This window comes from Struthio camelus, chromosome 2 (assembly GCF_040807025.1).
Source record: "Struthio camelus isolate bStrCam1 chromosome 2, bStrCam1.hap1, whole genome shotgun sequence".
NCBI lineage: Eukaryota > Metazoa > Chordata > Aves > Struthioniformes > Struthionidae > Struthio > Struthio camelus.
In genome coordinates, this window is record NC_090943.1 from 28053831 (window position 1) to 28342188 (window position 288358).

The window sequence follows — 288358 nt, forward strand, 5'->3', positions numbered from 1 at the left end:
GTGGGATGTTTCTGGGTTAGTTTTATGGAACATCCTAAAATAGCGGGCTATAAAATCAGAAGTACATAATACTAACAAACTACAAACACTCTGTAAATGAATGTCTCTATCTTAACTCTGGGAGAAAATATGACCTAGGAAGTGAAGGAACATTTCTTGCAAATACCTCTAACTGGCCAGTATTTTATGTGCAAAATTAAATAGGAGACAATAGCCTCTTTTGCACTTCAATATTTTAATAAGTCTCAGTTCCAGAAAATAAATGCATGTTCCTAAGACTTTACAAGGATAGGCTATCACCCACATTTACTTTTCTGAGTCGATCAGAAAAAGGAATCCAAATAAGGTCTTTATACCTACAGATTTCTCAGTATAATTTATGTTCCATGCATCTGTCTTTCAGATGACGGACATTTAGGTACCAGGTCTCTTACAAAACACCAAATAAATTGTTAGGCCAAGTAAAAAAAGATATTCTTGAACAACAGGAGGAACTGCTGAGCAGATTTAACTTCAGAGAAATAGTAGGGATTTCTGCAGCTTGTAAAAAGTGGCAAGATCTATTTTTGCCAAGTGTTCATTTAGAAAACTGAGATAAAGGAATGGAGTAAAGTTATATAAAGACACTCCCAGCTGTGATTGCCCGTCTTCATCTTACCTTTTGCAGACAGACCAGCTTTGCATTGCTTGTGCTAGACATTACCTATCTGCAGTGTGTCGGCACAACCTTACCTAAAGCTAACACAACTAGCCTCTTACACAGCTGATTGGTTTGAGCATTGATGCAGTTATTCCTATGCAGAGCTGTCTTTTGCTGAGTTTATGCAAACCATGGGCAGAGTGTGCTCAGAACAGTACGCGGGACAGGAAGTTTTGTCCTGAAGCAGCCAAGAGACCAAGGGTCTTGTCCAGCTACCACTTATAACTGCTGTAATTCTTTACTGTTTCTGGGTACGTGGAGGAAGAAAAGGAATCATCTTCGGGTAAGGAACCCCACCGTGGAGCCTCTGTGTGTGCTGCTCCAGGATTTTAATGCTTTTGTGCTGTATTTCTGATTACAGCTTGGGTTAAGCATCCAGCTAGTTCCTGGAGGGTCATAAGACTATCTGAAAGCAGAGGTAGAGTTTTATTTTGTTTTGTTTTCAGTGGGCCATTGCTTGCAAACATCCAAGATGGAGATGAGGTGCCACAGAATATGGAGGAGGAGGCAGACTAAACATCATATGTATTACTACACCCTTTTGAGGGCTGGAATCAAAAGATTTGGCTAGCTGAGTTTGCCAGTGGAAAGGCAGATATGGCTGACACTGCTTGAGATGCCCTAAAGAGAAACCCTCACAGAGGACAGGAGATGCCACATGACCTACGTAATGGTAGATCTTCCCTCTACAGTGCAAAACTGAACTCCATCCCTTGTCATGGCTCTTGGCTTTGGAGCCTCCATCTGAGCCATGTTCTTGACTTATTGATAAAGATCCCAGTATGTCCCTGTTTTCAGCAGAAAGAGTAACCTTTGGGCAAGAGGAAGTTGTTCCAGTGCACCAGGCAACATGGGGCTACGCTGATGTGCATGTAGTCCTTAGGAACGAGGGCACACGGTGGGCAGCATTTTAGGAAGAACTCACTTCCCACTGCTGCTCCGTGTGGGATTTGGTTACTGCCTGCTTCTAGCAGAGCCTGGAGAGGATGAACCTGCAGTTAGAGGAGGAGTCTAGGATTTGAACTACTCAAAGTGTAGTTTGTCTTCTGCCACACTCTTTTTGTGCTGTTTTAGGCAAATCAGTTAGATCCTCTGAGATGCTCCTTGTAACACACTTTTGTTGAGTTAGTGAGAGCTCCAGGTCTGACTGTTCTTGAGAGGATGGGCTCTTCTTTTCTGCTTGGTAAAATAGTCATAAAAGCATTTCTCCCACTCACAGTGGAGCAGAAATAGAATCAGTGACGCGTCATCTGGGAGACTGCACCCTGCGGGTTAGCAGTGTGCTGGGTGCAGAGGAGTCTCCAGTTTTTCTGTTGATGCGATTCCTTAGCTCACATGCAATGTCATATGGATGCAGCTTTACTAAGTTTTCAAAGTCCATTCAGACCAGAAGCAGCCTTGGCAAATTCACCCAGGTCTGAGACTGGCCTAATAACTGCTGACTCCGTCTGAAAGCCCTGGGATCAAAAGGTGGAGATACATGAGCTAGCTCTGCAGAAATACATTTGGCTGGAAAAGTTATAACATTTACCTTGTCTGTGCTTCTCCATTATCCCAAATGTGCCAGATAGTGGGAACCTGTCTGGAGATCAAACTTTCCTAAGTACTGCACTAATGGTGGCCATATATATTCCCTGAAACGACTCCTGGGCCCTGTAGATCTGCAAATGGTGTAATATTATTTCTTACCTGTATTTCCTAGTGGTATCCTCGATCAAATAATCATACTGATTCTTTATCTGCCAGGCGTCCAATATTTCTCAGTGCTATGAGAGGTGTATATGGACCAGGTATACATGAAGTCTCTGACTAGACTTGGCAAAATTACATACAGAACAACTTTTCTGTTGAGGAATATCAGTTTCATAGAGACTAATTGTTCTACGAGAAAATATTTTTGTGAAGAGCTTCAGGGGAGAAAGGAACAAAACATTTTACTTCCTTACATTCAATGTATTTTGATTGGACTTGATTACTTTTATATTTCTTTTAGTAAAAATGATACATTTGAAATGTAATTCAGTCTTATAAAGTTAGTCTTTCATTAAAAAGCTGATATTTCTCTTTTCTTTGTTCCAGCCTAGCGTGGGAGAAAATATTTGGAGCTTCAGAATTTCCCAAAGGACAGGCATTTTGGTTTTTGACAAGCTGTGCGGCTCAGTAGGCCTGCATTTCGCATTTACTGAGTTCTCTGATTGCTTCCAGGCTATATTCTTGGAAGGTGAGGAGGTTCTTTACAAGGGCAGCTTCCGTGGGATGAATTCTGTCAGTTTGTGATTTATTCTTATGTTGGTCATTGTCAATCATCAGTCACAGAATCACAGAATCACAGAATGGTTGAGGTTGGAAGGGACCTCTGGGGATCACCTAGTCCAACCTCCCTGCTCAAGCAGGGTCCTCTAGAGCATATTCCCCAGGATCGTGTCCTGGTGGGTTTTGAATATCTCCAGGGAAGGAGACTCCACTACCTCTCTGGGCAACCTGGTCCAATGCTCTGTCACCCTCACAGTAAAGAAGTTTCTCCTCATGTTCAGATGGAACTTCCTGTGGTTCAGTTTCTGCCCATTGCCTCTTGTCCTGTTGCTGGGCACCACGGAGAAGAGGCTGGCCTCATCCTTTCAACACCCCCCTTTCAAATACTTGTACGTATTGATGAGATCGCCTCTCCAGTCTTCTCTTCTCCAGGCTGAACAGGCCCAGCTCTTGCAGTCTTTCTTCAGAGGAGACATGCTCCAGTCCCCTCAGCATCTTTGTAGGCCTCCGCTGGACTCCCTCCAGTAGCGCCATGTCTCTCTTGTACTGGGGAGCCCAGAACTGGACACAGCACTCCAGGTGTGTCCTCACCAGGGCTGAGTAGAGGGGCAGGATCACCTCCCTCCACCTGCTGGCAACCCTCTGCCTAATGCACCCCACGATACCCCTGGCCTTCTTGGCCACAAGGGCACCCTGCTGGCTCATGCTTAACTTGTTGTCCACCAGCACTCCCAGGTCCTTCTCCGCAGAGCTACTTTCCAGCAGGTCAGTCCTCCAGCCTGTACTGGTGCATGGGGTTCTTCCTCCCTAGGGGCAGGACCTTGCACTTGCCTTGGTTGAACTTCAGGAGGTTCCTCTCCGCCCACCTCTCCAGCCTGTCCAGGTCCCTCTGAATGGCAGCACAGTCTTCTGCTGTGTCAGCCACTCCCCCCAGTTTAGTATCATCAGCAAACTTGCTGCTGAGGGTGCACTCTGTCCCTTCCTCCAGGTCATTGATGAATATGTTGAACAAGACTGGCCCCAGCACTGACCCCTGGGGGGACACTGCTAGCTACACGCCTCCAACTGGACTCCGCGCCACCACTGACCACAACCCTCTGAGCTCGGCCATCCAGCCAGGTCTCAATCCACCTCACCGTCCACTCATCTAACCCACACTTCCTGAGTTTATCTACAAGGATGTGATGGGAGACAGTGTGCAAAGCCTTGCTGAAGTCCAGGTGGACAACAGCCACTGCTCTCCCCTCATCTACCCAGCCACTCATCCCATCAGAGAAGGCTATCAGATTGGTCAAGCATGATTCCCCTTTGGTAAATCCATGCTGACTACTCCTCATCACCTTCTTGTCCTCCGCCTGCTTAGTGAGGACCTCCAGGATGAGCTGTTCCATCACCTTTCCCGGGATGGAGGTGAGGCTGACAGGCCTGCAGTTTCCTGGCTCCTCCTTCTTGCCCTTTTGGAAGACGGGAGTGACATTGGCTTTCTTCCAGTCCTCAGGCACCTCTCCTGATCTCCAGGACCTTTCCAAGATGGTGGAGAGTGGCCTAGCAATAACATCCGCCAGCTCCCTCAGCACTCGCGGATGCATCCCGTCAGGGCCTATGCATTTGCGGATGTCAAGTTTGACCAAAAAATCTCTAACCTGATCCTCCTCCACCAAGGGAGAGTCTTCCTTTCTCCAGCCTTCCTCTCTTGTCCCCAGGGTCTGGAATTCCTGAGGACTGGCCTTAGCAGCAAAGACTGAAGCAAAGGCAGCATTCAATAACTCTGCCTTCTCTGTATCCTTTGTCACCAGGGCACCCGCCCCATTCAGCAGCGGGCCCACGTTTTCCCTAGTCTTCCTTTTGCTATTGATGTATTTGAAGAAGCCCTTCTTGTTGTCCTTGACATTCCTTGCCAGATTTAATTCCAAAGGGGCCTTGACCTTCCTTGTCGCATCCCTGCACACTCTGACAACGTCCCTGTATTCCTCCCAAGTGGCCTGTCCCCTTTTCCACATTCTGCAGACTTCCTTCTTCTGCTGGAGTTTTGCCAGGAGTTCCTTGCTCATCCATGCAGGTCTCCTGCCCGCTTTGCTCGACTTCTTCCTCAGAGGGATGCACCGATCTTGAGCCTGGAGGAGGTGATGCTTGAATATTAATCAGCTTTCTTGGACCCCTCTTCCTTCTAGGGCCCTACCCCATGAGATCAATGCACCCATGAACCTCCCTGCTGCTTTATTAGCATGAGTGGATCCACATGAACCCAAATTTCTGGTCTTTCCCATTATCTGCAACAAAGCCACCCCATCAGAGCTTTCTGATTCAGCTCAGCTGCAGGGAGCCAGCGCAAGGATCATTACACAACACATAAAGTGTATATGTACATTTTCCCACGCTAATCTCCACACCCTTTCCCAGCCACTAACCAAGTATTAGGTGTAACAGAAGATCTTTTGTCAGACACAGGTAAATGTGGTGGATTGTTCATTTTCTTTGTCTTATCTGTAGCATTCATGCCTTTACTCTTTTTTCACCAGCCAATGGGAGAATTAACTATTTAGGAGCTGGGTGGGTTCCCTAAAGATTTCCAGAATAAAGATAATGAGGAACGTTTCTAGAATCCTAATTCTCTTTGGGGTGGAGTTTTGGTTGAGAAATAATTTCTAGTTATATCACAGTTTGTGCTAAAAAGCATGCTAGCAAAAAGTCAGCACCAGAAAGTAAAGATTTCCTTGCTGGATGATGACAAGGATGAATTCCGTGTAGCAGCACCTCCATTAGCTGAAAGGATGGATAATGTGGGTGCACTGACAAAGACCTTGGCAGATGCCACATGTTCTCCTCCATTCCATTTCTGAGATTTTGTGACATGACAGCACAGAGTCTGACATAAATGGAAAAAAAAAAAAAAATACATTAAAATAAGAGACTAAAAACAGCCTCTTTATCCTGGTTGATCTTCCTGAAATATTAAAAGCTAATTGTATTGTTATGAGTAGAATGGTAATGTTTTTCTATATACTTTTTCCAGATCCCCTTACAACTGTATAATAGATGTACATGAAATTGCACCTTCAGTTCCCCCTGCCCAAAACTAACACTCTTAGTTTACCGTGCTTTGTGGCCTCTTAACACTATCTTACTCTCTTAACTGAGTTGACAGCCCTATCAATCTTTACATTCTTTACCAGGTACTCTGCTTCCCTCATTTCTCCTCCTCTTTCACATATACAAATACATATACGTGCATGAGCTATTCAAATTTTAATTGATTTTTAGTGCTCATGAGTGGAGAGTCTGAATGATGGCTCTTTAGATCTTCTAAAGTCTGCATATTGCTTAGCCAATTGTGCTTACGGTTGCCACTTGGAGGTACTTGCAATTTCAGCTTTCTTCAGAGGAAGAGATCTGTTCTCTGTGTTCTCTGTTCTAAGACCATCAGTTCAATCCATGTTGTGCCTCAAGTGACCTTCAGAGAGCAAAAACACTCTGATCTGGGTCTTACTGGGACTGGAAGCTGCAAGTGAAAGGCTGTGTATCTCAGGAATCCCAACTATTCAGTATGTCAACAGTATTTGAAGAGCCATGTGTGCGTCATGTTCTTGTTTGCAAGCTAATTAGATTACTTGTTTTGAAAGATGGATTAATGAATTAATCATAGGGTGCGGTGGATGCTTTTTCTTAATGTTCTGAGACCAATTTAATCTGTGCTTTTTTCTTTTATGTATGATTCATTTCAGAACTGGAAAACACAGAGAGTGGAAATGTGAAAATGATAGACATGTTTAAAAATGAAAATGATAACCACTGCCATCTTTGGCACAGCATATTTTCTTTTACGTTATCTAAAATTGTAGCTAGTACGAGCAACTGTGAAAAGAGGGCACGATATGAAAGCTTTCTTTTCAATAAATCAGGGCTGAATGGCGCAGGGTGTGGTGTTGGTTGCGCAAAACAGCAACAGACAGGTTTCTGGTTTGCAAAACTGAAACCAGAGCCGGTTCACATTTTGGTATCTTCTTATACTACAGTGTTAATGGAAATCTACTATTTTTTTACCTTTATTCAAATTAGTTACATTTTGGGTAGTTCATGTTATTACAAGAGTCATTGACTCAAATTCAGACGCCAGCAGAGATTGGGATCTGGCTGTGGATTCTGCCTAGAGGAAGACACTTGTTTCTGGCCTATTCAGCAGCTGTACTAGGTCAGATATTTATATATGTATGTGCTTTTCCATTTCTTTTCCTCTTTTTCAGCCTTCCAATTCTAGACAACCCTAGTGGGTCAAATTCTGCATGTCCTTTTCTTGGTCACCTAAGTCCCTGAGCACTGCCTGGTAGGATCCCTAGCAGCTGGCACACAGCACAGGTAAGAGTCTAAACATTAGGTAATGCCAAAGCATGCAGTTCTGAGCAGGACAATTCATACGAACTATAAACAGTCTGGTCTTCTATCACCTTTGAAAATGAAAAACGGAACCAAATTTTTAAATATATCTACCCAAATAAATAAAGACATAGAAACGTGATTGGAGAGGTTTTGAAAAAGTATCTGGAAAAATTCCTATTAGATCAGTTGGAGTTAGGCAGGTAGGTCCTTTTAAAAATCCCACTAATTATTTATCTGAATAATCAGGGATCAGGTACCTTTACAAATGAAGTCTTCATTTTCTAATCTGTTCTGTTTTCACTTTCAATGTGCTAGACACTCTCTCTATAGATACAGGATATGCAGTTCCATCCCTCACAACCTTCTTTTTTTCCCCTTTGTTACTGAAACTAAGGAAAGGACAGCAACCAAAGTACAGACTGCAAAATCTTTATTACTGGTAAAGGGGAGACTGTGAAAACCAAACGCATCCAGTACTGTATCTCTGATACAAGGCAGCGTTTCCATGGCTGTTGATAAGGAAAATAACCATTTTTTCCTGAAAACTAAAAGTGACTGTTAAATGGAAACTTAACAGAAAAAACACGGAGAAAAACTGAGTCCTAGTCATATTTTAGAGTGCGAGTATCCAAGAGTCTGAAATAGAATAGAAATAAGTTTTGCAACAGTGAATGCACTTCAGCCATAATGAATACTATTGTTTGATTTTAATGCATTGCTTTTTATTGCTTGATTAATTATGCATTGCAATTTCTCTTTGCATCTATTCAGCCTGAATGCAATAAAATAGTGCAATCACTCGGCTGTCCCTTGGTGCACATTCTGGGGCTTTCACTCCAGTGCGCTGATATTTTTGCATCAGTTAGAAAACAAAAGAGACATTGTTTTATGTTTTTGGATGTTTGATGGAGAAAAACAGTACCATTAGGCTGTTGCTGAGTACAGTGATACACTTCAAAGGTCTGTTAATACTATGTGCTCATAGCTGCTTGGATTTCTCGTCTCTTTGTGTTTGTACATTAGCCGGTGTGTGACAGAGCTGTGATATGACCAAGTGGCCAATAAGATTTTCATGCAATGCTCAGAGGGTGTAAACCAATACTGTCCCGTACAGTAAAATATGTGGCTTTGACCACAGGGATACAGCGTAATGCATAGAAAGCACAGTGGGGTGGATTTGCTGGAAGGAATGGGGAAGGAGGCGAGGCTCACATCCAGGCTGATGGGCAGGCGGGACGGCACGATGTGAGCCCCTGACTCCCTGCAAACCTCCCCAGACAGGCCCTGAGCAGCACGCAGGCTGCGACCCTCGCCGTGTCTTGTGTCCCTTGCTCCGTAACTCTGGCCCGTGTGGCCAGACTGGCCATGGAGCTGGGCTGCTCCAGCGTGCAGCTGGCTGCCCACAGTGCGGCATGGTGCCTCTGTCCTCCCCGGTGCCCAGCAAGGGAGAGATTTCCCCAGGTGACGGCAGCAGGGAGTACCCCAGCCTCCCCCAAAAGACGGACTCAGTTGGATCCTGGATCTTTCTGTGGTGTCCTCAAATACTTATTCGCAGTTCCTCAGCTCAGCTAGCCTTACTCCTAGCGTTATTTCACTCTTCACTTCAGGTGGCCACTCATAATCATTGATTCGTGGAATAAATTGGGCTGAAAAGGACTTTTGGAGGTCATCTGGTCCAACCCCCACTTCTAAACCAGAGCTTTGAAGAAAACTGTCAGGTCTCGAGTTTCCTGGCTGTTACATGAACATTATGTGGGCAGAGACTGTCAGAAAGGCTAAAGCAGGAAAAATGTGAAAAGGGCCAAAGAGGGCTCTGTCCTCCTTCCAGCTTCGGATTTCCTAGCTATGGACCACAATGAGCATCACTGAACAACTTTAAAAAATGTCTCTTGCAAACAGGAGGGAACCTGGAAGAACTGTGATTATTTTCCACTGATTTACCTTTCTCAAGGGTGTAAAATATGCCCTGTCTCTTTTCTCTCCATGAAGTCATCCGAGTGGGTTTTCAGTGGTTTCTTGACAGGGCCAAGAATTTTAGCAATAAATAGTTTGGTGGTGTTTTATTGCTCTGAGGTCCAAAGCCCCACCCTCTGGAGCAGAAACACAGCACATTCATGCAAAATGCCTTTTGGTCTAAACTAGGAAAGATTTTTCAAGACATTTCAATAATAAATTGAGAAAAAATAAAACAAAATGAGCTTTTTAAAGAAAAAACACTCAAATCTAAATGCAGTTACGTGCTCATTATCACGTTCAAAAGCATAATTCTGCCTGCTGGGACAAAAATATTAACAAGTCTGTTCAAAAACTGGGCAGCAAAGAGTTTGACGTTTCTCTGACAGCTCCACTTCAACAGTTTTGGAAAGAGGCTCTTTATTGTATATCTGGAGATTAAGAGCACCTTTCCATCAGCAGAACTGCAGAGTATAGTCTGTAATTGTTTTTTCAGTTTCAAAATTAAAAGGAAAATACAAAAATTGAAAAAAATGATGCAAGTTTTACTTCATCCACCTGTTTACTTTTGTCAGGTGTTTGGGCTTTAAATATTCCATGAAAATAAGAATTTATTGAAATTTATAATGTACTTTTTATCACAGCTCAGATTAACTCAGACTAAAAAGATACAAAATTGCTATTATGAGATTGGTTAAGGAACCCAGTTTAATTAGCAGCACTAAAGGGACACCTAGATTAGATATCTGCTAACCTTTGATATATCAGAAGGAATATTCAAGCTACCTGATGAATTTAAACAAAACTAAGTAGATTCAGAAATTCTTCTTTCATTATAAACCAATCTCTGTATCTCCATACTGCCTTATACTCTAACACTGGAGAGTCTTGGAAATGATGTCAAAGCTACAGATGTTTTAAGGTCGGAAGAAACTTTCCTTGTTTCCTTCCTAAACAAGGAAATACCTTTAATGTTAAGACAGAGATTTTCTAGTGTTTTGAAGAATAGGCTTAACAGTAGTTTTGGTTCTGCTCCTATTTGGAGATATACTGGAGTAAAGAAACAAGTTAATATGTCCTTTCCCAACTGAAAGGAACATATTGCTCTGCTAGAGAACACAGACTTTCACATTGTACACCCAGAAATTGTGCGGGCACTGAAATAAAGCTAAGATTTTATTTTATTTTTTAATTTGCAAAGAGCTCAGACAAAGCAGGTATACATGCTGCTGCATGAAGAACCCTAAACTGTGCAAGACAGCTTTTCTGCATGTAAAGGAGGTTATTGCAGCCTGTGGACTTGCTCCAGGTGCTGTTGAAATCATTGGTGGAGTCCCACTAGCTGGCACAGTGGGAACTGTACAGACTTCACGTATTCTAGTATATCAGCCTGTACCTGTGTAAGAGTTGTAAATACCATTTGTCATCACTGTTTTTCCTTCCACTCTTAGAGAGAAAAGAGGGGAAAAAAAGTCTTGCTACTTTCTTCTGAAGGCATTTTTACAAAGGATTCCTTTTAAACATCAGGAAAACTCAAGATTTCTCCTTATTGATAACTACCGTTATGATGGAAAGCATGATTCTAGTTTGATAATGAAGTATATTTTTCACATTTTAATCTCTTGACTTCTTAAGTAACTTTTATTGGTATAGTGTATCTTCTTTATCCTACTTCCCACACAGAGAGAAAAATACCCCAGAGAGAAGAGTGTGTATGCATTTACTAATTACTGTGAGTGTTATTATTGCTTTTCATACACTAGGCCTTAAAAATATTAATCATGCATTATCCCATTAGAACAGATTCTACACACTTGCTAAGTGAATAGTACCTTATCTCCAAGAAAGCTCACTAAGCAAAAAGTTGCAACTCAGCTGGAGGATATATGAAAGAATTTAACCCATGGTTAATATGTTAAGGCCTTTACTAGGGATCTAGCATGATAAACTATTAGGCCTCGTATCACTGTCTGCTTATCAGCTTGAAGTGGGGTCCCGCCAGGTGAGAAAATGTGATCTGCGTTGAGCTCAAGCTGTGTTTAAAATCCTTCACACACAGAGTTAAGCACCTAATAAACCGCATCTCAGAGAGAGTCCATTTTGTCAATATTCATCTGAAATTACTGTCAGTGTTGCCAGTACAAAGGGAATCTTTATTAAAAGGGACTAGTTTTATTCACATATAATAGATATAATGTTTTACGTTACATAAATCAGCCTTTAACTTATCTGAAGGATCCTCTTTTTTAAGTAGTTCAGACATTAACTGGTAATGCTCATATCTCTGACATTAATTCACGAAATTGAATCACAGCCCATGATGGCATCACTTGTCTAATACCTCAGACAGTATCCTTTTATACTTCTTGTTTACTTTATTTTTTTTAGCTGCATGTACTACGATTAACATCCTTCTCCTCAGCAATTAAGAAATTTCTCAGATGACAGACATCACTCTACAGGACCACCACACACTGAAAAATTAGGCTCACTTCAACAGAAGCAAGAATCTCTGTGCTAATTATCAGCAGTGATGGTTATGCCTAATAATTTAAAGCTTTCTAGAAAGATAATGGGGGAGATTTTGCTTTCAATAACACTAATGTAAACGCATAATAATTCTTCTGGCACATCTGCAGTGTGATTCTTCCAGATTTGCATCACCATAGTTAGATTGCATTTATCTAATAGAACAGACTTCTTATCGCTGTCTGGATTATGAACAGCTGTCCTCAGCAGTACAGCTGACTTTAAAGCTTAGGGACCAAATCTTTCTCATGTGTTCCAAGACATAAGTTCACTGATTTTTTTTTACGGTAGACCATTGTGTCTAATAAAAGATTGTTCAGTAAAATGTTCTACATTTTTCCACCTCTGTAGCTGATGAGAATCAATAGAAATGGGGACATCTGTAGCAGGTAGAAATCTGACCCTAGAAGCATAATCTGAACTGATTGCCATTTTTGCTCCTAAAGTATGAAATTATGAGAAAGTAATTTATTAGAGCCAGTTATTGTTAAAATGAGATATGATGAAATAAAATTCTGCTTGCCAGTATTAAGCTACTGGCTATAAAAAGTTATATTTTCCCACACGGATTTTCTTCTTTTCTCTTTTCTTTTTATGAAGCTTTGAATTCCACTGAAATGTAAAGAAAGATGAAGCTACTCTCCTACTCTTAGAATACTTTACAAAGCAATATGACTTTCTTTTTGAATTTCTTGAGTGGTGCCACAGACTCAGGATGAAGAACCAGTTTATATTTTCATTTTTATAAAATCTTGGATGTAGTCCTTCATAACACACCGCTAAGAAAAGAACAGAAATTACAGACTGATATTGAAAGTTAGAGAACAATGACCTTATGTGTAATGGAGTTTAGTTAAATCTGCTTATTTCAGCAATTAAAGCTCAACAGCAGGTATGACTGTCCCATGCAAACCACTAGTCATGAGTTTCAGTAGAAGTTTACCTATGCAAGACAAGATGAATCTCACTGATTATAATCACTGCTTCCCTCCTCCACAACAGAAATTTGCTCTCTGACACACTATACCAGTTACTGGACACTGGCTACTATAATAAAGGTTAATTTGCAGGATGGGGTAGGCCGCGTTAATTTTCAGCATGGTAAAATGCTAACAGTTGACCCAACCTTGGGCCATTATTGTTTCATCAACAAACTGAAAAAGGAAGTCAGTCATGAGTCATATAAAATGCTGTAGATGACAGAGAATTATTTAGTTTAGTCAAAGCCACAAGAGTCTGGAGGGATATTAGAGTAACCTAAGAACATTAAGCAAAGCAGCAGAGTGGCAGCTGAAATTCATTGTAGATAAAATAAGAGATTAAGGTATTTACCTGGAAAGAAGGACAAATTATACAAAGTGGAATAACTTCACTAAGAGATTGAAAGAAACTCACGTGGCATCCTCCTGTCTCCCCAGTGCTCCAGAACATGGTCATTAGGGAACCCTGCAAGAATTATAGATATTTTAGGCTCAATTCCCATTCGATATCAGGTAGATAAGGAATTGGAGTTCAGGCCTCTGATATTTCACTGAGCGCCCTAGCAATAAGCGCTTGGATTTTGAATGATGTTTTTATACAAGAAAAGAGAAAGTATGTGGGGCAGCCACATTATAAGAGACATTAGTAAAGTGGCCACTGCTGCATTCAGGAGGGAGTCCAGTCCATAGAAAATGCTCTCACTGAGCCCCTGAGGTAAATAAGCTGAAAAATATCAAATTGTTGGATCCCTTCCAGGTCTAGATGCTAGCTGGTGTCAAATTGCCCGGGATATATCATATGTGACGAGGCACCTCGGAAATGTTGAGAGCAAAAAGTAAGGAGAGATGGAACTGTTCTCAGATTTGCGGCTTCAGGTCCCCCATTCTCCCTGAGTGCTCCTTTAAATCCCCAGTCCACTTTTGCATCTGGCCTCCAAAATACTTCTAGTAAAAGTGTTTATGTCAAGCACCCAGACAGATAAGAAGTAATAGTCCATTTCTCAAGCGTGTTACCACAGATTATACCACACAGTGATACTGTAGAAAGATAGCAACCCTCCTCTAGTTAAAAACAGCATTTAAATTGAACTGTGACTTCTGAAATGGCGTTGTGTGTTTGAGCCCAGTCAGAAAGCTGCAACAAATACAGCAGGATCTATTATGCAGACAAGGTTTTTTTGAGATCAAGAATCAGAATCTAGCTGTAGAAAAACTATGGCAAGCACAGCTTGCAGCTTTAGCTGGAAGTCCAGGGTTGAGGGAAAAAAACAAGAAAGAAAAATCTTGAATAGTTTTCCCATCATGTTCCGTCTCTGAAATGCAGCTGAGGCAAGACACACCTGAACCTTTTTAACCAAAAGCTAATGTAATTTCAAGCAAATCTCACTCGTTCAGAAGCAAGAGGCCTTTGTTTTCATCCTCAGTAAATAGAAATGATATTAAGACAACCTAACAGCAGTGGCTATATTTATAAAATGGAAAGAAGACCTGTTCAGCTTTGATTGTCAGCAGGATAGCTGCAGCTCTAAGCAGAAATGCTGCAGATGTAATTGGTTACGCTTAAGCCAGCTATCTTCATAAATGCTATTCAGAAAGTGCAAGATGAAACGGGAGACCCAGCAGCAGATAATCAACTTAACTAAGCATCCCTTGAGAACAACTCCTTATGGAGCGAACTGAGCCGTAACAACTGTTGGAAATGAATGAAATTGATGCAATTTACTGACTTTGTTCAAATAAAGATCTCAGTGGAGGGAGGTGATTTAAGAGACAACTAAACTCTGCTAAGCTCATAATTAATAAATAATAAGTTTCATTAAACATATTGATCTTTGCAACTAATTCAGGATAATTAATAAAATCATATGACAGAACAAGGTCTCATTTATTTCCCAAAAATATTTTATTAATATTTGTCATAAATTCATAGTAGAAAACATTGTAGGTAAAAATAATTGAAATTTAGACATGGCTCACATACAGAACATAAAAGAAGATGCAATATTATCACCAGAGGCATAATCTAACACAAGAAATAAAATAATGCCTCAAAAGAGGGATTATATGAGATTTGCAGAAGCTTCTGCTTTTCTGCTGTTCTTTAACAGCCCCTCATAAACACAAATATCAAGATCCTCAGAAGATGTGAATCACTGTCACTCCATTAAAAATCAACAGAAATTTATTCCAAGTGAGGACCTGGAGTATCATTTTGTGGAAATTTCAGATGTCATAAAAAAGTAATGCCTACAATTATATTTTAATAGTTGAGTAACTGATTGATTGTCTTCTTTAGAGTATTTGTTGAAGTATCCCAATTCCCTTTTCTGGAATGAGACAGATTTAAGTTTATAATTCTTTCACAAAGGCTTCTGAAAGCCTTGGCTATGAACATGACTATAAAGGACAGTCTACTTATATGACAGTGCCAAAGTATGTATAATGGCAGGGCTCCAAACCTCGGCACACCCCTTTGGAAGGATCTGTTTCTTTAGCAAGCACAAAATGCCAAAAAATCCATGGTAGAGACCTTGCATTGTACTCTCCTTAGTTACACTAAGAGACTATAGATTTGTCAAATCATAAATGATTTGTAACATTTGGAATATTCTTCCAAGGCAGTAGTAACATTCCCCCATAAAAACATGGAAATCTAAATATTTGGTTTTTACCAAAGTATTACTGCAAATACAACAGAGCAGAAGAATGAAACTTAGGTTCATTCTTCTTCTATTACATGCAGTTCTTCTTTCTAAAAAGTAGGTTGAAAAAAAAGCAGTTCTGAAAGATAGAACTATTTGTTGATGTATTTGTTGATAAAACTGTGTGGAAGCTGTATTACAAAAGAAGAAAGTTTAATCAAAAGAAGTTGTTTTAAACATCCATATGCACATCAGACTTAGGACTTCAGGTTATGTGTTTGAGGTTTTTTAATCAGTTTTCTCATCATTTTTCTGCGGAGTAGATTTGCTGGCTTGTTGATTCTTGGTTTTTCACTCCCTGCTAAGAAAATAAAGGAAGTAGTTAGGGAAACAGTATGACTAAACTGTTACCACTCTTTATCACATTTTGTTTTTTGCTTTTTTCCTATTATGCTATTCGAATAGTTGAGCAGATAACACCAACCATATCAGAAGCTATAAAATATGTTCTGGGCCCATTATCACACACTGTAAGGTTTCTAATGTGTCCACCGTTGGCACTGAAATTTTACTTTGCTTTTCTTTTCCTGAACAAGAATCAAAGTCTCTCTAGCTGTCCTAGTGTGATAGCAGAATGGAAGTCAAGACACTTCCACATCTGCAAAAATAAAAAAGAAAAGAAAAGACCTATTACTATATTTCTTTGAACAACACTGGGGCAAAATTTAAAATATACCCATGGAAAAAGAAGTGGTAACATGATTTAGGTTTCTGCACAGAATTGGGTTTCGCACAGAAGCTGCAGAGTGGTCACAAACAGCAGTAATGGTTATCTCAGCATGAGCTTAGGAAGGCCACATGAAAGATGTGCAAGTGCAGTTCAGAATGTAAGTACTGTGCAAGACTGAATCTTTGTCTTTATGCTACCCATTTTCCTATATGCAGAGCCCATACAGTCAATTCCGAATGCTTTAATTTTCACCAAAAGTCCTGTGTATTAAGTTTTTTTTATTTTCTTTTATATTTTTTGTACTTAAATTAATCAGATACCCGTTCACTCCAAAAACTATGGTCAGTTCAAACAGTAGTTGTATATTTAGACAAGGAAAGTCAACTGAATTCAACTTGAGACTCAAAAAGGTAACAGGAAAGATATTAGGGACAAGAAATATGGGAGCAGGAGAGAAGGAGAGAAGTTGCCTTAAAGATCTGTTTAACGTTGCTGGACACTCCCAAGTTATAGAATGAATATGTATAGCTCAACATTAATTGGCACTAATTAGGCCCTTAACTATGGGCTTTGGTTGACCAAACCCGACCAAATTTTGAAATCTGTAGATTAGTGAAAAAGCTTATAACCTATCTATCTGATCTGTTTTGCTATCTATTGCTCTAGTTATGAGACAGATAATATTTCCTTACTTCTTTCTTTCTTCCTTAGAAGAAAGAACTGTCAGTTTGGATGCAGCTGTGCACATGCAGGGGCAGAGCCTGCAGGTGAGATGCTGAAGAGGCAATTTCCTCCCTTCTCTGCACGGTGAGCTAGAGCCTTGCCCCACCATCATCCAGGAAGCCAGAGATGCAAATTAGATAATCACAAGCATCTCAGGTAGAATTTGCATGCCATTAAAGGCTCCATTATAATACTAGAATGGCAGAGACACACTCAGACTTGTTGCCCACAAAAATATTGCTGCCATGAGTAACTGGCATACAACATTTTTACTTCTGAGGCCTGTGCTTGGGGTGAAATCCCGGCTAGGTTGAAGTTCTCAGGTCACTAATTTCCACCTCCAGAGTTGAAGAATTAGGCTGTTACTTCCAGATTTCCTCACTTAAATCTTTTTAATACACATCTTAAATACTGCAGTATAGGAGCATATCCCATGTTTACAATGGATTTGATTTTTTGCTTTTTCTTTCCAAAGGCACATGCTAAATGCAGCCTCAATTTTTTTCCCCTTAGTATCAATTTTTTAAAATATTGTTTTGTTTCCTATAAAGAAAGCCTGGTTCCTGAGTATTCCTGGCATCAACATGTTTTTCCCTCCCATTGGTTTACATATCAAATTAATTAAACTAGATTATTAAACCTCGCACTAACTGGTATGAACATATTGTTGCAGGTAAAAGCAGAATTATTTTGACTTACAAGCAGAGCCAGTAGCTGATTTGAATAAAACCCTTAACAAAAAAAAAAAAAAAATCAATCATCATTCACACCTTTTCCCCCATGGCCATGCCAGCAGTTGATTCAGCAGAACGGATCAGGCAGAAATCTTTAGGAACAGGAATGGGAAAAAGCAGCAAGGAACAAAGGGGAAGATGGTAACTGTTTTAAAATGCTAAGGAAAAAGTAAGCTGATTTTCACAACCCACTCTAGTCCTTCTTAAAAATATTTGGAAGAAAGAGACCTTGATTCCTGCAGGTACTGAACAGTTCCTTGTGGCCTCTAGTAAGTTAATTTGATGACTTTTTTGTGTGCCCTTCTCTGCACTTTCTTCTCAAACGGTCTTACTGTCTCGCATTGCACAGTTCTTGTCAGAAGGATTTAGTGCTGCTCCATAGTTTTCCCTGCCCTTTAAAAATACTGAGTCCATAATACAAAAACCATACACTTGTAAAAAGCCTAGATGTGTGAAAGAACACTCTGAATAGCAGTTACTGGTATTTGGGTTGGTTGATCTCCTGTTGACTGAAAAAATACAAAATCTTACCTTTTCTACAGACATTGTAGCAATCTGTTTCTGTAACAAAGTTATTGGTATTTCCACCACAGCCAGTATATTTGAACTCCTTACACGTTTTGCTCTTCGTGTCATAGTAATAGCGAGTCACAGAAGAAGAACACAATCCTTCATCCTTTGGACTATAGCATAACAAGGGACCAGCTTAAAAAAAAAAAAAAAGAGAGAGAAAGAAAGAAATCAAATAATCTCTATGTCTGGCTTCTTAAAATCTGCCCTACAGCAAATTTTGCAGATAAACAGCTCTTGTTCCCATTGAAATGCCATGACTGTTACCTCTTCAGAGACTTACTACATCTTATTCCATTCAGTCAGGAATTCAGACAGCAACAGACAATCCCCAAAATAGTATTACTAGCGCACCAGTGAAATTCAGCGGCTTTCTCCATGTGTGGTGCTATACACTCGATGGCTCAGATGTTCAAATAATCTGGACAGAAGTCAATTCCATATAGGTAGGAATATAATAATGATTCCAATGAAACTACCTCTGTAGATGATAAAGGTAGCATTTCATTTATCCTTTCTATGATTTTAATAGCAAATCTTGTCTATAAATATATCTCTTGCAGCAAAAACTGCAAAACCCACCATTTTCCTCACAAGAATCATGCTACCTTTTGTCTTAAAAAAATTTTACTTTTGTTGCTGGAAACCTTTAAACAATTCATTGCACATGCGAAAAGGAAACTAAAAATAATTTAGTTTTCATCTAAGAAAATGGTGTCAATCTGTCATCAACCAAAAATAACTTGTCTCACCAAGCACTAATAAATCTTAGGCAGTTCTGATGCATCCTGGTAGCTCTCTCTTCTTCAAAGACAATGTCTTGCACTGGATATTAGTCTGGTGTTTATGACAATGTTTAGATACAGTCACCTGCTTTCGGATACTACCTCTCTTTCTTAACAGTTTGTACAGAGACAGTGAAGACTCACTGCAGATGAAGTAAAGAACATTTACCAGCAGTTGAACTGACAAGTGTCAAAAACGCAAGCAATCTAGCAACACCGCTCCTTTACTCTTGAAATTTAGAAAGGCACTTTCTGCTTTATATTATTTCACTTCCCTGAATGCGACAGCCACAACGTCTTGTACATCTGCCTCAATACAATGTATGACCTTATCTCCCTTCAGGTTATACATGTACACTTCTGTAGAAGTCAAGAGATTGGTCGGGTGTAGCTATGGGCATATTTAAGGTCACAAGATTAAATCAACACAGTAATTTTGCTCTTTCAGTAACAGACAGCTGAGACAAACAACACATGAAAGTCTGCAGACACTATAAATATCTGTTTCACAGAAGTCTTCAAAAATACCACTGTAAGGGTATCCAGAGGAAAATATCAAATAAAATATCATCTTCATATCACTTTCAAACCATCTATTTTATTAAAAACTCGGAACAACCATTACTTTTCTCTGGCAGACAGTGGTCCACACAAGACTGCACATTTCTGAAGTTGTTGTCATTTCCATAACAGCCACCATAGATGAACTCCTCACACCTCATTGAGCTCAAGTTAAAGGCGTATCTTCTGAGATGACTTCTGCAAGGTCCCCCATCAGCCTCCATCCGGCATAATTTGGGCACTTCTGCAACAGAAAGAATTTCAGGCTCAGTATAATCCACCATTCATGCTCCCCATACTAAATAACATGGTAGTTTACATAAAGTGCTAATATTCTGGTTATACACGAGGCCCAACTTGTCTAGCTGCCTCCATCCTTTAACGACGTAGGATAAGGTATACAGGGAGAACCCAATGCATTAATTAGTGACTAGTTATAACATTAAATGAAAATTTAAAAATTAACAGATAAATCCCCCATGCCCTCTCTGATAAGACTCTCTGTTTTTTTCTAGGTAAGCTCGAAAGCAGCGAGGCAGTTACTGCACGCAGGGGTAGAAGAGCCTCTCGAGCTGCACAGCCTCCTCGGGGCTCCCGCATGCCCCACGGGGGTGCAGCGCACCCCACTGCGGCCGGCAGCGCACGTCGGGGCCGGGGGGGCGGCGGCAGCCCGCGGGTGCCCCGTCGGCGCGGCGGGGCCGGGCCCCGGACTCACTCTTGATGGTCCAGCAGCTCTTCTCGCAGTCGTCGGGGGTGAGGAAGTTGTTGGCGTTGCCCTGGCAGCCCCCGTAGGTGAACTCCTGGCAGGTCTGCGTGTACCTGTCGTAGTACCAGCGCGGCACCAGGGCGCGGCAGGGGCCGTCGTCGGGGGGCAGCAGGCAGGCGCGCTGCTTCTCTGCGGGAGACACAAGCGCCCGGGGCTGAGGCCACCTCGGCGGCCCCGGCCCCGATCCCGGCCCCGATCCCGGCCCCGCGCAGCCGCCCGCGGAGCCCCGCGGAGCGCCCGCTCCTACCTGTGAGGGGGCGCGGGGCCAGGGCGGCGCAGGCCAGCGGCAGCAGCAGCGCGGGCAGCGGCAGGCGCTTGGCGGCCATGTCGCAGCGGGTGGGCGGGCGGGCGGCGTGGCAGGCGGCGGGGTCCCGGGAGCTGGCGGCGCTGGCCGGCCCGACGGGAGCGCTTTATATGCGCCGAGATGGCTTCCCCGCGCCGCCTCCCTCCTTGCGCATGTGGTGGGAGGAGAAGGTCTGATTCAGCGGGGCAGCAGTCCCCGCTGACCCGGCCGTCACCCGGGCGCGGCAGGCTGCGCGCCTGCGTGAGCCCCAGCGCCGCCGTCCCGTCCCCCCCCCCGCGGAGCGGCCCGAGGGCTGGCCCCCGTCGGGCTGTGCCGCTCCGTTCCGGTCGGCGGGAGCTGGCGGGGCTCCACGCCCCCCGCCCCGGCACATTACGGGATGATGCTCAGAGAGCCTTTCCTGGCAATCACAGTGAAATCCGGGACGGGGCGGTCAGCGAAAGTCCTCTCCCCCCTCTGCCGTGGCCCCGCCGCGGCTGCTGCTGGTTTGGAGCCCCCGGAGACAGAGGGCGGCAGGACCCGGTCAACCAAACGCGGCACCGTTGGGCAGGTCGTAATCAAGTCGGGTCGGGCACAGGCCACTTAGCAGGTACCACTAGCGATAACACTAATTAACCGGGTTATCAGTTTAATAACAGTATGTATAACACTGATGAACTTGAGAAAGTCAGGGCACTGTCAGGGGGCTTGGATTCCTGGCAAACCCGAGGGGCTGAAGGGGTGAAACCTCTGACTAGTTCAGAGAGAGGTGCATTTGAGGAAATATCAAGGCTCGGTTTTCTGTAGACTTTCAACACCGCCAGGCGATCCACTGCGATTTGAAGGAGGAGGGGTGAACAGTGAACAGCATGCTTTCCCTGTCTGATCTATTAGGGCTATTATATTAATTAATGTTTACTCCGGGTTAAATACAGTAACAGAGATAAGAGTAACTGCAAATTGGGCATCCAGCTCTCTATAGATAACAACAAACTAATCGGATCCCCTATTGTTCTCCTCCACTCCCTTCACAGTGATAATGTTGGACCTCAGTCCTTCGGGCAGTCACTGCCAATGATGTGATTGCGTTACAGTGCCACCGACGTCTGTGGCCTGCAGCCTGTGTGGGCTGTAGGAAGGAGGAACTTCCTAGCATCCCAATTGCTTTCAGGAATTGACTTTCTCTATACTTTCTGACCGGATTCTGACCAGATTTTATTTTCCATAAAGGCAAGAAAGAGGAGCAAATTTTTCTTAAGCCCTGCAAACTAGACAGCTTCTAGGGGGATATGAATAGCACCTTCCCCCTCTCTTTCCAAAAAGTTCCTTTTTCAAAATCTCAAATTGGCAAAGGATAAGTGGGTGTCTTAGTAATAAAAACAAAACCCTGATACAATTTGAAGTATCACCGCAGGACACATCTGCCATGATTTGTAATGTAATTGCTACCACTGTTAATAACGGATGTCCTCATTTTTTACTGGTTTTGTTAGGCTTATTAAGCACCGTGGCTTAATACAGCTTAGGTGCCTCCAGTAGGAAAAAAAAAACCACACAGTTCCAATTTGCAGAAAATCAAAATGCCATCTCTCTAATATTAAGAAAGTCTCGGGTGACTTTAATGTAACTAGACTGATGTCCTTTAGCCTTCATGAGATTTTGTTAGAATTGCAAAGAAAGGCATTCAAATACCATTTTAAGCAAAAGCAGCAAAATGAATGCAGTCATGCAAATGCCATCTTCCCTGTACACACACATACAAATCAAAGTTTGAACTAAACCTCCCTATCCATCAATACTGCAGCACAGCACAAAATATTTACTTAGCTGCTGCTTTGCTATAGCAGCAATAAACTTCGCTTAGAATACGTATGTATTTGTAACGATGTCTGAAATAGTACGATAGTTAATGTCACAAGTGGTTATTTAGCTTTGTCACAGGCAGTTGGGAAAAAGTCCTTTATTACCTGCAATCAGCAGAGCTAGTCATGTCAGTAAAGATTTAACACCCTTGTAGGTTTTCGACAGCAAGCGCCATTGTCTTTCCCACCCTCACCGTGCTGCATGTACTGCCCTCGGACCACTGCCACCCCACATACCCCCATCTCACCCATGCCCACTGCCTCTCCCCACCGCAGTATTTCCACTCCCAGCAACAGCCCCCACTGCCCCTTGCGCCCTGTGGACCCTTACACCAATGCTCACAACGCCCACAGGCCCATGTACTGGTCTGCAGCGTGGGCAAGGGCCGTGCGTGTCGTGCTGCGACAAGGCCAACACACACGAGCCGACCGGCCGCCAGCTGGTTCCAGCTGTTCTGACTGGCCCATGGACCAACAGCTGGCGGAGTTTGGGGATGCAGCTGTCAGTGTAGGTTTGTGGCAGTGCAGAAATTGGATATCAGCAGCTAGGGGATGGAGAGGATTAAAAGCTGAAGGGCTGAGAACAGAAACCGCTTTTAATGAACTGACTAAAACATAACAAAGATAAACCCCAAGAGCACTGAAGGAGCAGCATGGGTGGAGAAAGGGCTAAATATTAGTAGACTGCTGATAGCTGCTTACATCTTGTGGATGGGGAGAGGAGGAAGAGAAAGGAGTGTCTATATGCATATAGCCAGAGGTTGAAGGAAGGGGAAGCGACTGCCTGACTTTGGAGTGCCAGAATGAAGAAAGGACGCATGCCCACAGATCCACTTTAAGGGTTGCTTCCAGGCCTGCAGCTTAGCGGGAATGTGGCAGTGTGGATGCTGTCCCCTGGTTGTGTATGAAAGTGGCTGCCAGGATCAGAGATGCCAGGCACTGTACAAACACGCATGGAGGAAGGCCCACACGAGGCCCCTGTTCCAGAGCTTGTAGCCCCTTATTCGGGATCTTAGACCGCAAAAGCATATGCAGTAAACAATGGATGTCACAGAATTTCTTTCTTCTTTCTTGTGTTTTCTAAACCCGTCGCTTCTCTTAGAGTGCCCTGTTGTCAGCACCCATCATAACTCCATGAGTCCAGAGACGCTCTGCGCAGGCTGGGCATGGCGACCCTCTCGTGCAAAGCTGCAACTCTGATTTATAGACATAAGTACCAAAGAAAGTTGGCTGTCTCTGCCTTTGACGGGCCTGGCTGCCTGCCTGGATACTTGACCTGAAAGCTGTTCCTTCCCCTCTGTGCCTTTTAGTGGAATCCCTTCACGGTTTTAGTGCACAAGTATGGGAACATATCTGAGCAAAACAGCTGCTGCTGCATTAGCCCTGCACGCCATGTGAGGAAGGCCTGCTCCGTGAGCACGGATCCCAGGAGCTCTGGTTATGCCTGTGAAGAAGAACCATTGCAAGGGAAATGAGGGACGGAAGAAGGTGGCAGGGGAGGAAAGACTTCAGCCGTAGGCCAAAGCACTTGGCTGAGCTCTGTGCTGTCCCTGCAGCAGCTGGGGACAAAGATGGAGAGCAGAGGAGAGGCCACTCAGTGCACCGGAGCCCCCCAGCTCAGCACCTCGCCCTGCAGGCTGCGGCTGGGCGATGCTGGAGCTGGGCTCTGCGCCCGGGACAGGCCGGGGCTGCCCAAGCCCTGCCCGTGCTCGCAGGGCCCCTGTGAGCATCCCGGCGCCCAGGCGGCGGGGCCGGGGGTCGGGCGGCTGCGGTTAATCCGGTTAGGGGGGATTATCGCGGCCGTTTAAAGGCCGGAGCGGCGCGGAGAAGGGGTTGCCAGGAGAGGAAGCCGCCGCCGCCGAGGAGCGGGGCAGCCCGGACGGCACCTTGTGAGTGAGCCGGAGCCCGGGGGCGGGGGCGGGGGCGGCCGTCCCGCTGTCCCGCCGTCCTGCCGTGCCGCCGTCCGTCCGGGGGCTCCGCGCCCCGGCGCCCTCCCTGCCCAGAGGTAACCTTTTGTCCTCCCTCCTTCCCTCTCTCCCTCCCTCCCGCCGCGCTTCGGCAGTGTAAACGATGCCAGCGATCAACATAGAGGATCTGAGCGAGAAGGATAAACTGAAAATGGAAGTGGAGCAGCTCCGGAAAGAAGTGAAGCTGGAAAGGCAGCCGGTGAGTGACGGCGGCGCGCGGGGCCCGCGGGGCTCGCTCGGGGGCTGGGGCCGGAGCGGGGAGAAGCCGGTTCCCGCTCCGGGGGGGCGCGGGGGCCGCGGAGGGGCAGCGGGCGGCACGTCGAGCCGGGCGGCGGGGCGAGGCGCGCCCACCCAGCGCGGCACCCGGCCGGCAGCAGCCGAGGAGCCCGGTCCCCGCGGCGGCGTGGCAAAGACACGGGGCGCGGGTTTTCGGGAGCGGCTTTGCGCGCACCCCGTGCGCGGGCAGCATCCGCTGTTTTTAGACGAGCGCCCTGCCGGCGCGCCGTTTGAGCCGACGGTACCCGCCACCCGCTTTGTGGGGCTGGCGAAATAACCCCGCCAGCAAAGCAGGGGAGTGCGGGTCGCGGACGAGGGGCGGCGGCGGGGCAGAGCCGAATCGGGCCGCGCTGCACCCCCGGGCAAGGCACCCCGGCCGCCTGGCTGCGGTCGCCCTGGGATTTGGAGAGAAAACGCGCACTTCGGCTCCCGGAGCAGCGGCTGGACGTGCTGGCCCCTGGGACGCCAAACAGAGAGAGAAATTATAGCAGCAGCGCAGCCCGGAGCGGGACTAGCTGCCCTGGGCCCGACCCCATGATAAAACTCTTTTAGAGTGCATGCTAGCAGAAAGAAGACTACATCTAAATGACCACTTCTATTTGGGACTGTAAATGCGTTTATATAATGGTATCAGTGGAACTACACATGTGAATTACGTTGTTCAGATTCCAAGTTTGCAGGTCTAGGAATTTAGCCCAGAAAATAACAATGCCACAGTTATGTTTTAGCTGTCCCTTAAAGATCAGTAATATGTTATGGTATGGGCCAAAGCTCCAGCGGTTTTGATGGCCAGACAGTGTCTAAGCACTAGATCATCCCTCACAGCTCCCAAGCAGCTGAAATACGCTCTGCAGGATTTCAATTTTCCTTAAGAAAAAATTAAACTCTTGCCTAAATATTCTGAATAAACCAAAAGGCTAACCATTTTAGGGAAATTAATATTTTGCAATCTTTTGTAATAAAACACAGACAACATCCTCAGTTTTACCATTGCACTTTATAAAAAGTTTCACTGCATGAAAATGAAATTTGTGTTTTAGATGTCACCGTTCATCGGTATCTGTATAGCCGTTATGAATACACTCAAATTCAGATTCCACACCTCTGTTCTTGACGAAAATATGTTTAGCCAAATTCTTCTTGACCCTTTCTCCCACTTCCTACACATGTACAGCACAACGAGAAAATGTCCTTTTAAATAGTTTTTTGAATTAATAGAAATGTCAAATGGGTATATAAGAAGACTTTTTTTCTTTATACACGAAAAAGGTACTGATAGTGTTGACTTAACTAAAGAGTGTCTGTCCTGCAAACACTCAGGAGTACAACTTACCTATAGCAAAAAGTGCCTCCCAGTTTGAATTAACAGGTTTGCTAAGAGAAGAACAAGGCATATGTGCAATAGGATTTGCAGCTCCAAATTCTTCCCGCTGTGTGATAGATATAAGTAATCAGATCTTATGTTATGCACCTTTTAGTTAGGAATTAACGCAGAGTTCTTTCTAATGGCTTAAGGCATAACTCTTCACAGGCCGTGGTCTGTTGGCCTCTAAAAGAACATGTAAATTGGCTGGCTCTTATCATAATTATACCTACAGAGTAAAATATAGTCAACAAAGAAGGCAAGGAGCCTTAAATTAGAAATAATAGCCATCTTCCAACCAGGCCAACAGATGGTTCCTTCTGCTGACTCTGCTTTACTGTGTCTCTGCAGGTATTTCTGAACATGAAGGGAAGAGGTGGGGAAAGAGCTCACGTCCTCACACTTTTCAGATGTTCAAGCATCAAAGGACAGATTCTGCTACCCTAAAGAAGAGAAATGAGATGAAAATGAATAGGGATCTTTTGGAGTCTGTGGATCTGCTTATGCTCCCAGGCTCCACAAATAGCGTTATTAGACTTGCTGCATGTATTCTCATTTCAGAGAATGCAAACCAAACCCATTTATTCAGTCATGGGTTTTTATGGAGATGCACATCATTGCTATTTTGCTATGAATGTCATGCAAAATATCATGCACATTATATTCTTTCGTAACACAATAGGATATATGATTAACTATTATTTGAAATAACCCCAGGCAACCTGTCAGTAAATTTTCGTTCCCAGTTAATTCTTTAGTCCCATTCAGCACACACAGTTGCTGTGGTATAACTACATGGTGACAGGATGTATCAGCTTACTGAAAAATCATTTTTGAATGTTTTCTTTGGGAAAGACACATGAAGTTATACATACTTAGAAAATAGATACTACATTGTTGAATCGAAATGTTACTGATCCGGAAGGAGTTGAGCGTAAGTCATGATGGTATTGAGGGGAGATTTGTGTGATGCTTAGTTTAATACAACTATATTGGTTAACTAAAAACAAAAAAGGAAATTGACCTGTGCAGCAACTGCTCTTCCACATGACACACAAATTTCCAGTGATATTCACACATGCTATGAACATCAGGCTCTGAAAAAGTGTTATCTTAAGGAAGCGAAGTCTATAGCTGCCTAGTGCTTGCCATGCGGTCAGATCTTTTATATTTAATAGGAGGGTAAATAAGAGAAAGAAAAGTATGAATTAAGCTAACTAGCTTTGCTGTTCTGATGTGCAACGTGAGTTGTGGGTATAATGCAACAACGTCTTTGTTCCTTCACTGAAGGTGTCCAAGTGCTCCGAAGAGATCAAGAATTACATCGAGGAGAGGTCCGGCGAGGACCCCCTGGTGAAGGGTGTTCCCGAGGAAAAGAATCCCTTCAAGGAGAAAGGAGGCTGCGTCATTGCATGAGGAAACAAACCCATCCGCAACTGGAGCGGACAGTGTTGTACCTTTAGTGAGTCACTAGCGTGCCCTCAGTTCCGCTGGTCCTTGCTGAACAAGTACAGGAGCGGACTTTTTTCTTAAAAAAAAAAAAAAAAACCTCAAAGCCGACGAGGCCCCCGTCGGCCGCTCCGTAGGGCATGGCTGTACCCTGCTCTCCCACACGCTGTGTTCCTCCTCCTCCTCCTCCTCCTCCTCGCGCAGCAGGGACGGGCCCCTTCGCTTCGTGCCGCGCTAACGCCGCCCGCTTCCATCGTCTGTTTATCGGTTGCTTCTTGGCTGTTAATTGGAATTAAAGAAACCTGCCTGTAACCCGAGAGCCTGGGCACTTGCTTGCTGCGCGGGAGAGAGGCGGGAGGAGGGACGGGGCGGCGCGGCGCGGCGCGGCGGGAGCGCGGGGCAGCGGCCGGCCGCGCCGGGACGGCCCCGACGAAACGCCTGCGCGCGGGCAGAGCGGGGCCGTGCGGCGCGGCGCGGCGCGGGCGCGGGCGGCCATGGCGCTGGGTCGGCAGCGCGGGCGGGCCTGGGCGCCGCTGGCCCGGGCGCTGCGCGGCGGCGGCGGCGGCAGCGGGGCGGCGGGGCGGCGGGACGGAGCGCGGGCGGCCGACGCGCCGCCGCACGGCGCCTTGCGGGCGGCCCTCAGGAAGGTAGCGCGGGGCGGCGCGGAGCGGAGCGGAGCGGTGCGCGGGGTGCGGGGCAGAGGCCGCTGCAGGCGAAGGAGGTTTGCAGAGCGGCGGCCGCTTTTTCAACGAAAAGGCACGTTGAAGTTTCTCCGTCCGCCGCCGCCGCAGCCGGGCGAGTGTGGGAAACCCTGAGCGCCTCCAGAAGTCTTTCAGGTTTTAGTCTGCCGATGCCTGAAAGCAAGCCTTGTGCGCGCCCTGCACGCCACGGGGAAGAGCGGGGAGGAAAAACGCTGTTCGGCTGCGCTGGGACAGGCTGGATGGGTGGTGTTAGTCCTGCGCGGTAACATGAGGTGCGTGGAGGAGAAAGTGTCCTAGAGCCTGTCCCGGCTGTGCCCAGGGTGACAGGGCCTCCCTCTGCGCAGCTACTAAATGCAGGGTTAGTTCTTGGTGTTTCTGGGCGCAGAGTGCCAGAACAGGCAGAACGGAGCCACTTTGTCATTGTGGTATTTCTAGGAGAGGAGTAAGAGGCCATTCCTGTAGAATTAGGTCACCCGTCAGGAAAAATGGAGACGTGTCTGGTAAGGTAACACGCAAATTGAATACCGAATGGCAATCTGTGCAACCTGTAGAAAGCTGTGATATAATTAAGCACCCCTGTCAAAATTACATATTCAGCTTTTTTTGTTTTTTTGTTTTTTTTTTTGAATGGCTGGAAGCCACATAGATAGTGGAGCGCGCTTAGGGGTGGAAAAGCTGTGGAGGAAAAAAGCCACGTGTATGAGAAATTCACCTTTAAACTATGGACTGATGAGTAAAGTGCTAAAGTTCAGGACTTGGTATAAGGAGCAAACAGCCATGTACAAACAAGCAAGTGTACAAACACTTGCAAACACAAACAAGCCGTGTACAAACAAACAAGCAAGATGGAAACAAGCGTTCAGAGAGAGGCTGACAAAGTGTAAGGCACTGTCCCTGATGTGACTGTGGATGAACTTGCAAGTCCTAGTTAGTGTTGCATTACTTCTAGGTGTAGTGTTACATATCTGTAGCTTTCTAAAAACAGGATATATTGGGTTGCCCAATGTTAATTCATTCATGTGACTTTGGCCTTGTGCTGTCATAGCTTTTTAAAATTACTTTAGAATTACTTTAAAATTACTCTCTTATTTTCCTGGATAAGTTTAACTTTCCTAAATTTCCTATCTTTCCCTGTTCACTGTGGAGAAAAGATAATACAACTACTTCTGATTCATGTGGTTTTTACTTTCCTTCAATTTTTTTGGAATTAGCTTTCATACTTCCGATATTAAAACAGGATATCCCAAAGGCCATTTAATTAAACAAGATTTTTATGAATAAAAAGGCCTCTTATCCTTGAGCTTTGCAGTTGTTCTTTTCATGTATTTTAAGAAGGAACCCAAATGATAAGGAAAAGATTTGTGGTGTGACTAGCCTGTTTCCAAAGAATTTAATTTAACTAGTCTAAATTCCTGGACCTTCTGCACAGTAGGAATAAGCTGACATAGAAAGGATCAGTAGAGGAAGTTAGAAATGAATCCTCATTTCTCACCTAGATTAACAGCAAAGGATTTCAAGGCTGATACCGTGGTGTCAGGTTTGTACGGATCCATTCTGTGGAGGGAACGTTTGCCCTATGTATCTGCACAAGTCTGATTCTGATGTCTGCTACATTTGTTCCCTTGGCACGCTCCTCCCTGTTACTCAATAAGGCATGTGGAGCTCAGCGCAGCGCCGTGTCTGGTGGTATGCAGGGAGCGATGGCCCTCTGCATCCATCCGCACGCATGCCACAGAGCCTTCCCTGGGCTGTTTTCCGTGTGCAGGAGGAACAGAAAATGGCATTGGTAATTACACATTACAACTGTGTAACTTAAAATAAAAAACTCATTCCCAAATCAGTCCTATATTTTGCAAAATGGTTATATAGCATTTATTTCAGACTATACTTGATTATATATTTTTTAAAAATGTAATGAATTTATCTCAAATCTAGGCTAATGCTGTTGTTTTTCACCGCAAAGCTTCTAGCTATCGCTGTTTATTTTGGCTTAAGTTAAACCTGTCCCCAGTGCATTTAAGATAAACTGAAAAATAGACTCTTTGGGAGAGAACGACCACTCAGGATCTCTAACCCATTTTAAACGTAACTGTTATTTAATTTGGGGCACACTTTCCACAGGATAAATCTAAATGCAGCTACCAGAGAAATTAGAGAAATAAGCAAAGTAATTCCATTAACAATGAACTCTTTATTTTTTGTCTCCATATATTCTATTTTTTTAATCTATTCAATTAATGCATTTTAAATGTTCTGTAATTTTCCAATTGTTCTGAGCAGGATGAGGAAAAGACTCCTATAATTCCAGGCAGCTGTTTTTAGCAAGGGCATTGAAATAACTTTGTGAGTGGTTTCCTTTACAACTTTATAGGTCACCACCCTTCCTCTTGGAAATCAAAAATGTAACTTTTTCTTAACTTGTTGAGCAGTGCTTGCAGTGTGCTGCTCTCCTACAACTTGTTGCAATAATTAACTTTGTATTGTTGCTTGCAGGAGAAAGATTTAACCTACTCTGTGTGTGTGCATAGCTGTATGCATATGCATTTATGTTGTATATACTGTCCATTTTTCATTCCTCTGGCCTTAGTAGTAAGAAGCTTTGGGAAATAGGTTTGAAATGGATTGGCACATATTTTGCTGGAGCTGCATCTAATATAAATGAGATTAGTTGTGATGACTTGCTCTGGTTAAACTGTGTTACATCTCTGTAGGCCAAAGGCCATTCCTGTGAAAGTGAGACTCCACCAAAGGACACTACCTTATTTGCTGCTCTTGGCTTGTATGTCAGCGCTAGGTAATTGACAGTATCATAAGTTTTTTGCTTACTAATAGATGAATTTTTACAAGAATTAAAGCCTCTGTGTATTAGAGCACACAGAATCTGGATTAAACAGAGATTCGCTATGACTTTCCAGTAAAATCACTGAAAATTATCTGTCAGAAGAATATAACTCTTTTTGACCCTCTGCAAAATACTGAAGGGTGATCACTGTTGCCACCGGAGGACCTTGGATGGAATTAGTTTGTTTAAGTTTATAGCAAATTATAAAAGTAGCAAAGTAGTTGATTGCTGGTATTATAAATAAATCTCTTGAAAGCAAGTTTCTCACTAAATTGAGAGAAAACAAGAGAGGAAAAAGACAGCATAAGCTGCAAAATACACAACTTAGATCTGTATTTTTAAAATATTTATCATATACCTGAAGTAAGTTTGAGGAAGGAGACATTTAAAAAAATGTGTCATTAATAAGCCTCAAAGATTTTGCACTGAGTGTCTTTCTATCTAAAGGAACCAACCATATTCCCAAATTCTGGGGTATTTGCTGTGGACTTTGTCATCTGTCTTATGTCTGGCAGAAGCATTGTATGAACATTTTGCGGGCAGATTTCTGGTATAGAGATGATATAGATAAACACAGCAATTTCCTTTACCACTGCCAAAAAATCCTAGCACTAATTTAACAGAGAGGAAACTTCCGAAATTGATATTGTTGTTCCTGGAAGAGCCAGCAGGGATATACTGGTGTAATAAAGGATGCATCCAGTGCATCCATGCCAAAGAGTTGCTTTTAAACCAGACCTTAGGAACATGGGAGAGAAAAAGTGAACCTTAGCACAATCAAGCAAGCTTTGAAGAAAGTTTTTTTTCTGTTTAGAGGAAAAACGTCATTTAACATAAAAATGCTTCATTATGTAGCAAAAATGCAGTAACGGCAATTTTATAAGCAGAATTTTTTCTTATTTGTTGCACAGTGCCAGAGTAGTTTGCATACATCTGAGATTCCAGTTGCTGTATCCAAACACTGTTTTTTTTGCCCAGTTATTCATGTCAGAACAAATTTCCACTGCATTTAGTTACACTCCTCAATGAACATCTTCAGTTAGGAGAATTGGACCTAAGGGATATATCTGTGGTTCAGGTCTAGCTATTATACTGCTTTTTAAATGTCACACCTGATTGGATGAGGCAACATATGTATACACTTGTGACAACTAAAATTGTACGTTAATAAGCCGTTTACAACTATGCAAACGTCTGTGATTAATACAGGTTTTGGTATGAGAGTTCAGAAAAGATAACTTTGCTTACATCTCTTTAGAACATGTTTGCATGGAAAAGCAACGTTACATCTTTCCTCCTGCCCCCAGGCACACAGTGATCCATGTTGCAGTTCCCAGCCAGTTGTTGTTGTAGTCTTTCTACAACAACAACAAGATACTGTGTCTTTCACCTGACTTTGTTCTAGACTTTGGCTTTCTGTGAGTTCCCCCCCCCCCCCCCCCAATTTGAGCTCACAGGGAGTTTGAAAGCCTACATCTAGCTCCAGTCCCTGATGATCAAGTTTAATAGATGAACACTGAGAGATTACACAAGGAGACTTCCAAAATGCTTAGTGTGCTTCTTAAAATTATCTTCTGTCACACAGTTGGGCTTGTGCATATATAGAACAGTTGTTAAATTTTCAATGTATTTTAAGAACTGAAGATTCCTAATTACTGAAGCTGATAAGACCGAATGCCACCTCAGTTATATGTTCCCTGAGATTGTTTTTAATATTTATTTTTAACTGAAAGAAATTAGAGCTTTAATTTCTCTATAAAAATAAGTCAAGACAAGTTTAATAATTTTAAGTATTTTCAGAAATCTATTATATCTGCAATCTGCCATGTTATGTACTGCAAAAACAACATGTGAACTTGATACTGGGCAAACTAGTACCTGTGGCAGAATGCACTAATCGCACCATGTTACTAAAAGTGCCAGAAATGTCTCCAATAGCGCTGCAGAACCAGCTCCTCACAGCTGCTGCGAAATTTCGTCTGTCCCTGTGAGCCCATCTTCTCCCCTGCCGGCATTCTCGTGCCTCCCCCAAGCCTTGCTGATGGATGAGAAGCTGGATTGGAGAAGTGCCTCACCACATGTTGAGAGCGGAGTTCCTCTACAGGCAAATTTGGGAGGCTTTCCTCTCAGACCCGTTGTCATGATTATTGCTGTTGGAGGTTCGCAGTGGGATAAGCGTGAGGGTGCTTCTGCTGTTCTGATGTTCTGATTGCATTTTCAAAGACATGGGGGGGAGGGTGAAAAGGAAATCATAAACAGCTCCTTGTTATTCTTGTGAAGAAACCAACCATTTCCAGGGGAACTTGATAAAAACCTGGAGAAAAATCACCATGCTCAAAGAGAAATGTGAAGCTTGTTATTTCAGCTTGGCTTTCTCTCAGCCTCTCTTCCCCCCTCCCCCCCACATAAATGGAAAGTAGAAGGAACTAAAGCATGCTGAATTAAAAAAATGTTTCCTATGATGCTGGAGCAATGAAGTACGCAGATCCTGTGTAAGCTTCTTGTGCTTGAGATGACACTCCAAATCTTTAGCTAGTGATGCAGTATTACAAGCTAATAGAGCTTTCAGTGACATCACTGTCAGCTACATTAATCCTTGAGGGTACCTCGAACTTACTAGGTACTTAATACGATGATGAGCATGGTTTAAGTACCAGCAAATACCTAAAATGGCATAAGCTACGAGTTCATGATGGCTTCCCTTCTGCAGTTAGCACATGCAGAGCCATGATTTGGATAGCTCTGAAGAATATTGTTCCGCCTCTTTGTAATGAGAGACAAAAGGTGAAGGCGAAGATTGAGTTAGGACGAGTTCCTAGAAATTAATATATTCTCTTTTTTATCTAAAGGATTCAGTCATGATCTGAGCCTCTTGACTGCAGTCAATAAAGCATGTCTTATATCCAAGACTACCTCTCCGGGTGTAGTAGTGTACCTCTCTGTCTAAACACAGCCCGCTCGTATGCTACAGGAAACCCTGGTTGCTACTTGTGGTCCCGGCTGGTGGGAAAGTACCGTGGATACCTGGAACCTCTGCTAACAGATCTCCTGAAGGAAGTCTGTCAGTCCTAATGAATCATGTACCCCAGCCAGCACTTGAAAAGCATTGCTTAAAACAGCTAACCTTTCCAACTATTACCCAATATTCAAATTCTGCTTTTACTCAGGTACTGCATTAGGTGCTGAACCCAGTGATAGGGAACTGTGTAGGTGGCGAAGACGGATGAACTTCCGGGGCACAAGCATTTGAAGCTGGACCTGTCATACAATTTTATGAAGTCAATTTCATTGCTAATACCTTGCAGTGGAGAGGTGGCTGGGATGGTGTGGCTCACAGTGAGACAGCTTGTTTTGTTCCTGTTGGGATGTAACCCAGAGCCAAAAGCAGGTTCTAAACCGCAATATCCAAACCGCTGATGGGCTTTACATTGTACCTCAGCTCAGCATCTCTGTGTTGGAAAATATGAGTTGAGAGGACAAAAATGCCACTGTATATAGGTAATTCCCAGCTCTACATTGTTTTCATAACTGCATACAAGTAGCAACAGCTGCCAGCCATCCTAAAGGCTTGTCTGAGATCAGCCCCTAGCTTGACTTGATCTGAAGCAGAAATTTTTGCTCCCATGGGATTGCCTTGCTTTGAATGCGTTTGCCCTCAAATCCGAGGAGAAGGCAGACCCTCGACACTTGCCTTGTCCTCACTCTGTCTGGTTTTCCTGTAATCCAAGCTAGAAAAAATGCCTTTACATATTGTGTTGTGAAAGCAGTGTGGTTTGTACTCATTCTGATTACTTCTGGAATGAGCCCTTCAGTTGAAGACAAGTTGCTTGGGACAGTCCTATGTCCCAAGTTGCTAGATATGTTGTAATTTGTGCTCAGTGAAGAGATTAGAAGTGTGAAGTGTATGAAGTGCAGAGAGACATTGAGAGCACTTGGGGAGTTTACGCCGTTACGAAATACCGAGAACGACAATTCTCATGAACAGAATTTGTGGTTGCTGTGGCTGAGCCTGAATCCAGTCAAATGAGAGATGCAGTTGTCTGGCTAGTTATAGGTGGAAAAGGGAATTTTTTTGACCTAGTTGTTCCCCACAGTGACACCACATGCCCAAAAAAAATCCTGCTGACTGAAGAAGAGGGGAAGAAAATGAGTTTTGTGTGTTCACGTTAATAACTATGTAAGTCACAAGGATTGCACAGTGGTGGGCTTGAAATAAGTAGCTGTAGGGGCAAATGTTCTGATATTTTAAATACTCTTCCAAAATCTTTTCGGGTTTCCTAACCAACTCTGTTCTCACTATTCTTATTTTTAAAACTTCGACATTCAGAGACACGTGACTTATCTCTAGCTGTGGATGGATGTTGGAGGAATTCTGTGGCAGTAATGGGAGGGAGCCTTATTCTTTGCCTAAGTAGAAGTTATGTTTATTATGTATCTTTCCTGGCATACCATAAATTGATTATGATTTTGTATGTAGTGTATATATCCATGAATACCATGGAACTTGAGCTGTGAACGTATCTTCTAGATCCCCAGGAGAGTTTTCAGGTTTTGCAAAAGCATCACTGTAACAGTAACATTTTTTTGTCCAAGTAGAATGCAGGACCCCACGTGTCTTGAAACATGTGGGGTTGAGCATCAGGGGTGAGAAACGTTCTTTTGATGGCATATTGCTTTGTTCATTGTGGTTTGATTGAATGGAAGATACGGTAGCTATTACCAACGAGACAGAGAAACAGGATAAGTAAAAATCTAAATGTGGTTAAAGGAGAGAAGTTAAGGAATTCCATGAAACTAAATGTAAATACATAACCAGTTTTCTAATTTCAGAACTTTTTGCAAATAGATTTTTTTTCTCCTTTTGCTCAAGAACAGGTTTGAGCATGGTAGCTGCAATCTGTGGAGTCCAGAGTACTAAGTAATTTGGGAATCCTCCCCTTCCCTGCCATATTCTTGGATAGGGATGTTGGAGAGGGTTGTGGTTGGGGGACTGCAAAGACACTTGGGTCTGTGCAGGGGAGATTTGTCTATTTGTCGTTTGGGCTGGGGTAGAGGGACGTGAGGAAGGCGGAGGAGTCGTCTCCTAGGCTTGCATTGATCCTTCCTGCATTGTAGCTGGTCTTTCAGCATTTCATTCCTGAGGAAAAGGTTAATCTGGACTCAGTCCCCCAGTCACTGGGCTGGACCTTTTATTTCCTTAGCAGGGTGAAGGTGTGTGCCAAGGTGACAAAATACGCAGTGGTGGAACTGCTGGCTGCACCAGCTGGGCAGAGTGGAGGTAGAGCATGTACTGCTGCTGAGCACTTCACTCCCTGGAGGGCATGAAGGTTTTTTAAGTTTTAGATAGGTGTGGCACAAATTGTGGTTTTTTCTTTTTTTTTTTTTTTTTGCCTCCTGAAATGAAAACTGCAGCCAAACATATGGTATCAAAAGATGTGCAGTATTCACATTTCTAAACTAATAATCAGCTTTGCTTTCATGTATTATGTACGTTGCAAGGAACTGTGTTGCAGTGAGAGGGAAGAAATGCGGTGATTTAAACAGAAGCATACCCACTTACTACCAAATGAGCAGAGAGGAAGAAATTACATAACTCTCATAATGTGTGTGCCTTTCTGCTGGAAATCAGATTTTGTAAAAATGAATGAGGACAGGTCTGTTTCATTATATAATGAGACCCTGCCAACTCTTACGTTATAGAGTTTTTCCTCTTCCCCCTTTTTTTTCCTTTGAGAATAGGAAAATACAATTTCATTTAGTAACAATTTGTTCCTGCATTTGCTGATCACTGCAGTCTTTGCATCCCCAGTGCTGTAGCAAATCACATAATTCTGCTGCTGCTTGTAACACAGCTAAATTGATGTACAAAAAGAAATTGCAGTGCTGTAATTAATCAGTTTTAAAAGTATATCTTCCCATTTCAGCTATGCCTTTTCCAGTACTGAGGAAATTCTTCTATTTTTCTCTTATACGCGCCTACTGAGGATTGGTTTTAAATACACTGGAAGTTTCTCTGGAAGCTCAGCTCTGGCCACAACTATGTCTAATAGCGGTGGGGAAAGCTAGATGTGAGCCAGGCCGGTTCAACCTCATTTTGCAGTAATGAATAGAAAAGGAGAAGAATCCAAAAGATATCCCAGGCTCTAGCAGTAATGTGTTACCTGTCCCTTTGAACCACCTTAATAGTGCTAAGCTTTAGTGACTTTCTTTTTCTCTTTAATTTTTACAATTTCAAGCTTGCACACCACCCATTTGGAAAGGAAGAAGCAGGGGGAAAGCTAAATAACTTGGAATCTGTTTGTATTTATGTCTAAACCTACACACGTACACAGGGTAGCACGAGGAGGGGGTGTACATAACATACCTGACTAGTGTGATTGATGCCTCTCGTTCATCGTTGTGTGAAGTGCTTAGTACATTTATATGAAGAATAAATGGCTTGCATTGCTTATTGTTTAAATGGAGCGCGTAGAGCAGAAGTTCCTGCCATGTAGCCCATGCTAAGCAAGGTACTTCGATGTGTGCCTAACTTTAACTGTATGTAATCCCACAAAGTCAAAGGCACTGGCAGTGTGTTTAAACAGAGGAGGTGGAGCCGTTATTTTGCTGAGAACTATTTCACTATCTAAGACTTCTAGATATGGAGATTAAAAAAAAAAGTCCTATTTTGACTTGTCTTTTTTTCCTTCTCGGTGATATTTTCTGGCTGGCTTGAAGTGTCCTTTTTGTCCATCCATTTTTCTCACCTGGCTGATCATGTCTTGCACTGCAGATGCCGTGCAGAACAGTTGGGTCAATTTTACATGAAAACTTAGGGAGACCGAAATGAACTGAAGGGCAAGGAGCAGAGCACAGTCTTGTGGATCTTCCCAGGTCCGGAGTCAGCAGATATCTCCTCTGGTGTATGAATGTCTGGTACGTTCATGAGGGCAAAGTTTCGAGAGCAACTTTCTTACCTTCGATTTTTAAGTAATCCCTCAGTCACTCATTCCTTGCTCAGAAGTGTTTGTTTGCAGTTCAAAAACAGATAATGATAAGTAAGAACAGCCCATCCCACTATCTAATGCTATTTACATGGACCTTCTGTCCCGTTGGGTTTTAGTCTGCAAATTTCAGTCCACACATCTCTTTTATTTTTTGAACGTGCTTGGGGTTATATCAGTATGTTTGTTTACATGGGCTAAGTCAGTCTTTCTCCTTTCAAATAAAGCAAAACAGCAACAAAAAAATCCTTATAAATATTTATTGCTGTAGTTGACAAATATTTCTAAAATTGAATTCATGTTTCAGGATCTGTTAGTCCTCAGTTATAATGAATTAAAAAAGGTGTAATAAAAAGAGATGAATAGTAAAACCATGATGCAATTTTAAGAGGAATGTATTTCCTTCAAGTGTGTTAAGGTTTTTGAAAAAGAACATGTGGATGCATGTGGTAATTTCTTATTTATTTCAGGTTTAGATAAGGGGGAAAACAAGTTTGAAAATCTTAAGTAGAATAAGAAAATATTTTGAAAAAAATGTTCCTAGTACTTATAGAAAAATATGGAAAGAAACCAGAGCTTATTCAAAAAAAAAAAAACTTTTGTGAATGGTTAAATCATTCTCTGTAAATTAATTGCTACTAGCTGTAAAATTTTGAGTTAGATATGTTAAAATATGGAGAAACAGTAGAAAAAACCCACAGAACTTAATGTGCTGTACTCACATTGTCCTTTAATATCTTGATGATGGCTTGAAAATATTGAGAATTGAAAAGGAATTTCCCTCTAGATTATAATTTCAGAACTTGTTGGTTTGGGGTTTGTAAAATGAGTAATGCTGCTTTAAAAAGCTTAAGTAGAAATTACTGCTTTTTTGTTCTTTATTTTAATTATCTGAATGCTCTGCTTTTAGGACTTTCCTGCCAAGTGTTTGTTTGTCACAGGGTCATGAAACAGATGTCTACACTTAAATTGAACTTCTTATGTTCAACCCTGCATTGTTGTGGAAAATGTTTTCTTGGTTTGTTCTCAGCAATAACCTGATGTCAGCTCAGAGCACAGAAGTTTCTTTATTGTCACTGAGGCCCAGTCCCAAATCCCTTATTCAAACAGGGCAAGTTCTTTAGCGGTAGTTCTACAGACCGTCATTGATACAGATGTTGCATCATAAATTTGGCTTGATAGTCAAGTGTGAACACAGCGTAATAGGTACAGATTGTATCCGAATGCCACATCTTCCACCTTGTGAGCAAGAGAGAGTCTTCCTTATACAAAAGTGTAAGATTTTTTGCAAAGTCTAGGACATTCATTACCTTTACGGAATCCCTTATATAGTCATAGGTCACCTTGTTTTGCATAGGTGAGTCCTGACCAAGAGGAGCAAAGTATATTTTCCTAAGAGAAGGAGGGCCAGAGGCTGAGAGGTGAAATGCATGGTTTTGCATGGGTATTCCCCTGCTAGTATTAGTATTGTAAAAACAATCCCTTTCAAAAAAGAAAAAGATCTATAGAACTTCCTGAAAGTCTGCAGTGAATCACCCTGTTGTGGTCTGTATCCTGAAGGAAGAAACGGCAGGTTACAGCTTTGCTGACTAGATTACTTCAGACCTCAGGCAAGCTTGTAATGTTGGATTTTGGTTGCCGAAAGGCAGTGTGCTAAATAGCTTTGTATGAGAAGCCCAGGTTAGCACTGCAAGGAGCGTTTTCTGCCTAACGTGTGGTTAAGTATAAATGTGTAATGGGGCTGTTTTTAAATTGTTGTGGTCTTTCAAGTCATGTACTGCCTTTGCTTCTGCATGTCATGTGGTCAGAGACTGAATGATGGCCTTTCTCTTTGGGCGCTGGCCGCTGCAGGTCAAGGTTTGTCATCACGGTGTTTGTCATCACCAGGTTGGGTGATCCAGCCACCCCAGGCCCTGGCAGTCCATGCCTCCTGCCATAGGCAGGATCTCCTAGCACACATATTATGGGGACCCTAAACACAGAAACTATTGCTATTCAGAGAAAGTTACACAAAAACTTAGATATCTCCTCGTTAGCAAAGCCATTTTAGAGTCAAATAGAACCTTTGGCAATCTGTAGAGTTGATTATCCTAATTTTCAGGGCAGGTGACCATGCTACCAACAGTTGAAGGGACCTCATAAGTACAGAAGAGACAGCAGGACTCTGTTTTGTCCATCATATGCAGATAGACACCCTTGTCAGCCAGATGTCACGTAGCAGAAATGTCAGACTCTCCACGATCTCTCAAGGAGCAGGAACAATTAGAAACTGCCTTTTGGGAGTACCTCCAAAGGAACCTCCTTTTTCAGCTGCCTTTCCTCACTCAGCTGGATTTGCTCTGTTTCCATCTTGAGCAATTCCGCACCGAGTGTATTTCCATATCCCAGTCTCTTTTCCAGTTTCGTTTCAGTTACCTTTCTTAAGAATTACTGAAAAACTTTGCCTAGCGCTCGAGAAGAATTGTGAGGGAACTGAGGGACAACTGTGGCCTCTAAGCCCAGCAGTGAGAACAAAGGGAAGATTTGTGGGAAAACCCATAGTAGCGTGCTGTGTGTGTGGTGTGATCCCAAACGAGAGCAACATGTTGGAAGCAAACAACTATTGTTTAGACCCATAGATTTCTCCTCAGTCCCTGTACCTGGCCAACAAAGACAGTAGATACCTGTGAAGAGAAGCTGAGAGGACTCGCAGAGGGTCCTGAGCGGTAGTCACTGAGAGCTCGCCAACAGGAAACTCATTCCCACAACAATTTTTCGATGACTTGCATAGGGTTGTGTTAGTAGTTAGGGGCAGTTAGCGGGTTTGGCTACAGCTAGCTCTTCGTAACTTCTTACTTCTTGCTAAAATACTCTCTGTCCTGAACACCAGTATCTGTAGGATGGTAAATTGTTTTATAGTGTAATAGTTGCTGCCGGAAATTGTGTACAGAATTGTAAGGAGGACTGTTGTATTGTGACCTGTTAGTTATTTTCTTTAATTATTGATGGTGTCAAAGGCAAAGTCTCTCTAGTCTGTTTTCTCTGTTCTTTCCAGTCAGCCTTTTACTGATTGTCCAGATACAATCAGTGAAGAACTATCATTAGTGGTTTGTTGCTTATTTATTTGCCTTTTTTCATTACATCAACGACTCCATTTGTTGTTGTCTTTAGTTACTACATTACTAGAGCTAAATTCAATTCCTATAGCTTGATTTTAAAGAGAAAAAAAATGCTCTTGTTAACATAATGTGATACAGTTATATGGCACCACTGAGTGCATTTAATCTTCTTAATTGAAATATATCTTTCTCATGTATTTTCTGTCACTTTTCTAGTGAGTAAGTCTAATCTCAGCTTAAGTATAATTCACAGGAAGCTTTAGTACAAATTCTGCCATTTCGTAAGGATTTAGTTTAATGATTTCTTTTCAAGATTCAGCCAATATATTGGCCTGCTTATTGTGCACTGAAATATTGTATTACCACAATATTATAAGGGATAGAGGTAGGCGATAGTGCGTGTAGACATGTTACGGTCTTTAACTTCTAATTTGAATTGCTTGATAGGAGTTAAACTGTCTGGTGAATAATGGAAAGAAATCTTTAATTCTTGTACAAGACATCCATATATGCTCTCAGTACACAATTCAATTGCAATTAATTCAATTGCATAACCTAGTCTTGTAGAAATAGCATACTTGTTATAGAATATAGTGAGAATTAAATGAGAATCATTAATTTTTGTGGCTAGATGCTGATACAATAATAGTGCACTGTGTGAGGGAAAAACCCCAAATATGATTTTTGTTTCTTTCCTCATTTAAATAGTGTAGTATAATGTCCTCTGGAAAATAATCAAAACATACAATTATCTGGCAATATTTTAGGGAGATATTTCCATCAATCTATTTAAGAGAGAGATTAGAATAATCTATAACAAAAAAGTCTGCATCTCTCTCTCTCTTCCCACTCCATTTTCCCCTTTCCTGAGCAGGAAGCTACATGTGCTGTTTTTCACACAACTTTGTAAAGACTGCTTTAAATAAAAATACTTTTATTTTTCTTACCGTCATTCAAAACGAAGTGAGTTTTTGGCTTGATTAGCTTCCTACTGGGCAAATATCCACATTGTTTAATAACAGTAATAATTAAAAAAAAAAAAACACATAGCCCAGTGTTGATATCGGCTATTATACCATTCTTTCAGACACTTCCCAGAGAGCGGCTAGAGCTCACACTGAGATGTAGATTAAACCAATGTTGTCTCCAAAGCCAAGTCTTTTAGATTTGAGTTTGTACGATTTGAATGGAGCAGCCTGAGAAAAATACCAGGATTGTGCATGAGACTTACTACACCTTCAACACCAGGAAAAGAACAGAATTCCTGTTATTGTGGTTTACTAGTATTTTATCAGCAAGCAGAAAAGAAATACAGCTTCCAAATGAATCATATATATCCCAAATTCTGTTGAGATTTGGCCAGCTAGTTTAGGTAAAAAGATTACCTTTGTGGTTGGGAATATCTGTCAGATAGCATTTATTATTCCAGATGCAATGCGGATGCAAAAAGAGGCGTTTTAGGTCTTACTACAGTCGATATCCTAGTAATGTAAGTCTAAATGTTATCACCTATGTTTTCTACATTTCTCATGATAAAGCCTATAACAATAAATTGAACTGCTGCTCAACTACTGCTGAAAGCTTGCTTCTGTATATTTGCCAAACACTGCCTGTATACCTTGTGATTTAGGTTAAGGTGCTTGCATAATTTGTGTTGGCGTTATTTAACATGCTGTATGTATTCAAAAATTAAAGTGAATTCAAAATTAATTAAGCAAAATTTAAATTAATTCAAGCTTGAAATATTTCTGTGAGGGCACAGATCTGAGAAACTGGCCAAAGCCAAAGGAAGGGACACATAGTATAGTTAGGTGTGCAGCATATTTGGTCTGCATCCGAATAAACCTGTCTTTAGAGGTGTTTTAAATACACATTGTGTACAATTCGTACATGTTCTTTCAGTCGGGATTGCTGACTTGGCCCTTTGAAACCACATCTCCCTGTTTCCATTAACTTGTATGTGAAGGGATGATAATATCTGACAATCAGTGCTAAAACACCAGCATTGCAGTTCTGCAGCGATACGGTTTATGTGTACAGGGGGACGTGCTCCCCTAGATGCCCTCTCTACATGAGCTTTCGGTCTTCTGATCCCCCCAAGGCTGCTCCTCATGTCTGACCAATGCTGTGCAAATTACCTGAGGATGTGCATTTTCTGATAACTTTTCGAGGAATTATACTTTTAAAGAAATGACTTTGCATGCTTGAAAACAAGCTAGTTTATCTAGAATATTGTTTATGATTGTAAATAATGTGTGATTTTTGTCTGTCTCTAAAGTCCGAAAACTTTTGACAAGACCTATTTCATCTGTTTAAAAAAATACAGTTTAAAGTGAACAGTGAAATGACTAAATAACAATTGTGGATATTGGTGTCTGGACTGAGATTTTTTTTTTCTTGATATGAGAGGCATACACACAGTTTGCCCAGTGATGCTGTCTTCATCTTTTTATTGTCATGCAAGATAAACCTTGTTTTACCCAAAATTCCAAATTTTACTTGGTAATAACTAGATGTTGGTTCTGTTAAATAATTTGAGTTTTACTCAAAGGCACAGAAGCAAGCAGGTTATGATCTTCAGGAATGATGCAAATAATTTATCTGAGTCTAATGCCTTAGTCATTCTTCTGACTCTGTTTAACTTCGGAGGTAGCTTTATAGGTAGGCTGTGAAACACGTGGCCCACTACCAGCCCTAATAGGCACAAAACTGTGTTAGTACTTTCGTTTTGTACTTTTGCCAAGATCCATCAAAACATCGTGATAACTTTCTTTACACACTTTGTAATGACTTCTAGGCGTTTTCCTGGATGCTATCAGGTGAACATTATCAAAAGTTCCTACGAACAAAGAGTGCACTCAAAAGGTATGTCTTTGCCTGTAACTCAGCATTAAGGGTCCACATACCAGAATCTGAGCATCTGGAACACAACAGTATAGAAACTTAAATGTAGACTATCCTAGATGCTATCCTAGGGAGAAAGAACTACAGTAATATTTTGTTACTAGTGACCATGTGGCCTACACTATTCAGTATAAGAGAGGGGGAGAGGTGAAAATTATTGAGTAAGTTAAACATTCAGTATAAATGTTCCTCAGAATTTGGTGAGAGAGATGAAAAAGTGATTTTATGCTACCTAAGATGAAGCATCCTTGTTTTTTCGGCCGGCTGGGAAACAAAAAACAGCCATCTATGGGCTAACGTTCTCTGAAGAATGTGCGATAAATAGATACCTCAAAAGAACACTCCACAGGCTCTCATCAGCTTAGCAATTTGAGAAGGAGAAGAATCTTCTTCCAGTTTAAGAAACAGCACCACAGAAGACCATTTTTTTCTAGTATGCGTGTTGTTAAATCCTAGGGAAATCTAAATTCGGATAGGACTTGCTCTGAACAGCCATGATGTCCTTGATAGCGTTTCAGGTAAGTGATGGGAACTGAAGTCCTTCAGACTTACCTGTCTTGTGTGACCACTGTGAACAGAATGTCATCCCTCTTTGGCAAGGTCTTTCTGAGGACATGCCAGCTTTTCCTTCCTGTCACTGTCTACACACTGTATCCAGAAATATAGCACATGGAGAGGGGGGAGTGCTATCTTCATAAGCCTTGGAGAGCCCTGATGGTTTCCTACTATAATAGCTGTAGCTGCTAAAAGAATAATTTATATTTGCATCATTGCGTCTGTTACATTAATTGGATGGGTGGAGAATAAGAGCATCTGACAGGAAGTAAACAAATGCATGTGCTTTCAAAATCTCATGTCACTTTCCCTGTACGTTTTTTCTCTTTAAATTAAAGTATTTAGGCAGAAGTAGTCAAAGGTGTTTCTGTAGGAATGTCTTCGTTAATAACTTTTAAAATGTATTTTTTAAATCTAGATCATCGACAAGGAGATTAATCCCTTTGTGGACAAATGGGAAGAAGAAGGACAGTTCCCAGCGCATAAAGTATTTAAAATCCTAGGACAGGCTGGATTCCTTGGTGTGGATAAGCCAACAGGTAGGACGGTGTGCAACTCTTGGACGTTGCTGATGCCGGTGATAGAATTTTTTGATATTATTTCAAATCAGTTTTGTCCCAGATCAAAATATGCTTCAGAATTCAATGCTAAGCTTGCTTATATTCACAAGTGACAGGCATGCTTCTTAGAAATCGTACAACTACAGAAAAGGATGTAGCTAAGTGAACAGGTTGATATTCTCCTAAAAAGAAATATTCTTAAAAAATGGAGTGATTGTTATTTGAAAGTCAGTGAAACTAATGCCATTTCAATTCTCAATGTACCATCTGTATAATGAGTTTTCTGTCTTCTGTTTCCTGACACCTACTGAATAATCTCAGTTTTCATTAATGAAACCACAATTTGAGGGCATTGAAAGCTTTGTAAGATTGGGCCTATTATACTTACTTAGCCTATCATCTATCAGCATTATAATGTATTTTGTCTCACCGTTCAGAAAATGAGGTTTGTGTGGGTTTTAGACGATTGTACCCTAGACTGTCTTTAAAATGCACTATTCTGAAGCTTCCAGCCCACAGAAGCATGTACCGAACAAGACACTGATGATACGCACAGCAAGAACAGAGGAAGTTGCATGTTTTTGTATACATATGTGTGAAGAAAAAAAAAATCAAGAAATCCGGAAGAGTAGAAGTTATTTCAACTCTTCAGCTAAAACACATTCCTCGAGTTTTGTTTTGTTTGTATGTGACATAAGATATACTTACTTTCTTTTCAGATACTACTGTGAGGTCTTCCTGCCAGAATTCTCTGTTTTTTTCCTGTTTTCTTATTTGTGGTTAAAACTTTAAAACAAAGGAAAATAAAGGAAGCAAGTTCACATAGGGAAGTCTGTAGCAATCTTGGTGAATTCAGAGCAGGCTGAAGAAAAAATGGTTCAATATGTAACTGCAAATAATCATCTTTGCAGGGTAGTTTACACAACCTTAGCTATGCCAGACCACATCGTTATGTTGCTAAGGGACAGGATTTGAACGGTGGAACAAATTATGTCTTTTTACAAATTTCTTTAAGAGGAAATTTTTCATCTTGAAATGAACTTTTAAGTTGTCATATATTCTGACTTGGAAGCTTTTTGTTTAGCCCTTCAGTTGTTGGAGTTCACAGAACTGTTTGGCTGTGATTGTCTGGCAAATCCAATTAGGTCTGAGCTGGTCCTTCTTTACGAAAATGCTGACAGTTTGAGATTGCAGTTAAGATTTATTTAAAGGACAAATAGGATTACTGAATGAAGGAAAAAACACCTCCACTTTCTACTGTAATTGTTTGATAGGCAGATTTGAAATATGTCTCAGTAGGGTCCTTCACACTGCTAATATTCATGTTGCTTATAATAATGGTATATTTTATTACGGTCAGATTACAGCTCCATCTTTGCTGTTACATGCATCTGAGGACGTGCAGGGGCCTCAGCTGGCATAAGGAACCTTGCTGTTGGGCATGCCATGCACAAAACATTGTTGGGGTGGGAACTTTGTATAGCACTCACAAAATAGCTAGAACAAGAGATAAATTGAGTGAAATCTAGTGAAGAAGGGACTTGTAGAGGCAAAGACAGGCATGGAGGGTTGCATATGCTGACTACACTTATATTAATGATAAGAGTATTTTCTCCTTGGCTTTGGCACTTGTATCTTGTTTTTAATCTAATTTATTGGGCCTCTGCAGCTGCAATTTATAAAAACCTATAAAACACTGGATGAAATTCTCACTGACACTTGGTCCATCCACTTGTTCACACTCTCCTCGGTAAGATATTGTTGGGCACAAAGAATGCATTAACTCCTGGAAGATTCTACTTTCACCACAGTTGTGCAAGGGAATGTGCCCGGATCCACCTTTCACTGTGTAATGGCATAGTAACATGAAGCACAGCAGAAAGTCCTGACATTTTTACATGATCTGTGAAACAGTTAGATGTGTTACAGTCTCAGTAGGCGTTCCTTTGGCAAATGCCTGAAGTTTTTAATCCTTCTGTGAAGCTTATGCGTGCAGGATGACTAGCATGTACTATTAGCAGTAACTTAAAAAAAAAAGAGACAGAGAGATAGAGAGATAACTTTTATGTCCTACCACACCACTTTTGCTATTTAGCTGCCATGTACAGAGAAAGAGAGACCTTGGGGAGTTTGAGGAAGCAAAGAGCAGCCTGGAGTTTTTGGGTATGTGGGGGAAGGAGAAAGGAGCTGAACTGATTTGGGGAAAGTGTTCTAGACCCAGAGCAGCATATCGACAGTGTACCCAACACAAACCAGAATTATAATTTTCATGGTGTATCCCTCCAAACCCAGGTTATAAGGCATTCCCTGTTAAAGACGACTATATCTTTGAGTGCATTTATTATAGTGGCAGCTACACTTTGGAAACAGTTTTTTTTAATTTAATTTCCAAATTTATCTTGTTGAATACAACCTCTTTTTTTTTCCTATAGAATTAATTTTGAAGTGTTTTGATTGAGTAGAAATGGTTCACAAACTTGTTTGGCCTAGATAGAAGGAAACATCTGTTGCACTTCAGATTTGTTGAAACTGGAGTTTGTTTCCTTTGTAAACACCATTACATTTGTGAACAATGAGCTGCTTAATGGGAATCAGATTTTAAAATGAACATACCTTAACTTGTGTACGTTATCACTGGAAACTTTCTCTGTGTGGTGAACTGATTGGGGTACTATTTGTGTTGCAAAAGCTGCATCACTTTCCATCATATGTAGTAGTGGTCTACAAACTTGTCAGTGTTTTTTCCTGTATATTTTTTTCCCTAGTGGTTTATGCTTGTACTGAATATTGGCTGTACTACAGTAGTTCAGTATGTTAGTTGAAGGGGTTACATAAACACCGCGGGCAAGGCCAAGCCATACATAGATAATTGGAGAATCCTGGAGACTGACAATGGATTTAACCTACTGCACTGTCCTGTCAATCCTCTGCTAGGGAAGGATATTTTCCTCCAATGATGTATTTCATTTCTGTGCTCTGGTATTCTTTATATGACTGAAAACAATAGTGCATGTACCATTTTCCCTTGGGAAAAAATTGTATATTGTTCTATTATATTAGGAAATTCTTCTTAATAGTAAAATACATGGTGAAAATATGAACATCGGTTATGAATAGGAAGTATCTTTTTATTCTGTGCAAAATCTGTTTTATGGAATTGCTCGGTTCAGCTGTGAGTGCTTAGTCTGAGGCAGAGGGCGGGAACCAACATCTGTATATACTTATTATTCTTATTTTATGTTTACTGTGTGTTTCTCCTCAAATTATAAATTTTCTGAGCTAGTGAGCTACTGGCAGTCCCAAAACTAAGGACAGAAAATATTGGGTTAGTTAGCAAAAATATTTTAAACAGCTTTGAAAAGTGGCCATTGACCATTTTGCTAAGGGAAGCGGGCAAGACACATTCTTTGGGGTATTTTATTTGCGGATTAGATGAGATGTTGGAATAAAAGCTGAGAAGATCTATGTGGTTCTTTCTGATCTTATGGTTTATGAATCAAAGTCTCAGCTGCTACTAAATTTTAGGAAGCCTTGCCAAAGACACAAGCCTAAAATGCCCTGTTATGTGCCTGCATAGCTATACATGCAAATGCAGATGATTATCGGTTGTTTTTATCAGCTGATGCAAAAGCAGGGGAATTCTCCTGTAAAGACTTGGTGAAAACAAAGGGGCAGGGGGAAGAGAGGTTTGCGAGGGGGCAATGTCTCCTGTGCTGCACATACTCATAGCTTCACTCTGAGACGCTAGTAATGATTATGGCTGCTGTTACATGTATTTTACTAGCAGTTTCACTGGCAGTCCTATGGGAATATTTAATAGAACCTATCTGCATCGACAAATAATTACCATAGTATTTACAAACAATATCCTTCACTCATTCCTAGCAAACACTTGGCAGTGTGCTGGCAAAAATATGATCATAAACCTGAAATCAGGAAAATATATTTTAAGACTCATACGTGGGAAAGTAAATTTTTATCCTTCCCCAGCTGATACACTGGATACTGAACTGGATGAAGTAATAAGCAGTATATTCTTATCACTTGGGACAGATAAGCATCTGATGAAAGAAAACTTACATTGCAAGTGGTTGATTGCAGTGCTGTGCAATTGGAAAATGATACAACATCTTTCCTTAAGAAAGCCTGTTTATTGCATGTGTCTGTTTTGAACTTGAGAATATAGATCTAGACTATCCTCTAATGTTAATTTTGTTTTATTCTTGCATACACATTTCTCTTGTAAGATGGAATCTTACAAAAGTTTTCTAGTGGAAAATCACTTGAAAAGTTGTGTATGTGTTTATTCTCTCCCTCTCTCTTTTCCCCTCTTCCCTCCTCCCTCCTATAATATTGACACTTATAGTTAGGTGGAATGAGAGAAAGAAGGACCTAGGAGGAACAGTGAATTCTGTCACTAGAAGGGGATTTAGTAGTTCAGATGAAACAGGGTTTTACAGCTTGTCAGAGAGTAAATGAAACAAATTTTTAAAGGATTTACTTGGGTAGAGGCTGAAAGTAATACATTTGTCAGAGGAGACTTTGCTTGCCCAGAAACATTTCTTTGTTGTGAGGGTAACCAGCTACAATAGTTGTGCTTGATTTAGTAGATTTAAACATAGCCAGCTGAACTAATTGCTTGATCTCCTTTTTAACTTGCAAAACAATGCAATAACATCTTAATAATAGTTGTGCTCTAAAAGTTTGGAAGAGATGGGGCCATTGTGCTATGTGTTGTGTCACCAATGAACCAGTAAATCAGCACTCTGAAGTATTTACCAGTTATGAGGTCCAGCTGTTCTGCAATCAGCAAATAACCTTGATAAACCTTTATAAAACAATGGACCAAGATTAGTCACTGCTTTACTTGATACAAATTCCTGAAAAATTTAGTGATAAATGGCAGTGGTTTGGAGACCTATTTCAAGTAAGTATAAGAATGATGAGGTGCTTATCTGACCTCCTTAATTTGATGAACTGGACTGAAATCTCGGGAAAATGGGTTTTTGTGTGGATGCATGAAATTTCTATGTGGATGACCCATGTTTTTTGTTTTTGCTTTTTTCCCCTTGTGAAATGTTGACAATTGCAGTCCTGGGTAGCATCTTGCAAGTGCGGGATGAAATGCAATTGAAAATGAGACAGTCTGTGTTTGCTGGACTTCACAGATCAGATATCTGAGGCTCTATTTTGAGTGAAATGAGGAAATGAGTACTTAAGCTCATCTCTGATTTTCCTGACTCTGCAAATGACTCAAACATGAGTGCTTCATTTTTTATGCCTGGTTAGGTAGTATACCAGTACCTTGGGAGAGTAGCTTGTACAGCTATCAACAGCAGTTTTGTAGAAACATCCAGCAGAAAACAGTCTTACTGAAGGACAATGAGTCTTTGTGGAAGAGATAATCTTCCTTTAAATAAAAAGTGCTGCTGAGGGATCGGATTAGTCCCTAGGATTCTGCTTTTGTAGATGAGACAAGGCAAATCCTCAAACTTGTGACACAATGCACAGCGATAACCCAGCCAACCTTGGCATACATATACCAATACCACAGGGGTAAGCCAGAAATTTCTGAAATCTGGTGCGTGTCTCCCTGATAGTTACAAGTTGTATCAAAATAGCATTGAGGGGAAAAAAACTGAAACTGCCTCTCTTCTGGAAGAGGTTAGAAGAGCCTGTAACTGGGAACAAACGCTGCCATTGTCCACATGCAGCCTCAGAGAGAGCGCTGCTGCAGCTGCCCCGGTACGTTGCAGTCTTGCTCTGATAACGATGCTTGAGCGAACAAGGTTTAGGAAGCACCGTGACTTGTTTCAGACTGATACACAGTGACAAACAGTAGCTATGCACATGCAATTAAGTGCTTGAGCTCTTGATCCTCAGCTTTCTCATGGCATACGCAGATACGTGGATTTCATGTGTCGGGTTTGACAGGCTTAGTGCAAGCTAACAGATCCGCGTTGTGTCTCCAAGCTGAGGAGCAGCGCTTATTCATCACTTGCAGCTAAAAGCTGGTTAAAAGAAGCCGTTCCTGTAGGTACCATTTGGCACCTCCCAGCTGAGATGTGGTAATTAGCGTGCTGGCGTGCTGTCCCACCTCCGCACGGGCATGCCGGGTTGTGCCAGGCTGCAGCTGGGGCAGAGCCTGTCCTTTGCTCTTATGCTTGACTTTAGGTTAGGCATGTACCAGCTTGAGTGCTTTGTGTGGAAATAAGGCTTGTTAATGAGATTTCAAGGTTGTACAAAAATGTATGTATTCACGTACCAAGTATGTGTATTTTGGGGAATACAGTCCAAAAACAGAGACAGAAAAATACAGGAGGAAAAAGAAAAGATATAGCCATAATGTTGTTTGAAGGTCCACACTAAAGAGAGCATCAGTGTAAAAAAGTCTGGGTTTCCAGATCCTGACAGTGGTCTTACCTGTCGCCTAACTGATCCTGCCTTTCCTACAAGTACTAATGTTCAAGCTTCAAGACAGACAAGTCTTATCTTTAGCTAGTTTTCTCTGTTCCCTAATGCTGAAGTTGCAGCAATAGTATTTTTTTTTTATTTCAGTAAAAAGCTAAGAGGAGGACCTGCACCTATTACTCTGAGGTACAGGTGCAGAATCACGGGACAGATCTAAACTGTGGGAGAGAACTCATCTGACTAACTGGTACTGAACTGGATCAAAAGGCAGATGGCATTTCTCAACGTAACCTCATGACAAAACACTAGAAGGAACAATCAAAACTTCTAGTAGTGTCTCGTGATGATTTATCTTGCGATGGTCCTGTTTTAGAAGCTGTAGCTTAAACATACTTAGGTTAAGGAGTTGAATACTTAAATTAAATTTTGTAACTTCTCTATTTTATGCATGTGGAGGGTGTTCTTGTTTTTGTTTTCCTCCTGCTTCTGTGCTTTTAAAGGTCTCTGTTATGTAACTTTGGTTTGAATTTCCTTTAGTTTTGTAGATAAGTGTTGGGTTTGGGGGTAGGGGGCTTAGGCGGTAAATTTGTTAAAAATTTGATGTTCTTAATCTTATGGTTGTGAAGAGGAAAAGAACGCACACCAAAGAGAGCTACCTAAAGAAATGTGACGCATTACAACACCTGAAAAGAATACAGGAGTTAAGGCTTTATCAAGTAAGACATATTGTTTGGGGCTTTCCTTTAAAGGAATTGACTTAATTTTTGTACTTCTGTGGATTAAATGGCAAATCTGTCACTTGAGAAAGCTTAGACCAATGAATATGCAAGGAAAACAACCTTAGTATTATAAGTCTCTTTAATTTACATGTAACTGTCTTTTTCCAGTCTCAGTCATTTGACTCTAGATTCTTGACATCTATTATATATCCGGATGGCATAATCAGACAGCTTTCTGAAAGGTATAAATTCACCTTTTAAGCATTGAGACACGTCAGTACACCAAGTGTGGAGGATGTGGGAAAATTATTTTTGTGAAATGTAGGCTTGATTCACTTTTTCCCACTCACTTTTATCGTATTAATTTTTGGGAGTGAAGTTTAGTTTCTCTCCTGGGGCTGAAATGGGGAAAAATATTGTGAAAAACAGTAATTCTGAGGTTGATAAGGAAAATGGCTGAAAAGATGTTGGCTTGTGAATGCGTGCAGATCCCATAGGTCAATAACCAAATTGGACCCTTTGAATGACAGCTGGCTTGACGAGGGGATTACTTACTGCAGTGAGATTGTGCTGTTCCTAGATACATGGTTCTGTCCCCAACATTTGAGCAAGATAATAAGCTGGTGTCCAGGCTGTGCAAACCAGATGTATCTGAATAAAATGAAACGGGGAGCAAAAAAAAGGAAAAAATAAGAAAAGACAGGAAACATGTTTAGTTTTGGTTCTCTTGTTTTGATCTGACATTTCTAATCCCTAGTGACCCAGCTGATACACAACTGTTATTAAATAAGCATTATTAATAATCTAATCCATGGAATTCTTGCATAAGCCCTATGCATAAGTGCATAGTACTTTGTAGTGATAAGCATAATTGTATATATACTCTAAAAATATATATATCAATAAAGTACATTTAATTTTATACACCTTTTCTTATGTAGACAGAAGGAAATGTTGATAAATTTTACCATTTTAATCCTCTATAAATCTTTAAAGAAAAGAAATATTCATCTAGTCAGGTCAGTGGACAGTTAGGCCAAATGTTTCCCAGTTGATCTGCTTTAACTTACTTCAAAGGCCTGTCCTCATTTTCTGTGCAGGCTTCATATTTTAAATCTTTTGTAAAATAATCTCCTTTAGTCCAATGCAGAGTTATCCTAAGTACTCTGTTCAAGAGACTTGCTGCAATATTTACACTTTCTGTTGCTAAAAGTTGTCCTTCACTTTGTCTCAAATTAATTGCAACTGCTGAGGGGATTCTTAATGGGGAAACCTGCTTTGAGGTACTCATAGATATGTTCCTCAGATTTCTGAATCAGTGGAAACTGTGCCAAGATGTGGAGTCAGAGACGGACTGAAGACCATGCGACCCAGCTGCAGCGTGGCTCCCTCTCGACGAGGAGGACAGCAGGCGGTGCGGGACACTCGGCTCTGAACGGGTTGCGTGGAGAGACCGGCACCCCTGGCCTCCGGTCTTTTTGGGGCATTTCAATCTCTTACCTGACCAGTCATCTTTTGAGACTATTGCTGTTTCATTCATAGTGATGAACAAGGTGCTCAAGAGCACTTAATATGGCCTCATATTAGAGAATACTAATTGCCGGTTCTGATGGTTATTCCGTATTCCTTCCTGGGTTCAGGATTTTTCATCCTGACTGCTGTTCTCTCCAGCAGCAACGTGCCACGTTCTGCCCCTGCTGGGTGAAAAAGGAGATGTAGATTGATGTTTAAAAGCAGGCCGCTGTGGTCGTCACCCGTCGTGCCTCCCTAGAGGCTGTGGGAGCGATGCGATCGGCAGGCGCAGCAGAGCAGCCGTGGTGGATTCTGCTTCTCGTGCCAGCGCCTGTACGGGAAGCAGCGTCTGCCCCCAGCATCCCTTTAAAACATGCTAACAGACTCGATTAAATAAATTCTCCCCGGAGCTGAGGGACTCGACAGCACTCCACGTTTCACACGTGGTGGCTGGGCCAAACTGCAGCAGGAGCGTTGCCCTGCCGGCTCCCTGCCAGAAGGAAGTTATCTGTCCGTCCGACCGGTTGCTTTTCTGTTCCTCCTTGTGCCCAGTTTTCTTGCCAGGCATGAATGTCAGTTATTTAACCTGCAGCCTTCTGTAAACCATTAAATGAGCAATCATTGCTCTGGCTTATTTTCACATGAATAAGGTTTATTTATACTTGAGGGAGTTTTCACAATTAGGTTCATTGCCCTTTTCCTAGAAATCTTAAACACTCTGCCAAACAGACTTCTCAGCAAAGCATTTAAATATATACTTAAACATTGTGCTTTGAAGAAGGTAAGATTTAAACCTGCAATTTGCTAAAAGAAGGGTTAAACATAGCATGCAAGTTTATCCAAGCTGTGTAAATCCTTTATAAAAGAAGGATACAGGCTCTTTTTCACCTGGAGAACATATTCCTGGTGACTTGACAGGGTCAAACAGAAATGCTGGTGCTACTTGGCCTACCAGCTACTCCTCAAATCTTTGATCATGCAGCACGTGATCCCCTTTAGCCCTTATATTTAAGTATGTGCTTAAGTGCCTCAGCTGATCTTAATGCTTTGGTCCATAAGGATGTGAACTAGTTGCCACTTGATATCAGGTACTCCTGCTTCTGCTCTTTTTCCTAATATAATTAATAACGTCTGATGAAAACAGTAGCAAATGTTGTTTCCTGCAAACTGAAATCCAGTTAAAAGAGGATGGTGATAAGATATGATGAATTGATAGCTATTTTTCTTAGCATTTTGGATAACAGCAAAAAGAAATGGTTTGATTTGTTGTTGAGTTTTAGGGTTTTCAGTTTTGGCACCTAGAAAGAATATAAGCAAATGTGCTTTTTTGAAACTGCTGAGATTTTTTTTTTTATGTCAGGTTTAGGTAAGACGCTGTCTCTGGAGACTAGCATCATCACTGTGCCAGAAGTTTAATGTAGTAGCCTGAGTGGGTTTTGTTTATTTGGTCTCCTGCATATTTTAAATTATGATCTTTAAAAAGAAATGCACACCCTTAACTTTCAGGGCAAACTGAATTAAGTATCACTGCAATGTTGGAGGGACTGGAGTACAAAAGAGTGTAAAAACTAAAGATGGGAAAACACCATAACCTGAAGGCTGTGTGAAATGACATAAATCTTTAGGCTTTTGTTACCAATATCTCTTTTTTTCTCTTTCCCTTTTTTAAGCAGATACATAGGAGACAAGTCAGGAGAAACAAACTATTTCTTGCAGGGCAGTGGTATTTTCTGAAGAACAGGCTCATTTGTTGCCTATTTGTTCTGCCTTCCTTGGGATTTCCTAGTAGAGCTAATTACTAAGCTGTCTCTAATATAATAGCTAAACTTTCCCATAAGAACATAAGCCCGCTCTGTGGCCTGATCTACGCTGGTAGATGCCCTCGGTTTTGGGAAGCAAGGGCCAGTCACGCAGTGCTGCGCAGGGCTCGAGCGCTGGCTCCTCCTGGGGGAGGCCAGCGCTGCTGTGGACTGCCACGAGCAGCACGACTGCAGGCTGTCCTTGGTTTCCCTTATGGGAGTGAGTTTGTTAGCTGATGGGCCCCATAGGAGCAATCTTACTGTACACGCAGGCAACTGGCAGGATAGGGAACTTGAGTAACAAGGAACATGGGAATAAAATGGTTATTTGAAGGCTAAAGAACTTAAGAGCTACTTTTAATTGTGTCAAAGCCACAGCGTTGCCCATTTTCAGATGAAAATGAACCCAGAAGTGTAACAAAAAGTGGCTGCTAACATCTCAAAGTATACAGAAAATTTGATTCAGAGCGTATTTCAAGTGTCTTTCCAGTTTCTTCCTAGTGGAATAGCTGAATTTGGTTATCCTCTGACTGTATATCGGTATTCATTTCAGTGTCAGAAATCTTTTTGGTGTTGGCAGACGTTCTCAGTAAAACCTTTTTTTGTGCAGGAACTTTGAAACAACATGACCTGTGTGGGTGCAGTTGCCTGCAGCATCTGAAGCAAGCTGAAGACATTCACTGCCCCAGAACCTCAGGCATTTACAAATTAGCATCACTTGCTTCAGCTGAGCTGGGAAAACAAAGGGCAGAATTAATGGAAAACTTCCTTGAATGAGTATTAGAAAAGCAGTTGCTTGATTTGTTAATTTTTAATCACTTAATGATGCTATAAAAAACTCTGAAGGTGACTTCAGTCAGCGTTTTTTCCCTCTCCTTACTCTATATGTCAGAGGAAATGAATGACTCTGTTACGTTCACCCTCTCTATTTTTCAGGAGCCAGGGTCTCTCAGTGGGAAGGAAGATCAGTGAGTAATGTGTCTGTTGAAACTCATTCCACAGGAATCAGCAAAGTTTAATAGCAATCCAAAAACTGTTATATATTTGTATGGATGGTGGGAACATCCACAATTACTTTAAGGAGAGTAATTGTATTTCTGATCAGAAGTTGCTCACTGACTCAACTGGTGGCTAGTCTATTCCCCAGCTTCCTGTGCTATCTGGCCTGTAGTAGATCACTAAAGCATCCTATATTTCACATCAAATGCTGTACTGTGTGCTGGGGCTGAAGTCTGATATGCATAAAGTAGTGTGATAGGTCAGTTGGAACTTTAGTCCCAGGAGTGAGGTTGTAGTTTCAGGCCAAAGAGCTAGACATCATCTCAAGGTGTTAGTACGGCTCTAAGCTGAAATGTGGTATGTGACACCAGATATTACTAACCTACTTCAGGGCAGATCTCAGCAAGTGGGATTAAATTGCTGCTGGTTAGGGCAAATACTGCTGAAGGTGGTCTGGGCTCATCTGTTTGGATGGAGTTCAGTGCTTCACTGAAATGTTAGGTGCAACCCTGATGCTTAGGATGGACAGTCTAGCTATTGTTGTATAGTCCATGGAGAAAGGCAAGTGGCTCTGAAGAGCTACGGAAAGAGATCTTATTTTCTGTACTGAAGCGTTTCTCTTTAGCTATTGACTCTGTAGGGAATTTCACAGCTGTCAGAGTGTGATCTAATCCACATGTGTTACGCAGTGCTGTGCAGCTGCTGTGGGAATAGAAAGGGTAAATGCTTGTATCTGCTTGAGCGCTATGTGGTCCGAACCCCTCTGAGGATGGGGTCATGAGAGTCCTCTGCCAGAGCACTCTCTGCTTTTTCGGGAACCTGAGCCGCTTTGCAGCCAGGAGTGCAAGAGTTAAGGAAACAGATGGAAAAAGAAAAGGCTAGAGTGAGCTCATCCATAGCCTTCAGTGATTAAAGCCACCAGGCAGAAGTGCCGCAGACCCAGGGTTCCAGTTCATGTGAAAAGAAAACCACCTTTTAGGTAATTTCTAGGAAAAGAAGATTCACTCTGCACTCAATTTTGTCAGGAGTGAAAAGTTCAAGTAATTAAAACAAGTCAGTAGGTGCTTCAGATTTCAGGATCTTCCACCAGCCCAAGAGAGGAAGCCCTTAATTTTGTACTTCCCTCCTTCTTAATATATTAGATTTATTATTACCACATTTTGTTAGAGGTCATTAACTCTGCATATTTCTTTCTTAAATGTTATCAGTATGTTTCAGCCACATCTATCTACTACTGTTTTCCCACTAAGCGTCTTTTCTCTTTCTTCTTCCATTTTTTTCCCCCTTAGGAGTATTCAGGTGTATCCATATGTTACTTCTCTAACAACTATTTGCCATTTCTTCTTTTTTGATTTTTTTTTTTTCGAGGAGGAGTGGAAAGAATGAAAATACTGACTTTGGTATTTTGTGAAAAACTGATGAAATTCTGGGCCTAAGGGGACCTTAGCAGATTTTGTGGTAAGATATTCTTGGCATTACTAAAAACCTGAAGGTATTTAGTGCAGCTAAAAGCTACAGCTTGCGCACTTCAGGACCTACAGCTCCTGAAGGCTGCGGAAATTGAGGGATTTTTTTTGTTTGTTTGGTTTTTTTTTGTTTGTTTGTTTTGTCATCTTCTTGCTGTGGATTTATTCTTCAAAGCCAGTGCCTTTTAAGAGAAATTTAGACAGGTAGACTTTTCTTTGTGGGGAAAGCTTATTAAAGATTAAATTGCAAGTTTTTTTCCTCGAGCTAGTAACAGGCCGTTTCCTTTACCTGTTCTTTTGCTTGTTCTTGCTAAATAACCTTTTGAGAAGTTTCATTCTGGAAGATAATAGAATATCTTACTCCTTTGGAATTCTAATAGGGAATTGTTGGTTCCAAGTCTTTCTTCCTATAGCTGAGCAATTCAGGCTAAATCTGGGTATCATGGAAGTCTGTGTTTACAAAACACAAAGCCTATGATTCCCATTTAATTTGCTTGAAATAAGTTTTCTTACTTTTTTTTTTTTTCATTTTAGGTAGCACACTGAGTTTTTCTTCCTTTTTCTTTTAAAGGCAGGCAGATGAGTGAACAGAATAAACCAGATTCTCTCAAAAGTTAAAGGCATTTTCCTATGCTCTTTCCTTATCTTTTTCCAAACACAGTGTATCTGGAATCCTTTTCTTTGTCTCCGCCTACAAGGGAGCAACCAATTTGGTGACAGAAAGTGACTGTTAGCTAAGCTTGCAGCAAGACAGGAAATTCTTTCCAGTGTGTCCAGATGCTTCCTGTGCACAATACTGTCATGCTTGGCCCGTGATTTAAAAAGAGGAAAAAAAAATCAGATTCAGGCTGTTTTTATTTTGTGTTTAGACAGATCCTCTGGCACCATGAAGGGAAAATAGCCTTGCTGGTTGGCCAGTGTCGCTCCGCCCAGGGTTGTTTTGAGAAAAAAAAAAAAAAAAAAAAGAAACATGGTAAAATAAAATCAATGTTTAGCTGTTGAAAGTCTCCCTTAGCTTTCTTCTGCATGGCACCTATATGCTGTCCTCCTTGAAATAACAGGCTCTCTCAGATTCCTCGCATGTCAGGTTCTGCATTACTAAAAAATAAAGTTATAGCTCCTGAGGACTGTACCACTGTTGCATTTCAGAGGGGGAATAGACAAGGTCTTTGCACTCTAATGATCTTTGCACTCTGTGAGGGATTTGACCTGGCCACAAAACATCCTCTGAACTTTTGTACATTGTATTTTCCTCTTTACATATCTCTGTGTGAGAAAAGTTGCATAAATCGTACATCCTGGTTTATGCTTATAAAATCTGGAGGCTGTTGGACCTGTACAAGAAACCGTGGTGCATTTGTTGCATTTGGACAGGTGCTCTCCTGGTCTTGCCGTCGTCAAGCTAATGAGGCATCAGACCAGATCAAACCAGAGTCTCTCAAAAGTAAAAGTAGTTGCCTATGCTCTCTCCTTATCATCTTCCAGACAGAGTGCTGGGAATCCCTTTCTCTATCTCTACCTAAATCGTGGCTGGATGCCATCAAGTCCCATAGTCCCAGAGGAGGATGTGGAGGGAAAAGAATAAAGGATGAAACAAATACCAGGAGGAAAATACTTTATTTAAAGCAGGAATCATTTCCACAGGAAATGTTCAGCTCATTCCAGCAAACGTACTTTGTAACTGTACTCGAGATGCTAATCTCTTTTTTTCCAAATTAAAATTTGTTTCCTTTTAGTGAAAATCCAATTTCTTCTTTCCTAGAATATTGACTAAGAAAGACTTTATTTTGGTCTTTAGAAACTGTCTGCTGTTACCAGTCATCAGCTTTGAGTCACCAGTAGATCTCTAATGTACGTAGAAGGTGTTATGAGTTTTGCTGTTTATTTTCTTGAATACTGAGAGTTTTTTCAGTTTTGAGATACCCACTGAACATGCTCATGCAAACTGATGTGCATGAGAAGTGATCTGGCCTGTAGACTCCACTGTGAACCCCCTAAGCAGCTCCAGGGATTTCAGAGAGTTGCACCTGTCTAAGGTAGATCAGAATTTGCGCCTCCGAACACTTTGTACGGTACTGCCCTCTAAATGAGGGAAATGAAGAAAAAATTCCCTCAGTTTTCTCTTTACGAGAACGGAGTGGTACGTAATGGAACAACATGATTCAGACTTTCTCGGAGGTTATTTTTCAAGCGGTTCAGCTAGGCTTCCGAAACGTAGTCTACATAAGAGTACAGAATTTCAAAATCTTCTGTCTCTGATCTTATTAAAGCTTTAACAGTTTTTGTTTATTCTCAGGTTAAAGGCAACTGACTTTAGTTTTGGAATCTTAGATCAGTTGAAAAACATGAGGTTACTAACCTTTGGTATTAACCTTTGGTATTTTTACCATTGCGGCGACTGTTACCGAGATGTACAGTGTAGTGTAACTTCTGCAGTTACAATGCAGAAAGCATAGAGCCTATAGCAAAGTGAGGAAGGTGGAGAGGAGGGGATGTGCCATGTTGTACCCGTGTGGCAGGAACAGCAGGAGACAGCATCAGATCTCTCTTCCCACTTCCAAGCTGCGTGGGGCTCTTGCTGGATACTGTGGAAGTGGCTACTCTGCAAAGCTTTAAAATGTCTTGCCTGCGTTTGGGGTAGATTTGTGTTTGTCCATTGCTGCGTGATAGATGTCTCTATCTATCCGTAGATAGATGTCTCTTCCCCTGATAGGTTTATTCAGAAGAAACTAGATTGAAAGTAGGTATGGTGACGTGACTGGTTGTTTTGGGGAATGCCCCCTGCTCCCCGACCTGATGCTGCCGTAAGGGCAAGCTTGTCTGTAATGCAAGACAGAGAAAACTACAGATAGAAACTTACAGTGTCCTGATCTGTAGATGTAAAGGGTGATGATCTCTGATCTGATCCTTAACACTATCCAGGATCATCCCCTTTGCAATCTTTTGAATGAAACCTCTAATAGTGCTTAAAGGGAAAAAAATAGTTGATGCTTTAAAATAATTTTCAGCTCCTTTGAGTATTTTATTGATTCAATGAATAGTAGTGAACAAAGTTCTGAAAATGTCTCCACACGCTGAATGATCTCGTTTTCCATGTGGGAGTATAGAATAAACTTCAGAACACAAAAGATTGCATGAAAAGGTGGCATTAATCATACAAAATTACCTTCAGAAGGCAGATTATTATACAGAGCATTATTTTTGACATTATGAAACAGCTTTTAATTTAATATTAAGTTTAATGCATGAATGCTTGAAAATAACCACAAAGCTCTGCAGTTCAATTTCTGGCAGGGGAATATCCTTAAAGTAAGTTACTGAAGGAGACTAATAGTTTTGGGGGGACAGGGATTCAAATATAAGTTCTGCAGAATAAAACGAATAAGGGCTTAACTTAAATCTGTAAGCTTTAGTCAGAACGTGGCTCAATCGGAAAAGGTAAAATGGCACAACACTCAAATTCTTCTCACAGTCCCAAATACTGTGAAGTAGTTAACATCATGGCATGTAAATGTATTCATAATTGCAACCTATTTTTTCCATGAACTTTTAAATTGCTATATTGTTTAAAGAGAAAGAAGAAAAATGATATAGAAAACATGAAGAGAAATCAAGACTTAGCGTAGATAACAATCCAAGCTTTGTTTGAGGCCGCAGTTGAAAATGCACAGTAGAGCAAACACTCGTGAAGTAGGGCTCGTATTTTGCAATTATCGCTGACTTGCGAGCTGTGCAGGCCTTTACATGATTCCTTTTTATCTCGGTCTATGCCAGGGAAATGCTGGCTTATTTTAAAAGGCAAAAACCAATCCAAGAGCTACACTTACAGGGTTATGAAAGTGAGATGGAAAGTTGAGGTCATGATTATTTTTACTTCTGTCTGGAGGCCCCAGCTGAGGCCAGGGCTCGGTTATGTTGGATGGTTTGTAAATGCCTACCTCGAGACTGTTGCTGGCCCAACGGGGTGGCAGTCAGAGCAGAGGAGGAAGGAGAGAGTGCAGTCATTGCTTTACAAACGGGAAGCTGAAGTGCGGAGGCTGGAGCAGAGCCAGCACTCGAACTCTGATTTTATGAGTCTGTATCACTGTGATGAATGTGAGAGGCAGAGAAAGTTCCTGATCAGGATGATTTGTTTGCTCTGTAATCAGAAAAGTTGAGGGAAATTACTGTAGCGCAAGGCTGAAAGATCCCAGTAGATGAAGTGTACAGAAAAGTACTTACCTCCAGTATCTCCTTATGTACCCACACAGCTCCCTGCCTCCGACCCTCATTTATTGTCTGTGTCATTCTTCAGTCACACTTTTTTGTCTGAGAGTGGCTAATTTCAACAATATGGGGAATGCCTTTAAGAAATATTTTAGAAAGTTCTTAGCGCTCTGATATCTGGATGTGAAATCACTTGGCAGTAATATATTTATTTCATCCAGCCCTGGAGAATATGAAGGATACCACAAATGCATTTTTAATGATCAACTGTAATTTTACTCATGAATGGCAGCTAATCTGAGCATCATTTAGGGTGAAAAACAGAGCAGCAATATGAAGGCATTTTGAAGTGCTGGGTTAGATGCAAGTATCTAAGTTTAACAGAGGTTTTGAACCCATTGTTTTTGTGAGGATGGGCAATAAGAAGCAGAATCAAAGCACTGCTCCTTTTTATGAGGACACATCTCTCCCAACTTTCTCTGCAAAGGACACAGACTCAAGGGATTGTTGTTAAGTTTGTTTTCAAGGCGATGTTCTGGGGTCAGCATTCATATCTTGCTCTTGCAGCAGTGCCTCAAACACTCGTATGACTGGTTGAGGGCCTCGGATACCACAATACAGCTTCGCTGCTGCTTACCTATACCTTTTTATCCACTCAGAGGTGAATGGCACCTTTGTTCAAGTGATCTCTGTGCGAGATAAACTTTCAAAGGCCTGAGTGCTGGTTATTGTCTTCTTCCTATTGAACATGAATGAGAGTTGGGCAGGTGTTTACAATTTTACTTTTTTGAAAATTGACCTTGAGATTAAAAAAAAGTGATGTGATAAATATTATGCTTTTTCTTTGGTTACTTCATTAGCACATCAGTCATTCATTTCTTTTTCAACTGATTTCTAACACAGCTTTCAGCTGCTTCAAACTGCCTTAAACTGAATAAATAGATCAAACAGTTTGCTGTGTTTAACTTTGTAGATCTAGACTCTCTCCCAGTACGATTACACTGGCACAAGGTAAAGCAAGGGAAATATGGGACAGGTGGCAAACCCCTTCTGCAGTGATATTAAGGGCAGTATCCTTATTGACTTTAATGAGCACTGGATTAAAAGGCAGGAAAGGTGTCTCACTGTAACTTCCCTGTAACTGAGGGACGTGCTGTGTGCCGTCCCTATATGTGCCAGCTCTGGGAACAGGCACATGAGATCCCACTTCTTGCCCAGACTAGCTTTTAAAGGTAAGGCAGAATTTTACCCATGATGAAATAAAGCTATTGCTACCTGGGCTGAAGCAGTGGTCTTTGTGAAGGAGGGGAGACACTGAACACCGTTACTGTGAAACTGTGATGTGTTTTACCAGCATTTCCTAAGAAACAGTTCTGGCAATAATTATTAAGTGCTCAGTTTGCTTTAAAACTTTTGGATTGCATAGCCAAGGTTAACCAAATCAATATGAGATCCCAAAGATAACATGATTCTTGCATGTTTGAGAAAATCATTAATGGTCAGAGGAGAGAGACAGAGTGAGGTGTCCCCAGTATGAGACACAGTTATATGAGCTGAAGTCAAGGACTCTCTTTGGGCTGATTCCTGCCGTATTTGCTCTCTCAATATCCAGTGTGGGCTGTGTGTGATACCTGTGCGCTGGCTGCTGTCGGCTTCCCTGGGAGCTGGTTACCTAAGCGCTGCCTCTTGCCCAACTGCTGACGGGGACACTGGGACGGGGGCGGACTGGAGTTACTCGAAGGGGAGGAACGAGAAGCCAGGGAACGTTTGGAAAAACTGGAGGTATTGTTGTGCAGGAGGAAGAGAGAAATTCATGGGATAAATGTAAAGCATGCTGGAGTTAGCGTGGGGGATTTAGGTGCACAGGAGTGCAGTAATGGGGGCTTTTCTATGCTCAGGACTGCTGGGTACAGGAGGCTGAAACGGGACTGGAGATCTTTCTCTCAATATGTGCTGAAATCCTGGGTCCTCACAGCCTTGATGGTGGCAGCTCCTAGCAAGGGCACACTACTGATTGGGGTGGGAGGAAAAAACAGGGAGCCGTTGCCTGGATCTTTGCTTTATCTAACATGATTTCCCTTGATATGAGGGGAAAAAAATACCACTAACTCTTTTCACTATCTAACTCTTTTTCCCCTGCTGCGTTGTGAGGAAGATTAATGACCATCATTGATGCCATAAATATTTATGGAAAAAATTTACATCTCATCTTCAACTTTCAGTGGTATTTTTTATTCTTATTGGTTCACTGCTGAATTGCCTATTTAATTTATTCTTTGTCATAAACACTCATCACTGTATATTTATGGGCTGCTGTAATATTGCATATATTCAGGTTTTTGTGAGAAGAGTTATTCTATTTTTGGAAGAGTATTTTTTTAACTGTGTACTGTGTGTGTTGGTAATACAGTCTTTCTGTATTGCTTTGAGAAGGTTTTTTAGTATTGTCAAATGTGGTTTTTTGTTATTTACGCAGCAATGGATATTTTTTGACATTTTAGAAAAGTTTTTACTGCTTGCTTGTTTTTTTTTAAGGCATCTATTTCCAGTAGCTGTACTTTATGTATTCATGCATTTATGCATATTTTATGCAGTCTAAATATGTTGAACAAAAACTAGGCATCAAGCATAAGCTCACAGAGCCAGTTAATGAGTTTCACTAAATGCCCTTAATTCCTTTATGTATTGTGAGTGGGGTACAGAAAAACCTCTCCTGATGCTTACTTTCACTTACTGCTTCAACATTTAATTAGTTTAGTTGCTGTAATTTACCATCACTTTTTAAAGATTTAATTAGAAACTAATTGGACTAATGCATTGACTGCTGACTTCCCAGGCCTGCGGGTATATGACTTGTAGGAAGTCAGTGTCTGTGAAGGCACTGAGTGCAGTTCTGGGTCATGACTGAAGTTCAGCTGTTGCTCAGTGAACTTGGACGAATCTCTGCACCGTGCTTGGTACCCCTTTTTGCTATCTGCAGATGGGGAAGAGGTAAGTGGGGTAATGTTCAGCCTTGATTTTATGCTTCATGTTTATCCTCCAAGGAAAACCAGGGAAGGCCCAACTGGTGTTATTCAGTTACATTGGCTATAATGTGAGCAGTAGTGGTAAGGCAAGTTAGTGGTTTGCGTGCATATATACACTTTATACATACATACATATTCATGCACACAGAAGACACGTACACGTATTTCTCAGGTCTTAAAGAAATATTACTGAACACTTCATTTTGCCAGGAATTTTCAAGGGGAAAACAACTGCGTTGTTTGCAGAACAGCATGTATCTTCTGAAGCCCTTTCCTAACAGGATTGGACATAAGAATGATCGGTGGGGGAGACCTTATTTCTTATAGTATCAGGGGGTCTTTTTCTTTTGCTAGTGGAGGTATTGCTAGTTGGAGATTCTCCTCTTATCAGTGACTAGTGAATATCAATTAAACAGTACAAATTCTTTCGTGTTTCTCACTACTGGGCAGATGCATGTTACTGTAAATTTACAATAAATATGGCACGCTGAATTTTGAGAACTTGTCAGTTTGGTTGATGTGAGGAAGCTTACCAGTATTTCATAATTCCTAAAGTTTTGTGTAAGCCTTTCTTAAGTAATTGCAAATTGTCATTAAGAGCATACACCTGAAACTCTTGGTTCAGAAAGATATGAAGACTCAGGTGTCTCTTTTAAAAGAGTAAGAACTAAAATTGTGTATGGTTTTTAACATTTTCCAAAGTAATGTTGTAGGTTTTTTCTGCTGATAACTTGGTTCTTGCCTGTGGCATTATTATGAAGTCATAGTCTTACTGCATGTTCAGACACCATTTGTTAGCGCTGGACTTGTGGGTACTGGTAGCGTTACTGCTCTGTGCTGTGCAAACCCTGCTTGGCTACATATTCTCCCGCTTAATTTTTGGTTTCTGGCAGTGTTACAGGTATGGATGTCAGAGAGCAAGCTGTGTGAGAAACTAGCTTCTGCTGTGGGATCTGATTACACAGTGATGCAGGGGTTATTTTTTCTGTTTATCTTTTTGTTCCAATGCCGGTATGAGCCAACCTTCTGTCTGATTTAAAAACAGTAGTGACTATGATGAAAAAATATTAGCAAGACCCATTTCGTTTCTTCTGCATGTTGACAAACGTTCCTAGTGTGATGACAGTACTTATTTGCAAATTAATTATTTATTATTTGGATATTCAGCTTTCTGAGACCCTCAGCTGCTGTAAATCAAGTAACAAAGTTCAAGGGCTTGTTCTTCATACTGACACCAAAATTGTGGTTGCTTTTGCATTTGTCTCTTAACCTCAAGGTATATTTCTTCCATCGCAGGAGGGAATGAAGTAAGCAGAGCTCTTCTAAAGTAGGTAGAAGACCACATGTAGCAATTTTCATGTTTCTTGGAGCTGGAGGCTGGGCAATATGAGTCTGCAGTAGAAAGAATGATTGCAATTTCTGTCGCCCTTCATGCTTAGAAAAAGTAACAGTAACATTGTTTACTTACAGTAAAATTGATTATTGGATCGCCATGCATCAGCCACTCCACATGAAGTAGCTTTGAGGATATTCCTAAGGGAGATATCTTTTAGCTAATTATGTATAGTTAATACTGTGTAAATTATTGACAGGAAAAGCTGTGTTTTATTTGATTACTAACTTAGAAACAAGAGAGTACTTTCCCTGGCACATGCTGTGTCTAGTGGCAATGAAAAGAGATTTAGAACTAGTTTCCACCTTTTAATCTGGACTGCTTAACTTCATATTCTTCTTTTGTTTTTCCCCAATAAAAATATCCAAAAATTTTCTTCCATCTTTTTCTTTTTCATGCTGCCAGAATATGAATCAATTTAATCTGTTTTATAGTTTTAGATGGTCTGTGATCTTGATTTCAAATCTTCTTTTATAAAACATTTTTCTATCAGCAAGGTACATTTTAGAAAGTAGATTGTATTTGATTTGAAATAACTTTGCTGTGGTGCTGCTGGATTGCTTCTACAAATAAAGTCCTCTGAACTCAGTAAGTACTACTAAACTGCGTTGTGCTCTCATATAGAGCTTTTTGCAGTTATGCTTTTATGTAAGAGAGAGGAGAATTGGATCCTATATTTATTTTAAAAGTTGATTTCTTATTCCTCTTTGCTGTGGGGCTGCTTTCTGCAGCTGTTTACTTCATATATTGCAAGAGTCATCATCATTACTAGTATAAGCTCAGAGAAGGTGAAATAGACTTCTTCTGTGTTACAGGCAGTTTTCCTCTATAATTCTTTTACCCAAATGCAAAATCTAGGTAGATTTGGAATGGGAGCCCTCATTTGGCGTATCTTGTCCTGAAAGTTGATGGCAAACTGATACCAGTTTGGAGGAGGATCAAATAAACAAAAGAAGCTCAAAGGATTGATTTGTAGGAACAATTAAAGGGCTCGATAGCTTATCTAGGGAGTGATTAAAGGCATTTGATTACAATGTATGCATGTCAGGCATAATCGAGGAAAGGAGGAACTGTTTAGGATAAGGGGAGAAAAGGAGAAATATAACTTGAAGAGGTGTCAGCAGGGAAAACTAGGATTGGAGCATATTCATCAAAAGTTACTGCTGAGAACATCAGTTTAATTAAATAGGCAGGAGAAAATAGGCAGCTGGGACTCACTCTTCTCGAACTTAGGGGATTCTTTAATTTCTTTAATTCAAATGTAGTGGCAAGCAGGGGACTGCTTGAGCATGTCATCTGACTTCATGAGTAATTGAGTTCCATGCAGTAACCTGCTAATCAAATCCAATACTTGTGGATACAGTAGAGAAGTAGTTATCAGCTTGTGGCCTATGGATCTCTGAAGGCCTTTGAGTTACTTCTAAGGTGAATACAGAAAGTTACTAAGAAAAGCAAACTACATTCCAATAGGCTTGAATTTGAATTGGAAAAAATTGTGTCCGTGAAGGGGGGGGAAAAAAACCCAAAGGAAAACAATTCAAATATTGTATATATCTATGTATACTTTAATGGATGTGGTGGGAATGCTTATGATGCTGTTCAGCAAGATTGTTTTAGTGGTTAGTTGTCCTTACTAATGCAAATCTGTGTCTTATTTCAAGACTCAGCTTTTCTAGTTGCAACTCCTGGCTGTTGGATCATGTTATCTACCTCCTCCTGAATCATTCATTTAGTCAGGGAGTTGGGGTAACAGTAGGGAGCCCTGAGCCCTCGCTAGTCATATCAAGAAGTTCTGTACCAGAATACATTTGTTAACAAATATTTGATATCTCCAAGAGAGTTCATGCCAGGGCAGGTAGCATCTTTCCTTTTCGGGGTCAGCGTAAAGTTGGCAACCTCATACTTTTTATTTGGCTAACATGACAGAAATGCGATCACGTGCTTATGCTTGATGTAGGTTAAATTTGTACTGCTATGGACCAGGTAAAGCACTGGCCTAACATCATTTATTGTGAAATTTTGGCTTTGAACAACTCTCAGTGGTTGATTTTTTTTTTTTTCCTTCCTATTGAAAATGACTTTTAAATTATTTTTTACATGTACATTTTTTTCCATGAAACTCAGGAAATACTGTAGAGGTTTTGCCTTTGAAACAGCAGTGAAATAACAAAGCAATGAGTCATTTCAAACCTCTTTTTCATAACTTAGTGTAGAAAGTGGCAGTAAATCAAGATAAAAACAGAGGAGGTTCTGTAGTCAATATTATTATTTATATATTAAGTATCTAAGTAAGAATTCAAGATATGAATTTTCTTTAAACTGCATACAGATCACTTTTACTATAGCTATAGAATTACCTAGCTTTGTTTCTCATGTCCTCAAGTCTTTCTTGGTTAATCATCGGTACGACTGTCTTTTATATAGATACATACAAATATAAATATTAATCTATTTTCAGTGAGCAATTTTACAGTATGAATAATGAAAAGTGAATGTCACATTGTTACTGACAACAGACAACGTGTCTTCGGAATCTTAATAAATTTGTTCAGAGAAAGTGTTTATTAAATGGTTTCAAATAGATGTATATAAGTTTGTTCTCCATTGAAAGGCAGAAAGAACTGATTTATGACTGCAGATTATTTGCTGTGAACATTTCAATCGTATAATTTCAGGTATAAGTTCTCACTAGTGGTTTCCTATTCTCTTATTTTTCTTGTGAATTTCATTGTGAAAGTTTTGGATGTTTTTTTCTTTTTTCGGTTTTTGTGTTAAAGAAACTTGATTCAAGGTATCATTGAAACTAGTGAAAAATGTGAAGTCATTTATCATGAAACTAATGAGAAAATTCTCTCAATTATAAACACAGAAAAGCATAAACAAGAAAACCATTAGTCTCTAGTTTTCTTGTTACCCCCTCCAGGCAGCTAGTTCTGTCAAATGCAAGGGAGATAGTGAGTGGGATGGAAAGACTTTTAGAATAAACTTTATGGAATAAACAACCAAAAGGCCCCCAAATCTGTATGATTTTGTTCACACCTCTGCTATTCTGCCATCTGAAGGGCCCGAGCAGGGTATTAAACAGACAGACTTGAATCTTTCTACAGAGTTTGAGTATGGAACAGGAGGTTTTGAATAGACATCTGGTTTGATTTTGCAATATTCAGACAGCCCTTCTGTTGCAGTTAGTGAGACTCTTTAATGAGCGCATAGCATTGCTCTTAGAAATACTTGGAAAGAGAATTTTTAAGTAGCAGCATATCTGCTCGCTACAGCGGTCTTTGAAAGCTGATGCATTATTGCAAATATTACAAGGTTCTTTTTTTTTTTTTTTAAATCTCCTTCTAAGAAGTAAAAATAGGGGCCTACTGTGGTGTGCAGGGAGGCAAAGTAACAATTGAAATAAGCTTTATTATAGTTTAAAACAGCCTGGCTGCCTCCCCTTCCCCTCTGGGGGTCATGTGCCATCTTTTCAGTACCACTTATTTCTTAACTCTCTCTGCTGCATTCAGCTGGCTGCGGTTGTACGATTGAGGGAGCAGGAAATGAGGAGGTTAGCCCCTGCACGGGGCCCACCCAGACCAGCTGTGCCTCTGCCGTTTCTGCGTTAGTGTACCCTTCTGTGTGCACAGGAGCCAAAAAATTATGCTGCAGCTCAAATTGTGGCAGTGGTGCCGAACACGGAACGGTGTGACAATCGCTGCTACTTCAGGAGGCAAAAATCTTCTTCCTGCTGCCTTCTGCTTGCAGAACGGACGCTAGTTCGTACTTGCTTAGGGAAAATCCGTTATCTTCAATTTGACCTTTACACTGGGAAAATCATAGACCGACCTGGTAAAAGTTCCAAATCTCTATTTTGGATGGCAGCTTCTTACAGACTGTGTGCCCTCACCTCTGTGTTTGGACTGGGGTCCAGTGAACGCCATGTCCTGTGTCTGCTAGACTCCATGGAGACCACTCCTATTGCCAGATAAGGTTATGAAATGGCAATGAAAAAGCTTAATCTAGTAAGGGATGTATTTATATTCCTGACTTCAAAATTGGAAATGCAGCAAAGACACTTATTTACTTTTAATCCTGGATTTTACCTAGCAGCAAGGATCTTGATTACATCAATAACACAGCTACGGGCAGTGGAGACAGGTGATTTAGTCTCTTCATCTCGGGGTTGGGTTGCTGGAGACACCTTTAGCTTGCACTTTCCTGTGCTGTTGTTTAAGAAGGAGACCTTCTGGATTAGAGCGGTGGAGTTGCACTACCATTCCCCCCAACTGCCCCTCCAGCAGGCTTCTCTTACTGCTTGTTTTTTACCAAGAGGTATTTCAGTTAGAACATACACCAAAGAGGTTGTGAGAATTCATGTTTCCTTCCGTCCCTTGCTGCTCTGAATTAGGTTTAAAAATAAAATACAACAAGCAGGATGCTTCCTTCTGCTTTGTTTTCTGTGATGCAGAACATCTCTCCTCCCATCTGTCTGCCTTCCTTCCCCATGAGCTTCCCTGAAATTACTCTTCTATTGTTTTCCTCAATGAATTAGTTTCTTCCTAACTTCAGGGTTTTTTCCATCTTGTGACTTCTTCAAGACTGTGGCAAAATCTTGTAATTTATATATCAAGAGACTTACTCTTCATACCTCTGTATGGCTTGCAACATCTGCTTGGCCATAGAGATGATGGGATACACGGTCATTTAGATGGCAGACATCATATCTTGTTCTAAATTACTTTTTTCCTCCATTCTGTCCTCTTCCATGCCTTTATCAGCTTTATGGATCCTGTTGTCATCATAAATGTAAAAGAAAAAATACCTACTAAGTAGTAAAACATTTTACAAGACAGTCCACAGTATAATACCTTTTGAAGGCTTTATTGCCTTACTGGGCATTTTAAAGGTGTACAAAACTCTTGGATGCTTATGCAAGGAGAGTGGAAAATGCAGGTAAATGAGTGATGGATGAGGGATAAAGGTATGGGTAGTTGGCCCCTCTCTTAGATATATGGGTTTTCTTAGCGGAAAAGACCTGATAGTAGGTAGGAACCTGTATTCCCAAAGTGAAAAATGGCCATCAAGAAGCAGGGACAACAGCAAGGATGTGAGGCCCTCTTGCTCAGAGATCACCAGGGAACAGTGCCGTGGTTGTTGCTGGCCACAGTTGAGAAACTTAGCTAGAGATCAAATTAAAACAAACAAAAAGAAGTATGAGTCAACAGGGAAACATTAGGGATAATGAAATTCCAGTATGATTAGTTTTTATATAACTTTGTTGTCACACATTCTCCATTGCTGGCAGGCTAAACAGAGAAGTCTCCTCATCCAGCTGTAAAATCTGTATGAATTTGTTTTGTTTTTTTCCATCTTTTCCTTGTTTATAGTCAACAAAACAATCAGATCAGCAGTGTCCACTCATCTGGGTAGGATACTCCAAAAGCATCCTGAATGTGGCAAAAAGAAGATAAATCTCCACTAGCATAAGGAACAGGGCTGCGCAGTGCCCAAAGGTGAGTTCAGACTTAAGGGAGCCTGTCAGCTAGGGAGAAATTAGAGAGACTGATTAATTTATCCATACTTATCTTTGAATAGAGTAACTGGTTTCTTAAAGTTCTTCATTCTAATGCAATAAAATTGTGTGTGTTTTTTTCTTTTTTTCCCAAGTTATTTAGTTTAAGGTTAACTTTTCTGGTAGCTGACAAGCTGCAGACATCCTTTCAACTTGCAGGGGTGGATTAATCAGGGTTCTGACAGTACCAGCCACTCCAACACAAAACAGGAGCAGACCAAATTTTGCAGAGTGAATTCCAATTAAATTGCAAGGAGGAAACGTTTTCCAGTAGTAAAGCATTAACCAGCGTAACCTCAGTCTGCAGCCGCAGAACTCCCAAGCACAGGAATTTCCCTGAAATGGTAATAGTTTTGAGGGTGGGGGAGGAGTGCTGATTTTATTTTATTTGTTTTTTAATTCATGGCAATATTCCTATTGCATAAGAAGAATCTGCACAATAAGGAAATGGATCTTATATTTTATTTTGTATAAACCTCCCTAAAAGGCAGAGATTAGTGCCTTAGTTTGTTTAGAAAGTGAAATTGTTAGGGTCAGTGTGTTCTAGTCCAGTATTCAGGCAAGTTTGTATTTAGTGCATTTATCATATCACCTTTACTCAGTCACTGCTCAATTTAGTCTATCCTTTATCAATGTTATCCTGCTTTCTGTGGTTTTAGAATTAGCAATGATCACAATGTGAGAAGGATTTCAAACAGCAAAGAAACAGGCTCTTCAACACTTAGCATTATAAGAAAAAACAGAAAATCAGTAGCTCAGTCACTAAAGTTACCATGTTTGCATAAATGTGAGCAAAGCAAATGATCTTTTTTTTTTTCTTGCATGTTTCTCGGGGTTTTGGAGTAAGAATATATGCATTAATGCATGTTTGGCTTTTTATGCATTTGGCTTGCAGTGATAAGGTTGTAATCTAGGAGCTGCTATCATTTCTTTTTCAGATAGAAGAATTTGTCTAACTTTTTTTTACTATTTTACTTTTTTCTTTTTTACTTTTTAAACTTTTTTTAATGGAAAGAGAATTTCAGCTTTATCTGCAGCGTATGGAAATGTTAATTGTTTCAGCAAAGTGTGGCATGATCTAAACCTTATTACTAATTTTGAGGACATGCAATATTCAGTGAACAATGTTTTTGTTCTTTTCTCCGCTATTCTAAACATGAGCGTTGGGTGTGAAATGTTTTAGTGTGGGTTTTCTCATTCTCTATGGTTCAGTATAATGATGTAGTAGGGAGAAAGGAGACACAGCCACTAGTTCTTTATTCACTGTTAATTTATGGTTGCTAGAATGGCTCCGTTTGAAATCATCTAATGCTGGGAAATGCCATAAACTGGCTGTTCATTAAGCATAATGAATTAGTAAATAGTTGTAGCCCCTAAAAGAAGAAGGGGAAACATGACTATGATGCAGCAGTGGAAGAATATGCAGCACTCTCAATACTATGAAGATTATTTTGATTTTCATACATTTATTATAATGCCGTGCTAGATAATGCAGAAGCTTCAGAATGGGGTTGCTGAGTAACATCTGTGGCTGCTAAAATGTCAGTTCTCCTGCGACTAGCTCTGGACTTGGATCACGCTAACGTTGATGAACATGCTGCTTCACGAGTTTAAACAACTAACGCAGCTCTTGGATGGCTTATGAAGACAGTTTAGAGTCAGGGTGCAGACTAAAGGTCCACCAGACTAAAGGTCCGCAAAACTGACAACCTTGCGCCATGTTTTCACACGGGTGTGAGATCAGGGATTTGTGCAGGAGAAACATGTTTGTGCTGGAGACGATCAGTAGGACAGAGCGGTAGCCGCGGGTGAGCCTCCTGTCCAGCACACGGCGCCTTGGTGAGCAGATGGGCTTATGTCTTTAGTGCATCTCTGAAATACTCAAAAACTTATCAGCCAGCTCCACTGGGCTCTGGCTTAGAAGTAGCAACAAGGTGAAGCAAAGTATTTATCTTTTTGAGCAGAAATAGCGCCTAGGAGGCCATGGGCATGGAAAACGAAGACTGCATCATCAACCTCAGTAGAGCAGCTCAACGGTGAGCCATGTTACCATGGAAAAATGTGCCCATGGTAACAAAATCCTTTTTGGTCCTCTCTGTCTCAGGTCTGTGCTACCCAGCAGGGACTCATGGCTGGAAAAGTCTGTTGTGTTGGAGCTGGATGGGTGGAGGCATATGAAAACTAGGCCAATATTTTTGTGACTATTGGATACGTTTCTAAAAGAGTGCCTCTAAAGTGTTTGGCATAAATAGTTTAGGAGATGGAAAGGAATGCAACTCTCAAACACATGCTGAAAAGCATTAATAACAACATAATTTTATAATTATGTGTTCTGTTTATGGAGATTATTACACCTACATGCTGATAAATTGACTGGGACTTTCTGTTCGATTTCAAACGTTTCACTGACTCATTTAGAAACAGTATACACAACACTGTAATAAAACTCTGGTTAACTGATAGATGTTTGCCAGGGCTGCCATGTTTTTAAAACTGTTTGCAATTAGATGGATCTAATGGAAAGTGCACAATACAATACAAACATTAAAAAATAGTAATAATATGCAGTTTTAGCAAATGATTTTTTTCTTAGAGAAAAAGCTACCTCCCCTCCAGTTTTCATCAACTTGTACATGTGCTGGAAAGATGGGAATAGCACGATGGCTCTGGAATGTTTTTCTCCTCAGGAGACAGGGACGGTTCTAGCCTCACTGGCATTTTTCTTCTAATGTGAAAGGAAGGTATGTTGTTGGCTAGATTATTCAGCAGTGAAGATAATAACTGAGATATTACTTCTAAGTTTGTTTTTCAAACATCTCCTGGAATAATTATCTGGTTTCTGGGAAGGAGGATTTGTTTGCATATATATGAACTCTTTCTGCTGCTTTTATTTTTGAATGTGAATATTTAAAACTCAGTTCCAGAGACATCCCATAAGCATGAATATATATGATACAATATGTATGTTGATTTTAATATGCTTTCTTTCAGAATTACTTGGCATAAGCAATAAAATTTAATTCTTTTGCAGATATACAGTGTGAACACAACATACTCAAAGCATTATTTTTCTGAAAAAGACATTTATTGCTTTGTGACTCTAGTGTGATATTTTAAGAATAGGAATTTAAGATATGATTTGTTGTGTAGATGCTTAAAAAAAAACCCAAAACCAAAAACATTGAAATGAGTAGCTTCTGACATTCTTAGAGCTCTGCAGTGGCAGTTTTAGGCCTGAATGCTGAGGTTCCTGGAAGGGTCTGTAAGTTGAGATAGCATTCAAGATTAGGAGAGGACTGACTTTAGCTGTGTTTATGCATTCAGCAGTGTAAATATACTTTTACTAAATCCTTTCATTTGCTAAAATTTATTTTCTATTTTTTGACGCTATGAAAAGTTAAATCATATAGTAAAAGGATATTTATGCTACTGGATGCCCTAATGTTTAGGGCCAAAGTTGTAATTCAGTTGGAATGGGAGTCGGGGAAAGCAGAAAGGTGTTGTTGCTGTCTTGCGTGTGTGTTTTTTGTTGTTGTTACTTTTTATTTAAACTCATCTCACTTTTTCATGGATAGCTTTAACGATGTCATTTTTTCCCCCTTTTCCTAAGTTATTCTATAGATATGTAACAGAGCTCATTCTGTCCATAGGGTAACTATGTGTTAGGCAGTTTGTGTTTTTAGTAATAAACTGTATTATAATTTTATCCTCTGTGCAGCTGGGTGCTCTCATTCCCACTTGGAGTGTCCTACTTTTCAAAGTTTTAATTTTACTACTTTGAATTCTGGTTTGAATGCTGATTTAAGAAGCAACTCAACTGGAAGGGACAGATCATCCTGATAAATGAGATAAATGATAATTTCTTGGAGCGTATCACAGGGGATGATGAAATGCTTATAGAAATACTATTTTGAATAGAAGCTTCTTCTGAAGAAAATAGTTCTGGGTGGGAAACCTCATTTCTGGCATGCTTTGCACTGTACTGAAACTCCATTTGTTGGTGGTCAGCATCACATATAACTTTTACCCTCCAATTTCAACATAAATGAATAAAAAAAGTATTACAGCATATTTTGCAGTTTAGATCAGAATCCTGTTGTGTTGTTGTTTTTTTTTTTTTACAACCAGGGACAATCTATCCTGTGAACGCGACTGACAAATCCGAAGAAAAAGGATCCACACAAAATCTTGGGCAGAAATGAGAACTAAACTAAACATTTAAAGTTCTAGAACAGTGCCAAAATTGTTTCCCCAGACTCCTTTAACTAAATAAAAATTGTCAATGAAATGTTTTTCCATTTAAACATATCAGTTCATCAAGAATATAGCAAACTTGGAAACATGCCAGTTTCACTAAAATATCAATTTTGCTGCAGAAAAGAAGGGAAAATGCATTGTTCTGACATCGAAAAATTTTCCATTTTCATTCCAGAAGGATTTTTTAACTGCAAAATTTCATTTTAAAATAAATCAAAAAAATAAAATGTTGAAATTTTCTTGTGATGAAAGTTTTTTGATTGGCCCTCAACAGATTTCTAAAAATTTGTTGTCATTAAAAAAAAAAAAACCCGCAGACTTTTGCATTTTTGTTTGACTTTTTTTTTTCCCCTAGTCTGAGATCAAACTCATGACTCTTACTGGAAAACTGAAAGTCTGATTTTCGGCTTATGCAGCTAACCACAGTCTATTGCTCTGAAATAAGCCTGCTTTTTTATTGCTTTACTTCTGCTAACTCGGAACAGTTTCAGAAACAATCAGCTAATGTAGAGGATACAACAAGCTCTCCTTTTGTCTGTGCTCTAGTCTGGAACTGAAACATCTGATGATGTCCCAGTCCTGTGAAAGCTGTCCTGCAGCATGAGGGGGCCGGAGGTGCCCCGGGGACAGGAAACTGTGCAACTAGCAGCCCTGGCTCTGCCCCGCACCGGCAGCAGTGTCACTTCTGCGGATGCCAGTGTTGCCAGTTAAAGAGAATTTTGGCTGCAGATACTCATAAACAAGGAAATTACCTAGTGTCAAGGGGTGTGCTTATAGCTGTAGCATTAGTTCATAGATGTCTCTTTAATAATTTGTTCATTATAACAGCACTAAAAATATGTTGATCTGCAATGTGACACATCTGCTGGAATGGCATGGTGTTTTTTAACATCTGGCCCAGCTTCTCAAGGTCTTCAGAGGTCAGCCACTGGAAAATAATTTGGTCCTGTAAAGCTTTCTGTGAAAGTCTGCTGTAGTGTATTTCTGCATTGCGTTCTGTGCTACTGAGGCTAACGCTCTTTTGCTAGCTAGGCTAGCTCCAGAGTGAATGCAAAGTTCATTGAATTATTTCCTGGGTGCATTCAGAAATTTTTTTTTTCTTGGAGCTTGTTCAAAAACAGCTTTTGTCAAATTTCTTTTCCCCTGCAATTCTAATTCTCAGCTTATAACCCCATCTGGAGACTGCAAGTTTCAAAACGTGTGATCTGATTAAAAAAATTACATTTGTGATACGACATCTTGAGCTAATTATATAAAGGTTGCCATTCCACACAGATCTGGGTTTCTGATATTCATCAGCCTACACTTGAATAAAATATCTTCTAAGAACGAAAGTTAAATGTAGGTTTTGGCTGGTAAATAGTCAACCTTTGTACTAACTAGTAACATAGCAGTTTTAATAAATGACAAATCTCATTTAACAAATAATTAAGTTAAAAAGCAATGCTATGTGATTCAGGGGTTAAATAGACTTTTATGAAATACAGGAGAGCTGGAACATGAGTCGGATCTTTTGAATGTTAATTTTATATCGTGACTCCTTTAAGAAATGAAAGTAGTCTGCTTTTTAGTTATAGGGTTTATTACAAAACTGAGTGTAATTTCTTCTGATTTCAGATGCCCCTTTTCATCAAACTTCTAAAAATTCTTTACGAGCACATATACTTGTGTTTAGTCCTGTCACTCATCTTTTCTTTCTGTTGTACTTGGATAGGAGAATGTTCTTCGGGGTCTTTCTGTGTCTTATCTATTGTTACATCTATTCTCATGTTCTTTGACCTATTCATCTACAGGATGTTGAATGTCTGGGTTTTATTATATATTCCCTTTAATTCCTTTTTATGTATTCATACTTTATCAGATCCTGCTGGAGGAAAATCTGCCTTGATGCAGAGTTACAAACTTTTTGTGGTGGTTTGGTAGTTCCTGTGAGGTGAGGGCTTGTGTACAGGAGCAGCAGTAGCAGCAGTTGCTGTACCCACTTGATTCTTTTATGGGTATGAGATTAATTTATTTATAATTTATTTATAACTTATTTATGATCAATTCGCAAAGAATAAACATATTCCTTGACTGGCTGCCTTCAGTCTGTGCAGTCATTTTCTTGGGATGAAGAGCACATATTACTTGGGTTGACAGATGTCTCGTTGAGTCTGAAGGCCGATTGGAGTGACTCCGAGGGCTGATTCACAGTGATGTCAGTAGGACTGGCCTGTATGCACCATTTCAAAGGATGTTAATGCAATACTTGCCTGTTTGTCAGAAGGGTGGCAACCTTTAAGTTGTAGAGTAGCCCTTTTCCCTGCTAGGTACACCTGACTCAGAGTTAAACTGAACTTTCACAAACAAAGCTTTTGTGTGGATTGATCCAGGTGAATTAGCCTCCACCCTTCCCCTCCCCCCCCCAAAAAAAAAAACCCACATTCATCTCAGTGAGAATGAAATGAATCCTAACGTTCTGTTATATGAAAGGAGAAACTTTTTCACTGCAGCTGAGAAGAAGCAAATAACCAAGCAGGCAATAGGTATTCCCTGATCTTGATCAGTCTAGCGTTTTGAGAATGGGTTCCTGGCCATTGAACATCAAGGAGAATATACTTCAGAAAATTCTTTATATTGCATTTACATAAGGAACAGGAAGGGAGTTTTGGTATGATTTATATACTGTGCTAACTGATGACTCTTACTGTAATGTAATGTCAGGGCTCTTTGTAGTCTTCTGGAATTGAAATTCTTAAACTCGATTTATGGCAGGTGAGTAAGGTTTGTACACTTAAATTTTACTTCTGTTGATTTAAAATTGTAGACCATGGTGAAAACTGGCAATTAGCTCTGTCGTCTTGGCATCAGATGTAGGATTTTCTCAGACCTGTCTTCAAAATGGAAGTTGATTCATGCTTTATTTTTCTTTCTACAGTCATAAGAAATAAGAGGGCATATTTTTGCCCTGAGCTATGTGGCAATACTAGAAATAATTCTGCATGATCTCCTTTGGTGGATATACTCTGTGTGAATTTTGGAAGCTCTGTAAGCAAACAAGATAAATTATGCAAGTGTTAAAGATTGAGTAACCATGCACCTGTACTGTGTTCTCACTATTCCTTTTTTCAGGCTAACGCACATTCTTAAAATATCGTGCAGACCCCCAGTTTTTCCTTGCTTATACTCACGTATAAACCCTTCTCATCACAAATGATGTCCTTCCGACTGAGAGCTACTAGATGGAGTTTAGAGGCTGAATTCCAAATAGAAACATGCTTAAACTCTTACCAAATCTGAACTGGAGACTTCAGGCCTGTCCCCTCATTGAACAGTCATATCTGAACAGGGAGCCTGTAGCTAAGCAAGTCTCAAGAAATATGTTGGTCTTTGCAAAAATAGAGTCGTGTTATGAAAGACCCCAGCTTCTCCTTTGCCTTTGTAAGTCCCTTTACATAGACTCTTTTTTGTCCTTGACTGTTTTCCACACTGATTTTCTTAGCAGTGTTTCTTTTTGGCTTGTTGCAGCTGAGGATCAGATAGTCTTCCTCTTTTATTTGCATTTTGGACATCATGTTTGCTGTCTGTGTATGCTTATATATAAATGTCTTGATACCCTAAGTCATTAGATTTAGGAGAAGAGTACATCTGCATCTCTTTTAAAAAAAAAAAAAAAAATTAAACTTGCTTTATCTTGAACTCGTGTTTCACTGGCAGTGTCACAGACAAGTTGCTCTATATAAAACAAGGAGCTCTTTTTCTTCGGTTCAAATTATGTGATTGTGGTTAGCAGAAAACCACAGAGGCAACTTAAAAAACAAAACAAAACAAATTAATATGCCGACTGTGGAAATGTAACTCAGTTCCTTTACAAAGAGTGTTGTGTAGTTAACTGTGTTTCTACAGAACTCGATACCGAGTTTTGATGATGGTGTTGATGGTGATTCCCTTGATAAGCATCTCATATCTCTGTGGCTGGAGTAAACTTTAAAGGCATAGTAAGGAATTTTTCTTTCTTTGTATATTCATGTATGCCTGCTCTGCTTTTTGCCATTTAATTTCTTTCTAAAAGAACCTGAAATCCATTAATAATGGACAAGATATCAGATGAATCTGTGTTTAACAGCTGGAAGTTGTGCTATTGTCAGCAAGACATGCACAATCTGAATACAGGAGAGTTGCCTCGTTCTACTTATTTTGAGTTATTCATGTGTTAGTGTATTAGATTTATTTACCTTTGTGTTTTGTTCTTTCAATATTTCCTGCAAATTAAAAATGGAAATGTGACTAAATGTTTCTCTTGAAGCCACGCATATCAATTTAAAGTTAAATGAAATATTTACCCTAGAAATGTGTTACATTTGAATATTTACATATAGCTTGTTATTTTAAAAAATCCAGTCAAATCTGAAATTTATTTGGTTTCTTTCATGATGGATTTTTCACCAAAAATTATATTAGGCATGGTGTTTGCTTTTCTGAATGAAAACTAGGTTGAACTGTTGCACTTAGTTGTTACTTCATTGTACAGATACTTCCAGGAAGCGTTGTTTGATGTGACTGGTTAATACAGCCTTCTTAACAGAAGCTTATTCTCTTATTCCAAATAAACCTTAAACATTTATTCCATAAAACAGTCACCCTTATCACCCAAGCAAATGGAAATAAAAACGATCTTGTTCCCTTGGCTCAGCTTTGAGTTCAGTAGTTGTGTTAGAGAATGCTGTGCGTTATCACAGCTGCAGTGAGTGAGGCATAGGCATAACATAAATGGGACAAAATCATCTTTAGCCATGGCATAAAGTTACCCAAGTTAGTTAGGGATATAGCTGCACAAACTGTTCTAACAGACTGACTTTCTGTCTCGATCAAGTGCTATGTCCAGTGGGCATGGCTGCACCCTTCCCTATAATCGTCCATCAAATTACCTCTCGTTTCTCCATGAAACCCTTTTTTCCTTGGCTTCTGGAACAAAACTGATAAAAAGTTAGATTTTTTTTGTGCTGATTTATGTTCTCGCAGTTTGTTTCGGCCTTCCTGCCTATGTGCATCTATCGGTCTTCTCCTGTGTTATCTATCCCTGATTGCAAGCTGGCTGCAGCATGCATCGTCTCTGTGCTCCATTAGGGCTTCCCTCTCCACCTCTTCAACCTCTGAGGCTTCTTGCTAATTTCTTCCTCTCTCCCTGGTAGGATTTATCTTGAATGCCATCACATTGTCTTTTGCAGCAATTGTTTTTAAAAAGTATAGTTTAGTGGCTAATATCAGAAGAGAGCCGCATTAGGTCTGTTATCTAATTAACATAATGAATTAAGGCATGAGCAAGGAACGTATGTAAGTGCACAGTTATAAAAAATGGTCCTTCTAAGGGTCAGCTGTGTGCGTAAACTGCCCTTGTGAAATTGCTCTGGGTAAATCAAGAACTAAGGTTTTGATTTGTGAAAGCAATTGAAAGACAGAAATATAAGTGGCTGGTAGACAAAAGCAAAGAGAAAAATAGTAATAACTGTGATTTGGCAATAAAGTGATTGGCTTTAAAAAAAAAAAAAAAACCAACAGCAAAACTTTCAAGTGGAAAGCATTTGTGCAATGCCAAAACTAAGGTTATCAACCATAACTCTGATGTTTGCCTGTTTGTTGAATGCTTTCACTTGTAAATTGTAATTTTATAATACCAAGTTTTCCAGCACACCCCTGATTATGCCATGCTAGCTGTGCTGTACTGTTACTAGTTTTTATGTAGTTAGAGGAGGGAATAGTATTTCTTTATTGTCTTCTCTTCAGTTTTGTTCACACTTCAGTCTGTGTTGGCCAAGCACTTTACAGATGGAGGTTAGGTACTAAGGCTGGAATCTCTCAGGTGTGATTTCCTTCTGTTTATATCCAGGGCAGGAAAGGGATTATTGTGCAGTGATGCTGACGTCTGTTAAATGTTTTGCAATTTATGTTGGGTACGTTCTCCTTCCAGATCTGAACTGCTGCTATAGATTCATGCAAAACTAGCAAAAAAAAAAAGTTTCTTATACCAGCTAGATTCTTAAGCAGCATTGCCTTTCTGTGTGTATGCATTCCTTACCATTCTCAGGCCATTTATTTATTGATGAGGCCTTTGTAAAGACAAGAGAATTAGAGTATAGATAATGCTAAAGAAATGCTCATGTTACTGTCATTTCACTATACTGCATAAACTCTCAATAGGAATTTAAATATAAAATTTTATATATGTATATATGTGTGTATATATTTTCTCTCTATATATGCTTTATTTTCAGGTGGAAATTTTGAAAAATAGGAGTTCTGTAGTTCTGACAGTCCAGGCCATTCCTACGCAGAAACTTTATTTGAAAGTTAAACTTCACACTTCGTCCTTTCAATTTGTTGTTTTCCTTCTCTCTGCTGAGAAAGTTGCACAAAAACATTCCTGTGGGTTTAGGAAACAGATAACAGCACACAAAGCCCTACGTTTACATGCGCTGTGTTGTTTTCATTTTTAATTAGTGGTGTTTTTGAAAACTTCGGAGGAGGGCAGTGTAAGGGTGAGTTGAGCTGCTGTTGGATGTCAGCAAGTATGCTCGCTTGTGAAAGTGGCAGGTGCTCATCTGCCCCGTGCGGGGTGTGATTGCGGTGTGGGGATTGCATCTGTTTGTTGGACGTTTTCGTAGCCGATCTGCAAAGGCATTAGAAAAAGGAGGGGTGGGGGGAAACGTTATGTAATCAGGACTGTTCCGTCAACGAACAATGTCAAGCGGTAACCTTTGACTTCTCACCGTGTTTCCTCTGGAATATAAACTGCTTACTGTAGCTAGAAATTACCTCATCTAGCATAGAAATGTAATGCTTTCCTGTGTTTTGCTATGTGGTGGTTTATCAGTCCTCGGCGCTGCTGTGTGGTTGGGGAGGGAGGTGAGGAATAATATCCTCTCCGACTGAACGCGCGGGATGGCATGTGGGGCGGTCGAATCGTCGGAGCTGGCGCCCAGCCACCGCCCACGTGCTAATGAAAAATGCTTTAATGATTACAGCATCCAGGTGCTAGGATAGGAGGTATGCATATTTGGTATCCTACTTCTGTCTAACATTGATTTTAAGCTACAAAGGTACCTTGCCATGGGGATACTATGTGCGCGTGGCCTTGCTTTGTGCTGATGTCAGTACTCGGTGTCAGGGCGATTAGCTCCCGTGCAGCGTCCTGGGGTGGGAGAGCACGAGCGTGGAGGGCTCTCCCGCAGCAAGAGAAGCACATCTTACCTTGTGGTGATTTGTTCATGTGACCGTACTGTTAGAAAGAGTAATTTCACCTATAGATGTTGCTGTTTTCAGTAGCCCTTCAATTTTTCTTGCTCTTTCCAGTAAAAGTAATGATGCTGCTTAGCATATCCAGAGGTGACCTGATGGGCACCTGAATTATAGTAGATGTAATTTTAAGCTGATAATAGTCACCTATTTAAAAATTAGCAGTAAAATTCCAGTTCACAAGTGCTTGTGGTAGCATTATTTATTTATTTTTTCCTCATTGCTTATGCCAGGTTAGAGCACTGATGTCACAGATATTTTCCTCAGAATATGGCGGCATGGGCTTGGACTTCTCATATAACATTGCAGTGGCAGAAGAACTGGGAAATATCCGCTGTGGAGGTATTCCTATGGCTATTGGAGTGCAAATTGGCATGACTACACCTGCTCTAACAAGGTAATTCTCCAAATGTTTGGTTTAGCCTAAAACCCAAACTGTCATGTGTTCAGGAGTAGGAAGAAACATTATTGCATAGATTTACTGTCTAGTTGCTCTTCAGAAACACTTGAGAGAGGAAGCTGCTCTCTACCCTGTCCTTCAAACAGGTTCGTTTTTAGGGGAGAGCATATTTTTTAATATTGGAATGCACAACTTTTTTTAAAAGCAGATGATGTGAAGCACAGAACATTGGAGATGCAGCCGATGAAACGATCTTAATGCCAGAACCCCCCTATTCACAAATCTGTGTTGTTTGCAACTTGTCTTTTTTTTCCTGAGTCAGATGTCCCAATGCAATCATGCTAAGGATGCATTTAGTTGTAGTGATTAGGATCGGTCTAATTTTATTTTACAATTTACTTGCTGTTTTCTACTTTTACAAGGTGCTTCTTGTTGACTTTGACTTTTCAGAAATAATGATCCATATTGGTGTAATTCCTCCTAATATTGTAGCCTGTGTATCATGCTGCCTACATATGTGCATAAACTTTCCAAACATTTACTCACTGTGCTTTTTTGCATTGTACTACATCAGTGTTCGCCTTTATCATCACCTGCTATCATTCAGACTCCTGCACCGCCTGCATCTAATTTGTGTCCCCTTTTCCCACTCTTCCCTCCCCTTTTCCCACTCTTCCCTCCCCTTTTCCCACTCTTCCCTCCCCTTTTCCCACTCTTCCCTCCCCTTTTCCCACTCTTCCCTCCCCTTTTCCCACTCTTCCCTCCCCTTTTCCCACTCTTCCCTCCCCTTTTCCCTCTTTTCTTGTCTTGTGTCAATTACACTCTTGTTTTCCGCCTTCTTATGGTAGTTTCACATTCTGCATCAAAACAGCACCTTGCAAAACTAGAGGGAGGCTACAAACAGCTCGGTCCAGCAGTTCACCTCTGGAGTATGGATATGCCTAAAAATTCTGGAAGGTGGTGGTGGGGATTAAATTCAAATGATGATGATGTCAGAAACTTACCTGCAAAAAATATCTCTACAGTAGGGGAGTTTTGAACAATAAAATAGAGGCATTTTAGTTTTTTTCCAATTGAATGAAAATATTTGTGATGTAATAAAACTTCAGAGCCTGGAATTAAGGATTTATTCCCACCATATCCATCTGTCCATCCTTTTATTAGGTATGTGCAAGTTTGGAGCTCTTAGCTGTGGGAAGTATTTTTAAGTTTTCTTCTTTGTGTGATACACGAAAATCTTGCTGGCAGTATGGAGTTCATTACTTGTGTTGCAACAGTAGCTTACTTATAGTTCAACAGAGAATAAATCTAGCTTTTTAAAAAACTTTGGAGAATATTTCCTCCCTCCCGTGATAGCCTTTTATTCCTAGAGTTTAAAAAAAAAAATCAATAGGTAGGAGAAAGTAGGATTTCGTTCCCTTGCAGTGTTTTGGCCGTATGTTACTGCTGTAGTAAAGCAGTGAGATTCTTCAAGAATACCAACATGTGTGGGATACGATGTCAACTCTTCAGCCCAGTGAGAGAAAATATTACATTTACTGCTTCACTTCTAGAGGAGAGTTGGGGACAGCTTTGCATGAAAGCAATTGCTGCACATTCTGAGGATGAGTTCTGGAGGGTATGACAACAAACCAAACTAAGTACAGATTTAAACTTGAACGTTACAACTAAATGTGTAGTTGAAGCTGCTCAGTCACATACGTTTCTCCTAAATAAATTTTCAAGTGGATATCCTCAGACAGTGAAAGAGAAAATGTTGTTAACATGGTGAAATTTGTAACTGGATTTGCACCTATGTTAGTGAACTTTTTTCCTCCACTGTGGAGCCAGTTACATTGGCTAGTTATTCAGTAGAGTGTCTCACTGTAAAATGTAAAAGTGAAAGTACTGAAAAGAGAAAGCTTGTTGTTACAGGGAATTTTAGGCTGATGCAGCTCACTTGGAGACAATACAGGAACAGGGCTAACTGCTCTTCCTGTGTCATGGGTTCAAACTGCATTCATAACTCAGATGGTTTCTTTAGATATTTGTGTACTGTGGTGATCCTAACCTAGTTCAAAGAGATTATCCAGTTTCACATCTTGACTAGGCACTGTTATATATGTTACATGGCTGGTATAACATTAGTAGTACAGGAATCAACCATGGTCATACTTGGAAGCAAACCTGCAGATTTTTATTTACATGCACTTCTGTGCAGACAAATAATGAGGAAAACTATATTTGCTTCACTTGAAGGAATCAGTAAAGAATGGAGCAGTCGGGGCATCTTCAAGTGAAGCAGTAGGACTTCTAAATTTGTGAACTAGATGCAAAACGTTCTGTCAACAGTGATCTGATCTTTGATGTATCTGATTTTGAACACAGTTTTCTGTGAGATCTTCCAAATGCTTTCTAGATGTGATGCTTTACTCGCTTTCATGTGGAGAAAGTGGCCATCAGGTGAGGCAGTGAATAAAATACATTGCCCTGGGCTTGTAAACAAACCTATATTGTGACATCCATCGTGATATCAGATCAGCGTAGATCTTTTATCTTGGCAGTAGGCTTTGCTTGAATTTTTCTATTATTTCTAGCAAGATACTAAGGAGAGTAGCGATCGGTTGGAGGAAAGAGTGCTTTTCTATTTTATCAGCTTACTCTGCTGGGTAAGCTGAACAGTGAAAGCAGTAGCATATCTGAGAACTAATGTTTCCTTCAAAAAATTTACAATTTTACTGTCTCTTTTCTTGTGTGTGCTGTAACAGGAAAAAAAATCCAGCTGACAATCAGAACAGTAAGCAGAATCATCCACTTAATTGTCTGGGAATAGGGTGAAAATGGGAACAAGTCTTTCAAAGAGCTGGGTGGCTTGCCTACTGGCTTAACGTAAAAGAAGCTTGTTCTGATGCTTCTTCAGAAATACTGAGTTGTCCCTCAGTCATTTTGGTGCCTAATTTCTTAGTGCACATAAGATAGGCGAGATCTTGCCCTAAGCCATAGTGTAGACTGTTATACGTGAACTGAGTAGAAACAGATAAAAGTTTGGTTAGTGGAGGCTAATGAGAGCCTGACACAGAAGATCTGAAACGTCTGTAGCACCCACGTTCATTGTCCTCTGTTTTTCCAGGTCTCCCTTCAGTTGGCTGCAGCCAGCTGTAAGCAAACTCCCTCCGGCTCTGGACCCTGGCGCATGCCAGCCTTGGCCAGGTGCCACGTGGTTACAGCAGTGGGACACTGTGCCTATATTAATAAGCACAGCAGATAATCAGAGGTTATTCACACTTGGGTGCAAACATGCTGAAAGAGCTTCTGGGCTGAAGCTGGTGCTTTCCAGAGGGATTACATGAACATGTATTCTCATACTTGAAGTCTTGTTTTATTTCTGAGTTTCTCCAAAACGGAAATGCCTACAGATCTGGAAGTTGTTCACAATTATGTTTTTCCAGGGAATCAACCCAGAAGTAGAATTCTGACTGTGGTGCATCTTTGCTGTTTGCTGCACTGGTTTAAGCTACTTGCCTTTATAGTTAAATGCTGAGAATAGAGTTAGAACTGTCTGCAGCTGTTTATATTCAAAACTTCAATTTGCACTTGGTAGCGTATCATACAATGTCGGCTGTACTTAGAACCTTCCTTACTAATTGAATTAATTCACTGCAGCTCAGCTTTTTTTTTTTTTCTCCTAGAAGCGTAAGAAACTAAAGTGAATAGGATCTGCGATTCTAACAGGATGATTATCAGCACAATTAAGTCAGAATAATGATGTGCTATAGGTGTATTTTCATTCAATGTAGCAATCTAACCTGTCAGAAACCAGATTTTTATATCTATTTAGGATGACTAAAGATGGCTTTCAATTTTTAATTGGCAGAGCACAGAAATAGATCTATGTTGATCAAGGAAAAGTTCTTAAATCTGTATTTCACTGTAATTTTTCTTCCATTTACCTAATTTAGCACCATTTACGAGATCCTACATCATTGTCATTTTTGTGTTAGTATTCATGACATTCCACCAACGTTACTCATTAAGCGTGGAGCAAAAACCAATAAACTACTTCCATGCAACATGCTTTAAAATGTCATGCTTGGGACTTCTGGTTTACTTAACATCAAGGAGCTCCAATTTATTGACCTAGTGTGTGTGTCTGTCTGTCTACATATACACATGCATGCAAATGTATTCTAGAGGGATGCTAAGGCTGCACAGTTAATCATACAGAAAGCTATGCTCTTAGGTATGGCCCCAGCCCAGAAAGCAGACATAATCTGGTCAGTCTAAGGCCAGAGTATAATCTCATTGGAAAACAGAATTTTCTAGTTCTGGACTTGTTAAACTGGAAAGAAGTTGGTTCTGGGATGTGTTAAAGATGGGTAGAATTTTACAGAAACAACATATTTCTAACACAATAGCGAGCCATTTGCTGACTGTGTCCTTTCCACCACAAAGCATAGAGATACGTGATCTTCTGAGATAGCCTTGCTAGACTTTTTTTTTTAATCGGAAAGTAACATTTTCCCAGCCTCGTTTTTGGAAACAACTGAACTGTTTTCTGGAACTTAATACAAACAAACAGAATTATCAAGCTAAAAACATTATCTTGAGGCAAGTTCTTGTCATGGAAATCCTATGTTAAAATAACTAAAGGTTGGCAAAGTTTAAAGCATCAGAAAGCATTACCAAGCAGCCTTAATAGGCAATGCTGCTAGCTCCTCTCATAATCTGTATTTTAATGTTTTTTTTCTCTGATAAATGTACAGCTGGCTGTACTTGATCATATTAAACAAAAAAAAAATGCATCCTGGATAAAAGACCAGGAGTTTTATCAAATATACCTGACACTTCTTTTTGATCAGGTGACAGCTTTGGCTAGTAAAATCATGTTTTGGCGAAATACACTGTGGTTTTATATTATTTAATCCTTGTAAAATTCTGATCTAAACCATAGCCTAAATAAAATGTGCATAGGCCATATTAAATGGATTAAAATATGGCTATTTTGTGTTAAAAAACCTTCAGTAGTGTGCTTGTTTCAATTTTTATTTTTGTGGGGAGCAGAAGAGCAACTGGGAAGAAGCAGTCTGATTTCACTGTAAGATTTGAATGCAGATGTTAGATATATTAATACTGGAAATATTGATATTTGCAGAGGGTGACCATCACCTGTTATAACTTCTCAGCACATGCCTTCTGTCACCAGTAAAACCTGGCAAAGATCTGGTACAAAAGTCAACAGATATGCGGAGGAGAGGTCCTCTATCTTGGCTGACTGCATGCTAGAGAAGCATTGAGGGGAAATCCTGGAGACTACATTTATGTAGATCTGATAGCTATCTATTCCACAGCCATAAAGACTAGACTTTGGACATGTAGACTACACAGATTTCTCCGAGAGTAAGATGCCTGAGTACTTGTAAAGGCCGCCTTTTAAATGATTGTGGCTGCCTTTCCATCGAAGGATCTGGATCACAGATTTGGAGGATCTCTTCTGTCTTTTGCCTCTAGGATACATTTCACCTAGTCATAGGAAAGTTGTTTGGTCCCTGTATAGGTAGAACAAAATGAATAAGGGTCCTATAAAATTTTTGAAGGTAAATTTTGCTTTAATGTCTTATCTTTTCCATTATATTATTTCAGGTTTGGTTCAGATGAGTTGAAAAAACAGTTCCTTGTGCCAACTATAGCTGGAGATGCAGTAGCTTGTTTGGGAATCAGTGAAGTTGGAGCTGGATCAGATGTTGCAAGTAAGCTAACCTAGTGAAGTGCCAATTTTTGACATCCTGGTATTCTAATGGAAAGAATCTGATTTCACTGAAACTTCCCCTGCCACTAGCATATGTGAAAAGTATAGGGGAAGGAAAAGTCTGGTGTGGTCAAGGCAAAGCAGGATAGTACTGTGATATTCCAAGAGCAGTAATGCATACCTCTGATGCATCTAAAAACAATCAAATTGAACATATTTGTCAGTGCATGAACAGATATAACCCTGCATGGGCTAAGCACAACAGACTAATGTGCAGCATAAACAGGTACTACTCTGTACCTGGGCCACATTCAGCATAGATGAAAATACTAGTGTAAATTGTCTTTTCAAAATAAGAAGTGGTACAACATTCACTGACCTTTCACTTAACTGGCGTATGACAGCAGAATTATTTACTTACGTGCTAGAGAACAAGCAAAAATACAACCAACAAGAGAGAAGACAAGGCAGGGAGGTACCGGTTGATGTTTGTTGGTTTTCACCCACTGTTTAGAACAAAAATATACAGCACTAACTTATGGATGCTGCAAACTTTGGAAAATAGCCTGAGAGCGGTATAACTTTCTAATGCAGTTGTAAGCACTTGTGATGCTTGCTAGCATAGTTGTGATGTTTATTTGCAGCAGACACAATTAGAAAATACTGGATACTGTGCCTCAAATTGCTGTGCTGTCTTATAGTGCTGACTTTCTGCCATTCCCTCTAGGATTTCACAAATGGTGGTTTCTTATTGCAGACCTTACTGATGATTGTTCTTTTCAACGAGCTACTGCCTGAAAAGATGGGGGGAAAAACAGGAATCTTTGAAAATGCAGGAATATTGGTATTTGCTTGACATTAGGACTATAATCTAGCTGCAAATGAAATGTGTAATTTAATAAAAGCAGAGAAGATATTTTACATATACCTGTCATATTGACAGTGGAGTTCTAGTGTTTCTCATTCTGTTTTTACTGAGTGTTTCCAGTCACCACTACTTGGCCGCAAGCACTATGACACCTTCTGTAGTTGCACAGCAACCATCAGCCGTACAAATCTGCAGGTGTATGTGCAACAGTGTGTGGCCTACTCAACTGTACCAAACTTGCCCTTTCTTAAAGTAGATCTGTCCACCAGATGTGGCCAAATTGTAGACTTAGTCCATCCTAAAAATGATAGCATCGCACTGTCACGGTAGGTTCCTCTAGTTCATTTCTGCCTCGCTTCAGTCATTTCTGCACAGTGAAAATGTCTCTGAATTGATTATTATTTTATTCAGAGCTAGTGAAGAATTTGCCGTGTCAAATGTATGAGCTTTATTTTAGTCGCTTTGCATGAGACTATTTGTCTTATTTCAGTGTGCCTGAAGCCGTGTGTAATTTGAACAACTAAATCTAAACGGGTAGCATAGCTAAAGATATTTAATCTGACTCCGGATTGTGGGCTTCAAGGGAAGGGAATGACAAGAAAGCACTTTCAGGGGTTTTGTTCTTTGGACACAGAAGGGCTAAGCTGAATGCAGAGCACTCTCACAAATTACAGTGACAGCTTCTTCCTGCAGATAAAATCAGCGACTTTGGCTGAAGTTTTTTGATCAACAAAACTGAGTTAGATTCAGTGTTACAGCAGGGATGTAGCAAAAAGTTTTCAAGAGCATTAATGGGGGTAATGTAATAATGGGGCTAAGTCTCTTTGCATAATGCAATGCCATTTTCCTTTCTAGGTAATTAATTTTGTTCATAATAAAAACATTCCATAGTTTGTATAGCCTTGTTTTTAATTAAAATCATTTGAAATTTGAGCTTTTCTAATGTAGGAAACGCAGCATCATTTATTTTAACTAATGCCTTTCTAGTTTAATTAGCTGATAATCAAAACTTCCAAAATGTTAATTTTTTGATGCTCCAGATAAGTGAAATAAATTGAACAACTTCTTCTCAAAATCCTAGTGCATTCAATTTCTCTTTAATTGTCTTAATCCGACTATATCATACCAATTACGCTAAAAGATAAACAACATGCAGTAAAAGAATATTCATCTGATGAACCCAGACTGTCAGTTCAGCTGGAATAGACTGCAGGATGAAAATAGGATGCTTTTTCACCTGTCGTGACAGATCTGATCTCTGCTATAATTCTAGAAACCAGCTTATAATGCTTCTAAATGGTAACTAAATAGATCACGACTTTAAATAACTGTATTGTTAATAGTCTGTGGGGGATATGCAAGAACACATCAAGAAAGAGACTTTCTATGTTTTCAAGTTATGTCTTCTAGGCAACTACACCAAATAACCCCTTTCATCTGTACCTCTTCAACATAGATATTTTGCTACATTCCCTCTCATTGGAACTAAGTCTTTCTGCTTTTCTGATTTTTGGGTCATCTTTCTTGACCACGAATGGCCAGAATTGCACATGATGTTCCAGCTGTCTATAATGGCATAAATACTTCCTCATCCCTAATGGAAATGCTGTCTTCTGATATGTCCTGCTGTTGTGCATACTTTTAACATATTAGCTTTCTGGCTTGTGAATCTTGAGATTAAACTATGCAGATCATCTTCATTATCAGTTTCCAACTAATAATAAGAATTATGGCTATATTTTAAAATATACTTGTACCCAAGTGCTTATACTAGCCATGTTCAGTTTGAAATCTCAGGGTCATTCCTTTCTTCCTGGATGATATCTTAATTCTCTGTATTGGTGGTGTCTTCCAAGTGATGTCATCAACAAATTTCATTAATATATTCCTGGGTTTTTTGCAAAGATCATTAATGGACATATTCAGTAGGCCAATTTGCAAGAAGGAACTCCATTAGTATGCTCCCTGAATACCAACGCTTCCTCTTTTAATACAACCTGGCGTGATCTTCCGTTTACCATGTTTCTTATCCACATTTCTACTTCTGTCCCAGTTCTCATCTTTACAAAATTTTGGCTAATAATTACGTAACAATACCATATTTTGGTTTGCTTGGGTCCAACAGGGTTTGTTTCCTGTTCTGGTTTTCTCTAGAAAAATTCAGTTTCATACTAAACAGATTAGGTTAATTTGAGCTACCATTGGTAAATTGAGTTCTCTCTTCTTTCCAAATGTGTGCTGAAGCTGTGTAGATTATTGAAACCAACAGCATCCACTTTTACTACTTTTAATTTCTGTACGCTCCTCCCTGTTGATGTCGTCTTTGTCAGCTACATTATGAATCTTTTTTTGGAATTTCATGGGAAATATTTGTTTGGGTTTTGAGCCATCCTGTACACATGCCTCATGTTTTTCCTTATTCCCTTTTTATTTCTGTGGCTGAAACTTTTTGGTTTGCCTTTTTAATCTTTTTGGATATTGTCATTGCTCATCTGCAAAGTTTAACTCAATTTCACTTGTGGTAGTTCTTACCATCTGACCTCCAAATTGTACCTTACTTTGATCAATCTCTTTCCTTTCCTGTAGGCCATCTCCTGTTTTTGAAGTGATTATTCATTCCATTAGATTTGGAGCTATTTAATGCAAGGTTTTTTGTTTTTTTTCCTTGGCTGATGACATAAATTCCAGATATATTTTTTTCATTTTTGACCTAAAGGATATGTGTTGACCATTTCTGATAGTAAGATTAACCTTAAAACTTGAAGCCAACCTTACTTTGTAGTAAGCCAATTTATTTAGATGTATGCCTGCACTCAAAAGCTCAGTGGAAAACTTGAGTCCATGTGACCATACTACCTGACCAAGTGTGTCACAATTTGGACTGTGAACTGACCAGCCTTGGCTGCTTAGTTGCCGCTAGATGTCTCATATGCCTTTCAATACCTTGTGGTCTTTTGTGGATGGGACAGCCACAGCACGCTCTGTGAGCTATTGAGATATTGGCAGCACAGGGCCAGTGGTGTGGACACGTGAATGTTCCATAACACGTTTTTGACTAAAGTGGCCTTTTCCCAGAACCATGCTCTATCAAGGAGAAAAGTTATAGTAGGATATTCCAGAGTTTCTTCATAGCGATATCTCTGCGATTTTGAGTCTACTTGACTTCAGTAGATAATTAAGTAGATTTTCAAAGCCTGCTATATTTTAAACATAAAACTTATTTATTCACTTGGTCATGCTTCCTTTAATTTAAGTAAAAGAGAATCAACTCATTATAAGTTGTTTTAAAATAGTGGTTCCTCAAGTATTTGAAGCAAACTGTCAACTATCACATCTGGGAGTATTTGGACACTCCCATTAGTAATGGCATTTGTTCTGCAATCTGTATTTGGGAAGTTAGTCCCCTGTGACGCCATACTTGCAAGTACTGTTTATCTTTCTGATAACATTGCGGCTCTCAGTGTTCCCCCTCTGACCTTCCATGAGACCTCAGCAGCAGCTTGGCAGTAGTTGTTCCATAACAAGGGGATTTGTGAGGTAAATCACTTTGTGTATGCTCCTATAGCTTTTTATGCTACTTCAGTACAGTGTTGTATTTCTTATTCCAGCTCTTGTGTGTGTCCTCTGTATATTATTTAGTCTCCATGTGTATGATTGCCCAGGGTCTGTGTCCATGTAAAACCAACATCAGTACTTGTGATTACTTTATTTTGTTGGCCTGAATTATTATAGAGATTCCACATCAAGTTCTTTGGACAGATTTGTCATAGTCCTTTCACTGACTGTATAGCTAGATGGCTATTTTTTAATCAACTTTTTTTATTAGTACTATCTCTTTCTCTTGCTGTTCATCCTTGTGCTCTTGTAAGTTCTCTTATCCACAGCTCTATTTACAACTCCCTTGTCTTACACAGTTGTATGATTTTTCTCTCATCATTTTTCCCCAGCTTTCTCATTAACAAATTTCCTTCTCACCGGTGCTGAATGCAGCCCCAGGTAGCAATGAGGCTTATCTTGTAAAGGAAGCTCAGGTTCTTGGTTTTACTTTGTTTTGAGTTTAGAGCCTTTGGGGGGAAGTTTCACGTGCAGGCTGAGGTGGCTGTGTATGAAGGTATAACCAATTGGCTGAAATATGCCTGCCCACTCAATTTTTTTGTATGACTGCTACCCTCCAAAGTCTACTGACCCCCTCAGCAGATTTTATTAGTTCAATCTGGTAAGATGCTCTTATGGACTTCACAGTCCTATTAGATTTACAGGTGCTGCTGGAAGTGTGGTTGGTTTCTCGCTTATCATCACCTACTTATAGACAGGCATGTGTTAGAGAGTCTCCCTCAGCTGAGGTTTTAGTTCAAGAAATGCAATTTGCAGTGCACCTATGAAGTTTGTTCAGGGGAAAGAAGGCAGCCCTGGGAAATCCTACTGAAGTATAAATAATAACTAATGATTCACTCCTGTCTGTTGCATCTATGGCTACTTGAAGGATGATGTGAACACTAACGAATGAAACATTGTTTTCTATGGTATGGTACAAGCAGGAGGTGTTTAGAACTCTTTCATGTTTAGACGTTCTTAACATTTACACTTGGGCCCTATTAAAGTTTATTAGCTTTGAATTATTACGCCATCCTGACCTGGAACATGTAGGAAGTGCGTGTATGTGTATCCTTATGCATACACACATATTGAGGCTGATGTTTGTTTAAGTCAGGACTCTGAAATTAATGGCCTCCTCAGTGACTAATGTACACAGTAACAGAAACACGTAATAGATCGCCTCAGACTGAAATACTTCTAGCTTCTGACTTTTAAGGGTCAAATTTACTTGTGGAAGGCTTTTTAATTTCATCCGGTAGGATGAAGACTCCACCTAAAGGAGGGTGAGAGAAATTATGTTATTTCCTTGGCTTGTTCAAAGTGAGGTGTAAGAAAGGTCTGCCTCTTGCAGCCTGGAAGGCTTAGAGGACTTGGAGTGCTTAAAGTGAGGGGTGAATATTAGTTGTTTCTCTGAGAGCAAGGGATTGACTCTATCAGTTATACTGGGGTCTGTTTATCCCTCTTTCACAAAAATAACCCCTGATTTCCTATATTTTGAAATAGATATCAAGACAACAGCCATGAGAAAAGGCGATGAATATGTCATAAATGGTGGTAAGATGTGGATTACATCGGGGTGCCAAGCGGACTGGATGTGCCTGCTCGCAAATACCAGTAAAGGACCTCCACATCAAAATAAATCTCTCATATGTCTGCCAATGAATCTGCCTGGTAATAACACCAAACTCTTTTCTTTCTAATTTGATTTTATTGTGTTTTTGTGTGTGCACAATACCAGAATGTGTTTGAGAGAAAGGACTGCACTCTTAATTCAGCAGAGCTTCTAAGTGTTACGCTGTCATACAAAGTCAGTTCCAAAATGCAATTACACCCACATTTCCACAAGAAGGTGGGGAACAAGAGGAAAGTAGGAGGAAATTAAATATTTTGCAGACTTCAGTTTCTGGCTCCTAAATCGTTTTATATGGAGAATTCTTTTTGCCAACAGAACTTTAGAGAAGTTGTTCAGATACGTTTGCATGGGAGTATTTCATAACCTTCTGTGGAAATGAATGGACAAGTTAAGCCACCGCCAAGGACAAAATTAATGCCTTAAAGAAATCATTACGAAGAGAGCCAAAAACATTTTGGAAATTATACTATCCAGCATCTTTTAGTTTTGAAGAAGTTCCAAAAACTGTCTATGTTTGTTCTCTGTCCCCAAAAGATAATAAATTGCAAACAGTAATCAAAATAAATAATATATTACCCTATCTATGTGGAGAGCTTTGCTACATATAAACTGTAAAATATTCTCAATTTATCTTTCCAAAATAGTGTTAATTTTTTTCCTTTTTTGAATGAGGATTGGTGAACAGAATATATATCTATATTTTTTTTCCAATAAATCAAGATGTTTAAGCTTGCTATCCTCACAAAATGTTCAAAAGTGATTTTCAAACCTGTGAAAATGAGAGGATAAGGAGTTTAGAGATTTAAAACTTCAGAAATACATGGGAAGTTCCTCCCGACACAATCTTAATCCCACATCACTGCACGTGCCTCCCAACAGCCCATGGGAAGTATCTCACTTGCTTGGACTGGGACTACTGACTGGCTGTTTTGAACAGTAGAAGACTGCCAAGCCATGCTGTGATTGCACTGAGTTTAGGGCCCTGATCTTCCTCAGGTAACCATGCTCCTCCATCCAACCTGGCGGGCTTGCTGAAAAGAAGTGCAGGTAATTCCAGGATACCTGTTTCAGCAATAAAGACTGAAGTCTCAGGGCATTGCTTTACGGAGGGATCTCTTTGCCAGGGGGTTATCATCATTGTCAGTTTAAATAACAAAATAATGTGCAAGTTAAATGCAGGCCAGAGTGAAAGCTTCTACAAATTTGGAAGTAAGTGCTTGTTTTTGAAGTAGGAACTAGAATTTTGAGTGAAGAAACTGAGGAAATACAGCCTAGTCTAAGAGGTGCAAGTTTTGGTGCTACAGACGTCATACAGTCTGTTCCTAAGTTGTCTACAGAGCTTTCAGCAGTAAGGTATTGTGTACATAAAGGGCATCACTTAAAGCAGTAGAGGTAAGGTTGTTTTGACAGGGGTTGTTATAGTGTATTTACTGGCTATCAAAATTTAATTTTGAACAGTTTTAACTCTTTGGTTTTCAGTGTTCTTGAAGAACACAAATCAAAACTGGATGCCCCTAACTCTATCTTAATTTAGGGGTCTTCCAGTGAGTTTTCTAATTTCTAAGTCATTGTGTAAGGAAATTGTGGTAAATAGATTGTGAGGAGCAAAATTGCCTAAGCTAGCTGAGGTGATATACAGATATGTGGAAGTCTTCTTAGAAACATAAATTGCACTTCTCAAAGTGTGTATGTTTTCATTCTTCTGTGTGATGAATATGTGAATCTTCAAAAAGGTCACTGTACAAAGACTGGTGAACTTCTGAAATGAAGTATTAAGATGGTTGGTTTTGCTCACCACGTAGGATCATATCAGAAGTTAGACTTTGGAGGAGGGGAGGAAAAGTTTGAAAAAGGCTGCTGTTTGACACAGATGTGAGGAGAAAGCTCCAGCTGTTTTGATGCATCCTAAGCATATCTGTTTGCCAAAGATTATTCTCTTCAGCGGGCAGCAGACCAAGGCTGTACAGGAAGCGTCTAGACAACATCACAGAATGAGGCACGATTAAGTGTCTATAGACGTATGTATGTCAAAGCTCAAGAGCGAACACAATGGAGAACAAGCGTGTAAAGTCTGACTAACTGCTGCAGTCACTCATCTATATATCGGGAAGGAAGGAATCCTCAGCACAGCTGCAAAGCATTTGTTGCTAGCAGCTGGAAGGATGTAGGAGACTAGTTCACTATTTTTCATGAAAAACTTAATTGTTTCATACATGCGTAATGTAATATAAAGAAAAAAATTTCCAAGTCTGAAAGTATTAACTTCAACAACCAGCAGTTTATTGGAGATCTGAAGTGGCGTTTCCTTCTTCTAGTTTTGTGTTCGTACAGTGTCTACTTTGGGGTGAAGTTAATGATAGTCTTGTTTTGACAGACACTACTGAATGTGTAAACGAATTTGGATCACTGTGGTGTTGATGTACAATATATAATCATATTAGTCAGATGAATACCCCATATATTAAAGATGTTTAAAAAATGCGGCACTTCTTATGGATGAAAGAGAATCTAGGGGGTTATAAAATGTCTATGTATAAATACATAGACAAAAGGCTCACAGCCCTAATATGGGCTAGAGGACACTAAGTTTGTCCTCCGAGTCCTCAGATAGCACAAGGATAGATTGCAAGGAGGAGATAACAGAGGAATGTCCAGGAAAAGTGAAAGAGCACGTTTCTTAGGATGCAATTTAAAATGTGTCTCTTTCCATTTATAACGGTACTAAATGGTGACAGGAGAAATCAACTGCCTTTCTCTCAAAATGGAATAAAGGAACTCAGAAGACTGAAGGAGTGGGAGAAAATGAAAAAAAACAAGGACAGCTGGGAAAAATGCCCAGGAAGAGATATAGGAATGCATCTTAGTGATACTAGAACAAGTAGCACAAAGGGCTCTGTTAGTGATAGTAGAAGGTCAGGCACCTGACCTTACTAGATTGAGATTTGTGTGTTACTGGGTGGCTTGTGCTTTAATACAGAAAAACACCAAGATTTATCCAGGCAAATTTCTACTCCTGCTGGTAGTTTTTAGTGTATAGTACCCCTTATGAGGAGAATTAAAATAATCAGATTAAGTAAAGGAAGATTTTGACGCCCCTGTCGTAGCCAGAGAGCCAGAGGTTTCAGTGTGTTCAAAAAAGAAAACAAGTAGAGTGTACAGTGGCAACCGAGGGGGCACTGTGTGAGGCTGACACAGTTTGGCCTCATTCTGAATGAGAAATGTCAATTAATCTAGGAGCAAGTGAAACTGCTAAGGCACAACAAATGAGGAATGTTACCGCATTTAGGAAGTTTGAACATATTACCCCATCAGTAAAAAAGTATGCATATGAGAAATCATTAACACATTGAGCTCCTCTAACAAACTGTTAAGAGTTGTCTTTCACAGTTGCCATGTGTGGGTCTGGGGAGATACACAATAGGATTGATTTAGCAAAATGAAGATCTGCTGACAGTTTCACTTGTTTCAGCAGAGTCCTCAGTAAAGTGCCCAGTGAAAAGAGCAGTAAGTATATCTTCATATGGTTTAGGAGCAGTGGTTACATAAAAACAGTTGGAAGTAGACCAATGACATGATCTCTGAGACTCTCAAAGAAAACAAGCAGTAATATTCCACCAGGAAAAGATGTTCCAAAAATCGTCTGGGCCCAAAAATGGTTCAGTGCATATTTGTTTAGCTCTGATTTTAATACAGAAACAAACCACAAATACTTTTTTGGCTTGAATGGATGCAAATTGCTGGATAATTTTCAACCCAAGAGTCAAAGATTTTTATATGGCTGGCCTGATTTTCTTTCTGTATTGAACATGCACTGGAGGAAGTATTCACAACATAATCTGTTTGTATATTGGCTTAAGTAGTCACCGCTGATGAATTAAAATACCGAGTGGAAGGTGTAGAAGTCAATATGAACCTTGCCCTGAGAGCAGTCTTGGCATTTGGAAAGAGTGTCAGTATTTCATCTCTAATTTGCTAAGAGATGAAATACCTTGTGCAGTGCTGCCATTGAGGATGAATTTGAAGGAAACGACTGCCAGCTGCACCTGCCTGCAAAACCAAAATAATTTTCACAAGGCTGACGGCCTCCTGTCAATATTGACTTGGCAGATCTAATAGCATGTTTTGCACAAATCCTCATATCTGGTGTTGGCCTTAGTATTCCTCTAAAGCATTCTTAACCTCTGCCTAGAATTTTCATGTGTTAATCCCAGAGCAATAAGGAGGTGAAGATCGATGAAGATTTCAAGGAAATTATTACAAAAAATCAGTGGATATCTGCTTAACTGTCATGGCACAGTGATTAGCAACGCTTGTTTATGAACAAGCACAACTTGTGACAGGGAAAAAAAAACCCACAAAGTCCCATCTACTTGGTGTGACTGTGTAGCTTAAATCTTAGGTGGCTGAAGCAGAAGCAATTTTGAGATCTCAGTGGAGATCCCAACAGGTTTTCTCTGCAGGACTCAGGTTCATCTCCAACAGACCATTGCACACTGGGTGACAATTTGTGCTGTATAGGTAGGTCTGTGGGAAAGCAAACCCTCTCTGGCAAGGATGTCCACATGAAAAATCAAAAGAAGTGAATCTTGATCATTATAATCCATTCTGTGACTATTTAAATGGACTAAATAGTATATTGTAGGTCATCATAAAAATACATATTTTTAACAACATTTGCAATTGATTTGGAACTGTTGAATGTTTGTATTTATAAATTTCAGTCTAACCTTTTTATTGTTAAGAAAGAAAGGTGTGAGTTATTGTAACTGTCTTTTCTGCAGGTACCAGAGAAGATCAGGATAGGCTAAAAGCAGGAGGGTAAATGTGGAAGAGAGAGAAGGAAGAGGATGTCCAGGAGTGGAAATCCTCTAGTTGCAGTTTAAAACATAACTCTGATGTCTGTCATTGTTAAATATTTCTTTACTGCTTCACTGCAGTGCAGGCACTCAACAAGTAGTCTTAAGGTGAAGTCTAGCATTTTATTATAGTGCACTAAAAATCAAATGTAAGCAAATAAATAATGCATGATTTCAAGAGATCTGTGAAGTAAGATTCTTTCTGGTAGCAAATAATTTTTATTTGGGAACACTTTGAAAAGTAAAACCCTTACAACTGCATATTCTGATTTGCTACTTAAATAAAAAGGAAAAATTCATAAAAATAGAACGTAGGCTATTTTTAGTCTTAAAGCCCAAAACACTTTCATGTTTTCCTAAAGGTGTATTTTCACTGTAGTTTTGGCATACACCTTCACATCTAAAAGCTTCACTTTTTTTGTACATCCTATTTTTTGTGGCCTTTCTAATATCTCTTTTTCTTCAGGCATTCACATTGCTAAAAAGATAGACAAGCTGGGCATGAGGTCATCAGACACAGCTCAGATCTTTTTTGAAGATGTAAGAGTCCCCAGCAAAAACCTCATTGGTGAGGAAGGAATGGGTTTTACATATCAGATGTTGCAATTCCAAGAAGAGCGGCTGTGGGGAGTAGCCTCTGGTAAGTCATCGTTTGTGCTTCTGGGGCCCGGCAGGGACACAGGAGTCACTGTTACAGAATGACTAATAGCACTTTCTTTTTATTGTAAGTTACACTTATTTCTTTGGATTTGTTATTACAATCTGTCAGAGCCTGGAAATGGAGAACCTTCCCTTTCTGTAGGAAAACCTGAAATAGAAAGAAAATAATCTGTGAGGCATCATAAGGGCTGGTTTGGCTTTGTTTCTTTCTCTTGGTGCCTTCTGCAGCACCGTGTTATGTGGGCTACAAATACAGTACAAAGTTTATCAAAATACTGGGGTGAAATAGATGGAAGAGGACTTTTCCTGTAGTACATTCAGTTATGATGTTTACCTTTATTCTGCATTTAAAAAAAAAAAGAATTTAAATGTCTCTGAACAGACAGCTTTGTTTTTCCAGATCTGCTGTTTTACCTCTATACACATTATAGATGTATGCAGTACTCCATCAAATTCCTTTCCCTGAAGTTATACTGTCACAGAATTCCTGTTCTTCTGAACTCAGACCATGCTCAAATCTGGATATTTAAGATATCCAGATTCTGTATATTCCACATTACTAGATCCAAATCTGGATTGTCTATTTTCAGCCTTCCAACATTTTTTTTCTCATGATATTTGCTGCTTTAATTGAAGTATAATGTGGTTCAATATAAGAAGATTGGTCATCTTTACATTTTGGAATTGTACCAATAATCTCATCATAGCTGTACTCTTTTGTGCGTACATGGTCTGTTACCGTCTGTGTTGTTTGAGAATTAGGAACTGTAAGAACTGATTTTCTGATCCAGTGACCAAACAAAAGAAAATAGTATCTGTTACGACTGGATCCCAGACCAAATATTTTGGAGTTCAGATGTTTAAAAAATGTCTTTGTTTTGGGCCAAAACTCTTAGTTCAGCTTGACCTAAATAGCAAATATGGGGCAATTTCAGCAAAGAGCAAGAGATTAGACTTGTTAAGGGATGCCATTCCAGACTATGGGATGATATGGCATTACTGCTGATCCTGCTTTTGCACAGTTTAGGACACTTAACAGGTTGGGGGTGAAACTCTGTTCAAAGCAGTTTGATATGAACTCACTCTGCCTGCCTAATATTAAAAGCATGAACGGGGACTGCTGTATCAGGGGAACTGCTCTAACCACAGGCTCTAGGATGCTCTGAGAGCAGTCAGCCTCTCCTGTTCTGTTTTGTTTTAAAAGGCAAATGTTCCCTGGAGCAAGGGCTAGGAGGAGTAGATCTCTTCTAGATGAGTACCCCAAAACATTCAGCTGTCCAACTACATTCAGGCGTTTTCTTTCACACAGGGAGCCTTTTGTTGCAGCATTTCTCAGATTTGTCACATTTAGCTTGGACTGATTCTGGATCTCTAGAAACTGCCTGCAAACAGCTCCTGCACAGATCAGCTTTCCGGAGCACGTGTAGTGACCCCGGTGCTTCCAACAGCATCGCACCGACTGGACTGGCCCAGCTGAGCAGAGCAGCACCTATGCTACAGGCAGGGCGCCTGTGCTGAAGAGCTGCTTGCACAAGGGAGTAGCTCTTCAAGCCAAGATCCTTGCATGCGTGGCTTACTCTGCGAGCAGAGCTCATCTGTGTGGTGCACGTTCAGATAGTAGTCTCAGTTTGAAAGGACCTCTGGAGGTCATCTAATCCTACCTCTCGGTAAAAGCAGGGCTGACTTCAAAATTAGATTAGGTTGCTCAAGCCCTTGTCCAGGTGAGTTTTGAAATGTCTAGGAAAAGAGTATTCCTGCTTAGGAAATCCTAGGCAGAAATGTAGCAAACCTGGTAAATAGGGTACAATTAAAATGGTTTTCCTCCCTAGAGGATAGATAGATAGTACAGCATTGACACTGATCTAGAACTGCCTTTACGCTCCAGAGGGCAACTAATTGTACCTCAAGTATCTATCATCATAAGTCCTTCAACTATCTGACTTCAGAATTCTTCGCTTATCATAAGCATAGATTTGTCCCAAGCTTGTAAAACATAAAAGAATCATAAAATCAGATAAAGTCAAGCAGTTTGGCAGAAGGCTGGTTTTCTGTAGATATATTTTATCAAGTTATTTTTCTATAAGCATCATCAAAATGAAAAACAAGGCTTTCTTTTTCACTAATTAATGACTATGCTATTAAACAGTAGTTACCATGCCACCTTAGGAGAGCTTACGAAAGGAAGAGGAAGTTTTGCCTCGCTGTCAGGATTTGTGTTAATTTACATTATTCTTTTGTGTCTTGTGCTAATCACCTTCCAGAGCAAGTAGCTGCATTTCAGCTCTTCTTGTACATATGACTGATCACGTCAAGCACTTTCTCACTGGAAGAGTTTTTCAAATTGTAACTGCCTTCCTGCCATATCAAAGCAATAGGGGACTCTAATAATAATTGCCCTCTAAAACATGATCAGGGCTTATGTAGACAGTAAGGACCTGGCTATGTATTTTTATGCTCAATTTGGGATCTCAACCAAACAAAATGATCAGACATCCCAGGTTCCAGTGACATTCCCTAAGCATCTCACTACCAGGCGGTGGAGAAACCTGCTGCATTAGTCATGCTCCTGGCAAGTCTGACGCACACTGACTGCATCGAAACACAAAGCACAGCAGGTTAGATCACTTGTATTAAAAACCACCGGTAGCTTGGTACTGTCCAACTTTGCATAACACCCTGGCAGTTAAAGAGCTCTTTCAGGAAGTGGGACACCATGTTTCAATTCTCCTTTTCAGTCAGAACAACACTGTAAGAGCAGGCTAACCTCTCATCTAGATGAGCAATCTGGGGAGGACATCCTTCACCCCTCCTGAGGAAGCCCAGCGAGCACAGCTGGAATGGAAGAGCCGTGGAGCTAGCAAAGGGAGGGGAAGCCTGATCCTGCAGCTTAGGGGTCAGTGTATTCAGCGGCAAGGAACCTGGCCTTGCTTTGTCCCCGTGTTATTTTCATTTTTTATCCATTGACTATCTGATATAAAATGCATGAAGATCATGGGGAGCAGGGACAAGGCCCAGATTTTAGGTCAAGTTGCAAATCTTATAAGAAACCTATTGTGGCAAACAAGAAAAAAGAAAGTAACTGATGTTCAGAAGGGAACCAGATGCTTGATGGACATGATATATTACACTACAACATTACAGGCACTGTTACGCTTCAATCCGACCAGCAGTTTTACATATGCTTAACCATAAGTGTTTTGCTGAAGACTCAGATATTTAAAACTAAGTACATGCCTTAAGCAGTTTCAGGATTAGGTCTGCGTGTGTATTTATTCCTTGTCCTCATTTCTGGCCCTCAGAAGGACATTTGTATTCTTTCCCCGATCATGACTGCTCATTTAATGCCAAAAATCAGCAATTTGCTTTTAAACACTTCAAGGACAAATCCTGGCATACTTGCTTTGACTGCTTCCCAAAATTTGACAGAAGAAACTGACTGCAGTTCTTTTCTTTCTTTCTTTTTTTGTTTTAAGAAGAATTTTTTGTATCAAGTATCACATCCCCTTTGTTTATTAATTTTCTTCTTTGTGGCCAACTCTTAGAATGTGTGTAGGGAGTTCCCTTCGTTCTTTACCTTCTTTTTAAAACAATTTTCAGTGAACCACATTTAAAACACAAATGGAAACATATTTCCTGGAAGGGTTTTTATTTAAGCTTATATTTTTCCAAGAATCTTATTTTGTCAAATCAAAATTTGGTCACAGATATCGTCTTTTTTACTGAGTGACATGTATCAAAAGCACTGGTAAAAACTGCTGTGTTTCTTGCTTCATTGAGAGAAAACAACTGCCACATCTCTCTCCCATGTTGTGACACTCAGTAAATGCAGTTAACTTGAGGACCAGTTGCACTGATCACAGGAAAAGGATGTTGCTATGGTGAGAAAGCAAACAGTTTTTTGTGAATTGCTTAACTTGGGGGCAAAGAGGGAGTTTAATGCATATGAGAGAGTAGAATGGCACTTTTCTAATGACTTCTGTCTGCTTTTGTAGTCTCAGTTCTCTGAGTAGCATTGAGTCATGGCCAGTAAGCAGGATGACAGATCATTTTGCATGTAGAGCCCACATCCTTAAGAGACAGATTGTTCAGTGTGGGGACAGTAGTTCATTGTGCATCTCACTAGACAGCGAACAGCAACAATGAGAGAAAAATGTTTTAACTTCCCTTTGTTTTAAGAGGAGACATAGCAAGGCAAACTATATTTACAGCGAGCAGAAAGTTCAAATGGGAAAATGTAAGTTGGATGGAAGTATAAGGAAAAGATTATTCCACATTTGGCAACTTCAGGATCTTTGAATTTGAAGATCTTCAAGATCTCTGATGTTTAGAGGACTGTATGATCCTTAGGCCACTGCAGAATGACAGTTCCTGCATGTGCTGCCAGTCAAAACCCATGGATCCAATATTACCTGAGGATGTGGAGAAGATTATATGACAAAAGAGGAAACAAATATATGAGTACAGTAAAAAAGATACAAGTTCAGAGAGAAAATGAGTTGCACTCTTAAGAAAAGAATGGCATTTCTCTGTCTCTACTTATATGATTAACAAAGTATTGTATGCTATTATGTTGTACAAGGCTATTGTCACTTACGGTATTCATGGCAAGCTGCATGTCACCGCTGTTTGCTGCACAGCTAAGCTTTGCCATATTAGAGATATGTTCATAGCTCTAAATACCTGTCCTTTGAAGATTTCCTGTTTATTTCTATATGCAAATGGCAGCTTCCAGGAACAAGCATAAGGACAGTGATGACAGCTGAAGGAATGCTGGAGAAACGAGGAGGATGGATTAGCTGAGACATAGGGGCAGGAAGGAGGCAGTGAAGCACATGCAGACACTGCGAGAGCAGCTCTCAGGCTCCTGCTCCCAGCCCTGATGTGTGCTGGCAGCCTGAGCAGAGTTGGGCCAAAACTGCTTCGTGACCTTCAGCCTGTTTGCAATCAGGACCTAAATAAGTGCTGTTTCATTACTTTCCAGTCAGTCCTGCTCCTGCCCCTTCTTGGCCATTCCTCATTTCTTTTCTCCCAGGTGCTGGCTGCTGGGAACCACGTGAGCCAAGCTGCATTACCTTGCTGATAGACCAACACACAGCGAGGGGTTCCTCATCCTTATCCCTCCCACCTCACTTCTACTTTCCTAGCACTGGCACGTACTGTTTAGTTTCCCTCCCAGCAGCTCAGACTCTGCTGTATGCTTCCTAGGTATCAGGTTGAGGGCAAGGGACAAGAGATTCTTAGACACCACTCTCTAGAACATCTCTCAAGCTAGAGACCATAGAAGTATAAGGAGAAACCTGTTAGTGTCTTACACGTTGCAGCGCTGTGTAACACAGTCCTCCAAAAGAACAGAATTGTTTCCTCTGAACAAGAGCTGTCCCTCAAAAAAGCAGTTGTTTTTTCTTGTCCAGAGAACCAGCAATAGGGTGGCAGCACAGAATAGTGTGTTAATGTAGATGAAACTAGGACGTTATTGTATATTCTCTCTTGCGTTGAGGGTAGTTGTTTGAAAAAGGAGGGGAATATTTAAGGAACAAGGAAAGTTGATCACGTTCTGGAGTGTGGGGAAAAACGGTGCTCTGTGGAAGAGTTTACAAATGGTCGTGGGGGGGGGGAGGAACTGGTGGGATACAAAGTTTGCATATGAGCGCAGAGATGTAAGCAGAGGTGTTGTTGAAAATGATGCAAAAGAGAATCTGGAAGCACAGAGGGATCCTTTAAGGCACTGTCATGTGGATAAGCTGGAAGAGCCAGAGAGGTGGGAAAAGAAATTTTGTAGTAGCCAAGGCTTGGTTGTATTTTGAATTCCAGTTTTTGCATTTTCAGATTGCAAATGTGGTATATAAGGATATATGTGTTTTCAGAAGAGACAATGTGACCCTTCTCATACAGATAGATTTGTGAATTCTCTCCACTCTCCCTACTGCTTGCCAGAACGGCCATGATTCCACATCTGTCAAACAAAGTTCTGCAATGATTCAGTACCTGATGTTACCTTAGCTAATTTGCAAGAGACTGATAACCTTTTTCTTTACGTTTAAAACAGAGTCCCTCTAAGGTTGCTCCAAACAATTGCAGTGAACTAGTCATCTTACTTTAAAGCAAAGTTTCTCTTCTCTCGCTCATATGTCTTCTAGCAGTCGCCTGCTTTGGTTCTGCTTCCAAGAGAAGCACAATTTAGAACTTACTAAACATGGCTGTGAAGCTTAATATTTTTCCCCTCCTTTCTTTATTGGGATTTTGGATCACAGAATGCAAGCCTAGTGAACAGCCTATTCATGTTCCTTGATCCCTGAATAGGTTTCTACCGTATGAATGCTTCTTTGAATATATATTTCTACTGCATTCCTCAGTGAGCAAACTCTGTGCCTTCAGACTTCTTTGGGGATTGTAATAGATCTTAAAACACACGTAGCATGGAAAGCAAGAATTGTCACACGCTTTTGACAGAGCCCCAAATGATAAAGACCCCCCCCAATTATAAAGTATCTGTACTTGTCATTAGGAGTACTTCTCTCTATTACTTTTCCTCCCTGCTCCCTACCCGCCTTCACTCTCCTTTTAATTTTGTCAATTTGGGGTGTAAAATAAATCTGTCAGGAGTAAAGAATCTGTCTTCAAGGTACGTGGGAATGACAGACATTATGTAAGAACTTAAACTAGGCATCCCAATCTGAGCATATGGAATAATTTACTTGAGAAAACCTAATGTATTGTTTGTACAATGTGTGGGGATAAAACACGTCGTTTGTCTTCTTGTTGAAGTAAAACAATGTGTTGTTCTGTGCTTTGATTCTTGAAGTCCTGACACCACTGGAAAATATAATACAAGAAACTATCGAGTACACTCGCCAGCGAAAAGCTTTTGGCCAGTCAATACTGCATAACCAAGCAGTGCACTTCCGCCTGGCAGAGCTAGCAACCGAGGTGGAACTCCTTCGCTCTCTGCTGTACCGGACTCTTGGTGAGCTTCCATGTCTGTCTTCTCAGACATGTTTTTCTTAATGTAAAGAACGTTCTCAGGTCCTTTAGAAAGGAATATGGGGAGACAGTTGGCAGTGAGATGGGTGGTGATTAGAAACCATGTGTACAACTGTGTGGTGGGTTTTTTTTTTTTTCAGCTCTCTATGTAGAAGGCAATGATGTGACTAAATTCGCTTCCATGGCTAAGCTAAAGGCAGGTCGTCTGGCCCGTGAGGTGACTGATAGTTGTCTTCAATTTTGGGGAGGAATGGGATTCACCAGTGAGGTCCTAGTGAGTAGATTTTACAGGTAAGCAAATGAGTGGTGAAAATGGGAAATTCCTTTATTGACAGAAGAAAAATATGAAATGAGAAATACCTTGTATGGGATATTTGTCCTCTTTAATTTCATGCTAAAAAGGTCCTCCGCTAGGAGAACCAATATGGAACTTGCATTTTTTTTACTATAACAGTGTTCAGTTCAGCCCTCATAATACAATACCTAATCAAAGGTTAGCAAATCTAGTTTTTCAGTTTAGTCAAAGTTTTGATAAATGTTGTGTCTGTGTAAAGTGAGAACAGAACATTTTTTAAAAAAAAAATCTATAAAAAGCTCATTTCTTTATTGCATTATTGGTTTATTTGGAGTAATGAAGATAATTCCAAAAAAGTAGAAAACAGTAGGAAAAAAGTAGAAACAGCATGCTAGAGAGTGGCATATAAACCTGTCAATAATTTCCTGATAGGTCTCTTCTGCTTACACTAATGCAACAGAGAGGGAAAGAGAGATACCTGTTGATGTTTAACTCCTGTTCTTTTCCTAGTATGTCTGTTTGTGGGGGGAATCCAAACTCTCAGGTCATAATCTGATGCCTAACCCATGCAGCATAGGTAATATGCAGTATAGGTCTAACAGTATAGGTCATACAGTCACTTTCCCTTCTGGCAAATAGAGCGGTTAAGCTCTGTATTCTCAAGTACGTCTTTCTACAGTATCTGCCCTCTCAAGTGAAGAGACGTGACAAGACCATGGACAGTGGGGTTGCAGGGCACATTTCATCAGAGTTCAGAGTTATTCTTTCTATTTTTAATATCATTCTATGGACAAAAATACCGTTGTGGTAGGGCAGAGAGATCTTCAACCTTTGTTGATCTGTGGATTCCTGAAATTTTCCAGTGAAGGTACACTGTTGCATGGTGGCTTTAAGCCAGCTGTTAGTAGGATGGCTTTCTTAGCTACTTTTGTCATAACCTCGTTATTAGCAGCTGGTTGTTCCCAGTGATGCAGAAGCTGAAAGCTACTGCAGTAGGCACTTTGACTAAAATGAATCCTGCCTCAAAGCACTTACTATCAAAGTATTAATGTGTAGGGGTGAATTCTTGTGCATTTATATAACTTTGACTTTTCTTTAGATTCCCTTCCCCAGTATATTGTTGCTAATTCTGGGCAGGGCTTATCTGTATGAATTCCAGAGTAGTTTCTAAGCACACTAGTCCAGTCACATTTTTTGCTTTCCTGAAAATAAATCCAGAGTATTTCCTATTGGTATCAACTGTGTTAGCTGGTTAAAGAAACATATATTTCTACCTCTAAAATAAACAGGATTATAAATGAGGTTAAAGGACTTGTGATATCTACACGCTAACATTTCTGTGAATCAGTAAAATTCCATCACTGAGTAACCATAAGGTCCAGGAAGAAAGAAGTAGAATATTACCTACACAAACAATTACAGGTTCATATTATAATTCTGCTAATCTTCAATGATAAGCAAAGCAGCAACTTTCCTAAATCACTTCTTTTTTGTACAGCAGTCTGACTAACCATTCACATCACTGTGATGTTGGTAAAGTAGCAAGCAGCACTTAACATAACCGCACAGCATGACATTCAGTCATAATGTACAAAGGTTTCTGCAGCATAACCTTAACCAAGTTTCCAAGGAAATGTTAGCGTCTGACACATATCAGGCTGTTTCTTGTCAAAGGCTACACAGCATAATGCATGGTTAGTACATTATGTCTTTGAATTGGAGTTATTTATCGGTGTTGGTGGGGAGATATTAAACAGGCCCCACACAAAACTGTCTGCCAATTTACTTTATTCGTGAACATCATTTTAAAATCATTAGTCTTTTATACTTAGTAGAACACGTGACTTTTCTAAAGTACAGTAGCCTCTGGAAGGAGTAATGAAAGATAGGATTTTTTATATTTCTTAGACATTTCATTTTCAGTTGGAAGGATTCTGAGCGGGAGAATGAGTTTGGAAAAAGTCAAATGTCAAAGGGTTTAATAGAAATATTTCATTCAAGCCAAAATATACCTCAATAGGAGTGGAGTGGACTTTCCAGACTTTACCCTCCTGGCGTGATTCTGGAGAAGGAGAGAAGCAGACTGATGTTTGTGTTTGTTTATTTTTCTCTCCCCCCCTAACAAATGCCTCAAAGATATCATGACTTAGGAAGGATCAGTTACTGAAAAAACTTATCATCTATATGAAAACTCCACGTTATGAGAGACCAGAGGGACTGGAAAATGCTTTTGTAGTAAGCATATTACAATTATTCAGACTTCATCATATGATTTTTTTAATTTCAGCTACTTATCTATGTATTTTAGTAGCAATTATGTACCCTTCCAGGGAAATGGAAAGAATTCGTCACCTTACCCTCTTAAAAAGCATTTTTTTTTAATTAAGGTAATTTCAAGCACTAAACCCAGTTTCTAACGGCTGCTAATTCTTACAAGTTTTATTCCTGTGGGGGTGTAACAGAAAGAACGCTAGACTTTTCCTTGCTGCAGTGGGAAAGGCTCAAGAAAGCAAAAGTAGAAAATACTGACCAGCTATTCAGGTGAAATAGCGAAAGTGTGAAAACAGCATTGTCAAATACCCAGAGTTACAGAAAGAAACAAATTTTTTTTTCCCCTCTATAGTCACCTAAGTATTGCAATATGATTTTTTCTTTTTAATTAAGGATAAGTAAAAATCAAACTTCCATATAGCTTTTAAGCTGAATTTGTTTGAATAAGTAATGCATTTCCTTCTAAATTATTTTTTATGTTCCTCAAATATTTAAAATATGAATTGAAATATTCAGTTTCATTCCTATTTCTTTTTTTTATTCTTTCATTCTTTACAAAGCATGACTAAAGTAGAATGAGTCCATCCATGGGCTTGATGTGGAAGGCAGAAAGGTTTGCTCTCTCATGATATCTTTGGAGCAAGGAGTAAGGAGAAAGAGCAGAGAAGGAAAACAAGAGAGGGAGGGGGGAAAAAAAAAAAAAGGCCTGGTCCAAGGTTTGCAAAGCAAACTCTGAAGCCTTTGCTGTATCATGGTCCTGCATGCCCAGGTAACTGGGGAGAGGGATTTTAGAAGATGGAGCACATGACATCTAGCTCTAATATGGGAAATCAAAGTAGGTAACCATACAATGATATGACTTTAAAGTGGAACTATGCTCCAGAACAGGCCGAGGTCATACCCACTCCTGCACAGATGTGTTTCTAAAATCCCCATTGTAGGAAATGGGCAAGGCCATGCAAATTGTTGTGCACAGCCACTGGTTAGCTATTCTATGCTAGTTTGGCTAGAGGCTGTCACAATGGGTAATATCAGCTCCATCTTCTCCCTCTAGATTAAAGTCTCTTTTAGATTATGCTTAATTTTGATGGCCTATAAACAATCTAGCTGACTCTGCAAATGGAAGAGACCAGAAGATATTAAGCTTGAGGGTACACCAGTACATTTTGTGGAGAAAATCTTGCCACTAGAAGAATTTTAACAAAATAATGTTGTGAGAAAAAAAGTGTTAGCCTTTTGTAATCAAGTGCACATTGTGCTGAAAGGAAGCAGCATTTAAATAGCCTTTTTGAAAACAGTGATATTCTGAGCTATACAAATTGTTAGAAAGATTTAGCAAGACACAGTACCAACACCCTCCTAACCAAGGAAGCAGGGAACAGAATCTCTGAGAAATCACTGCCATGATGTCAATGCTAGGCTGATGCAGAAAAACAAAACCCACACAGCCGCGTTAGCCAAAACTCACTGTCAACAGAGTTCTCCGTTTCTTCCCCACATCAAAGGGGCACTGGTAATTCCAGCAATCCCTACCAGAAAAGGGGAAGATAAAGACTTAGTTTATTTTCTCAGGCCTTTAAAATTGTGCTAAGATAGCGTAGCAGCCTCCTCCACAGTGTTTGTGAAGAAAGGGCTTTTCAGATCATAATACCACATGGCTTTCAAGAGGAAAATGTAATTTAGAGTGGCTACCTGAGCAGAGGCAGATCCTTGATTGTAGGTAGTAAATGGCTGTAGGATGCAAAACTACAAGATGCTATAAGGTTTTATTGGCTTGAAGCTGAAGAGACTGGTTTATAGGGTGGTGTTAACAGTAGTCGCTGTGCTTGTATAGCATGTTACAAGTTCAAAAACTTTACTGTTGCTCACTGACCCTGTGTTCACTGTGAGTTAGGTTCATGTTCCTACTTTATACTTAGTGAAATCACACTGAAGGGAGAACTCAGACTCAAACAAGTACCAGCCCTGACTTTTAAGATGACTAAAGACCAAAAGGTTTATTGACAAGGTAAAAGATACAGCTTGGCTTTTGAAAAACAAAGGCCGAATTGTTGTCTGTGGGTACAGAAGAGGGGTAAATCCCAGCCGAAAGAGGAGAGTTAAACTGAAGGATCAGTGTAACTGATCCTGATGGCATCAGATTAAATGGTTTTTACTGGTCAGGAACATGCTTAGGCTGTAAATTAGAGGGCTCTTCATCATTAGAGTAAGTTTGTTATGTGACAGCCTTCACAGAATAGTGCAAGACTGAGGAGAAAAAAACTCAACAAACTCCTTAAAGTAGTGCTTGAAACATTTCTGAAGGAGGTTATATGTTATGGTGCCTGTGGAGACAGGGAACTTCATTTGACAACCTGGAGGGTTTTTTTTTAGTGCCCTTTGCTTCCTAACCAGAAATTGTTGATAAAGTGGCTTGAGTCTGACGGCTGGAAAGGGCTCCTTACTCACCCCCATAAGCATAATTCTTTAATTCAGCACTGAAGAAATGAATGTTTTTTCAACTGTGAAAAACTGATTGTTTCTTAACAGGTATATTGCTTTACTTAGTTGAGCAGAATAAATCTTATCCTTTAGAGTTGATGTTTCAGGTGCACGGGATCTCCTGAATGAGAGGAAACTATTTTGGGGGAGTATTTTGGGAGGAACAGAATAAAATAGTTAGAATTTACCTTTTCCTTCAGGCAAACTGCTTGAGCGTTCTGATCCTCACCTGTATTTTCTGAGGAAAACAGAATTCAGCAAATGGCTAGAAGTTCAGTTCCTCAAAATTATGCCTTACTTAACTGGTTATTGTGTTATGGACTTGTTCCTCAATGGGTTCTTGAATAGCACCCCAGCTGCCACTGTGTAGCCTCCTCAAAACTAAGGCCTAAAAGGATTCCTTTGCCTTACCAAGAGCTGGACCCCATGATCCTCTGCCCCCTAGATAATGGTGAACCATAGGTCAGTGATCATCTCAGCAAAGTTGAAGATATTTCAAAACATGCAGTTCTGTCATGGGGCAATGATGAGACTACTGAGTAATCAGAAAGCAAAGCATTATAAAAGCATTCCAGAGGAAGCCTATGTGAAAAAATAAATTTTTATATATATATATATATTTGTTACATTAATAATGTATTATTGATAAAGTATTAATTATCAGACCATAAACTTAAAATAAATAGCTTATATACAAGCCTACCTTCCTATGTCATCTTCCCCAGCTTCCTCATAGAATTGCTGGCAGGATAGTTAGACCAATGTTTTTCTTTCCTTATGTTGAGAGTGATTCTGTTGCCCAGAAGAGGGCTGCTAGATTAATATCTTTCAAGTCCTTTGTCATCTTGATCCTCGTAAACTAGGTAAAACATTTTGTCCTTTCTCCACAGAGAAGAGATTTGTATTGGTTGCCTGTTTGTCAGTCCTGAAGGCAATATTCCTTTTGTTACCCACAGAGACAAAAATAAAATCATCAGCAATTCTATAAGACATACACATACACCACTCATTTTTTTAATATAAATACAAATATATTGATATAATGGCTATTAAATGGTCTGACATATCTGTCATACAGCATCAAAGCCAGATCTTACCGCTGCCTATTTAACAAGCCACATGTGTCCAGGATTCCTGCTGCAAATTGAGGATTTTTATCTGCATTACAGAGGAGTTTTGAGGATTAATTACTTACTGTTGCTACAGTGCAGTGAAGATGCAAGATGCTAAGCATTGCCAGGGCATTTCTGCAGCTTGAAAAAGCAGAGAGCACCACAGCACGAAGAACAAACAACATACTGTTGTTCTAGCTCTCTTGCCTTCAACAAAGCCCATAGGAAAGTAGGGAATTTTCAGGCTACTGAATTAAGGAGCGGCAGTTTAGAACTGTTTTGTTTGTGGGGTTTTCTCCCAAAAGATAAGGAAGTTTATGAAGAAAATTGCTTAAGGTTCACAGTAGTTTGTAATCTGGATAGCACAGGGAATTTAGGCAATACTGTTAGGGATGATTCTGTGATATAAATGGCAGCTTTTAAATGAGTCCTGTTAGATTTATCAAATCAAAAATAAATAGACTTGTAGCAGCCTTTCCTTTTTAAAGCAGAAACACACAATACTGATAAGGATTTATACTAAAGTTTTGACAGATCTCACATATAGCTATTAGGGAGACCAGGATACTTCTCAGCCAAAGAGCTCATTTTATGAAAATGTGCATATAATTCTGCAATGCCTCATGTATCAACGGACAACTACTCTTTATACACACAGTTAGTGCTGCAAGACTTTTCACTGCTTGGTCCCCAAACTCTCCCTCCACTCTTACAATCCACCAGCCATGGAACACTAGCGATGTTGCAAGGGGCATTACAGACCATCTCAGCAAGAGGAGGTGTAGCAGATGAGGCGTTCTGCAAACAACTGGCATAAGTATGTAATAAATAGGTAACTCGAGCAAGCAGTCCAGCAACTGTGCCAGAAAACCATGGGAAGAGCGTCTTTCTTACCTTATATGCCAATCTAAAGTAATGGGACCTAAACAGAAGTCTCTTCAGAGTTCAGTTGCAGGGGCTCTTTCTGGGCTTAGGCAGGGGCAACAATATACTAAGAAAAGTCTTAATTTATATGAAGAAGAAAATATAGTGGTATGCCAACTTAAGGTTATTTTTCAAAGAATCTGAAAACTGAACATGTCAAATTATACCTGAAGCTTTCTGATAAACTAACAATGTCCTGCTACACAGAAGGGTATTTACAGAGCTGATAACACCTGCACACAGTGCATATGCTTCTGTAAACAAGGGGTTTCAATGTAATAACAGCAGCTCCGTACTAAATGCATAGAACAACAAAGCTGTATTTTTCTACCAGTATGGCATGCAAATGTATTAATTTGTTCTTTCTATTTCTACAGAGACTTGAGATTATTGTCAATAGGAGGCGGTACAGATGAAACCATGCTTTCTATCATATGCAAATACATGGAAACACTTCCAAAAAAGTAGCACATCTCACCGTTCTTTAAAATTTAAGAACCCAAGAGCATGGCTTTTACTACGTACCAAAGGTAACAGGGCAATACATGTTTCAAGGGTAAAATAATAAAACTTACCAGTAATTTTGCCAATGAAATGCTTGTCAGGGTCTTTGACCAATATTGCTTGTTCTACATTTTCTCCAATATCAAATTTATGTTGATGAGAAGCAAACTGAAAGCGTATGGCCTCCTGCAAGATTTTTTTTTCCATTTAGTAGAGTGGTTAGTGCTTTGAATGATCTACTGATCCATACTAACCACCCATACTAAGAACCTGTCTTATTTAGTCAATAATAAGAAGCCACCACTTCTTAAACATACAGCTACAGCTAGAATTCCCTTAGCAGCCTAAACAAATTTCAGGGTAAAGCTATACTAAATTATTGATCTTGAAAGCAAAGTAAGTGAAGTATTATGGCACAAATTATTCCCTTTGATAGTCAAGTAAAGAATAGTAATTTTGCTCTCAATAAACTGTACCTTCCACAGCTTCACTTCTAACTAGTAATCGTCAAACTGAATTCCTTCAACAGACCTGGGTCAAACAAGTTTCCCTGTCAGATAGTAGCATAGGGAACAGTGATCTTCACTTTGTTCACTTTGTGTTTGACTTGTACTTTGCTCTGTCATTTAAGTATGGTGATAGGAGCAAGAGTTGATTTTTGGTTTTAAAGTCTACAAACAACTGTTTAATTATATGTGAAGCTTTTGGAGGCCTGAATTTCCTCAGTAAGATTATCATGTTTTGTCTGTAATCATTCATGAAAAATTAAAGATGTTAAACACGTGAATAACAAAGTTGCTTGTTATTGCTTAAACTTATATGAGATGGTGCAATTTATATTATATTCTGCAATTGCTTTAAAGCAGAAGTGTGTAATAAATGAAATATTTTCAAAATTAGTGTGACTTGTCACAGAAAATATCTCACTGAAATATACATCTAGTATGATTAAGCATCAATTCTTAACATGGTCTTTAAATCTTATTCTTTATGTTTACTGGTATTTCAGCCATATCTTCAAAAATCAACATCAGCAACTCTTCCTAAAGCAGCTTTTTAAGTCAGAAGATACAGCCTGTCTTCTAGCAAAAACAAAAAAAAAATTTCAGTAGAATTGTCCTTATAACCAAATGGTTATAAGCATTTTCTAAGGAATTTCCATGGTCCAACAGTTTAATATTTCAAAGAGGACATTTCCTTTTGTATGGAATTATCTGTATAGCTGCTAGGGAGGATCTAAGTTACATTAAATAGAGAAACAACATATAAATATATGTAAACATTTCAAAAATAAGAAAGGGCCTATTGCAGCATTCTCATGCAACTGATGCAATAAACCACAACTTTGTAGGACTATTTTCCTATAATATCCCATGTACAGTATATTTTATTCTACAAGGCCATTTCATAGAGCTTTGAAATCTTGCTACCTACCATTTGTGCATTCTTAAAGGCTTTTAGAGTAATAGTTTTCTACCAGAAAATGACTGCAAAACTCAAAGCAGTTCCAGAAGACAATTCTAAGGCAGCAATGCATGGTTCCCCTCAATGGCTATTCCCTTTTCCTGAGTGAAATATTCTCAAGACAGTTCCATTTTTACACAAATTAACTATTCTAAGAAAACTTGTAGGATTTTTTTCAGATTTTTTATGCCAAAAATAATTAACCTCTTCCTGGAAGTGAATTGAAACATGTTATGTCCTGTACTCACTTCAAATGTAAAATACAGTAAAGACAATAAACAAATTCTAATTTGTTTATTGTTGTTCTTCTAATAAATTTAGAGTCATATCCATCCTTTAAAAATATACATGTTAAAATACTGTGTGAAGGGTTCAGTATACTTCTTGTGCTTAAACTTTTTTCCTCCCAGAATATTTTTACCATTCCTTTTCCCTCTACTCCCCTCCCATCCCACTACTGAAGAAGGTTGGGGGAGAAAAAACACACACACACACACACACAGTATTCTTTCAGAAAGTAAGGAATATTTCCTATCCTGCACAAATTACCTTTTAATTTATTTAGTTTTAGATTTAAAACTGAAATCCTGTCTACTTTACACGACCTGAACGACAGGTAGAGATTTTATGAATATGTTCTGTCAAGACTTAAGGGACACAATAGCAAATTCTTAAAAGCAAAGATAAGATGTGCAACAGCCATGTAATTAGTTGTATCTATGCCTTTTCTACTTAATATTAGATAGTAAAGACTATTTCCCTTTATTAGTAAAACAGCTTGATTACTAAGAAAAAAAGTGTATAGAAATTGTTCAGGCATCACATTTGAGACCCACAAAAAAAAAAGATTTAATATGAAGACTAAATATACTTCTAGAAGATGATCAACTGTCAGGGGAGCGTGACTGTCAAAGAGTTATGTCAATAGTTATCTCACTTACTAGGTACCTTCCTATCCACAGTCTCATTGTAATTATAAAAGTGCATCAATTCCGGATGGCAAATTATATCCTATGGGTTGCATTATGGCAACATTATACTTGCTTAATAAGCCTAGTGATTCTTAAATGAAGAACACTGATTATTCTGGCATTAATATTCAGATTTCTGTTTTTTGCAGAAGTTTTATAGACCTTTTAACAATCAAAGATTAAATCAGCTAGAAATACTTGCACTTTTTTTTTTTTTTTTACACATTCAGTATAAATGTATTATATTAGACAAGTGATTTATCTGCCATACTTTTGTTAATATACAAAACCTAACATGAAAGAACCATGTGGCTTACACCTCCATTTCTTATTTGAACAGTATATCATCTCACAATTCTAACTCCTTTACATGCAGCAACATTTCAAAAAAACCTTGGTATTCTGCATTAGAAAGACTGTGTATATACAAACTACATACTAGTTAGAGTATTCTAGGTCACTTTATTTATTAGTTTTTAATTAAGTTATTCAGGGCAACACACTATACAGTGTTTCTAGAAAAGTTATTCAAAAAATTTTAGATACAATTTCAATTGCTAGGAAATGTGATATTTTGAATGTTGAACTCGGCAATGTAATACCTTCAAGTATAAGAAACTATTTGGTGAGCCAAAGCTAAGTCATAAAAAAAAAGTTAACATGAGGGCACCTTCAACAGGTGCATCATTATACATTTCAATATAAAAGTCAGAATATCTGACCTCACATTTCAGATATCATGCAGCTTTAGAGATCATCATTGATGGAAAAGTGAACATACTACCAGTAAAAGTTCTAGTGATTCAATGGAATCACTAAGTTTCGGGTACTTTAAATATAAAATTTAAGGGAAACATTTGTATTGTGTCCATATTGGTTGATCTGAACGATCAAAGGCATTTGCTTAAAAGAATAGATGTGTAAGTGTTACTTAGCCACACTTATAAAAAAAAAATCCAGTTTTACATAGCTTCTCCCTAAAACACAAAGTTTAAACTTCCAGAATACAGAGACTATTAGCCCTCATCCCTTTGGGCATCAAAATTATTTTTTGGGGCACCATTTTCACATTCATTAGCTTCAGGCCAATCCTTTAGAAATCCATAAAAGAAATTCAGTTCAAGAAGATCCAAGTATTATTTGTGCTTTTGTAACCTGAAGATTACTATATGCCTGAAACTGGAGCTCTAATTTAGAACATGGTCCAGAATGAAAAGTAGAATCAAAGAGAAAGGTCTGTGATTCTTCACATCTGAACAGTCTTTGTTTTGGTGGGTTGTTTGTTTAAGCTAATTCTTAAAAAAAAAAAAAAAATTGCCCTAAAAAAGGCACCCTAGTGTACTAGTGGTATTTGCATATTTACAAATAATCCACCTAAAACAGGGGGTGATGGGAGAGATTCTGATACATTAAGAAAAAAAATATAACTTGCATTAAAACTTAATGCAATTTACAGCAATATCATTTTAACAGAATATGCCAGTTTAAATCACTGTATTCATTAATTCAGACTGTTTCACGGTTGAAGTTACACAAATTAAACTGAAGATAACTTTCATCACCTCAGTTTAATAATCCAGTATATTACAAAAAAAACAAAGAATGCAAAGAGCATCATGTAGCATAATAGTTTTGTCTGGCTCCCTCTGGAGAGCGTTCTCAGTCTGCCCATAGTTGCACCTAGAAGTCCACCCGTAGAGTCAAAGTCGTTATCCTACATTTAAAAAACAAAGCAAAAACAAGTTACTATGAGAAAACGAAGTATCCTCATTGTTAAGTGTAGTCTTTTTTTCCAAGTCTTCTGAAATTTAACTAGGAAGAAGTTCAGCGCATTAATCCAGGTATATTCTCCCCCCTCAACCCCCTACCAAGCAAATTCACTTGTAAGCAACAAACACATTTCTGACTTCCTTTCCCCCCCCCCCACCCCCACTTCCTTTTTTGCTTCCTTCACCTATTATTAAGGTCTAATAATACAGAACTGCCTTGTATAATACTGTTTGCTTGATGATACAAAATGAGTAGTCAGATCTGGAGCATAACCACCTTGGCTACTCCTTGGAACACCCACCACACTTCCACATCATTCTCTGTGAACAGAACTCTTGCTGCCGAACTGGTCAAATTGTATGGTCAATAATAAGTTGTCAACATTTTTATATAAAGGTTCCTTCTTTTAGTATCAACATTTTACGTTAACTTTCTTTAAATACAGAGCAAGATTAAGAAGTTAGTAGTGACTGAACACTTACCATCTCCGATAACATTTTATTTTGATTTTTAACTTCTGTTCCAATTTCAATGGAAAGCTATTAAAAAAAAGCATTAAATTTAAGTTATCACATATATATAACTAGATTAGAGAATCCATTCTAAAAATACTTGACATCACTAGTCAAGCTAGTATTTCCCTAGGTAAAGAGGTGGACAAAATATCTAATATTTTTGAAAAACAGAACCAGAAGTTATAAAACCTGGATGTACAATATTCATCATTTGACTATGAGTCTAGACCGCCACAGAAGGCATTCAAAGCTTTTCCTCCCTTTTTCTGCTTGAACTGAGAATTCCTTATTAGAATTATTGCATAGACTTTTAAAAACCTCAAGTCTTTCAAGTCCAAGTAACAGTTATCTGTTTTCTGGAACAGCTGTTAAACTACTGGCACACAGCTGAGACTCAAGAGCACTCTTGACTCAGTGTTGCTAGAGCTGACACCTGTAACCTGCTAACATCTCTTTTGACAAGCTGCTGCTACCCTGTCAACAGAATTTCTTTCCTGTTTCTTTGTATTCCTTCTCTGCTTTGCATCAGGAAGCAGCAAGAGCAGGCAGCTCCTCAAGAGAAGGTAAGTCAGGAGCACAGCAGGACAAGGAGCCAGCAAGGCAAGTCAGGGTCAGTCCAGAGACAGTAACCAGGGTCAGCCACAGTCCAGATCACCCAGCAATTTCAAGTGATGAGGCACGTCCAAAGTCAAGCCAGAAAAGCAGTTCAGCAGGTCAGGGTCCGAATCAAGCAGGTACGAGACCCGGCACAAAGAACAAAACTGCTGCATCTCCTGGGGGGGTTGGGAGGAGGAACGTGCTACAAGCCCTGATGCTTTGGATTAATCAAAGCCCATATATCTTTGTGCCACAACCTCAATCCCATTATTTCTTACTGCTGCATTTCACAGCAATCTATAACCAGGTCAAGACAAACTCATTTTACATGAAGCTTCTAGGCAGATCATTTCAAGATGATTCCATAATGCAAGGTCAATCCATTGCAGTAGAAGATGCAATTGCAGGAAGAGCACACATGCTACTCATGGAGCACTATCAACTGCAATGCAACTTATTTGGGATAGAACTCACTAGGGGAAAAGGAGTGAAGTTAAGTACTGTAACAAAGGCCAAAGCTTTTCTTTTTATCTCCTTAACTTACTCTAAATCATATAGGTGGATAATTTCTAAATTTAAACCAAAGGGTTTAATTTCTATTTGAGACTAACAAATTACTTTTAAGCCACAATATTAGCAAAAAGAATTAGAATGAGTTTAGGTCTATAAAATTGATTGGCTTCTCCTACATCTATAGATGTAGGACACCTACTGCTAATCTTACAAACTGCTCTTAAAAAAATTATCACAGAGCTGTCTATCAGTTAGACTTTGGTTTAGATTTATCTGGAAGAAGTCCTCAATCTCTGGAAGCAATCAGAATCATTAAGATGTTTCCCTCACAATTGTTAGAAAGAAATGTTAATGTCCTCTGTATTACACATTACAGACTTATCAACATATGTTTTTGTTATCATCATTTTGACTTATCTTCCTGCTGAAGTAGTCCAAATTCTTAAATTAACCAGAGCCAATTTATTGGTAGATTACTCACTGACCTAAAGTGAAGTTTCTTGTTTCTAAAGAATGAGTCAGTGTCCCTGCAGAAAAAGAAGCAATATGTAACACTGTAGCTGTCCTCAAGATTAGCCAAAAAGGACACCTGTAGCTACAATCTAATTAAAGGAAAAAATCAGTTACACGAATGAATGCATTGAGCATTTTGGCAGACAATACTTTCTTGCATTATATTTATGTTCTGAACTAAGCCTACTGCTTCACTAGTTCATGTAATTTAATTCAGTGAGTGTGATGATACTGCCGTAATTACATACTTACTGATTTAATGGCACTGACTTTTGTACGCAGACTTTCTGTTAACCTTTCATTTTCTTCTTCATATACACTGTATCCACTATTGGTATAGCCATAGTTACCAGTAGGTGCTCCATCGCCTATAAACACAACAGTCAGCAATTACAGACAGAAAACACCATTGAAGCAAGTGCTCTTCATACAGGGAAAAAGCACACTTTCTATTTCCCGAGATTATTCTCTAACAAAGCCTTCAGGTTTGGATTTTCAAGCCATTAGTTTTCAAACATTTGATCACACCCACATTTGAAAGGGAGAGCATAATCTAATCCTTACGTGTGTTCCTCTACAAACAAGACTTAGATGACACGCCAAGTCTGCTAGGCAGCTGAACACTGCCATTTCTATCACCATTCTGCAATCCCACTCCCATTTGTGCCTTTGCTTACTGAGTGGTGGAGCCTCAGGACTGTTATCCAGACAACCAGCTCAGCAGGCAGACTAAGCAGAAGAGAAAGGAATCTGTTCCTCCAACCTTTAATAAAGTTCTCCTAAAAACAGCAGCTGGACAGCAGCACAGGCACAGAAAGTGAAAGCTACATCCACTCTAGATAAAAATCACTGTGAGACCTTAAATCTAACATCAGCAACAAAAGAAGAGAACCCAAGACTGCGAAAGGCAAGCAGAAAAGAACTATTACAAGTCTTACCATAAAGATCCTACCAGATTAATTCAACTACCAACCCAGTTATAATACTAATCAATATTAGTATTATAACTAGTTAGAACGCCACACAAAATTATTTGAATGCTTTTGGTTATTTCCTCTTCAATACACTTGTTTGTTTGTTTGGGCACCTTTTTTATTTTCCAGGAAAAAGAGAGATAAGAGAAAGGAACACCAGTCACACTCACAGATAAAACTACACCTCATAACCAGTTTCACTGCATACCTTAGGTACTTCACATTAAGATCTGAAGAGAAAAAATTATGATGCTACACTGATTATAGATATATTTTTAGATTAACCTATAAAGCCATTCTTTCAGTCTAAGTAATGGAATTTTTTTAGTTTGCACCTGTAAACTTTTTTTTTATTTTGTTCTGTAAGCTTATTCAATGACAAAGCCTCAGCAAGACTGGGTAAAAATGCATGTTTCTATTTCAACACAGCAAGAGGAGAGTTGCTGTTCGCTTTTAAAATCAAATACACTGATGCCAAGTGCAGAAAGTTGACTAAAAAGGAACCATTTTAGAGTTAAGGGTGTGTCCACGGTCCTTGTTCTACAAAGGCATCTAACTACAGTACTTCCTATCAAATGATTTAAGATTTAATATATGCTTATAAGTTAATAAACCATGTAGCTTGTGACTAAAATACTGTAATTATATGATTCTTATACAGACTGTGACATAAGAGATGTCCCAAACATCTCTTAACAACTGTCCAAAAGCTTTTAAATAGACACATCTACTTATATCTATTGAAAATGCTACAGAAACCTGGCTACTAACGTTTAAAAGAAGAGCAGACGCTTCAGCATGGCAGTTACATAGACCATCTTGTAACATGGCTCATTACTGCCCTGACAGGACACGTAATATAGACGTGACCATAGCATAACTGGAGACAAAAAAAGGCATGAGGTACCTGGAGACAACGGCAGAAGTACTACTGCCAAGCTCCTATTTTCAGCCTAATAAAAAAAAATGTATTATTCTAGATGGATTGTTGAAATGACAAGGCAAAATTTAATAAACCTGCATGCTACCAGCAAATTTTACTGCAACTGATAACAGCCGTAAAGATGTTTAAGTTTCTTCTTAACCTTCCTTTTTTTTTTTTTTTTTTTTTTTTAAAGATGTACTTCATGGCTACTCTCTAAGCCGTTGATTGCCAGAGACATTAGAAGAAAGCACATTCTTCTTCTTGTATTCTTTTCACAGACATCTGTTATTTCACACTTTCAGAAACAGCATAATGAGCTCGCTGACTTTCAATCTAGCCTCTGCATTTCCAAGATTTATTTTAACTTGTACATATACTATTAAAAACAAAACAAAAAAGTGGAGAAGTAAGTCTAGAGCAGTATTACCGAGACTATAGGTCTAACTATGCAGAATTCATCAGCCAACAAACATTCACTTAGAGAAATTTCTTTCTAGGAAGAAGTAACAGAACTTGGTCATAAACTTCTGGGGCATGAACTTCACCACACTGTCTAAGTTTTGCAGCGAGGTAACAGCACCTATGAGGTCCTACAACATAGCACAAGAGTTCAAAGTTTCTTTCACTGGCATCGACGTGGCTGGTCAAAAAATGGGCCTCGAGCTTCTCGAAACTCGGCAGGAACTCTCACAGACTTCTGCATTTCCACCAGATTATGTTTGCTGTAAAATGACAGTGGGTTCCCCCCCACACACCAAACACAGCAAGAAAACATACAGAAGCATTAAACTTAAAAAGCATCTGAAAATTTGGAAGTGATTTGACTGAAGAGGGACAAATCCGTCCATGCATGGAAAATGGCTCAAGCTGGCACTGCACTGGAACCATCCCGAGACAACACAGGAACAAGAATAACCGGACATCCCAGCGCAGCTCCCCGAGCGACGCTGACTCGGAAGCGAAGCGGGCCGGCCCACGCCGGCGGATCGCGAGCCGTCCGCCCCACACACCCGCCACCCCACGGCGGGGGCACGGCGAGGCGGGCCGAGCCCGCGCGGCCCCAAGGCGGCGGGCGGGACTGCTGCCCGGCCGGCCCAGCCGCGGGCACCGCCGCCGGCTGCGGAGCACGGACCCACCGCCCGCTCCCCCGGCCCGGCCCCGGCCCGCTCCCGCCGAGCTTCCCGCTCTCTCTGTAACCGCCGAGCAGCACAAGGCGCCTGAACGGGCCCGCCGCGACCCGGCGCTTACCCAGCCCCGCGCGCCTCATGGCCGTGCCCGGGGGAGGGGAGCGACTCCCGCGGCTGCGGGTAGGGGACCTCGGCGGGGCGGCTGCGGCCCGGCTCCCGCTCGGCTGCCCGGCTCATTCACTCCGCCAGCGCCACGACATCGCTCCGCCGCCGCGCCGCCCGCTGGGTAACGCAGGCCGCCGCGCGCGGGGCTTTCTGGGTAGTGTAGTTTCTCTCGGGGGGGAGGGGGCGGTGAGGCGGCAGCGCCGCTGAGGGCAGCCGCGGCCCGGCCCTTGGCGCCTGAGGGCGGCGGGCGGCGCTAGGGCCGCGCTCCCTGACGGAGACGCCCCCTCCCAGAGCCTCAGGCCTCCCCCAGGCCCAGGGGTGGCTCTTCCGCCATCTTCTGGCGGGCGCGTTACCCCGAGGGGCTCTGCGGCCCTGGACCGGCACCGCCTTTTGCTGGGTCTCGGGGCACCGCGTGTTTTCCCAACAGGCCTTGGAAATGGCAGGTGCATCGCTGCTTTCCTGTTGTTACTTTCCTGTATCTTTAAAAAAAAAAAAAAAAAAGGAGCAAGCTCTACTGAATATAACCATTTATTATGAATTTCTGCAATAAATTACTTCTTTAAGATTGTGTTAAACTTTGAGAATTGATCCTGAAAGAAAAAATAAAAGCCTCTCAGCCTTCATTTTAACAGGTCATCAGTACCCTGTTGTTTTGTTAGAAAAAGGAAGGATTCTCAATGATTGTCTTTAGTTGTAGCATGCGGTCAAAAAATGGAAACGGAGGGCTGAGTTGAGCCCACCCCTCTTTTGGCCTGTTTATTTTGTAAGCAACAGGCAAGCTACCGCAGCATACCGCAACTCAAACTGGAAAACTCCAGATTTCATTATTATTGATTCTTCAGTGCTCATAATGATTCAAATTTCATTTGCAAAGATAGTTTCTTCTCCACTATACACTTTAACCTCTTGTAATGCTTTGTCAGAACTTGGTTTTATCTCCTTTTTTATTAAAGATGTGACTCATTCTTTATGCCATTGTATTGAATTTATTTCCCAGGATGAAACCAGAATGGTTTATCAGTCCTCAAGCGTAAAGCAAACAACGTCATGGAGTCAATTTAGTTTGCTATTTTTGGTGCTGCATCCACTGGACTAAAGAAGCTAAACTGGCTTCTCCATTTATAACGAACTACCATCCCCTTAATTCCCTCGCGATTTGTGTTCTGGTAGAGCCTGAGAGACACAGTGCTGGACTAAGACCCACTTGTATCATACAAGCTGTATAAACACAGACCAAAGGTCCTGCTTCCAAGAGTCTGCAATATAACAAGCCTTTATCTAGCTGGGTAAAGGTGTAGAAGGAAGAACAGAGTAACACTGGGCAACATGAAAGCCTGTGCTCCCCAGCTGACACCCTTTGTATTGCTATAAGATAGCTCATGTATCCTTTTGCCATGAGTAAAACCCGAATAATTGCAGCATTTCTGGTTTTTTCTATTTGTCAAAGTTGGAACTGAGCTACTAGTCTTGTATCAGCCAAACTTTAAAACAAACCTTGACAAGCTGTTCTTCATTTATTTTCTTCACAGTCACACCTGAATGCCCATGTTTCAGAGCATTATGAAGAGTAAAATGAATATAATGTAGAAATCTGCCTTAAAGTTTATGTAATATTTGCTAATGACTTTGAACAGTCTATCCAAAATTTCAAATAAAGCATTATTTGCGTATGTAGAAAATGGAGAAGAAGGCAAGGGAGAAGAAACAAACTGCAAAATTGCCATTCATACTATGCAGTACGAGGCAAATCTCCATAGAATTTTATCTGAAACTCAGCCATTCTTATATGAGTTTGAAAGCTGCCACCACTGATGAATTGAGACTTAATTTACATTAACTTGGGGAAATACATCAGTTCTTTCAAAAAAGGGAGAAGTGCCCCTTCCACTACTGTCACCAGATTAAAGGTTCTGTTCAGGATAAAACCATCTGAAGTACACAGATGGTGCCATTTCCTAACTGTGCCAGGACGAAGAGGTCTCTTAAAGAATTACATTCTTAAAACAGCAAAACTGAGATGCTGTATAGAAAATGGACAGATTCTGAGAAAACATTCTTCATGAGCGCTACAAATTTGAACAAGGGCTCTGTTAGGAGCAATATCGTCTTCCAACAAAGTTGGTGAAGTAGGGTTAGGGTGATAAGCAGTCTTTGCAGTAGCTTAAATCAGAACCAGAGAGTCAAACTGTTCCCAGAAGGAAATAGCAAAATGTCTTTTTTGTTGGCTGGGTTAAGTCTCTCATATATATGTAATTTTATTTACATTTTTTCTTAATATGCTATCCAAGAAAATGGTTATGTTTGGTGGCATTGCTACATGAAAAGAATTTCTTTGCAATACTTGTATAGTGTATGCCACCTTTCTTTTTTTCCCCGTGACTCTTCTTTCATTTTTTCTCTAAGAAATATGAATTTCTATATATCAAGGTAAGATGATAAATCTCCCTATTAGGATTGTAATTATAATTCATTTTCAGGGGGCTTGTTTTTCATTTTCACTTATGTTTTCTATAAAATAAGAAGAAATTCAAGTTAGCCTTACCTAAGGTATTCACAACTCATAGTATTCATGTCCATAACCAGTTTATAATGTTTTGAAATAGCATATTAAATCTATGATTAAATATGTGTTTTATAAATTAAGTCATAAAGTGTGACAAGCGCATTTAATTCCTCACATTTTCTTACAGCAAAGCATGGAAATGATACTGACATGATTAATGTTTCAGATAGATTTTTATCATACTGACTTTTTTTATACACTGAAAACACCTTGCAGAAAAGTTAATTTTATAATTCTCCTGACGTTAAACTAACAAAATCACGGTTCCATCTCACAAGCTGGGCATAGAGGTCAACTGGGTATCATTAAAATTCACTTAAGTTTATGGTATATTTCCATTGAACACTTTTATTCCTGTTAATCATTTCACAGAAAGAGTCAATAAGATTAGTGTGTTGACATGATTAATTTTACCTCTGTATGCTTTCTAGCCCATTCCCTGGAAGCTCTCTCACATGTAGGCTATGACCTAGACTACATCACTTTGTAAATCAGCCGCGCTTGATCAGCAGGTGTGATTGCAGCTGTTCTTAGCACCTGCAATTCTTCCTGTCAGGAAGCCTAAATGAGTAGTTAACAACTGGTTGTTAACAACTGGTTTTAAGATGACTGACTGATCAAAGTTTTGTTCGTCAGAATGCCATATAAGAAGAAAAAGGGTGGAAAAAATTATGCTGCCTGCAGTCTACAAGCTTGCTGCCTTAAGTATTTTTGTGTGATCTTTGAATAATAGCCTAGGCAGGCATGTCATCTTCCGACAGCCTTTTTAGGGTGTCAGTCTCTTTTCCCCATAATATTATTATTATTTTTTTAAGAGATCTTTTATAAAAGGGGTGTCCCCCAGCTGGGGCCTTTTCTTATTGCTACCGTTTGTTGGTTCTCTTTCTTGCCTCCAATTAAACTAGTTGAATACATGTACATTGCAAATAGTTTGCATATTTTATTAATAAATTACTCCATAACTCCATCACAAAACCCATAAAAAGGAAAAACAAGGAAGCTCTCTGAGAAGAGCCTGTATAATCATACTTCCAATAAACAGCTAAAAGCCCAGGAATCTTAACATTATGATAATAATTGCATGATTATCATTGAATTGCTAAATAAGTAACCAAAGTGTCAATATTTCTTACATGTTTGATAAACAGGTTTTCACAGTCATCATGATTAACTTGCTACTTTAACAATTAACAGGCTGTGAAAGCAACCTAACAAGTCTCAGTCATCATTAGAGAGTTGAAAAGATGATACTACATGAAATTACATTAGCACCAAATGTTTCAATCACTGTTTTGTTAAGTAGTAAGTTGCAGTTATTAAAAAATATATATTTGCTAGTTAGAACTTGCTCCATTGTGCAATTAAGTAACAGCTGACATGAAACATTTCTAAATAAAACTATTACATTAACCATGTAAAAGCAGACCTAGATCACTGAATATTTCTAATTATGTTCAGTATCTTCAACGAGAGATAATATTAGCATCTTTCATCAGTATCCTTTTCAATTAATATTCTGGTCTAATGTTATTTAGCAATTGAGGACCCTAAAATGCTCTATTAAAACAAAATCAGTCAAATCACTCTGTCATTTCCTCTTATTTCCTCCTGTATTCTGAAAGCTGACAAAACTGTCACTGCACTTAGAGATATCATCAGCCTCGTTCTTATTGGGTATACTCTCCAAATACTGCCATCACGAAAAGCAGAAGATGCCATGTAAAGCTGTGTTGTGCTCATCCATTCGTAACAATCCTAGGCTTATCCATACAAAGGTTCGAAAGATGATTAGTAGTTTGCACTTATAAAGACTTCCTATCCCATAGCTTCGCACATGCACATGATTACAGTTTGCCAAGCTATTTAAAATCATAATTAGATTTTACAACTCACTAAACATGCTTAGAACAAAACTAACAATGTGTGTTTATATACACTTGTGACTGTAATGTGTATCACTTTGTTTTCTTGACTTCCATATCTTGACTTCCAAATGTCACATGTCTCAGTTTTTACAATCATAGTAGCCTTTGCTATCCTTAGGGAGGCTTCATGTTTGACAGCTTGGTTGGTCAGGCGCACTCCAGCAACAAAGCATTGTCTGAGGGAAGGAGAAGCAGTATTTATGGTAGCATCAGCAGAAATCAGTAGAAAAAGAAAATATTTAAAGTAAGAAAATGCAATCTTTTTGACCTTTATAGCCCTGTTTTTTTTTTTTTAACTAGCAATGAATGCTTCTTTCTCCTCGCTTTGATATAAGCTACATTTGGGTAATATGGAGCTACCTTTGCTCATGGATAATAGCATTTGAAAAATAATTAGTATTTACTTAATTGTTTTTGCTAAATACTGCGATTCTGCTTATTCTTTCCTATAATTACTGTTTCGTAGCTTAAGCTGCTCCATTTCTTATTTAATTCTGCAGTGGAAACACTCCCACAAATCTTTGCTGTATTTTTACAGATTTATTGTCAGTGCTGTTAAATTATATCAGAATAGAAAAGTAATGTTATGGACACAACGCCTGGTCTCCATTCTAAATTTCATTACAAAGGGCTAGAACTGAAATTTACTGAAGTTGTGGATAATTTTTTTATTGACTTTGGATCAGGCTATAGATTTTTATTAAAAAAAAACAACTCTACTGATTCTCTATCTTCCAAGTAGTATTTGCTGTGTAATCTATAAATAATTCTAGTCATGTTTTCTTTCTCTAATATTAAGGTACCATTTCTGATGTCAGTTTTGACTGGGTAATAATATCAGTTGAATGAGCAATAAGTATTCAGAGCCATTGCAGCAGCCTGAACATTAATAACTGTAATGTCTAAAGAGGAGGATTAATACAGTTAAAATAAAAAGTGGAAGTCAAAGTAATTTTTCATTTCAGTAAAACAAATGTATGAGATGAGTGGCACATGCAGTTCCAATGCTTCATAAGATGCAGTTAAATAATAATTTGATGATTTGAGTTGTGTTTATTTTGACCTCTCAGACATGTGGGAAAGGTTTTTACCGGTCAAAACAGAGAATTTAATAAAAACAGAGACTTTAAGAGCAATGAATTTTGGGGAGGGGAGAGCTAATCTGCAGACCTGTGGCCAGGCTGAGCGTTTTCCAAAGACAAGTAGGGCAGGAATAATGCTTGTTTCTTTGAAGATGAATAAAATTATTGGACTGACTTTAATTTCCTGGCTTTCTGGTGCCTCCACCTTAATACTTCCACCTTTCCAGAAAGGCAAAACAGAGAATGTGAGTCAAGATTCTTGAGGCGGCTTTGTGCTTTGCCACTGGAGAGTTACTTAAAGAAATAAAAATGTCATATGTTTCTTTAATCTCTTTAGTTTCCTCATAGGTCGACAAATCACGTACAAAGCCAGTTTTGTTGGATACTTAATTAGAAAAGCTAATACATGAAAATAAATCTGCAAAAGATCTTACAAGTCCCTTGTTTTCCAGAAGAGCCATCATAGAGCAATTACCCGTTTGAAGCACCTTTATAAAGATCATTTTCTTAAAGTGTTGCATGGACCGCAGCAGCAGAGCTGATTACCTCTACTGGAGAACTGTGCTAATGGGACTGTGTGGCTTCATGTACTGTGCTGGCCCATTGAGAATTAACTTGGGTATTTCTGCATGACACTACATTATGCCACAGGAATATATATTGAATAAGTTCTATATTTTCATTATTTGTCAGATACAATGTAGCAAATGGGAAGAAATTACTACATAGTACTCCATAAAGATGCATCAATGCATTTATAAGAGTAAGTTCTTTTAACTTCTCGAAAATGTCAGGACCTGATATAGCTTTTAATGAAGTCAGTAAAATTTCTTCAATTTTTATGACAGAGAATCAAACTAAATCAGACTAAAGTAACTATAATGTAGAAAAGATCGTTATATTTCAGAATTAAATGTCACATGTTCTTTTCATGGCTTTCAGTCATGTAGCTGAAAGCAAACTTAAGTTATGTTTTATTTTATACCATGAAGAAAGATTTCAGCTCCCACAGCCCATTCACTAACAGAAATAATCTTATTCTCGTGAAAATGATATGAAATATCCTTAGCTTACATGTACAGGCAAAAAAAGACATGATATATGAATCAATTAAATGACAGTCTACAAATGTATGCCAGCACATATAGATGTCCAGTGTATGGATATAGGGCATACCCCTAAATCCTGTGATTGGACGATAATCAAAATCTTCTCTCCCTTTAGGGATCGTGTTAGGCAAAAGGTCTGGAGAACTGCCTGCAGTTTAAAAAGGTTTCTACCCCATTTAACCATAATTCAAGGCCACCAAGCCTACATCCTGTTCTGGATCTCTTAAGGCGCAAAAGGGGACTGCTCCTTGGATCAAGGTCCACCGGCGGGTGCTCTGTTGTGGGTTGGAGCCTGGCTTATGGCTTAGAGTCTGCCAGACTGTTCTTACATCTTTTATTACTGAGTGCTGGCAAGTTCAATATGCTTGTGCACGTGACACACTGAATCACCACGCTTAGATCTGACTCATAACCTTTATGATTCATAGGAGACCCTAAAGAAAGGAAGGAGAAGCTGGACCAAGTCCCAGAGAGAAGTCTTGGTGACCTGCCAAGACAGCAGGTCTAGCTCTAATTCTAGCTCTGTACATGGCTCTAACATGGCTACAAAGATGTCAGATTCAGTGTAGGCTCATATCCTACCACTATGACTATGAGGAAAAGGGCAATATTTTCTCATATCTCTAACATCACATAGGGTAATTGCCTCCTCAAAAAGTGTGAGTAGAAAGCGATATGCAGGATGGAGAGTGAAAATAATAGTATTATAAACTTGCAGAATAAACTCTGTGATGGAGCTAGGTCTTTTAACATTCCTGTTGCTCAATTTCCCTGTCACTAAAGTGATTTCTTGCAAAGGATGTTAAAAGGCTTATTTAACCATCATTACTAATATGCTTTTAAGATACTGAAGTGCCATGCACCTTAGGAAATAAAAGTATTATTCAAAGTCAGTGGACGAAGAATGATCGTTATTTGCATGACAGTAGAGTTGAATGACCCGGTCCCTCATGTGAATTATAAACAAAGGCATGATATCTTCCCCAGATACTTTGTAACACTTGTAAAACCTATCACATTTATAAAGTTAAGTCATTGTGAGCATTACATTTTCCAGCACTTTTTAGAAGCAAATAAGCCATATGAAGGAAAAACAAATAGGAGTAAACACTTGATTCCATAAAACTATGTTAATTTGTGTACGTTTTTAGAATAAAATAGAAAAATTTTTAGTTAGAAATAGCGTACCTCTTGGTGGAAGAACCTGTATGTTCATCATGTTTTGATGTTGTTGCACTGGATTTTCCAGGTGTGTGAAAAGTGCAGACTGTGCAGAGAAGTTTGCAAAATGATGCTCTCGTATCACCAAACAACTACATATAAAGAAGGAAGCATGTTTTTATGTAAAGTTGTTCAAGATCATAATTTACCATGATTTACTCTGGACTGAATACAAGTTCTCTGTATATACTTACACTAACGGAAATGAGAATCTATTCTAGGAGCTGAATAATCTTATGGAACAGAAGCCCATATCCAGAATTATCAAGAAGTATTCACTACCTACCGCTCCTTAAAAAATTCATGATGAGAACTTTTTTTTTTTTTAAATTTAGACAGGATCAAGTTTGGTTAAAAATAGGCATACTTTTGTTCTACCCATTGACTTCATCAAAGCTTTCCCCCTATCCTTTCCTTCTTCCCACAACCACAGTGACCGTCAAACTGAATGCAGAAATTCACCTCCTCCGTACAGCCTGAGGAACTGGAACTTTGGCAGGGAATGAAGTAGACAGTAACTTTCAGAAGGATGATTGAGTCTCAAAATGCTAGACAATGTTGGGATTTTTCTCTGTGGAGAATTGAGAGCAGAAGAGATGCACAGGTCTGTGGGGTGATGCTGCTCTGTAACAACCAAGAACCTAGCTGGAAGTGCCACTGCTGTCTCAAGCGTAACCTCGAGCATCAATCATCAGCTTGCGAAATTCACGTTTGCTACTCTCCAAGACTCAGGTTAAAGCACCGGGACTGAGATGAGTGCACCCTCTGTTGGCCAGATGACAGAGCAGTCTTGGCGCTGGCCCGAAAAGGCGTGGAAAACAGGGAGGAAAGGGTGAGGACTGCCTTGCCAGGGGTACCGTGTGTCCCACTGCACATAAAGCCACCTAGGAAGTAGTCAGCTACAGGCATTTCTGTGAGCAATGAAGCTAATGAAACCTTTCTTCTCTGGATCTGAAGGGATTCTCTGCAGATTCTCTGATGCCTGAAAGAGCTTAAAGAGCTTGCACAACAGCTTTTCAGCCACTGGGACAATATATGGGTTTTTCACACTAATTTTTTTTTTCAGGATACTTGTAGGAATTTAACGTTTTGAAGGCCTTAACTCTTCACAAATTGGATTGACATGAGGTAGTGCTCGAGTTCAAAATAGGTTCAAGTTATTGAAGGCAGTCTGGCTGGGAGGCAGACATCCTTCTTATGCAGTTGGGCAAGCCTCTTCTATACTGTGGAAATGAAGGGAAAAAAGAGAGAGAGCTTTTTAGGCTGGAAGAAAATATGTGGGGAGAAAGATCCAGAAATAACTTAAAGCTTGTATTTAATCAGTATAGGGAGGTTACTCTGTCTAGGAGATGTGCTAAGGGAGTTGAGACATTCAGCTGTCTTTACCTGGATGCATTCAAAAAGATGTTGAATCCTTGTTGGATACTCTTATGGCATAAGGGATGCAAATATCATAGGCTGCTGAAATGAAAATGGGAATATAATCCTTTGTGGTTCACTTTTTCTGCCTATAAATTGAGATGAGTTAGTACAGCTGAACTTTGAGGTTCTTCAGTGAACTGTATTATATAACTTCACAGGTTTTTGGTAATACGACATATGACCTTTGGTCGTAAACATCAGCTAACTTTTTTAAAAACAATCTAAGTGTTCATCTTCAATCTTTTAGCAGCTTAATTTTCCTAAAACTCTGGAGAATACAACCTAAAAGTCAAGTAAAATTGCTTATCTGTGCTATGAAGAATCAGCAAAACAATTGAAACTCTTACTGAGAGACCATAACACATTGATGTGTAAGACTTTATTTTGTGAAATACTAATGAAGATTTTAAAAGACATTTAAGAAGGGAATATGAAAAGATTGTTTTCTTTCTGGAGCTGAATTATTAGTAGGTTTGTACTGAGTTGCAGGATATCATTATTATTTTTACATCAGCAATGCCTTTCTAACCTCAATTAGCAGGAGACCAGAAGCCATGCTATGAATCTTTCACTGAAGTGCAGTTGTCAGCTATGTAAATGACTTCATAAATGTGTCCTGAAAATGGAATTGGTTTATGCAAATTAACCTGAACTACAGTTTGCAAGATGTGAAGTATAAGAAATGAGGGAATAAATTCAGTGGCATTCTGCAGCATCACTGGGAACCATTAAGGAAAGAGCATCACTTGGAGAAGCAGCTGTAAGTTCCATAGCAGGAGGAGAGAGTTAGCTAATGTTATCAGAAGTGCTAGGTAGGGGGGACATCTGTCCAACTCACCCTTTTCACTTGTAAAAGTCACTTTTCACTCTCCGAGTGTTTCTTCTCATGTGAACTGAAGTGTAATTTTAAATGTATGGTGGCCTCCTGGAAAAGCCCTACTACAAAAAGAGATAAGTTTAAAAGAAAAGATTAATGTTTCATATTCCTTACTGGTAACTAGCTCTTGAAAAGGCTTGGGAAGACGTATAAGAATCCTTGAAACTGTTCCCTTTTGAATTACTTGATTGCTGGCAGTCTGACAAAAAGAAATATAAATCTCTTTCCATCTTTCATGAGCCCCTAAAATTCGCTAATATTTGGTATTTTACCCACTATATTAAAGGCTTATCATGAGCTCTTTGCTTGAATCGTCGATTAACAATGTCTCACATACTGTTGTTATCTTTGCTTACTGATACAAAACTCATGTCTTTAATAGATTTAGTTCACTAAATCTGCAGGTACTGCTCCTTGGACAGTATTTTGTGTGTGTTCATACAACCCAAGTGGAATTCCTGACCCTAGAGATAATATGGGAAGTGCCAACGTTGACCTTAAGGGAGGCAGAATTTCAATCCTGAAATCAGAATGAATAGTTGACGAAGGATCGGACAGCCCAGAAGGCTATCTGACATGACATAGATTCAGTTGTTAGGTTTTGGTTTGGTCGTATACAGTAGTACAGATTAACAATACACCTTCCTCAATTCTAATAGCCATATTTTTCTTTCCTGAGAAACGGGGAGCCTGCACTAACTGCTATCTTTATATTTGTAGTGTTTCCTTGAAATTCATTAATTCAAAAATGCTGATCACATTTTATTACATGAATTATGGTTTATGTCAAGATAAAGTAACAAACCATACTAATTTAAGAAGTTGGCAATTACAGTGTCTTCTTTCCCAAAAATGTAAGCTTCTGCCATTCAATAAGTGGTTCTTACTACTTGTACAAATATATTTCTTCTTTACCTTTATTCTTTGCATTTTTAGGAAATTGCCAGTGCACTGATACAAATGCCTTTCATATTGGGGCATCCTTTGTTTTCAACCTTAAAACATCTCAGATAACATGGGAGTACACAGAGTACCCCAATTCATTTGTAATCTTAGAGTTTCCCTAAGTATTTGATCAAAAATTCTCCAGGTGAAGGGTCTTAAAATCTAATATTTGCAACCAAAATACAGACCACTTACTTCCTGATGAAGTAAAATTAAAGACTGACACCTCCACAGAGGAAATCATTTTCATAGTTAATCTACAAGGCTTGGGATGTGTGCATAATATGGTGTGATGTTCTTCACTCTCTGAGGTGAACCATGATTTTTAACAACTGCAAAAATAAAGTAGCTATTCATAGGCTATAATAGGAATACTTGTACTATGCTAAATATGGAGAGTTTACTTTCTTTGGTCTTCATCTTGTTGCCTTGTCTGTCGGTTAAAGAAAAAGAAAACAAAAAGGACAAGGCAGCAGGAGGGACCAGTAAACCAGCCAAGCTAGAGTTACTGACAATAAGTCACAGAATCACAGAATCACAGAATGGCGGTGGCAAATATTTATACTTCTAGGTCTGCAGAACTATAATGATCACTAGAAGCTTCTGAGGGAGCTGTTTTCCATTTCCAGAGGTAGTTATAATTAAAGGTGTTGTTTCAGATGATACCTACAAAGAACCCAGTCGTCATGTACCATACACAAGTAGCTACTGGCACATGCTAGAGGCTGCACTTCTTAGAAACAGTATGCTGCTCAGAGTGGAGTTAAGAGAGGCGAATTGTAAAGATGAAATATTCTATGTGCTAACAGAATGAGTGGTGTAAAGATATGAAGAAAGATGATGTTTAGGAAACATAAAGGGGTGGAAAGACTAGACTTTTTTTTTCCTTTGTCATCCTACTCTATCCAACATCTTAATTTCTGGTAAAACCCTACTCTTCCTTTCCAGAATAAGTTTTTCCTCCTGGAAATCAGGCCATCTCTAAACTATTGACTTATTCTAAGAATCTGAAATTACTTCAGGCTCCACATTTACATGGGAAAATGCAGAAGAATGTTGAGGAGATAGGCGATGGAAGCTAGCCAGACCGTTCGGTGGGAAAAGGAGCATCAACAGGGCAGGTTTACCCATAGTCACACGGCTCAGCCCGTGCCAGTGTGGCGCTACACCTAGGCTTTGAATCGAGATTAGCAATGAACTCAAAATGCTTTCTGCACATGGGTATAGTACATAAAAACCTCATATAGTGCCCCCACTGGTGTTCCTTACAATGGACCAACGCTCAGTGATGCCAGGGACTCTCCTACTCCGTTATTGCCTCAGTTGGGAAATTGCTGGGGAAGCCCCACTCAGACGCAGAGGTGGTAAACACTCAGCATCGACCCTAGTGCGCCTTGTGTTTGTGTATCTGTCCCTGCTGGGAGTCCAGGTGGTGCCTCCACCTTACCCTTACAACATTATGCTGGAATATATCAGACTTTAGTTTTAACATACAAATTCAGCTGTTAGATTTCTGAAGATTCAGATCATCAGATCATCATAGCTCATCTTCTACAGGTACCACAAAATCAGAGAGTCTTTTTGAGTGGTTTAAGGCTCAAAGTTTATGACATTAGGTTTAAAAATCCAGATGGTGCACAGGTCATAGTTATCAGCAGAACTGCAGTAATAGAAAATGTAACATTTTAACCTGTGGTCAGGCTTCATAGCAATGGATATCCCATTCTATACTGATAGAGACCAGAAGCAATTTATTTTACCAGTGTGGGATTACTGTGAAATAATTCCACTGTAATAAAGAAGGTACCAGATAGGTTTCAGATATGGTCTAGGTTTACTTTCTGGGGAAAAGATTTGAGAGATCAGTAGGTCTTTAGCAGATATGGCAAACTGCAAACTGAAGCTAGATCTACATAAATTACACTAGGTTCAGCTGTTAGTGGAAAGGACAGGCAATACCACAACTTACTTAGCAATATGGAGTCTGTTAGTTGAGACTTTAAAGTCAGAATTACATGGCTGTACTTGACAGTTTAAACAGGAGCTAGAGTCCTGATGAAACACTGCTACTATAGCTTCTATTGTATTAATTCAATGTGATTATCATTTATTTCCCTCTTTGCTTGCCTCTATGAATCTCAAAAAACAGGCTATTTTGTAGAACTGATAAAAGTGTACAGTGCAACATTTCACTTTGAATTTGTGAGTTCCTTATAAGAATTATTAGGAATTATAATTAAGAATTATTATTAGGAATTATTAAGAATTATTAAGAATTATTATTAAGAATTACTATTATTCCTTATAGAATTATTATTATTCTTATTATCTTGTGTCTTTTGTTGTTTCTTAAAAACACTGTGAAGCTGGCTTAGCATTCTTGAGAAAGCCCATAAAGCAATTTTAACTACTTCAGAGCTGTGCAACAGGCAGTGATGATCACACTGCTATGCAGAGAGCTCAGCTGAGAGACTGTGTAGGGATTAGTGTTTTCCTGAAGACACTGTCTATAGACACTGTCTATAGACATAACTGGTCTAGCTATGTCTTAAGTTAATATTTACCTCCTATTGTGCTTCATTTGAGTCACTGGGAGAAATTTGCTGGGGACAGTTTCATAAGCAGTTGTAGCTTTTAATGTAGCTTTTCAAACTTTATATTTCCAGTCTAGCCTCTGTATCAAACACATAACAGTTTGATGATACAGAATGACTGCTTCATTTCAAACACTCTACTTGTCACCTGGTTTCTTCTGGATGCTTTTCCCTTTTTTTATGAAAAGCTTCATCTGAGATACCAGGCAGCTCTCTTAGTACTGAGTACATACTAACCAGTATGGCGACAAATGAAAAGTTTGCACACGCCTGTTATATCAAACAAATCTACAGACGGAAAGCTCCTTCAGCAACAAATTCTTATAGCATCATGAAATAACACTGATTTTAAGATGACAATTTTCTTTAAAGTGGATAAATAAATAACTTTTAATGTTCAATTCTATCATATATAATTAACAATTGTATGATTTTATCAAATAATATATGTTGGGTTTATCATTGAACAACAGTACATTAACGGGGAAAATCAGTCTGTTAGGCTGCTCATTTGTTCTGTAGGACAAAATTAGAGTTCCTTTTTTTTTTTTAACTGACAGATTTGGACCTTTTATACTACATGTATAATACCCTAGTAGGGATGTGTCTTTTTATACTGCATGTAAGCAATTGTATAATAGCCATTTGCTAACTGCAGAGACCCATGCGGTCACTGCAGGTGTCAGGAGTGAAAAGCCTGTTGAAAACTCACAGCCTCATTGTTTCATGTCTCCTATTAGAAAGACTACCAGATCTGATGCACTACCCCATACGAATGGTGAAGGGATGAGGCAGAGTATCCAGTGGTTGCACTGGCACAGAGAATCTAGTAATATTCAGTAAAGGCTGCATTCACAGTATGTATGTCTTCATTCATGGGTATGTCTTTGAATTTGCACAGGTATGATGCTGTATTCTCTTGTACTACCGCACAGTTAGAAATTGTTAGCTAAGCACTGCAGCCTGACTTATAAAAAGTAGAAGGTTGGAGTTGTTATACGGTGAATTTGTTCATCCTGAGTACTTCCATAGGCCCTGGTGCAGTTGTATCTGGCTCATCTTGCAGTCCACAACAAATGTTGTTATACTGTTGTATAACAGTATGTTATAGTGTTATTTACAGTGTCCGAGTGAAGTAAGAAGCTCTGCTGTTCTCACATCGCAGGTGGAAAATAAACAGCTCTAAAGTTTAATTAGGGCCAGGTCCAAAAAGGGAAAAAAAAAGACCAAGAAGATTTCTGCATCTGAAAGAGGCTTCCAAATCCCAAACTGCAATCCTAAGAAACTCTCCAGAGCTGCCAGCTCATACTGTGCACCTCTAAACTCATAACCACCCCTCAGACCTCCAGATTCTGAAGTCCTCCAGAAGCATACGTACCTACCTAGAAGCGTTTCAGCTTGGGCACAGCTGACCAGCTTAGCATGTAGGTCAATTTAAAGATCAGATACCCTGAGAAGCCTCAGTAAGGCTAGTAAGGCTTTTGGGGTACACTGGTAGGCAGCCCTGCCTGGGCTGTGCACAAGTGTTGTAGACCAGTGTAGAAGAGACAGCACTCCTTTCATGTGAATAAGGGGCCTACTTCTTACATAACAGCCCAAAAGTGAAAGCACTTCTCAAAGAAGATCTAAGACAAGTTTGGCTGGGATTACATCTCTAATATAAATTTCAGTGGCCTGGCTTTGCAGTTCTGGACCCTTCTTCCCAAATCCGCTTTGGACAAATTAGTACTGATGTGGCCAACATCAGTATGTTTTCTGATAGTTATTCAAGCTTCAGGGGTTAACTCAAACACAACTCTGACCCTCCTGTGCTTCATCATGATTAATTCTCCAGTGGTCCGACTTTCCACAGATATGAAAAATAGGAGCAAAAAGCATGTTCAGTTACGGACTGTGAGATTTGCATGCAAGAGTGCGTGAGTGTGTGCTTTGAAGACTGATATATAGTAAGGTCTGTAAAATCCCATCTTCTAAGAAAAGCAAAGGGCACTAAATAGTGAATTTTGTTCTTTTCTTCCTTCTTGTAAAGCAGCATAATTAGCTTGATTATTTGGTAGTCTCTTGCTACTATCTTTTCACAATTTTTTTTAATATTTCATATTCATTTTCTTGTTTATACTAGTGATTGACAGACAATATCCTGAACTGGTTAGTTCTGTTAATTGCTGTATGAAATGCTTAATCTCACATTGCCACTGATATTTTTCATGGCAAATCTAATTAAAAGAATTACTGATTGTTTTTTCTCCTTTGTGTGTTTCTTGTCATGGAGAGATTTCTTGAGATGCTTACAAGTACCTGTAATTTGTTTATTAAAAATATCATTGCTTCTCAAGTAATTTGAAAGTTTTAGATGACATATGAGCTTGCTAAAGGATTCTTTACCCCCAAGGTGGGGGGAAGGTTCTAAGCAATTCTTGCTAATATTTATGAAGCTTTTGTGCATGGTGTATAGGCAATTTTTTTGGTATTCTCACTTCCAATAAGCTGAATACAAAAAATGGGAGCAATCATGAGGAGGGTAGATTTCAGAGATGAATAGCTAAGACAATTGCTAGAAGGGTGGAATCTTAGCCACAGTGAAGGTAGCAGGCTCGAGGTCTAAGTCCAAAAGCAGCCTATGCACTTTTAATAAACTACTATTTCAAAGAGAAATAGAGTTGGATAATTCTGGGTCCTCACTTACACATTCTGCTCAGGGGCCTACTAGAAGATTATGAGAGATACCTCTGTGGAAGAGATATTTTTTGAATTAGTGTCATAAATATTGCATGTTTGCATTGCTGCATTTGTCATACTTGCCAATGCATAATGGCTCTTTGCTAAGCTTGGATCTAGAGTCATTTATGCTCTTGGAAGGGACCAGCAGCAAATTCTGTGCTTCTAATTTCTACACCTTGATCCATCTGAAAGTCTCATGCCAGGGAATTTATCGCTTCCTAAGAAGTAGAAATGCAGGTGGAATTAGAAAAAGTTAGAAACAAGAAAACTGCGAGGGGACTAGCACCGCATGATCCCTAATTCAGGACCTGTACAAATATCATATTGGATTCTCAAAATAGTAATTGTCCTCATCTCAAAACTGAGAAAGTAAAGAATGGTAAAGGTAATTGATCTACTCCAAATTACATAAATACACACAACAGAATGGGATCTGAATCCTCAGGATCCTTGTTCAATAATGTTTATCAGAAAGCAATGGTCCTACATTTTTTTACTGTTTTTCACTTGTATTAATTAAGTTAGATCCCAGACAGATGTTACCATACACATAATTACACGATCCCAAGCACTTTGAACAATCACAGTTTAAAGAACATGTCAAATGAGCTCTGATAGCTGACCGCAACTGTAAAGGCATGGTAGCTGATACGTTTCTTTTTTTTCAGCAAGGCGGCAAAGAACCTGGAAGATGGCCAAGCCATCTCCCCACCAGCGTGCTGCTCCCAAAGGAACGGTCCTGTTCCCCTCCTGCTTCCCCCCTACTCTTGCACATCTTCTCTTGTGGTTCTGGTCTGCCCCCACAACAAAACTGCTATACCAACAGATAGCTAACTGAGCAAGAAAGAGAATAGTCTATTGGTACAGCTGTCTGCATTTGCTTAGCGAAATATCGCAGCTGAGACAAAGCTAGAAAAAGAGGAGCTGGATTACCTTTTTCAGCACCATTGCGTTTAATTGTACTCTTAACCAGTTGCCATGGCTCAGCTGAAAATGATAAGTGAAGCATCCCAATTATTTGCAAATACAAATCCTGTGCAAAAAGTTTCTAATAGGATATGAATAATAACATAAAATAAAACAAACTGTAAAATAGTACTCTAATATATAGACCTCATTCTAATTTAGGGTATGTACCAATAACTCACTATCCTGATAAATATACAAAAATATGATCACAAATTGGGCCTTCCGTCATGAATGACTGCCCAGGTATTGTTCAGAGAGATGCTATGAAGTGTACATGTAATGATACCAAGAAAGTTATATAGAGCTACTAGTATACTGTCAAAACCCAAAATTATAATGAAAAAAATGCTCTACATCTACTGTTCTGCATCCTACTAATTAGGATCAAGGACAATATATCTTCTTACAAAGTCAGAAATATTATACTCAGCAAAATTAATACATATATATGTAAGACAGTGCAGGAGAGTAATGTTTCACTAATTTGGCCTAATCCACCCATTTTCCAGTTCTTTCCACTTCCTTCTGACCAAATCCTATATTTCAAATTTGACAGCTTTCTCTATTATGTTCTTGAAAACATCCTCAAAAAATTGCTGGCAGCTGATAAATTTTAAGTTAAGTCTGACTCAAAAGATTTTTCTTATGATAAATGTTTGAATCTCAAGTTATTCTAGAGGTATGGCATTTATGAAGAAAAAAATAGGGAAAAAGGTACCAAAATTTCATTCATGATGAGTTTTTACAATAGCTATGTGTTAAAAATATTTGCTGGCTAGGCTACCGTATGGATAGCCTTCACTTGCAGAACAGTTACCAAAAAAATACAGTTACCAAAAAAATAGAATTGGAAAAACCTTTAAGAAATAGTGCTTTTGTTTTCTGTCAGATGATTGTAGCTAAATGGACGATTTTACTATAGAAACATCCTTCTGTAGAACTAAAATCTTGTAGAAACGCCAGGTGGGAATAAAAGCTAATTTTTATCTTTATATGAAAATATATATTTTCAAATAACTCAAATGACAGATTATTAAAATATGTTCTAGCTGTTGGGAGCTTGGGGTTTGTGTGTATGCTTTACGAATATATGAAATGCTCTGTGCTTTTCCTTTGAGTGTTATGGACCATGTTTATGGTTACTGAGCTTATTTACTTTCTAACCGATGTGCTAATCACTTCGAAGGTGGGGGCTATTAGCAAGTCATTATGAGCTAGCAGCAAGTAAATTAAATAGATGTAAAACACCACATGATTCCTCATTTGCTTAGAAGAGCAGCTCTGCAGGGGAAAGGTGCAAGGCTTGAAAAAGCACTAATAATAAGTATTTTTGTGTAATGCAGGAAGTGCTTTGCTTGCTATGTTGCCAAACTTCCGCTTGGCTTCCTCAACAGCTCCAGAGAGCAACGTATCATGGGTAGCTATGTGTCAAAAGTACTTATGTTATAGTTATCTATAGACTAATGACTGTGATGTGATTGTGTTTCTTTTGTAAGAGGAACATGAGCAAAGTCAAGTGATTAATCTCTCAGAAAGTTTCTTAGCATTAAGGACTCAGCAACAACAGCAGGTTGTTGTTGGGGGCTTTGGGATGGGGAGAGAAAGTCGTATTTTTTCCTTATTAGAATAAACATATGATAACAAATGTTAATATTTCCTGTCTTTCTGTGTAGAAATTAATGTACTTGGTTAGTTGGACCTCCTCTGTAAATGTACAGGGGAGCATGTATTGGCTTGTGGTACAAAAATCAGCCTTCAAATCATAACTTGTAATCTGGACTATGTTCAGCTGAACGCTATCTGCTCTCAATTTCAGCTCCAGAGCCCATTTTAAAAAGAGATTGGCTGAAGCTACAAAACCTGGGCACATGTTTTTAATGCTCGCAAATTTCTGCTGTAGCCTGAATTGAAGGGCTGGTCCACGGTGTATAGCTTCATAAACAGATCAAGGGACATAGTATGTCCAAGCACTGTGTTAATATAGTATGTTGGCATTATCCAGTATGTATTCTGTCGACACAGTAAGCTAAGGCACGTGATGCTTGAATTACTTATTCAGGTCCATTTAAAATGCTACAGTCAAAAGTATAATCAAAAGTAGAAGTGCAAAGTCCCATTTTTTTTTTTTTATCTATCAATCTGAATGGCCTGTGTTTAGGGAAGAAAGCTGGAGGACCCTCACATCAAACACTTCTCTTCAGATTGCTTGAGCATCTGAATATGCTATCTCTAATTAAAATAAAAGATGACTATTGTGTGTGTCTTTGCATTGTAAGATTTCAGTAAAAACAGCAAAGGTAAATACTGAATATAGGGGTGACAGTTCAGCTGAAAACATGCTAGTAAGACTTAACTCTTATCTCTCGTATTTGAGAGATAAGTGACAAATATGAGAGGTTAAGCTTATTTTCTTGGCTGAGAATCTTCTTCCTCTAATATCCCTGTCCGGATATCAGTAAAAATTAAAATAAGACTTATACCCTGTGAAATTTCAAATATGCAAAGAGGTGTGCATGCAATCAAACCTTACTTCAGTGAACAGGGAGTTACCCTAATTGAACAGATCTGATTTCATTTGCTCTGAACAACAATAGCTGAGAATTCACTGTGTTTCAGGCTGTAATTGTTGTTAGTTGCTTAACGTGTAGAAAAATGATACGTAAGGGAATCTTCTGTTGCCGATCTCAGGAAATATGAGTAATCCTGAGGGCAGCAGTTGGACCAAGGCTGACTCAGCTCTACGTAATACGTATAAACTCATTAGCAAAGCAAGACATTGATGAATTATTCTGGAGAAAACATGGGGGGAAAGTGCTTTCCTATGTCTTTAGTTAAGACAGAGCGATAAGGATCATCTTTGATTTCGTCTGCCTGGTAGACTGAAGTTTTTCACCCACCTCTGTCCTCTTCTTCCATACCTCCTTTATGCTTACCCTGTCAGCCAGCAGTGAGCTAGAAAACGTGTAGGTTCTAAATCTGAGTGCCAAGAGCTTTGCAACCCTTAAAGCAGGGAGTAATTATGAATTGGATACTTCAGGCAGAAGGAACAAAATTAAAGGTAGTTTAGAGCTAGGGATGGTCCAGCATACTTGGTAGAAGCTCACTTCCAAAAGAAACCTGGATAGCTGGGGGAGCAGAACCACTGCTCTGTGGCAGAAATTTACTCTTAAACTATCCTTGAACACAGACCACTCACTGTAGGGCAAACATTCCCATAGTAATGTTTTCTCATAGTAATATTTAAGTCTGCGATTCTGTCGCATTGGGAGTGTGCTCCCTGTAACAGTGAAGTTTCCTTCAGTGTTGATAAGGAAGGGGGACAGACTTAACCATCATAGAGGGAGATTTTTTTCTAATCCCTTTTCTCGTTTTGGGAGTGGAGTTGCATAGGGTTCTTCAGAACTGAGAGGCAGGAAAAAATGAGTCATGATCAAACAAGCCTTTCCAGTTCACTTCTGTGTAGACATGAAGTGGTAGTTTTAGTATGATATATAAACAAAGAACTGTTTGAAATGGGAAAGAGCTGAATTTTTGGTTTTGCAAATGTCAAATGAGATGTTTAATGATCTCAGAAACTTTTCTTCAATTCTTTTGTTATTTCACTGGGATCAAACATTTCCTGCAAAATCCATCAGTTTCGATGGACACATTTTCCAGTAGAAAAATACTTAAAGTTAGAAATGATTAGGGTGGTTTTTTTTTTTTTTTTTTGAAGATCTTCAAGTATGACAGAACATGCTCTACATGTGATGGTTTGTGGGTCTTTTTTGCTATAGAAGTAAAGACAGATGTGCTATTTTTAAACCAAGATGTGGTATACAGAAGTTAGTGTTCAAATCATAATACTTGAAGTTAGTATACATTTAGATGAGCTGATTTTGGTACTGTGTTAATAATTAACTGTGTTTTAGTATCCTCTTTATAATTTTTCTGAAGGTACAAACCTGGTGTATGTACCAGTGTTGGATAGTATGGTCCATATCTTTGGCCTCACAAGGCTGAATGGAATTACTAGCTACCTAGGAGGCTGACAGGAAAGGTCAGCTTGTCAGAGAAGACGAGATGGAAAAAAAAAAATTTAGAATGAAGGCATGAGGTCTTTAGCAAAAAAGAAGTTTGTAATAGTGAAGGTTTATTTTTTCTGTATCCCATATCCCTGGACTTTCAAGACATATATTAAGTACTAATAATAATGCATTCCCACTGTAACCAATTGGATTTTGTGTGCAAGACATGTAGAAAAGACCTGGCTTCCTGGCTTGTATGCATAATTACTGGTATAATTGAGATAATAGATCCACATTCAAGCTTTTGATAGGCTAATCAGTCTTTTGGATTTTGGACAGTCAGCTTAATTTTTTTTTTTTATTTATGGCTATTCAAGTGTGCCTCATTGCTTATCTACTAGAAGTTTGAAATATTTCATCAAGAAAGCAACAATGCCAAAGTGGGCATGAAGAATGCTCTATATTATGCTGATATGTCTCATCCATCTATGTAAGACTATATAGGACTACAGAAGACTGTATTTCCAAGTGTGAAGATGAAGAGCAAGAAGATACTAAGTTAACTGTCAAGGCCAAATTCTGGGGTACTTTTAACTTTGAGACTTGGTAGTTACCCAGGACCTTAGATAAGTGCTTGATGGGAAATAGGCATGTTAGAAGCAGAACTTGTATTTGTATGTATGCATTGTGTGTTTTTGAATATGACTGTTATGAAAGCAAAGAGCTAAAAGTCTTAGTCTCCTGTGGCCAGCTGTTTGTTCTGTATCATGTCTGCAATTTCAGCAATGTTTTTTCTTGCACTGATAGTCTGACTGTGATCTATACACATCCTTTTAAATACACACAAAAACTGGAATTAAAATAATCAAAATCAATTTAAACTGGTGACCTGTATTTGTATTTGACTGAAGAATGGTATACAGCATAATGTGCTTATATAAAGGAAATAATTGTATGGGCCTCCATAGTAGAACTTATTAGTAGTATTTCTCTCAATTGTAAATTCAGAGGATTAAGATGCTTCTCCTGTTGTAGTTTCTCAGCAAGCAGTCAACTGAAAATTATAATTTAAGACTTCTTGCTGCAAAAGATATTAATTTTCATAGTATTTGGCATTCAATTGAAAAGGAAAAAGCCTCACCATTAACACTTCTACAATTAAGAGACTTATATCTGCAATTTACAATTCAATCCAGTTTGCATCAGATAAATAATATGTTTAGACCTCAATGCCAATGCTCTATTAAAGCGTATATAACCACCTCAGCATAAAGACATGTTTTCATTGCACTAGAATGAAACCAAAGAGCAACATCTTTATCTTCAAGGGTAAAATGGATTTTTTGCTGCGAGATTCATGAAGCTACATGTAATTGCAGGGTGACCTATGTACACTTGAGATTCTTTCAGGATGAGTTCTGATGTCTCTTCATGTGCAAAGCCCTAGCTTTTTCACCCTGACAAGGCCTATTTTGTTGACTCTAGGCTCTTGCAGTCTGTGGAACTTGATTCAGGAATATACATGTGTTGAGCCTATGCCTTCTTTTTTGAACTAGAGCACATCTTTGAGAAACTGAATCCATTTTTATTTGATATCTGGAAATAATGGAGAATCCTTCTTGTCTGTAAGTCATTTCAATGTGTTTTTGACACTGGTAGTCATACATGATTTCTAATCTAAACTTATCTGACTTTGCTGTCCAGCCACTGGAGCCCATCTGTGCCTCCGTTAAAGAGCCATCTACTTTTCTTAATTTGTCCAAGTTACCTTCACTTAAATAGAATGACCTTCTCAGCAAAGCCTCGTGACTGACTGTTAAGCGCACATAACTGCTTTTTCTCCCCATTTTCTGTTTAAAAGTAGTCAGGCCTGCTCTCAGCCTTTTCCTTTCTTCACACTAATATGTATTTTCCTGTTTGTGGTGCAATGAACAAGGCTGGCAAATGAATCTAAGTTAAAACCATCTTCCTTTTGACTTCAGCTGTTTTCTTTTAATCAGCCTAGTTAAAAATGACCTCAGACTGATTACTTGTGCTGTACTTGAGCAATCAGAAATGATTGCTCAGGAACAGACAGGAGCATTTTTCTGATGCAGTACCAGCTCAAAGCAATGGGGAAAATAACAGCTCTAGTTTGTGTGCTTTTGAGACATGGGCGATAATATAACTCTTTCTGAACGTAAGTTGGAAAGATCAAAAAACAAACCAGAAATCTTAGTTCCAGGGTTCCTATGGGTTCATGTGAGAGCTAGAGCTCTTCACCTGTACCTGCCTCCTCTTCATTACTTCTAGTAGAGGTAACTCTCTACCCTGGCAAATAATTTGTTCTTGCTTGGATAGTTATCAACATGGGTTGTCATGTAGTATTTTTTTCCTAAATATCCCCCTTCTATTTTGAAGTATAGATTGTTGTAAGCAATCATCTGGGTTTTCTACTTTTCTAAAAGTGCACTGGTCAGAACTTGTGTGGAGTAAAGATTTTTACACGTACTTACCACTACTTTACTTAATCCTTGACCAAAAGCATTGGGTAGCTGTTTCCTCTGAACTGCACTTTCCCAAAGATCATTCTCAGGTTGATTCTAGGAGCTGTGAAATAAGAGAGAAGTTCAAGCAATGAAGAAGTTCAAATGTCAAAACACATTTTTAAAAGGGAATTAAAGCTCATTATTTCCAGAGTTCACAATCACTGTATGGTTACAGTGTAATAAAGCTACTGAGGTTAATAGCTTCTTCCATACTACACCAGATAAGCAATTTAAAAGTCTCTAGGAAACAGTTCTTTGTAGCTGTCTTTTTTAATGAGCTTTCCAAACAATTGCTCAAGTCTCTATTTCAGACCCCTGAAAATCTTCAATTTTACTGCCAGTTGAGGAAAATCCAATAACATCATTTTAAAGCACCCTTGAGATTCTTCTCTGGCTAACAAAGCTGTTGCTGTCTAAAGTACAAATGCGTAGGTTAATCCCTTTTCCAAAAAATGCAAAGTGTCTAAAGTGTAACTAAAATAGCTGCAACCTCAGCATCTCAGGAAGCCAGACCCACTGAAAGTGTAGAGAAACATCAATGGGTTATTTTGAGTCACCAAACACCATTCCATAGTGAAATGACTTTTTCAGTAACCATTAAATAGATTTAAATTTGTTCTATTGCGGTTGCAAAGTATCGGACATGGGGAGTAGGTCCTGTTAGTCATAAAACTTGAATCTTCAAAAACGCTGGAAAAACTCTAAGTCTACTAAATCAGTCAAAGTATGGAAAGGAGATCAGCAACAGTGAAGATCAGTGAAGTCATGCAGCAAGAAGGAAGTATACAGCAGACCTGTGTTTACAAAAGCAGTCCTCAGTTTCCTCACCAAATCCTTTAATTATATATATTCACCACCCAAGGAATGGCCCTGTCTCTACACATTGCAGTGTTTCTTTCTAACTGTACAAGCAGCTTTGTGTGGCTGCTAGCAGGAACCATTTAAGAAGAGCAATCTTGTGTGGTAATTTTTTATCTACACCAGAAATTCTGTTGTAGAGTCATACTCAGTCTGGAAGATTTGAAACTGAAATTAAAATACATCTGAATTTACTCGAATATCATTAAGGCTTGTTATTATTTCGTGATGCTTTCCCAACTTTCTGTTTTATGGTGTTTCAGACTTGCAATAACAGACTATGTAGTTGTTAACAGGATATTTGTGTGTGGAAAGCAAAGCACAAATAGCTGTTGAAAATAAGTGAGATGTGACTGCTGAGGTACTAAACTCTTCATTCATTTCATTTCTGAAAATGAAATTCGTAAGCATTTCAGGAAAGGAAATATGATTGATACCCCCCCCCCCCCGCTCAGTCCCAGTCTCTCATGTTAATATAGGCTTTATCTTACTATTTTAAAATAACACTGGGCCTCACCAGATTAACAAGAAAGGGAAAAGCTCATCTTGTTTTCCTTTTAACTCTTTTCCTACATGCACGATTTTCTGCACAGCAAAATTAATTAAGTTTTCATCTCAAAACAAAGGAAGGAAGCTAAAAGAGGCAGCTATCCACAAAAGTTGCGGTTTATGGACGTAAGTACCTATTTTTTATCTAAAGAAGACTACTTCTGTGCAGTTCTGTAGATCACATAGTTATGTAGATCATTTCTGCAGATGCAGTTTTGATGAAGTTATTTGAAAGTAGTTGGATATAAAATATGACTTTCTTGAAAACTTGAAACTCCAATATATGCATATACACCATTCATTACAGGAGCCAACCTGCAGAGAGAATTGCTTTCCTTCCTTGCTTTCCATTTAAGAGGAGCAAGCCAATAAATGACCTTCTGCCTACTGCTCTCAGCTTTCAAAATCAATATCTGAGCTAATCTTCTAGAATGTTTATTCAATAGAAAGAAATTGATAATTCTGGGTCCACTTTAGAAGTCAAGTGGCTCGACTCTAGAAGTGCCCATTTCTTTCCACGGGCTATAAGTCTAGAGGAGAAGCTCGGAGGTAAAGCCCGTAATGTGAACACTTACATTTGGATAGATTGATAGCACTTACTATGTGAGCTGAGGTATGTCAACATTTTGAAAAACAAAAGAAACTCTATCTGTCTGAAAGTGACACATAACTTATGTCCTTGCAATCCATTTTAGGAAGAATATCTTTCTGGATACCTGAAAGCAACCTTTATGTTTTCTAGTGTGATGTCAGCACTTCAGGAAAGTGAAGTAGAGCTCATACTTGCAATATTGTGTGGCTGCCTATCAAAATTTAATTTGCTTTCAGAGGGATGAGAGCAATTTATGAGTACTTGATTGCCACAGCAGTTCTTGGCCATTTGGTGAGGAATGACATGCATGCAGGAAATTTCTGGGTTTTGAACTGGATTTAAATCTGCTGCAGTTTCAGACTGAGCAACAGGATGTACCAATTCTGACCCATTTCTGGGGAGCTCTGATTTATCTGACTATTCTAGAAGATGCCATCAAAAACAGAAGGTAGAGTCACTTACAAAGCCAGCTTTCTCTGCTCAAGATGGTTTATTTTCTTCATGCAATTTAGCTGAGTTTCATAAAAGGAGAACTGAACCTGGGTGTAGTCGTATAGACAGCATTAACTTCAAGGGATGTGAACAGGTGTTTTGTTTTTTCAGAGAATGCAAGTCGTGTCACTGGGAGAAGCCAGTGAACTACAGTTAGTTACAACGTTTTAAGCAAATAAACATGACTATTACTTTATCAATGAAAAAAGCCCCCATGTAAGCAGTATAGGCTACTGCTTGGAGCCTCTGCTGAAGATTTCTTCTTGTACAGATGCTGAATGTTCAGTCACAAACAATCATAGCAGGCTGCTCATATACGGGTGGGCATGAAAGCGGATGTTGCCCTTGTAGCCTGCTGTTACTAAGACTATATTCTAAGTAAAAACATTCTCCAGAGTGAATACGAAAGCGGCATGCCCTGCACACTGTCTGCCTTCTGCCCACATGGCTGCTTTGCAAACAATTGTCTGTGAATAGATTATTTGCTATAGACAGTTGGGCAGATCTAGCTGTGAAGTGGCTGTTGGGTGCCTGCTGTTAGTATAGTTTTAGGAGGTATAGTTTTGACCACACTTTCCAGGCTGCCTCTATGCACAATAGGTGTTTGGACTCCTAGGACTGTCTTCAGTAGCTACTACTGGCACAAACACACATGGACTCCCATCTTCCTGCTACCGTGAGCAGCATGAACTGTGGACTTTTTACCAACGTAGTGAATTCTCTCGTGTGTGGGTGTGAGCTTTGTCCTCCCCAGTAGCTGGAAGGATATCCAGTGTGTCACTCTCTAGAGGCTGGGAACCACATCTAATTCCCACCTAGCTTTACTGGTTCAACTCTGTTTCTTGAATTTGAACAGCCGCTCCCTTCCTAGCTGTGCTGTGAAACAAAGAAATAGGTTTGATGCCAATGTTAAAGACTAACAAGGTCACTTGTTTATATTTGTAAAAAATACATAAAATAGACAGCTATAGCCCAAGATACTCTGTTTCAGTCATATCCTGGATAAATTGTTTCTTGACTGATAAGTTAATCACAAGGTCTTGTTCATTCAGCCCCTGGTTCATCTGCCACCGACGTCAGGATGGAGGATTTCTGTGGCCTTATTTGATGGTTTGTGATGTGTACTGAGGCATCCTGGAAATAATAACCAAGAAAACACCCTTCAATCTCTTAAGGGAAGCCATCGGTTTAAAAGAAAATCACAAGATTAAAGAAACTTTAATCTTCTGCTTCTTAAAAATAATGAAAGTTTCTTTAAAGATTCTTCACAGAAATTTAAGCAAATAAATATCTAAAATGCTCCACAAATAGGAGTTGAAGCTGCAGGATTAAATTTGCATGTAAGTAAACAATTTTCATGCATGTAACTACTGCCTAAACAAATAGGCAAAAGTGATAATTATATAAGGTAATGTCTTATTCTTACATAGCAAATCATGTATCTTGCATGTGTAAATGCTTCTTGTGTACGAATGTACTTGTGTAGTCTTGGCCTATGGCCTTTTTTCTTGTCTCCACTAGTGGTGGAAAGTCAGTTCAGCTCATGGCACTGGATGCTGAGTGCTGCCTGCAGCTTTTCCCTGTTTGGTTCAATTTGCCAAGACTAGCTTTTCAAGACCATTTAATGAATTAGGTAAATAATTTCCCTTTTTTAATACATTCCTTAGCAGTTTTTTTAGAGAAGCTAATTTCCAGTTTTATTAAAAACTAACAAAAATGGAAAAAGAAGAATCACAGGTGCGGGTTCTACAAAGCACTGAGAAGTCAGGGCTGCTCCGTAAAGACCTTTTGTTTCCCGTCAAAACAATGTTGCCCTCCCAGTTCTGCCTCTACATCATATTAGTGCTTTATTAAATACTCTTTTCCAGCCTATTGTTTCTACCCAGTGAAAACTTCTATGTATATTTTGCTTGAAGAGCTCTTGCTCTAGCCTTGCTTTACAAATGGACAGCGTAGTTGCTCTGGAAAATACCAGACGACACAGCGTATTTCTTGCACAAAATACAATGGTGGTATTACTCATACTATTGCTCGTGCTATTACTCATGAAATGGATTAAAAGTTAATTTATACTGCAATGTTTTCTCATTTGAAGACAAAACTTTTCATTAGGAATGTTAATTCTAAAGTTTCCCTACTCATGTAGTTTCAAATGAAATAACATCATGTTAACAAGCCTCCAGAGACACCGTAGCATACACAGAGCATGCAAACATATGGCACAGTGGGGAGTGGGAGAGTACGGTTGTGACTCTGTTGTTGGATAAAGGAATATGTAATGGCAATCAGTGGATGCTAATTTCCACCCTTTTAAGCTTGTACTTTCACAGTGGACCAAATTCATAGGCTGTATTCAAACAGTGGAACTAACTAAGTTACTATGTAGTTGTACTGTAATGGTTTATGGCCTTTTCTTTGTCCATCCTTAGGGGGAAACCTGCTTTAGTTCAAAAACTGCATCTCACCTTGAACTATTACAAATCAGTGAAGGGCCTACCTTTACACTCAAACAAGTCAGGAAGGTCCTATCTTGACTATTGCCTGCACATAGTCTCTCTCTTTTTTTTTTTTTTTGTTTTTCCTTAATGATGCTAGCAATTTTCTTGATGTGCTTATTTTTGTAAGTCTGTGTTAAAAGGCTCTCCCATGCTGTAAGCTTTGTGAGAAAGCTCTGAACTAAGCACTCCGTATGGTCATCTGTTGCTATGCTCTTACAACACTTCCTTTGTAGCTCAGCACAGTCCTTAGGAAGACAATATTTTAAAGTACACATGGCAGAGCTTTTATTTGGAGAAGATACTGGAATGTTAATGTTACCACATCCCTCTTGAGTCCTAGTGTTTCTGTAGAATTTGAACTAAAGGAAATGAATCTGCGTAAAAGGGATTCTTCTATCTTCCTGAGAAATTCCTTTTAATTTGAATGTTCACTGTGGCTTGCTGCCAGTGCATCACGCTGTGCTGCTAGGCAATGAAGTATAAAATATGGCTGAAGTTGCTCTACCTTCTTTCATTGCACCGTACTGTTTTAAGAAGATTGAACATGGAAGAAAAATTAGTACTTTGAAATATTTGAAGCTGGATTCTCTGATTTGTTAGAGCTTTCCAACAACATGCTTCTCTGAGGAGGTGGAAGCGGCTTCTACGAGAATAACCACTTCCTTCTTGGCCACCTTTTGCAGGGAAAGGCAACCAAGACTTCTGTGCCTGGTTCTGTTGCAGTGTTTTATTTTCTCAGGTACCTTCCCAGTACAGCCAGCAGAGTGAACAGCCTCAGAGTAAAGAGTGTTTTACAACTTCTATAGTTTTAGCTATGTAGAGTAACCTCAGATGTATGCATGGTGTAGGTATTTAAGTGGAACAGTAACATCTTTGTGTTCCCATGAATATTTTTGGAGGATTTATCCCAAGGAACTGCTACATTTAAAAACAGAAGCAAGTGATTAATTACATTTTAAGTAGGCAACTCTTAACTTCATATTTCAAAATGAGTGCAGTAACCATGAAGTTATAGTTCTTCTTCCTTTACTTACTCTAGATAAGATGCTACCTAGTGTCTAGTGGTCTGATTAAAAAACTGCTTTCTGTAGCAGCCAACAGGTTGGTAGCTTGGCATTCATAGGAATGCAGGATAGTCAGGTTTAATTCCATATCTGAACGGGCCCATTTGGTGACTTGAAGCAGTCTGGCACATCCTGCGCGAGTGACCCAACTCCTGGGCTACTTAGGAGATGCATATGATGGTTGTTTTCAGGGCCTAAGGCCCTGAAAGGAATCTTCTGAGGCCAGTTCACGTGGGGATTAGGAGGAATGCTCTGAAAGAGCTCCTTTTTCACTCTGAAGCAGAGTGACTTCCAAATATCCTCCTTTCATAGGACAAATTCATCTTTTCCTAATTCTGCTAATGGCTCTAAAGTACTGGGTATCTCTGAAATGCCATTTTTACCCATTACCCAGTAAGAAAACTACTACTAGATGTTGGGAGCAGTTATTTACATGCAGGCTTATGGTAAGTGAAAGTTTCCTTTGCCTTTGAGATTCTATTTCTGACCGCTTAAGATAAATTTCAGGGAAATGAATGCTTATGTTCCCTCAGAGCTCTCATAGTATTCATTTTAGAAAACATGAGTTTATTATTTTGAACTGTATTTGTTCTGCTTTACCCAGCTAGACTCTGTTTAACTCTAGGGAGTACAAAAATGTGAGCCTTTCTGAGATGCCAAGAATTTCTTGGATATAAAACTGACAAACTAGGAAGATGAAATAACATGATTTTAATGGAAAAAAATAGCTGAATGGAACTTATCTTTATTTTAGGCACTGCACTTGATTAGTTACTGTGGCTTAGTTTAAAAGGGTTTTCTAAGTGCAGCTTGTATTGATAGTGAAATTTATTCAGCCTAAAATGAAGTCAACAGCACAAAAAATTCTGAAGGTAATTTTTTAATCTTTATGTTAATGTCCTTGCTGTCAAGCAAAAACCATCATCCAGTGGAAAATGTTTGGTTATATCCATTCAATAACCAATCCTAAATTATCATAACAATCCTAGAATCAGCGCACAGCTGGACTGTGAACGTCACTTCCATATGCTCCAAAATATGGAGGCAGGAAGAAAGAACCAGGAAGCCACAACAAAAAACATGGCAGAAGAAAGAGGTTTTGTGTGGGCAGAGATAGCCTTGAAACTAGCCACTGTTGCCATTGCTTCAACAGAAAATGAGAAAGCAGTTTGACATGCCACATCAGTACCCCTCAAAAAAAAATCAGTTTGGTAGTTTAAGAGGTATTTCCAAACTCAGCATTAAAATAACTCAGTTTTTATAGTAGTAAAATATAGTTTGAATATTAGAGTGCTACTTCTTTTCCTTGGTATTCGGTTCATTGAACCACCCCAAATGCATGAGTAACAACCTCCCCACCTGAATATAAGCACTTTCTACCTTGCTACATTTCTTTCTTCCTTTTATTAAAAAAGGAATTACCTGGGGGATGGGAGGAGACACACTGGAATATGCTGGGCAATATGCTCTAGGTGACCCTGCTTGAGCAGGGAGGTTGGACTAGATGATCTCCAGAGGTGCCTTCCAACCTAAACGAGTCTGGGATTCTGTGAATGTTTGCTCTAATGATTTGCATAAATTCTTTCCTGTCAAATAATGGTTTCTCTTTCAAAACCTTCTTTCCTGTCCTAAGCTCATGCACCCATTTGCACTGCATAGTTCTCTGTTTTTCCAGGTTCAGATATGGCAATGTCAAATAACCCTGTCTCTCCTCCCAGTGTAGTATCTCCAGCATGAAGCTTTTCTAGCAGAGCTTCCAGGAACTCACCAAGATGCATACCTGTCACTTCTATTTCATTCAGCAATTGATTTTCTGTCAGGTTAAATGCCATGAGCAACGATTCTCTCCTCCTGTTTTTCCTAACTACTTCTTCACGCTCCCTACATTGAAGAAACTGAAGCATGGAAGTCAGCTCACCTTGGCTTTACATGCAATGGAGGTTTTCCCTATGGAAGTGGTTCTCCAGTAGGGAATCTAAGGGGAGTAACCAGCTGGTAAGAGGGTAAGCTTTGGCAGAATTGCTGTTCTTTCGTTTTGTTACAAAACCTGAACTATTAGCCAGTATTGCTGTCAGATAATCAGTAGATCAGTAAAGCACAAGGGATATTTTCAGAAGTGCTTACAACTATCAAGGCCAATGGAATTAGTTCTCCCATGTTATAGACTTTGACAGATCCATCTTCAAGTGTCAATAGTGCATGTCAAGTCATACTTTTGTCTTTGTGCCAGAACAACACCAACAGCTTCATTTGTCTAACCTGCTGCACTAGAAAATCAAAGTGTGCAGTGTGTGGATGTCCAAATCTAAGGATATAGCCTGCAAAATCTGACAGACTTTGCTAAATGGACTAGCACATGACTCGTCCCTTGATAACCCCCCAGAATAGTTTTTTTTTTTTTTTAAGATGTCTTCTTTGTATCAAAAAAGCGTAGTCACATAATTGGTCACTAACTGCTCACCCAACCTTCTCAGTTCCTGCTGGACTTATGCTTGATTGCATCCAAGTTAGTCCACACAGGTTAGTTCCTCAGTGAAGCCGATAAGGATCTTGTAGAGAGGATCATCTTAAGAGGTTGTAAAAATGGTCAGGCCTTAAAGCTAAAAGAAAAATTTTTTTTCAGCTCTAGTTTAATTCTTTGATTTCAAGTGCCTATGCATACAGCAACGTCTCCTTCCTGTTTAATGTAATGAAGTAGGATTCATTATATGGAGGAGGAGAGGGATATGAGCTCTATGAGCCGTAAGCAAGTCAAAGCTCTCTCTGCAGGCTCTGGCTCTGGTCTTGATGCCATATGACAACAGGCAAAAAGCAAGAGCATGGAAACGCTCCTTGCTCTGAGGTAGAGGTCAGAGCTAGTAGCCCATGCTCTTTCCCTCCCCAAAACAGAAAGGGAAATTCAGGTGTGTTGCTTCTCTTGTACAGCTCTAGCAAGGTAAAGAGATTAAAACATGACCCAAACTACTCCATAGCATTATGCTGACTCTGCCCTGCCGGAAGAGTGACTTTCGCCCAAACAGACAGCAGGTAAATCAGTCCAGCGTATTCCCACATAGCTAGGCCTGGCTTTGCCTTTTAGGAGTAGCTAATGGGTGTGAATTTCTGGCTTGTTTGGTCAATTATAACCTTATGCCTGCACAGCTACTGAACTTGGCCAGGGATGCATTTGCTACTGATACAATTTGAACACAGCTGGATTTAGGAATTCGTCTACCCTGGAATTTAGTTTTTAGTTTAACTCAACACGTAAACTTGCACTATGTGATAAATGAACAAATAATTGCTCTAGTTTTCTGGGGGTTTTTTAATGCTCTTTGTGCAGAAAAATGGAACTGAGCACTCTTTTGAAATGCAATACTACTGATAACCTTACCAGCAAACAAAACCTCCTACTTAGGCCTTTGCGAAGTGCAGCCAGTGACTTCAGTCTTTATTTAAATTTTAACTAAACAGAAGAATCTACTTTCTAGTGAAAACTGAAGATACCATGTTCTTAATGGCATTACGAACTGCATTAGTCTAGTCTTTATACATCAAAGTTTTGACTTTTCCAGTGCTTGGCAGATGATGCTTTCATGTTCAAATCATGTGTTAACCTCAAAGCTTTGTTAAACTAGGCAAACGACACTGAAACGACAGCTTTCTGCAATGAAAATTGGAATATTATCTGCTAAAATAGCTATTTGTTATCTAAGTGTTATTAAATGCTAACATACCATGGTGACATCTGGGCAAGACTCCAGTTCTTGTTAGAATCACATCTTGTTAGATGTTGCACGCAGCAATTTCTAGCTCTTCGCTTATGTTTTTGACAGCTGGGGCCAAGCTATGGATAGAACTTTTGCTGTTGGTTTCCCAACAAGATAATTACTATTTCTGTTCTACCTGGCTTTTTCTGATCTCCTCTCAGATGCTTGAGTGTAGAAAGAGTTGTCAGTTCGAGTCAGAGAAAGCAACTTCTTATTTTAACTGCTGACCCTGGAGAGGATGACTCAAAATAAAGCAATAGCTAGATCTAATCCAGTCAGCTTTGAATCTGGTTGTACAAAATCAGTCAGTTTGCCTTGCTTCTACCACATGGTGTGTATTCTATCACCTTCACATAGCTTGTAAATGCGTGTTTTAAAAATAGTTCCCGAGGTATGCTTGTGGAAACTGAATTAGTGGTGAATTAAGCTCATATTCAAGATATGGGATGTATTCTGGGAGCCATCAGACAGGTACAAAACTCTCTATGGCCTCTCAGGAGGCTAGGTTTGGCTGCAATGCGAGTAGGCAGTGAGTTTGCCTTGAATCTTATTGTATTCACAACTGGTGATACATAATCCCTTTCCCCATGTTTCAGTCTTCCCTTTTGGGCTAAAAATGCAATAATCAGATTATGAATATTGTTTGCAACCTTAATTAGTTTAATTTAATTAGTTTATCATTAACTCTGCAGCAGGACCTTGCTGGAAAACTACGTCTTTGGTATGCTTCATTTAATTATAATTAATGCAATCTTTTTGTTTACCCAGAGGATAAATGAGCCTGCACCCCTGCGTATTCAGGTAGGTGTAGAAGAATCTGGTTTAAAACATTCATTACATCAGTTATTTAGTTCCCTACCCATCCACAGTACTGTACTATCCTCTACCCTGGAAGCAGGAAACCAACCCATGTGAACATGAAAAAATATTTCATTCTCTCAGTACAGCTAGTAACCTGATGTAGTATCTAATCTTGCCGTTTTCACTTCTTGTTCACCTTTTCCTCCTGCCTGATCTTTCTATAACATTCAAACTGTTATTCTAACTGAAGCCTTTAGTTTAATTTGAAAAGTCTATGGGAGACATGCATGGTACTGAGCACCGCCACAGAGAGTGTGGGTGTTCAATTAACTTTCCTTTCCACATTAACATGCTGCAATTGTTAGTCTCCTAACAATTCTTACTAGAAATGCACAATTTATCATTTTTCTTTCCATGCTCCAGTGTAAGTGGAAATTTACCATTATCAATAATTTCCTATGTTTACCAGCATTACCTTAGTGCCAGTTTCCATACAACGCAGGGTTATTTCCATGCCCTGGGGGCAATCATGCTGTTTCCTGGGATTCTTTTCACAGAAGCCCAGAGATGCCTATTTCAGCAAAAGAAGTACTGCTAATCGCCTGGAGGTAGGCAGAAAGGTGCAGAGGGCAGCTAGTTCCAGCTGAAGACAGGGAAAAAGGTTTGTGTGAGGAGCAAAACTGACAGAGTCTGGTGTCACAGAAACTTGCACCCCTCTCTCTTTCGCATCTGTTTTTACAGCAGCACTGTCTCCTATGTGCTTATTTTTACTGACTTTTAAGAAACCTGGGAGATATGCGTTGATGCCGTGCCCTGGGACACTTTTACTTGGCTTTTACTTGGCCCATAGCTGATGTGGAGCTCTGCGTGCTGAGTGATCAGCTTTCTGCTGCCTTTTAGTTGAGAGGAAGGCCAGAGTGACTGAGCTTCCAGAGGACAAAGCGGGAAGGGCATTAATTTCTTTCCTTTACTGGAACAGTAATTCAGTGTGAAACTTAATGTTGTGAGACCTCTTCCTTCCTGTTATGTAGGAGAGTTGGCCAATGGATGAAGGAAGATGACACTAATAGACTGTATCAGCTCAGAAGCCTCTTTCACCTTATTTTCAAGATGGGGAAAAAAAGTCTAAATAAATAACTTTGTTAGGAAGAACGAAGAATCAAAATGCCCACCTTTCGTCCCAGCTTCCCACTGAATTCTGCACAGTGAGTCCCTCCCAACACATCTCTACGACAAATGAGTCCTGAATGACAAAACGTGTCTTCAGGGTTCACTTCTAGTATGTTGTAGGGGAAGGGGATCGCTGAGAATGAAGCACCTCAGGAGCAAAGCAATTACCAAGAGTGAGCAAATGAAGATTTCCTGGAAAGCATAGAGCCTGTGCAAACATGAGCAAGGTGTGAAGACTAATCAGGGGTGTGACTGGAGGTTAAGGGAGAGTACAGATCTTCTGTTCTTGCTGGGACAAACGCTCAGGAGAGCGCTGAACACTTTTTGCTTTGGGGAGAACTTGGCTACCTGATATCTATTGCATCACTGTCCTCTTATTTTCACAGGCTCGTTTGGGTCGACAGTAAAAGCCAACATGGGATTAGACAAGAGCTGGGTTAAGACTTCTTTCTCACAGAAGAATTACATGTTCCTCTGGATGTTTACGTAGCAGTACCAGGACCTTGGGCCTAATCTGGCAGGAATTCCAAAAGTGTTTCATAAACTTAAAACTAGCTCTACAGTCCAGCTGTAATGCAGACTAAAGAATATGGTAATTAGAGCTGATCAAAAATGTTTCAGTGAAATTATTTTCTATCAGATTATCCATACTCTGCATCATTGCAATGTTTCCTCTTATCTCACCCAGCTGCCCAGGAGCCTCGGGGGTGAAGGAGGGCTGCCGCATAGTGTGGAGCTAGCCTTGAGCACTAAAGAGTACTAAAGATGAGCAGAAAGTTAAAAACGGCAGCCCAAGAGGGCTTGAACAAGACTGCCATGGCTGCAGTGTCCTTGGCTGCACAGAGGGAAACCTGAAGACAGAGGCTCCAGGAAACAGATCATCATTGTCGTTTTGAAAGGCTGAAACAGAAAGGCTGCAACTCTCATTCTGTGACGACAGACTGCAACAGTACTTATGACAAAGACCTTCCTCTTTTTCTTCTTCTTCTGTAATTTCAGACTTCTTCATTCCAGGCTACCTTCTTCCTCTCCTCTTATACGCAGAGGAGTAAAGGCACCAGCAACATCTTTAACTTTTCAAAACTCTCCTGAGAAATGTAAGATATACACAGAAATAAAACCCAGCAGCTGACATTATTGCGTTCTGTTATGATGAGAATGCAGCCCCTGATAATTTCCTTTTTAAAAGACCACCTCTCTTCCGTGATATACTTGGGCAGCTTGTTTTAGTAGATGGATGGAATTAGTCAGTAACGATTCTTAAAATGAGTTGTCTTTGGACTAACAATTCACTTACTCTGTTCTACTGGGGACTTCTAATTTGCTAATAGGTGACTAAAAATGCCTTGGAGTTTTTAGAACTCTAAAGGCTGGATAAATTATGGAATTATAACGCACTTAGGTGTGAAGAGCCTGCTTCAAGGAGGCATTGTGTAATCTTAGCTTTAATGGGCTTCAATAGGGTCACTCACGACTTTATATCAATTCTAATATGTTTTGGTTTGGTCTCAGCATATGTTGCGCTATTCTGTTGTAACTAATAGCACTAGTACAAACTATCACCTATAAATCCATGAATTTCTACTGAAAGTAAGGAACATCCACGCATGTGAAAGTTACCATGCTTGGACATACTTTAATTATGCTCTATATTTATGTTTTTCAACATCAGAATCTCACTAATGTGTAAGTTTAAAAATACTAAGCATCATACTTTTATTTAAGACTTAGAGCAAGCCAAAATTGCATTGATTATTTTCAGGTGTCTGGGAGCAGCTCCAATAATTATAAGCAATGAGGGCAACAAGCCCTGTTTATAGAAATCAATTCAAAATTAATACAGAATGAGAAAGAATTTTGACTTTGAGAACTGCTGCGTTTACCACTAGCTATGGAAATAGAACCTGCTGCTGAAATGATAAGTAGACTCTTGAAAACGTTGCATGCTATGTGGCAAAGCTAAAGCTGATACCTGAAAACTGTCATTTTAAAAAATTATGGTTTTGGAAAGAAAAGCTGCCTGAACAGCCTTTAAAACAGGCAACACATTTACTTTAATTCTTTTATAGCTTCAGAATCAAAATGTCTATGACTGAATCCTCTCTCCCTTTGTCTCTTCTTTAAAGACCTTTATGCCATCATAATGAAATTTTTACTGCCTGTTGTAACTGAGGAGAGATTTGAAGACATTTTACTAATGTGGGGATTTTGATACAGAAGTATTGCAGCAATAGCCAAAGTCATCCCAGTGTGGCAATCTTGCTTAAGTATATGCTGAATTTTAAGTAGCTAAATTAATTGGATCAGGATGAAAAGTGGTGCACTGAGCTTGGATGAACAAAGGAATTTCGAAGCTCTTCATCCTGTTTGTACTGTAAAATAATATCATAGTCTGGTTCTCTGAAAACCAGGCATGGAAAAGGAAACACTGGCAGAATTTTCCACTCTATTACATGGCAGAAAATGTTAGAAATCCTCTACCAGCAGGGATATGGAATATACATTTATTTCAGTTTTCCACAAAGCCCTGGAAACTGCTTAACATGTTGCAATGGAAGGAAAGCACAGTGAATGAAAGAAATTCTGAGGGCAAAGCACACTTAATAAAAAAAATCTTTTAAAAATATGTTAGAGTATATTATCATGCAGTCATGTGTCCACTGATCCAAGAAGCAGTCTAATTACTTTTCACAATAAATGTTCTGTGAACAGGTTTTCTTATTAAAATATACTTTGTGATAATGATTGCAGCATTGCTCCAGGAATATGGCAGCATTAGACTTGTCATTTAAAGGTGAAATGAACTTTAAAAAATATGATTGGCTGTTAAAGAGCAAGATACATAGGAGAAATGAGCAGTAAATTGTCAGAATGACACTCTCCACCATCTTAAATAGAAGCCTTATGCAAAGAGACACTAACACAATATAATAAGGTAAACTGCAGTTTATTCATGCCAAGCGAGGGAATCTTTTTGAATACAGTATGTTCAGTTTTGGTGTTTGAAAAATGTCTTTTTATCATACTGTAAAGCCACTAGTACTTTATTTTATTTGAGCATATGCAGAATGGCAGAAGCACTTACCTTCTTGTCTATCTTGTTTTTAACTTTTCTCACAGCTAATAGAACCAGTCAGGGTTTTTTTGTACTTCCTATGACCGAAAGATGAGAATTTCTGCCCTGTCTTCTCTTACATTGTTTTTTTATGAGGAAAGCTCATCAGAGTAGTTCCGATGCCTCCCAGGAAGCTAGTTTACAGGGGGTGAGGATTCAGGTAGCGCTGAGGATCTCTTCTCAGGAAATAATGTAACTGTGCATGGCTGGAGAAGGGGAAGGTGTATGGTCTTAAACCAGGATGTATTGTCTTAAGCACAGGAATGTTTGCCAAACTCCTTGAGTTTTGAAACTACCAGTGGCATTCATCTTGCTGAGCTTCAGATATCCACACTTTCTGTCTGAGCCAGTTGTTCTAAGCTCAATTTATAGTCAAGGAAGAGAATTAGGCACAACTGGGCCACGATTCAGCTGAAGTATTTTTGGCAGCTCCTGTGAGGTGAGCAAAGTTATGCCTCCCACTCTAGTGAGTAGGCTGCAGTCCATACTCCAGTCTCTGATATCCAGTGGCTGTAAAGTTATCCTCAGATAATCAGCTCAGGTGCAGCTACCCACACATAGCCAGATGAATCACAGCCTCCTCCGTGATATCAAGTATTAGTTAGGCCTGTGTTCACGCCCAAGGTTGAGCTCTAATTAATGAGTCATTAAAATAGCTGACACTCAGGTCTCAGTCTGGTGCCCTCCTTAGTCCTATATGACCATGTCTGAAAAATGTCTGAGGATAGGATATCAGAAAAGAGTCTGCCCTGCTGGAGGAGGGGTAGAGAGGGAGAGGGACAGTCTGATCTCCCTGGTACATGCCATGAGACTGATGAGCTACACACGGATAGCACTCTGCCATCTTCCTGAGACATGTGCCTGGATTGTAGTCTGAGCACTTCAGTAGTATGTCAGGAGGTTCACTGGACCAAGGATGAAGGCTCTGACAACAGTCAAGTGCATCATGTAAGTGTGCTTCTGTGCCCTGGACCAAAACATTTAAGCTCTGAACTGTTCTCTTCTCTCTAATACATCTTAAGTCGCTTTGAAATGTGTTAACTATTATTTAATTCAGCTTTATTTTACTTTGCTGCCTCCTGAGGCCTTAGTTTATTATATACCTGTTCTTGGTGTATTGTTATGCTTCTTTTGTCATCACCTTTATCTGATAAGGAATTCTAATGCATCTGCTTTTTCTTTAGGAAGGACAGCGTTTGCTGATTTTAAGTATACATAGTTTTGGGCATTGGATGGAAAGAGACAATGATGAACACTTGGAGTCGAAGGTGATGAAGTACATAAAGGCGTTATTTCACTTTGCACTCTTGGTATGTCACTTAAAAAAGCTTGTTTTATTTTAAGATCACAAGAGAACTCTGCAACCTTCTGTATAACATCAGTCATAGGATCAGCAGGATTTGCTCCTCATTATACTAGCACATCTGCTAGAAGTATGTCTGACATACTGAGCTATTTTAAAATTGAGTGATGTTCCCAGATGACTTGGGACCATCGTAGACCTTCATTCCCTTCTCTGTGAAAAATAAGAAAACATAAGTAATTAGTTGAGAAGAAAAAAGAAAAATGGACACGTGTTCCTGTGAGGAGAGAATGAAAAAGCAAACACCTGATGTGGGCTAATTTAATTACTGCAGGGTGTCAAGACATATTAATATGAGTGCGGTACACAAACCCGTATAGAATGTAAGAGAAGCAATATTTTTGATTGTCAGGAGGCTAATCATTGTTACTAGAAAGAGGAAAAACCCTGTGAGGATTAAGGAAGGATTGGAAGATACTACCACCATCTGGTTACTTTATGTCAATAGACTTACTTGCAGGATATGCAGAGGATAAAATGGTTTCAAGAAACTTTTTATGCATCAGAGGAGGAATAAGCCAAGAGAAGTACATGTCATACCTGATTGTCAGTTTAGTAGCCCAACTCACTTTTTATTTTTAAAGAGTACAGTTGCTGGATTATGGATAACTGTGGGTTTAAGGTATGCTCCAATCTTAAACTGAACATATTTTAAGAATTTATATGGTATGCTGTAGTGCTTGCTGAGCAGAAGAACTTCTGTTCAGGGAAACCTTTACCTATATGAGGACTTATTGTAAACACTTGAACTAACAAACAGAGTAAAAAGGGAAGCAAGTGCTGTCTCCTCTGTCAACGATTCACTCTCTCATTCTTGGAAAGATCCACACCTTTAATTCTGTAAACTTTGAGGGCAAAAGTCATTGATGATAACTCAGTGTAATCAAAGAGCTGGAAGTCATGAAGGACCTTCATGACTCCATGAATTATTTTCTGCATCTTGAAGGTCTAACTGTTCCCCTCATGGGCAGTTCTGATAAGTCATATTGCCTTGGGTAAAATTCATAGTTCTCACTTCCATTCTTCCATTTCCTTCCATTTCTTTCTATTTCTGCTAGCCCAGACATTGGTCTCCTTTTATTTCTCAAGAGGAAAAAAATAATTACACTTTTCTTGAATAAACCCACATTCATTGCCAGTCTTTGCAATTCATTCATTGCCAATGCGTTCACTAGTGTTTTCCTTTGTATTTTCCTTCCTTTTGATTTCATCTTTTGCTGGTAATTTTTAAATAGCTTTCACTGGTATTCTCTTGTTTGGCTGAGATTTGGATGTGTATCCTGAGTGACTTGAAAATAGCTCCATCTTCTAGAATTAATAATATATAAGAACTCTAATTGGGGATTTTCCCAGCTGTAGCAGGTGTGTTGTCCTGACAGCTGCTCTACCTGTTCATTTTTATTAGGAGAAAAAATTGCAGTGTCCTTCCTCTTTTTTTTTTTTTAATAATTAAACCTTATGTTGAAAATGATGCAATTTTTCCATCAAGCTGCTAGCTTTATGATGAAGCTCAAGAGGTGAGAAATAGTGACATAACACATTACATTTCACACTGACTGCATCATTTGAATGTGTGAACTGTCTCTTCCAGGCAGCTCTACTCTAACAATTTTGCTATAAAGCTGTTAATGCCAAACTGGATTTTCTTTTCCAACTTTTTGGGGGAAAAAATTCAGAAATTCTATTCTGAAGTTATACCCCCTTGGCTTGTTTTTTCTGACATATTTTAAGCTCAATACCTGTTTGTGCTCTAGCTGTGCATGCAGCCCTGTAGCTCTCTACTTCTCACTCCCTCACTTCTCCAGGGCCAGTTTCTAGTGCAGTAGTTGAGTCTTCAAGGTCAGAAACTTTACTTCTTACTACAAAAGTCCTGAGTGTTAGATCAGCCCTCACATATTACACAGCAACTGGTCCCTAGTGCTTGCTTCTGGCCAGTTGATTTTATTTTTCCTGGTCCCTTTCCTGATTCTCTCCACTTAGGCTAAGAAGCCTCTGTGCCAAGCAAGCTAAAACAGCATCTTAGGTAAGATTTTGCAAATTATTATTTACCTTTTATTTTGCATTAATACAGTGCTCTCCTTTTTTGTGTGGAGTGCAGTAGAGTCAGGGCTAAAGGGCCTTTGCCACCTCTTCAGAGCTCAGTTGTAAATATCCATTTTAGTCCACACCTCTACAGTTCCCTACAGTAGCATAATCCAGAAGGAAACAGAATCTTCAGGGGATCTTTTATACATGAGGACATTTATATATTTTATGCATTCTATTACATTGACTTACTAATGGCAAATCACCAATGGAATGAGGATGCATGTCTCATGCATGTCTATTTGCATATCATCACATATGATTGCTGAAATTAAAAATGAAAGAGAGAACAATGCCAACTGGATGGGCAAGTGAACAACCTTTGGAAAGGTAGCTCTCTCCATGCACCCTGGCTGCTGGGCACAGAGAACTGGGATGGCTCTGCTCTACCTCTGACCATGGCAGACTGTGGGCCCGTTGAAAGGGGATAGGCAGGGGGACCAGAATCCCTTCTCTTTTCCTGCTCACAGGCTTCCCTGGTGCTTGACACAAAGGCCTTGCATGATATAGATCAAGTCTGAGACTAGGCATCCTCTTTTCACTACATCTGACAAAACTCTGTCTAGCCTAATATAAACAACATATAGCAGAGAGTTCATCAGGTGCATTTTATGCTGGGTCCTTCACTGCAGCTGAGACTCCGTGGTTAGACGCAGCGCTGTTCTCACTGGGGAGAGCATGGCCCTTACTGGTACTAAACTAAGAAGGAGAGAAAGTTCTCCTTAGCAAGTCGTCTTTCAAGTAACTAACCTAGAGTCACACAAGCCAGATCTATTGACAACATAGTAGCCCTTACAAATCTCACAGAATTGCTGAGGTTGGAAAGACTCACAGAGATTATGTAGTCCCACCACCCCTGCTCCAAGCAGGTCACCTACAGCAGGTTGCCCAGGACTGTCTCCAGTTCAGTTTTGACTATACCTAAGAACAGAGACTCCACAGTCTCTCTAGGCAACCTGTTCCAGTTTGTTTGACAGCCCTCACACCAGAAAAACATTTTTTTGTTTAAATGGAGTTTCCTTATTTCTGTTTGTGTGCATTGGTTCTTGTCCTGTTACTAGGCACCACTGAGCCTGGCTTTGTTTTCTTGACTCTTCCCCATCAAGTATTTATACATATTGATAAGATCCCTCCTGAGTATTCTCCTCTTCAAACTAAACAATCTCAGCTCTCACAGTCTCTCCTTGTATGATAGATGCTCCAGTACCTCAGTTATGCTTGTGGCCCTCTGCTGGACTCACTGCTGTATGACCATGTCTCTCTTGTACTGAGGAGCCCAGGACTGGACACAGTACTCCGGGTGTGTCCTCACCAGGGCTGAGGAGAGGGGCAGGATCACCTCCCTTGACCTCCTGGCAACACTCTGCCTAAGGCACCCCACGATACCCCTGGCCTTCTTGGCCACAAGGGCACACTGCTGCCTCACGCTTAACTTGTTGTCCACCAGCACTCCCAGGTCCTTCTCCGCAGAGCTACTTTCCAGCAGGTCAGTCCCCCAGCCTGTACTGGTGCATGGGGTTCTTCCTCCCTAGGGGCAGGACCCTGCACTTGCCTTTGTTGAACTTCAGGAGGTTCCTCTCCGCCCACCTCTCCAGCCTGTCCAGGTCCCTCTGAATGGCAGCACAGTCTTCTGGTGTATCAGCCACTCCCCCCAGTTTAGTATCATCAGCAAACTTGCTGAGGGTGCACTCTGTCCCTTCCTCCAGGTCATTGATGAATATGTTGAACAAGACTGGCCCCAGGACTGACCCCTGGGAGGACACTGCTAGCTACAGGCCTCCAACTAGACTCTGCACCACTGATACATAAACACCTGATGTATTAAGATGCTATTTCAGGCTCCTACTTACAAACACAGGTTTTGATTTGTTGTTTTCAGCTGTTCTCTGTACTCTGTACAGAGTCACAGAGTCAGTCTGCGGCTGACTGTCTAGAGCTGTCGTCCAAATGGCTCACTGAGTTTCTTCATGTTTATATCTATCAAGCTGTCTGTGAGGCAAGCGGCAGGGCTGCACACTCTGCCCTGAGTTCTCAGTAGGGAATTCCTTGTAGGGAGAATTTTGCTTCTATTCTCAGCTAACCGTTTCTCCTCAGCTTGGTTTGATGTCTTCAGACTGGCAGAAGGAAACAGTTCCGAAAAATGTTTCAGTAGATGAGACAGGATAATAACTGTATAAAGAGACATCAGAGAAACTCATCTGTCATTTCTCCCAGTAAGATATCGCCAAACAATATTGATCATATAATGCAAGGGCAATATCAGTGTTATTTGATTACATAAGACCATACATAAGATTCCTAAGCAAAACTGATTATGACAAATGAGTTAATATTATAAATTTTTAAGAAGTGCCTGGTCAAGTTCTTGTTTTCTGTGGATTTCATATCGCTCAAACTTCACAATTGATAAACATACATTCTAAAATCTAATGAACCTGCTATGGGACTGTTTTCATTTTTCCTTTAAATGAATATCATTTCACTCTACCATTAAGCTGAATTAGTGTCCCTAGAAATGATTTTCTCCCTCCTCCTAAAGTTGTGGGGGAGGGGAGGCAAATTGTCTCCACACTTGGTTTCTTTTAATCTCTTTTGTTAGTTATGCAAAAAGAAATGCTCTGATTATTAACTAGTCAAAAATCGGTATGTATCTTTCCATGGAAAGTTTTTATTCTTTGGTAATCAACTTTCTTCCTTTAAAACCAGAAGTGTAGCAGAGTAATTCTAGGGCCAGCTCTAGCCCTTCCTAAAAGAAGGAGTTGTTACACAGTCATTAGATTTTTCTTCCATGTTCTAAAGAAAAGTTTCATAAATTACATATTTCCTATAATTAACCTTTTGCAGCCCCTACAGAGGTTATCCAAAGACATTGCAACTAACCTCCCAATTCAGTAAACTTTGAGGAAGAGACTAAAACCTTCTTGAAATACTGAAGTTGCATTATTTGCAGAAAATATCATTCACTTTGCATCTATGACTCTCAGTGAGTACCAGTTTATCTCACCAAGCTGTGCTTCATTGTTCATGCTGTGACAGAAATATCCAAATAATGAAGGGATTACAAAAGTGGGGGGAGAGGAAGGAAATTAAGCCCAGAGGAGAGAATAAGCAAGGATAATAATTCAAAATATGTATTTAATTAAAAAAGTTATGCAGCGATCTCTCACTATAAACTAGTCAAGGAATCAACTAGTCAAGTCTGAGAAGGGCTGTCTGTTCACTGGCGTAATAATAAATACATTTCATTTTCACTTGAAAATGGCAAACATTTTACAAGCATCTTTCCCATTCTTGCTAGTTATTTAAACATTTCTGTAAAAGATCCCTAATAACAGTACAGTGGACCATTTTTGCAAGATTATTTTGCCAAAGCTTTCACCCTGTGCAAAGTACTAGAACCGGGCTAATGAGAGGACTGTGATACCAAGGTTGAAAATGATCTATAGGGCTAGGGAAAACAGTCATTAAGAAAGGCGCTTTGGAGTTAAATAGGACAGGCACTTCAGAAGAAATGCGTTCTGATGTCCAGAGAACACTTCCTCCTCCAGACCTCTGTGGGACAGTGAGGGCAAGGCAATAGCCAGCAGTGACAGCGACCCTTTATCCCGTAACTGGACCTTGTCATCAAAGTGATGACAAGTCCTTTCTTGCTCCTAGAACTCTGAGGGAAGAGGAAATGTGTCTGGAAACAAGTAGCTCTGTAAGCACCAAAACTACTGAAGCCTGGTTATGACTTGCCTCTTGATATAAAATCCAGGGGGAACATTGGTCAGACTCTCATATGCCCATGTATTTATGTGACATCCTCCACTGTAGCACAGGCTGTTGCATTCACCAGAGATCGACCGGCAGAATAACAGTGTTAATAACTAAAAGGTGGTGGAATTAAATTGCAACTTTTCACACAATGACCTCTGCTTTGCTCCTTCTCATGAACTTCGTAGGCAGTTAATTATCTTGGAGACCTCTACCCTTCTGATTAAAATTGGCCAACAAACTCAACTGTTCTGGTCACCGAGATGTTCACAAAATGATTGCTCACAAAAGCTTTATTTTTTTTCTTAAGAAAGCAGGCTTAATAGTTATAACTGGATACAAGGGACAGGCAAAAAGATGCCAGAATGGCAGTGACCTGACTAGGGAGCAATGACCTTAAGATCCTGGGCTAAATCTCCTGGCTCACGAAAGCAGTTGGAGCCAGCAGGGAGCAGTTCTGCACAACTCCATGCAAGCTCAGGAGGAGGCTTGGACGCACAGGTGCGATAAAAGGAGACTTCTCTGACTGGTGCACAGGGACAACCTGGCCCATGATAAATCAAGTCATAGAAGAGGACATCTGACCACTGTTAGGTATAATGCTTTCTAAGCAAATAAATATATTTATTCTTGTATCTCAGACACTTCAGCTCCTCTGAGCATTGCACATTCTGACTTGAAAGCAAATTATGTATCAAATATAAATTTTTCAGCTTTTCCAAGTCAGCAGATGGGATATATAGCAGTATTAGCAGCATATAACTTGACTGACACAAGGCTTGTAGGAGAGCCTGCATCCTGAATTAGACCTGCTGATGTTCTTTCTCTCAAACTATCTCTTTTAACAAACATTGTTATATGATTTGATCTGAAACATTCCCAGTGGTCTGACTTTTTACCCTTATTTGGGGATTTAAATGTTTTTACTAATAACTTGAAATAAATATTTATTTGTATGAATTGGATTTCAGAGTATTTCTCTGTATTTAGCAAATGCATATACCGTACTAAATCTAATTTCCGTAAGCGAAATATTTATTTTTTTTTACATGCTACAGAAGACTAAGACTCTGGCTTTTACCTGGCTACAGTAAAATAAAATGGAAGTAGCTATGGTCTGCATTCTCTCTTCAGCTTCTGCATACCTGAGCATGACAGATAGTCTTATCAGCATGTTCTCTGTGTATTTACCAGTCATGTTTCATTGGTGCCTCCAGGCAGTCTCACTTCTGCATTGAAACAGATTATGTAACTTCAATTTTCACTGGACATGCCAGAACTTATTCTCCTTTTCAAGCATAAATAGTGCATTTCTTCCATAACAATGAGTGCAAATGTGATTACAGAGAGTGCTGATACAGTCCTGAGAACTGCCAAGAGTAATAGGCTTCTGTGATAGGAAGTGTTCCTTGGTGAATGACTACATAAATGATGGGTTTTGGACAGATACGTACCTATCCATTAACCAGTATAGGTGTGTATCTCTCCAGTGGCTAGGATTTAGTAACCCCTAAATTTAATTTTGCACAATACCTTGAGTGAGACATCTTATTTCTTTTTCTTTCCATGTTACAGGTTACACTTGGAGATGATGTGCGGAATAAATATCATCTGCACATGCGCCTTGGCCTGTCCATTGGGAAAAGCGGGTTGTACAGGTCCAGGCCTGTTCTCAGAAGAGCAAAGTGGGCAGTTGTGCACGTGGCAGGGGGACCGGCTGGCCACCGACTGCAGGAGATGCGGGCTCACGGTGTGCTTGATCAGGAGCTCTGTCGCTGCTCAGTTCAGTAACTGTACTGTTTGGACAGAAAGGGAGAGCCCACTCTTGGGCTGGACTGGGCATGACAAAGACTTCAGATATAAATAATGGCAAGAAACAGTATAAAAAACGCTGGAGCAGATTTTGTTGCATACGTACATAAGAGAAAAGATGAGATACAATGGGAAGTAAAAGTAATGCTTTGGCCAAGAGAGGTCATAGTGAGCATGATGACCAGGCTCATTTCAGCATGCTGGTGTGCCTATAAAGCCTGCCTTCAGACTCCCATTATTCTACTGCCACCCTTTTTTCTTCTTAATGTAGATTTTTGTACATCTCTCAATCACTGTTACTCTAAAAAGAAAAATGACAGCATGTCAGTGTATTAAGAGAGTGTTTATATGATCACCAGCACAGATGGCAAAAGTTCTGTAAGAGTTTCGAGGGCTCTCAGGAAAGATAATTTTTGCCTCCTTTTATTTAGATCAGGCCAGACCCTTCATTTGGTATTTTGTAGCAACAATTCTGTTGGTTTCGGCGGGACAAGATTAGCTCTTAGCTGTGCCGGACAGTAAAATACTTGATCTCTCTTTTCCTTAGCATCTTTCCTCTTTTGTGTGTTTCACTATGTATTTCTCACACAGAAAATCATGCTAGTAATATTGCAGCACAATAAAATCTGCCATCTGCCACCTCAGATTACCAGAGCTTAACAAATGATTTGAGAGAGGGTTGGTTTTGTATTCTGGAGATAGGCTGCACCAGGTCAAATACCAGAAGGGATGGAAGAGAAAAACAAAAACGAAACTGTTCTGAAGGAATGCTTTTGTTGAAAATAAATATAGTCTTATACAAAAGTTAAGACCTAAGGAGATGATCTCTTCTTCTGAAAGGAACCTGAGATCCTGAAAGGACTTTCTGATGATACTAACAATCACGCTCACTTCTGAAAATTTAGTGGCAGGAAAAGGTCAGAGAATCTTTAAAAATGTTTAATATTAGATTGTATATACATTGTCTGGATGAGAAACTTCTTTTGGATGAAAAGCATCAACATTTAAGACCCACAAAAATGAACCTCTCTTCATATTAGATTTCAAGAGGAATTTTTTTAGAAACTGCAAGAATAGGAGCAAGCTTACCCAAGTTGCCACTGGTTGGTGCGTGCATCTGGAAGAAGCCCTGTTTCAAACTGCTTCTTAGGACCAGAGCATCTCTCCTGGGCAGAGAAGCCCCAGCATGCTGTCTATTTTCTGGTGGCTGGATCTGGCTTACCCCAGAAAACTTATCCTAGAATTAGGAGACCTTCCTAAGGAAAATGTCAGCAAACTAAACCTATTCCTATAACAAAAAAATGAGTTACAAAGAATTGTCATTTCCTGCCAAAATTCATTGGCAGCTTTAATTCATTTCACTCCCTGAAGAGTTGAGTGCAGTGCTCATGTACCTTATCAATTAGTGTTTCTGCCTTACACTTGTCATTGCTTCAGCCTACTAAATGCAACCAGCTATCATCACAGTGCAGTGAGTGCCTGGCTTCTATAGAGCAGCAGTGAGTAACATAATAACTATTATTCTGAATGACAAAACAACTACCTGCCTATCTCTATACTTAATGACACAGTGTTAGCTGTGGGACCTCATCCCCTCCAGAAAGGGACAAATATAAGAATTGCCTGTATTTCATAGATAATTATATTAGACTTTCCAAAGCTTCATTAGCACTAACATTTGTCTATGTGGCATAACATTGTAAAAGCACCTAATCTGCTTTTAAATGAGACACCTGAAGTATCACTGCAAGAAGTATGGTGCCACACTCAGTATACCTTGCTTCTCATTTGGATAGCACATATAGCTAATTTGACTTCACTCCTTGTAATCCTCCAGCTGATAGCTGGCATAGGTCACTCCACATGGTTCAATGCACCATGCAGACTGTAAACAGAAAACGAGTGTTCAAAAATACCCTAACGACATATAAAAGATGTTGTGCCCCCAGTTCTTCTTAGCAGGCACTGTATAACCAACTGGAAACTGGAAAACTCTTTGGAGAAACAGTTTTCGTAGTATAAATGTGGTAACTGAATCTGTGGCCGTGCTTCTGTTCCCACTACACGCTTTGTTTGCCATGGGCAAGCCTGGGCCTGAGGGCACGAAGGCAGAGTGCTGCCACCCTGGGGCACCAACGCCTTCCCCACACAGCTCCCACCACCCCAGCGTGCGAGCAGAAGTCAAGAGACTGCACAGCCGCTGCCGCCACCGCGGCTGCCTCCTCGCAGCACAGGCGCAGGCTGCAGAGTGGACGTCATTCAAACCCATCAGCGCCAGCTGAACAAGGACCGTGGAAGACAGCCTTACTGCCCTTTTCCTTCACAGAGACCTGAATTTCAGAGGTGTGCATTAAAAAGCAGACAAAGTCACTGGAGAGGAGGAAGAGACCAAAATAATAAATACGCTTTTTCTTCATTGATACCAATAGCACACCAGCATAGCTTTGAAACGTACTGCCTATCTTTGAGTACATTACATCTCAAACACAAATGTTTTGTTAACGTTTGCTTCAAAAGGGTCTAATGGCAAATGATAAACGGGATGCTTGATTCAGCAGCTGAGAATTTTCTTTGGTCCTATCAGATCGTTTTTACTACTAAACATAAGGTTTGTCCCCACATGAATTCAATTTGGAGCAAAAACTGACTTTTCATTCAATTTTGCTTTTATAGTACTACAATTCTTTTGTATCCCTGGCTTTCTCTGTGTCCTATTTCTCCTATTTTTTCTGATATCCTTAGGTTCTAAGTCCAAGTCTAAAAACAGTGAACTTCAAACAGTAATTTTGTCTTGAATTTTTCCTTTTCCCACAACCCCCTTGTTGAATCACAGCCCTTTAAGATCCAAGTCCAGCAAAAGCAAAAGAACTGCTCAGAGAAAGGAAAATCATATTACAGATTGTGTGAATAAAAAGGAAATACCTTTCCATTTCACATCTTTCTGTTATAACTAGGTTGCCAGCTGGCATTTGTTTTAGCTCAGTTTCATTTCTGACCAGTAGCCTGGGGAGAAGTTGCTACAGTTAGCGCACTTGTCACTGACACTCAGCACAGGGGGGATTTCTTATTTAGTTTGTTAAAAAATAAATAAGTAAAAGCTTTTGGGTTCAGTACACCTTGGAGCAATAAAAATATAGACCTGTACTTATTAGAAGTTTGAGTATTATTTTACATGAAGTAAAAGCAGCCTTTAGGGCTTGCCATGTTGGAAGGGTTACCAAATTCACTAGGATTTTACAGCTTATTAAGTGAGAAAGTGCAAAGGCATGATGTTAGCTAGGAGAGGTAGCATTAAACATGACAGTCTGAGCTGCAACAAAAAAAGTGCACATGCAGGACAAGGAGTAAGACATCTCTCTCCAGCCCTTCTTCCCTCTCTCTTTCCATTGCCCCTCAGTTTTCAGCTGAATGAAGAGGCTGAACCAGCTCAGACAAGAGCGTGGTGAGTGCCAGAGCCAGCATGGGGGAGCGGGAGAGGACAGGGAACAGCAGGGACGAAAAGGCGCTGGCAGGGACAGCTTGGCTGTAACACGTAACGGTAAGGAGGGTGAGGAAGGTAGCTCTTTCTGGGAACCTCACCAGCATATTGAATTTTGAAGCCTGAGCAGCTGGGAATAGAACAGTTAGAGGATCTTCAGCAAAATGAGGTTTTAGGGAGATCAAGCTTTCCCACAGCTCAGCATGCTACCCCACTTTAGTGCCAAGAACGTGCTGTCAAGTTGAATATCTTCTGAACATCACTACCCCTGTGGAGGTCTTTCCCTTCATTCAGCTACTTGTTTTTTTGGACAAGCTACTGGGGAAAATGCCAAAATGCTAATATTTGTACTCTTCCTGGCTGCTCTTTGGTGCAATGGTTGCAAAGAATAGTATTTAATCAAGATGTGCATGCCTGTTGCTAAGCTGTAATCCTGACTTTGATTCCTTCTTCTCTTGCTCAGCCACCAATTGAAGTTTAAAATGTATCTAAGGACTCATTCTAGTTCACATTAGTCTTCCTCCACTCACAGTCCAAACTTTCAATCACACTTGCCTGTGGCATGTGCCATCTGCCTGCAACTGAATAAATGCTTTTGCCCCAGGATATTTCATGTGCTGCCCTCATTTAATCCCTGCTTCCATCCACTTCTTCAACTGCTTTCAGTTCAGACTGTGGCTTCAAGTACACCTCCTTGAAAGCTTCCATGACCATCCTCAGCCCACCCGGCTGTGCTACAGCACACTGATATCACCACCTCCCACTTTTATTGACTTATTGAATAGCCAGGCTGGAAATGGAGCAAGCTGGGAAAATGTAGGTACCAGCTAAATACTTACCATCTCACAGGCAACTTCTAACACATTAGGAGCAAACAGGAAATGGCAGGGGCAGAAAGGGCAGCAAACAGAAGTCTAGATATCCCCAGGGCAAGTTGTAGCCAGGCTTTTCTTTGCATCATAGATGCTACCAAATAGGTCTGAAGTGCCTTCAGCTGGGAACCCAAACCCACACACCCCAGCAGGCAGGCTTCAAAGCCGAAAATAAGCCTGAGAGATGGGTCCAAATGCAAACAGCCAGCCCAGCTGACATCTGCAGCATTTCTCTGGTGTCATATTTGGATAATGTAGAGCAGATATGTTAGAATATGATAACCTAAACCTCCTCCTTCCCTTTCACAGATACAAGTTTGTTGTTTTTTTACTAGCTCTGCTAATGAAATCTATTTGGTTTGGACCTTACAGTATCATCTGTGAATGTATTTATATGCTGCATTTATTTCATCCTCTTTTATCACTAAAAAAAATCTCCTCAATATTCGGGTTTACAAACATGATTCACACCATATCCTCTGGCAGACATTACTATGTCCAGCATTTGCAAAATAATATTTTTGGAAGAATAACAGAAGACTCAATTTATATTGCATTTCTGTGGTATATCTATGCTGATACAGGATGACTGAGGACTCAGAATAAGAAATTACAGTAATCACTTCACCTGAAAACACCTCTACATTTAAAGCCTTCCTTCTACATTTAAAGTAGTGATTTTTACCTGTATTGGTATATTTTAACAGCAGAGTCCCAGAGAAAAATAATTTTTAAAAAGGAAAAATAATAAGAAAATAGAATCTCTAAATAACAAACAAATAAAATCCCTAAGATGCCTAATATGAATGTTGTTAAGTTTCAGAACAGCAGCACAAAACTCTAAATGAGTAGATTGTAAAGGAGATATCTCAGGAAATTTCTTGCCATCCAAACAGGTAAAGTGCTATTTTGATAGCATAAAGAAAAGGAACCTCTGTGCTAGCTCAGATGTAGCCCCAGACTATTGTTACGTGTAGCTGCCTTACAAGCATCAGGCTAAATCAGCCAGCAACTGGCCAGGCTCGCAAACAATGATGTGGAAACATAGAAGGAATTGCACATATACTGGACAGCCAGACTAGGTTTTCAGCTTTTCTACTCATGGTCTTGGACCTTCTAGGGAACCATGCCAGTTCAGAGTGTTTTGTCTCAGGGACAACTGAAAAGAAACTTCAGTTCCGTTTTGGTGCTTAGGTTGCCAAATTGCCATATTGAACATATTTATCTAGTTATTAATAACAAATATTTTCCTTAAAAAAAGCAGTTGGGTGCACCTAGAAAACATTAAACATCACTCCAGGATCATGTGTGTAGTTTTAAATATAGCTTTATTCTAAGTGCTTCACACTCATATGCCTGCATTTTTCTCTAGCTACCTAGATCTTTAGATACACCATGGAAAGAGCCTGTTCAATGTGACAAAGAATGTTTAAAAGGGTGCTAAAACGCTGAAAGGATCCCGTCCTGGAATTAGATATTCAACATCTGAGCTGAGGTTCTTCAGATTCTTTGTAGATTGTCTCATACAAAACCAGCATACTATACATTTCTAAGAGACAACAGCCTTAGCACATGGGATTCTAGTAATAATGTCTTATTAGGAAAGACAAGTCAATAATACGTAGAACAAACTTGAATAATGTGTTCATTATAAAGTGAACATATTACAGAATCACAGAATCGTTTAGGTTGGAAGGCACCTCTGGAGATCATCTAGTCCAACCTCCCTGCTCAAGCAGGGTCCTCTAGAGCATATTCCCCAGGATCACATCTAGACAGGTTTGGAATATCTCCAGGGAAGGAGACTCCACTACCTCTCTGGGCAACCTGGTCCAATGCTCTGTCACCCTCACAGGAAAGAAGTTTTTTCTCAGGTTCAGACAGAACTTCCTGTGGTTCAGTTTCTGCCCGTTGCCTCTTGTCCTGTTGCTGGGCACCATGGAGAAGAGGCTGGCCTCATCCCCTCGATGCTCCCCCTTCAGATACTTATACGCGTTGATCAGATCATCTCTCAGTCTTCTCTTCCCCAGACTGAACAGGCCCAGCTCTCTTAGCCTTTCTTCAGAGGAGAGGTGCTCCAGTCCCCTCATCATCTTGGTAGCCCTCCGCTGGACTCCCTCCAGTAGTGCCATGTCTCTCTTGTACTGAGGAGCCCAGGACTGGACACAGCACTCCAGGTGTGTCCTCACCAGGGCTGAGGAGAGGGGCAGGATCACCTCCCTTGACCTCCTGGCAACACTCTGCCTAATGCACCCCACGATACCCCTGGCCTTCTTGGCCACAAGGGCACACTGCTGCCTCACGCTTAACTTGTTGTCCACCAGCACTCCCAGGTCCTTCTCCGCAGAGCTACTTTCCAGCAGGTCAGTCCCCCAGCCTGTACTGGTGCATGGGGTTCTTCCTCCCTAGGGGCAGGACCCTGCACTTGCCTTTGTTGAACTTCAGGAGGTTCCTCTCCGCCCACCTCTCCAGCCTGTCCAGGTCCCTCTGAATGGCAGCACAGCCTTCTGGTGTATCAGCCACTCCCCCCAGTTTAGTATCATCAGCAAACTTGCTGCTGAGGGTGCACTCTGTGCCTTCCTCCAGGTCATTGATGAATATATTGAACAAGACTGGCCCCAGGACTGACCCCTGGGGAACACCCCTAGCTACACACCTCCAACTTGACTCTGCGCCATTCACCACAACCCTCTGAGCTCGGCCATTCAGCTAGTTCTCAATCCACCTCACCGTCCACTCATCTAGCCCAACACTTCCTGAGTTTACCTACAAGGATGTGATGGGAGACAGTGTCCAAAGCCTTGCTGAAGTCCGGGAAGACAACAGCCACTGCTCTCCCCTCATCTACCCAGCCACTCATCCCATCAGAGAAGGCTATCAGATTGGTCAGGCATGATTTCCTTTTGGTGAATCCATGCTGACTACTCCTCATCACCTTCTTGTCCTCCACCTGCTTAGTGAGGACCTCCAGGATGAGCTGTTCCATCACCTTTTCCAGGATGGAGGTGAGGCTGACAGGCCTGCAGTTTCCTGGCTCCTCCTTCTTGCCCTTTTGGAAGACGGGGGGTGACATTGGCTTTCTTCCAGTCCTCAGGCACCTCTCCTGATCTCCAGGACCTTTCCAAGATGGTGGAGAGTGGCCTAGCAATAACATCCGCCAGCTCCCTCAGCACTCGTGGATGCATCCCGTCAGGGCCTATGCATTTGTGGATGTCGAGTTTGGACAAAAGATCCCTAATCTGATCCTCCTCCACCAAGGGAGAGTCTTCCTTTCTCCAGCCTTCCTCTCTTGTCCCCAGGGTCTGGAATTCCTGAGGACTGGCCTTAGCAGTGAAGACGGAAGCAAAGAAGGCATTCAATAACTCTACCTTCGCTGTATCCTTTGTTACCAGGGCACCCGCCCCATTCAGCAACGGGCCCACATTCTCCCTAGTCTTCCTTTTGCTATTGATGTATTTGAAGAAGGCCTTCTTGTTGTCCTTGACATCCCTTGCCAGATTTAATTCCAACTGGGCCTTAGCCTTCCTTGTCGCATCCCTGCACACTCTGACAACGTCCCTGTATTCCTCCCAAGTGGCCTGTCCCCTTTTCCACATTCTGTACACTTCCTTCTTCTGCTGGAGTTTTGCCAGGAGTTCCTTGCTCATCCATGCAGGTCTCCTGCCCGCTTTGCTCGACTTCTTCCTCAGAGGGAGGCACCGATCTTGAGCCTGGAGGAGGTGATGCTTGAATATTAACCAGCTTTCTTGGACCCCTCTTCCTTCTAGGGCCCTACCCCATGAGATTCCCCTAAGTAGGTCCCTGAAGTTAGCTCTCCTGAAGTGTCCACGGTTGCGATCCTACTCATTGCCCTGCTCCCTCCTCGTAGGATCCTGAACTCCACCATCTCATGGTCACTGCAGCCAAGGCTGCCCCCAACCTTCACCTCTCCAACTAGACCTTCTTTGTTTGTTAGTACAAGGTCTAGCAGTGCACCTCTTCTCGTTGGTGTCTCCACCACCTGGGTCAAGAAATTGTCGTCAGTGCTCTGCAGGAACCTCCTTGACTGCTTGTGCCTAGCTGTGCCGTCTTCCCAACAGATGTCAGGGTGGTTGAAGTCTCCCATGAGAACCAGGGCCTGTGATCGTGAGGCTACTTCCAGCTGTCTGTAGAAGGCCTCATCGACGACTTCCTCCTGATCAGGTGGCCTGTAGTAAACCTCCACAACAGTGTCACCCATGTTAGCCTGCCCTTTAATCCTTACCCATAGGCTCTCCACTTGCTCTTCATCCATCCCGAGGCACAGCTCCATACATTCTAGTTGCTCCCTCACTTAAAGAGCAACTCCACCACCTCGCCTTCCTGGCCTGTCTTTCCTAAAAAGCACATAGCCATCCATGACAGCATCCCAGTCATGTGGACTATCCCACCATGTCTCTGTAACCGCAATGAGATCATGGCCCTGCGACCGCACACAGATCTCTAACTCTTCCTGTTTATTCCCCATGCTGCGTGCATTGGTATACAGGCATTTCAGAGAGCCAGTCAAGCACGCAGGCTTCCCAGGAGAGGTGCAAGAGCATCCTCCATAGCCATGTCCCATGCTGTCTCCCCTGGTTGTATGCACCCGCTGGAGGCATCCTGACTTGAGCGGTGTTTTACTGACTCCCCTGCCACTATACCACTCCCCTTCCCCCATCTTGCCTAGTTTAAAGCCCTCCTTACAAGGCTGGCCAATCTGTTGGCAAAGACGTGCGTGCCATACAATATGCAAATATACAATATACAAATATTGTTTTCAAAAAATGCTTTCTAAATATTTGGATTTAGTAGCAATTTGCATCGACATTTTGAAGCTTGGTAAGTTATTTCTAAGCAAGGTCATGTTTATTAATAGTTGCAATAGCTTTTGAGGCTCCTTTCATTGTGTGAGAGTTCATAACTTATCAGATAGAGAGAAGAATCTGTGTATTTTAAGTATTAAACAGATATGGATATGGAAAAAAGAACTGCACTGAAACTTTTGAAATTTAATTTGCAGTGCTATGAATTAAAGAACAATTCAGGTAAAAAAAAGAAAGCCTGAAACTTATAAACTTCTTACAGTGTATGATTTGGCCATTGATCAAAGCAGCACAGGGAAAAGCAGGAGCTGCGAGCATGCTGGGGTAGGCTAGTGATTCTGCTTGTTGTGCTGTGACGCTACTATTTACTCATGGTGAAAGTGCCTCCTAATAGTGTTTGCTATCTGCAATACTGCTTAGAGAACCTACTGACAATGTCTGCCTGGAGCACATGCAAGGAAAGTGAGCTTCAAACCTACATTCACCGAAACAAAACAGAAGTTTGAATATGACTATGGATTCCAGCTTAGCCACTAACTAATATTTTGGACATCTCATAGAGGCCCAAAATACAGTATGAACTACCACATGACTGGTTTTTAAAGTGAGTACTTGAGAAAATTGCAGCCTATGACCAGTTTGTAAAGGAGAAAGAGATTAAATTCCACAGTAAATGATTTGTTGTGTCTCACTCAGCCAGATCTCCAAAGCAGTGGTTTAGAACTGCTTATAAAAGGAAATTCACACTAAAATACTTACATAATCTATTTGAATCTCATGAGAGCAGAGAAAGTTGCAGCTGTATTAATACTGTGTATTCATTAAATAGAAGGACAGGACAGAGAGCCCCAGAAAGGTAGATTTGCAATGAATAATTCTTTCAGAATTAAATGTGTAAATTACACCAATTAAACCATGAGACACTCAGGACACATTTCAAGACTAAATGCTAACACCCTGTGGGAATGAGGAGGGACTGGCTTGCTGAGCATGCAACAAGTTTTACTTTAGAGCTTCTCAGTTTGCATATCACATAGGCTATAACCTAGAGCCAGTTGTCCTGGGTATAAATCCTTTCCCATATGACTACAAATGGGGCTTGTCCTTATTTACCCAGTTAAAACTACTATAATTCTACATACGGTAAGACAACTTTAAGAGCGAACTAAGATATTTCTTAAAGCTAGACACAGGAGATTCATGCTCGTCCTTCTACCTAAGGTTAATTAAAACCTCCTCCTTTTGTTCTTCCTTTCCTCCTCACCCATCCCTATAGCTTATTTCTGTATTCCCTATCACTCTAGATGTGCCTTAAAGTAACTCGGTCAGCCTTTTCCCTGCTTTTCAGAACAAGTTACCTGCTTTCTAGTCTGCCATTGATACCTCCTGCTTATACTCACAGTTTCCAAACTCTGGAGGCACTTCCTCCTTCCTTATTGTCTCTATATAGCTGAAGCCCTAACAGGTAGCAGCAGCAGAGTGGACTCTGTTCCCCAGTACAAGTGCAGTGCTCAGATTGCTCATGACAGTGAAGAGCCTGATCCACCGCGGAAGTGGCTGGAAATGCAGGAAAAGTATCTACCTCCTAACTCGTTTTTCACCAAAAGCTTGTAAAAATGTAAGACGCATATTAAAATAGTAATTGAACCCCCAAAAGGAGAAATAAAATTTATGGTGATGTTCTTTCTTCACTGTGATGTTTCTCTTTAATGAAGGCACAGTTGCTGCTTCGCTTTGCCGGCTAAAACTTACGCTTGGAGAACAAGTTGTTTAGATGACAGTCATGATAGCCTTAGACACCTAGAAATTAATTAAAAGTTTTAGTGGTACTAGTAACTATTCATTAGTATTAATGGAATAATGAGCAGCTTACTACTAGGCCAAGAATAACTTCCTGATTTATCTTTGTAGAGGGCAAGAAGGACATAGCGATATGAAATAATGACTTTGAATTTCTTATACTTTCATGGGCTATTTGATCACTCTTTGCTTGAAAAGAGTATACTGTGGTTTCTTCTGGCTCAGGAAAAGAACCAATGATTTTAGATTTCAGTATAACAGCTGCTTACCTGACCCAGAAAGTAGCATGTAGAAACACACACACACACACACACACACACACACACACCCCCCTTCTAGATTTACAAATGGAAAATTATTGGTTAAATTATAAGCTGGAGAAATAAGGTAGGAGGTTGCTTCAATGGAATCACAAATTTTAGAAGGGTTTTCTTCTAAAATCAGAAATTTTCTCACTTAATTTTTTTCTACATACTTCATTGCTGATACAAAGAGTAAAAATAGATGAATGTCAGTCAGTATGCTAGGGAAGTATCAGTGATCTTTTGTTTTATGGTCTTTTCTATTACCTGATGAGTTAAAAGTGCTAAAACAAAGAACAGGAGCCATTTATAAATATCATGGAACATTCCTGGGCATCATTTTCATAAACTTTTTGAGTCCGATTAATAGAAAAACTAGGCAAACAGTCTATATGTCGCATTGGAATGCTGTGACTTAAGTAGCCTTTGGATTAAAATAACACAGAAAGATGGTTTTAGTTAAAACACATGAGACTGAGTTTTTCTTTCCAGGCCAAATCTATCTCATCCTCCATCGAGTTCAATAGATTTGTTCCTATTTACATGAGGGGGATTTGACTCTATATTCCTTGGAGACCTGAATTTTCAATATTCACATTTTCTTTGCCTTTCTTCCCATCCAGTCTTCTGTTTTCAAAACTATAGACGTGTCATAACTTTCTCTGTCTCTACTGCAGAGCCCTCTCTTGGTACACTCTAAGATCATGCTTGCTTTTTCCATATCACATCATGTTTGTGACTCTTGCCTATCTTGTGATGAACTCATGTACCTTGGTCTTTTTCTTTGCTGTTTCAACTAATGAGCTTCTCCCACTTAGAGCAAAAATTTTCATTAGTTCTTAAATTTGTAGCATTGCATGTATTATTGTCACATTTCATTTCATTTTTATTATTTTTGTCCTCTGGCTCATCTAGTTTCTGCAGCAGAATATTCTGTTCTTTTTCTGTATTCACAGTATCTTCCACCTTGTGTCATAAGCCAATTTTTTTCCCTCACTTCTAATGGGGCCAGGGTCATTCATAAAAATGGTAAATGTGCTGGGTCACAATAGGATTCTGCACAAAGACGCTCTAGATGAGCTCTTTTTCTGCCAGTATGATTTTCCTACTGCTATGCTGTCAGCCTTAATTCCTCAAGAAATGCTGACAGCTACTTCTGGCAGTCCATCTTCAGTTCCTGCAGTCCAGCAGCATTTTGTGTGTGTGTGTGTGTGTGTGTGTGTGTGTGTGTGTGTGAGCAGAACTGGCTGGAAGGAAACAGAGACTTGGTCAGGGTGCTTTAGCAGAACTACAGAGCCAAAACACAAGAGTCTGATTCGGCTCTCGCAAGTCTTGCATTTTTAGTTCAAATGAAAAAAATTGTGTTTGCACCTCTCATATCTGTTTCTTTGCCATCCATTACTTTTGATGCTAAATATTCCAAGCCTTTTTTTCCCTTCTAATAGTCACAAATGCTGGTTTTATATAAAGGTTGACCTTTACTTCATTACTGGTTATGAGAGTTCTGAGAATGTATTTGCTTAGCTCCTAGATGCCCACAGGGACTTCACGCAGAAATAGGTTGTGGTTCTGGAAACTGCACAAGAGGAAGAGAAAAGTCTAGCTCAAGGTATTTTGATTTCACTTGCTGATCTCCAGGGGGAGGAATCCTTCTCATCTCTTCTGGATGGAGAATCAAAGAAGATGCCTCACTTTGCATGTGGAAAGGTCATTAAAGCTGATTAACCCAGCCTGAAAGCTCTAAAATATTCAGGGAAAAATAAAATAAGACTAGGTGGGAGTGTCTTAATAGAGGGTTTCAAAAGTGGTAAATATAATTATTGCCTGAAACGTATCACTTTTGACAAAATTAATTTCCAGTTGAAAACTGGGCGAGGAAAAAAAACACTCATAAAATGTTCTGGTTTTTACAATATCAAAATGGAATATTTTGATCTTTACATTTTGAAATAGCTTTTTAAAAACTTTTTAAAATGTATATTATAACATATTGGCTACTCATTCTGACCACTTTGCAATTTATTTCAATTGAGGAAGATATGACTTATATGGAGTCAGATTTCACTGATGCATCTCATTTATCTAGGGTTATGTATCAATCTCTCTTTCTTGTATGCAAGAGGAGCTGATAAAGCAGAGCGTGTTTGCCTGCTCACATCAGGAAATGCCTCTCGGTCAGCACTCCCCCTAAAAGCCCTTTCCTTGAGTGTTTCTGAGATCTCTACACCCACAGCTGGGACTGGAGGTTGTTCTGGCTTCTGCTGAGCTGGCTTAGAAGGTTGCAGTCTCTCCTCAGCTTGTCACCTGCCCGCCACCTCTTCAGATCTGCTGCTACAACTGCAACCATAAGCACTGCCTACCCTGGTTCCACAAGAAGTGTTTATTTGGAGAGAATGGCAGTAAGGACAGAAAAGTGTGAATTTATCACAAAACTGAAGAGCGTTTAGCATGCTACCTCTCCCTCTTGTAATGCAGTCCAAGCAAGTCTTTGCTGCTAAACAACAACTGATAAAAGCAGATAAACAACTCCATCTCCTCCTTAGTGTGAAGCTTCGGCGCTCCCAGTGCAAAGCATAAAGTCACTGCATGATGCCACTGAGAACAGTGGAAATTTTGTACAGTCACACTTGGAAGAATTAAATTAAAAATTGATATGCTGCAGCTTTTTATGCAGCCAGTAGAAAATAGGCTGTTAGCAGAAAAGACAGGCTGGAGATGATAAAACCAGTCAAAAGTAAAATTGGTATAAATGGAATTAAGGTGTAGGGGCATCAGAGTCCTAGCATTCACACAAACCAAACACTTTTCCAAGACTGATGCTATCTTAAAGGGATATTCATGAGAGCAAAGGAACAACTGTCACAGTGAACTCCTTGCTGGATTGGTTTGACATTGAGGTAATAAGCTGCATCCTTTTGCTTGCTCTCAATTTAAACTGATATTTTAGCTTTGTTATGTTTAAATGGTCCACATTATGTAATAGAGAGATTAAGATCTAGGACACACACTGTTTTACCTTATCAGATGGGGGAATTAAAGACTTGCTGTATTTTATATTTGTTTTCCCTTCCTTGAGGTCAAAGCCCATATCTAAAAATACGTTCTGATTGAAGCACAGTTTTTGAATGAGGCAAGAAATCCTCCTTGGACTTCCATAGCCCACAATATGTAGGAAGTCAGATTAGATAATTAAAAAGGTCCCTTTCGAATTGTAGGAATGCAAGGGTCTTGAAAAATTCGTGATTCAGAATTGCTCTACAGTGCCATCTAACGACACAGAAAGGTTCACATGCGATCCAATCTCAAGATTGTCATAATAACACAAAGGTCTGCAAAAAAATAACAATACTTTTATGGATTTTACAAATATCTGTAAAATTTGTTTCTCCTCTAAAACCTATGAAACCATGTTTTTTCAAATAATATTCGAAATACAACCAAAAAATATGTGCAAAAGGGAACCTTAGATATCCACTTAATACATGCTAAACATAAGCTGTTAGTTCCTCAGGTTCTTGTTGAATACCTCCAAAGCTATATGGTTTCTTTGGCAGCAAGGCAAGCAGAAAATCCTCTTTAAGGCACAGATTATATTCTAGTAGATGGAAAACAAGGCTTGTAATAAAATAATAGGAAGAATACTCTGTCTGCAGGTAAAAGAGCCAGGTCTTTTGTAACCTTTCTGTGGTATGCAGATCTACTAGCTGTATGCCGAGTTCAGTGCTTGCCTTTAAACACCCACCAGCCTTGGGAGATCCCCTTGTTAATGCTGCTGGGGAGTGTGCCACAGCACCTAAGAGACTACTTACAGGCAGTAGCAGGTAACTAGGGTAATGTTTCTGATGTTTGTGTTTGTCATGGGACATCATCACAGTGCTATCATCACCTACGGAAACTGAATGACTCGGTAATTTTTGTGGGTTAATATAGTTATTTTTCTTCCTTCCTCTGAGAACTTGACCATGAGAGATCATTATAGATACCTAATTGGTATGTGGTGTACTGCATTCTGTGCTTAACTGTAAATGTGTCCTTCAGAACACAGTAGAAGTGTGTAGAAGGAGTGGCTTCAAGATTTACGTTACGTTCAGCTGTTTAAATGAAAGACTGAGAGCTCAGGAATGGACTCTTGAATTCTGCAGTCTCTGTTTCTGCTGGGCTGGCAAAGTCTATGTCCAAGGAGCAGCTGCTGTGACTGCTCTTGCGTTCGTTGGCTCCTGGCACTACTCGTTTGTGTTTGTCGTTTCCCGATTTGTGTGTTCTTCTAGAGCTAGCCTCCTTGCAGTGGTCAGGACTGCAGATCAGTGCTTTTAGTGTGCTCTGGGGGATCAGATTCTCAGGTAACTAAGTACCGTATTGGAGATCCCTGAACTAACTTCCAGCAAACGGTTATATCTGTGTGATGCAGCAGAGTGTCCGACAGAGCCATTAGCAGGTGCCTGGAAGTCAGAATTGCCATGTTACTGTATAGCTCCATGCCAGGGCCACTTCCAGAGCAGCTTGTTTACTACCAGTTGGTCTAGTTCCAGCATGACTCCGGTGCTGCAATCTGTGCAGTCCGTGATGTACTTATGACACAGCTTTACTAGCATAATTATACACCACCTTGAAAACCTTTGAAAGCAGAATACTCTCTGCCAGCCAATCATCTGATTAAATGGAATTGTTAAAGAATTAAGTTATGAGCACTTCAGGATAATAAAGCTGTAAATCAAGAGCTTAAATGTATTTGTTCAAACCAAATACTGTCAAACCAGTTTCTTTCTCTAACAGGCTAAATAGCTTAGCAGAAAAGGTGGAAGCAACAGACCTGATGTATTTGGACGTCAGTAGAGGTTCTGGCACCGCAATAAAGGAGTGTAAACTGAACAGTCATAAATAGATGCACTAGGTGCAGTTTGTAGTTGAGTTTGTTGTCAAACGGGGTGACTGTTTCAAGAGAGGTCCCACAAAGGTCCAAACTGGAGTCATAGCTGGTTGGTATTTTCATTAGCAGCTTGGATAACAGAATGCAGAGTATGATTTATAAAAGTTTTTAGTAGCCTCTAAGTCCTGAGAAGAACCCTGAGAACTTGGAGAACAGGCTCAAAATGCCCATGATGAGAAATAACTGAAAGCAGCTAGATGAAATTCAGTAAAGATACATGTAAAGTACTGCACTGAGAAAGAAAATGCTAATGAAAATCAGTAAAGGTTAGAGCCAGATGCGTGGATCTGTACAGGTCCTTTGAAATTAGTAAAATTCTACCAAAGTAAACCTGTTCAGCTGGCTACATGGACTGGCTAAGTGCTGGCCAGTGTTAAAACATGCTGATCCTTTAATTCTCAGATATTTAGATGTGCATAGTGTTTGATATTCCTCCAGATGAAAGAAGTGACAGTAAAATACTTGTTCTCTGTGAAGAATGAGGTGCATAGCCTGTGTTTAGATATCCTTCCAACAAATTATTTGTTTTGTATTGACAGAATCTATGTGAGCATCTAAGTCAAACATCCCCTCTGGAACTAATTTCTTTTAGCTATGGTTTTTGGAATTACAATTCCTATTCATTTTATCAGCCTGATAATTATTTTAAAGAAATAAAAGGGAAAAAAAAGAGTTAAAAAAAATGCTCCACAATCCTTTTTCCACTGATTTTTTCTATTGCTGTTCCTTCATTTCATGATCAAGCAGAAAGTGATTTAGTAATTGCTGAAATTTGTTATTCAAGAAATCTGATTATTAGTAAGCTCAGAGTTACTTGCTTTCTTAGTCATTTACAAGGGTGAACAAGCAGGACTCATTACTTCTTATGTATCAGCAGAAGTGAAGGGACTTCAGTGTGGCTAGTTCAGATGCAGTTGCTTGAGATTAGGTGGAGATGAATCCTAGTCAGGCGGGCCTGCGTTATTTTTGAAGCAATCAGAAGTCAACTTGAATAATGGAAGGGACATCTCTGCACACAAACAGTTATCATGTTGTCCATATAACTCCCCCTCTCCTAAAATCTGTATCAAATGCCAAAAGAAATTACTTCGTCATCGTAACTGATGGTCTGTTGATGCACTGATGAAAAGTCAATAGTGAATCCTTATAATATTGAACAGTGTATCCTATCATGTGAATCCTATAGCGTGAACTGCGAATCCTTAAAATATTTATTTTAATGAAATATCTTCAGCCGTCGCCTTGATTTATAAAAACTGAAACCTTAAAAACCCCTTAGTAATAGCAGACTTTAAGACTGACAGCTTGCAAAGCTTTACTGTTCAGTGGAGGGGAAAACATGATGGGAAGGAAACATTTAATTTAATTTTACAGGGACTTTTAAACCACAGTAGTTTTTGATGGCGTCTGGGATTCTGTGATCCTGTTCAGGAGATCCACCAAATTCAATATTAACTATTTGCCATTTCACATGATAAATTGCTACCTATTATATGTTTTTTCATTTTGACTCAGTCAGATTACTTTGGTGCTGTAAGCTAAATAATAGCTTGTTTGATTAAATTAAAGCTGATGAAAGGGTTTTTGGTTGTGTTGTCTCACCTTTCCCTCCTTTGTGCTTGCTTTTGAATAGGTAACTCCTGTAAAATATTTTTATCCCCTCATCCCTCATTTTTCTTTGAACAGCAGCTAGTATAGAGCAAACCATCACGAAGACTGACACTGTTTCATAAAATTGTCAGTGTTTATTCATTTATAAATGATTTGTAAGGCAAGTGGAAAGGCCAGATAAGCTTCATTTCCTTTGGCATATTGTGCTTTTTCACTAGCATCTGAACGCTGCTAGTCACCACTTAAAATTCCTCATGCATTTTCATTCATCTGTAATTACCATTTTTAAAATTAACTGCTATATCATCAGTAAGGTTCAACAAATGTTATTGCAACCTTTTTTAGGTGCATTACAGGACCTAAACTAAAGGAGAGAAAAGTCCAATGGAGCTGTGTCGATAAAAGGGGCAAAGGAAATTTCCTTTAGGATCTTTTCTGGAAATAAATTATTCCGAAAGGTTTAAAGCCAGTCTTGTTCTTCATTTCCACGAATGTTTGTTTCAACCTAGTCATCCAATATTATTGCTATAAATACTGTGCCATAGAGTGGCATCTAATTAAACCAAGTAATCCTACTAAATTGTGTTCATTTTGGAAGTTGCACTGCTGCGGCACAACTTCCTAATTCAAGTTAAATTACTGCAATTAATGGATTTAATTTTGGAAACATTTGAAGTGTACGCTGAATCCTTTGAGATTTATTCAAGTTTACTTCACAAAACTTAGGTGGTTCAAAGCTCACTGATCTCAAACTTTAGTTATTTGTAATTGACTTTTTCCCTGGTCTGGAAGCTATGGAAATGTTCATGGCAATTACTTGGGGCTCACAAGAGAGGAATAAAAGAGTAAGACAAAGCTACCTTTGTCCTGGAAATAGGGTTGATTTCGCAATAGAAGAAAGTTGCACTCTTGCTTGTAACCATTTCATGTAGGACCAACTATTCTCCCACTCTCTTTTGGGGTCTGATCAGCATCATTACCAGCACCATGAAATAAATGAACGGAAACAAATTGCAAAGAGACATTTTGAATGGGAAAGCAAGAGGTCTAAAATAACAGCAGTAAGATCACCACTGTTACATACTTTTGAATCAGGCTCCACGAAGCAAAAGTAAATAAAATGATCTTTCTTCAAATCCTGCCATTTGTGTTTCCTTTGGGTAAAGACAGGATGCAATATCAAGGCTCAGATCTTTCTGTAATATTTCCATTTTCACCCAGAAGGTATAAAAAAATCATTATATGTTCAGAAATATGGGAAAAAACAGATGAAATAAAAACTGTGTACATCTGCACCTATAGTGAATGGCTCTGTACGCTACACTGTTTGAAAAGTTGAGGAACAGTGAAAAAAAAACCAATAGTAATCCTCCAGCTACAAAGGGGACAGTGAGTGTAAATATTATTAAATGACTTTCTCTACCTAATTTGAGACTGGGAGGAAGACACTAGAAAGATTTTTTTGCCGTTCTGGCAACTAGAAACAATGAAGATTTCTCAAGATCTTCTGGCTATGGTCACCAAAACAAAAGTAACCCCTGGAGTGAAGCATCTCACCAAAACCAACCTCATATACAACAGGCAAAGCGAAACAGGCAAAGGCTTCACTGAGAGAGACCTCCGTCTAACATTAGGTCACAAAGTAAAAGCAACAGGAAAAAGACATTGGTGGAAATTGCAACTCTTTGTGTAACTCACCAGCTTTTAAGCTTACTGCCAAAAATTAAAATACTGCCAGTCTTAGGGCTGACAGCTACTAAGCACCCGCCAACTGACAGCTGCCTTAACTCCGTCTGCGTGTTACTTGTTAGCCCTCTAGAAAGACCAGATAGATTTAAAACTAATGGATTGTTTATCCAGTTTTGGCCTTCCTTTTGGCTGGCTGAGCTCAGATAGAGGGAGAAAGGGCTTATTGGACTAGTGTCCTGGATAATGCACAAAAAAGCACAAGTGTAAAGCTACAGCAAGTCAGAAATCGAATGAGTTCAGCACTGAGGAAAGCACTGCAAATACGACTGCTGGCCTCTGCTGCTTAATGTCATCTAGTGAAAGAACTGGCCAACAACATAACCCTTCCTTTCCTTGGGTTGCCAAGTGCATCATCAGGAGCCTAAAAGTATGCACAAGTATAACAATTTTCAATGTGATGTGTCCAGCGCGTCTCAAAAACTACTGACCAACAGCAAATATTAATTTTTAGCCCTCTGCTGCTTCAGCCCAACTAAACACTTTGCTGTCTGGCTAGTGAGAGGAAACCCTAACCCTTTTACCATGATATTTTACTATGAAACTGATGGGAAATCCCGATTCCCTTATCATAACAAAAAAATCCTTAGCACAGTGGAAAATTCAAGTCTAGTTCTCTAAAACTGCGTCTGTCTATCTGTGTTAAGCATCCCAGCATGCAATGATTTCTGAATTTTGAGTTTTGGTCTTCAAGTTATTTTCGTATTAAGTCATCAAGTAAACTTTATCCATAAAGACTGAAAAAGGCAGAAATGTTAACACTAAAGAAACAATGATAAGAAATCTATTTAGTGAGGGTTGGAGCCAAAACCCAGCCCTAAGTTTCCTAAAGATTAGAGTTGTGGTTTATGTCTCAAATTAATCTTTTAGTAACAAATTTAAACAACAAGGACAGTGGGTAAATGCAGAGCATGAGAACTCAATAAACTGATCAGAGAGGCTTCTTCCAGTAGAGTGATGGCATAGTTATACATTTAGTTGTAAATCCAGATGCTTCTATGGCACTTCTCCCTTTCCTTTCTGCTCCTCCCCAAATTCCAGGCATGATAAAATTCTCACATGACCACATTCAAACACATATTTAATATCTTTTTCTGATGCAGCATCCACATTCTTTTCTTTTATATCTCAGCAGAAGAATAAGAAAGATTTAGCCATACCTCCATACAAAAATGCATCAAACAACAAGGAATAATAATTTAATCCTTTTTTGCTGTCTAGTCAATATAAATTCCAGGCAAAGAACTCATCCAAATGTCCAGAGCTTACAAGATCTGGAATTAATCTAAACTTAAAAGCATAGTGGAGACTTGGATTCATCTTCATATCCTTTTTTTCCACAACTGAGCAAAAATTTGATATTTCCACATAAAATGAAATATAATTCTTTCAGCATCACATGTTGTCTGACATTCAAAGGTTCAGTCATTTCTTAGTTATGGAAGACTACAAAACACGCATTTATTAGCTCTTTGCAATGTATAACATAGGCAGAACTTAACTTTACATGTTTGGACATGTTTAAAGGTATCAAATTTGGAAACAAGAAAGTAAAGGCCATTTAACATGTATATTCTGAGCCAAAACTCCAGCGCGCATCTCTGGCAGGCAGACTGCTCGAAGAGCAGTTCCCAGCCCCTGTTGCTGAGGAGTCCCAAAGATGAGCCCAAACAAGATTCAATTTTAATAATGTCATCAAATGTATATCTTAAACAGTTGAAGTCAGGACAAGCTGGCAGTAGGATGGTTGTGGTAATAAGTAAGGAGGAACTATCGCATAGCAGTTGCCAACTAAAGCCTAGAATCACTGAATGAGTTGTCCACTTCCATTGCCCTAGGCTCCTTTTATTAGCCACCGTGACAGACAAGGCAAAAGTCTTTATATGGTGATGACTATTTCAGTGCACTGATGATGAAGAAAACCCAGTGTGACTACTCTCCTAACTTAAATATTAAGTATCCAAAGGCAAGCAATCTGAATTTGGGCCAAAATCTCAAATTTTTTCAGGCATTGCCTTAAAGCTGAAGGGGAGATTTAAAGGTGGGTAATGAAGAGTCCTCACCAAATTTTGTGAAAGAGCCCTCCCGTACGTAAAGGGCAACACAGAGAAAAGCTCAAAGTGCTTTGTGGTAACACTTGACTATGAGACAACCAAATTTAGAACCTTTGGCAAAGTGAAGGTGAAAGTGGTTTGGGAGGGGATGATTTACTCGTCTTTTAAGAGCAGACAGGCCAGATGAGACTAAGCCTCCAAGAGAGGAATGGAAAATAGGAGGCCACTGCAGAAAGTGAAAGAGGTAGCCATGTAATTCAAGCAATAAGTTTGATTTTTGCAGCAACAGTTTGAAAATTTTCACACAAGAGGAAGTTGTTTCATGCCAAAGCCAAAAATGAGAGAAGACTGTGGCACTGCAAAGCTCGAGACAATCAGATAGATAGCTAGACAGACTGGACAACCAAACAAGTCTCCTTTATAATCTTTTATTCAGCTAAATCTTATTATCTCTATCCCAGTATAAGAGCAGCAGTGATTTCCAAGTAAGAACCAAGTCCAACAGTAAATATTCCAAATTCTTATGTCTGCACAAGCCTTAGACCTAAGCTGACAGCAACTTCTACAAAAGGTGTAAAAGCGGTTTCCTGTAGTTGTAGGAGATGCTGGTGGCTCAGAGTGATTTTTTGAAACTCCACTCAAACAGAATTTGTATTTAGGGCTTATCACTTTTCAACACTGGTGATGGCAGGAGTCAGGGGAAGGATCAAGCCCTTCTAGAATACCTGCAAAGCAAATATTTGCACAAGCCCTTTGTGAGATGAAGCTGTTGAGCTTTAGAATGGATTTTTTCTTCTTTTTTTTTTTTTAAGGCAGTTTTCAGTTGGGCATTGTCCATATTCATTACAGCAGTATTTCAAAGAAAGAAGCTGAAGAAACTGTTAGCTGTCATGTAAAAACTGTAAATAAGAGCAAGTTTAAGAGCCGTATAAATGAGAAATAAGGTGCTACTGTCAAGCATGTAAGCATAGAAAGCGATATCGTCCTTCTGAACTTACTGGCAATGTAACAGCTTATGTACAAAATAACAGCCACTATATTGAAAGCACAGGTGATTGGCACACCACTGTGGTTTTGAGGAATGCAACTGAAAACTGTGCAGCAGTTCAATATACTGATAGAAAATAATTCTACTTCTTTGCCTACAAGTATTAACACCTGTGTTTGAACACACCGTGAGTATGGACATGTAGCCTCCAGAGGTTATTACTGACTGATTGGACTGGTTTTCTCCACTGCTGGCACTTGCTTTAACAGGACATCATATTTTCTCTGATTAGAGACTCGTTGGGGGTCTCTTGTTGGAATCCTTTCAGCCATGCATCTTTATTTCTTGCAGGGTTCATCTGTTCCAGGCACTGATGGACAGAAGTGTGTGGTATACGCCTTTCCTGCTGAAAGGGGCTAACAGTCTCTCTCAGCACAAAGCGCAGAAAGGACACTGAGGTTCAGTATTGAGCAGATGGTTGACTACCATAGGACGTACAGTTCCTTGTGCCATGATGTGACTGTGAAGGTAGGCAAAGCGCAGCTGCATAGTTTTCCTGTCCTTGTCTGATCGACAGCACAAACTGCATTGGATATTGCTAAGGAGGAAAACAGGTCGTGCTACGCTTGGGTTTCCTATACCTCAGAAATCCAGCCCAGAGATGCCCACTGATGATCAATGTACTGGAGCCATGAAAAAATATGTGCACTCCAACCAGGAGAGGTATGTGCTGTCTTATTAGGAGAGATAGAGAAAGTTGTTTTCCAAGGAAGACAAGGAAGTGTATCATTTTTAAAGACGTACGAATTTTCCTTGTGGCATATGGTATATAATTCTGGTCATCTGTGCTTAAAGAAGAATTAAATTCAGAGTACAAAAGTGCAGAATCAGCTTTTATGATGACCAAGGCAATCTCTAATCCTTTTTTTAACAAAGGCACCATCAAATTGTAGGTAATTTAAACTAATAAAGCAAAATCAAGACACCTGCTGCCTGCAAATACTTCCTTAGCATAGAAAGGTAGAAAGAAAAGAAAATCCTTAAGAAGCCTACAAGTTATTTATAAATAACTGTAGGCTGAAAACTAGAGAAGGATTTTCAGCTATCTGGAATGAGGATCTGGAAGAGCATTCCGATACAAAAGGGGAAAAGAGGAGTTATTTATAAAATGGAGCTTGTTCAGATAATAAATGGTTTTATGTAACATTGTTGCCTGCCATAATGGAAAGTCGAAGTAGCTCAGTAAGGCTCACTTAATTCCTCTGTTTCAGGACATGAAACCCCCTTATGCCTGACCTGGAGTGTATCCTCCAGCACTGGCAATCATATAGAATTCTTATGCTTCAGAGGCTAGTGCACAGATATAATTTCTACCATTTGCCCTGTGGAAAACATGATTATATTTGTGATCATCAGGTTAGTTTTTGCTTCCAGTATCTCTCTCCATATGTTAGGGAAATTAAAAATCTACGTAATGACCTTGAGGTACGCACTAAGGTATTTCTAAATAAGAAATCAATTACAGTACAAAAGCCTCGGAAGCAGAACTGCTACAAGGAGAAAACGTTTTAATTCCTGAGGCTTTTCACAGGGTCTTTCAGAGAGATTGCAAAAGCATAGAAGATTCGTCTTGATCTTTAACTTTGAAACAATTAGTTCATTAATGTACCTTTTTTATTCATTTTGGAAACCCAGCAAAAAATTGAATGTCCTTTAAAGTAAATATATGGTCCCTCAGCAAGCTTATTATCTCATGATGACAAAGTGCCAAAAATAGGCAGTTAAATCTTTTTGGATGCTACAAGAACATTATAATCATAATCTGATTAGTCAGCTTAGTCTTATGGACTACTTTTACTTTGTTCATGTTTATCCCCTTAGCATCTCAAGTAAACTCCTGCAGTGTGAGTAAAACTGTAACTAGCATGTCCGGGAGCAGAGAAGGTGAGCCTTGTATGTGCCAGGGCTGTATGCACTTAAGGCTATTCATTTTTAAATGATGCATTTGTAGTTACATTAGCTGATCATGCAAATATTGCCACATTTCTGCTTAAGGTGTTTATGTTTCTTGTTCTTGCAGTAATATTGTTGTGATGTCTTGTTGAACTTTCTTGCAAAGTTTCCTCTGGTTCTAGTTTTGTTTCATACTTAATGAGGATTTATTTGATTTTTTTTCTATATTTTTTCCTCTTTTAAAATGTGGTCTTTACCATTAGGGAGCATACGCCCGAACTGCTGGAAACAGCATATGAGGCAAATGATAGGATCCAGTTTGGAAGGATTTTAAAACAGACTGGGCAGTGCACAAAGATGCGTAGAATTGATATGCATAGGCACCACTGTATATGCAGTGGTTTTATATTCCTCCTATCTTCTCTGTCCTTGTTTCTATTTCTTGCATGCTCTCTTTTGACATTTTAGTTCATTGTAAAACTTACTTAGCCAAGCAAGCCTTTTGTCAAAATTCCCATTTTACTTGCAGAATGGTACGGTTCATTTCTGAACTCTCAGTAGGCTTTCTTTAAATGTACAGTATCTTTCTGAGAAGCAATGCCTGTTATAGTATTTTAGTTTACTGGCATATGCTTTAAATCACCTAGGACAAAATCCTGCAATCTTTAAATAAGTATCATTCATGCGAGTAAATTCAATTACTTCATAGATGCTACATCTATAGTGCTAGTAGGATCAGGTTCTTACCATAAAATGTCACTTTAATATCCCTATAACTCTTTGAAGCTTATTTTGTAGTTTTCCACAGCAGCTCAGTGCTTCTTACCTTGCAAAGGATTCATTATGTCAGTGGTGCATCATGGATAAAATAAAACAATAAGGAATATCCCTGGTAGAAATATACTTATTTCTAATAAGGAACATTGTTCTGTCTCCTCATTTTTATATAGTAACCTAGGAGAAAATACCATCATGACAAAGATTAGATCAGCTAGAGCTCTGTAGGAAACAATTGACATGAGTTGGACAGAAATGCATTTGTTCATTTGGTCAAGCACCTCAAAGGCAGGTTTATAACTCTGACTGATTATAGTGTTTTGATTTATAATTGCACTATGGTAATTGTCTTCCACTGATGTAGATCAAGAGTAATCATATTACGGAATCGGCGTTGTAAAATGTATAATTATTTAGAGCACATGTAAGCGAAAAGGAAGCTTTCTTTTTTGCTGCCAATGCTTACTTTGGACAGTTTAGAATATTGTGTATAAAAATTTTAGCCTTGATCCAGCAAATGTAAGGTTAAAGTCTATACATCATGTTGTTGACTTCCATGAGACTGTGCACATTCTCAACATTAAGCATAGCATTGAGCTCTTCAAAAAAAGCAGGCCCAAATGCGTCAGTGTCAGGAGACAGGAACTTCATGTGTAAAAACATAGAACAGTCTATATGTATGTGGTGCAGTGATATTATACCAGAAAAGTCTTTCAGCACATTCACTTGCTGCATGGTGTGCATCTATTGTAATAAGAGCAGGTTTTTTTCTTAGAAGTGCCTGGTACCTTATACTCTAGGCAAATAAGATTTCTAGACTTCCTTCCTGTACTCTAAATTGCATTTTCATCTTTTTTCTGTTCTATGTCACAGCGCACCTTTACAATCTTTTAGATTCCAGCATGTTTTTTGTAATAGTTTGGACCAGTGTTACTGGTTTCATTTGTGAGATGGGAAGGCTTGGAAGCAAAAGAGGGAGTTTAAATGAATCCTGGGTTTACTTTTCATCTGAGCAAAAAACTATTGGCCACTGTATATTGCCTTCAATGTATATTATTTTTAGTCATGGAGGGACCCATGAATATGTCCAACTATTCTTCTCAGGCAGATCAGTGTAGGGCCTTGACATGAGAAACTTGTTTGAAATTTGTGGAATGTTTCTTTATTTCTTATCTGAAGACCCCGTATCCCAAGGTGAATTTCTATAAAGTCTCTTCTAGTTGCACTTTCAAGCTGCATGACAGAGAATATCAGTTTCCTGAATCAGCGCTGTCCAAGCTCATGTATCTTTATGGCTTAGCGAAGCCAGGAATACTGACCTGGGCATTCAAAGAAGTTTAGCTATGTATGTATGGCATTGCATCTGTATTAATTTGTCCTGAAAGAGCTTTCTGGTTCTGCCACAAACATTCAAAATTATTTCCAGAAATATTTCTTCCAGAATAGAGCAGCTTAACATCGTCACTGGTACTTGTGGCTTAGTCTATATTTAAAGCACAGATCAGAGTTAAAGTTAATTTAAATGGAGGGCATGCGGTCACAAAATGTGCTGAATTAGATTGAATCCTTCTTTCACTATATAAGACGATCCTAAGAGGGTACTGCAGCCTCCCTAACCTCGGTGAATTCGTGCTTATTTACTCCAGAAACAAAATACCTGAACAAACCAATGAATTTTTTCAGTTTTATCCAATGCACAGCTTTATAGTCATTATCTTCATTTTTTAACAAAATACATTAAATTTTAAAAATGCAATGAGTAAGATGAAGGATAGCACAACCATGAGAGCAAAAACCTGCTAGATGTAATCTAAACAGAAGTGTCAGCTTCACAAAGCATGTGAAATCAATGTTGTAAGACTAAAGTAGAAAATTTCATACCAATGAATCGGAAGAAACTAACATGCAGTCCACTTCATCACTCTGGAGAAAAGCGGCAATTCTCACAGTAATATGGTGTGAAAAAAAAAATCTGTATTTCTGTTGACTTTTATTAGGTATTAAATGCCAGATGTTGCTTGTGTTGTCTAAGTTCCATCATATCTTAGAAGAACTGACATCTTCACAGTCATTTTCTCCCCCTCTGTCAAATTAATGCAATTTACAGGAGAGACTAGACTCTTGAGTGCTATTTACAGCAGGAGAGTCAAAAGTTAAACATTTGGTATTAGTCATGACTTTTTAATACAGACGATTTTTAAACCAATTTTAATAAATTAATTCATTAAGGCATTAAGCTATGAAACATTTTATCGACTGAAGATCACAGTTTAAATATTGCCTTGAGGTTATCTTCTGTACACTGACTAGGCTTGTGGTGGAAGAACTAATGAAGAGCTACGGCAAATGATGGATGAGGTTTAATTAAAATAATAAAAGAGATAAATAAAATTCTAATCAGTGTTCTTATGAGTGATCCAATAACAAAATTGATTAAGTGGATGTAAGTAAAGCAGTTAAGGAAAATATTCGTTTCTTAATATTTTAAATATTGCCCCATTTTTTTCATTTAAAAGTAAATGAATGTATTTCTGTCTGTTTGAATTTTTAAAATGTTATTATCCTGCCTTTTTCAGTGGCCCAAAGTGTGAAAATGCAGAACATTAAAAAAAAAAAAACAGAAAGGAGATAGAAGGATTTTTTAGCACGTTTTTCCTCAGAACGGAATTTTTCATTGAAATGGATTTTGATAAAAAGCATTTCTTCTCTCAACAAAAGGAAAGAGTTTCAGTCAGGGAACAGCTATGAAAAGATCTGATTAGATAAAATAATGTTTCTTTCAAATCCATGGATTTTGTAAACTCTCCGTGAATAGAAGACATTATTGGTCCATTGTTGTGCAAAAACCTGATGGGTTTTTGCATTAATAAGTTACCTCAGATATATTTAGCATGCACATCCCTGCTTTGTGGGGTAACTGGCCCTTTTGAAATTTTAGCTCCTAACCTCAGAGATACCAATGATGATTTAAACTGTGGATTAGAGGAGGCACTGAAGGCTAACTGCTTACAGCACTGTATAAGCAAGAATATAACAAGCAGGTTGAGGTGATTTTTTTTTTCCCCCTTCCATGCAGATGAAACCACACCTGGAGTGCTGTGCCCAGTTTTGGGCTCCCCTGTACAATGCATATCCTGGATTGAGTCCAACAGAGGGCCATAAAGATGATTAGCAAGCTGGAGCATGTGGCACATGAGGAGAGGCGGAGAGAACTAGTTTCTTCAACCTTAGGAGGAGAAGGCTATGAGCGAATCCTACTGCTGTCCTCAGCTACCTACTAGGAGGTGGCAGACAGGCTGGAGCCGGGCTCCCCTTGGAGCTGCCCAGCAGAAGGACAAGGAGCAACAGACACCAGCATTACATGTATCACCATCATTGGGCTTTGAAGCTTGGGCATGAAGAATCCCAAACAGAAAGTCTAATGCCTTTCCATACAGGCTTCTAGAAAAAGAGTTGACATGCAAAGGGCAAGGGTCAGGAAAAAAAAAAAAAAAAGGGTTAGTCCCTTTGAGTGTTAGGTATTGCAAAGGGGTCACTAGAGTTTTTTCTGTCCAAGTACTCCAGGTTTCCCATTTCCCTGGTTTCCATCATGCCAGGGCATTCCAAATACTTTGCACTAGTGGATGATTGTTAACGCTCCAAAATTCTTCACAGACCTCTGTGAACCTTTTTCAGTCTTTTTAACTGAAGTTACTATAATGCAATATGGATTTCACAATTCACCATTCATCTTCACTAGAAGCTTCTGGTGGACCGTGAACAAAATCTACACTGCATTTAGGGCTCTGCTCAGTCCTGCTTTGTCAAAACTGATTGAATACTTGAAAAAGAAAATGCCACACCTATTTATTCAAACCAAAATGCAAATTTTCCTCCTGGCAAAACTCAAAAATAACAGGAAGTATACAAAAGGTAGAAGCACGGACAGGCTGCTTGGATGTAATATTGGAGTGTTGTCAGAGTACGTAGGGATGTCACAAGGAAGGCCAAGGCCCGTTTGGAATTAAATCTGGCAAGGGATGTCAGGGACAGCAAGAGAGGCTTCTTCAAATACATCAGTAGCAAAAGGAAGACTAGGGAGAATGTGGGCCCGCTGCTGAATGGGGCAGGGGCCCTGGTAATGAAGGACACAGAGAAGGCAGAGATACTGAATGCCTTCTTTGCTTCAATCTTTGCGAAGGCCAGTCCTCAGGAACCCCAGACCCTGGAGACCAGGGAGAAAGTCTGGAGAAAGGAAGACTTTCCCCTTGGTGGAAAAGGATCACGTTAGACATCATTTAGGCAAACCTGACACCCACAAGTCCATGGGCCCTGATGGGATGCACCCACAAGCGCTGAGGGAGCTGGCGGATATCATTGCCAGACCACTCTCCATCATCTTTGAAAGGATATGGAGAACAGGAGAGGTGCCTGAGGACTATAAGAAAGTCATTGTCACCCCCGTCTTCAAAAAGGGCAAGAAGGAGGACCTTTAGGCCTGTAAGCCTCACCTCAATCTCTGGAAAGATGCAAGTGCAGCTCATCCTGGACGCCATCTCTAAGCATGTGATGGATAAGAAGGTGATCAGGAGTAGTCAGTATTCACCAAAGGGGAAATCATGCTTGAACAATCTGATAGCCTTCTCTGATGGGATGAGTGGCTGGGTAGATGAGGGGAGAGCAGTGGCTGTTGTCTTCCCGGACTTCAGCAAGGCTTTGGACACTGTCTCCCATCACATCCTTGTAGGTAAACTCAGGAAGTGTTGGGCTAGATGAGTGGACGGTGAGGTGGATTGAGAACTAGCTGAATGGCCGAGCTCAGAGGGTTGTGGTGAATGGCGCAGAGTCAAGTTGGAGGTGTGTAGCTAGGGATGTCCCCCAGGGGTCAGTCCTGGGTCCAGTCTTGTTCAATATATTCATCAATGACCTGGAGGAAGGCACAGAGTGCACCCTCAGCAAGTTTGCTGATGATACTAAACTGGGAGGAGTGGCTGATACACCAGAAGGCTGTGCTGCCATTCAGAGGGACCTGGACAGGCTGGAGAGGTGGGCGGAGAGGAATCTCCTGAAGTTCAACAAAGGCAAGTGCAAGGTCCTGCCCCTAGGGAGGAAGAACCCCATGCACCAGCACAGGTTGGAGGACTGACCTGCTGGAAAGTACCTCTGCAGAGAAGGACCTGGGAGTGCTGGTGGACAACAAGTTAAGCGTGAGGCAGCAGTGTGGCCTTGTGGCCAAGAAGGCCAATGGTCTCCCGGGGTGCCTTAGGCAGAGTGTTGCCAGCAGGTGGAGGGAGGTGATCCTGCCCCTCTCCTCAGCCCTGGGGAGGCCCCATCTGGAGTGCTGTGTCCAGTCCTGGGCTCCCCAGTACAAGAGAGACATGGCACTACTGGAGGGAGTCCAGCGGAGGGCTACCAAGATGATGAGGGGAATGGAGCATCTCTCCCATGAAGAAAGGCTAAGAGAGCTGGGCCTGTTTAGCCTGGAGAAGGGAAGACTGCAGGGGGATGTCATCAATGTGTACAAGTATCTGAAGGGAGTATGTCAAGAGGGTGGGGCCAGCCTCTTCTCCGTGGTGCCCAGCAACAGGACAAGAGGCAACGGGCACAAACTGAACCACAGGAAGTTCTGTCTGAACATGAGGAAGAACTTCTTTACTGTGAGGGTGACTGAGCACTGGCACAGGTTGCCCAGAGAGGTTGTGGAGTTTCCATCCTTGCAGATATTCAAAAGCTGTCTGGACACAATCCTGTTTAATGTGCTCTGGATGACCCTACCCGAACAAGGCAGCTGGACTAGATGATTTCCAGAGGTGCCTTACAACCTCAACCATTCTGTGCCTCTGTGACACTTAGAACTCTTTGTTTTCATTTTCAAAAGTATCTGTACTAGTGAATATCTATGTGCACAAATGTTTCCCAAAAGGGTCATGAATATTCGTGTGTGTGTATATGCCACTATCTTGAAACTATGCCACTATCTTGGAGGGTTGGGGGAGGAGGAAAATTATTCAGCCTGAGAAGAAATAAGGTCATATGGCTCTGGTAAGAAGTCACGAACTTACCAATTACAAACAGCCAAAATAGTGGTGAGAGGTTGTTTGGGAATCTGAAACTTGTACGCATTATTCATCAGCTTCAGAAAAGTGAAGTTTATCTCTAATCGTAAACAAAGATAATTGATAAGTTAAGGCAATAACCTCTTGCTTATGACAAGTTTTCTTGCTCCTTTCTTTATTAACTGGAAGAAGTGCTGAACATTCACAGCAGCTTTACAGCTGACTTTCCTTAACAGCAAGCTTTCACCATGGCTGCTACAGAAGCCAAAAGAATATGTCCAAGGTTGTTCATCACTCTTGGGCCTATTTACATGCTCAACCACAGACAGCCAAGGGCCATGAGCCAAGTGTTGGCCTGGAAACCACGTGGCCAATATGCAAATGAGACTGTGTCTGTGAGAGTCTCAGCAAGCTGAGAGATGCAACTTAGCAGATGGGAAAAATCATATGCAAGCATGTCGAGCTAGCTTTGAGACTGGGTCTGGTAGGTATCTGAGTAACAGGGCATGAAGGCACAGCCACTTACATGACTATCTGCAGCAGACACTCCCGAGACCTTCCATATCTGTAGTTCCAGCAATTTTAAAATAGAGGTTGAGTTTACTAATGAGATTACACTATTCTGCTGCTCTTGGTCAAGCTGAGCTGAGCAAAGAAATGCCAAGAGTGCATATGTTTGAAAGAAATATATGAGAAGTGCAGTGAGGATTGGCTTGTCATTGTTTATTGCTGCCACTGCTTCCTGAGCTTTTTCTTTCTCAGTTCATCATCGTGGTTAATAGATATAAATGGATAAAATTTATCTGCTCTGATGCATTCAATTCTACTCCCATTAAGTTGGTGGCAAAGCTGACATTAACTACAGCTTCAACAGAGCAGGCTGAAAATCCGTAGTGGGTAGAATTTTCCATGGGAAAATGTCATTTTGATGCAATCAATTTTTCTGTCAAAGAGCCCGCTCCCCCCTCCATAAGCCAGTTCCTTCCTCGTTTCCATTTCTTGTACTGACACGTGTCTCCTCCAGTTTACTTCATAAGATGTTCAAATGGAACACCTTATTGAACACCCTACCAAAAACATTGAACTCCTTAGCAAAACCTTCCCACAGACAGAAAAGATGTGGATATTTGCTTTATCTAGAATGCACGTTATCTTATCTGTGACATTATCTAGGATTTTATTACTTTTTTGCTTAAAATTGATGTCATCAGTTAATTTTCCTTCCAAAACACATCCTAAAGCAATGCATGGTATTGGAACTAGATAAAGTTACCTAAATCACTCTATCCACTTCTTAAAAATAGCTGCAGCATTTTTTCTTCATTGAATATGTGCTACAGCTCTTATTTGATAGATTTCTTTAAAATCTTTGCTAACAAAGCTGTGTTCTTACACTAGTCTTTTCCAAATTCTTGGATGGAGAATATTCGGTTACACTGTCTCAGGCACAGTGGATTCCGGGACTTGGTCTTCTATCTTGTACGCGATCATTCCCCTTTCACAGCATGCATCGCATCCTTTGCCTATCTGCACATCGACACTGAGGCAAAGCATTCACTTATTCTGAGTTCATGTTTAGATTATTGTTTATCCCGTACTGTTCTACATGCAGAACAATTCCTTTTGTATTTCATTCTTTTTCATATAGACTGCTAAAGAACCTCTTGCTACTTGTAATAATTCCATTTACAGATCTAATACAGAACTTGATGTTTGGCAGCTCTCACTGTATCCCTATATGGCTATGACTGTTTATTATCTTTGCCACTTAATAAAATTTAGTTTAAAATAATACTATAGAACATTGACTCAGTAACTGTTTGAAGAGGAAATCTGTTGGCTATCATGTCCAGTATATAACTGGAATTATAGCAATATTAGTGCTACTTTTCTTTCTAATTGGTATCTGAAAGTTTAGAACTTCCTATAATGAAACACTTGCCAGTAGCAGTTATCTTTCTACTAGAATTATAGCTGTATCTATATATATTCAGAATCAGATACCTCATCAGATACCCCAGGAGATTCTGTCCTAATAACCCATCCCTGAAGTGACTTCGTCACAAATACATGTTGTTTTTATCTAAGAAATACCTTTTTTAAAAATATGCTCAGTCTTGGCAAAAATATACAATACCGGTCCATCTTTACCTTTATTTTTCCTAAAGTGTGCTCTCTGTAATACCTACGCCATTCATCATTGCTATTCTTACATGTCTCTCTTGTCCTTTACAATATCCACTTTCATGTTCTTCAATCTTCAAGCTGTTATCTGTGTTCTTCACAGTTATGTATGTGGAAGTAAAAGACAATCAATAGTAGGAAAACTAACTCCATTTTTACTAATCACTATCTTAAGGTAAGATAAAGGAAGGATCCCTGAACTTTGTACGAACTCACTAACTCCCGCCTGGCATCCCAGGAATTCAAACTGGATAGAACTGGCTACCAGTTGCAGAGTTTTCCAGTGGAAAATTCCATTTTCTTTGTTCTTTCCTTGGATGTATAGCCAATCAAGAGTGTGTTAGACAGTAACTATGCCAATGAAAGAAATGTATATAAGTCATTCACTTATGCTAATCAGGTAAGCCTCTGGCTGATCTGTGTATCAGACATGCTTCCCCAGCAGCTGCTGGTGTGTGTGTGAGAGAATAAAGGCTCTCTATAAACTAAACTAAGACAAGTAGAATTTGTCTACAATATGTATAAAAAACTCATCTGATTCTTACTGATCTCATTGCACGCCCCGGCCAAACTGTGGTATAGTCCCACCCCCATAAGGATTGTTTATCTGACTGTTTCTTCCACTGTTCATTTCTTTCTCATCCTTTCATCCTGTGGAGTTCCTGTATCTATTATTGTACCCACATTTTACTGGAGGTTTTTTTATGTAGTTTAAAAATCGATCTCAGGGACCATCTGAGTCTTCCATATTCCTCTTGTCCTCATTTAAAACTCATTAGGTGATTTGTGCCTGGTTTACATTCAGAAAAAAAAGCAAACCAAAATAACAGCCAAAAAAACCCTCTAAATCAGGTGGAGTCAAGCCTCTGAGCTCGTCTGACGAATCTCACCAAATGTGTGAATATCCACAACCTCCCTTATGGGACTAATCCATGAACTGAGCGTCCATAAGCATATTTGTACCAAAACTTTGTCTTCTTGCTTAGAGTCTTGCTAGTCTCTACTAGACCACCTCACCTTTCACATATTGGTATGTCTCATCTTCCTTGCTTTGGCATAACTATCCTTGATATACTCAAGTGGGTATCCAGTGGTTAGTGTCCTTTGTCCTAATGTGAGTAACATTCGTTCATAGTCATTTAGTCTCATAGATTCTAAAGATTAGCACGCCATAGTTAAAACAGAATAGTGTAAAGATTTCACAGTAGACTGTACTATTACAATTGACAGGTTGTAAGAGTAGTTGTACTATGAACAATATAACTGATAAAGTCTTATAGCTCCTCCACTTTATTGGAACTGAGGTTCTTCTCATGTGATAGCTCTTTGCACCATTCCCAGTGTTTCCCACATCTCTCTCTCCTGTACCTCCACTTCTTCCTCACATTCCCCAGGTTTCTGATTTATACTGATTTGCAAAGCTCCGGCTCCTTTTCTGTTCTCTAGCTGTCTTTTCTTTTCTGATGGCTCATCTACAGCCCATACAGCTGAACGTGCCTTTGTACTGTACCCGACTGCCAATTAGTGCAGTGAGTTCTTCTGCCTGGTCCCTCTTCTTTAGGCAGCCACTGCTTCTTGCAACACTTCTCAGATCAGAGATATTGTAGTGATTTTACAGCTGTGGAGCTGGAGACATGGGCACTTTGTATGATTTTACAAGCCTAACTTCCTTAGGAAACCAGGCTAAAAATAATAAAGTAAAAATCAAAAGGCCAGTAAAGAATGCAGATTACACACAACAACAATTTTGAAAATAAATGTTGCATTTTTATGATTTTCAAATGATTTTTTTTAGAATTTGTGCTTTTCCAAAATTTTTTTTTTTTCCAAACGCCAAAGAGCTCATGGAGAGTCTCTTCTGGCCATTGTCCAGTTCCAGGCTCAGGCACAGTCTCTCATGTTCCTTTGGGCATCAGCAGGCAAGATTTGAGATGATGAATGGGAAAGGAAAGAGACGCTAGAAATCACTTAGCTAAACATAGGGAAGTGTCTAGAGCCATTTGAGATGCTCCCACCTGACCTCCAGCTACTGCCCCAGAAGGTCTCCTGTATGTCTTGTGTCATATCTGCTAGCCCTATGCTCATGTCTCAGGTTACCTATCAGATCTCAGTGTAGTAGGAAGTAGTTAGCTAGATTTAGATGACTGAATTGAGCCATCATCTTCAGTTTCAGTTGAATGTCATTCCCTTATATTGTGAGCATAATCATTTTCCATACCAGACTTCTTCTAGGGCCCGAATTTGAAGGAAATATAAAGCTGTAATAGAATGAGCTGAATTTTGATGAGGTCAGTGAGGTCACCTGAGTGTTCGAATACTGCTGAATGAGGAACTACAAAACTGTAATTAACCAATATTAATTAAGCTGAATGCTGGTTAACCTCCTTATTAAAATAATATTGTCATTATTCTCATATGAGGAGAGGCTGAGAGAGCTGGGACTGTTTAGCCTGGAGAACGGAAGGCTCAGGGAGGACCTTATCAGTGTTTATAAATATGTGATGGGACTTTTCAGTGCTGCCCAGTGACAGCATGAGAGGCAATGAGTACAAACTGAAACATAGGAAATTCCACTTAAGCCTAAGAAAAAAAAAAGAAAAAACTTTCTCACTTTGAAGGTGGCTGAACACTGGAACAGGTTGCCCAGGGAAATTGTGGAGTCTCCATCCTTGGAGATATTCAAAACCTGATGCCTGACTGGACATGGCCTTGGGCAACCTGCTGTAGCGGACCCTGCTTCAGCACGGGGGTTGCACCAGATGATCTCCAGAGGTCCTGGCTAAGCCCAACTATCCAGTGATTCCGTGATTTCCAAATGTGCTACAGATGCAGCCTGTCCATTTTTACAAACATTAGCAGTGAGGGCAGAAAAAAACTGATTGTTGACTCATTTTCTAAATACTGAAATACCTTTATAATCTGTTTGCTCTTCAGCATCTATTTCTGCTTCCTAATATTTATGAGACTCCTGAAAAGGTATTCAGAGCTAGTTTCTTCATATTGTTGTTCCACAGAAGGAATGGTCACACCTGAGGCCAATTAAGTGAAAGCCAATGGAAAATTTTAAGCTGAGTGGTTATAGCACATGAATAAAATACTATTCTTTGTTAATTCATGTCAAATCTCCTGAACCTGTTTAGAAGACAGCAGTCTTTTATCTTGAGCTTGTGATAAGCCAGATTCTTAGAGGTCAACATGTTATTGAAACTATATTCAAACAACAGGTTTTGGAGACTGGATATTTATGGAGAATGAGGACAAAATCACTAGGTATGTATAATAATAAGATGACTCCAACCTTTCTCTTCTCCTTGCTCTAATTCCATTTGGTTGGTATTTGGAGATTTTTTTTCCTTCCTTCCATAACAGATAATCTTCCTACACTCTTTCCAAAGACCAGTATTGTCTCTGATATTAGATTTTGTTTGTTTTGGTATTCAATTCAGTTAGCATTAGATAGAAAATAAGCTGATACAGCACATGTATTCATCATGACAAGCTAAATTTCACCCTAAGGAAAGTCTCCTGGTTTCACTTTCATTTTTCTGTTGTCATCAAAACAAATACAGAGCAGAAGTGAGGTTTGGGGGGTTTTTTGGAGGGGAGAGAAGTAAGTTTGTAGCAGAACAAATCAATTAACCAAATATCCCTGAATTTACCTTGTCAGTGCATGTTATGCTCCTTTCAAATTTTCAGGGCACCACAGATACTGTTCCTATTAAAAACACTTAGGTTTCCTATTAGAGGTGTCATTAAGGGATATTTAAACATTTCGATGACCGGCTGTGTTCAGGCTCAGAATCAGGCATCCTAACAGAAAAAAGAGATATTTCAGGATTTGACTAGAGATTTTTGTCACTGCGAAGTGACATAAATTCTCTGTTCACTTCTCTTGATATACTTTTAGGGATGTCACGTGACTTTGCATCATTGAGATTATGCTCTACTTTTAACTTTCCAAAAACAAAGAATGATCCCAAGGCAAAACGTTCATGTTGCGTATCCCTGGTTTCCAGAGTTAACAGAGCCCTTAGGCAAAAAGGAAGAGTTCATAACTCTCAGAGTTTTCATGCATTCCTTTGGATACTGACTAAGAAAAGACTTAATCAGTTTATTTTTGATTAAAATCAGGAAGCCTCAAGTTTGAAATACATTTGAGCTAATGATAACCAAAGAACTCCTGAAAATCCAGAACACCATTTATGTCTCTGCAAGTTGTCAAGCACATGTTAAAGCACTCTACATATATGTCTGAGGCACATAATCTGGTGAGTTTCAGTACATTCACCCAATTCAATTCTTTTCAAGGATTTATTTTCTACTAGATTAGTGAGAGTGTTAGAACACTAAACTTATAAATATAAAAAAGGTTAGTTTACAAACTGAATACTTCCATATTCTAATGTTTTCCTGGTGAATGTATTAGAACCAGAAAGAAGCAGCTTCTGAAATAGACTATTTCCTTTCCTTGCCATGAATACCAAAAAAAAAAGAAATGAGATTTACATATTAATAATTTATGTTTTGAAAAATGAAGCTAAATGTCATTATATGAACTTTCCCCAACTTCTCATCAGGAAAATTTAAAACTTACTTCAATATAAACCTTTTCATGAGGGGGAGATTTGTACACTTTAGAAGCTTATTAATCAGAGAGATGGTAGAATTGAGAGGAAAAAGGGATACAAGACTCCCTCTTGCCTTGGCTATGCTTGACTCTCACTTCTTCACAAGCTGAGCCTCAGTCTGACACAAAAAAGAAAATTAGACATATAAAATTTATTTCACCTGCCACACAAACAACTTTGAAAGTAAGGTTTCTGTCAACACAACCTGTAAATTAGTTTGTTCCTGAATATTTTTTGATTCTAGGAGATAGTCTGTGATCAGTGTTCATCCTTTAAATGCAAGAGCCAGCATACTCAGGAATACTTGGCTGCTGTGTCCCTTCTCCTATTGCTTTGGATTTCTTTTTCCTTCTTAATTTTCTCCACGATTGATGTGGCAGAAACACAATACAGAATTTCTCTTAATCCATCCTAAATCATTATTCTTTCCATTTTCCAGCCTGATGAAAGAGAACATGCTTTCTTTTTTAAGTACATTTTTCTTCTTAGATTATAGGAGGGGTGTCTGCTCTCTAACCAAAATCCTCTGGGATTTAGGAGAGCAGAAACCTATTACCTAGGACGACCATGAGCAATGTTGGCAAATTACTGTTTGGTTTATATATCAAACTGGCAAATGACAACTTTGGTTTTTCCTTTCTGTGAGAACTAATATGGAAGGTAGAAGGGTCCTTTTCTCTTTCCTCTCTATTTTATTGGGCAAAGGAGAGTCCACCATCACTTCGAAGAGTCTAAAGAGTCAAGAAATACATGCAGAGGAGAGAGAAGAACTGTATAGGGCTTGGCTAGACTGAAAGGTACTCAGGAACTGCATGTTTAAGATTCATGTGGTTTTTACTAGTCCATAAGCTGAGGATGCAGCAATTAGGAGGATTTTGAAACGTGAGCTGGAAGAGGCAGAACTGAGCCATGGCGACCGAGCTTCTGGTTCCCTCTTTCCACGGAGACTTGGAAGAACACAGCAGCTTGGGGCTATAATGCTCACAGCAAATTCTTATATAGCTCTTTGCTTTTGCACAGCCTAATGTACTTTGCAAATGAAGTTCGTAGAAGTGTCCTATTTTTATACTACAGAACTCAGGTGCTAAGGTAGGCAGGCCCTGGAAGAGCGCACAGCTTTCCTGACTCCTAGCTCTCTGATCCCAGTGAAGAGCTCAGAACATGCCACTAAAGCAGAGAAAAGCTGCTAAAATAGCCCAGATATGCTGCAGATGAGCAGAATTTGTGAAGCTAACAGAGAAGTCCTCATCTTCCCAGCACAGCACTGGAGGAAAGATCCGCAATGGGATCTTTGGGGACATGCTGTTAGCCATTGAGTTAAAGCCATGAGAAGTAGCTGTGAGAAGCCATGAGAAAAGCCGTGATTTTAAAGTGATAAAATCGCAACTCAGACACTACTTTTATAGGTGTCTCACCTATACTGACATTATAATAGGACCTGATGCAAATGTTACTGTAGTGAAAGAAAGCCTGCAAATGGTTAATGTTAGAAAAACTGCCTCACAGAAATGTTTTGTTAAGCATTTGCAATATACCATGGCCCCTACAATAGGGGATGGTAAAAATCTGGCATGGAATTCCAGGTGTGAATTTTCACTGGACACAGTAAAAGGTTAAAAAAAAGCACTGGTTCTTGCTGATTTCTGTTGTGCCTTGAAGAAAGCATGGCCAGTTGTATACAAATGACATGAGTTTTTCTGTGCTTGATGGAAGACTGGAATTTGTAGTTTCAGCAGCTTTAAAATGTTGCATTCATGAGTAAAGCTTACAAGCCTATATATATCCATTGAAACTTTGTACTGCAGCAGTACGGATAAATAGTCAGGGCCCAGTCAGTATTCACAGAGAAAAGCTCACATAAGGGCTATGCAATTATTTCCTTCACAAGCTTCATACTGAATCTTTTCCAGGCTTCTACAAAATGTTTGTTGGTATTATCATTAACAAGGGATGGAATTTATCCCCACGTCCATGCAGAGGAAGCATCAGTTGGTCCTCTCTGTACTCTACAATTCTTCCAAGGTACCCAAGGAGCCTCAGGTAAACAAAATGCCAGTGGAAGAAAGACCAGTTCCCTTGCATTGGCTCTGATGTCTCCTGCCCTCTCCTGTTCTGTAACATCACGTATGTGTACTACAAAGATCTGTTGCCAGAGTTTCCTTCAACTATATAAGGTCTGGTGTCCTGAGCTAGCTTCTGCAACGCAGGTGGGCTCTTAAAGTTAACAGAGACTCAAGGTGAGACCTTCACTGGATATTGGTTTTACAGTTGGTAAAGAACAGGTTCACAGGGCCAGAAAAACAGTAAGGAGGAGCTTGACTTTGTATCCTTCCAGTTAGAGCACAATGCCAAGAATGGAGAGATTTTACTCTTTGCTTTCAGGAGGATTTCAAATTTTGTCCAAAGAGCTGAAATCAGCTGAAAGCTGAAGCACAAAGTTGAAAGCTGATGTACAGCTTGTAGCTTGCAAGAGGTTTTGGTCTTTGAAAAGCAGATCACTGATAATATCCAGGGAATATTACAATTAATTAGTGGTTATAAAGGCAGCAGTCTGTTGCAGCATCTGGAAAAGTTCTGCTCCAAGTGAAAGGTGTATGTAGACATGCATTCATTGCCATGCATGTAGTCTGGCCACTTTCTACTCTCAGAAACATTTCAGGACATAGCTCAGTTGGACGTTTTTGTTCTTGTTTTATGCAGAATGCTTAAATCTAAATCACTCTTTTAAAAATGTAACTCATCAGCCATAGGAGCCAGCGGTGCCCTGCTGGTACATGAATATGAAGGAAGAAAAACCTGAGTCTTTACCGCAGGTTCAATGTCTAATCTTAGATAACTCACTACTTTTTGCTTTTTGTTTTTCTATTCTTACTATTGGGAAAATGCTTATTGCCCAACACAAATGCCATTTATCAAAGATTAATTTATTTTACAATGTTCCTACAATGCTAGATATTATGATTTGATAATGCTGTTGTTCTGTCAAAAACATCTTTTAAGCCATCGCAATGAAAAATCAATCTATTCCACTTTTGTGGGGGGATCAGTTGAGTAACTAGCAAATAATGCAGGATAACAAAGTAATCAAGGCAAAACAATTTGAAAGAGACGGAAATTTCTGTAGAAAGGAATTAATTTTAAAATTTCAGTACTACAAGGAAGGTTTTCCAGTGTACAAGAAGACCTATGAGTACATCAGTGAAGATACTAGTGTTTTGGTAAGAACGTTACTGTGGTCATGAAGGAAAGCTGTTGTGTGTATATTGGGTAAAGATTAAAGCAAAAAAAGATGCACAGAAACCCAGTCTGCCAGTTGAATAGTAAATAGCAGGACATAGCAAAGGAGAGAAATAAGACTTCAAGCAAAGCCAGACAGGCCATATGGTGCAGTAATCTAAAACAAAACTAAAAAGGGCAAAAACATTGTTTCAGCAAGTATTTATAAAGGCAGAAAGAATCCACTGGCAGGACAACCATGGAAATACTGCTGGAAATTTCTGGCTGTTGAGGAGCGGAGAGGAGATCAACAAAAAAAACTGCGCAGTTTGGTCAGGTTCTCTCTATTCAATATAAACAGCAGTCTAATTGTAAATGCCATTCCTAATTTAAATGAGACTCTCTAACAGCCTCCTAACAGAAAAGTGCCAACCGTGTTCATCAGAGAGATACAGAAGGAATCAGTAGCACAACTGGCAATAAAAAACAACAGAAATTCTCTATTTCCCGAATGTTGTGTTCAGTGCACTGTAAATTACTATTTCTGCACTGCAATATACTATTTCTGTATACCATTGTCCACTACATAGGCTGAGATGTGTTAGACTATTCCACAGAGAACTTATCTCACTTATAATAAGTAATATATGAAAAGGTCTACAGCTCCAGGAAACAGAAGAAGCTTTTAAGGATTTTAAGTTGACTGACTTAATATCTGTTTCTGACCACCAGATCAACTGATCAGTCTCAGTTCTTCAGTTAAAGTATCAGATGTAGCTGAATCATTAAACAATCATTAGAACAATTAAGTTATACATCCTAAAAATATCCCCACCTATTTCATTACAAATTTCAACTTTATCAACATCAACTGCATCCTAAATTGGAAAGTAATTAAGTAACTTATCACTTAAACTAAATCATTATCTAACTTCAGAGCTAATCCTAAAGCTTCGTCCTTGAAGCTTCAAATTCCAAAATGAAGACTCAGCATTTATGAACCAGAAACTGCAGGTCAAAATCTAAGGATTCTCGACATTGTAATATAAAATACGGAACAAACTGTCTTCCTGGGCTGGAAGCAACCCAAGAAGATCACAGATGTTTTGAGGTAGCCTGACTATAAAAGACAGAGCTTCTGCTGTTGAAGCTACCTTTGCAACAATGTGCACAGCCTGACTTCTGGCCTCACTTCCCAAGTTTTTCATGACACATCTTTTCCATCTTCTCTTTTGTAGGACAGGTTTTAAGGCCATTTAAACCCAAGGAGCATTTACTTCAGGAATGTTTCTTAGGTTAATTTTATAGATATCTTCACAAAAGCACACTCCTTATCATGCTCTAAACATAAAAATATTGAGGGGGTTTCTGTTCAGTGCAATGATTTTTCCCAGCCACTTACTCTGAAGGCAAGGAGTGATTGATCAAAACTGGACTGATGCTGCCGTTTTTGTTATAGCTGCCTTTTTTGGTGATAGTTAGCCATACAAATTCTAGAAGGATTTTTTTCCTTTAGAAAATTTGTTCAACACTTCTTGCTTTTATATGCTAGATTCGTATCAGGTTTGCAGGCAGTTTTGCTGTGCTTTAGGTTCTTCTTTACAAAGTCTCAGGAGAAATCAAAGTCTTTTTTAGAGGCATTCACCGTAATCTGTTCATATTCAAATCTCCAAGTATCAGTCTAGGAAATCTCCATTGAAATCAACAGTTCAAAAATTCGCAGTGTTTTGGCTACCACAGAGGCTGTGATGTATCAGTCCCAGATATTCTATATACCCACTCTGAGGTCTGAAAGGTTTGTATCTGCAGTCTGTGGAAAGTTAAAAACACTAGAGCTATTTGGGAAAAAAATAAAGGAACAACATCAGCCACTTGGCATTTATTCACTATTAAAACTAAAAATTAGATTTATTCCCTGTTACATCATCTCCAGATAAATGTGCTTCTGGGAAATGAGGCAAATACTGTAACCTTTCTACTTTGAAACTGTGTTAGACAAGTTATCTTCCAAAGCCTTCATCTTGGTTAGAGCCAATCAGAGGCCTCCAGGGAACAGTTTTCAACTGGGAAAAGCAGAGTTGCCACATTCAGAACTATCAGGTGTGAGATCAGCTGGTGGGGGCTAATCCAATAGGGTCCCAGGAGAGTTACCGACCAGGGAAGGAGCATTTGGAGATACCTGCCGGATGGGTGCAGGAGGCAGAGGCCAAAAAAGATCTGGGTACTGGTGGAGGAGCGGTAGAGCTGACAAAGATGCCCTCCCTGGCTGCAGGAAGGACGCCAAGAGGGAAAATGGCTTCAGATTAGGGATCTGAATGTGGAATAGAAGATCTAAGTGGGTCTGCTTAGCATGACAGAAGAGTAAAACCTGTGAAGAGTCTTCTGTAAAGTCTCTGCTTCTACTCTTGTAGGGCTTCCAGGTAACATGTGAAAGGCTCAGGAAGGGATCCCTTCCCTTTTACAAAAGCTGAAGAAAGAGCACATAAGGGGCATGTAGGTTCAGGTCCCACCTGAGGTTGGCATTAAGGTTTGGGTTAGCATTAGGGTTAGGGTTCGGAGGGCGATAAAGTCTAGAGCACCAGGTGGGGAAGGGTTGCAAAGGGCCCAAGGACATGTGAGGCTGCACCAAATTTGCTCGCAGGGCATCTTTTGTCTCTGGGCCTGCAATGAGGTTGGTGGGTTCGGGTTCAAACTCCACCTGAGATTAGCATTAGGGTTCCAGTTAGGGTTAGGGTTAGAGTTTGGGTGTCTCCGTACAGAAAAGTTTTTTCAACTTATCCACTTTAAGTAATACATTTAAGAACTGATGTATCTTTTATCTGAAGCTATTCTCCTCAGAAAGAGAAAGAGTTTGTAGGATGGAAAGAAATGGATCCATGTCCCTCCAGGCCTGGCTTTGTGGACTTGCGTATCCATCACACCCATCTGGTTCATTTGTGTTGGACTGTTGTCCTATTCCTTAACCTTTGTTGCTCAAAGAGGGCTTGAATGCACTTTGCTACCCATTATCTCAGTATCACCTTTGGAGATTAAGTTAATCTTAGGGCAGGGTGTGAAGGACTGAAAAGCTTCTTTCAATGTTCATGTGAACTTAGTGTAATCTAGAAGCTGTCCTGATGCCTGTAAACTGATGCCTGCCAAATACTGTGAACGGCTTGTATGGCCAAATACATGGTTGAAACGTTCTTTTTGACAGGACATCACGGAAGGAAGACTATCTGGGACTCTGTTTCCCACTAGTCTAACTATTCTGCTAGTCTAACTAGTCAGTAAGACAGAGGATGCAAATTCGGAAATTTTCATTTAAAAAGAAAAACCAGATGCAAACATTGACACACACATGTACATGTACATATCAATTTTGCATCTTTGCAAGGCCTTACTGTTCTAAAGCATGATTATTCTAAAGCTACTAATTCTGTTTGAGCTAGTCCCTATTTGGGGGTCTATTTTTTATCCATTTTGAGATTAAGACATGAAAATAATTGGCAGAAAATTCCGTGTTTGTTGGCAGTTAAATTGTGTAAAGTATTATAAAGGGCTATTAAAAATTGATAAACAGTAGTGTAAGTAAGTGTATTTTTCATAAAACAGCCCTGATTTTTTGATGGAAGAAGTGGGGAGCCTGGATAATTTGTTTACATTTTTAAAATTAGAAAATCATGATAAAATGAAAGAATGAAAGAACAATATCAACATCTCTGGAAACAAAAAGAACAACGTATTGGAAGGAATTTTTTATTTAAAATCTTGATTTTGGACAATAACTTGTTAGTCAATAGTATTAAATACTTCATAAACAAAAGCAGTTTCCGCTGTCAAGACTGTATCCTTTTTTGATGCCATATGACTGATTCAGAAGACCTATGAGCATTGTAGATCCATTTTATTTTCTTCATGATCTGAAGACAGTACAGCTTTTCCAAATTTACCTGTGTGAAATACCATGAGAAAGATTGTTTATACTAGAAATTGCGTACAAACTAAGCCTATATCATAAAAATAGTAAGAAAATCTGCTAAGAACCTTATTTCAAAAGAAATTTTTCATCCATTATATTATTCATAATCATTATATGCCCACTACTGCAAAGTTTACATTTATATTCAACTAGATACATTTAAAGAAAGTGTTAGCATTGATATTTTTAAATGCTTTAACATAATTAGCAGAGAGTTACCAAAGCAAATATGGCTATTTTGAGTGCAATTTTGTGCTTTCTGCAGAAAAGCAAATCTCAGCATTGCTCTAATTCCTCCAATACTCTAATTAAAGTCATTTCCTGCAGACGCCTCAGCATGCTGAGCTTCCCTCGTAGTCAATTAGGCACAGAGTTTTTTAGCGTGTAGAAATGGGAAATCAATGGAAGCTTCTGACCTAAATATCTTTTAAAATACAGATCGGAGAGTTTTCTAGCAGGTCCGTGACAGGTTGTTCATTCTCAGCTCTCCCTATTGAGGATGCCAGTTTGAGAGTCAACACTTCCATTTCCAAACAGATAACTCCAGAATGGTGAGGTGTCAGTTCATGCTCATCAGACTTTCCACCGTTGCCTTGTTTAGTTTAGCTTAGTGTTTAGTTTGAAAGACTTACTATCTTTCAAACTTTTTCACTACACCGTTGAGGTGTTGCCAGCCTCAAAGATTTGCAGCCGTAAGTCACTTTCCTCCTCACCCCAATGGACCAGAGATAAACTTTATGGAAAATGTGTAAAGCTAAAATATCGAATGATTTTAAAAATATCTTCTAGTGCTTACACCTTTTTTATCTTCAGATTCATTATTTTTATGTAAAATACATATTTTGGATATCAGGATACCTGATTCAATTGTCTAATGTTTGCTGTGAGAACCTCTTGAAACCTCTTCAAGGCTGCTTGAGCTCTGTCAACCACTGCTATTGCTCTTATAGACCAGGTAAACATCTACTTAGGAAATGAGATGATCCCATGTGTTTAGGGACTACTGAAGGCACCCTATGTAAGCAGCCAGACCAAATCTCTCTGAGAGCAGGAAGGTACCACCAACGTGGCTGCATCTTATGGCCTGTCCCAAATGCTAAGTTACCACAGCACCAGACCTTGTTGGAAACTATTGCTAAAATCCAGGAGGGAAAGAGCTGTCGAATAATGGGCACAAAAAAGGGCATGGAGGTCAAGTGTGCTGCAAAGTTACAGTGTATGTGTGAGGGAATGAACGAGGGAGTGTGAAGTGGGAATGTTAAAAAATGAAGCCTTAATCTCAAACACAGTCACTCTGTGTCTTCTTTTCTGGTCTATCTTGTCCACACTTCGCAAGGACTAAGGCTCCTTCTCCCCTTTGTCAAACGTTCACCATCACTTCTTCTAAACTGAGTTCCCTTTATTCCTTTTGCCACCTTCCCTCTCTGCCTGCTACAAATGAAATAATGAATCAAAGACAAAATAACGAAGAAAAGAGAGGTAAAGATGCTGGAAAGTCATCTTACGGCAGGTTTTCCAGATAGAAGACTCCTTTGTCAAAAGTAAGCAGATTTTTGTGAAGAGAGATTTTGATTGCTCTCCAGTGAGGCTCTGGTTTCCTTAGAGTGCTCTTCCTCCATGACAAAGCATAGATCCCAATAAATCCCAATTGATCAGGCTACTGAAAGGAACTGTGTAAAAACTGAGAGACTCTTAAACACAGTGAGACAATTACATTATACCAAATTAACAAAGTCCTCAGGTTTATTCACCTTGGAAAGTTTAATTAACTTTCTGTCAAGAGACTCTTAGAGCCGATTTGCCCTTCAAACTTTAGTGGCCTGGGTACGTGCTTCCAATCTACGACTATATACAGTGCAAACTGGCATTCGGCCCTGCAGTAATAAAACTGTGGCTCCTGAAATTTATTGCGTTAAAACCAGATGACAGCATTTAGACTAATGACAAGTTGTTAGTGATTAGGTCACCTACAGTATAAATCGCTTTGACAGGGAAATGTTTTATGTGCTGCTCCCTTGACAAGAAGCGTATAACTATAAATGTGACATAAGACAATATTTTTAAAGTACTAATTCAATAAAAATGATTGATACAAGACAAGGCTAATTGGGAGTATTGCCTGGGGCTTTAATTTCATTCAGCTATTAATGAAAAATGATCTAGGCAGATGTTACAATCTATTAGATTATAGAAGAAGCCAAAAACTATCAGTGGGGGAAAAAAATCTGACTGCTTTTCTAATGCTAACTTGTTCCATCTTGATTGCTGCAGCTTTGAACATCTGTGGGCAGCCAGCAGAGGGTAAAAGCCAATTCAGCAACTCACAGTTTATAAGTATCTCCTCAGCAGGTAAATCACTGATTGTAATAAAAATTTTTGTACATAGACATTTTATACATAGACATTTTGATTTCAAATGTTACTAACCACCAATAATAGCCAAAAAGACCCAGAAGCTCTAAAAGCATTGTGGCTCCTGTGGGTCATGAACGGATGTTCTTGCCTCCATGAGCGTACATTCAAGAATACATTCACACCCCACACTAACATTGCAATGCTGGAACAAAGTGGTTGGCAGAAGGCTGAGGACAAAATAGTCCCTTTTTTGCCTGGGTGCAGTCTTGGTTCTCAGATCATCCATGTCCATGCAGCACCTGCTGTTCTTGCAATGGTGTGTACTAAATGCATATCTTAAGCATGGGTAAAACCTAGTTTCCTTCTCTTTGTCTGTCCAACTGAGTCTGAACAAATCAGCTTAAATAAAAAAGACAGTTGCAAGCTCTCTGCCACAGCTGATTTTTGAGGTGCATATACTTCTTGGAAGGTAATTTCGTACATACATATTCACTTATATACAGATATGTTTGTTAATCTGCTTTGTTGTTGTTGTTAATCTTTAGGTCATTCCATGAAGACAGTGCTGGCTTTGTGCACAGGGAGTCTGGGCTTTTCTCCTGGCTTTACTGCCATCCTGCTCTGTTGTTTCTCACTTTCAACCTCCTGCCTTTTGTCTGAGTAACAAGGACTTCAGGATAGGAACTTTCTCTTACTCTGGATTTGCACAGTGCCCAGAAACATGGGTCTTTGCTCTTAGCCAAGTCTGCTAAGGATTCCTCCTCGTTTGTCTGCTGGACCCACATCTACAATGCAGCTGTGGGTATCCCACCCCCTTGGTGTCTGCAGTCCTGGGCTTGATACATATTTGATGGAAATTCCTCATCTTTAAGCTAGAGTACACTGGGATCTGCAGTAGTTCTCCTGCTCACGTGCTAGGCAGGTTTCTGATCACTTGGCTTCCAAGCTGAGCCGCTCTCTTGACTGTCAGGACTGGGGACCTATAGACACTGCTGTAACAATAGGAAATGCATGACAAAATGCATTTTGTTCCTTTTCCCAACCAGTTATTGACAACACTCCATGATGCAGAGACCTGCCTCCTCTTCTGATTAAAGAGTAGAAATCAGAAGGGAATGTTAGTGTAGAAATAATTGTATTTTGGTAATAGTTTCCTGTAATATGGATGTCTTAATACTGCATAAAAATCAAGCCATATCTGTGCAGATATGTGCAATATCTGTTACAGAGGATTTGCCTTGCCTTCTGTTGTAAATAAAATACCCTCTCATCAAACTTCAGGCACTGACTTTGTTTCCTCTGGAGAAAGAGCAGGAGGGCAGGCTGGAATTACGATCATCTCGTGAATAAATAGTATTTCCTTTCTGCAGGTCCAAAAATTGTTTAAACAAAGGACTATCTGAAGAGGAAAATACATCTTCATTTTGGCAAAAAAAGCCAAATCATTTTGATTTACAAATACTGCCACAGTGCCTTAGGAGTGCTGCATTTTGCATATCTCATGACCTCCTTCCCACACTTAGCACTGTGGGTGAATATCTTCCACATAGACTTGTTCTGGAAAGGGTGAGGAACACCCACAGCCTACCATGACTTCTGTTCAGGTTTCGTGAACCTAGGTTTCAAATCTAGTTGCATTTCATTCCAGTCTTTGAAACTGTAATATTTTGTTCTGGGTTGAAAGAAAAGGTTTATTTCACAGTATAATATTAATTCTTGGCAAATTGTAATGTTCAAACTTAGTTCAGGTTGAGCCAAAATTATTTTCATTTCAGATGCTGTGAACTGAGAAAGCAATTACTGGCAGGGTCCTGTTATAAACAATTACTCTTTTAAGATCGTAGATCATAGCATTACAATCTTGTAATACTAAAATTGTGCTGTTAAACAGTATGATAGCAATCCTTGACTTGGAACGTTCTGTTTTTCAAAAAATAGTCCTAGGTGTGCTCCAAATATATAAATATTCAATGACAAGTGTTTCTACTTGTTTCCTATTTTTGCTGTCTTATTTCTCTTGCTATCTAATTCCTTGCGTGCTTAGCATGTGTTGCAAGCAAAGGGTTGCAGTGTCACAAAATCTGAAATACCAGTATCTCTTGCAAAGTTACCACTCTTCTTTCAAGAGTGTTTTTTCCACAGTGAATGACAAATAAAAAGGACCAAAGACAGTAGTTGAAGAGGAAAATAGATGTGATGTGATTTTAATTAAAAAATACTTGTGTTTAAAATGCAAGTGGATAATGGCAAAAGTTGGTCTTTATTTGTTAAGCTGAGGCTATATATTGTTATGGAGCTGTGCAGTGCAAGTCTGTCAGCACTCAGAAGATATGTCTGCTCGGAAAAATGGAAAACAGAACTATCTGAGCTGCTTTCTGAAAGACTAGAAATAGCATTACCATGTTTTTGTGTACTGCAGATCTGCAATTGCAGAGAGATTCTTCCCTTTCTTCATCCTTCTTTTTTCCACAGAATACATTCCATTTAATCAAAGAATATGAAAGCAGTTGTTTCGAAAAGTATGAGCTCTAGACCTGGGTTATGAACGCAAGACACTACTTTTCCTGATTCCGGAACAAACCCCACTAGGCATGTTTGGGGGAGTTTATTTATTTTTCTTTTATTTTTTATTTCTTTTATTTTCCTTTTTCTTTTTTCTTTTCCTACCTGAACCAGTGTTTTTCTTTTTGCAAGCAGTTTGCAGATGAGCTACTGCTAATGAGGGACCACTGTGACCTCGTTCTTGGCCAAATGCTAATTGGATTTTCTCAGTGACGTGGAAGACACTATTGCATCCTTCCTGGAAAAGTTTGCAGATGATGTAGAAGGACAGAGTGGTAAATAATGCCTTGGATCATTTGCTAAGCAAGGTCAAATGCAGGAAAGTATTTGACATGTCAAATAAGTTTTGACAAAGTCATAACACTACAATGAAACAGTGTAGCTTGTGCTTATGGGGAGAAAGACCATTCCGGAAAGCAATGGCTGTGAAGAGTACATTGGAGTCATGGTGTTCAAATATATTCGGGGTAAGTAGTCTGTTTTGCACTGTGAATAAGAAACCAAAGAGTCATGGAGATGCAAAAACATTTGAACACCTAAGAAGTGGTACTACTGACAAGAGCTTGCAAAGTGCCGTCTCTGTATATAGCATTTCTAGAGCACCGTTCTTGTCAGTAACCAAGAAAAGTTTGGTATGGGAACCTGATCTTTAACAGCTGGAAACTTGCAGCAGGTTTTGCTATTGTGAGCACTGTACAATAATATTGACTAACTATCCAGCCTCTTCAAGGCAGAACACAAGAGCAGCTCAGGAATATGCACTGTGCTGAAGAGACTACACTTTAGGGCACAGCTTAAAATGCAGGTCAAGGCTGTCATAGTTATAGGGTAATATCCATCCATAAAAAGAGTTACTGGCTTTAAGTCTACTTTAAAAAGAAACTTTTTGCTACCTGGTGTATCGTCAGCTTGAACAGAGAGACCAAGCACTGTCTGACCTTGATTGACTTTTCGAAGCTGTTGAAGCATTTCTTTTCACCACAGATCACTTAGTTTCCAAACTAAGTTAACAATATAAAATTGAAAAGTGCAGCAGGGATTGAAATTGAATGAAAACTACTCTATTCCTAGAGTTTTGGCCTTAGAAGTGATTATTGATTACTTACAAAATATCTCATTATGCACATTAAATTTCCTACAGAATATAATAGAAAATGTTAAGGGAAGTGTTTTCAAGGAGCTATGAGTTTATTGAATATTTTTGCCTAGTGAGGGATGAACTAAAACACTTAACTGAAGTCTCTTAGTTCATGGCAATTAAATACAATTATCAGAAAAGCATGTTCGATTTAAGGAACTTCTGGACAGCTGGCTCCAAAGGCCACAGTGACATCAGAAATAAGTTTTCTGATGGGAGTGGGCTTTTGGTCTGATTTGATATAGAAATTTTCTCTGTGTTTGTGCGTGTGAGTGTATAGCCAAACCCTATGACACTTTGTGTGGCAAACATCCTATTGGCATTAGTGAGAGTTTGCCTGAAGAAAGAATGATGTATTTGTCTCTTAGTAGTTTGCAAGACAGATAAAATACTAATCAAGCAGAAACTGACTGGATGATTTCAGTGATGAAGTTGTCTGATCTCTACTCTAGGAAGGAAGGAAATAGAAATCCTTGATAAATTATAACCATATTGTGTAAAGCAATTTGTAACCAGCCTGAGTAATTACTTCTTCTCCTGTGGGCAAATGCAGTTTGAACTGGCTGGCTCATTATAGCACATGAAAAACAAAACTTCACCTTTTGGAAAAGGAAACATTTTCGATTGTTTTCTTGTTGTTGTCTTTAGAGTGCTTAATATCACTGCATGCAGGGCTATCCTGGTCTAAACTACCCTAAAGCAGAGATTTGGTGCCTGACACACTAGATGGGTTCTTAGGACACTTGGCTTTGTCAGAGACTTTGTTGTGACTATAGCATAAGAGCAGGACACAAAGTTTGTTGAAGATGGACCATCAATAGCAGCAAAATTGTAAGTGGGCTGTGGACCGCTGACCAGCGGAGAGAAAGCTCCATTCAGTGAGCAAGGCTGTACAAAGACCTAGCAGCTTTTTTTCTTTTACTGGGAGAATTTGATTGTCATGGTCTCTTCTTGTCTTCCAGTATTTTGGCACGATTCCATAAATTATATAAAAAGTGAATGATGAGGTAAGAGAAAGCCGTACTGTGTCATATTGCTGTATTTCTGATTTATGTTTAATCTTGGAGCAGTAACACGAGGAAAGATTTTAGCTCCTCTGTGACCCAGAACGCCTGGTGAACACGAGGCCTCCTGAGCACTGGCAAATACTGGAGATGACTAACTTTCTAACTTTGAATTACTGTATTTCCATAAAGCTTATAGCCCAGGCCTTAAAGCCAATTACCAGTGAAATCAGTAATAAGCCACTTCAATCTTAACTCAAGAGATCCCTGAGATTAAGTCTCTGTACGTCAGCAGCAGAAGCATTTGTCTCTGTTCTGGCCAGGCTAACTGTTTATCACATGAAGGACGTATAAATCCAAGAGAGAAAACTGTTGCTAGGTCCTAAGAGACTGAATTAAACAGCGCCAGCTCTTGGTGAAAATCCTCCAGTTAGATACCTTTGTGGAAGATACCAGCTCACTAAAGCCTTAACATGTAGATGGCAAAAGACAAACCTAGAGTAAAAATACTGTAGGGGGACTAGGTAAAGATATTTATTTCAGGTACTGCTGAAGGACACTTTCTTACCTATCGATTTGACAGTCTGTGTGGTGATGTATCTACTTTGTTTTGTGCCATTGCTTCATAGTGACTCCAATGCCAGCACAGGACTGGGGAGATGAACATCCTTGAAGCAAGGGAAGCTTTCGAAGTTGCTCTAGGAGCCTGTTGGATGCTGACAGTGAACTCGGGGAGGAGAAAAAGTCCTTCTCATTCTCATGTAATTTAAATGGGAAAATCAACTTAACACCCAAGTGAGCTAGGACTTCTACAATGGTACTTCATTTTTTACAACTGAGTGATCTTGCTGGAGGCAAGACTAGGAATAGGAAATAGGCTAGGAACAGAATAGAACAGAGCAGGAGATAAGAGAATAGAGCTGGAGTCCTACTTCTGTCCAGACTATGTAAAAAGCTGGTCTCCTTGTAGTTGAAAGACAGTACCTGGTGGTTGCTACTGGCTGACTCCATGCTTTGGGTAAGTCAATCCCTCAAAAGAATGAGTTGAGAGACAAAAAACTCTCCTTGTCCATCTCTCGGTTCTTTATACAAGCAATTAACACACACACACATTACTTCTTATTTGTCTGGGCCTTGATTTCTATTTCAGGGGTTTTACTGTTAGTGTAAAGTATCCGTGTGCATCTTTCTGGCGAGGTATGAGCAGGGCTTCGCTACCGAAACATGGATGGTCTCGCAGTGCACTTGCAACCACAGGGCTCCACCAAAATGCTTGGGCAGGCCCACCTGTCCATTTGGTGATAGGAAAGTCCTGCACACAAAGGTGCACACAGCCATTCCCTGCTGATGGTACAAGTCCTTGGGATAGAAATTAAGTGTCAGCCAAGCTGCTATCAAACGCAATAGAGCTGTTAGCTGATATTTTAAATGTTAATAAGACCAAAACTTATTTTCTAATCAGAGTTTATTCTGCTTCCTTTCACTTTCTTTCTCTTAGATCAGCTTTACAGATTTCTTCAGAGACTTTTTTCACACATTTCTTCTAACATATATCTGATACGTCTGATTTTGTGATGAGTGATCTAGTGATGAGATTTGCTATCACTATTCACATCACCTCTTCTACTACTAGCATTTTTTTCAATAGTCAGGAATACTCTGAGCAGCATCAAGGCATTCTACTTTAAACCTACTATGACATTTCTAGTTCAAATGTTTCATGCATTTGCGTAAAGAATAATAACAAAGTAACCTTACAGTCTTAAATTCCAGCAGAGCCCTCTGAAGTGATCAAAGATTTATTCAGTCTTTTCATAGCAATAATTGTGTTGCATTTGGTCTGAATATTGTCAGTAGCATAATTTAGGTGTAAATAAATTTTATGATTTGCAATCCACTGCATACAGCAAGCAGAAAGGGTCCATACAGAGCTCAAAGAGAAGATCAAGTGAATATAGTACTGGAGAGCTTGTTAAAATTCTGAATAAGATGTTTTAATCCTCCCTTTTTCAGAAGAGCCTGTGCTCTCTTTCTTATATTGTTGCTTAACATATTTCAAAACCTTTGTAGCATTTATTAAACAAAGTGTTGGAAAACTACACCTTGGAGTGTGAGACTCCTGAAGCAGGAGAAAACAGAGATAAGGAGACTGAGGGAGGTGCAATACAGGCAAACATTGTGTGTTGTTGCACCTCCAGTCAGTGCACGCTCAGGCAGCAAGGAAGGCAGCTGATGCTGTTGCCCTCATTGCTACGAACTCAAGAGGAGGAGTACAAGGAGAGAAAGCCTCCATCAAAACTTTGAGGCCTTTCCAGAGAACTGCCAAAAGCCAGTGTCCCAGCCCACCTCACTCACTTCCATGGGAGGTGAGAAGCGTGAGGGGAATTCCAGAATAACTAAGGAGCTGACAGCTCACTGTGCAGATCTGTGCTCAAGGTCCATCTCCACGTGCCTTGTTGAGGACAGGATCTTCCATTGCTTCTTTCGTGTAATCTCTCCTATGCTCTAGGACACACTAAAATTACACAGATGTAATAGGGAGAAAGGTGAAAACAATCATGAAACCATTCATCCCATGGGCAAAACATTCCTTTCATAATGCTAATATTTGATGACAAGTTTGGTTCCTCCCATCATCATAAATCCCACTGGTTATTTGATGTGGGCTTCATGCTCCATGCTCTAGAGATATGGCGTATCACTAATAAGAATTAGAGGAAGCACAGAGGGAAAACGAGTGCTCTCCCTTACGTTATGGGAAGGAAGAACGAAAATTTCCCAATTTTAAAAGTTGACAAAAAAATGGAGGGTGACTCCAGACCCAATAATTTTTCGTGCTGTTCTGTCCAGCAAAGACTTTTAGTAATGATTGCTGTAAAGAACTTATCTTTACTGTCGGATAAAAGTTACGCAGACAAATTGTAAGGCATATACGAATTTCAGGAGGAGTTTAGTGTCACAGAACACTTTCTAGATCATCAGGTTTTTGACTAATGCCTTCTAGTGGACCTTTACACATAAAGAAACAGCAGAAAAGCAGAGAGAATGGCATATACAAACAAGATGAAGCTTTCAAAAAAATTAAGGGCATTAAGAGGCCAGCCTATAGGCAAGGACCCAGCCTTCTCAATCACCTTAGCAGCACCACTGGAAAAGTGATTTTGTAAAACTGGCTGCTTCTTCCAATGTTCATCCAGCACTTCATGCCAAACTATGCTTTAAATAAATATCATTTTCCTTGATAACTTTTTAAAATTTTCTTCACATACAATTCCTGTGGCTATTAGAAAACAAATACAGCCAAGTTTTTTAAATCCAAGTGCAAGATCTTGGACTTCTTTTGCAACAATCATGTAGATACTGAATAGAGTTATTTAAACATTAGGATTTCATGAATGTGTTACTCATTCTGAACAAAAGATGATAGAGAATATAGCAGGGAGTTGAAGGTTTAATGCAGTTAAATTCAAAGGTTTTACATCCACAGTGCTAACTTCTAGACCTCCTAGACAGTGGGAATGTTGTTTTAGAATGAAAAGTCTCTTTTCCTTCATTTCCCTCAACTCTTTAGACACTTTCCACTGACAGTACTAACAGATTTTGTGCCTTGAACCTTTGGGGCTGACACATTCCTTGTTAATAGGTCACTCCACCCTTTCCATAGCTAGGATATTCTCAACATCTTCAGGGGAAAATAGTAGAAAGTAATACAACCGCACGCATATGCCTGTACCTGTATGGTAAGGGGAAAATCAAATGAAGTCACTGAAGGAAATCATATTGAACAAACCTCAAAAAAGGTGTGAAGTGATGGCAATAAAAATAGACTATAGCAATCGATATTAACATATCTACAATAGAATATTTACAACAGAATATCTCGGTTCCCCACCACTGGCACAATGATGAAGATGTGGTAATAGAGATCCACATGCTAATTAGCATGCCAGATCAGCCTAGCGAAGACTCACATTTACAGTAGCACACCTCATAAACTGCGCTATAGCTGAACATGGGCTCTAAGCACAAATTCAGCAAAATCATGAAGTTTGATAGTAGTCCATAGCAATTACAGCCTGTGCATATCTATGATGTTTTTTAAATAGATTTAAGGAAAAAATTAAAGTGGAAAAAAAAAAAGTGCATGTTATGAAAAAGAAGCAAACGTCCTCGCAGCAGGTTGAAGCTGAGTCTCAGCACTGGAGCAAGTTTAAGGAGATTCTGTGGACTGTATGAAGGCAATGTGTTGCATGAGGGGGTTGTGCAATCCCAAACTGCCTGAAGTCTCTCGTAGCTTGTATCCTTTGCCTTCCTGTTTTACTTTCCTTTCCAAAGCTGAGGATAAGAATCTCCATCCATTTTCTGGCAAATGAGAAAATAAGAAGTGACGTGCTAAGAAAGGCAATGCCTTTTTTTTGTGCAGTCTGACATTGGTGACTTCCAGGCAGTATAAACCTTGGTAGGTGTACTCTGTGCTCCTCATGGCCCTTGAAAAAGCTCTTCAAGGTCAACATGAGCAGATACACTCTGCACATATTCTGAGTTTTTTGGGGCCTGATGGAACTCAACCAGAGCCAAGAGATAAAGGCTTATAAACCATTTATTGTCTTGCTACTGTATGCTAATGATAATCAATGCTCATAGAGTCCCTGCTGGTACCTGGAGCATCTGCTTCTGACATACAGACTCTCCTCAGAGTTAAAAGGTTGATTTGACACCATTTGCTACTTGGCTTGATAAAGAAGAAATTGAAAGCACAGATGCCCCAGTGGTGAGTGTGCAAAATATTTGCAGGTGAAAAATAAATTATTCAAAATGCTTTAGCTTTTCCATTCACCCAAAAATTATGCATGAACCCTTTTCCCAGTTTTCATTTGAAAAATAACCCTCTCAGAGTTAAAATTAAGCTGAGTTTTGAGCAGAAAGTCACTAAAGGTCCTTTCTTTGAAACTTTAGAATGAATATTTATCTGCTAATGTTTGTTTCAAATTGTGTGTTAATATGGAATCAGAAGAGAAGAATCAGAAAAAAAGAGATGTGGATAATTCCACTCAAGCATCACATACTTTAAAGGCTATGGTAATTTCCAGTGAGTAATCCATCTTCTACCCCCGGTCACCAAATGGCCCTTTGTTGCTGCTCTGTGCTCAAAACACCTCTTGTACACCATCTACGTATTAGCCTTTATACTGTAGGTGCTGTGATTCCAGAGGGTATTCCTTTCTCTATCATTTTCTGGCTATTTCCATGTTAATGGCTTTAAATACATTATAAAAATCTTACAATAATAGATGTTAGAATGCAATTTGTTTATGGCAGTAGGTCTCAGGCAAAGTTTTCTGAGTGAATCTGCAGGTATTGAACAAAACAAGGCTTTTGACACTCTCAGCAAGGCTTTTGACACTGTCTCCCATCACATCCTCCTAGGTAAGCTCAGGAAGTGTGGGCTAGATGAGTGAACGGTGAGGTGGATTGAGAACTGGCTGGATGGCTGAGCTCAGAGGGTTGTGGTCAGTGGTGCAGAGTCTAGTTGGAGGCCTGTGGCTAGTGGTGTCCCCCAGGGGTCAGTCCTGGGTCCAGTCTTGTTCAACATATTCATCAATGACCTGGAGGAAGGCACAGAGTGCACCCTCAGCAAGTTTGCTGATGATACTAAACTGGGGGGAGTGGCTGATACACCAGAAGACTGTGCTGCCATTCAGAGGGACCTGGACAGGCTGGAGAGGTGGGCGGAGAGGAACCTCCTGAAGTTCAACAGAGGCAGGTGCAAGGTCCTGCACCTAGGGAGGAATAACCCCATGCACCAGTACAGGCTGGGGGTTGACCTGCTGGAAAGTAGCTCTGCAGAGAAGGACCTGGGAGTGCTGGTGGACAACAAGTTAAGCGTGAGGCAGCAGTGTGGCCTTGTGGCCAAGAAGGCCAATGGTCTCCCGGGGTGCCTTAGGCAGAGTGTTGCCAGCAGGTGGAGGGAGGTGATCCTGCCCCTCTCCTCAGCCCTGGGGAGGCCTCACCTGGAGTACTGTGTCCAGTCCTGGGCTCCCCAGTACAAGAGAGACATGGCACTACTGGAGGGAGTCCAGCGGAGGGCTACCAAGATGATTAGAGGGCTGGAGCACCTCTCCTCTGAAGAAAGACTGCAAGAGCTGGGCCTGTTCAGCCTGGAGAAGGGAAGACTGAGAGGTGATCTGATCAACGTGTACAAGTATCTGAAGGGGGAGTGTCAAGAGGATGAGGCCAGCCTCTTCTCCGTGGTGCCCAGCAACAGGACAAGAGGCAATGGGCAGAAACTGAACCACAGGAAGTTCTGTCTGAACATGAGAAAAAACTTCTTTCCTGTGAGGGTGACAGAGCATTGGACCAGGTTGCCCAGAGAGGTGGTGGAGTCTCCTTCCCTGGAGATATTCCAAACCCATCTGGATGTGATCCTCGGGAATATGCTCTAGAGGACCCTGCTTGAGCAGGGAGGTTGGACTAGATGATCTCCAGAGGTCCCTTCCAACCTAAACGATTCTGTGATTCTGTGATTGTAAAGCTAGATTCTTGTAAGAAAAACATAAATTTATGATATCCAAGAAAGATATTTAACAAGATCCTTCTGACCTACCTAGAGTTCATAAGTGAAACCTGCTGTTTTTCTGCATGCCAATCTACCATTCTTCCACTCTGCTGAGGGAGAAAGACCAAAGGAGAAAGGCCATTTCACTTCATTATTCTAATTGGCTGGCCCTTCTCGTTATCACTGCCTTTCATTATTCTAACAGAAATGATAGAAGAGTTGTGTTATGGAGATGTTTAGCAATTCTCAGATTAGCAAGTAACTTCTGACATTTCCAAAGCAGGGAACATCTCCCAAGACATCCGAATTAGATGAATAGAATACTGTTGAATTAGATCAATAGACTACTAGAAGTTTATTATGAAATTCTAAATGACTAACTGAATGCATGACTAGCTATTAACGCACAGTGATTTCAGAATATAAAATATTTAACAAATTACATTTTAGCACACTTTGCTCAAAGCAATAATTTGCTTCAGAAAATTTTTAAATATTAGTATGGCTAGAGTGCAGTTAACTGCCTGGAATTAACTTGTTCACAAGCTTTGGTACTAGGGAATAATTTGCACATTGATCTAAATGACTGCAATTTTATTTGTAACTTTGCCACCTCATGATACCAAGGTAACCTTCATTAATCCATAAAAAATCAAATTACTGTATCATCTTATACTGAAAAATAAGTAATGTCTCATATCCCTCACAAAGGAAAATCTAGCTAGCTACTCATTAGGAAAACTAGAGAGATTATGCAGCAGGGTAAAAGGTGTGTAAACTGACAAATGACACAACTCCAATTATAATAAGTAATTTGATTTGACATTTTGAACTTTTAGTTTACAATTTCCTTTGGAGAGTGGTTCCCATATGCAGTATTCAGTTGTACTGAGCGGAACAAGTGCTAATGACAAGAATTATCTTGTCATATTTTAAAATGAAAGGGAATTTAAAAAATGTTCTGTAGGCAGACTTGTACAGCACATGTCTGTGCACTGGAGAATCTAATGCTATTTGTGTTTTTAAATCTAATCTGATGTTTGTTTACCAAAGAAAGGTCAAAACTAAGAGCACTAACAGCTACACAAGGCTTGTGTTACCCTTTCATGTCCAGGGAAGGAGGGATGGCTGTAACATACTCACAATTTACTTTTAAAACATTGAATTTTGCCCCCTCACACAAAATACAATTTCAATGTATTTTTACTATGTATTTTATGGTACGCTCTGAAATATTTAGTATCATTATAGTCAGTCAATCTCTCCTAAATTGTTACAAAGGTTGTTTAAAAAGAGCATTTGTCTTTAAGCCTAGAAAAGATGATTAGACCTCTTTATTCTGCATATTAATGCAGATAAAAGAATAGTGCTGGCACATGGTTTATTTTCCATATTGACAAGGCTCCTGTCATTGTACTCAGTAATTCACTGGGACCATTTTATGCTAAATATCTCTGCAGAAGTGCCTCTTAGACAGCAAAGATAGAGTTAGACAGCTGACTTTGGAAGGCAGTTTTAAAATGCAAACTCACAGCTATAATGTTATCAAGCTCCTAAAGGAAATAAGGTTATTTTCCAATCTGTTAGTTCACTGACTGTCAAAGACTTGGAAATGGCAGTTTTCAAACCTGGTAGCTTTGATGTTTCTAAGGCAGGAGGCCGTTCTGTGCCCTCTGCAGAGCTAGGGGCTTGTCTCTGCCAGGGTATATAAAGTTCCCCTTCTTAAGGCAGCAAGGCCAAAACAGTTCAGCTTGTCATGATCCAGCAACAATCACTCTTGAAGCAGTATCAAGGAGAAACTTAGGCTGGGAAAGGAAGCTGTAGCAACTTCACCCTCCCGCATGGTAGTACCACACAGCCTGTGGCATGCATTTTTGTCACCCTATAGGAAGAAGCTGCCCAGACGTTTCCCCTCACCCCCAGTTAACGTTGAAGGTCCATCTGGGCCTCAGGAGCCGTTTCCATTACCCTACATACTCCTTGTGCAGGACTTTGTAAAACTATCCAGGAATATTTTAAACTGAGCTATGATGCATAGGATATGCAAACTCTACAGATGAGTGGATAGGTACACCTCTCAACCATTTCCATTGCATAAAATGGCATATATATCAGGGAAAATACTCCTGTTCATTAACTCAGAATGACTAAATGCAAGTAGAATATGTAGTTATCACTATCTGGTAAACTATAGAGCTGCTAAATGTATCTTTTTTTTTTCCTTTTGTCTCTTGAAAATGGCTCAACCCAGAATGAGTTGTTACACATAACAAACGTTAAAAATGTTGAAAGTCTCAGGCAACACTAGGACTCGAGGCCCCTGAGGTCTGAAGCGCTAAGAGGTGCAGGATTAGTCACTACCTTACAGGCAGCAAAATATGGAAAGAATCCCAGAGAAACTGTAAGTTTCTACAAGGTCAAAATAGGATTCAGAAAGAATCTTAATTGAGACTTGAGCAGGTTTTCATTCTGTTGAGGGGGCTGCTTTTGGCAGAGTTTGTGATGAGGGAATGAATCACAGGCTTCTATCTTTAGTGTTCTGTGGTACGTTTAGGAAATTTGTGTGGATTTAGAGATTCCTTATGATCACATGCAATTTCCAAGAAAGGTGCTGAATTAGTCTAACCAGATTGTATTGTGTTATTGTAAAAGCAAAAGTTTATTAGAACTTTCTTCTGACTAAATGACTTGACCTTAAATGTACACAACATTTTATTAACAGAAAACTTTGCTTGCATTGGAAGCAGCAGAAATAGCCAAGAGTCTGTGTGTGCGTGTACGTGTAGGAAGAGAGGATAGAAAGAACTGTGGGATTTGGAAGCACATATCCTATTAGAATGTGTCCTGCTGGTATCCCATCTTATGTATGTGACATGCAGAACATCACTAAACAGCTCCCATATGCAGTATTCAGTTCTAATGGCTGTTTAGGGAAAGTCATACCGGGAGCATATAAGGACAATTAACCAAGGCGGCAGGAAAGGATCTTTTACAATTAGTATCGTTATGCCAGCGACTTTATGAATTTTTATCACCTGTACTATGAAGCCTGAAGTTTTGGGAGAACACCTTGGCTCAGGACATTGAAAAGCAAGCTCCTTAACTTGATGACAAATTTAAGACAGGCACTGTGTTAATTGCAGGTACTATAATATAAATACTGCCCTTGTTTTCTGGATGATGAGAATTTATGCATATGGCATGTGAATGGATACTGTTTCTTCAGAGAATTCCTATTGCGACATGCATATCTTACTTTTCTGAGCAAAACCCACTTACAATGAAGGCAAAATTATACTCAAATATCTTTCATTAGACGTATAAAATGAAACCTTACAAAGAACTGTTTCTGCTTTCACACAATTCCTGTCATCAAGAAACATATTACCACAAAGACTGGAAAAGAGGTTTCTTATATAAGAAGATCTCTGAACAGTATAACATAAAAGGACATGAGTCTTATTTTCTAGGAAATGCTAGTAAGACCACAGCAACATTGCTTCAGTTTAAATCAAACTATGTATTATAAAAACTATATAAAATAGTAAACAGTATGTTGCTCTAACACTGATAGAAACTGTAGGTGCTTTTTCCTTTAGAAAATCAACAAATACTAACACCTTTAAGGTCAGGGGGTTTATTGTTATTAACTTCATGAGTAACCAAAGGTTGGAATTATCATGGAGAATCTTCTACACTATGAAAAAAAAATCAGGTGTAAAAATAAGAGATCATAAATAAAAGTAGGTCAATACATGATTGCTAAAATACGCCCTTATTCCCTTTTCTTGTTGAAATAATTTAATTTCAAACTTTTTCTTAGGGTAAGTGCTGCATTCAAGGAAACTAGACAAAAGTTCATAATTCTTAAAATCTTCAGGAATAAAAAACAAGATCGTAACGAAATGTGAAACTTTGAGTCATTCACTTTTTGCAATCCGAATTAAGTATCACATTCCAAAGTACTGTTACCCTGGGTCAAACCTATCAATAAGACTATATGATAACTGGCTTCTGGTACCTATTTCAAATATACCCAGTAGTTTTTTAACTAATTCTTTCCTTTCTTAGCACATTTTGTTCAGGGTCAGTCCTCTGATTTCATCAGAATTATATCTGTTTTACACAGGTGTGAGAGCACAAGCCAGTTCTTTAAATCTAATTTTAACTTACTTGAGCTTTATAGACGTGTTGTTTCACCTGGGTTACAGAAAAGTCTGTATCATCACTCATGCATCATCACTCATGTATCATCATACAGAAAGAAACAACTGAATACAGCAGGGAAGGCTTTGTAGCCCATGACCTTATGTTTTTGAAACTATTTTCTTAAAGTGCTCTTAATTATTCCAGAGATCAATGTGCCTTCCAGCAATATCCATCAGTCATGAAGGATGGAAATATGGCTTGCAGCCTTTGTCATGCATCCTTTCCTCTGAATCATACAGAGAGCAATGGGAGCATTACCCTGTGCCTGGAGGAACAATATTTTGCATTTATTTTCTAATATTTTCCACGGTCATTTCTCTGGGATCTTTTTCCCTCACAAGAAGTAATAGGAAAGCAATAATATTTTGTTAGGAACAGGGCCTGTGTTCCTAACACTTGCATGAAAAAGACTGACTTTTAGTCATTGGTCAACTTTTAAGAGGTCAGCCACACAAAAACATCCTTGTTTTGTGTTCTTCAAGCACACTGGGCTCTGGTCATTTTGCTTTGGTTCTGAGGAATACTATGGCACAGCTGTTTAGGAGCTATATAGTGTACAGGATATATTAGTCACCATTAAATATCTATTCAGATATGATCAGCTCTTCAGAAAGAACAATTTCTCTGAATATAGCAACAATAATACTTTTGAAATTACTCTGCTAGCTGGTACTGAATCCAATTCATGCATGATTGAATGACACAGGGAAGATAAACAACAAAGGCTGTATAAACTAACCTCTTTTTCACCAGCTTTATTAATATATAAAATGTTTGACTGGGAAAATAACAGGAAGAATATTTTTATAGCTGACCATAAGATTCCCTAATCTGCCAACTACAGGTTTGGTTATCCAGCATTAAAAACATTCCTCTCGGAAGGTAGACTTCAATGCTGAAAACTGACTAATGTAGTTTCCATGGTACTGTTCTGCATAATGGTATTATTAATGCCTACGTTTTGTCTTTTCACAGTTATGCCTTGATAGAGATACGGAAAGCTATTTTCATTGCTCTTTTAATGCACTTAAAAGAAAAAGAATGTCACTTTCTTCTCTGCTTAATGCAAAGGAAACGCTCATTCTGAATATAATGTCAACTACAGATGAAGCGTTTGCTGGCAGCATTAAAAAGGAGTGGTTAGTGCAGGAAAATTGTCAGATTTAATCTATCAGATTTAAGGGAAAGAAGGAATATTCACATAGGATTTTGTGATCAGCCAACATATAATACTCTGTCCAAGCATGTCTAAGACAGACAGACCTAATATCCAAGTGGTGAGAAAAATTCCACCCCCTTGACACTGGAGACAGCAAATAGAGATCATTAAACAAGATCATTTGAAGAAAATTTGGAGGAAAAAAGTTTTATAGGAACAAGGAAGACTGGACAGTGACGGTGCTTGAAGCAATAGTAGAGGAGACCAAAACTACAGACACCAAAGATGACTGGATGCAGTAGCTGCAGGAGGTGTTATTTTAGTGTAGGTTCTGATGTAAGTGATTTCTGCAGTGAAGTGACATCTACCAGAAGAAATGACAGGCTGAGATGCAACTGGAAATGGTGGTAGAGCTCAGACAGGGCTTTCAGAGATGAAAGGGAGGAGATGGGGCATGGACAGCCCTAGAGCTGCTGACCCCAAAATGGGTTTTGAGAACATTAATGTAAACAGTAATCTAAATAAATGTATAACATCTGTAGAAAGGTGTAACTATTGTATTGTTATATGGCATTCAGCAAACAATATTATATCATATTGCTGCACTGCAGGAGCAGGTAGTTGAGGAAATACTATTCTAACACTAGTCTATACTAGCACTATTATACGCTAGCCTTATGTGGTTAGCGAACCTAAGGCCACTAAAATATTACTAAAGGTAGAAGGGCTGAAATGGGCTCTCATCGGACGATTCACATCTGCCTGTTAAAAGTTTTGTTCTTCTACCTTTACCCATTTTAGATAGTGCTTTCTGAGCAAGCAATTCAGGCCATTACTGGAAAAATTTCCAGAGTAAGAGTCTACTAAAGGTGAATAGTACAATTTACTTCAAAGTCAGGATATATGAATAACCTGACAATAAAACTCCCATCCTTCAGAAGAACCTTATGTCAGTCTAAAGTATCTTAACATGCTTAAAAAAAAAGGCCTTTACCTTTTGCCTTAGACCAAAGGTAGCATTTGCACTCCTGAACCATTCAATCAAAAGAGATGACTTTTGACTTTTGCATCAGCATTGTGCTTAGTAATATGAAACAATAATAAAATAGAGGTTTATATTATGACTTCTACTACCTTGTTGTAAGCCATGAATAATAGATCAGAATCTAAAGTGTGATATCATACTGCAAGTTAATTGATGAGAACAGTTGCAGAGGAAAAGCTGCTTTGTTCATTATTACACCTTTCAAACAAACCAAGATATTATCATTAATAGAGATAACTGCACAATCATTTATACAGTAAACATACTCATTCTTCATTCAAAAGATATTTTCATGTGAAGTTAACAATGTTGATACTCCTCGTACATCATCTTACTGTTTCATAGATTATTGAGAAATAACATTGCTTGCTGAAAACAAGCATTGCCATTGACATGATAATTGATATTCTTCCAATATAAAGGCCATATTATTTCACAAACTCCTTGTATAAATCCAATAGAGAAAGAAAAGAGGATCGAGGGATATATTTTAAGAGTCCTTTGCAACTTGAGTTCTCATTAATAATTATGGCAAAGTTAAAAATATTGATAATAACTTCTTGAAAATTACTCTTGGAAAATTAATTCCTTAGCAACAACTTTTCGGTACAGGAATGAAAACAGATGAAAGTAATAAAAACTTGGAACATGCTCCCAAAACCATGAATGGACTTGCAAGGCTTGATTCTGAAGGAAATGAGCTGTTCTCTAACTTAACTATTGCAGTTTCTCCAGCTGAACCCTTACCTGTTCAGCTGGTGTGTTTGAAATCAATGTCAAAACACGAGGCAAAATAGACTTACCACGGAGTTTCTCACTAATATGTAGATCCTTTGGTGGAGTTCGACATGAATGCACATACATAAGAACATTCAACACCTATACTGCATCAAACCACAGATCCACCCATCAGTTGCCTTCTTCTGACAGTGGCCAATACTGATGTCCAGGAAAGACAATAAAGACAGAGTAGCCTTGCAGTGATACATCACTGTTATAAACTCCTAGCATTTAGAGACTCTGAGGTTGAGATGATATTTTTGTATTTAATAGTCATTGATAGATCATTCCTCCATTAATATGTTTAATTTTTAACTCAGTCAGTGTTTGGAATCCACAAAGAAGTTCATATCTTCTGTGAAAAAAGATCTGACTATGTCCCAAGCCTGCTGCCTGGTTATTTCGTTTGAGGCTACATAGCTCATATATCATGACTGGCACAAAACTACTTTTCTCTAGTCATGTTCATTGCACCACTCATAGTTTATAGACCTATATCGTGTGCTCCCTCAAGTGTATCTTAATTGGGCTGAAGAATTTTATTCTCTTTAATCTTTCTTAGTGCAGAAACCCTTCCACAGCAAACACTGTAATACAGACATAACAGTTGGATGACAACGTGACTGTGTTGGACTGCCCGTCTCATTTGGTCTGAGACTGAGCACTACACACCATCAACTATCCTTCATAGTTCCTGAGAATAACGAGGAAAATCTGTAAAAGTTTTATTAATGAAGATAGTTGGTACTATATTTTGGGAAGGCAAAATGCCAAACCTTTAGTTCTGAAGCTGTTCCCCTGCCAGAATCCAATTTTCAGCCTCCAAAATTTCATAAGAAGTGACCTATGAATAACAGGAGAAGAAAAGTGGGAAAGAAAAGAAATGTAGTGTTAATTGCTTAACAGAAGGAGGAATGACCGGATGGAGGCAGCATTGGAAGAGGGGTAAAATTTCTATCCCTTCCTTCACCCATTCTCCTCTCATATCCCAATAAAAATAGGATTTTGCAGGACTTTTTTGCCTACCTGCAGTTTGCATATCACAGAATCTCTCACAATATGCCAATAAGGCATGCTTCATCAGTTTTAATTTACACTCCAAAATACGGCTTGGGAGCTTCAAGTAGTGCCAAACTTCATCTCTAACTTACTTGGGTAAACAAGAGCATATCTATTTTGTGTGCTGCCATGTGTGACTCCAGACACTCGTTTTTAACAATAAACCTCTTGAGGCAGGAGTCAAAATAAACCTGGAAGGCAGCCACCATGCACACACAAAAGTAATATCCACATTTTTCCTCAGAGTTTGCCAGTAAAAGTTAGAGTAGGGTCCATTAGGTAGATCTCTTCTCAGCTACTGAGAATGTGTTGCTCCTTTTTAGATGGGTAATTATTATGCCCACATAGCCATCATAAATGCAGTTATTGTATCTTTCTCCATCATTAGGATGGCTGAAATGCAGTGTCTCAGAATCTCCCCTCTTACACAGTGAATTAAGGAGTCCTCAGAAGAGTGTTCTTGACAATAACATGTTCCTTCCTCTAAGAGATTTCATCAAAGCCTATACTTATAAGATTCCAGGAAACAAAAACCTGCACCCCTTTCACTTAAGGCTTAAGGCTTTCATTGACTGACTGCTGAGATGCGATTGCACCAGGCTGATGGGAACACCCCTGGGGAAACACTTCCAGTGCGCCTGTCCAATAAGCTTGCACTGAGTCTGCAATGTTACCTGAAATATTGCTACTGCTACCATTTAATATAAAGGTCAGCTAATACCCAAGGTATTCCTAATGTAAAATGGTTGTTTACTGTCATCTATATAAATTTAACAAGATACAGTACAACAGACATGACAGCTGTTTGGCAGTGGACTAAAAATGAGTCCAGAAATGGTCAAATTAGTTTTTGGTAGGGATCCAAGCATTGCAGTTTCCCATTCAGCTCAGTATTTTTATCTGGGAGAATATTGCAAAATATCTGTGTCTGCCATCTGAAGGTCATGTATTTCCACTGCTAATACTTCTGGTAGTTCTGGCTTCTTCCTATCAGGAGACATTACTATGACAAAGAAGCGGGAATAAAGTTTCCAGGAAGGCAACAGAAATGTGTTTATTTTTCCATGTCCTTTGCAATAAATTGGCAAGGTCCGGGAGCTAAATAGGAAAATAATTAAATAATTAAAGACCCCAAGCTGTCAGAACTTAATCTCAGTGATTAATGAAAACAGAAGGAAACTCCTGGACGAAAAAATGAAGGAAGGAATGCATAATCTGTTTCATAGAGGTCTTGTTATGCAAGATCTTATGTAAAATGGATGAAGAATGTAGATTCAAGAAAACTTTTTAACAGGAAGATCTGTGGTAAAGTAGGTTACCATTTGCTGATAAGTAATTATGGTTATGGCTGCTTGACAGGCATTCGAAGCCGGAGGTGACAGTGTCATAGAGATATACGTAAGGAAAAATGTATTTTTTCATATATGCAATATATTTATTATGAACACATTTCTGAGTTATTTGCAGTCATAGTACCTTGGTGCCTGATACGTAATTTCAGAAAAATCCAATTTCAGCTAAGAAAGCTTCTTTGTTCTCCCATGTTTAACACTCTCCTACAAACAAATGATGACACAACTGGCAACCACCACTGGGGGAAAGTTGTAGCATTTTCGGTAGGTTTCCAACCAGTCTAGTACGGATCTTGCATCTGACTGGAAGATGGAGTGATACAGACTTAGCAGATGCCAGCGTAGTTTGCAAATAGTCTGAGGGTCATTTTTCAGGAGACAAAAGAAGGATGATCAAACATGATTTTTGTCTGAGAAACTACTGAGATACTTTAAAAAGGGGTCCATTTACTGATATATAGAAAAATTATTCCCTGGGCTACAGGTACTCAGTGCATTCTGTTTTATTTTTCTCTTTTTTCCAGTTAAAGTCAGTAAAATAATTTTAAAGGGTAAAATGGTAAAATCTATGCACATCTCACTGAATTGAATAGTTCATTTCACAATCACTAGGGTTCCAAATTATTCCATTCCACCATTTGAAGACTGAGCCATCAATCTTTTAGATGGTATAAGGTACAGCTTTCTTGCTCAGTAGTATTTGAGAGACCTGGTAAAATTTAATCAGCTCATTAAGTTCTGTAAGAAGTTATTTCAGGAATGTCTCAAGCCCTCATAGTGATTTGTTGCAGCAGAAGTCCTGCCAATTTTTGCTGTAAAAGGAAAATCACAGATAACCTCCCAGAGTGACAAAGATCTTCTAGTGAAGGCAGCCAGCTGTGATTCCAAAAAAGTTTTTAGATGTCAGTCCCCAATTTATTGTGCAATTCGGAACAAGACCCAGATGCCTTGTACAACTTTACGGGAAAATGGAGACAATAATAGTATTTCCTCTCTCTATCTTGCTAATTTTGTTGGTAAACTGTTCGTATTGCAGACTGCCGTTCAGCGTTGGCGTCCTGAGTGTACAGAAAAACTGGGCTCTGACCTTCACGATGGCCTTGAGGTACTACTGCAGGACACAAGTTAAAGGGGAAAAGGGTGCTGTGTTCATTCTTGTCCAATGCTACGGTTCCCACTCTCATCTTTTAAGGGGTATGTCAGTGCCCAGCAGAATAGGAAGGATGGAGGAAAGAATGTTATATATAAGGCTATACGTGCCAACCTATCACACAGATCATGCTAAGTATGCCTCTTGTAAAAGTATTAACACTAACGTGGCAATTGAAGTCCACTAAAGGCCTATAGCGTTCCACATGTTTCATTTCTCAGCTAAGTTGAACTCTGTCAAGCTCACATCCCAGAACAGCAGCCTGTATTGTGTCTCGCATTTTTCCTGCTTGCTGAACAGAGAAATCGAGAGAGAACAGATTTTAGTGCTGTTTCAAATTCAGAAAAAGGGAATTGGTGGAAGAGTAGGAAAAGTGATTATCTACAAAAGCCACAAGCGCATTTCATCAAAGCGAGGCATCATTTTTGTTCTGTTCTTAATGCACTAATGCTTCATTTATGGATATAATTCTTATTTCCTAGGACTGCCCGCTCTCTACCCATCAGAATTCAGTCTTGTGTCCAAAGAAATTATTTTTTCTCCAGAAAAATTGCCTCCATATAGCAAGCAAGCACTTTTGAGACATTTTTCAAATTAAAGAGGTAATAAATTGTAATAATATGACTTTCAACTGCTGGGAACTTTATACCATCAGCATTCTGGGGAAAAACTGTCAGTGAGCTGCATATTATATGTTCAGTCAAACTCATTACTGGCCAAGCCTATAAGCACACTTTAAATTTCTACAATGTTATATTGTTTGTTGGGAAATTTGGCTTCACACTGTTCTGACCTTTTCAGAAATATTGAGTGATAACGCCCAGTGCTGACTGAGGCAGTACCGAGGCTGAAGCTTCAGGGCTTCCCAGGTGGGAAAACATGGCTTGCTTGTGAAATCTATGATAGCCTCCTTCCCCTGGGGGAACATTATTTTTTTAATCCCTGCCACCTGAGACAATCTGGTTCTTTCCAAAAACAAGCCATTTACTCCTTAGAAATAGTCTAGAAACCTCACAAACCAGCTTTCTCAGGGAAATGCTCCCAACCCTCCATTTGTTTTGGAAGAAGAACCATCAGTAACTTCCCCCTAGTGTATTGTTAGTGAGCTCTGATTTAAGACATCAAGGCCTGGCATTCCTAAAGTTCTGGATGTGCACATTATTGCTGTGAATTTATGGCACTGATGTCCACATTCCTATTTTGGTTTCACTAATTCTTTCCCACAAAAGCCACAGGACTTCAAACTGGGATGCTACACCTCAGGATTCCTGCCAAAGGGCTGTGGGTAAATCTAACAGTTCTTTCAACCACTGAACTAGAAGAGTAAGAAGGTCTGTAATTTTTAAGCTATCCATTAACAATTAGTGGCAATTTCTGCTGTTGCACTTTTGATGCTGACAAAGATTTAGAGCAGGCTTGTAGAAGTCTTGTTTCATAGAAGTCCTGGAAGGACTTTTTTATGGGCACATGAAAAGAAAACAGAGAAATAGGGGAGATGATTTGAATACTGTTGGATGTAGCAACACTAAGCTGCCAGTCAAGAAGAATGTAGCTAATGGGGCTGAGGAGGACAAATGCAGCAGAGAACAAAACTCTTTTAGGACAGAATAGGGAAAAAACAGAGTAGAACAATGGAGTTGACCTGACAGAGAGAGAAGGATAAAGAGACAGGAGGGATTCAACAGAAGAACTGAGCTGAGTGCTTAGATGAGCGCTCCATGTCAAAATGGACAAGCTCACTGAAAATTTTGCACATAGCTAGTACTTTGGGAGAAAAGGTAGAGATTAAGGAAACTAAATTCACCTTTCTTGAAATTAACATCTCTTTCCCAGCACTCCAGCTAAACAGTAGGTCCATATTCATTTATTAACTGTCTCAGGAGGCTAAATTAGCTAAATCTCACAGACCTTTGTGAAGACAAGCTCTCTGTGCTGATGTAGCCCTCTCCTGGAATTAGCATCTCTGGGAGCACTCCTTGCCTTACCTACTCTCAGACTCACAGGGCTCCCCTCCAGCTTGCAGTCTCACTCCACTGATATCTTATGGTGACATACAGAGGGTCCTGCCCTGACTTCCAAGACCTCTCATCTTGAAGCTGACCTCTTATTGGGTTCCCAGCTGTGAGGTTCCCCAGCCATTACTTTCACACTCCATAGTAAAAATACATTTTCTGAAGACTGTTGTGCACAGAGTGTTGCTATCTACACTTTTATTTTTTCGGCTAATGTATCCTCTACTCTATTTTCATGTCAACATGAGAACACAGTTTGTTCTCATTAATTCTTTTGTAAGGTTTTGCATTTCCTTTATTCCTTTCCCACTAACCCTGGGGCCACCGCGAATTTTTGGACTAGTTTTCAAATCTGAATACAAGAAAAAACTCTCCTTCTACAAAATTGAATTCTGCTCCGGTGAGAGTCTAGGAAATCCAGTATTTATACTTTCTGAAACAGAAATTGCTGCAATTTATACCTGTTGAGTGAAATAATTCTTTCCTTATGACATCATTTAAAATTTAGTGGGTAAGTTCTTGTCAGTGAATGTGTTTCTACATGTTTTACTTAATAAGCTGAGTAGAGGGAAGATCTGCTTTTGAGATACCCTTTCTATTTGATTACTTTTTGGCCTGAAAAGAGAAAAATGGCTTCTCATTCATCTCATAGTCAATAGCCATAGACAATAGCTGGCCAGACCTGATTAACATTGCCATTGCTGAGAAGGGTTTGTCTTTAAATAATCTACGTTTTACTGTCAAATGGATCTAACGAACTAAGGCAAATAAAATAAAAATAAAATTCTAAAATTAAAGCAAACAAGAGGGTCATCTCATATGCATCTCTTCTGTCTTCTAGTCTGCTCAATAAACATTAGTTATATAGATTGCAGTATGGACAAGGAGAGGCCACTAGATCACTGTCTGCATCACTTGAAACCTTTTGAATCAGGCCATGTGATTGGGATGCTTTCCCCCTAGTCTGCCAGAAAACTTGCCAAAAGGTAAGCTATGAGTAATTATGGCTCTCTTCATCTAAGCACGTAAAATCAGCACAGCGTGACACGAATACTGTGTAGCTTATTGTAGATGGCGATGGCTTTGCTATGTGATGTTAGCCCTCATTTAAAGTAGAAATAAAAGACAAAACAATAACAAAAAAGGAAGATAATAATTGCAAAATGGGCAGTGAATAGAAATCCCTTCCCAGGTATTTTCACGGTAACAATATCTTTTAACAAATATTCCCAGGGCTGAAAATTGAGCATTTTACAGACTGGTTGGATACGCCTGATATATTGATGGGGAGACTGAATTGTGGTTCGATCTTTCCTCCACCACCTAACAGAGGTCATGTGCCACAGCAGCAGTGACAGTAGCCTGGTAACTCCTTTTAGTGTTTTGCTATGGAAGTGCAGTGTGACATTTGTTGATAATTTTCTCCCCAAAAACTTAGGCTTACCTTGAGCCAGCCAAAATCCTTATTGCAAGAAATGAAAGTTTAAAGAACAACTGCAGCTAGCAAAGAGGGAAAATACAGGGAACTGATCCCACATGATTCAGGACTTCATTGTTTGTGCTTGTGGTTCAGTAAATGAAAACAACTGCACCCACTGGAAAAGATAAAGCAAACATCAACTGCTGGAAAATTTTAATTTATTTAGAGTTTGGATGTTAGTGTTTTAAGGGGTTCTGAGAAACAAGAAAAAAAATCTTCATCCTAAGGACAATTAACCATTGGAAGAGCTTACCCAAAGAAGGGGTGGAATCTTGCTAGGTGGAAATATTCAAGACTCGAATTGACAGGTCCCTACATAACCTAGTCTAAGGCCACGAAGAAAACCTAAATGGAGCTCCTGGAGTAGTGGGCAGAGGATGTGGGTGGATGCCCCAGTGAGGATGGTCAGGGCCCCTAAGGACTAAAAGTGCTCTCAAGGCAAAACTACTGCTGGTACATCAACCAACGTACCTGACAAATAGGTAGGGAGGGATACCAGGGGTGTCAACCAGCCGTTCTTTCTGCTACCCACTGATTGCTAAATTATAGGGCCATAAGTAAGTTAATAATGTTCCAATTACATCATCAGTTGTAGCTAAGGAATTGTGACAAGCAAACAATCCCATCTTAGTGTTCCTTAACATTTCCCTTTTGCATAACTGCAAGGAAATATTTGGTTGCCAATTTATATCTACCTGCTTTGTTAGTCATGTAACAACTTCTCAAGCATACTGCTGAGAATCAGGACTGCACATTGCCCAAGGCCAAATAGGCTTAGCAGAGAATGAGGGAAATACCATGAAAAAAGAAGCCTGGAAGGCTCCAGGAACAATTTGTGAAATAGAGCAAAGTTAATCCATTCTTAGGTTAATCCAGTATGCTGGTATAAAGGAGCTAAGCACAAGCTATATCGGCTTAATTCCTGACCTAAGGTATTTCTATGGTCAGGTAAGGTAGGGTCCCAGACTTAAGGCCTTTCAGGTTAAGTGCTAGCTGATTTAGAAGTAAAACCCTAGCTTTTTCCCCCAGAAACACACATTGTAAATATGACTTATACCTCATGACAAAAAAAGCCTGAAGTGCCACAATTCCTCAGTTAGATGGCGTAAGTCTGGCCCATATAAGCAGATGAAGAACCTTCTGGCTGATGTCTAAAGTTGCTTTTCTAATGACAGCCCAGAGCCTAAAGAAGATTATTGGTACCTAAATGCTTTGGAAAAACCTCTTTGGTACATCATCTATATCTAAAAGTTTGAAAATTGATCTTGGGGTGGTATTATAAAACTTATTATTCCCAGACAGTGTTAGGATTTTTAGGAAGAGAAAATTACTTGAATCAGTCAATAATCTCAGAAAATATACAATTCCAATTTTTTCTCAAGTCACTTAGCTTTCTTTTGCATGTTTTGAAAGACCTCAAGCAAGCCTCTCATATTCAATGTGTGGGTGTGTGCATTGTGTGGGCTGTAACTGTGCTGTTTTCTCTTCAGAGTCAGCTGTTGCCTAGAAGCAGTAGAGGAGAAAAGCATTGGTTGGTAATGTTGAAGCTGCTTAGCTGGAGAAGATAGCCCACACTTTTAAACTTAGGACCAGGGAGAAGATTCCAGTGCTCAGGTAGGCAGAAATAAAGCCAGGAGAAAACAACTTCATAAAATCGTAGTGGTTTGCAGGTGTTATACTGATTTACTGTGCCCATGAAATAGCATGAAGCTTCCACATACATGTTTAGAAAGCCCAGAACCTAGCAAACAGTTCCAAACTTTTAGATGTGCTAAAGGGACCACCATAAAACAGAAAAAAACCTTACCTTTCAGTGTGGAACAGGTATGACTTATAAGTTGCTGTTACAACCTGAGGTTGTCCCTGCATTCAGTTCTGCACCAGCTGGTAAACATGTATTTTAACTAAAGTTTTACCACTGAGGCAGCAATGGCTCTCTAAACAGCATCTGCCCAGCCTTCCAAATCTCACACACACAGCAAGGCTCGTTGGGCTCCACTGAACTTGCACACCTCTCTACACAGGGGTAGAGACGAGTCTCCACCACTAGGGAAAGCCCTGAGTCTATCATCCGGGTCTAGAGTCAAGTTTAGCCAAGATATGATTATATGAAAGCAGAAAGTAAGATATCTCAATCAGTATTAAACAGCAGAGTCAGTAACAGTTTGGTTTTGTACTGTAATTGTATATCATCACATTGTGGAGTAAAGAACAAACGAAACATTCACAAACAGTTCTGGAAGAAAAAAAATCAAATCTTTGAAATAACATAATTCCAAAAAACAAAACCTGAGAAATATTTGAGGTGAGTTCCAAATATTTAATGCTTTTTTTCCATTTACCATGATATTGAAATCCAGATTTTGAAGTTAGGATGATCAACCCCAAGTTTTATCATCATACATTTAGTTTAGGTGACTCATAAAAGTACAGTTTCTGAGACTACCAGAAGTAAACAAGTAGGAAAAAATATTATATCCTAAAAATGGGCATTTTTTTTCTTTTTACCACCCTGAACATAATCTTTAGTTTTTTTTTCAAATCTCCTTTCAGCCCTACCATTGTCTGAATAAACACTGTTCTTGTGAGTCAGCACACTCTGCTGGTAGATCAAGAGAATGTGACTGGCCAGCAAAAATTAAAATAAAAATCCAAAAATAAAGCATGATATGCAATTAAAAAATTACCAATGGTATCTTCTGAGAAAATGATCTGTAATCATCTACTGATAAGAATTAATGAGACAAATCTGCCTTGATTTAGTTTCAATGAACCTGCAGGAGTTCTGTCTCTTGGGCGAGTTTCATTTGTTCACCAGCTGTATCCTAAATGTGTTTTCCTAATTTTGGAAGGCCCAGCAAATCTATCAGTCTTTTGGCTATGAAAGGCAAACCCACAACCTCTTAAATCCCATTGACTTTGGAAAGTTACACATGCTGTATACATCCTCTGGAGCAAATAATCTGTGTTTGCTGGAACTTGCCAAATGGGTTCAGCTGCTTCCAGCAGCTAGTCCAGCCAGCCTATATGGCAACAGCAAGGAGGTGCAGAGCCAGAGGCCAGTGTGGAAGAACAGCAATAGGAAGTATAGGCATTTTCAAATGAGTACAGAGAATGAGGTTCTCCCAACAGAAAAAGCAAGATCATTTCAAAAGATTGTGTTGCTTTAGTAACCCCTGAAATAATTCTGCAAATAATGGAATCACTTCATCAGGTTCATTCATCATTATTACCATTTTGGACCTTTCTTGTCTGTATAGCTGTCTTATTTCATCTCACACATATCCTTTTAAGGGCCAAGGATGAAATGAAATGACAATCTATATAGAGTTCTGTCCGGGTAAGACCATCCCTTACCTGACTATGTCAATAACTTCTGTGATAGTTCAACAGCTTAGGAACTGCTATCCTAATCAGTTCCTTAAAACAGTACAAACAAACACATTTATTTTAAAGTGGAAAATTAACTGTTTCCATTTACAGATCTCCCCTTACCTGGACACAGCTGCCTAACACTCAGACTTCTTCAGCTATTTAAAAATCCAGATAGAGAGAAGAATGGAGGGATAAAGCAGGTGGCTGCTTTGCTATGCAGGGGTGGGGGTGACTGCAGTGTAAAGCAGTATTTGTATTTAACTCTACTGTTTAATTCATCCAGAGTTTGGCAGAGAATAACAGGAGTGACAATGGCACAAGGAAGGTAATAGAAACTAGAAGTAAAAATAAAAGATAGAAAAGGTCCTGACTAGGAAAGGCTTTGCAAATTCTGCAAAGATGTCTGTATTGCAAATGTCACAAGGTGACTCAAGTAGGCGATGGAATACTGAAATTGGAAATGGTAAAGCATTGGTTGTAAGATGAATTACTCAACTCCTTTAGGAAAAACCTCCCTTTGAATGTTATGACCTGCTACCTCTTCAACGCAACAGTGCCATGCACTAAACTCAGAGGAGAACAATGCAAGAAAGAATTGCTTTTCCCCTAATGTCTATTACATAGCTCCTGTAAATGACAATGGTATTTACATGCACATTCAGAGACAGCTGTTCCTTGAACTGGAGAATAGATGCTCAAGGGGATATTTAATCAAAATATCCTTCACCTTAAATATATTGTTTACAAAATGTGAATTATATTATCCTTTTGTTAGACTAGAATAGAATAAAGAGTGCACTCTATGAATGAAGGAGGTAAATTAAGAAAATATGTTAGTAAGCAATACACTGCAAAAGCTATGGGCAAGTATTACCAGGTAAGAAAGAGATATTATTAAAGAAGTAACTTTCTGCCATGCTAGAGACTTTTCAGGTCTAATTGACAGGAATCGGATAGAAATTTATTTTGGACCTGGTGTTTTTTATGGCAAAATAAATAATAAACTAAAGCAAACATGAAACTTGCTGAAACTGTGGGAGGTAAGATCCACCATTCGACCTCACTTCTTGTTCACTGGGAAGTGGGATGATTACAAAGAAAGAGATGAACTGTTGCTAATCACACAAATCCACAATGCAAACAAATCGAAAAAAGCAGTTGTGAAGCAAACACACCTTCTTTTCCAAATAGCTGTACCCCAAATTTGACTTAATAAAGAGAATTGTTATTTTCAGTTTGACATCAGAGTTGCCAGAGAGAATGCAAATTAGACCCTGCCAGAGCAAAGTTGAAGGCAATTGGCAGAGAAGTAGGTAGAAACTAGAATGTTTATAATTCTTTTCATTTTATAGGTGAAGGACCTCTATTTCCAGTACCAAAACTTCTCACAAAATCACAGAATAGCCAAAATTGGAAGAGACCTCTGGAGATTATCTAGTCCAACCTCCCCTGCTCAAGCAGGGCGATCCAGAGTGCACTGCTCAGGATCGCGTCCAGAGAAGGAGACTCTACAGTGTCTCTGGGCAACCTGTGCCAGTGCTCAGTCACCCTCACAGGAAAGAAGTTCTTCCTCATGTTCAGACAGAACTTCCTGTGGTTCAGTTTGTGCCCGTTGCCTCTTGTCCTGTTGCTGGGCACCACGGAGAAGAGGCTGGCCTCATCCTCTTGACACTCCCCCTTCAGATACTTGTACACGTTGATGACATCCCCCTGCAGTCTTCCCTTCTCCAGGCTAAACAGGCCCAGCTCTCTTAGCCTTTCTTCATGAGAGAGATGCTCCATTCCCCTCATCATCTTTGTAGCCCTCTGCTGGACTCCCTCCAGTAGTGCCATGTCTTTCTTGTACTGGGGAGCCCAGGACTGGACACAGCACTCCAGATGGGGCCTCCCCAGGGCTGAGGAGAGGGGCAGGATCACCTCCCTCCACCTGCTGGCAACACTCTGCCTAAGGCACCCCGGGAGACCATTGGCCTTCTTGGCCACAAGGGCACACTGCTGCCTCATGCTTAACTTGTTGTCCACCAGCACTCCCAGGTCCTTCTCCGCAGAGCTACTTTCCAGCAGGTCAGTCCCCCAGCCTGTACTGGTGCATGGGGTTATTCCTCCCTAGGGGCAGGACCCTGCACCTGCCTCTGTTGAACTTCAGGAGGTTCCTCTCCGCCCATCTCTCCAGCCTGTCCAGGTCCCTCTGAATGGCAGCACAGCCTTCTGGTGTATCAGCCACTCCTCCCAGTTTAGTATCATCAGCAAACTTGCTGAGGGTGCACTCTGTGCCTTCCTCCAGGTCATTGATGAATGCATTGAACAAGACTGGCCCCAGGACTGACCCCTAGGGGATACTGCTAGCTACAGGCCTCCAACTAGACTCTGCACCACTGACCACAACCCTCTGAGCTCGGCCATTCAGCCAGTTCTCAATCCACCTCACTGACCACTTATCTAGCCCACTCTTCCTGATCTTCCTGATTGGTCAAGCATGATTTCCCTTTTGTGAATCCATGCTGACTACTCCCGGTAAGCCTTTAATTTCAACTATGCATTAATTTAGAATTTGTTTAAATCTTATTGTAAAGATGTCTTTCTTTGAAGTCAGTACTTATTACAATTATGTAGCTTTCAATAAATTGAAATATAGCATGTACATATTAGAGTGAACTTACAAAGTGTGCTATGGGATGAGATTCACTCCTGCACAGTGTCCTTAAAGATAGCATCATTATAGAATATCCAATATACAGATGTTCATTTCATTCACACCTTTGCACACCTGATGTCAATTGTCAAAATCTTAAATCTGATCCCATTAGAGTCAGGGTTGGTACAAAGCTGTGGCATTTAACTTGAAATATTTTTTTCTTCCGGTTCACCTATCCTCTTCACCTACTAATCCTTTACATTGCATCTTAAATTTAATTAGGCAAGAGGTCTCTTCTAAAAGAAGAGTGATTCTTGCATGCAACAGGTTATGCAGCCTTGAATGTAAGTCCATGATGCTCCCTCTCTATGGATCTAGTATGATTAGCATATGCTACTCTTCATCAGTATGCCAAAAAGGATCCCACACTACCTTCTAATACTAATAATCCTTCATTATAAGTTGGTATTGTCTGTTTGCCTCTGGCTTTTAATTTCTTTTATAAAATGAGAATGTGTCAAGTTTTAATATGGTGGTTCTCTGTCTCTGGATGTGACTAGCAATTTCTCAGCTATGATTATTTTCATAGGAAAATGTTAGCCTACTGAAACCTAAACCTAAAATGAGAATCCTGCAACCTGAAAAAATGGCAGAAATGTCAGAACACAAGTTTTTGACCTTTTTTAAAAAGAAATTTTCATTTTCCACTTAAGAATGACTTGTCATTTATGCAGCATAGCTGAATTACACTAAGAGGTTGCCTTTTAAACCCATTGAAATTGAAACAAAAAGCTCAGATATGTTCAAACAAATCATTTTGCTTAAATCAATTATATTCTACTGTTCTTCAGGCTATTTCAAGAATATCTTTGAGATTTTCATTTTGTTGTGTCGGCTGGGGATGGATTATAATTTTGGAGTCTCAAGCACTTGCCGAACGTGGACCCCTGCTTTCTTGTCAGGCACTGTGTCCCCTTATAGTTTCGATCTTGTATGGCATGTTTAATGTCATCATCTACCAATATTTCATCATTGTGCAAAGTCTGGTGCTGTTCTTAGTGCGACTACTGTGTCTGGCCATTGCCACCCTGTGCTTGGATTGCTGACCATCCCTGCATTTCTGTCAGCTTAACTTGAAGCCCCACCGCCACCTCACTTCAACTGACCTCAGTGAGGACCACAATGATCTATGGTCTTCCATACTCTTTGATTCCTTTCTACCTTCAGCTAGAGCATCACTGGAAAACACAACCGTGGTTTCTTTTCTAAATAAGATGTTTGTGTGTGCGCCTTTGAAACCCAGGGAGAAACTCTTGTTGCTTAGGAGCCATGTATTCAACAGGCTACAGGAGGTATGGCTAAAACCAGATTATGACACAATTATTTTGTTAGGACCAGTAGGGTACTTTATTTCTCAGAAGAGCCTTTTTACTGTGGGAGCTAGTGAGGATATCATCTGTTCATCCTTTCTGGATGTTTCAGAAGGAATTCAGAGCCCACAGTGATGGGGAGATGTGAACCTGCGCTGTTCTTTCATGCCTTATGTGTCTCATGGCCCACTTGCCTCTCCGGCATTCCCACTTATACAGTTAAAAAGCTGTTTTTCCCCATGGGCTACAAGAAGGAGTTGCAGTTTGTGCTCTTCACTGATGGACATCATGAAACTGAGCTGCAGGGACCTGAAGCCCACATGCTGTTCGGGGAGAATTCAGACCAGGAAGGAGGTGTGAGTAATAACAGGATGACTGATGGTAGTAGTTGCAGCACTGAGCAGTAGACTCAGAGGAAGCACCCAGAATTCAGTCTTAACCTCAGCAGACACCTAAAGATCACGAACTAACCTAATCCTTCTCACCTTTCCCCAAAATCCTGTGTACCCACTAACTTATTTCCCCTTCCCCCTCCAGAGTCTCACTCTGTCTCCTGGTAGCCGGACCCTCACTGTTGTTGAATATGCAGGACTGATTCTTCCAAATATCAAGGTAGGCATTTTGTTGACATTTTATTAATATTTCAAGGTGGATTAATTCAAAAGATAATACTTTACTAGAGAATCAGATCCATTCACAAGGCACATCTCCAACATGGGGTTCTTGAGCATTCCTAAAGCTAATAACTGTACTATTAGCAGCTGCTTGTGTACTCAGTTTAATATTTTCAGTATGAACTGCTGAAAGCATGACCCCTCTTTCCCTGCAATAAAAAACTATGTGCAAAATCTGCAGAAACGTGGGAGTTTGAAATTACTTGCTGTCTCCTGAGGGCACATGTGTGAACATTAGTTGATTTGAAGAATAAAGGACAAAATGCCATTAGAATACAGCTGACTCTGATTCCCTAGTCAAAATTCTTTGCTTTACAATGTGCTTATATTTCTAAATCAGTACTGCTATCAGTAAGGAACGCCCATTTCAGCACTCAGTAGTACTGAAAGCTGTTACAAGACATGAAATGCTTCATTCTGCCCTTTTTGGGAAGCTGCTACCTTTCTGATAGTATTTATATGCCTTGTGAGGCTGGGATTCCTTCTGTTGCAACTAAGAACCTTAGTATTTTTGCTGTTCTTTGGAGATAGATTTCTAATGCTTTATAATACAGTGTTCACAAAAATCTTGAGCCCAAAGCTTATGCCACTGTCTGAAATTGCAGGTTAGTGAATGCATTTATCGGTATCTAAACTCATTGCAAACCTCAACTTTCTGTGGTACTAGTGTGGGAAAAACCCCTCTGGTCACACAAAGGGGAAAGATTTGCAGGACTAGGCTGCAGCTGGAAAGCCAAGAAACCCCTTTTAATGAGGAGTCACACCTGCAGACAAGTTTCCTGTGGGACCTGTGGTGTGTAGGCTGTTGCCTGCTCTGGGACCCCAGCATCAGGTGAAGATGATTAGCTGTGTCTGGCAAGGGCTTCTCAGAGCAAAAAATACAAGACTGATGAGGGAAAGGATCTTGGGGCAGAATAAGCAGATTTGGAGGAGAAGGAACAAGAGACACTTTCTGACCATGAGATGTGATGGGTCGGTCTATAGTTGCAGCAGCAAGAGCTCCAGTGCAATAGTTGCATAGTACAGAACTTGAGCCTGCTCCAGGACACAGCTGATTTGAGCCATTTGCCCAAAGACAGACGTCTAGTGCCATCTGAGATACCTGCAGGACCTGAGACATCCACCTGTGGCTGGCAGTTCGATCCAGTGCAGTTTGACTCTGGGAGACTTCATCATTTCTGAAACAGCAGCTGGAGGCCGCAGAGACTAGCCTAGTGTATAGCAAATGGCACTAGAAGCATACATGTGGGCAGCAGTGTCAAGCCTTTTATCCCTTACAGACTGATCTTCCTCAGTGAACTAGCAGTACAAAGACTGATGTATTTTACTCCTTCCTGCTGGCTTATGTACACAGACTGCAGAAACAAAGTTTCCCAACCCCAGTGAATCCGCACATTTAGGCTTTTGATAAGGTGTCATACCCATCTGCCAGATAAAAAATAGTGGACAGCACAACTTATTTGTGCGATTAATCATCATCACCACCCTCTTTGTCAAGGTCATGCCCAAAGTCACAGCCCTGGCAGGCTGTGCAGATGTGAGAAATAAACCGGAGCCAAGACCTTCTAGCAATTCTGTTTGCACATATAAGTCAGTATTGAAAGATAAAACTATGAAAAAAACCCTCACACTTCCGACATTGCTTACAAAAGCTTTTCTGATTCTCTGAAACTCCTTTTTTTTTATTCTCTTATGGTAAGAATATTTTGCAATGTTATCTCCTCCTCTAGCTATATAAACAAATCCTAACAATTTCAGGGGAGAGCGTTAAAGACAAAAAACCTCAAGAAAGATAAGTACACAAAGAAGTGCTGTTATTTAGCTAAAATACAGCAAAACGTGACAGGAACAAAATGTGGCTTCAGTGTTAGTGTAAGAAATGAGCATATTTATGATGCTGTCACTGTGAAACTAAAAATGCCAGGCACAAGAGGGTGAGTACTGCTGAGAGAAGACTATTAAATTATTCTCACAAATGAAACAAGGAAAAGTAGGAAACTGTATAATGTTGAAAGTCAATCATAAAGTCCTCTGAAGTAATTACATGAAGTGGTCAGAAAAGCTGATAAATAGCCATAGAGACTTCTTTTCCTGCTTCACAGCAGAGGCAGGGCTGGTTTGCCTACAGCACTGACTGTCAGCAAAGTCAGTGAGGTGAACTGAAGACTGAATACTAACAAAATGGGCTGCTGCGTGGCTGGACTGAACGTTGAGCAAGCTGCCCGGTGCAGGCACGGAGGCTCAGGCAGGAGCTCGGGAGCTGCAGGGCAAGGCCTTGCAGGCATGACCACCAGCTCCCACTGGGTATGACTGGGAAGCACGAAACACCTCGCAGCCCTCTGCAGGACCCCCTCCTGTTCCTTTCAGTGCACATGGACGTGCTTCAGCTCCCGCTCTGATTTCACATTACAGTTCAGTCAGCAGCATATCCGATCTGAGATCCTTTCTGCTTTATCTGAAGATACCTCCTGAACCCTCATTTATTTGAAGCCACCTCCTGATCCCTCATTGCCTCCTCAGTCATATCCTTTCTGCTTCCTCAGCCGTATCCATTTGACTGTCTGCATGGCCACCCTCCCAAACTAGACTATGTGGCCACCCTCCTGAACCAGACTTTCACATGACCCAGTTTAAAATGACAGCAGGATTTCGCAGAGCCAAGCAGGTGTACCGCCACCTGGCTATGTACAGCTGAGTGGAAGGAAACCTTCAGCATGGAGAAACACTTGAAGGAGGGAGGAGGTAGACAAGGGAAGCCTTAAGTTTGCACTACTGAAACACCAATACTAAATCAACTCAGTAAATCAGGTCACTAAAACTTAATACTAAGACTAGCCTACAGGGCTCTCACCGTGCCTGGTGCTGTACAAACCAAAGCCTAGAGATCTTCATTCCCCTAAATTACTTTAAAAAAAACCAAATCTCCAAAGGCCCAAAGCAAAGTAGAAATTTTTAATATTTGAGTTAGAAGAACACAGCGTTAATTGTGGTCATGACTTAATGGTAATTTTTTGACATGGCATTCAAGACAAGTTTAAAGAGATACCCATAAAACCCGTTTGTCCTTCAAGCCCTATTAACAGTATGGATATCTCTCTTCATAACGAACACATTAACAAAGGACCAAGCAGCTGTTACCCTTCCTGGTTTAAATTTCCCCTGCTCTCCTAACTGAAACTTGCAAACTATTGACTAGAGAGGATAACAATGCAATAACAGAGTGCTGAGGGCCATAGTTTTTTGTATTCCTGGCTTCATTTTCACAAAGTAATCCTGAAGGCACCATTCAGTCTTAGAATAAGTATCTGCTATATAAAAAGCACTTTTTTGTGTATAACTCATCATTTCAGGTGCTGACAGTATACAGCCTGACTTTCTGCTTGCTGCATTACCTGTTTTGTTGCTAGGAAACTTTTGAACTGAAGCCAATTTACCATTCAGCTGTTTGCTTCATGTACATTATATGGAAAAGGACCTAAGCTGATCATTATTTTAAACAGCGCTCTGTAGTTTTTACACAGCAGTGTTAGAAGCAAGGGACAGGTGCTATGCAATAACACTGGTTATGCAGAAAATGGAGAACTCCCAGGATTTAAGAAGAAAGACAGGATTCACATCCAGTTTCTTGCACAGAGAGTAAGAACATTTAGAAAATAAAATGCATCTTTATTACGCTTAGTTTCCCCTTTTGGGCTGCACTGTACATTTTATATTGTCATTATTTGTACTACGGTAAGAAGCATGGCCCCAGCCTGAACCACCACTCCATTGCATGACCAAGCCCTTGCCTTGAAGACTTTATAGTCTGTCACCAGACTGGCTTCTTGACTTTTATCAAGAAATTATGACCTTAATAGACATAATGAACAGAACAGAACCAGTGAATAGGGAAGACAATACAACTTTGCTAACAAGGAGGGTCTAGTAGACTGAAACGGCCAAACTCTGGACACTAGAGCTCTCTGACTTACTTCAGTGTCGCAATATAGTTTCCCAGCGATGCTGCTCCAGTGTTTTCCAGTCTGGGTTAACTCAGCTAACAGGGAAAGAGGCACGCTAGCAACCAGCTGGATACTCTAGACTCACAAGGGGGTGACAGTCATGAAGATCTTTGTCCTCTGTGATTGAGGTCACTGAGAAAATCAATAGTTTTGTGTTTTGGCCCATCCACACAAATTCCTAACTGTAATGAAAAATATCCGTCTTTCATGTTTTTGTACATATTCCCTAAAATATTAAGTGGCATTGTTTTGTTCCTTAAGAAATAATAGTTCCTGTGAAACTAATTTTGAGAGTATTTAAATAGGTGTCTTGTGTTGTGAAGCATCTATCTTTCAAAACCAGAACAATCTTCCTCTAATTTCACACACATAGGGATGACCCACAGGCCATAATACTGAGCGGGTTAAATACAGTTTATTCTGAATGCTAGCACTCTAGCAGAGAAGAGTAGGAGTGAATTACACACACACACGTGCCTGCACGCATACAAATAAACACACATCGCCAGAGAGAGAGAGGAAAAGTTTTGCCCCAAACAACCTGTGAACATTTCAGCCCAGTAAAATTTGGGTGAGACTGATACATTAGCTGAGGTGGAATGGTACAACTTATTGGTGCAGTGATTTAGCTAAGGCTTCCTAACAGTGCCATCATGCCATCCTTTCTAGAATAAACCTTTATTAAACAAACAGGTCACGAGACTTGAAGCCTACTGCAGCTGAATCATTTTTAAAGAAATAAATGAGAACATAGAGGAACTGTTTGTCTTGGGGCAGATTTAGATTAAAAGAAGTTGTTTTCTGTTCCCATCTAGCCCTTTTCTACATCTGTTCCAGATCTTTGATTTAGTATAGCTGCGTGCTGTTTCTTTGCGTATCCTCACCTGCGCATTTTGGAAAATCCAGGTTTCTTGATATGTATCCTGAGATGCTCACAAACCCACCGAAACTCTTTAAAATGTGGAGATCATCAAGGAAATCTGATTAATTCTTTTCTTTGTTTTTCTCTCTCAATTTTTTCTTTCCACCACCATCAGCATAACATCAATGTGCATCATACATAAATTTTGAAGTATCATCTACAAGAACACTTTTCTTTCATGTTTGCTGTCTCATTATACTTGTCTAAAGTTCTGAAAGAGAGGTTGCTGGATATTTTGTGTGTTCTACATCTGTGCTTTAATAATCATGTCATGCTGCACTTTGCGTTTTTCAAGATTTGCTCTTGTCTTCCTCTCAGGGAGTATAGTATTCCATTATCTTAATACATAATAAAGTATTACCATTATAGCCAACATCTCTATAGCAACATAACTTCACTTCATGCTTTGCAAACATGCAGTTTTTACTGCGAAAACCTTGAAAACCAAATAAGGCGGTGCAAAGAAAAAAATGAATAAATTCAGAAATGCACAAACACTAACACAGCAAGCAAACACTGAGATCTGATATTTCAGAGCTGCTACTAAGGTAAAAGGATGAGCATTAACCAAGGAGGCTGATTCCATTGCATATCACTTTTTCAAAAATACTCTTTGTTCTGCATTGAATTTAGAACAAAATGGAAATAGAATTTTGTTGGAAAATCTATTCTGAGATTAAAACTTGAGCTTTTGTGATTGTGAAAAGTGGCTAGTAAAGACCAGCATGCGGAATTATGTATCTATTCCAAATGTTTTGCATTCACTAACTGTTCCAGTCAGGTTCAGTGGAGGCAAGGCAGCACAAATGGGGAAGTCCATATAGAATCATATAAATACTGGTTGGAAAGGAGCTTATCTAGTCCAAACTCCCACTTGAAGCAGGACTATTGACTGCACAGGGTATGATCAGATGTGGCTTAATCTAGCCAGCTCTCAAAATCTCCAAGGATGGAGAAGCCACAACCTCTCTGCACTAGCGCCCTAGAGAAAACAATTTCTTAATGCATGACCTGAACCTCCCAAGCTCAATATGTGACTGTTGTCCCTTGCTGTGGCGTCCAGCACCACTGAGTGGATTTTGGCTCCAGTATCTCTGTAATTACCCTGCCAGTACTTATAACTGGCTGTTAGCTCACATCTGACTCCTCTTCATCAGGTCACAGCAGCGCTGCTCCCTCAGCCCCTCCTCGCAGGTTAAGTGCTCTCAGTCCCTGACCACCTCCGTAGCCATCTGCTACTTCACCGTATCTATCTTGAAATAAGTGCCCAAAACTGGACACAGATGTGGCCTTACTGCACTAAGTAGAGGAGGATAATCATTTCCCTCAACCTGCTGGTTGTCTTCCTGCTACGTAGCCCATACTAGTACACATACTAGCATAGCAGTGCACCTATACAGGTACTCCACAGGGGGTCTTATAAAACCCTCTTACCTCTACAGCAAATCAGCACCTTCAAGGAACACTTTAAGCAATGTAGGCTGTTTCAGAGAGCTCAATTTAATGGCCCAAACAGTCATAAAGCTATTGCAGCTCGATGTTCCTCTGTCCTTGGTTTCCTTTCTCTTCCACTTTCTCTTGGGTGGCAAACCGCAATTGTAATGTTCCATTTTGGTAAGCTACTTGTTATAAATGAATAACTTAATGTTTCTCTGTGTTAGAGGAAAAGTCAAAAACACAAAGCAGAAGATTATAGATGTTTGTGGTAATTCTTTGATTCTGACGAGGTTGTTCCACTAACTTAGATTGTTCACATTTTAGCTTTAATAAACCCTCAATAAAAGGTTGTTCGTGTAATGTGGATATCAGCAACAACAGTGAAGACCATTTGAGAATTCCTTTTCTGAAAGAAGTTAAGTTTAGCACTTACCTACAGGCGCATTTTGAATTCTGGGTTTACCAATCTAAAATAAAATTCCATAGGGCAAATTTAGGAGCTAGGATGGCTGGAGAGAGCAGGGCTTAGAGAGCTGGAGCTCTCCAAGCTTTTCCTTCCTGTTACCTCCATGCACTCGAGCCTTCTGAGGCACGAATGGCAGCTGCACAGCCTCATAGCTTTGCCATCTGGATCACAAATGTTTACAGTCCTGATCTGTCTGAGCACTTAGTCAGGATACTCCTCCTCAGTGACACATTCGAGCTTAAAGCCCTTGAAAAACCTGGTAGATGCTAGATGGAAGGGATGGGAATGAGATGAGTGCAAGACTGCTAAATGCTTCCTTCACAGCAAGACTTGATTGTGCAAAAACCGCGAACACAGAACGTTCAGTGTAGCAACGCAGCGGAGTTGGGGAGAAAGGTCGTGGGAGACCCTAACTGATAGTTCAAAGCAGAACATAGCCTTATCTAACGCTAAAACTGAAGAGGGAGGAAAAGGCAGTGAAACATCTCTCTATTCTTTAGCCGTAGCTAAGGAAATTTCATTACATCAGTCACTGCCTTAAATCACCATGATTATAGTGATTAATTAATTCTTCCACATATAAAACATTTTATTATATATCACTCTTATTGCTTATGGGAAGGTAAAATTGATGACTTCTTCACTGTATCCCTCAGTTTAATAAGCCTCATATTTTCTCAGCAACGGACGTAATTATAATAGCTTGGGTTAGTCTTGTCCTGTAGGCAGAACAGATGAATGACATTGGACAACAAAACTCCCAGATACTGGTCCATATATTCTTTGCAGTAAGTAAAAGCAAAGCAGGACTTATATGATTTCTGGGTTACCTAAGTCTATGAGAGATCTAAAATGTCTTATATACAAGTGATTTGCCAAACATCATGCTAACTGAATATAGTTATACCTCTTCCAACTGCCACTACATTTCTAACAAAAAATAAATAGGAGCAGCTTCCAGATTTAGCACATCAATTTTACTTAAATATGTCAGAAGAGGCAAGTGACAGCTGAAAGTAGGCAGGAAAAGTTGATATGTTCCAATGCCACCTTCCACGGTTAGTCAAAAGCACAGGTGAGGCATGCTCATGATATGGGGTCTGTTCAGATAGGATTGCTGTCCCCTGGAAAGACCACATCCCTGCTTCTACTGTGATTCTCATTAAGTGTGCATAAGGCCTTATTAAATACTCACATTTGAACATCAATATGAAAACTATTGTCTCATCAGATACTTTAGTGGCCCTCAGTTAGGGGGGAGATCTGCTATAGAAAATCGGATTAGTTCCAACCACTGATATCTTCAAATTATTTAAGCAGTCAACTGAAAGCCTCACGTGAGTGCAGCCCTGACAACATAACCTCCAAAGAGAAGGAAGGTTGTTTGCTTAATTAGGACCTACATGGATGCTACAAGCTGAAGGATGCAATTAACTTGTCTAGCTTCTTGCAAGTTGAATAATTTGTTTCTTTCATATTAAAATGTCTTATGCTGTTCAACTAACAGCAGACAAAAGTAATCTGCTTTTTTTTCCCTCCCTTTCCAGGAGGATAAAGACTTGCAACTCTCAGTGAAATCAAGTGCTTAGCACTTCACAAAACCAAGCCAGTGACACCTCTTCTCTTTTCACAGAACCTGTCTCTAGGACTTGTGTCAAGAAATAAATGATTTCTGTGCTAACAGTAGAGAAAGATTACATCAATATCAGTGGCAATTATCTAATAAAAAATTTGAGTGATATATTTATGAGATAAACCACATTCAGAAAAAAAACCCAAATATTTCGAAGACCAACTAAGTATCTTTAAACACAGCAAGTGGGTTAGTTTTTCCGTCATATGACATCAAGGGTTCCTTTAGCTGCATGTCTACTAATAAATTTCTTTGGACATGATCCGCACTTAAAGATGGTTTGAGAAACATTAACTTTTGAGTTATGAGTAGAATTTATTCTGTTATACTTTCAGGGCAAGGGCAAGTCATTAACTCACAGTGAGACTCAAGAAAGACTAGAGCAAAAAACTAACACTTTGGAAGAATTTAAATGCAGCAACACAACCTAGAGTGTGACAAGATCCTTGCGTTGCTGCACTGTGAAGATCAAAAAAAAAAGCAAAAATTAGGGAAGATGGAAAAATCAAGAGCAAAAATCTCATTTGTAATTTCAAACCTTGAAGCTTTGTTTTGAATATTTAATTGATAGCAGAGTGCTATTTTGCCATTTAATACTGTATATAGCAATTAATGACTATTTCTATGATTTGTTTTTATTAAATCTGACATTCCTTGCCACTTACATTAGCTGCAAATTGGGCTGGATAATTTACGCTGAAAACACAAAAAGTTTCAAGGAAATAATAATTTGAGAGTTATGAGCATTTAAAGATGTATAACACAGTAGCTGGGCTAATTTAAGACCATCCCAAATCTGGAGTGCTTTTCCAGTTGATACAGCCTGGAGATAAAAAAGTTCTACAAGTAAGACAGAATGAAAGTTGAAACCCACTGGGATAGTAGAATCCTGTAGTTCACTGCACCAGACCCCAGATGTGCAGTTAATGTTCTTGTAGGCAGATCATACAGACAGACAGACACACACACACACACACACACACACACACACACACACAGAGGGCAGCTCTTGAGCCTGAATGTCAAATATTGGTTATTCAGAAGGGCTGAACTGGAGGAACTCAGGACACAGAGAGACATACCGTTGAGTATTTCCATCCACAGCTCATTAGTCTCAAATGCTTCTAGGGAAAAAGGGTGTCTTATGAACTGGTGTCTTAAGGACTTCTTGAGAAGTCTAGGTGATTTGCTGGGGCATAAAGGTGGTTGTCAGGGCCCCGTGGATTGCAATGGCAAAAAAGGGAGCAGCAGGAGGTCAAGGAGGCAAAATGTAAGCTGCTAGGTAGAGGTTGGGGTCAATGCTTCTGTGACAGCATCCCTGAAATGCTTCCAGAACCAGATGGAAGGTCAGGCAGAGAAATGGTGAAGCACCATCCCCGTGCCCTGTGCATGGTTGAGAAAGCAATCTATGGGAAAACAGTTTAGGCTTACTAGGAACTGGAAAACGTTGTAACTAGGTGAAGCCTATATGGCTAAAACAAATTGGATCAATTATGAGTCAGGTGAGGACTGAATGAAACCAACCTGCTAACTCAATTACCTTGAATTCTTCCTAATACAGCCATTTTTAGCTTGTTTGGCTCACGAAGCTTAAACTAGTAGATTAATTCTCTTGGTCGGTTCTTAATTGAGCCAACCTTTATTCTAAAGCATTTTTAAGTCTCTGGTGGCCTTATTTAAAGGCAGATTGAGACAGAACACCTTTTGTATTGGGCAATTTAAAGTTCTGAAAAAAATTATCTTCTAAGCCTCAAGAAAGCTGTTAAACGTTAAAAGTCTCATAAAGCTAAATATGAAGATGGAAACATTCAGGCTAGGACAGAGTCATACCCCAGTCACTGCGGAGTTAAATTTCTAGAGTGAACCTGACATGAGCACTTTAACACTAACAGGACTCTTTCCACCGGCTCTACAGGACTCCCACAAAAACCTGAGATCTGTTGTTTATAAGCAAACTATGCGCTTTAGCCATACATTTCTAATATCTCAAATTCTGAAGTTATGTTAAAATAGAAATGTTTACCTATAAGCAAGTTCTGAATCACTATAGTAGTGCCAGTGAGTATATTTTGAACAAACCCTGTAATTAGTAACTTTGAAAGCACTTTGCTCTGGAAAGCATTGCTTTAAAACTCTGAGAAGACTGCTACCAGTAGAGTGTGCCCTCTTTCCATTCAAGCCATGTGAGAATGGTCCCCACCAAAGCTTCAGCAGTATGTATTTGCCTTTGGAAAATAAAATGATACCACCTAAGCAGAAATATGAAAGTGATGTTAATAAAATATGAAGAGTAAAAATCTCCTGCTATTACACTTTGCTCAATGTACTATTTTATAAAACACCTTCATTTAATTCAAAAATTTAGAAGCATATAAGGTTATGGGTAGATATTATTCTTAATGGAGTCTGGGTCGTATACTAGACTGTGTGTTTTACAGCAGGGTAATTCAGCTCTAAAAAGTTAATGTCTGAGTTGCTTTTGGCATAAAGAAAAAATAGAGTACTGAAAATGTACTGAAAAATCTGGAGATGTATGCCAGCAGCATTTATTGTTTGTGAGCACAAGGAAAAATGTTTTTATGTATTGCATTTATGTAAGTATATAAATCGATTTCTATTTTGTACGTTATGCTTCAGGAGGCAGAGGATTGACCAAAAATTTCCAAGCTCAGAGACCAAATTAAGGTGAATACTTAAATACCTTGGTGCCGTTGGAATTGGAGTCAGGGCCTTCCACTCCTCTAGATAAGGAGCCCACTTCAAGCTTCTGAGCAGAACATGGATTTGAGTCCCCCAATTTGCATTTTTTGGCTTAAAATACTTGAGCTTCTTTGGAGCACTTTAATTCGGGGGACCTGGGCTACCATGCACTGGAAGAATATGTAGATATTTACTACAGTTGTGGCTGGTTGATTGATCGAATGTGCCCTAACACTCTAATATTTGACAGAGGGTACGCTGCAGGCTATGTAACTGCATAAAATAACAGTGCCGGCCCGGGGAGCCTTCAGTCTTGCAGAGTCTCTGTTCAGATACAAACAAACATCTGAAAGCAGTTGTAAAAATAGTCAGAGCCCATTCATTTTGTTCCACAGCCATTAGAGGAATCTCCCTTCTTACCACTGTCAGAACAATCTATTCCTTGCAACAGGTACCCGCTGCAGATTTGGTGTGTTGACGGCCCACATAGGAGTTCGCTGTGGAAAGAGAAAGACAAATCTTTATCACTGAACAATTTTAATGTCTTTTTTACTGCCCAAAGGTCACACTGAATCTAGGACAGTTGTTTCCACTGTGGCTGTTTCCTGCTTTCCCTGTAGGAAAGGGACAGACACTGTACTGCCTGGTTTCACCTCTCATCTTTTAAGGATGTGCTTATGGTGGCAACCAGGAGAACAACTCAGATGAGTATGGATGCCCACAGAGAGAGCTGTTGCTGCACCTCTGGTAGGCAGGTACCAAGCAGTGCAGTTTCTGAACAGCGAGGGCCCAGGCCAGGGGCGCTGCGGCCAAAAAGGATGAAATTCTCAAGCATCAGTGACAAGTCAAAAACGGTGGGACTTGCCTGATATTTTGGGGGACAGGAAGGGATGTCTTTAGATCTGTTTAGCTCAGATACAGCTATTCTGTGATGTGGGGGTTGTCACTACTGGCTATGTGCAAAACTGTAGTAAACTGTAACAAACTCCACGTAAATACACATTTCAAGCTAATTGAAAGTGATGGGATGTGTAGACATGTAGATGTGTTGAAAGATGGCAGCAAGGCTTCCATTCCTCTTCAGATGATTGCACTGATTGCTCAAAACCTGAGCAGTTAGGAAGTCAGTTGCTACACACAGTGTTTGTCGCCATCAGCTGCTGCAGTCCACTGATGAGCTGTTACTTACTGTGTCTGACACGGTGCTGGGACCATGGCACTATTCTCCTAACTCTTAAAAATACTTTAAAGTCTAAAATTGTCCCTTTAAAGACAAACGAAATATGACAGGAAACCTTAGCAGCCTGACTTTTGTGTTTGTTTTTCAGCTGAACATTATCTTCAGTGATTTCTTTTCTTATTATAATTCTCCTCATTAATATTTTCGTGCCACTCCGGAATCAAGCTTTCAGCTCTGATGTGGGTGGCTGATTAAATAATCCATGTTTACCAAGCTTTTGATAAAAAATCTTGAATCTTTATGGTCCAGGTCTCAGAGAGGAACCGCAAAAGACGGAACAGTGTTAAGAAGAAGGAAATATATATCTTAAGAACTTCAACAAGAAAATCATTCATCCACCAGTTCACTAACAAAAGTAATCATTTTATTATTATTCAAGGAAAGGCCAAAAATCCTACTCTAAATCTGCAGACCTTGCTCTGCATCTCTTATCAGAGATCAGAAAAGATATGGATATTATTTATGGAAATTAAAGATGACAGGATTAGGTTCCACTTCCCTTTTATCCCTTACTTACTTTTAAAATGATCTCAGTCTCAAATACACTTGTGCAGATCTGAAAAAAAAGAGAAAACTGTCCATGCAAATACTTTGTTCATTAAATGCAAGTATATTTGGAATCAAGGAATAAATTTCTTCCTGAAGATCAATTATACTAAGATAGTTAAAAAGTGTTTTTAAATGCTGGAGCCATGTAAACCTCTAGTTAAAGTACCAGCACAAGTCAGGCATACTCGGGAGAGTTTGGATTCCAGACCATGACTTGGAACAAAGACTGTGTCAAAGTCTCACCTGGGGTACAGATACACATTTTGTAAATGGCCCTAGCCTTATTTATAGCAAACCTCCCCCAAAAAAGACATATGGATTTACGAAGCCTTGAAGTATTTGAGATTTGGGTTTCAGTTCTGAATCTGGATCCCAGAAAAATTGTTAGGTGCCACAATTCCTTCTGAAACTTGTTGTCTTTGTAGGACTCAAATTTTAGCCCACACCCAAAACTGAAATATTACCTTTGCAGTTTTAGGGTTGGCTAATAATTCTTAGCAGTCATTTTTGGCCATTCAAAGAGAAATGAGAGATCCAGCAGCCTACAAGAGTCTTATTATCATTGTACACGAAAAAGTGAAAAAGGAAGACCTGGGGAATTGTAAACCCACCAGCTTAACTTCATTTAACCTGAAAAAATGCTAGTCATGATCCAACAGACTATTCGTTCTTGTCTAGAAAAAAACGGGAGACAAATTGCAATTAGCATTAATTAATCCAACTCAATGAAAATATTGGAGGGTGAATGGAAAATCATCCTTAGAGCTTTACTGTCAAAATGGAAGACTGCACTGAGTGAGGTTCTGCAGAGGTCTCTGCTGTGTCCAGAAATCCTCTATGCCATCTTTAGTGATCTGTATCTGAAGATGCTACTTCTTTGAGAACAACTCCAGTCATGCAGAAGATTACAGGTCAAAAATGTCCTTTAAAAGTTGGAAATGTGCTCTGAAGAATCTGGGTGCTGTTGTTTGCATGGACAAGAACAAGGTACTTAGTTGCACCAGAAAAATTAACTTGACAAATGCAAGAAGTAAATGTCCGGCAGTAATGCGGAATAAGATAATGAATAACAAGAGACAAGCTGAGTAAGAGTCAAAAATTTAGAAATTCAAATCCTATCCAGAGATGAATAAATGTGAGCATAGCTAGCAAAGCACACGAAACAGTCCTTGTACTCTGCTCAGTGATGATAAGGCCTCAGCCAAAGTTTTTTTAAGTCCAGCCTGGAGCACTGCACTTCAAGGAAGATGTGGACCAACTGGACAGAGTTCAGGGGAGTGTAGTCAAAGAGCAAGGGAAAAATCCTGTCTCTAAGTCCACAGTGAAAGGATATTGAGCAAGGAAGACTCAGATCAGGAAAAAAAAACAGTGGTAAGGCTAGCGAAGCTCTGGGAAAGATTGCCTGAGGAAGCAGCAAAATCTTACTTCCATGTCTTCTTGTCTCATTACTCGTGTATTTTTCTCAAATACTTGTTGAGAATGACCTGGAAACAGTCACAGGACAGGGTGATCTTTTGAGATTCCTCCCAGTCATACTTTTCTATGATTCTAAGTTTTCTATCTCTGACTCCTTCCTTTAACGTACTTATCAGAAAGCAACAAACATTCTTATTACTTTCATTCCTTGAAATAGTTCCACTGTCTCTCCCTCCCACAGTGCAAACGTGGTCAGGTTTGCAACAAAATCCTCCTTCAAAAAGTCTCGGGTTAAACTTTCTGTGACTTCTTTTGTTTGGCACTACAGACACCATGTGGTGCTTCCGATAACTACACAGTCTCTCATACCACTTCACTGTAGGTAGGAATATTGTATGGTAGAATTAAAATTAATAAAAATGTGTGCATACATCTCCGCACGACAGGAAATTGAATCCCTCCAGTAATCATGTAAGACTAGTAAGAAAATCAAAGGTAGGAACCATTGAGTTTCTCAGGACACTACAATTAGAGTAGCTCTGAGGTTGTCCAAGTCCCACAAGTTACCATGTCTGTAATAGGGCTGCAATGACAGTTATAATTTTTGAGATGCTGAGTCAGGCCTGTCCTTTCACAAGACGGCTGTTTCTCTGTCATTAAAATGCTAAATTGGCAAAGTATCACCCAGTGATTTCCTTCAGTCATGTGGAGTCCTTCCTTAGCCAAAGAAGCTGACTTCACATTTCCTATAGCATGAAGAAACTGTAAACGTGCCAGGCGTTTGGTTTCTTATACACAACCCCATATAGGGTTTCTTAATTTTCAACAAATAATGCATTAGCTAGTGCACAAATGACTAAACTTCATTTTTTGTAACATACCGAATATGAATAACGTTGTGTTACTGCAGAAATAGAATTTTGCACATCAAATATTTCCACATATTTTTAATTCCTTTATGTGATGTATATAAGGAGCAAAGCTGAACAAGATTTTCAGTTGTATAATTTAAATAGATTATTCTTCATTTATTTGTTAAACATAAAAAATTATCACTACTGATTTATCAAATAATAAGCTTAAAGCATAGCACTTTCCTTTTTCAAAGAACTCTCACTAGCTTTTAGAGGAAGACTAGGTATTTTTACAATGGAAAAGTAACTTATATTTCTCACTACTGCAAATATACATAACCGCGTTTCTATCTTGATGATGGATGACATCCAGCTCTTCATCATGTGAGTAAAAATTTGGAATAACTCCAGTGATTTCTACTAAATTACTCATGACTGGAGATAAACAGGAAAAGATTCCAGCCTGTGATTTCTGTCATAACGATGTTCTTCATTTAATTCCCTATGGTTTTCGCTAATGCATTACCTATAAGATTGATGCTTTGTACTTCATTTAAGTTAATACTTCTCATATACAAAGGAAAAACATGCACTCTGTTTGCAATTGCGATAATTTTAGACGATGGAAAGAAAGGAGGAAAAATACCAAATGTCTAGAAAAAGCAGAAAACCAAACATTAGTATATGCCATAATGTGTATGTGGCAGTTTTGTCTTCTTGAAGAGAGACAAATAGACTGCTTGCCTTTGGAGGTACATTAAGGCACAAGCAGTCACAGCTACAAGATATTGCATTTGTTTTTAAAAAGTCAGCCTAGGGTACATACTCACCAATAACAGCTCTGCTAGCAAAGACAGACATGTATTTTAAAGTGCAGAGGGTTGGAATGCAGTTCCCTTAAAATCCAGAGACCCTCAGAGGAAAAAAGAAATGTGCAGATTCTGATCTCTAGTAGCATGGACCTTCTAGCACAGCTCCTTCAAAATTGTCCTTTGCGAATTTGCTTCCAAGGAAAGTACATGATCAGCAGTTCTGCAGGGCAAAAGTCTGTGTATTTATTATCCTGCTAACCAAAAAGCCTCATTTAATCTGTGGTGATCATCATTAGTGGCCAAAGGCAGCTGCTGCAACTGCCCAGGACCTTCTGTGGTCCATCAGAAGTGTGCGGTCACTTAGGCTGGTGTCACAAACTGAAAGGCAAGATTGAAGCAGAACTATAGATCGGCAGAGGGAGCAGTGCTAAACCTCCTCTTAGCAGAGCTTTCCTTCTCTTCTGAGGACAAATACATCCTCCTTCCTCTTCACAGTACCCAGGCTTGAGAGATTTTGCTGAAGCAAAGGTCTAATCGTCTGACATGGATGAAGTCTCTGAACTTCACCGTCAATCAGTGCCCAGAGCTGCTCCCAGTGTTGTGTTACTGACAATTTAGAGTTTCTTGGTCTCACATAGCAAAGCAGCTAAAGGGCAAAATCTCTTTTGCAATGAATTCAGACAAATTAGAGAGACTTTTGGGCAGCTAATCCAGCAAACCACTAGTTAATCTTCACTCTGCTCAGCTCTGCGATCCTATTTGTACGAGCCGCATGCATGCTGGAGCTGGCAGCAAGGAGGAGGGGGAGAGTCAACACCGCCCTTTCGGCAGAAATGTTGATTTACAACAGATAAAAGTGATTACAGGATCTAGACATCAAAATAGAGTGCCAGAGTACCCTAGTGTGTTTGTCTTCATCCATATCCAATATTGTACTGTTAGCTTTATTTACTTTAAAATATGTCTACGTCTATTCATTATTATGAGGCTGATGCACGCAAGATCAAGACCAACGGTATTTGGCCTATCACTGCCAAGAACTGCAAAACCTAAAACCATAAATTAAGAAATAAAATAACTTTAATCAAAATACTTCTTCCTCACAGAAATAATTTTGAAGAATTGAACATTACTCTCAAAATAAATTCGCCATTTTCTAAATAAAAATAAGTTGCTGAAGTTCCTGTAATTTTTCTTTCTTTTTTTTTTTAACGATATGCATTGGAAATAGTGAATTTTCCCACCCTTTTTTTAATAGACATCTCAATTTTTTCTGCTAGCCCACACATCACTAGCACGATCTGACCTATTTTTGTCCTGCAGTAGAAGGATATAATTTGTGACTTTTTAAATGCATATGGTGGAGACATTGCCAGTATCTACAATAAGACTATCTTGCATATCTTGTCGTGTCTACTGCTAAGGTTAAGATGATGTACTATCCAGCTAGAAAGTTGATTATGGAACACTAACATTTTGACTTAGAATGAAACTTATCTCTTGATCTTAATTAATCAGAGTAAGTTTTCCAGGTCAGAAGCATGTACTGGCATGGCGAAGGTTCAGAAAAGTTCAATTTCACAAAGCTGAAACAAAAATCAAAAGTACTTTTGAATACTCTTGAGAGATTTTAAACTTTCAGCCAAATATTCCCTAAAAATATTCTTTGTACCACTTGTTCCACCCTATACAGGATTAAGGCTCTACCTTGCTGTCCTGGTCCACAGATCGGAGAATCAGAATCCCTAACAGATTTTTTCCAACCTTAGTCGTTCCCATGAACTGTGAGTTAGCAGTTGGACAATAGGTTCCTTCTAGCAATGAATCAAGACATGATTAGGGCTTATAGTTAGCCCTGGAACTGGCGTGTACGATCTCTGTGAATACCAGAAGTTGCTATTTCACTGCCTGAAAAAAAACACAAAAACCTTCATTTTAGACTAAGTTTAAAAATTGAATGTCTTTGGATAAGATGAAAACCAACACACAAAATTCTTCTTAATTTGGATAAATATTTAGACTGATAGAAAATAATGTTTTATTTAGATTTTGGACATTTTAAACATTCTTTTAAAAAATGAGGAACAGTTTCAAACACCTTTCATTCTGAAATACTGAATGATGTTTTCTCTTCTTTTCCAGATATTTTTCCAGCTTTTTTGTCCTTTTTTTGTTGTCAGTCTGAACCATCTGGTGAAACCAAAACACATTCACAAACTCTTGTGATCATTTTAAGACTTCATGTTTCAAGGAAAAAAAAAAGCATCCAAACAAAATCCTATGCTGCTGAATTCCTATTAGTTAAACTTGCAGGGAGTATGATCTGAAAGGAGTACCTCTGCTCCTTCATTGCCTCTAGATTTTTTTGGAGGAATTTCTTATCTGCAAACTATGATATGTAGTCTACTCCCAGATTTCCTTTTTTTAAAAAAAAAGTGGGATGAAGTTGCCCTGAGATTCTGACAAGTTAGCACAACTTATTAAAACGTTCTGCCCCATTTACGTTTCAAATTCTGGGTATAATTAAAAGTGTCCAAACACAGCAAGAAAGCCTCCTGTACTTCCGCCTGGGATCAAACCTGAAGTGCTGAGAATATTCTTAGAAAAGCTAATCTCTCAAGACCTACAGTCTTTTGTAGAGGCCCGACTCTCTGCGGAGCCAAATTTCTGACTGCAAGAAGCGAGCAGGACGGGAAGGGCAGTACTCTGTGTTTGCCCCTGGCCAGAGATCCTGTTACAGACATGCACATGGGGACGAGGTACAGGGCAAGCGTAGCCTCCCCTGAACCCGAGTTTCTCACGGTGCATAGCCTTGCACCCTCAGCCCTGCCTCACAGCTCCAACTTCCCACCTTCATTTTCCTTTTCGCCAGCTGCTCCCAGCTCCCTCGCTTCTTCCCACCCAAAGCTCCCGGCTCGATCCCTGCTCGCAATGCTGCTATGCTCCTCTCTGTCCCTTCTCAAGCACGTCAGAAACCCCCCTCCAGCCTGCATGTCTCAGCCGACCCTGGAGCACCCTGATTCTCAGCACCGCCACTCCTCTAAATCTCTCCCCAGCCCCCACGAGGACCCTCTCTTTGTCTCCACAGAAGCAACTCACATCTCCTAGAGGCTGACTCAGGGCAGAAAAGGAGGATGTGGCTAGAGGGAAAACGTATGTATGGCATCCTTTACTGTGCTCATACATCTCTCAGATGCTCTGTCTCATTGCACACTTTAGTTATCTACTGCAGAAAGAAGCCTAGGCACTTACTGGAGATGCTCAGTAAGGCTCGAAGGTACTTTGGGACGCAGAGGTGTTTATGAAAGATGAAAACTTCAGACTCTTTGAAGTTGAAATTGAAATCTGTTCTTGACACACTGTTTTAAAAAAATATTAGCTGAAAAGCAGTGACAGATTCTTTGTGGATACCCTGAAAAACATAGCTTTCATTTTCTTTAGAGCAGGACACCTAAAAATACCACGCAAAAACGCTTTTCTCATATTAGCAACTAGAATAGTTGAAAACTGGTTGTGATAAACCATAGTATTCAATGCTATTTTTTTCTCTGAAATGTTTTTTAAGTCCCAAAGGGGAAAAAAAAGAAACAGAAGTAGAGATATTTAACTCAGTAGACTACAGAACATTTTCAACTTTGTTATTCAGATAAAAGGCATTGTTGTCATGAAGCGTGCAGATTAAGAACACTAGATGGTCCCTGTGATTCAGTTTTGCATTCAGAGAGCTTTGTACTAGATGCAGCCAAGCACAATTATGGTATGTCCTTACAGCCAAGGGGAAAAAAACAATATTGGCAATCGGAAGTTACCACCCAGAGCCACATCAAGAACTGCAAAAGTAACCGTGATGGTTTTCTCAGCCTTTAAAACTAGGGAGCGACGTGGCATTCTCAATCTCCCAAAATGAGCAGTGCAGTCCTTTGGAAAGTTCCTCAAAAACAATTGGCAAGAAGTTTTTTCTGAATCTGGATACACCCTGTAATATAGAACGGTTGATTTACTGAAAAAGAGAGTTAAAAATAAAGTAGAGAGGTTTTGAAAGTAATGGCAGGTATTTTTTTTAGTCTTACATGAATAAGTCTAAGTGCTTACTGGACAAACTAAGGATTTTATTAAAGAAAGCAGCAGTTTCCCATCTTATTTTTAGAGTGAAATGTCTAGTATTCATGAAACAATTAACGGAGGCTAATTTATTATGCAAACAATCTTGGGGCCATGTTTTCAAGCCAAGCTTATTTGTGGAAGTCACACTCAAGGTTTAGAATGCATGTTTTTCTGATATCACCAGTTTTTCACCTTGTGAGAAACTACATAAATTGTTTTTTTTCAAAGTAATAGACCTTATTACAATCTGATACATTTTCCATTCAAATTGGTGCCCTAAGTTAGCTGCACTATATGTTGCAGCCACTTTAAATGATTTTAAATGGTTAATCAGGAACAGATATCCTAATTCAACCCTTACTGAAGTTTCCTGGATATGCCAGAGTGGGTTCTGGCAAAGCTAAATGGGTCACCATCAAAATTAAAGGAAAAATGTCAGACAGGAGGAGCTAGATGTGGAGAAGTCTGCTGCTTTGCTACCAGAGAAGCAAAGGACCTAGATGTTACAAATCATACAGAGATCCAGCTGACCTTATCAGTATAAAAAAGAATTCAGCTATGAAAGCAAGTCCACCCTCAGCTTGCATGGAAGTGAGAGGAGTCAGGGAGTGAAGTGAAATACTTTACTTTCTGTATGGCGTGAGTGCCAAGACCTCAGAGTCGGGTGAATGCCGCTGTCAGTCCCTGCAGTTTGTCCCTCCCCTTCTCTCCTGCCTCCCCAAATGCCTGCATCCCTCCTGTGCAAAACCAGCTCCCCCATACCATGGACACGCCAGTGCTCCTCGGTCTGGAGGACTGGACACTAACCAGCCGCGAGAGCTGGCTCCAGAAGTTTTGATTTTTTGTGTGCTGGTTGTAGCCAACGTGGATAAGTTCTGCACAGCTGCTGGAGACAAAGGAAAGCGTCGCCTGGAAAGATCTGCACCATTTCCCCACCGCTTCCACCGCCTTGCTGACAGTCAGGACAGCTCACCACACACACGCCCCTAAAGGTGGGGAGCTCCTTCGATGGGATAGCAACCAGGGACTGTTGAGATTTCTTAACAAGCAGCAGTATGAGGCCCAGGGAAGATCTTTTTAAGCTTGGGAAAGGAAAAATCACTTTGGTCTGCATTATGCCTCTGCATGCTGGAGAATTGGAGAATATAGGCCATACCCTGCTACCCCTTCTATCACCTACCTGCACAAAGAGAAAAGGGAAAAGAGTAACCTGCACCGGGGAGCTCTGCTTCAGACTGCAGCTTTGGTCATATTGCATGCAATATTCATGTCATACTGCAATCCTGAGACTGTGCCATTCTTCTGTTTTTTTTCCCCCGTTCACACTACCTGAATGTCTTCTCCAGCAGAAGATTTGTCTTCTCTGCACGTTTGTCATGCCTTCCATGAGCTCTTTGTCCTCCTTTCCTAATGAAAGGAGGACAGTTCTTTCCACACCTTTTCTCCTTGCTTGCTTATATCTTTCTTACTCCAGTCCTGATTGCCCTGGTATTAAATAGCTCTGATTTCTCCTCATCATTCAGGAAGCCAAAGCTAGAAGCCAAAGTGTCTTGCACATCCTGTTTCTGTCTCCTGGTTGTAGGTAGTTTGGTTTCTGTAGGTTGTCCACACTGCCCTTTGGGTAGGAGCCTGGGAAGGTTGCTGAAAAGACATTTATAAACTGCTTGCACCTGTTCCAGTAAAGGAATTGCAGGTGGGGGCAGGAAAATGGAATATGGGAACCCAGGCAAAGTCCAAATATTAATATTTATTATAGTTGGCAGGTATTCGCATGTTCCTATCAAGTCTTTATCCGCTAAATCTACATCTGGTGCATAAGTGCACTGCTATCTCCTGTTATGTAGGACACACCAATGCTACTGTGCAAATAGGTTTTATCACACATAGTACCCAAGGATATCTATACGTGTATAGTTATTTTTCTCTACCAGGGAAAGTGCTAAACTATCATTAATAATAGACGTAGTATTTGAAGATTCATTTTGGGGGTTTTAAGCACCGACAGTGAAGGATGCGGAAGCTCGGAATAAACCTGTCTTCTAGATATGCTGATCTCTTTCTCTTATATTTACATACAAACACATGCCATACACACATAAACATATGCTAACACATCTTAGACAAGCTTTAGAAAGCCACATTTTGCAGTAAAAACTTACCATTTAATCAGATATGATCCCAGATTTGCCTATTAAGCTATTCAGTTCTTGCACTGTTGCTTCTTCTGATTCAAGGGACTGCTGGAGCTTCATCTCCAGGCTCTGTGGAAGAAAGTGAACCAAAGAGAAAAGGCTGGCTCAGTCATTCAAGGAGAGGCAGGGGCTCAGGCAATGACATGCCTAAAGGACAGGGAAAGGAATGGCAATCAGAGGCTTGGAGGATTGATCATAGACGAGAGGGAAAGGTGGAGTGGTAGGGTGAAAGTCTGAGCAGGAGGCCCAGCATCATCCTGGAAACTGCCTGCAAAGAGAGGAGGGGAAGGCAGACAGTTTGAGCATTGGGGCAGCACTGTGCCTGATGGAAAGATGTTTGGTAGCCGTCAGCCTACTTTGCAACAGGAATAGTGACCTGCAAATAGGGGGTCAGAGGAACCAGAAGAGAAAGGTGCCGCATACTAGGATGCCACAGGCTTCGCAGCCTGAGCTTAGATGTTGCCTCCAGCTGTGTACTCCCAGGGCATTACGGTTATTAGGGCTCAGGAGACACACACCTGCATCTGTCTATTGCAAAGCTCCTTACTCAAGGGCCTTTTCTTTCAGCTATCATCATTTATTTGGAGATGAATGTGTGGCTCTTTAATGGAAGTCTGCTGAATGCTGAAAGGCCTAGTGGTTGTAATACTTGAATAATGCTCAGAAGGTGCTGGCCAACATCTGAGGGGACCCAGTACGCTATGGCATTCTGCTGGTCCTACGAGATGAACAGTTTTGTGATAATATTGTATTAAAATGACTGGCATTTCCACTAATGAGTTTTGGACAGATTAGAAATAAGTCAAAGAATGACTGATGAGAGTCACCTGATGAGTGCATGTATGTTGTAAATCAGCAAAAGTTTCATTACTCTAAAAAACAGATAAAAGGCAAAATATTCCTTTCTAATTTGTGGCAAAGGTATAACTTAAAACTTATTTGAATAATAATGATTTATATTTTTGCAGCAGTCTGCTAGAGATATCAAAATATATCCCTATCTTATAAGTAAGAATAAGTGAAGTACAGAAAATTTGGGTGCCCTCTTCTAGAAATCTGAGCCTAATAGCCTTTTTTTGCATTCTGACTTGCCCCAAGGCTCATATAGGTAATAAAGCACAGATCTTCAGGCTGTCAGCTGTATTTTCAGTTTGTAAGACAGATGCCTACAAACTGGATCATTTCACTAATTTTGCCCCTCACTGGGTTCTTCTACTAATTTACTCATTCACATGACACAGGAAGTTCTTCAGCCCTTGCAAGTAAAACTCTAGTGGAGGTCAGCAAGATCTTTTTCTAAGAAACAACAGTAGCTGCAGTGCTGAACTACAAATTAACTTAAATGAGCTCTCACATTTCCCAAAGCTCAAACAAAATTGTTATAAAAATAAAGGAAAAAATTAGAAATAGGGATATTATTAGGAAAGTAAAAAGAAGAGTTTTAGAAAGTTGCTGTTCTCTTAGAGTACCCTTGAAGCAAAAAGTAACGTATGAAATGTTAGGGAGACTTTGGGGTTAACGAAAGCATCGAGTTATATAATTTTGGATGACCAAAAAAAAGTCCATATAGGCTTACAGGGAAAGAGATGGGGCTCTCTGAATCTCTCTCTCTACCCAGTAACTTCCCTTCTGCCCACACTATAACTGGATGCTGTGCAAGTCCTTCATTAACTGGATGCTGTGCAAGTCTTTAGCACTGTTTTGCAGAGAGAGAAACGAAGACTCCTACAGAGATACTCTGGCTGACTTCCCAGGAGCAACTCCATAACGTAGCTGATCTCCCCCAATACTGGCCTCAGCATTTTTCCAGCATTTTTGCTTCCCATCCCTTCCACCTCCTACCCTTCTCAGTTTGGGTTCTGTTATCTCTGTTATGTGCTCTCTTACTTTCTTGCTTTCTTCATGCATTTCTTCTTTAGCTGTAGTCTGTATGTATCAGCTGTCCAGGAAATGTCATACAGCCCTGCCTCCCCTTTCCTCATAGGAACCTAAGGTCACTGAGGACCTCTTTATGGATTGGATTCATTTCGCATGTGTTTCCCTCCTTCCCTAGTGGAAAAGTGATGCGCTACTTACACATGAGTGCTCCCTGAAAATAACTGACCCCAGCATCCAGTACACACCGTTGCAAGGAGAAGTGAACTGGGATAAGGATGGAGCAAACACTGCAGTAGGATTTCAGAGCAGGAAAGACACATAATTCCACCAGCCATGGCAGGAATCCTTTCAGAAAATGAAGGATCCTAAGGCGTTATTGTGAATCCACTGCAGTACCTCTCTAAGGGGTTTTACAGCAGCAGTCAAGGCAGTATGGATCCCACGAGTTCATGGCTCTGGCTCAGGGAAAGGCATTTTGTTGTAAGCACTATAATGCTTCCTACTCCAAAATATTTGATCAATAGACCAATGATAAATAAAGACCCTTTGGCTTGAGCTGAAAGAGGATCACAGGATGATAAGCGTTACAGGATGATGATGGGGCTATGAATGCCAGCCCACAAATAGAGCATGGAGACTATGAAAGCCATGAGTATGGCTGCTCAGGGGCTGAGTTCTTTGAAAAGATAAACATTGATATAGGTACATTTGTTTGTGTATATTAGGTTAATATAACACAAGTAAAAGGGGAAAAGCAAAACTTTAATAGACATAAAACTGCATGCTCCTAAATTCCAAGTTCACTTCAATTTGAGAAGTGGTTTCTACCTACATTAGACGAAAGCGCATCCCCGATGAAGATATCCTGTCAGCTTTATCTTCCCAGAAAAAGCAAAGCAGCCTTGCTAGAGGGCTGAGTGCTTCTGATTTTCACTGCGGCAGAGACCTACAGGGACAGAGAGGGTTTTATGCTTTGAAACATCTTTCTTTCTCTCTATATTATTTTGCCCTTTCTCATAATTTCTGAGAAAATTTGCCTGTTATTCAGCAATCTTCTTTTTTTCCGGAGCCTGATGATATTCCCAGGGTTGTGCAAAAAAGCCCCTGCATCTGATAGCACATTATCGGTTCTCCTCATAGCACTTGCCAAATGATTACACTGTTCTTCCTTCTTGGCACTTTCTTAAATCCCTTAAATGTTCACCAAACATCCTGAAGATAATAACCCCCATTCTGACAAATCTTCAGCAGGCTGGAGGGCTCTGTTATCCTTCCACATTACACCACAAAACTTGGCATAATCTTCTAGTCATGGATTCATTCTCCGTAGTCATCCACAGTCGACTCCCACTCTGCTTTTCCAGATAAAATTTCCAAGCACTCTGGGCTTCCTAGAGACAGTGCATGCAGTGCTCACTTCAGCATGGTGAAACTAAGCCAAGAGAACATATAGTAACAATTAAAAATGCTTTTAGTACAACACAACTTCCACACAAAAACTTTCACAAAGATTTATGTGTGTTTTTGATTAAAGGCCAGGCTTATTCCCAAGGTATCTCTCACCCTGGGTAAACCGATCTATACTAAGCTACATATCTATCAATCAATAGTGCTTAAGAGCACGGGGATATGACTTGAATTTCCTGAAGGTGTTGTCTAAGAGAACAGGCACTAAGGGAGAAACGTGAAATGGTGCTAAGAAAATGTTTCTGCCAGCCAGTCAAGCTGGAATTATTTGAGGCTGAAGATGTATGAAATCAATTCAGCTTCGCTGTGATAAATGTCTATTTGAGCCTCTATTCCCTAAATTCTCTCTCTTCCCCTGGGACTTGCTGAACTGTGAGAAGAATTGCAGGAGCCTAGATAGCTTTGTGAAGAGAGAGAAGAGCTCTAACATGAGATGATCTTTTCTGTCCCCCTCTCTTGCCTATCTCTCTTCCTCTCCTCCACAAAGTGTCCACGTAGTCAGTGGGCTGTACAGAAGAAAAAGAAAAGGGATGGACAGGAGGAGCCTGATTAAGCAGTTACTGAGCTGCGTAATGTTTCCTTACCCCCTTCTAAGGACAGTGAAGGAAATTCAAGAAAAGCTATGTGAAGCAGGACTAATTCCTTTTGGTGATCCCACTTCCTTCCAGCTGCATTTCTAGCCGTGGGCCAACACACCAGCACCAGTGTGGCTACAGGGTCTGCTGAGCAGTCTCAACCCGGTCTTGGGCACAAGAGAGCTTGAAAGCAGAGGAGAAATATTTATATGGAAAATAGCTCCAAATTCTGTCTGCAGAGCTCTGGCTTCTGTTTTTCTTCCTTTCTTTTTTTCTTTCTTTCTTTCCTTCTTTCTTTCTTTCCTTTTTTTTTTTTTTTTGGTGGAGCCCGGTTGGTGTCTTCTCCTCTGCACCTCTGAGCCCTGGAAGAACATGCTGGCAATAAAGCTCCTGCTTGTGGATTAGCTTCTCATTCACACATTTCTGCCTGGGATGAGGAACACAGAGAGAAATAATTCTTCTGTTAATAAAAGGAAAAAATAAAATAAACGCATGTTGCTGTTGAGGCTAACTACTTCCACAGACACACCGCCAGCTCCACTTTACTGCATGAAAAAAAAACTGTTTGAAGAAGCAGAGCACACACAGGTGTACTTTAATGAAGAGCTGCAAAAGGAAAACTCTGGAGGAATTCCTTTCTCCCCCTGCTTCCTCAGCCATGTACTCACTTGCAAATGATTACAGGCTTGCAGCAAAGAGATGTGTTTTCATTGGGAAAGGTCCTAGTAGACTGATTGGGTGGGCCCAGGCCCTTTGAATAAATGCCAAAAGCAGCAGTCTAGCAAGGAGGAAATTTTTAAAAACCTTTCCTGCTAACAACAAAAACTTAAGTAGGCATTGTGAATGTTGAGTCGATTGGGTTCAAGAGGGAAGGTATCTGTAACTAAGGTTTCTCTCTACTCCTCTCCTCCCCTGAAAGCTCTTCTTTCCTCCAGAAGTCAAATCTATTTCACAGAGGTCTGATTTTTTTGCGTTCAGCAAAGCTGTTCCTAGTAGAAACTTTCCGACAGAGAGTCTACTAGCACTCAGAGTGAGCCCATGTGGCACACTCTCCCTCTGCAATTTGCTGGCTGCTGTAGCTTGCCTCAGAGCAGGCCTCACCTCTCTCTGCTCTGTGCGTTTTGTAGGGAGTGGTGAAAGGAGAATATAGGCAGCTAGGAAAGAAGCTGCTGGAGAGTCTTGAAAGGACTAACCATATATTCAAAATGTGGTAAATTGCAATAATTAGCAGCTAAATGATTTGTAAATTAGCAGTTGTTGTTCTGCTCTGTTTTAGACATTCTCACAGCACAGGAGATGTTCAGAACCACCCATTAACCTATCTCTAGTACATTCATTCTTTCAGCCTTTAACAATTTATCTAGACTGCACGGCTTTCCTCCTTCTTGCCAAGTCAATGAGTTTGGGGTGGAAAAGAAATCAGTTCACCATTCCTCCTGTGAGAGCTTATTGCTTGCTATCAGAAATGCATTTCTCTTCCTTAAATATTTAAATACAGCTGCTTCTGGAAGCGGGACTGTTCTGTAGTCCATTCAGTAGAGACCAGCACAAATGGGACATGCACTCACATAATTATAGGTATGGATACATACATATTTATAGGACTACCTAGGATGTGCTCTCATAAAAACTGTATTTCTCAGTTTGTTGTTCTTAGTGTTTCAAATAACGGTCATTCTGACTGAAAGTATATCCTTGTTACAATATGGACCAAAATAACAGAAGGATACAATCTGCCATACAGTTTGCTAGTGACATTCAAGGATGCTGTGTCATATACCTTCATAAACAGTCAGGGGACTCTGTGCTCAATTCTTCAGTTGAACCTGGCATCAGGGCTAAAGCCCACATCACACTGGTGGAAGAGACCATACAAGGTGAGGCAAATGATGAGTAGCCCAGGCCATATGTGGAAAAAAGAAAAAATGAAGCCATATTTGCTCAGTTATTAGTTTAGTTTCATAGCATAGGATTAAGAAATGGCTGGCAGAAGTAGGAGTGCAAGGCTTTTGTTCTCTTTTGCACTTTTTCTGGATTGACACAAGTTTTAGTTTCTTCTTGCTAGCAAAGCTGAAGGAGAGCACTTAGCTGTTATTGCTCTTATAGCTCATATAAAGCCTTCAATCTTTAAATTACACTTAAATTATTTCAATGTGTATGCTCCATATATATGTGTGTGTGTGCATATATATACACATAAAATTTTCTAAGACATTCCTACTGAGCACCAATTTCCTTAATGTTGATAAAAGGTGTGATTCTGCCTTTTTCCTATTATTTATGAATAACTAATTACCTGTTGTTTAAATCATGAAGGAAACTCTAGTCTCGCTGCAAAAGTTGTACAACCCAGGAATCAGTATAAATCCTTGGCTTGGACTTACTGGGTTCACACGACGTACATACTGTACTGCCTGCCAAGAGATTAAAAAGTAAGAGTTCCTTAAGACTTCTGGTGAACCGAGTGAGATGCTCACCCATACTGTTACAATACATGCACTGCACACTCATGAATTGACCCATCTTGTTTCATGAGTGAAACTACATATATATAAAGAAGTCTTAAGTGAGTGAAACCGGCCCCTTACCCAAATATGGAAGATGAAAGGCTTGAACAAAAGCTAGCTCCCACTCCTGCCATTTTTCGGCCAGCCTAATTGCCATGCCTTGCACTGTGGTTCTAGTGAAATTTGAGCAGACTGGCCAGAATCTATTTGAAACTCCCACTCTATCATTTAGAAGAACTTTATTTGGCATGCTGAGTCAGAGGCATGAACTTCTCTGGTTGATCCTAAATAACTGCTGGTACTGACAGCCACGTCACTTTTTTTTTTTTTTTTGCATTTTTTAATTTCAGATAATTCCCTGTCATCTTCATCCCACAGATCACTGGCTTGTTTCAGCAAAGCACATAGAAAAGAACTTGCATGCAGAACTGTATGCATTAAACAAAAGTCATATCTCTAAATTAGACATTAGTTTGATGTTGCAGTGGGCCTTGCTTTACAGGCACTGCAGTAACTTCTGTACTAGTCTGTCGTGTATGTTATACTAGCATTGAAGGAAGCCAGTTGTTCCTGAACTGAAATGCATAGTGAATATATACAGGACAGGGGAAGAATGACCCTCTCTGGCTAAAATTAAAGTGTTTTTAAACCTGTGAAATGTGAAGCTATTGTATAGATTTTTGAACTGTTTCTTTGTGAAAGGCTACAGCATAGAAAAGTCAGGCTTTGGCAGCATTATACTTTCTACATTTCTGCCAAGAGCTGAATTTAATTACTGTTGCCTTTATGGAAATACTTACCTAACTGGAGGAGCTACATAAGAATTTGGTCAGTTGCACAGAAAATGAAGCAAACTTGGAGACCCTGGACTACACACAGAAAGGAGCAAAGTCGAAAAAAGAGATTTGTGCAGTCACCTCTGGGTTACATTTCTTTCGCTCTCCAGTCTGAATGAATTTTAATGTGCCTGAAAAACGCAAGATAGTGGCTGAGGAAAATAAATTCTTCTGTCTTTCTACAGTGAAGTCCCTCCCATGCAGTAATGGATGAAGTTGCTCTGGGAGAAAAAGGTGCTGAAGTTTTCAAAAGCAGCAAGGATGAGCTGCAGCCCTGCTCACGTGATGTTTCTGGGAGTAATTTTGTGCAAGGAGCACAAAGAGGAGAGGAGGCATCTTGCTCGTTCAGCCTTAATCCAAATACCAGCTGCAGCATTTCATTTCCCCTCCCTTCAGAGGTGGAATGACTTGAGCAGAGCTCCACAGTTACAGGCCTACCAGCTAAGAGAGAGGGGCTCGGTGCAACTTGTTTCTGGTAGCATCACATTTTTGTAGACTTTTTTTGTTCTCTGTTCATCTGCCATATTTCTTCAGTATGGAAGTATGTGCCCTGAAAGTATCTTATTTTGGGGGGAATATTTAAAAGTAGTGGTCCTTGCCATTTTATAAAACAGTGAATTATAGTTATTCATGGCAAACCACTGCACAGTGAAGTGTACTGTAATACAGTAACTTCTAGTCTGAAATCCACATAAAATTGACATTATATCACATATGCATGTGATAACCTAATAACTCTTTAACTGCATGATGCTTACAGGCCTTCCCATATCTGTGTTCACAGTCACTACAGTTTAGTAGCTTAAAGAATAGCTATTTGATGGAGAAAATCCTAATGAAGGTGCATTTCTCTGTGGATTTAGGGTAAGATAGACCATACCTCCTTGTAATTTAAAACTTCAGTGGAGTTAAAACAGACTGAGAACACAATTCAAGATGTTATTTTCATTGGTGGCTTCAGTTATTATATTTATCATGGGCCAATTATTCTAGGTGGTGAGGCAATAGAAACAGCAAAGTACTAATGTCTTAACATTGATTTTAGCTGGTTTTAAATCACTCCTCTAAGCTGGGACCACAATTCATGCTAGAGTGCAACTCAATTACTTTGGGTCTAGCCTAGTAAAAGGTATTTATTTTGCAGGAAGCCTGGAAAATTTTATTCTCCCAGAAACAGTAGAAGTATTGTTTCTAGTATAATTCTACCGTAATTTATTTCTATGATAAACTACTTAAAGCAGATGACCGAAGTAGTAGAAAAAAGTTACTAAGCACTAACATCAGTAAATGTGAAAGTGCTTTACAGCAGCAAAACGTTAACAAAAAGATTCCAGATAGGCTTTTGGTAACCTTTTGGAAAAGCAGTGGCTGGAGTGTACTGTACACGTGGGCCCCATCACACAAAAGATGAGAAATATTTTAAAAAGAAGAGGTTAATTGTTTTGTAAGCGAGATGGAATAGCAAAATGTGCAGGACTGGTCTGTAAATGCTGAAACTATAGTGGAAACATAACAGAGAAACATTCTGACTGAATTAGGCACTAAAATAGTACAACCTCCAACGTAATTTGTTTGATAACTTACAGTATTTAAAATGATGCACAGCTGACAAGCTAACAAGGACATTTTCTTTCCTCAGCTTCCAGACACAGGAATTAAAATGTTTCCCATCTTATAGAAGTGAACAAGCTCTTCTGTTCTCAAAAAGACTTCAGAGAACAGTATATATCAATTTCAATCTAGCTCAACGTTAACATGTGAAGCCTTTCAAAAGTATCATTAAGTAAAATAGTGCAACTTCTCAGATTACTACTGGCATTTTGAATACAGTCGGCTAGTGACAATCATTAGCTCTTTTCATTACGCTATGTTTTCTTTAAGGTTCATTAACTACAACCAAGCTACTGCCATTCGCATAAGTGGTTAAGTAGCATAACAGCAGTGTTATTGTAACTAAGGATGCAAGAAAGATAAAGTTTGCAGGCAGAGGAAATCCTCTTTATCAGATTAATCAGTATAGCCAGATACTGAGGGCAGTGTTTTGGGTACACAAAAAAGGAATAGTTCCAATCACATGATATTTTATGTGATCACATAGGAAGGATGAGTACTAAAGGGATAGACTTACTATTTAATCCTGTAAACAACATTGATACGTGGAAAAAATAGGTTTAAATGATTTGATAATAAGTTTTATCTATAAATTGTCCAGGTTCTAACCATCAGAGCGATTAAGTTCAACAGAACAAATAGGGTAAGAAACCCAACTCATTTAATCGTGGTCTGATGAAAGTATGGAAGGGTATTGTAATAACAGTAGACCGCAGGCAATGACCAGGAGGTCTCTTCCAGATCTTTGTGTGTTCGTAATTGTGTCTCTTTGAAGGCACTTTCCTTACAACATAGAGAAGCCCTCCAGCTTGTTTTTGAACTTCATTTTCCAGTGGTGTGAAGCAATCCTTGAAAGTTCTTTGCTTTGACCTCTCCAGAGTACGCTGCCAGGTTTTACATCTAGCTGTATCTTTTCAGATACAGGTCCAAATAGGAAGTGTCTAATTCTTTTTTTTTTTTTCACAAAATAAAGCAAGGAGGAAAGGTATGGTAGCGTTTGGGCTGGGCCTGGAGAAATCAATAAAATATAGATTGACAGAACTTTACAGAAGAAATTAAAAACAAATCCACAAAACCTAATCAGTTCACGGTCCGAGGGACACAAAATTTAGAGAGCTATGGTATTATTTGAGACAGACTTATGCCTATTGTAAGCAGCTGAGCCAAAATGCTTTCCTTTTTTAAGTAACGAAATGGGTTGGACTACTTCTAGGCATACCTGATATATTTTGATACCATGGGAGGGGGTCACATTCAGAGTTAATGTAGGGTACATGATGCCGTAAAGCTGTCCGACTAAACTCTCCTCAAGCTTGTACTGAGTATGAATCATCCAATAAACCATAGGATCTACCAGTGAGCTTTATTAGCCCCAGTCTCTAAAAGCTACAGAAATAGCCCTCTGTAGAGGACAGGCATCCAAGATAGTCTGTTTAAAAACAGCAGGTTCAGCTGATAAGTTCCTACGTACACATTTGACTTTGAAAACATCTCAAGTTAGATGAGATGAAATCTACCATGCATATCATGGTGGCTCCATCTTGGCCTGAAAAAAGGTTATTAAAAAAATGAAAGCAAATGTAGTCTGAATTTTGAATTTGGGGAGAATGGCCCTAAGAACTAATCTGGGCAGGATATGCTAAGAACACATTGTTACAAGACCAAGCATTAAGTATTGGGTAGCACTGAGAGACTTTGTGTTCCCACTGGGTTTGTTAAAGGAGAAGCTCAGTAAAGACAATTCATGTGAGTGCGCTCCCCAAGATCAGTGGCTGTCAATTGGCCTGTTTCCATATTGCTCAGAGATCAAATTGGTCGGACATTTGCTCTTCACAAAACATTGTCCAGGTCTCCTTTGAATCTGTGTGGCATCCCCAGAGACCCAGGACCTCATTACTATATATATCTATGGTTTTCAGGTCTCAGTACTAGTAGTAGAGAGGTGACTTACTCCTAAGAACTGTATTTATGATGCTGTGCTGTGTATTTTGTATATTCTCAGTCAAGGCATGAAGCTGTTTGTTAGACAACGCAAGGCCAGTTGAGATGGTACCGTAGCCAGACACTTGGTGTACTCTGCATCTACATGGCCAGCCTGGAGTGGATACTACAGTGCAATCTGCCATCACCTCCACCTTGGTTTCCTCCCAGGGGGAACCATGTGGAGCGCTCCAGCAGCAAGCCTTGGAGCAAACCAGCACGGATGTGGTGTAGGCGAGAAGCAGACCAAGGCACTGGTCCTGAAATGAAACAGATTGCAGGCAATTGATATATAGATACAGCCATATATTAGGGGACACTTAGGGAAGTCGTTTTCATAAAAGAATATAGAATTTAATGGGTTTACCAACATCATATGATGAATCCCCTCCACCAGAAGGAATTCCTCAATATCATCATATGTAAATATTTCCATCTCTATT

General features: G+C 39.8%; 3 protein-coding genes and 2 long non-coding RNA genes across 12 annotated transcripts; 2 read left to right on the forward strand and 3 right to left on the reverse strand.

Moving 5' to 3' along the window:
* Positions 1 to 14656: 14656 nt before the first annotated feature.
* Positions 14657 to 20890, reverse strand: TFPI2 (tissue factor pathway inhibitor 2). 2 transcript variants are annotated; one of them, XM_068934851.1, is made up of 5 exons: positions 20548 to 20890; positions 20250 to 20429; positions 19599 to 19778; positions 18150 to 18323; positions 14657 to 15792 (listed from the first exon to the last, which is right to left on the reverse strand). In XM_068934851.1, the coding sequence occupies exons 1-5, from the start codon at positions 20624 to 20626 to the stop codon at positions 15689 to 15691; spliced, it is 717 nt and encodes a 238-aa protein (XP_068790952.1). In that variant the 5' UTR covers positions 20627 to 20890; the 3' UTR covers positions 14657 to 15688. The 2 variants fall into 2 exon arrangements, with proteins under 2 accessions (XP_068790952.1, XP_068790953.1); XM_068934852.1 differs by having other exon boundaries at positions 14670 to 15789; positions 20548 to 20886.
* A 220-nt stretch (positions 20891 to 21110) lies between these two features.
* On the forward strand, positions 21111 to 23690 carry LOC138066306 (uncharacterized). The gene is made up of 2 exons (XR_011139614.1): positions 21111 to 21190; positions 23545 to 23690. It is a non-coding gene; the product is annotated as an uncharacterized lncRNA (long non-coding RNA).
* A 4539-nt stretch (positions 23691 to 28229) lies between these two features.
* LOC104143656 (probable acyl-CoA dehydrogenase 6) lies at positions 28230 to 119996 on the forward strand. 7 transcript variants are annotated; one of them, XM_068934856.1, is made up of 9 exons: positions 28230 to 28470; positions 44999 to 45119; positions 84025 to 84154; positions 89777 to 89883; positions 95851 to 96018; positions 101303 to 101476; positions 108299 to 108460; positions 108618 to 108768; positions 115938 to 119996. In XM_068934856.1, exons 3-9 carry the CDS (start codon positions 84036 to 84038, stop codon positions 116026 to 116028), a joined length of 972 nt encoding a protein of 323 aa, XP_068790957.1. In that variant the 5' UTR covers positions 28230 to 28470; positions 44999 to 45119; positions 84025 to 84035; the 3' UTR covers positions 116029 to 119996. The 7 variants fall into 7 exon arrangements, with proteins under 7 accessions (XP_068790957.1, XP_068790956.1, XP_068790955.1 ...); XM_068934854.1 differs by lacking the exon at positions 28230 to 28470 and adding an exon at positions 29325 to 29984; XM_009674268.2 differs by lacking the exon at positions 28230 to 28470 and adding an exon at positions 36467 to 44543.
* Positions 119997 to 120048: 52 nt separating this feature from the next.
* Positions 120049 to 125880, reverse strand: BET1 (Bet1 golgi vesicular membrane trafficking protein). The gene is made up of 4 exons (XM_068934858.1): positions 125555 to 125880; positions 122660 to 122775; positions 120752 to 120808; positions 120049 to 120213 (listed from the first exon to the last, which is right to left on the reverse strand). The coding sequence occupies exons 1-4, from the start codon at positions 125571 to 125573 to the stop codon at positions 120058 to 120060; spliced, it is 348 nt and encodes a 115-aa protein (XP_068790959.1). The 5' UTR covers positions 125574 to 125880; the 3' UTR covers positions 120049 to 120057.
* A 3739-nt stretch (positions 125881 to 129619) lies between these two features.
* LOC138066307 (uncharacterized) lies at positions 129620 to 134138 on the reverse strand. The gene is made up of 3 exons (XR_011139615.1): positions 133961 to 134138; positions 133466 to 133590; positions 129620 to 130262 (listed from the first exon to the last, which is right to left on the reverse strand). It is a non-coding gene; the product is annotated as an uncharacterized lncRNA (long non-coding RNA).
* Between the last annotated feature and the right edge of the window lie 154220 nt (positions 134139 to 288358).

Excerpts from the sequence above, each read along its gene's own strand:
- LOC104143656 (XM_068934854.1), top strand. The coding sequence starts at position 29,853 with ATGTGGAGCTCAGCGCAGCGCCGTGTCTGGTGGTATGCAGGGAGCGAT. Across the intron at positions 84,155-89,776 it reads ACTACACCTGCTCTAACAAG|GTTTGGTTCAGATGAGTTGA; the intron begins GTAATTCTCCAA and ends ATATTATTTCAG. Across the intron at positions 108,461-108,617 it reads TCTGCTGTACCGGACTCTTG|CTCTCTATGTAGAAGGCAAT; the intron begins GTGAGCTTCCAT and ends TTTTTTTTTCAG.
- TFPI2 (XM_068934851.1), bottom strand. The coding sequence starts at position 20,626 with ATGGCCGCCAAGCGCCTGCCGCTGCCCGCGCTGCTGCTGCCGCTGGCC. Across the intron at positions 18,324-19,598 it reads CCACTGTCTGCCAGAGAAAA|CTGGTCCCTTGTTATGCTAT; the intron begins GTAATGGTTGTT and ends TTTTTTTTTAAG. Across the intron at positions 15,793-18,149 it reads CTACAATGTCTGTAGAAAAG|CAGGGAGTGAAAAACCAAGA; the intron begins GTAAGATTTTGT and ends TTATTTTCTTAG.
- BET1 (XM_068934858.1), bottom strand. Across the intron at positions 120,809-122,659 it reads AAGTCAGTGCCATTAAATCA|CTTTCCATTGAAATTGGAAC; the intron begins GTAAGTATGTAA and ends TTTTTTTAATAG. Across the intron at positions 120,214-120,751 it reads ATAAAATGTTATCGGAGATG|GATAACGACTTTGACTCTAC; the intron begins GTAAGTGTTCAG and ends TTTTAAATGTAG.